General features: G+C 42.1%; 3 protein-coding genes and 1 pseudogene across 8 annotated transcripts; 3 read left to right on the top strand and 1 right to left on the bottom strand.

Annotated features, from left to right (window-relative positions):
* Positions 1–18,721: 18,721 nt before the first annotated feature.
* C4H5orf63 (chromosome 4 C5orf63 homolog) lies at positions 18,722–44,397 on the top strand. Of its 5 annotated transcripts, none has more exons than XM_043465947.1 (6): positions 18,737–18,798; positions 20,303–20,348; positions 28,112–28,280; positions 35,793–35,913; positions 43,033–43,089; positions 43,770–44,397. In XM_043465947.1, the coding sequence occupies exons 2-6, from the start codon at positions 20,303–20,305 to the stop codon at positions 43,932–43,934; spliced, it is 558 nt and encodes a 185-aa protein (XP_043321882.1). In that variant the 5' UTR covers positions 18,737–18,798; the 3' UTR covers positions 43,935–44,397. The 5 variants fall into 5 exon arrangements, with proteins under 5 accessions (XP_043321883.1, XP_043321882.1, XP_043321880.1 ...); XM_043465945.1 differs by having other exon boundaries at positions 18,743–18,798; positions 43,758–44,397; XM_043465946.1 differs by lacking the exon at positions 18,737–18,798 and adding an exon at positions 18,851–18,999 and having other exon boundaries at positions 43,758–44,397.
* A 149-nt stretch (positions 44,398–44,546) lies between these two features.
* On the top strand, positions 44,547–46,793 carry LOC122440112 (annotated as a pseudogene).
* A 23,426-nt stretch (positions 46,794–70,219) lies between these two features.
* MARCHF3 (membrane associated ring-CH-type finger 3) lies at positions 70,220–215,660 on the top strand. Its single transcript, XM_043465944.1, has 5 exons — positions 70,220–70,341; positions 178,211–178,454; positions 181,372–181,576; positions 208,525–208,734; positions 214,719–215,660. Exons 2-5 carry the CDS (start codon positions 178,267–178,269, stop codon positions 214,875–214,877), a joined length of 762 nt encoding a protein of 253 aa, XP_043321879.1. The 5' UTR covers positions 70,220–70,341; positions 178,211–178,266; the 3' UTR covers positions 214,878–215,660.
* A 19,139-nt stretch (positions 215,661–234,799) lies between these two features.
* Positions 234,800–287,890, bottom strand: LMNB1 (lamin B1). Of its 2 annotated transcripts, XM_043465943.1 has the most exons (12): positions 271,635–271,639; positions 269,084–269,087; positions 264,169–264,325; positions 262,279–262,404; positions 258,003–258,173; positions 256,508–256,633; positions 250,841–251,061; positions 249,583–249,808; positions 247,945–248,049; positions 243,675–243,794; positions 238,493–238,600; positions 234,800–235,609 (listed from the first exon to the last, which is right to left on the bottom strand). In XM_043465943.1, the coding sequence occupies exons 4-12, from the start codon at positions 262,288–262,290 to the stop codon at positions 235,568–235,570; spliced, it is 1,131 nt and encodes a 376-aa protein (XP_043321878.1). In that variant the 5' UTR covers positions 262,291–262,404; positions 264,169–264,325; positions 269,084–269,087; positions 271,635–271,639; the 3' UTR covers positions 234,800–235,567. The 2 variants fall into 2 exon arrangements, with proteins under 2 accessions (XP_043321878.1, XP_043321877.1); XM_043465942.1 differs by lacking the exons at positions 269,084–269,087; positions 271,635–271,639 and adding an exon at positions 287,134–287,890.
* Between the last annotated feature and the right edge of the window lie 468 nt (positions 287,891–288,358).

Raw genomic sequence — 288,358 nt, 5'->3', positions numbered from 1 at the left:
AGGTCTGTCTAGTCAAGGCTATGGTTTTTCCAGTGGCCATGTATGGATGTGAGAGTTGGACTGTGAAGAAAGCTGAGTGCAGAAGAATCGATGCTTTTGAACTGTGGTATTGGGAAGACTCTTGAGAGTCCCTTGGACTGCAAGGAGATCCAACCAGTCCATCCTAAAGGAGATCAGTCCTGGGAGTTCATTGGAAGGACTGATGTTTGAAGCTGAAACTCCAGTACTTTGGCCACCTCATGGGAAGAGCTGACTCATTTGAAAAGACCCTGATGCTGGGAAAGATTGAGGGCAGGAGGAGAAGGGGACAACAGAGGATGAGATGGTTGGATGGCATCACCGACTCAATGGACATGGGTTTGGGTAGACTCTGGCAGTTGGTGATGGACAGGGAGGCCTGGCATGCTGCTGTTTATGGGGTCACAGAGTCAGACATGACTGAGCGACTGAACTGAACTGAAATGCTATTTCTAATTTTCTGTTTGTGATATGGTTTTTAAATTTACACACTTATATACAGCTTTGGCAACAAAAATAATTTTAATAATGAAAACATTTTCAGTCATTATTTTTAAATGCTTTCTCTCAAAAAACAACCAATTTCTCATTTTAGTAAATTAGTTGAGTGATTAAAGACCATGTAAATTCCACTCTTTCATTACCTGAGTGATCTTGGGGAAGACCCTTCACCTTTCTATGCCTCAGTTTCCTCATCTGTAAAATGGACTTAGTAGTCTCTACCTTTTAAGACTGTGTGAAGAGTCAGTGACTTAGTTCATTAAAATAACATCTGGCTCATACTAAACCCTATGTAAATGGAATGTGTTAAGTGATAGCTTAGTTTCACAAAAATTTCTGCCAAGAGTTCTATTACCAATAGCTACTTGTCATCACAGAAGATCAGCATAATTGTACATATGTCTTTTTATTTTTAAAAAAATGCATAACCTTATGTTTGACTATGCCTTAATTATTTTGACCCAAGATAACCTACAAACCTTTCTATGACACAGAAGATTGCCATGGTTATTCCCCATTTCATTCAAAATACTGTAAAGCCTCTAATCTGCAGTTCTATTATTTAATATAATATTGCCCCAAAATTCCTTTAACAGAATACAATAAACTACAACATATGGAAGCATCCTGATATGTGTGAGCAATGACGATAATGCTGCAGCTTTCAGTGCTGGGGTTCTCCTGTCTGCATGCAGTGTCCTATGTGACATCTCAGCCATGAGATGGGATCCGATTTACTAGATCTCAAGTTCCAGTAAGCTTGCTTTGTTTTTGTCGTTCAGTGAGCAAGTCATGTCTGATTCTTGGCAACCCCATAAACTGCAGCACTCCAGGCTTCCCTGTCCTTCACTATCACTTGGAGTTTGCACAAATTCATGTCCACTGAATCAGTGATGCTATTTAACCACCTCATCCTCTGCCACCATCTTTTTCTTTTGCCTGCAATCTTACCAGTAAACTTGCTCCCTTTTTTAAATGTTTAGATAAAAGTAATTATAAAGGAGATGTTCTTTTCATTCTTTCCTCCACTGTGGAGTCGACTCACTTGGTCCAGTGGTTTCCCAGCAGAGATTCCACGCAGAGCTGCTGAATCAGAACCTTGGGTGTAGTCTGCTTCTCAGCCGGCTCCTAGCCAGGGATGGTCTGACAGCTGATGGATATCTAACCTCCTCACGAGGGAGCCTTCCTTCCTGTAGCCTTGACAGGTGGTCATCTTCTTGCACATTTCCAATGACCAAGAGTTTATTACCTCCCAGTTTAGTTCAGTTTAGTCACTCAGTCGTGTCTGACTCGTTGTGGCCCCATGGACTGCAGCATGCCAGGCTTCCCTGTCCATCACCAACTCCCGGAGTTTACTCAAACTCATATCCATTGAGTCAGTTATGTCATCCAACCATCTCATCCTCTGTCGTCCCCTTCTCCTCCTGCCTTCAATCTTTCCCAGCATCAGAGTCTTTTCAAATGAGTCAGTTCTTCATGTCAGGGGGCCCAAATATTGGAGTTTCAGCTTCAGCATCAGTCCTTCCAATGAATATTCAGGACTTATTTCCTTTAGGATTGACTGGTTTGATCTCCTTGCATTCCAAGGGACTCTCAAGAGTCTTCTCCAACACCACAGTTCAAAAGCATCAATTCTGGGGCACTTAGCTTTCTTTATAGTCCAACTCTCACATCCACACATGACTACTGGAAAAACCATAACTTTGACTAGATGGACTTTGTTGGCAAAGTATTCTTTGCCTCCCAGTATCTAGAATGCCTCCCATTCTATTACCTCCCAGTGTCTCTGCTTTTTAATATGTTGTCTAGGTTGGTCATAGCTTTACTTCCAAAGAGCAAGCGTCTTTTAATTTCATGGCTGCAGTCACTATCTGCAGTGATTTTGGAGTCCCAAAAAAATAAATAAAAAAAGAAAGAAAGAAAGAAAAAAATTTTTAAAGTCTTTTACTGTTTCCATTGTTCATTCTATTACCTCCCAGTGTAGCTCATATCTCATATATGCAGCTCATATTTTGCATTCCTATAATTTTCAGAACATGTTTTCTTCCACCTCACTGTAATTTTCTCACTGGTGTATTTTACTCTCTGATGTCACGTAGAAAACACTTCACACCATCTCTCCCACCCTCATTTCTCCTCTCTCCTCCCAAGACTCTTTAATCCATCCCCATTTGACTTGGTTTCTGGGATTTCTTCCCTCCCGATTCCCCTACCCTTGCTCCTCTCCTACTTGGGAATGTTGCTCAATATTCCATGTGTCATCAGACCAGGTCAGGGTGCTGTGAGTGTGTGACCTCCTCACCCCTGCTGTGGTAGCATCATCAATGCCAAAGAAATTCATCATCACCAGTTAAGCTTCCCATGTTAACTTCATATGGGTCCTTCATGTTGCTGCACCATGTACATTCATTGATAGTAGAAACACCTTTTATAATTGAATTGAGGTACTCTCAATTCTAGACATTTTCATCTAGAATTTCAAACTCTCATCTCAATATTTCTTTTATGTTTTCTCTTATGTGATATACTGGTTTGCAGTGCAAAATCTTAAAGATTTGATATCATCTATTTAATCTATCATAGTCTTATTTTATACCATAAAAAGTATGGCATCAAGACAAATACTGAACCTACAAGTAAGGTCAGCTGCTACCAGGTAGACCCAGTTCTGCTGAATAACATGTTTTAATATTTATTTTTATTTACTTGTTTGGGCTGTGCTGGGTCTTAGTTGTGGCACATGGAATCTCTGATCTTCATTGCAGCATGTGGGATCTTTAGTTGTGGCAGGTGAACTCTAAGTTACAGCATGTGGGATCTAGTACCCAGACCAGGGATGGAACCTCGGCCCCTGCATTGGGAATGTGGAGTCTTAGCCACACTGGACCACCAGCGAAGTTCCTCCTGAACAACTTTTAGCAGGACACTTCCACTTTTTCCATCTCTCTGCATTCACCAATAAAATGAGACTAGAAATGCCTACCCTCCTGACCTCAGAAAGTTTTAGCAAGAATTAAATGAGTTACAAACTGAGAAAGCCTTTTAAAATGGCTTTTAAAATTATGCTATATTATTATTATTACAATGCAACTTGTAGGCATTTAATACATATTGGTGGGGAAATGAAACAGATAGATAAATGATGTAGAGCAGACTGAATAATTACAAGAAGGCAGGATTAGAGGGAAGATAAGATGTAACATCAGTTCAAGCTCCTGGCATTGTAAGCTAGTGTCGTCACCAATGGCAACACAGACAGAATCAATGCTTAAGTCCAGTGCAGTGTTTAAAGAATGCAGGGCTTAGTTTCTGGTGAGAGATTATCTCACCTATGATTTCCATACCTCTGTGCAGTTAATGAGGCATCTAGTAGCACCTGTTCAGAATTTACCCAGGAAGAGATGAAATGGTGGGAGGCAGGAGCCAAGAGGCAGGGCTCACATTCATCAATGCGCATTGCTAGTCTTCTGGGGACAGCAACATATTTAACTGCTGAGCGGCAAATCCCATTTGACTGTTTAAGTAAAAGGTAATGATTAATATCAAGCTAAAAGTGTGTGCCTTTCTATCTTTTATTAAATAAAATACACTCAAGGCATATGTATGAAACGAAATTGCATTTTTAACAAGTTTTTCATTCTCCCATGAATTTGGCGTCACGGGATATTTGGTCCCGTGCATTTAGTCATTCATCCATTTATTCAAACAAACATCTCTTAAGTGAATTTTATGTGCCAAGTTTTCTCACAGATAGAGCAGAATTAAAAGATGAATAACCTCACAGCCTGAGGTCCCGGGGGTGGTGGGAAGGAGCGGGAGAGATGGAGAGAGTGAATGACTTAAATGCAACATGATGTGACAGAATATGGACTGACTCGGCGTGCACTGGGCTCCCAGGTGATCTTTGAGCAGCGGATGAGTCAGGACTCCACTGCAGATCAGAGAAACCACTCTAGCGAGTGTAAGTAGGAAGAAATTTAATACAAGGAACAGGATGCTAACAAAATCAATGAACAGTCAGAAGGAGCCGTCTCTATGCTGGGCCTGGAGAGAAGAGCTCTAAAACAACACTACAGAACTCTCCCCACCCCTTTTAAGGGGAGTGCCCTCTCTGCCAAACTCAGGAAGCTTGGAAATCAAGAGGCTGCCAATGCAACGTTGTCTCCAAGAATAGGACGCACTAGCAGCTCTCCAGGGATGACAGTTGTTGGCTCCAACTGGGCCATTGTTGGGAGTCAGGGGTGGTGGAGGCTAATATGCCTCCATTGCTCTCACCATTTGACTCAAAGCATGTCCTAGAAACCTGCACTTGTGACACACACATAAAGAAATGAGCGAGCCAGAGCTTTGCAGTTTGCCGGGCCTTGTACTCAGCCAAGGGCTCCCTGGTGGCCCAGATGGTAAAGAATTCACCTGCGGTGCGAAAGACCTGGGTTCAGTCCCTCAGTTGGGAAGATCCCCTGGAGGAGGGCATGGCAATCCACTCCAGTATTTCTGCCTGGAGAATTCCATGGACAGAGGAGCCTAGCGGGCTACAACCTGTGGGGTCGCCAAGAGTCAGATATGACTGAGCGACTAAGCACAGCACATAATCAGTCACGGTGAGTGTCTGGCAAGTGGTGGATCTTCCATTCAGAAGTTTTCATGAATATGTAATTCATCTATTCACGCTAGATGTACTTCATGCAATTTGGATAGTCACATGTTATTTCCTTGCAATAATGGCCTCCTCTGCCCCTGCTCAAAGAGGAAGAGCTGCTGAAAGCCAGGCTACCACTGAGTTACTGAGTTATAGCATGCAGACAGTGGCATGCAACTCACCTGCAAAAGTATGGGTGATATGAGGTGGCAATAAACTTCAAATGCCTCTCTCTCTCTCTTCCTATCTTTCCAGTCCAAGAGGAAAGAAATTCAAGCAAGCTATGAGAGAATATACAATCAGGTAAGCTTTTCAAATGGGTGATGAGCAGAGAAAAATGCAGTGCAACATGAACTGACCATTCTACTTGCTTAGGTTCTACCTCATTGTCTACACTTATGTGACAGTCAATGATGATAATACAGGAGACCAGTGCTAAACCAAGAAGTCACAGATAACCCTAGAATTAGACGCTGGGGGGCAAAAATCCCTAAGTAGATGTCTTCACAAGCAACCATCTACTTCATTCATGGTAGTGGAAGCAAAGAGTAACTCTGAGTTATAGCTTTCCCCAGATGAATGGAGCTAGTAACTTAGGTCCCTGCTGTGTTTCTGTTTATTCACTTGCACACACACACACACGTGTGTGCACACATAGGAAGAAAGAAATATCATAAAGATCATCTATGCTTTAACCAATTAACAGTTACAAAATAAGACATGTAACTATACTATAATTGAATTGTCACCATCAGTACAAGAGGGCAATGCCAAAATTTCCTTGTACTTATAATGAATTTTTTTCTTCTATTAAATATCTTTTTTTCCACCAAGCTTATGCCAATTATACCTCTCTTGTCTCTTTGACTAATGGGAATAACTGATCCCCACTTTCTAACATTTGTATCTGCCCAAATAATGTATTCTTCAGTCTTCCTCCTTTTCCCCAGAAAGTAGCTAACACTCTTGATTTTAGAAAGAATCTTTTAAAAGGTATCACTATTTCAAGAAATTTCTGGATCCTGGCCAACTTGACTTGCTGTTATTAAAAAAAAAAAATGAAATGTTTAAAACTTAAGAATACTTTATACCTGCAAGGTAACTAGCACCAATGATCTTGTTCAAGGTAAGATTTTTTTTTTCTCTGCTTTAATCTTTTTAACATGAATTAGCCACTGAGAGTTTGTATAGAGTTACGAGAAGATGGTCTGGAGCTTACAATGTGGCCAAAACATGAATGTCTCAGAAGACTGGCATTTCTTATATCTGCTGAATAATTGTCATGAAAGGGTTGCTGTGAGAATTAAGAAGGGCAGAGTAGGAACTATGGAAACAGAACCTTACAGAGGAATTAAAGAAAAGAACACTATCCAGAACTAAGAGCCCAGCACACGGCCTTGGCCTTGGGTCCAGCCACAGAGGCCGTTCCTCTGGCATTCTCTGGGAGGTCTCAGAACTCCTGGCCCTAATGTGGAGGGCACATCCTCTGAGGGGGACATCTTTCCTCTGCAGACAGGAGTCATGCAGACACAGCTGGACTCAAGGGGGAGACAGGCTGGTTCTCAAAGGCTAAAGGGGATGACTATCAGGTTCACCAAGAGGGTTCGTCTTCCCTTACTGTCCAGAAGACAACTATTTCAAGGCATAATGTGAGGAAAAGGATGGGTGAGCCAATTCCTTCAAGGGTAAGTGAAAGTCACTCAGTCGTGTCCAACTCTTTGCAACCCCATGGACTATACAGTCCATGGGATTCTCCAGGCCAGAATACTGGAGTGGGTAGCCTTTCCCTTCTCCAGGGGATCTTCCCAATCCAGGGATCAAACCCAGGGTCTCCTGCATTGCAGGCAGATTCTTTACCAACTGAAATATCAGGGAAAGAAGAGTATTATCCAGCTACTCCAGCCAACAAACAACTCATGCAGGATTCACAAAGTAAGAGAAGACCCTAGAGATCTGTTGCCTAAATATCCAACCATAACTTTATATGGTGTTCACAATCTCTGGATAATTGCTCTGCTTTTTGCTTTGTTTTGCCTGAGCAGCCTCAGCACTCATGAAATACCTACAATAGTGCATGAAAGCCTGCACAGAGGCATGATGGATTAGCCACAAATAATGCCTTGGCCAACTGCAAAATTTCCCATTTTCTTCAAGCTTCTGACGGTGGGGCAGGGGTAGGGGGAGGGGGGGAGGGCGGTGGCGCGGTACAGGAACCCTGCTTTATTAATTATTCTTTTGCCAGCTACTTAGGTTTTAAAGGGGCTTTTATGTGTTCTAAAACCACATTTATGTTAAATACCAACATAAACAAAGCACAGAAATAAACAGCAATGCTGTCTTGTGGGATCATAGTTCATGGAGATGATGGTTCTTCCCCCATTTCCGCTGTTTCACTCAGAGGACATTAAACTATTATCAAGCTTGCCTTCCCTTCCAGGCCTCAAGGACGGATTTAATTTTGTGCTATGCTCAGACTTGATGGCTAATAGCAATAATGCTAGTACAAACATCTGGACTCACTACAGGAAATCCTTTCCCTCATTTTGAGAGTCGGCCGCCAACTTCAGTGAAAGGCGGGTAAGAGGCTTCTGCACCTCAGCCACCAACAGAAAACTGCAACAGAAAGGTATTCTAGGAAGGAAGAAGGGAATCAGACAAGAAACGAGAACTGAACTTCAGAGAACATTCTGGAATCAAAGTGACAACCCATGTGGAGTTTTTATATTTAGAAAATGCTAGGGCAAGAGATACAGAAGACAGGGTTTTTAATCTTTTTTTAAAAAGTAACTCACAAACATTCCTAATTTAGCTAAAGTCATGCATATACCTTGAAAAGGCTGACAGTACAAAGCGAAACATGAGTTTTCATAATTGTATTTGAAATCCTGGTCCTAGCTCACTAAAATAGAGATAAAGTTGACCGAAACCCTCATACTGGAGACTGTGGAAGTCTAATAGTTCTCTGAGTATCTGGGGATGGGAGTGGGGAGGAGTTATAGTCACAGAAGTACTTTTTTTCCAGCTTTTCAGACTCTATTGAATTGTTCTGAGGTTTCCTATGTGGTGGGTCAGACAGTAAAAAATCCGCCTGCGATGCAGGAGACCCAGGTTTGATACCTGGGTTGGAAAGATCCCCTGGAGAAAGGAATAGCAACCTACTCCAGTGTTCTTGCCAGCAGAAACCCATGAACAGGGGAGCCTGGTGGGCTACACTCCATGGGGTCGCAAAGAGTTGGATACCACTGAGCGACTAACACTTTCACTTTATTTCATTTCCTGTGTTTACACCCTTGACCCAAACCTGGGACCCAAATCCTTCTCCATGACTCCACTTGTCATGTGTTCCCTCCCCTCTACCACCAAAGCATCAGCAAACACAGGTACCAGAACTTCCCCCAGAAAGGTGGGAGCCTTTGGATACAATGGAGGAGATGCTTTGTAGACTGCTGCATCTTAAACTGTAAGAAAAGCACTTGAAAACCCTGAGTGAGTCCCTTCCACCATCCTTGCACCATCAATTTCTCAGTAGCTGTGGCCCCTTAGCCATATGACCTCCCACCATTTTACTAAGCCTTCGCACCTCTCTCCTGTCACATCTATTATGGGATGAATTATGTCCCCTCAAAGATACATTCAGGTCCTAACCCCTAGTATCTGGGTATGTGACCTTATTTAGAAATAGCATCTCTGCAGATGTAGTCAAGTTAAGAAGAAGTCATGAGGGTGGGCCCTAATCCAATATGACTAATGTCCTTATAAGAAGGGGAGAAGAGGCACAGAAAATGCCATGTGACCACAAAACCAGGGACTGGAGTGATACAGTTGCAGACCAAGAAATCCCCAGGATGGCCAGGCACCACTAGCCTCCTAAGAAGCTAGGAAGAGGCAAGGAAGGATTCAACCAAGAGCCTCTTAGCAAAAGCGTGACCCTTCTGACACCTTGATATCAGACTTCTAGTCTCCCAAACTGTGAGAGGATAAATGTGTGATACTTTAAGCCCCATTCTGTTATGATGGCCCTAAGAAACTAATACAATACCTAATTCTTCCTTCTTTTTCCCTTCCTCCCACTTTCTCAGTAGAGATATATAGCATCTCATATGATCTTGACACCTACCCTTATATCCTCAATTTTGACCCACTAGTAGTTGTGAAAAGTGAAAGTGTTAGTCACTCAGTCATGTCCAGCTCTTTGTAACCCCATGGACTGTAGCCCTGTAGGTTCCTCTGTCCACCAGATTCTCTAGGCAAGAGCACTGAAGTGGGTAGCCATTCCCTTCTCCAGGGGATCTTCCCTACCCAGAGACTGAACACAGATCTGCATTGCAGGCAGAGTCTTTACTATCTGAGCCACCAGCAGTTGATGAGTGTATTTTCCTATTCAGGGACAGTTTTATCCCTAAGAGATAGTCTGGTCCCAGAGATTAAGAAAATATTTTTTTTTCCCTCCACTATCTGTAGTGTATTTAGATTGTAAAAACAAATAATCCAAACCCCCTAATTAGATTTGGAGGTCAAAACTCCACAAACTGGCGGTTGCTCTTGATCACAGAAGCAGACTTTTGCTTCATAACCATTGACAGCTTTCCATTGTCAATAGGGAGGAAGGTCTTCCTGCTTTTCGGAGCTTGTAATGCTGGTGTGACCTGGCCTCTGCCTCCCTGCACCTCACCCCAGAGCAGCTCCCCAGCCTCCGCTCTTGGCTCTGACAATACTGGCTTCTTTCACTTCCTCCTTTTCAATATGTGCTCCCTCCGCCCCCTCAGCTTTGGCTCTGCTACTCCCGCTGCCCGGAACTCTCTTTCTCTGGACCCCTGCCCCAGCCCCTTTTGAGCAACCACCTAATCATTTTCTGACCTCACTCAACTGTCACGTTGTCTGCAAGGCCTTTCCTGACACCCGGAGACTGAGTCACATCCCCCAGTTACAGACTTCTATGGCACCCACTGCTTTTCCTTACTGATGTTTATTAGTTTTTAATCATAATAGAAACTCTTTTAATTGAGCTCCTCTGGGAAATTAACTGATGTTTTCAAATCCGTCTGGAAAACGTATTGACTGATTGCAAGAGTATGATAAATGCTTGTGACTTCTGCCGCGTAATACCCTCATCACTTCTCCCCTGCCTAGTGGTGCTCTAGCCTTAGGAAGAGAGGGTTGTATTTGTTCCCTAACTTGTTTATGGCAGTTGAACTTGATTACTATAATTACATAGTTTAATTAAATATCACATAAGCTGATCAAATGTGAGCATAAAAAAGAGAGTCACTGTTTCTATGAAAACTTAAGTTCAATGCTATTGCTATGAAAAGACTTGAAAAAACTGGGGGAAAATTGCTCTTAAATTGTAGGCAAGATAAGTATAAAAGATTGGGGGAAAATAATAAGTTCTAAATGAATTCAAATTACTTCACAAGTGCCTTTAAGTTCTCCCTCTACTTTAATGTGTTTGAAGCTGGAAATTATAGATGATATACATTTTGAGTGGGCTTTATGCAAGAAAGATGATGTTAACCTTCAGTTATCAGACTGATCCTCAAAGAAAGCACCTGGGTCCTACCAAATTCGGCAAATAAACGTTTGTTTACACATTTTAAGTAAAAAATAAAACTGTTATGTTCGTGTATACATATATACACACACGCTCCTTCTGCCTGCATTTCCCAATCATCTAACCAGCTACTAGTCTTGCTCTCTGGATAAAAGGACTTCTGCAGTCAAGATCAGTAAATATTTATTGATGAGATCATTTGATTAACACCCATGTCCCCCACTTTGTGAATTCCATTATACCAAGGGGCATGTCTACTGGGTTCAACCCCAGAGTTCTAGTGCCCAACACTGGCATGTCATACCTACTCAGTAAGCATTATTCTGAATAAATGAATGAAAGATAATTTCCCTTTACTTTGTGTTATGCAGGTATAGTAGATAACTTAGCAAAATATCTAAACTTATTTCTAAAAGATGCTGAAAGCAGTGGGAAAAAAGTATCCCTCGGAGTTCTTTTAAGCAATAAGTGTTAACTTCAAGTCTGTGGAAGACTGTTCAGTGTGTTGGGGCATGTTTCTTTCTGACCGATGGGCTGGCTACCCCATGCTGTCTGTACAGGGCTCCCTGGATAGGTGTAGATCGGAAGCAGGGAACGAAGGAAGCACTTTGTACTCTTCTCTGCTCTCTTTATGTTCTGAGAAATCTATTCTCTTCCATGATCGAGGTTTAGTGAACATAATAGATGGGTTTAATCCATAAAAGTGAAAAACTTTTCCCATTTCAAATCCATTTCCTGCTTCTCTAGGTAAAACAAAGCTTTCCCTGAGGAAATGATGTAAATGCACGCAAATGTTCTTAAAAGATGCCACATAGCACAAAATATTGCTATACACTGAACCATGTTTTTTTTCATTTACATTTAAAAAGAAATATGAATTGTGGTAGTGGAAAAGAAAAATACAAATAAGGGTTAGGACAGGTTTTTCAATCCCTGCTTCATTGTGTTCTCCCTCCCCAAGCAAGAATTTCCTAGAAAACGGGCTTGGTAAAAATACATGCCCTACCTATGTTACAGAAATCTTGCGAAGGATCAAAATAAATCACATACACGAAAACCTCCAAAATACTACAAAAGGTAAACACACGTATCCTGTCATTGTCACTATAAGCTCCCCACACCAGATTTCCTCAGCAGCGTCAGTCTCTGCCCTTCTTTGTGCCTGGCAGGCTGCATACCATCCACTGCCTTTTGCCCACTGCCTTTTGCCCAGACAGAGGCCGTCTTCTGTTACTACATTCAAGAGGTACTGGAGTGTACCAACTGGGGGTAGACAGTCAGGTCCTGCTCCAGCAAACCTTCTGGGGAAATCCATAGGACACTCAATCCACATCTCCTCCCATAGTCTTTTCAAGACAGATATAGAGAGGCAGGATGGGTCCAGGTTCCTGTGAAAACCATAGTTTCATTGCCGGTGTGGGTTTAAACTTTAACAGCTTTGGTATCCATCTGTAAAATGTCATTTCTCTTGGTTCCATCCTAGTAGCTCAAACAATAGAAAATCACAAATCCACATCCCTTGATAAAATGTAAAAGACTGCAGTCTCTGTATAATATATGTGCACTCAAGCTATACTAATTTATTCTATAATTACTTTTATTTTTTAGCATTTTTATTTGGCTCTTATACTACATAATTAATGGTGTTTACATGGAAAGGTTCTTTAACTAATGTAAATAGCATAAGTGGATTACTGAGCAAGACTTAAAACAAATAAACATTTTTCTCCTTTTGAAATTTTCTTCACTCTTCTCTGAATCTCTGGCATGAGAGCAGAGTTTTTTAAATGTCAAGGGGAATATAGAAATCAGGCACCTGACATCCATTCTCCCCTGGTAAGACAGACTTATAATTCTCTTTCCTGTAATGGTTGGCCTGGGGGCGTCAACACATCCAGACTCAGAAGCTCGTCTTTTCTTTGGGAGGTTGCCACTCTTTTTTTCAATGACCTTAAACATAACACAATATCTGGTCCCTACAGATGATTCCTGCAGAGTTTGCAGTACTGGGGATGAAACACTCAAGAGATAAACAAATCAGCTCACTATAAAAGCCAGAAAAAGACCAGGTTTCTAAATGCCTCTACCATCATGATCACATCGCCAGTTGGGGCAGTTATTAGGGCTGTCCCTCCTAGTCAAAGTTCAAACTACATCTTTCTTCAGTGACAGCACAGAGCCAGGTTACTGTAAAATAGAGTTGGCGTGATAGTCACTAACTGTCAGGACTTAGGTTATTTTTCTAAGGTGTTCTCAAGGGAAGGCACTGACATTAAAAGCCATTTCTTTGCTCCTTCTGTCCCAGAGGCAAAGCATGGCATATGGAGGGAAGATGCTTCACTCCTCACCACACATCCAGCCCTTAGGAGGCTTTAAAAGGAAGCCTGGCTCCAGGCCATCTCTGGAAGAACAGGCAATGTGTTTTCTAAAGCATCCTTGGAGTTGAGGAGCTGTGGACCAGGCTATACCAGCAGGCTTTCTCTAGAGCAGGATTCTGTCTCAGAACTGATCACAGAGCTGGCAGGGTCTTGAGATGTAACAGACAATTCAACCCAAGTGAGTTCTGACCAGACATTCCAGAACACAGAGATCCTTGCACCACTTCTATCCAGATTCCAAGAGCATAGCCTGGAACTGGAGTCCAGACCCAGATGACAAGATCAAATGTCTATGACAGGACTTCCCTGGTGGTCCAGTGGTTAAAAATCTGCCTTCCAATGCAGAGGACATAGGTTTGATCCCTGGTTGGGGAACTAAGATCCCACATGCCATGAGGCAACAAAGCTTGCCCACCACAATGAAGACCCAGCACAGCCAAAACTGGGGAAAAAAAAAATCCACATGACAAGCCAGTTTTGAGTGAACAAAGTCACTCAAGACCCATGGCTGCACTAAGACCTTCAGATTCTCTTAAGACTCTTCCTTTCACATCACATGAACCATGTTAAAATCTGTGCATCCTACACTTCATAATTTCGCTATAAGATTTTATAATTTTACTTTTGAAATTATTTAGCTAGAATAACTAAAATATGCTGTGATTTCTCAACACTCACTCAGGAAGAGCATCTCATCTAAAAACTGTTTTCAAATATAAAGAAATTGTTATGAGCACTGAATCCAGCAATCAATGAACATGACACAATACTGCAGTTTGTAACCATTAATAAATGTTTATTAATTTTGCTTTGGCAGATATTTTTTATTTTGGAGACAATTCTTCCTGGTGAGACTTCAGACATTTTCTCCAGTTTAACTCATATGCCCAGCACTGTGAGTCCTACTCCTAGAGGTAAACTGGTCCTCTGAGCTCGTGGCACTCAGCCAAGTTCTCCTGGAGTGACTGGGCATCAATTACAGCAAGTAAACAGGGATGCCCAACCATCCATGGGACTTCCACTCTCAACTAAAAACATCATGAGGAGTTCTCGTACCATCACCTGAATGACCCAAGAAAGTCTTAGTAATTAAATTCTGCTTCTAGAATATGTGAATTTTGGGCTCCATGGAGATATTTACCTTTAACCAATACTAAAAGCCTTCACTGTTGGCCTTTGGTGGAGTCATTCTTCTCATTCAGCAGATGAAATCAGGTTTCACGAATCCAATTATATTTCCATTCTCCAAGAAATGAGATTTGGAAGCTCATTTTGGAGTTGCATTTCTAGGAAGTTTTCCTACTACACCACAAAATGTGAGTTACACAGATTCCACCAAGGTGTTTATAACTAGACCCAGGATAACTTCTTTAAAGATAATATATCAGCAACTGTTAGGTGAAGTACACTTTGTCAACTGATTTCTTTTTCATTTTCTTCAGAAAGACTGGGTCTTATCAAAGTGTATCAACTCAAAAATAATCATAGGTAGTCTTAATGGATTGTTCTCAGGATCAATCAAGTTATAAGTGTAAAGCTGTGGTGAACAAATCAACAAGTGTTAGCTTTAAAAATTATTATTATCCACCATTTGATCACTATTTACGGTAACAGCTTCTAGAACTAACACCAAAAAAAGATGTCCTTTTCATCATAGGGGATTGGAATGCAAAAGTAGGAAGTCAAGAGATACCTGAAGTAACAGGCAAGTTTGGCCTTGGAAATACAAAATGAAGCAGGGCAAAGGCTAGCAGGGTTTTGCCAAGAGAATGCACTGGTCATAACAAACACCCTCTTCCAACAACACAAGAGACGGACTCTATTCATGGACATCACCAGATGGTCAATATCGAAATCAGACTGATATATTCTTAGCAGCCAAAGATGGAGAAGCTCGATACACTCAGCAAAAACAAGACGTGGAGCTGACTGTGGCTCAGATCATGAGCTCCTTATTGCAAAATTCAGATTTAAACTGAAGTGCAGAAAACCACTAGGCCATTCAGGTATGACCTACATCAAATCATTTATGATTATTCAGTGGAAGTAGTAAATAGATTCAAGGGATTAGATCTGAAAGAGTGCCTGAAGAACTATGGATGGAGGTTCATAACATTGTACAGGAGGCGGTGATCAAAACCATACCAAAGAAAAGAAATACAAGAAGACAAAATGGTTGTCTGAAGCAAAATGGCCTTACAAAAAGCTGAGAAAAGAAGAGAAGTGAAAGGCAAAGAAGAAAAGGAAAAATATACCCAACTGAATGCAGAGTTTCAGAGAATAACAACGAGATAAGAAAGCCTTCTTAGGTAAACAACGCAAAGAAATAGAAGAAAATAATAGAAGGGGAAAGAATACTACAGATCTCTTCAAGAAAATGAGAAATACCAAGGGAAAATTTCGTGCAAAGATAGGCACAATAAAGGACAGAAACCGTAGGGACCTAGCAGAAGATATTAAGAAGAGGTGGCAAGAATACACAGAAAAACTGTACAAAATAGGTCTTAATGACCCAGATAACCACCATGGTGTGATCACTCACCTAGAGCCAGACATCTTGGAGTGTGAAGTCAAGTGGGTCTTAGGAAGTATTACTATGAACAAAGTTAGTGGAGGTGATGGAATTCCAGCTAAGTTATTTCAAATCCTTAAAGATGATGCTGTTAAAATGCTGCACTCAAAATTAGAGGAACTTTGGAAAACTCAGCAGTGGCCACAGGACTGAAAAAAGTCAGTTTTCATTCCAATCCCAAAGAATAGCAATGCCAAAGAATGTTAAAACTACCACACAACTGTACTCATTTTACATGCTAGCAAAGTAATGCTCAAAATCCTTCAAGCAAGGCTTCAAAAATATGTGAACCAAAAACTTTCAGATGTACAAGCTGGATTTAGAGAAGGCAGTGGAACCAGAGATCAAACTGCCAACATCCATTGGATCATAGAAAAAACAAAGGAATTCCAGAAAAACACCTACTTCTTCATTGACTATGCTAAAGCCTGTGACTATGTGGATCACAACAAACTGTGGAAAACTCTTAAAGAGATGGGAATACCAGAACCACCTTACCTGTCTCCTGTGAAACCTGTATGCAGGTCAAAAAGCAACAGTTAGAACTGGACATGAAACAATGGTCTGTGAAACCTGTATGCAGGTCAAGAAGCAACAGTTAGAACCAGACATGAAACAATGGTCTGTCTGGTTCAAAATTGGGAAAGGAGTATGCCAAGACTGTATATTGTCAACCTGCTTATTTATTTGCAGACTTGGAGAAGGAAATGAAAATCCACTTAGTAATCTTGCCTGGAGAATTCCATGGACAGAAGAGTCTTGCTGGCTACAGTCCACAGGGACGCAAAGAGTCGGACACAAAATGCTGGGCTGGATGATGCACAAGCTGGAATCAAGACTGCCGGGGGAAATATCAACAACCTCAGATACGCATGCAGATACCAGCCTAATAACAGAAAGCGAAGAGAAACTAAAGAACCTCCTGATGAAGGTGAAAGAAGAGAGTGAAAAATCTGGCTTAAAACTCAACAATTCAAAAAATGAGAATCATAGCCTCCAGTCCTACCACTTCATAGCAAATATATGGGGAAAAAAATGGAAACGGTGACAGATTTTATTTTCTTGAGTTCCAAAATCACTGTGGATGGTGACTGCAGCCATGAAATTAAAAGACGCTTGCTCCTTGGAAGAAAATCTATGACAGATCTAGACAGCATATTAAAAAGCAGAGACATCACTTTGCCGACAAAAGTCCACATAGTCAAAGCTACGTTTTTTCCAGTAGTCATGTATGGATGTGAGAGTTGGATCATAAAGAAGGTTGGCACAGAAGAATTTGTTGCAGGAAGGGGCCTGAAACTGGGCTCTTGTCTAACACTCGGAAATGAATTGTCCGAGGAGACACATGCTGACAAAGCAAGAGATTTTATTGGAAAGGGCACCCAGGTGGAGAGCAGTAGGTAAGGGAACCCAGGAGAACTGCTCTGCCGCGTGGCTCGCAGTCTTGGGTTTTATGGTGATGGGATTAGTTTCCGGGTGGTCTTTGGCCAATCATTCTAATTCAGAGTCTTTCCTGGTGGTGCACGCATTGCTCAGCCAAGACGGATGCTAGCGAGAGGGATTCTGGGAAGTGGACGGACACGTGGTGTCTCCTTTTGACCTTTCCCGAACTCTTCCGGTTGGTGGTGGCTTATTAGTTCCATATTCCTTATCAGGACCTCCTGTCATAAAACAACTCATGCAGATGGTTACTATGGTGCCTGGCCAGGGCGGGCAGTTTCAATCAGTGTGCTTCCCCTAACAAATTGATGCTTTTGAATTTGGGTCCTGGAAAAGACTCTTGAGAGTCCCTTGAACAGTAAGGAGATCAAACCAGTCAATCCTAAAGGAAATCAATGCTGAATATTCATTGGAAGGACTATGCTGAAGCTCCAATTCTTTGGCCACCTGATGGGAAGAGCCAACTCATTGGAAAAGACCCTGATGATGGGAAAGATTAAAGCAGGAGGAGAAGAGGGTGGCAGAGGACTAGACGGGTTGATGATATCATCGACTCAACGGACATGAGTTTGAGTAAGCTCTGGGAGAGATGGTAAAGGACAGGATAGTCTGGCGTGCTGCAGTCCATGGGGTCACAAAGAGTCCAACATAACTTAGTGACTGAACAACAACTATAGTAACACATTCAGGCCACCACACCTCACTCCTAGACTATTTATCACATCCTGCCTTTCCTGTTCCAGCTCTGCTCTCCTCTACCCTATCCCCTTCCCATGCCCTCCCTAAAGGTGAGTAATCTTTTCATGATGGAAAAGCAGTCAATTCAACCTACAAAAACAGTAAAAAAACAGTAAAAACAAAAAGTCCTCCAGCTGCCCTTAGCACAAACCTGAAAAGCCCTACAGGGTCTACTCAGGCCTATCCTTTCCAGCTTGTTTCCAACCCGCCCCCAACTCCCGGACCCCTGCCCCCATCCCCCAAGGCTTCAGCCTTGCTGGTCCCTCTTCTGCGCACTGCCCACATTCCTGCTCCCTCAGTGTCAGCAGTCCCTAGGCCTGGAGAGCACAGTCCCTGCCCAACCTGACCCTGTATGTTCCAGTCTAAAAGTTACTTCTTTACCTAGAGTACATTTCTATTCTTCCAGAGGTCCCTTTCACAACAGTTAGCCACAGGACTTGTAAAGCTCAGTTTCCAAATGTTTGACTTGCCTACACAGCCCTAAAGTTTGGGTGGCACCCACCCAAACTTTAGGGCTGTGTAGGCAAGTCAAACATTTTGTTCATCATCCCTGTTCCCCATAACCTAGCTCAGCCGGGGCTCAGAGAAAGAGGGCAGTAAACAATAAATGAATGAACGCGGGGGAGGGGGAGTTAAACCGGCCTTCACTGCACGTTCTCTAAAAGCTGGCTTTCATATCTCGATATTAAATGGTTCCCAAACCTGCCAGGTCACTTTTCCGTGGTCTTAAAAACAAAAAAATAAACCAGTGTGGCCTTGATTTTCGCGTCTGTTTTCACGCGTTAACAGCCCAGGCGCGGCCACCTTTCAGAGGGGTGACTGGCTCGGGTTTGGCCTCCACTGACACGAGCCCTAAGGGCTGAGGGCCGGGGCGGAAGTGCGGGAGCGGGAGGGCGCCCGCGGCTGGGGCGGAAGTGCCGGGCGCAGGGCGGAAGCGGCGACAGGGGCGGCTGAGGCTCAGGTGGGTCCCAGCGGTCGGGCGCCGGCAGGTGGGCGCTCGCGGTCCCCAGCCCGGAGCCGGTACGCGGGCGGGAGAGGAGGTCACGGGCGCTCCACGCTGTGCCGCACGCTGCCGATTTCGATTGTCATTACAGGAAATTTAATTAAACCGGGAGCCATAAATCCGTGAACCTCCGCGGGAAAATTATAAGCGCGTGTGTATGTGAGTGCGCGCGATGGCGCTTTGGGAAGTGAACATGGGTGGGAAGAGGCAGCTTTTTAAGAGGAAGCAGAAAACATCACAACTTCATGCCTCTTCCCTGATTAACAGATGCTCTGTTTCGGATTTAATTGAGTTCTGTGAAGTGGCAATGTAATCTCAGTTGGCTGAGATGACTGCCTTTTGAAATAAACGTTTTTGAGCAGCCATGTTGACCTTTAATTGAGGGCCAAAACGTTTAATCGTGAGTGCTGTCGGGAACACTGTGAGTCCTGGGGTTTTCTGGACCTCCTCTCTGCCTTTACTGGACAAACCCAGCCTTCTAGGTGCTGAACCATGAGAGAATAAATCAGAGCCTATACAATTCTCAATAAATATTTAGCCTTGTCAGTCACCCCTGACAAATATGACTCATACTTTTTTTTTTAATAAGTCCAGAGTTATAGAAGTCCCTACTGGATTGTTACTAACATGAATAGGCAAGTGTCTTTCTAAGGTTGTCCTGTGAAAGAACAAGGAGTTATTTTTCTTTTTTTTAAACCTGGCTGATCTTTATTCTTCATAGAAAGTATTTTATGTAGTACTTTGTATTTTATGTAGTACTTTGTATTTTAGAACACTTAAAAAAAGAAGAAATCCACATTATGACCCAGCTCAACCCCAAGATTCTCAGCTCCTATAGCATGGAGATTGTTTCTAAGATCTGTTATGCCCCCCACACTCTCTGGCACATTTCCCAACATAAGTAGGTTTCCTTAACCACACACTGCCTTGGTTAAGCAGCAAAGAGCCATGGTTCAGTGTGTGACTGCAAAAAGATGAGGTGGCTAATTATCTCAGGAATGCTCTATGAAAGTGCTTAAAATGCTAGCAATATTTGGAGCTATATACATTGAAACTGAAAACACTTAGAAAAAGAGATGTGCCCTGAAAATACTGAGTGGTTATAGTAATGTTGGGGGTAAGGCAAAACTAAATCATGGTTCTGTGTGAAATGTCGTAACCTGATAACCTGCGTCTTGCTCTGCCAAGGAACTGCCTGGAACCAGAACAGGTCCTGGTGTGAAAATTAAAGTTGGTGGGCCTGGTGTTTTAGATAGGCAGACTCCCCAGAGTTTTTTCTTCATGCTTACTGTGGTCAGTAGTAACTGCCTGCCAAAGGAGGATCAATATTTTTTTGTCTCCTTTACCAGAGGAAAATGTGGCTATGTGGTTTTCTTTAGATGGATTGATGGCAGGTAAGGAAATAGAAATGAGGATTTTCCAACTTGGGAATTTATTGGACTGTATTTCTATTTTATTCCAGATGCCTGTTTCCAGCAGACTCTTAAATACTCAGAGGCAGTGTGGAGGTACGCCTTCAAAATAAGTTTTCTTTTTCTTATTATTAAGGTTTTTGTATTTCATAACGTGCAAACTCCAGGTGGCTGACGCATTTAGTTACTCTAATGCCAGGGCTCAGGGTTTCACACATAGCAGGACCTTGAGGTGAACTGGTACAAGTAGTAAGGTTTTTTATGTTCCTTATTTTAAATCTAATTTTGCCACTGCTTTATTCAAGGGGTGTACATCAGAGGAAGCCAAAAGCCAGCTGGAATAGTTCCTGCTTGCAGTTTTAATCTTGTTTGCAATTATTTTGAAGGGAGAAACCATCTGGATCCAGGGATGTGTAGTTACCCAGGTAGCAGGGACTAGGTGAGTTTCCATCATCCTTCCCCTAGCATCATGGCAAGTTCAAGAGACAAAAAAATTATTAGAGGAAGAACATGCAAAGTGAAAAGTTTTGGCTAAGTTTCACCTAGATATTATTCCACATCCCTACCTCCCCATCTCAGTTACAGAGGCAGGGAACTAGAGGCATGAAAACATTACTCTCTTTTTATTCCAATCCTTACCCAAGATAAGATTTCCAGAGATAGAAGTAAAACTCAAAATGCCTTCTATTTTAAGAAAGTATCCATCTCCAAGGATTTCAGAGCATTTTACCAATATCTAGTAACAACCATTTTACTGCTGTAGACTTCATCACTGTGGTATTGTATTATTTGTTTGTAAATCTTTGGCCTACCCAAGGTGTGAGTTCTGTAAGGGCAGGGAAAGTATCTGAATCACGTTTATATTTCTAGTACCTGGCACAGAGCCTGGCACATTACAAACACTCAGTACATGGTATAAAGGGGAGGCTGGATCTGTAAGGAATATGAAAGCATCGGTGGGAATCAGCAACGTAGAGAAAAGAATGTAAAACAGTAATCTTTCAAGGGGCTACCAGATGCAGTTTTAAATGCTACAGTTAATGCCTTAATAAATAGCTTGGAGTAAGGAAGGGTATATTTGAGAATCTACAGAGGGTCACCAAACTGCCATCCAAGGTGATCTAGCCTGGTGAGTTGCAGGGTCTTTCTTATACTGAACGGAATATGCAAAGTAAAGGACCCCACCAGCCCTATCTCCATTCTCTCTCAAGGCCTTCAGTGTCCAACTCCTCACTCAAACACCTGTTGAGTGAATATCTGAAAAGTATCCATTTGAAGGTATACTAAATTATTAGCTTATCTAAGCCACTAATATCTTGGTTTGGCCCTGCCTTAAGGATAAAGGATTTTGTTCACTATTTTAAGGCTAGGTTACCCAAATAATATTGAAGGAAAGCCACATCATCTTTTCTACTTGACTGACATTTCAAAAGACTTCAAACTTGTCAGCTTTTTGTATTGTAATAGGGCAAGCATGTGGTCTATCTATGCGGCTTCCTTCTGTTGCCAATGGGAGTCCAGCAGAAACCAGAATGTTACTGCTGGAAACAGATGACCTTCCTCTCATTGCTCCTGTGCTTTTTCATATCAATCATGAAATAATGGGGAAGTGGCTTCTAGTTTAGTCAGGGGTAAGGACATAAGACTGAATTATTTGATTTTTTTAAATTCTTTACTTCTTAAAACATGTAGTTCTTCCAGTCAGCCAAGAGAAAGGATACTGTTATTTAATAGAAATTCAGGAAAAAGAAAAATTAATAGAAATTCAGTCAGCTGAAGCAGCTTAGTTCATAGACTGAAAAAAAAAAGAGAGAGAGATCTAAATTCATCTCTGTTTCTCCAAGTTCAAAAATGAAGTTAATCTGTATCATCTTAGATTTAGAGATCAGAACCTTGTTCTTACCGTAAAGGAACTCTGCCATCTGAAGCTGAGACTTTTCCTCAGTCTCTCCATCCTTAAATCTTAAACAAAATGTGGTATCCATTACTTAGTATACTCTGAGGATTAAGGTATAAAGCTTTTGGAGACTTTTTGGGAAAAAAGAGTTGACCTTGGAGATCCCTTTCTGTTCTGAAAATTCTGTGCTGGTCTCATATGAAAAATAAGCATTGTTCAAAGAGAAAATATAGAGAAAAAATTATGAAAGTCTTTGGTAAAACAATTTCTTTATCAAGCACAGGCATCTCCAAAGTCCCTTGGAATCCATCTCCAAAATATTAAGATTTTCTATCAATGTCAGCTCCTAAGTAACCAGAATAGGACTGAGAAAATTGAGGAATCTCATGTATCTGAAGCTTACTAGAGCAGGACCTCAAGAGTGGATAGTCCCTAATGTTCTAGTATTAGTGTCACAAGTCCAAAGAAGTGATGGATTTAATATCTCAAATGTTCCAAAGGCATTTACTACAAAATGGCTAAAAATGAATGAAACATCTTTCAGGTCTTGTGTGGTCATGTGGATAACTTCACCTCTTGTGCAAAATGAATTGGAAATGGTGGAGTATTAGTGACAAATGGGAGACATTGCCTGGATGGATGGAATTTGAATTGCAAACAGTTGTTTTTGGAAATGAAATTGTGTGCTTTTTAAATAGCAAGGAAACTGGCATTACTAGCTGGGTACAATAAGACTTAAGATTTTTTTAATGAAATTTCCTTCTTTCTGGGTCAGTAGTAAGCATTAGAGATACCTTCAAAGGGAATGGGTCATTTTGGTTAAGAAGGATAATAAGGAAAGGAGTCTGCATAATTCCTTATGCACTTTATCCCCAACCCTTGAACTAGCATGATTTTGCCCTCATCTTAATGCTATCTTTATGGAATGAAGGAATTTTCAAATTGGTTTTTAAACTCTATTAAGCCCTCATGTATGATATAACCCAAGCACATTATTCAGGCTTTCTTGGCTTTCAGGAACAGCTTTGCAGCCATTATGTCCTAATTGTACTGAACATTGTTGCACGCTCTGAATTCAGAATATACCTCTGGCTCTAGGCCAGATGCTGAGTCAATAACTTTGGAGTTGAGGATGAGGGGATGGGTACAGTGTGTGCAAGCCCCATTGTGTTAACAAGAATTAGTCTGGAATCCCTTTTGGACCCCTGGGTGCTAGAGGGAGGGGTCCTTCCTCTACTACTATTCTTGATCAGCATCTTCATTTTATTTTTCTTAGCTAAATGTTTTTCTGGTAACTAACCCTATTACCAAGTAGGCTCTTCTGAAGCAACGATCTGGAAAATGTGACTGCTAAGGTCCAAAGATTCTAAAACAAACTCTTGCTTACTCAGAAGATTCCTCCTCCCTCCTATTTCACATTTGTCAGCTTGCTATCAGCCTCGGCAAACACAGCCGCACTTCTGGAAGTGGAGGAGAATGCCAAGATGATGAGGGTCTGTCATTAAAAATCGTTCTTTAAATGTGTCTGTCAATAGGAAACATTATTCTTATTTTTGGAGGCACATTCTTGGTATTCTTTTTGGAGGTACTTTTCCATCTCAGATGCTTAAACAATGCAAGATCAATGTCACCTCCCCCATTTTCCTGCAGAGTATTTTTGGATGCCAAGGCTTCCCAGTTATGATCAAGGAGCTAGAGAAACAAGCTTGGGATCAGCAAGCCCATGTACACTTCTGCCCAGATCTATTTGAATGAATTTTGCCCAGATGAATTTTGGTCCTCTTTAAATGGGCCTAGCATTTTAGACTCCTACAGTTAACTACTTCCAAGGCTTTCTTTGGAGCCTTTTGACATCATGAGCTATTGCCACAGCATCTCTTCTGTATGTGATTTCCCCTTCTGTGATCTGGAGGACATTTGAAACCTAGGACAGTTTCTCCTAGTCTCTGTAAAATGAGAGAACAGGACAGGAGGTCATAGTTCCATATTACAGTTGATGAAACTGAGGCTTAAAGAGACAAGGAATTGCCTAGCATCAGAGAACTAATTGGTGGAGTTGTCTGTCTTTGGGGTTTAGATTTATGAAATCCTCACACAGGAATGCACCCAGGAATTTAAACGCGCTGAATTCCAACTGAAACTCTATAAGATATAAAGAGTAACTTTAAAGATGAAGAATCGTGCCATTTGTGCTTAATTCCCCTGACTGATGAGTTAGTGAAAGCTATATTCCTTTACATTTACTTTGACCTCTCTACACATTTATTCAAAATACTTTGGAACAAGTTTTGTCTTTAAAGATTATTAATAAATCCAACTTTACCGCTGCCTAAGCAGCTTCTGTTTTGATATACAGGAGTTGGGTTGAGGATATCATTGATAAAATAACAGTGGTACTGAATTTTCCCTTCTTTGAAAATATAAAGGCAAGTATTAGGAAGGAATAACGGGAAAGGAAGTGACCTTTGTTCAGAGCCCATCAAGGGAAAATCTCTGCCTCTTGCAAAATGAATTTCATTGTACTGTGTAAGGCCTGAGTAAGCTAAGCCAGATCCTGGTGCCAGGGTATTTGCTGGTCAAGATATTAAGTCTTAGTGGAAAATAAATGGGCTTCTCTGGTGGCTCAGACAGTAAAGAATCCACCTGCAATACAGGAAACCCAGTTCAATCCCTGGGACTGGAAGATCCCCTGGAGAAGGGAATGGCTACCCACTCCAGTATTCTTGCGTGGAGAATTCCATGGACAGAGGAGCCTGGCAGACTACAGTCCATGGGGTCGAAAAGAGTTGGATACAACTGACCAACTAACACCAGAAGATAAATATGTTGGGTCTTGAATCAGTTATATCCTGTCTTAGGAATTCCCATTTAAGTAATGTTCACAATCTGAAACTTTTCAGCTATTTGTTTGAAATGTTTTTCAGTTTTCAATTCCCTGTTTCTGAGACTATCACTCCTAGAGTTTTAGATCCTCCTTCTGGGGCCAGTAAAAACACATTTAAGTCAGTAGACTCATCATCATCAGTATTATTAACAGTACCTTATCTTTGTGTTATTTCGTAACAAATAGCTAAGCTTTATTTCTCTATTCTGCTTTTTAACTTGTACAAAGATTTTTATATTTATTGTCTCTTCTTAAGTCATCCATCCAACTTCTGCTTTTATTCTTCTCCTTACCCCACTGCCTCCATCTTCACCAGAAATATCTCCTTTTGTTTAAGAGGTGAAATTAGGCAGGGATCAGACAAGGCCATTCATTTTAGGGGTTGGCATTGGTTGTAAGATTTCATTCCTTTGGAGTAACATCAGACACATCTTATCTGATTCGTGGTAGATTCTTTGACTGTCCCTTTTCCAGTCCAAGCCCTCATCACTCTTTTTGACAATCGGCCACTCCTATCTTTCTGGACATACTTTCTTCTGCTGGTTTCCATGACAGCCCACTTTTCTGATTTTCCTCCTACCCCATCAACCTTTCTCTCTGCCTCCTTCACTGGCTCCTCTCCACACTACTACTGAATGTTGGATTGCCTGAGAGGTCTCTCCTGGGCCCTCTTCTTTTCTTAGCTATTTAGATGATCTCACAATCTCATCTGTAATAGGAGCCTTCAAACTGAAGGAGTCTTGAATGTTATCTTCAGTCCTGGTTTCTGTCCTGGCTACCAAACCTGTACATGCCACTTTCTACTTCAGCTCCAGCCTGTCCCTCACTGAGCTCCCAGACCCATACCCCGCTCAATCTGTTCCTGCCTCAGCATCCCTCATTTTAGTAAACTGGCACCACGACCCACCCAGAGGCTCACGACCGAAACTAGGATAGTCCTACTGTCATTTTTAATTACTCAAATCCAGTTCATTGGCAGGTCCTTTCACGCCTGTCCATGCAACACACCTTTCTCCCCTGGACTACTACAGTAGCCCCTAACTGGCTCCCTGGTTCCACTCTTGCCATCCCAAACCCATTCTTCACACAGTGCTAAGTGAAAGTGAAAGTCGCTCAGTGGTCTCCGACTCTTTGCGACCACATGGACTGTAGCCTACCAGGCTCTTCTGCCTGCTCTTCTCCAGGCCAGAATACTAGAGTGGGTAGCCACTGCCTCTCTAGGGGATCTTCCCAACCCAGGGATTGAACCCAAGTCTCCTACATTGCAGTCGAATTTTTGACTGTCTGAGTCATCAAGGAAGTCCACACAGTGCTAAAGTCATCTCTTTTTTTTTGACCGTGACATATGGCTTGCCGGGCTTCCCAGGTGGCACAAGTGGTAAAGAACCCACCTGCCAATGGGGGTCTTCTGTCTCCTGACGTAAGAGATGTGGATTCATTCCCTGGGTTGGGAAGATCCCCTGGAGGAGGGCATGGCAACCCACTCCAGTATTCTTGCCTGGAGAATCCCATGGACAGAGGAGCTGGCGGGTTACAGTCAGACATGACTGAAGCAACTTAGCAGTCACATGTATGTGGCTTGCAGGGAGTCTTAGTTTCCCAACCAGAGATACAGCCTGGGTCCCCAGCAGTGGAAGCACTAACCACTGAACTGCCAGGGAAGTCCCTACAGTCCTGTTTTTAAAATGTACATGTGATCACGTAACTTCCTTCCTCTAAATCTAATTATGCTTAAAACCTCAATTCTTTAACATAACCCCCGAGGCCTTAGGTGTTCCAACCCCCACTGACCTGTCTCCTCCACACTTCCCCTTGCTTACTTGCTTTAGCCACACTGTCCTTTCTTGTTTCTTTCACTAAATCAAAGTTGTCCTCAGCCTAGAGCCTTTGCACTTTCTGTTCTCTCTCCCACAATGCTCTTCTTTCAGATCTTTGTACCTTCTTAACCTTTAGTCTCAGCAAAAATGACACCTGCTCAGAGCACCTTGTTTAAAGGCCTGCCTTGGTTACCATCACATCAGCTGTTTCACTCCCTCCCCTCTGCTTACTACTGTCTGATGTTGTCTGACCTAAGAGTCTCTTTAATGTGCCCCGTGACAGTACGGACCCCAGGAGGGCAGGGACTTAACTGTTCGGTGCACCACTGAACCCAGTACCTGTGAGTTTCTCATACGTGGAAAACGGCAGGTAATTGTTGAATGAGTGACTTTCATCCCACACCTAGATTTTCATAACTCAACTCTTTCCTGCCTCCATTCTTCTTTCCTTTGCAGTCTATCCTGCTCACTGCTGCCGGATCAGTCTCCTAAAATACTGATTTTATCGCATCACTCTTTTCTTTAAAACCTTTCTTTGGCTCCCATCCAAAAGGCCACAGCATTCCTACCTCATGCCTTTGTGTCTAACCCTGACTTCAGAATGCTTTCCCCTTTTCTATGTATCCAAATCCTACATGACTTCAGATCCTTCTCTCGTGAAACCAGTTCCAATGTCAGCCCACAGTACTCTTCTCTTCTTTTCTCTATGACATCTGAAGTTGCCCATTAGATGCCCCCCCATTGTGATCTCTCCTCTATTTATATTGTTTCAGTGAAGAATTTATCTCCCTCCTAAATCCACTACAGCGTGTCTCTCTCTAGTTGCTTGTATCCAGAATATAGAGTTGATTTCTCCATGTGAGAGTTTTATTTGGAGGGAAAGAAATGGGCTAAACACCAGACAGGATGAAGAAAAAACAACAGGGGCTTAATTTTACTGAGAATTTGAAGGGAGTGGGATAGAGGAGCAGAGTGAATGTACTAAGTGATGGACATGTGAATGCCATATACCTTCGGAGTTGTAATGTTATTGGATAGGCCAGGGCCCACACTTCAAACAGTTAAAAAACTTTGTGCAGAACAGTGTGTTGAATGTAAATGAACGCAGCACCCATTGCATTCAAACAGTGGAGTGGAGACATCCAGATACTTGGAAACCCCAGAGTCATAGTAGTCATTTAAAAGAAAGTTAGAAAGGGGGCTTTGTCTCTAGGAGCTCATGTGACCAGTCATATCTTTCTGGAACTGCTTCTCTCTGCAGGCTTCTCTCTCCCCGGTGTGATGAACCTATTGCCACTGAATCCTGGAAATAGAAGCTGCAGGGAGCAGGGTGGATGTGTGGGTGTGTCTGCCCAAGATCTCATGTGTTATGTGGGATCAAGTCAACAGTCCGGATCACAGACAGATGAGGCTGTGATAATCATCTCACAGTATGTGCAAATATCGAATCAGTATATTTTATACCTGAAACTAATACAGTGTCACATTATTTTAAAAAAGAATGGAGCTGAGCATGAAGCCATGTACAGGTGGCCCCAGGGGTGCATGGTGAGCCAGGGATCCTTGTTATAACATCATGTCTGAATTGGGGCTATCTCCTTGGCAGTTCCCCTGGCCAGTTCCCCTGACTGCTGCAGCTGAGGTGCTGAAAAGCACCTGAGGTCCCACCCAGAGAGTGAGGGGCCCCCTCCAGGCGGCCTGCCACCCCCTACCCTCTGTTTCTGTTCTGCAGCCTCATTCTAACGCTGCTTACTCTTGGAACTGACACCTCAAAGTATCAGCTCAATCTGCAGCTTTGACTGGGTCCCTATACACCGCCTCACCTTGTCAGTCTTGGCTCCACCCTTGGGCCCAAGATCCCAGGCTAGGCTCCCACTAGGGGAGAGAGGGAGGTTTGGACACCGCTGACTGACCACAGCACATAAGACCCCTGGGGAGGCATCATTCATCCCTGTTTCTCTGGATCAGGGAGAGCCCAGTGACCCAGATGAGTGGGTCACTTTCACCTCATTACATGAGCTCTCAGTAATCTAAAATAGTGGATTCTGTTCCCAATAGAGGGGTGTTTATGTGGGCCTGTGTGTGTGTGTGTGCGTGCACACACACATGTGTTTCTAGTCACTGGATAACAATAGGAATGTTATACTTAGATGGTAGTGAATGTGAAATGGAACACTTAACATCTCACGTGGCACGAATGACTGAACAGAAGCCCTGAGCCACTCTGGAACTCAGGTCCAGCAAGAGCGACAGTAATAGTCTTAGGTTAATTCCAGCTCAGTATTAAATTTACGTTATACTCTTGTGAAGAAGCTCCAGCGTTTGGCCTTGGAGAACAGAATGAAGCAGGGCAAAGACTAACAGTTTTGCTAAGAGAACACACTGGTCATAGCAAACAACCTCTTCCAACAACACAAGAGATAACTCTGCACCTGGACATCACCAGACAGTCAATACCAAAATCATACTGATTATATTTTTTGCAGCTGAAGATGGAGAAGCTGTATACAGTCAGCAAAAATAAGACCAGGAGCTGACTGTGGCTCAGATCATGAACTCCTTATTGCAAAATTCAGACTTAAAGAAAGTAGGGAAAATGACTAGATCATTCAGGTATGACCTAAATAAAATCTCTTATGATTATACAGTGTAAGTGACAAATAGATTGAAGGGATTAGATATGATAGATAGAATGCCTGAAGAACTATAAATGGAGGTTCGTAACATTATATAGGAGGCGGTGATCAAAACCATCCGGGAGAGAAATAAATGCAAAAAAGCAAAATGGTTGTCTGAGGAGGCCTTATACATAGCTGAGAAAAGAAGAGACGTGAAAGGCAAAGAGAAAATGAAAGATATATCCATCTGAATGCAAAGTTCCAAAGAATAGCAAGGAGAGATAAGAAAGCCCTCCTCAATGATCAATGCAAAGAAATAGAGGAAAACAATAGAATGGAGAGACTGGAAAACTCTTCAAGAACATTAGAGATACCAAGGGAACATTTCATGCAAAGGTGGGCACAATAAAGGACAGAAATGGTATGGACCTAACAGAAGCAGAAGATATTAAGAAGAGGTGGCAAGAATACACAGAAGAACTATAAGACCCAAAACAGACCTTTAAAGACCCAGATAACCATGATGATAGTATGATCACTCACCTAGAGCCAGACATCCTGGAGTGTGAAGTCATGTGGGCCTTAGGAAGCATCGCTACGAACAAAGCTAGTGGAGGTGATGGAATTCCAGCTGAGCAATTTCAAATCCTAAAAGATGATGCTGTGAAAGACCTGCACTGAATATGCCAACAATTTTGGAAAACTCAGCACTGGAAAAGGTCAGTTCTCATTCCAATCCCAAAGAAAGGCAATGCCAAAGAATGTTCAAACTACTGCACAACTGCACTCATCTCACTAGCAAAGTAATGTTCGAAGCTAGGGTTCAACAGTATGTGAACTGAGAACTTCCAGATGTATAGGCTGGATTTAGAAAAGGCAGAGGAACCAGAGATCAAATTGCCAACATCCGTTGGATCATAGAAAAAGCAAGAGAATTCCAGAAAAACATCTGCTTCATTGACTACGCTAAAGCATTTGACTGTGTGGATCACAACAAACTAGAAAATTCTGAAAGAGAAGGGAATACGAGACCACCTTACCTGCCTCCTGAGAAATCTGTAGGCAGTCAAAAAGCAACAGTTAGAACCTGACATGGAACAACAGACTGGTTCCAAATTGGGAAAGGAGTACATCAAGGCTGTGTATTGTCACTCTGCTTATTTAACTTATATGCAGAGTACATCATGCGAAATGCTGGGCTGGTGAAGCACAAGCTGGAATCAAGATTGCAGGGAGAAATATCAATATCCTCAGACATGCAGATGACACTACCATTATGGCAGAAAGCAAAGAGGCACTAAAGAGCCTCTTGATGAAAGTGAAAGAGGAGAGTGAAAAAACTGGCTTAAAACTCAACATTCAAAAAATGAAGATCATGGCCTCCAGTCCCATCACTTTGTGGCAAATAGATGGGGAAATGATGGAAACAGTGAGAGACTTTATTTTGGGGGGCTCCAAAATCACTGCAGATGGTGACTGCAGCCATGAAATTAAAAGATACTAGCTCCTGGGAAGAAAAGCTGTGACCAACTTAGACAGCACATTAAAAATCAGAGACATTACTTTGCCAACAAAAGTCCGTCTAGTCAAAGCTATGGTTTTTCCAGTAGTCATGTATGGATGTGAGAGTTGGACTATAAAGAAAGCTGAATGCCAAAGAATTGATGTTTTTGAACTGTGTTGTTGGAGAAGACTCTTGAGAGTCCCTTTGACTTCAGGGAGATCAAACCAGTCAATCCTAAAGGAAATCAGTCCTGAATATTCATTGGAAGGACTGATGCTGAAGCTGAAGTTCCAGTACTTTTGGCTATCTGATGTGAAGAACTGACTCATTTGAAAAGACCCTGATGCTGGGAAAGATTGAATGCAGGAGGAGAAGGGGACAACAGAGGATGAGATGGTCGGATGGCATCACCAATTTGATGGACATGAGTTTGAGCAAGCTTTTGGAGTTGGTGATGGACAGGGAAGCCTGGTGTGCTGCAGTTCATGGGGTTGCAAAGAGTTAGACACGACTGAGTGACTAAACTGAACTGAATGAAGGTGGTACCTGAGCTTAGATAGACTTTTTGATTTTGCACATGAACTAACAACACTGCAGCTTGCTGCTAAGAGATCATGTGAGCTTGGAGATTCGGTGTGCCAAAGGATTCTTTGAATGAATAAAAATTCTGATCTGTGAAGGTCAGTTTCTCTACTCAAGTGAGAACAAGTTGTTTGCCTTCTAATCAGACACACACAGCATTTGAAGAATCCAGGAGCCCCACAAAAGTGAGGTGCAGCCAGGGCATGGGCAGCTCCTCATGCAAGAAATGAGTAATCCTTAATAAAGGCGCAAATGACCCTGGCTTCTTTCTGTCCTATGATCAGTTGCTTTAATGATATGCCCTTCAGTGCTTCACAGGGAAAACACTATAAAGTTACCTTTCTTATACTGCTTCAAGGAGGACGGAATTGAGTCCAGTCAGCCCTCCCCCATGCTGTATTTGATTAGGCGGATAAGACCACTGAAGTTGGCCTCAGTTTTGTTGAAAAGCCAGCATTCCCTCTCTCTTTTGGGGTGATCCATGCCTTTGAGCAGCCGTGTACTTGAAACAGCAGGAGTCACCATCTTTATCGTTAGGCTGTGGAATTTGTTTTAGACACATTCTAAATCCAGTCTTATACTTTTTTTTTTTTGTCTGTGACAAAGGTGACCCAGCTGTGCTTTTTTGATATTATGCACACAGCTCTTTTTGCTTATATTACAGAGACATGTAACAGAATACAAAGGATAAAATTGTGTGTGTGTATGTGTTTGTGTGTGTAGTAAAGACACACATTTCATGACTAAATTCAATGACATAATCAAAAAGTTGTCCTAGTCATGAGCCAACAGGTACAGACCACCTTTCAGAACATTTCTTACAGTGCTGAGATACTGTTCAAAAATAATAGAACTATGACAATGTCACATTGACAGAGTAGTCCATATTAAGATTTTACTTCAAGAAGGCATGATTGGGTGAATATGACATTGACAGCAATGGCATTAGGGTTTACAGAGTTAATAAAATATTCTAAGAAGAATATTATAGGATTCCAATTGGAGTGTACCATTTTTCATTTTACTTTTTATTTCTAAAAGTAAGTGAACTCCAGTGGTCAGAACTTTAGCCTTAATACCTTATTTCTGCCTAGGAGAGGTATAGGGAATTTTTTTTTAGTATATATCAGACTCCAATATAATTTTATAATACAGTGCTCACGAAGAAATAAGTTAATTTAACAGTGTGGTAAAATGCATGTGCCTCAGGGCATTTGGAAAATATGCAGGTAGTAAAACTGCATAATACTCATGCATTTCTCAATAAACAAATGCCTCATGTTTAAGTGATTAAATTTACATGGGAGAAAAAAAGGAGAAATGGAGACTAACATGGAGAAGAGAACTAATTTAGGCAGAATGGTAGTGGCATCTCTGAAGACTTTATTTAGCTTTCTGGGTTAGTTGAACAAGTATTCTTGCAAATCTGAAATGAATAGCAACTCTGTTTACTATGACAGGTTTTATTTGTCTTGGGTGCAACCAAGACCGCATGCTGTGTTTTGTCATGTTGGAAATACTAAAGCAGATTTCCACTGTGATTGTGATTTTTTTTTTTTTTTTTTTACAAAAGCCTTAACACCTCAGTCTCAACTTAGCCAGCTAAAAGCAATAAGTTTTCTATTCCTTACCAGACAGACATCAATAAATCTTAAATCCTTCCACTCAAAGCACACAGCTGCCGTTCACTATCCTGGTTGTCATCTTAGGTCACTGCCTTACATGGCCTGCTCCTTCTCATTTCCAGGGCTGCCTTTCTGTTTTTACTCTCACAAAACTGATCTTCAGAATTTTCTTTCTCTTTCATTTAACACAGCTTCTTTACCTTCATACCCTAGGAGGGTGTGTCACTATTAGCATAATGCCTTCCCCAAACCAACGTGCAGAAATTTGTACCTAGTGTAAACATGGCTAGCATTCTACTTTCCCCCTTCATTTATATCCTCTGTAGACAGAGACATGTTTTGAAGCTACTGTCTCCAACCACATTCACCTATTGGAGTGCTGATTCTGCTGAATTTATGGAAAATATATACACCAGGGCTTATCACTTGGTTGAGAGTAGCACAGCATATTGTGAAACTATTTAGATCTCCTTTCCACCTTAGAATAATGCTGGGTCCTTGCAGAATTCTTATCACATTCTTTTTTATGCATTATCAGGATCATTTATAGCAGGGAGATCCAGGAAGAACTGGAAGACTAAGGGTTTAGGAAAGAAGGAAAGATTATTGTTTCCACAGGTCAGAATTCAGTCCTTTTGTCTGTCTTTACTCTAGTTTGATATGGGTTCAGTGCTTTTAAAGTCATATCATTCTGTTTGAAATGAGTTTGAAGCTAATGTTACACTGAGAAGCCTGGTCACCAGTAGAGACCAGAGCACGGTTAATACAGGCATGCCCTGTGGAGCAGAGCAGAATGAGACTGAGACGGTGGGGAAGGGCTGGGACCAGCTGCAGTGCCCTGCCTGCTCTTGTGGACGCGCGGAGGAGCGCTTACCTTTAGTTATGATATGAGATCTCCCCAAACAGTGACTGCTCTGCACCCTGAGTGTCTGATGAGGGGCAGAGGTGAAACTGGAAAGGGGGATAAAAAGTGTTAGTCGTTCAGTTGTTTCTGACTCTTTGCAACCCCATGAACTATAGCCCGCCAGGCTCCTCTGTCTATGGAATTCTCCAGGCAAGAGTACTGGAGTGGGTAGGTAACCATCCCCTTCTTCAGGGGATCTTCCTGACTCAGGGATCGAACCCAAGTCTCGCACATTGCGGGCAGAGTCTTTACCGTCTGATTCACCAGGGAAGCCCCAATAGTGACAACTGTGCGCACTGAGTGTCTGTTGAGGGTTAGAGGTGAAACTGGAGAGGAGGAGGGAGGCTCACTGTAATACTACTGACATTCAGACAGTTATTTAAACAGCTACTGTATACCAGGTTAATGGTAGACACTCAGGAGTTACTGGAGTGAATAAGTATCTGCTCCTATGGAACTCATGTTGTAGTAAAGGGAACATACAGGTAAAGAAACAATTTTAGTGAAGGATAATAGAAAACTATAGCGAGATATGAGGAAGGAGAGTGGTGGACCGGCCCATGTTGATAAGGTAGTCACTAAGGCATCTCTAAAGAGGTGACATGTGCCCAGGCCAAATGAGAAGCTACCTGAGAGTTTTTCACACAAGGAGACAGGAAGTGCAGAAATCCTGACAAACAAATAATCTTTGGTTATTCAAGGAACAGAAAGAAAATCTTTGCTCTGCAACTCACCAAGATAAGGGAGGGGAAAACTGATAGGTGAAGTTGGAGAGATGGAGTAAAGAGAAGTTAAGAAATGAAGATCCCAGGAATGAATTCATGCTAGGAATATTGATAAGCAATAAAGTCAACAGTGCATATGTTTTAAAAGTAAAATGATCATATATGTAGTTTAAAGGACAAAGCTGGAGGCTCAGAAGAATAACTATAAATAAGTAGGGTGTCTTATGTCATGCAAAGTAGCAGGATGAGAGAACTTCAAAGCCTAGTGTTTGACATGCTGCTGTTACCACGCTGTTCTTATTGGAATATCTCCAGCAGAAACACTAGTACATTTGTGGATGTTTTCACAAATGATGGCAACCTCCTTTTAAAATACTTCTTAAAAGAGTTGAGTTTATTTTTGTTTTTGACAAGTTAGCTCAGCCTAATTCTCCCTGTAAGTTCCTCTGAGTACCGCTCTGTTTCCCCACCTCTTGCAGCAGAGCACAGATCTCATAAGTAATAGCCTTAACCTTCAGCTGGAAGCTTGTGCTGCTTACATACTGTTCCTTTACCGTGAAGGTGGCTGGGCACTGTTGAATGCCCACCAATAAGATAAGCTACCTCTGCAAATAAAAATCATCTCAGGAAACTTCCACATTTTAGAAGATCATCAGGATGCTAGCAAAACCTACAGGTGCAATTTAATTTTTTATTCTAATTAACACACACATGCAATTTGCTTACAGAAACCAAGTGATTAGACACATAGTTAATTCATACATTTGGATTTTTCTCCTTCTAAGTTCTGTTTTCTTTGGAATACAGTGCATATTGAGGCATCATGGAGACGTGCCAAACATCTTGGCCTCTCTGCCACTCCTAGACTCCAAGAAGTACATCTGAAGTCTTCAAATTCCATTACAGACTTGCAGCTTACTGTTCCTATTATAAAGAGCAAAGTCTAGGGCACATAAGTTTACTGCTCTGTTTTTCTTTTGGCAGAATTAAGATGCTCTGGTTTCAAGGAAATAGCATGCAACTTGCCAAACACTCCTTTCAACTGCTCTTGAGAAATCTCTCTGCCTCAAAGACTGCTCTGCCTGTGCTGACCTTATTCACAAAGGTACAGAGGAAAAAGTAAAATTACTACTTTAAAAACATAAAGTATTCAAATGTTGGGGGAAGAAAGTTGTACATTTATGAAAGGGGGGAAATGTTGAAAGGAAAGCAAGCAATGGTGTAAATTTTCTTCAGACTCACTCATCAGTTTACAACAGTGCTAACTCTTACCCTACCCAGATACTTCATTGTCTCACTGTTTTCAGAGAGTAAATTAATATATTTGTCATCTAATCCTTACATTGAAAGAAAAGAACTGATGTTTACAAGTGTATCATTTAGCAATATAGTCAGTTCTTGTTATTTGTGATAGTCATAGTCTATAAAGTCGCTACAAATACTGAATTAGCAAGTATTGAACCACTGCTCCTAGGGTGACTATAGGGTTAGCGTCCTTTGAGCATCTGGTCACAACGTTTTTGTCAGCTGATCAATACGTAACCTTTGTTTTAAGGAAGATGGCCGGCTCTGCCAAATACTGCTGGTAGTTTGAAAGAGTGAAGTCTGAAAATTGACCAATGGATTCGGCAACATGAAGGTCATTGGAACTTACGAGCATTTTCAGAGAAATGATGAGGAGAAAGCTCTAGGGAGTTGGTCAAGAGAGGATAAGAGGCGGGGGAAAAATGCATAACTGTGTTTTAGGTGTGTCTCTGTTTAAAGGCACCTTATTTAATGAACACTGTTGATTCATTACCACCGAGCTCAGGGCCAGCAACATCATAACACGTGCCTGAGCGAAGCTCGTCGGACACAGCACCTTCTCCCTAAGGCACAGCACAGCCTTCTTACGCTTAGAAACAATGGACAGCACCTCAGCACTGCACTTGGGCTATTTTAAATGGCAGAAAAACACAAAAATGCAAGAATCATGGCACTCAGTAGATCATGATTTGGCCACCTAATGCGAAGAACTGACTCATTGGAAAAGATCCTGATGCTGGGAAAGATTAAAGGCAGGAGGAGAAGGGGACAACAGAGGATGAGGTGGTTGGATGGCATCATGGACTCAATGGACATGAATTTCAGCAAGCTCCGGGAGTTGGTGATGGACAGGGAAGCCTGACATGCTGCAGTCCATGGGGTCGCAAAGAGCTGGACATGACCGAGCGACTGAACTGAAGTAGATCATGAAAAGGACACTTGTTTCCAGTATGAGAGCTAGAAAGAGCTTCATCTTGTTGCAACTCAGCTGAAAATGTACACTTTGGGCACTCAGATTTTTTACTGCTCTATGCAACTGCACATCCATGAATGACTGCAAAAGTTTGGGTGTTAATTTTTAGGGTTACAAATAAGTTTTAGTGACTAGATGAATTCACAGATACAGAATCCACAAATAATGAGGACTGACTTGTACTTATTTTCTTATCCCTAACACTAGTTTTAAGTCTAAATTTGGCAATAAGGAGTTCATGATCTGAGCCACAGTCAGCTCCCGGTCTTGTTTTTGCTGACTGTATAGAGCTTCTCCATCTTCAGCTGCAAAGAATATAATCAATCTGATTTTGGTGTCAACCATCTGGTGATGTCCATGTGTAGAGTCTTCTCTTGTGTTGTTGGACGAGGGTGTTTGCTATGACCAGTGCATTCTCTTGGAAAAACTCTATTCGCCTTTGCCCTGCTTCATTCTGTACTCCAAGGCCAAATTTGCCCATTACTCCAGGTGTTTCATGACTTCCTACTTTTGCATTCCAGTCCCCTATAATGAAAAGGACATCTATTTTGGGTGTTAGTTCTAAAAGGTCTTGTAAGTCTTCATAGAACCATTCAACTTCAGCTTCTTCAGCGTTACTGGTCAGGGCATAAACTTGAATTACCGTGATATTGAATGGGTTGCCTTGGAAATGAATAGAGATCATTCTGTCGTTTTTGAGATTGCATCCAAGTACTGCATTTCGGACTCTTTTGTTGGCCGTGATGGCTACTCCATTTCTTCTAAGGGATTCCTGCCCACAGTAGTAGATATAATGGTCATCTGAGTTAAATTCACCCACTCCAGTCCATTTTAGTTTGCTGATTCCTAGAATGTCGACATTCACTCTTGCCATCTCCTGTTTGACCACTTCCAATTTGCCTTGATTCATGGACCTAACATTCCAGGTTCCTATGCAATATTGCTCCTTACAGCATCGGACCTTGCTTCTATCACCAGTCACATCCACAACTGGGTATTGTTTTTGCTTTGGCTCCATCCCTTCATTCTTTCTGGAGTTACTTCTCCACTGATCTCCAGTAGCATATTGGGCACCTACCAACCTGGGGAGTTCCTCTTTCAGTATCCTATCATTTTGCCTTTTCATATTGTTCATGGGGTTCTCAAGGCAAGAATACTGAAGTGGTGACATTGTATAGGAGACAGGGATCAAGACCATCCCCATGGAAAAGAAATGCAAAAAAGCAAAATGGCTGTCTGAGGAGGCCTTACAAATAGCTGAGAAAAGAAGAGAAGCGAAAAGCAAAGGAGAAAAGGAAAGATATTCCCATATGAATGCAGAGTTCCAAAGAATAGCCAGGAGAGATAAGAAAGCCTTCCTCAGTGATCAATGCACAGAAATAGAGGAAATCAACAGAATGGGAAAGACTAGAGATCTCTTCAAGAAAATCAGAGATACCAAGGGAACATTCCATGCAAAGATGGGCTCAAAAAAGGACAGAAATGTATGGACCTAACAGAAGCAGAAGATATTAAGAAGAGGTGGCAAGAATACACCGAAGAACTACAAAAAAGATCTTCACAACCCAGATAATCATGATGGTGGGATCACTCACCTAGAGCCAGACACCCTGGAATGTGAAGTCAAGTGGACCTTAGGAAGCATCACTACGAACAAAGCTAGTGGAGATGATGGAATTCCAGTTGAGCTATTTCAAATCCTTAAAGATGATACTATGAAAGTGCTGCATTCAATATGCCAACAAATTTGGAAAACTCAGCAGTAGCCACAGGACTGGAAAAGGTCAGTTTTCATTCCAATCCCAAGGAAAGGCAATGCCAAAGAATGCTCAAACTACTGCACAATTGCACTCATCTCACACACTAGTAAAGTAATGCTCCAAATTCTCCAAGTCAGGCTTCAGCAATACATGAATTGTGAACTTCCAGATGTTCAAGTTGGTTTTAGAAAAGGCAGAGGAACCAGAGATCAAATTGCCAACATCTGCTGGATCATCAAAAAAGAGAGAGTTCCAGAAAAACATCTATTTCTGTTTTATTGACTATGCCAAAGCCTTTGACTGTGTGGATCACAATAAACCGTGGAAAATTCTTCAAGAGATGGGATTACCAGACCACCTGACCTGCCTCTTGAGAAACCTATATGCAGGTCAGGAAGCAACAGTTAGAACTGCACATGGAACAACAGACTGGTTCCAAATAGGAAAAGGAGTACATCAAGGCTGTATATTGTCACCCTGCTTATTTAACTTATATGCAGAGTACCTCATGAGAAACACTGGGCTGGAAGAAGCACAAGCTGGAATCAAGATTGCCGGGAGAAATATCAGTAACCCTGGATATGCAGATAACATCACCCTTACGGCAGAAAGTGAAGAGGAACTAAAAAGCCTCTTGATGAAAGTGAAAGAGGAGAGTGAAAAAATTGGCTTAAAATTCAACATTCAGAAAACTAAGATCATGGCATCTGGTCCCATCACTTCATGGCAAATAGATGGGGAAACAGTGGAAACAGTGAGAAACTTTATTTTCTTGGGGCTCCAAAATCACTGCAGATGGTGATTGCAGCCATGAAATTAAAAGACGCTTACGCCTTGGAAGGAAAGTTATAACTGACCTACATAGCATATTAAAAAGCAGAGACATTACTTTGCCAACAAAGGTCCGTCTAGTCAAGGCTATGGTTTTTCCAGTGGTCATGTATGGATGTGAGAGTTGGACTGTGAAGAAAGCTGAGCACCGAAGAATTGATGCTTTTGAACTGTGGTGTTGGAGAAGACTCTTGAGAGTCCCTTGGACTATAAGGAAATCCAACCAGTCCATCCTAAAGAAGATCACTCCTGGGTCTTCATTGGAAAGACTGATGCTGAAGCTGAAACTCCAATACTTTGGCCACCTCATGTGAAGAGTTGACTCATTGGAAAACACCCTGATTGGGGGCAGGGAGGAGAAGGGGACGATAGAAGATGAGATGGCTGGATGGCATCACTGTCTCGATGGACATGAGTTTGAGTAAACTCCGGGAGTTGGTGATGGACAGGGAGGCCTGGCGTGCTGCGATTCATGGGGTCACAAAGAGTCGGACACAACTGAGCGACTGAACTGAACTGAACACTAGTTTTAAGTCATAAAGCAAGTGTAAATTTTTTAAGAGATTTTTCCTGTAAAACTTATAAGACAAGCATTATGGATTTCCTTTTGCTAATTAACATTACTTTGTGTGATTTATAATCAAAAAAGAAAGTGCTGGGTAACAGAATAACTTTAGTGAAAAATACTGCAATTCAAACAAAAAAGGTCTCTTGTTTAATAGACTTACTTAGATTTCAGGCATTTTAGCAATTTGAATATATCTGAAAATTACCTAATAAAATTTTAAAGTTAATTTCTTACTGAAAATAATCTTAACTACTTTTCATATTCATAATAATATATTGCACTATTATGGAACAAAAATATTTCATAATCTGTGTCTACATATGAGAAATGCATGTGAAAATTAACCACAAAAATAAAATAATCCATTAAGGTTAATGGTGCTCATTCAGCCTAACTATTCTGCACAATTTTTCAGTTTGAACAACAGCCAAGTAAGCCAAAAAAGAAAATGAAGTCACTCAGTCATGTCCTACTGTTTGTGACCCCATGGACTGTAGCCTACCAGGCTCCTCTGTCCATGGGATTTTCCAGGCAAGAATACTGGACTGGGTTGCCATTTGCTCTCTAGGGTGTCTTCCCGACTCAGGGATCGAACCCGAGTCTCCCACATTGCAGGCAGACTCTTTATCATCTGAGCCACCAGGGAAGCCTAAGTAAACCAACACATGTGCCAAAAAAAAAAAAAAAAAATTCCACCAATCTTCCGTTCAGCTTAAAACTTGTACTGAACCCTTCATTTATGTCAATAGACATACAAGATATTACTGTCACCTCCAGGAGTTCCCAGTTCTCTGAAAGAAAAAGTACATATCAGGTCTCTTCCATTTATAAATAATAGAAAGTACTTCCCAGAATGGCTTAAACGAAAAAGGGATTTTAGGGGTTAGTCTAGTTTCAGAAGTAGCTTGATTCTGCAACTTAAGCATATTACCAATCTCTTCAGCTCCACATTCTCTGAGTTAAATCAGTGCACACTCTGGCTCTTCAGATGGATAACTGCAGCAATCCCAATCCCAGATCTCACATTTCAGGTATCTACAGAAACCTCAGCAAAAGCCTCACATTATCCATTGTCTAAGACTGGCCAGTCCCTGAGTCATCTGTAGTCGAAGAGCTAAGGTGTGTGTGTGTTAGTTGCTCAGCTGTGTCCAACTCTTTGCAACCCTATGAATCCTGCCAGGCTTCTCTGTCCATGCAATTCTCCAGGTAAGAATACTGGAGTGCACAGCCATTGCCTTCTCCAGGGGATCTTCCTGACCCAGGGATCAGACCCAGGTCTCCTGCATTCTTTACCATCTTGTCATTTTTCAGTTCATAGATTTCTTTAAAATTTGATGAACATTTCCTCATAAAAATACACACACATGTGATAATTTGCCCAGACATCCATGGTCCCTGGGTTAAAAAAAAAAAAAAGTGATCTTAGATCTACTAAAGTTCTTTATTATAAAAGCAAGTACTTCTGCAATTTCACTGGGTTTTGTTTTGCTTTTGCTTTTAAGATCCTCTCTTGACTTTTTTGAACTTTTTCAGAAAATTTTAATGTGGTTATCTTAAAAATCACAGACTACCCATCATCTGTTTATTATAATGCTAATAATAACATAATGAGCCAAATTCTCTGAAGCAGGAAAATAGGGCCAGAAAGACCTTTCGGAAGGAAAATGTCTTTTGATGATCTGGGCTCTTATTTCAAAATATGGTGAGTTAAGCTGGAGGAAGGGCCTCCATAACAGCTCATCGTTTTCTATCCTGTTAAAAAGCAGGTTTTATATAAGCATCAGTATGGTATCAGCATGTTGATATATAAGCATCAGTATGTTGAATCTGTTTTTAGCTCATACAAGAGAACCTACAGTAGTCCTTGTTCACTGAGTCAGGGCCTCATAAGCCTTTAAAATCTGCCAGTGGTCCATAGCATTCTCAGGAGACGTCTCCTCTAGACAGAGTGCAAACAACAGCCAAGAAACTTGCTCGTACAGTGGAGTGACTCTGGGAAACCTACTGCTGACACTTATAATGAGAAAACTGACAAAACATTAAAGAGTTGGTAAAATCAGCACCCAAAGTAAAGAGATTTTTCCCTTCTAAAGACGGGGTAGTAACTATCTAACTCCATCCCACTGGGTTGTTAGGAAAAACAGGCTGGGGACTTCCCTGGCAGCCCAGGGGTTAGGACTCCATGCTTTTGCTGCTATGGGTCCAGGTTCAATCCCTGGTCAGGGAACTAAGATTCCTCAAGCTGCATGGCATGGCCAAAGAAAAAGAAAGATAAAATAAATGGAAAAACAGGCTGGCAAAGCTCAGTGCCCCCCGTCAAAACAGATTTTAAGAAATTCTGGCAATGTCAGCCAGGCCTAGAAGGTGCTCCTCATCTAGGAAGGACAAAGCCCTAAAACTATAGATGTTTTGAAAATGATCTTCTCAGGTATCAATTATACTAAGCCAGTAACAAGAACATATAAACATCTAAATGTATTGTGTGTACATATATATACACATATATGCACATGTATATATATGTGTAACATGTAAGCATCAACATTTATTAGATAAATATGCTTGTAGAGAAGAAAATCAAAACACAATTAAAAATTGCCAAAAGCCCATTTACCATGAAATACCAGCTATTTATAAGATTCTGTAGCAGTGTTTTGCTTTGGAAATAAAACAGTATAATTAACCTGGGAGAAAATAGTCCTTTAAATTAAGTATAATCTGCTTCTTGTGGCTTTTGTCAGGCTGAATGCCATTTCTCTGGGATTAATGGCTTTTTTCTTCCTATAGGATCCATGTCCCCTTTGTGATGAAGCCAAGGAAGTACTGGGGCCTTATAAAAACCGGGTAATATGAAACACTATAGCTTTATGTATATGGAATGGATAGTATATGTAGTATAAGACAAAGCATCTGTCTGGATCCTTTCTTTAGGAAAAGACATTGAATTATTTTTCATTTAAATTTTCTTTCTGTTCTTTAGAGAGACTTTAGTGCTGATTTCCATAAAAGTCATTACACCTAAGTGTTTTTCTCTGAGCAGCACTGGTTTTCTTACTCTGACTGTTAAAATGAGTCAAAGTTAACCAGCAGGTACAGTATTCATGCTTTAAGCTTTTGTCCCTATTCCTTTTATGTTATTTTGTCATTTCCATGGAAGTGTTTTCCAGTTGCAAACTGTGACACCTTTCCCAATCTTCCAGTCCAAACATGTCTTTCTTGAGTCTCAGGCAGCTTCCCAGTTGGGGACATAGTTTATTTCATTTCAACTGAGTAGTAATGCTGAACCTCACAGATAGAACAGAAAAGTAGCGAACTGGAGAATTAAGGAATATAAAGAAATAAATCAGGTTGGGGAAATCAAGGTCATTAGATGACTGTGGACCTCAAATAAACAACAACCGTAAAAAAAACTCTCTGAGTGTTAGAACTGGTCTGGGGATCAGTTTGTCACTATAACCATTGCATTGTTCCATGTTGCTGAAAAATAGAGCTTTAGTCTGTCTCTGTTTCAGTTTATTTTACAGGAAGTGGACATCACACTTCCAGAAAACTCTGCCTGGTATGACAGGTATAAATTTGACATCCCCGTCTTTCATTTGAATGGCCAGTTTCTGATGATGCATCGAGTAAACATCTCAAAACTTGAAAAACAGCTCCAGAAACTTGAGCAGCAAGGTGCAAGAGGCTGACAAACACCCTCATGATTTTCTACCTTCTCTGTCCAGAACGTGTTTTCCTGAGGAAATGACCGTGGCTTCAAACTCCTTTTGTCATTTTCACACAGCTCTACAGATGTTCTGAACTCAGTGGTACCAGATAGTGATATTCCTCTTGTGATTAATGGAAGTACCAGTGTGGGAACTGTTTACGTGCTGGCATTTTATAAAATAAGTGGAGTGTATTGGCAGGGAGGGGATGATGGAAGGCAGGAGAAATCCACTTGTTCTATTTATTTTACTCTTTTGTATTAATATGGAAGCATCTCACATTCACTGGACAGAGCCGTTTATAAGAAGAAGGCTCTGTGTCCCTGCTGCTGCCCTAAGGGCTTAACTTTTTAATGAAAGAATAAATGTTCTTCCACTTGGTAGATAAAGTGAAATGTGAATTGCTAATAAGTGTACACAGTCAATAAAAGGATGTTTTAACAAATACATCTGCATGAAGTCTATTTCAGAGGAATTTAATAATACCTGTTTAAAATTAGAGCTCATTTTTTTGGACAGAAGAGAATAAACTATCCTAGCCAAAGACATTTCATTTGAGAAAAACAAAAGGCTTGAAGCCCAAAATGTATGTAAGAATTTCAACATATTTTATACATAGTCAGTGAACTGATTTGTAATATTTGAGTACTGCCTTTCATAGTTTTTCAGTTATCATCAATTGAGTTAATTGAGCATATTTTAAGACAGTGGTTTTATCAGGTTTTAATATCTTGGGGAAAATTCACATCTGACCATAACTGAATAGATATGTCACCTAAAGACAAAATACTCTACCACCTTATGTAAAGTATTAAAAATGTAGTTTTGTTCTCTTAATTTGTAGTCAGGTTCAGCCAATAGAGGAATCAATTCATTTAAAAACATAACTGCCTTTTTCTCTTAAAATCACATCATTGCAATTTCATCTATAATGAAATTCTTTTGTGAACTATGTCAATGAATTTGGATATTGTGAGTCACTTAGCTGGATTTTAATTTTATCAGTATGAGTTAGTCTTAGAAATTAGAGAATTCTAAAGCTGGCCAATCTTAGACATTGTTTAGATCTACCCCCTTCATTTTATACATGAAAAGGACTCTGACATTCAGAGTTTCAGGAAGTTGACTAAGTCACACGGCCAGTCAGGTGTTAGACTAGGTCTTGCCACGCACCCCAAATCTCTAGTACCACCTGGGGCCTTGTGTTCTCTCAGAGAAAGCATTCTTAACCATTCTGGACCAACACAAATTAAGAAACAACTTTAGAAACCTTCCAAAGTAACAACAGGAAAAAGAAACCTTACAATTGAATGTCAGTATTCCTAATTTATAAATTTTGGAACATATGTCATTTGATTTTATAAATACTCATTGAGCCCTATGGTAGGCAAAATTCTAGGAGGACCCTAATGAACCATTTACCCTTGTATTCTCTCCCTTTTGAATATGGGTGAAACTTACAGATATGATGAAATATCCCTGCTGTGATTATGTTACATTACAGGGCAAAAGGAAGATGAACTAGGGTGGGCCTGGTCTAATCAGGTGAGCCCATTAAAAGCAGCCTGGTTCTCTCCGGCTGGTTACAGAAAATGATATCAAAGAGATTTGCTCCCTCTCTAGCTGCCATCTTGCATCCCCGCATGTGTGTGCCTAACCTCAACTGGTCTGCCTGAGACCACCTGAGCGCCAACCCTAGTCCTATGCATGCCCCCATTTCCACTCCAAGAAGATGAAAGAAACTATCATGAATCAAGAGAAACTCACCAAACTGCAGGCACAAGTGTGCATTGGTGGGAAAGGAACTGCTTGCAGAAAGAAGGTGGCTCACAGAACAGCCACAGCAGATGACAAAAAAACCAGTTCTCTTTTAAAGAAGTTGGGATAGACAATATCTCTGTTACTGAAGAGGTGAATGTGTTCACAAATCAAGGAACAGTGATCCACTTTAACAACCCTAAAGTTCAGGCACCTCTGGCAGCAAACACCTTCACCATTACAGGCCATGCTGAGTCAAAGCAACTGGCAGAAATGCTCCCTAGCATCTTAAACCAACTTGGCGCAGACAGTCTGATCAGTTTAAGGAGACTGGCGGAAGCTCTGCCCAAACAATCTGTGGATGGAAAAGCACCACTTGCCACTGGAGAGGATGATGATGATGAAGTTCCAGATCTTGTGGAGAATTTTGATGAGGCTTCCAAGAATGAAAAAAACTGAACTGAGTTAACTTCTGAAGAAAATAAATCTTGAAGAAGTTACTGGAAGCTGCGATTTTGTATTATGACTGCTTTTTAAAAATTTGTTTATGGATCTGATAAAATCTAGATCTCTTAATATTTTTAATCCTAAGTCCCTGGACACTGCAGCTCTTTTCAGTTTTTGCTTATATACAATTCATTCTCTGCAGCTAATTAAGCTGAAGAAGCCTAAGAATAAATTTGAAACAAAGATAAATAAAATTCCTTGCCTAGTGAAAAAAAAAGGAGAGAGAGAGAGAAAGAGAAAGATGTGCTCCTACCAGCCTGGCAAGAATCAGACATCAGTGTTGTGAACTGCCAGCAAAGCAAGGAACTGGGCAACCTCTAGGAGCTGAGTAGTACCTGGCCAACAGCCAGCAGGAAAATGACATCAGTCCTACAGCTTCAAGGAGATGAATCCTGTTAACAATCAGTGAATCTAGAAGAGACCCATGAAACCCAGGTGAGAATCACAGCCCTGGGTTATTTATATCTTGGGTTCAGCTCAGTGAGAATTTGATCAGAGAATTCAGCCACACCATGCCTAGGCATCTGATCTACAGACACTATGAGATAATAAATGTGTATTATTTCAAGCTGCTAAGTTTGTTGTAATTTTTTACACAGCAATAGAAAACTAATAGAAGTCCTTACAACACTGAAGCTCAATGGGAGGTGGTGGGAGTATAAAAGTGAATCAGGCACAGTCCTTGTCTCAGAGGCACTCACTGTCTCGGGCAGCAGCGAGAGGCAAGTTAACGAAGCACTACGATGCAGCACTGTGAGAGCTGGGGCTGAGACATGTGAAAAATGGAACAGCAGCCAGATGGGGAAAGGGGCAGGAAGACGTCACAGAAAATTAGACTTAAATTAGGTGAAGAGGAAAAGAGTGTGGAAGGGCATGGCATATTTAGAAAATGGCAGATGGCTTTGTGTGGCTGGCATGAAGGGGAGGGAAGTGAAGGGCATAAGACTGATGAAATAGATAGAGGTCCACATTGTGAAGGACCTCAGGTAAGGTGGTGTTTTCCCTGCAGCAGTGCCCTCCCTTCCTCCCTGCCCTCGCCCAGAATCAGCCCTTCTGGCTCCTGAGTCCTCAGAGGTATCTGGCCTCTCTACTCCAGCCCGTCTCAGTCCTCAAGCATGCTAAGCTCAGAAGTCCCCCGAGGAGCCCTACAGGACATTGACATCTTCCGTACAACCAGGGCTGAGGGGGCCATAGACAAGATTGCCCTCTCGTGTGTCTGGGCACCCTGTGTTCCTCCCTCCCTGCTCCGGGCAACTTGAAATCTACACGGCCCGTGTCCTAGGACTGTTGATCCAAGAGCTTCAGGCTCTGCTGAGCTAAGAGGGAGAGAATCCACTGGTTCCCTTCAGAAATCGGGGCTGGCCAGAGACCCTGGAGGTTGTTGTCTTGGACCACTTCTTGCTTGAGGATAGCCATGTGATCATAGGTGTGGAGGATCTGCAGGGACTTCATCCAAACAACACATTTCTGACATTAGGATTTCAAACAAGCAAACAAGAGAAAGGATATTTGGAGGATGTTTTAAAAGAAAAATATGCTCTCACTTCCCACCGAAGTAAAAAGTTGGGGTCACATAGTGTCAAGAACAAGCGACATAAGTGCAGTTCATCAGAAAGCCTAATATATGTCCCTGGGTAGGAAGAACACAGTGATCTAGTTCCCTTCTGGACAATCACGTGAAAGAAGAGCTTACAAGCATTTCTGGTGTGGAGTAAAGGAGGACAGCTGCTGCCCCGAGTTTGTCCAGGGAAGAAGGGGTAGGTGGGTGTATGTTCAGGGATCAGATGTGTGCCAAACGTGAGAGAAGGCTGGCTGGGGAAAGCCTTGGGCACAGGCAGGCCTCAGAGGAGGCCAAGCGGAGGGAGAAGACTTGTTCCTCGGGCTGAGGAAGCAGGTGGCTGCTCAAGTGGAGAGCGCATTTGCCTGAGTCAAGGAAATAGCAGGTGAATGATACCAGCTAGGAGTGCAGCCTCCCACAAACCTGCGGAAGTCTCTGTGAAATGTCTGCACCACAGCCCCAGAAGGGTCAGAACCTGGCAGAAGCAGGAAAAGACCTTCTCCTTCCTCAGCTGACTGACGACACATGCCTTCTCGCTAGGGTAATGGTAAGACGTAATTTTAAACCAAGTTCCATATTATGCAACATAGGAATTGATGCACTAAAGGTGATTTAGAGTGACCAAGGATTTTCTGTTGCCTGTTGTTGTTCAGTCACTAAGCCATGTCCGACTCTGTGACCCCATGGACTGCAGCACGCCAGGCTTCCCTGTCCTTCACTGTCTCCAGGAGTTTGCTCAGATTCACGTTCACTGAGTTGGTGATGCCATCCCACCACCTCATCCTCTGCCATCCCCTTCTCCTCCTGCCTTCAATCTTTCCTAGCATCAGGGTCTTTTCCAATGAGTTGGCTCTTTGCATCAGATGGCCAAAGTATTGGAACTTCAATTTCAGCATCAGTCCTTCCAATGAATATTCAGGGTTAATTTCCTTAGGATTGACTGCTTGCCTAAGATTTCTGTTGCCTAAGAATGCTCAAAATAGTCCTAACACTACCTAGTTTTTATTTTACCCTAAACAGAGGGAGAAACTCCCAATGAATACATTTTATAGGGATAGAGGGAAACATAAATAAACATGCTTTCTAATTGTATTCCATATTCAAAGCATTGATTGCATGTACCTAATGTTCTTTACCTGTAGATCTTCAATGAATTTAATTATGCTTATTTGAGAGAGGAATCCAGTCCTGTGTCTAAGATTCCTGGAGAGCTTCAGTAATCCCTCTGGTCTCAACAGCTGGAAAACCAAAAGGCAGCTCTCTGGAAACATGTCATCTAATTATCCCACCATTGCTAAGCATCAGACAATGTTATGTCACTTATTATAGTCATTTTTGTATCATATTTGTAGCAGCAATTACTTTTCCTTTCTAAAATTATGTTTAGGGATCAATTTCTTGACTAATTTTGACACAAGAAGCTCATAATATTCTCCCACTCCCAGAGGAAATAGTGAAAAACCTTCTCTTTTTTCCCTAAACTAATGCTTAAAAATGAAGTGGAATGAACACCAGGTTTGGGACTGCACATTGCTGCTTTTGGTTACAGCGCTGCTTTCTTCCAGATGTCTCATCAGAACACGGTAAAGGCTTACTGGAACACATAACTCTTTGGCCAATTTATTGAAGGAAGCAGAGGTTCACTCAGACTAGGGTTGTTGGTTTGTTTATAATAATGTCACGACTCCTGAAACTCTGACAATAGGAATGAGAGTAGGGCCAGGCCCCGGGAGTTACTCGTAAAGAACCACAGAAGAGATGTAATGTACAACATGATAAATATAATTAACGGTGCTGGATGTTACATACGAAAGGTGTTAAGAGAGTAAATCCTAAGAGTTCTCAGCACAAGAAGAACATTTGTATTTCTGTAGTTTTCATATCTATATGAGATGATGGATATTCACTAAACTTATTCTGGTAATCACTTCATGATGTATGTAAATCAACATGATTCTGTATGTCAACTGTATCTCAGTAAAAACTGGAAAAATAAAGCACTGGATTAACATGAACCTTTAAAATTGTATTAAACATAAATGATAAAAAAAAAAAAAAAGGATAGTAGAAACTGAGGCAGCACCCTGCTCACAGTGCCTCAGCTTCTTTCTTTCCCTGTTCTCATCTTGCTCACTGGCTCCCCTCCTTAGGTACAGTATCTGCTTTCTCATAACTATAGCTTGTTCACGCCCATCATTCCAACTGACCCTTCTATTCAGCAATGCAGTGATCCCAGTCTCTCAGCTTCTCTATTCTGGAAGTTCCTCCAAAGGAGGAACTTTACCAGCTTGTATTTTGCAACCAGCCACTCAAGTCATATGTTGGCTGATCAAGCCTATAGCAAGAACCACCCTTGGATCAGGTACCCATCCCTAGCCCAATCAGCTATGGGGACCAAGATCATGTGATGCAAATTATAGTCACTGCCCACTCAGCAGAGACTGAGAGCATGACTGGGGATCAGCAGCTCTGGTACACAAGCGAAGAGTATGTCATTCTACCATATTCAGGAGAAGCCAAGAGGAACAGTTTGGTAAGTTCATTTATCTCCTACTTGTGGGAGTGACGAGGACTTGAACCATGGCAATGCAAGTTAGACAGAAAGAGATATCAGGAGATATTTAGCAGTCAGGCTGACACAACTTCATGACTGACTGGAGCGGATAGGGGAAGAGTGAGCAGAGAGAAAGTATGAAGTCTGGTATGGCTCCCAGTCTTTGTGCTTTGGCTAGTAAGTCAATCCTGGTACTTCCCATTCCCTGAGAGAGAGTATAAGGGGAAGGGGAGGTTAGTTTTTGGTGGTACTTGGTGGATGGGAAGGATGGGACATGGGGAATTTGCCATGCTTGTGGGCAATCTAAATTAAAGATTAAAGTTGGAAGTTCAAAGATCGGAGGTCTGGGCTCGTACAGATTTGAGAGCCCCCAGGATATGGTTGAATGTGGTTGGGACTGCATCTACCTGGCATATGCAAGGAGAAAAGTAGACTAGCACCAAGTCCTGAAGGGAACACCAATCTTGACTGAATGGGTAGAGGAAGGACCACTGAAGAAAAATAAGAATGAGACGTGATAGAACTATGAGTGGGAAAGTTCATCCAATTTGTATTATTCAATCTCTTTCATGATTTGATAGTAGTAGAGACTATTCTAATCACTGGGGATAGAGCTTAGAAACAAGAGAGCCTAGATTTCTACTCAGGAGCTTGCATTCTAGAAGGAGAGGCAAAATAATATCAAACAAGAAGAACAAAATAACCCATATCTTGAGGTCAGAGGAGCAGTTTTTCCCAGAGTAACCGACAGTATCAAATGTCATTTGAGCAAGGATGGGAATAAAAAGAAGACACTGGGTTTGAACATTAGGAAATCAATGCTATAGTAGTTGAAATAGTGGCCTCCAAATACCTAGTAACTAATCCCTGGAACCTGTGAATGGTACCGAATATGGAAAAGGGACATTGAAGATGTAATTAAGGATCTTGAAATGAGGAAATGATTGCGGACTATCCCTGTGGGTTCTAAACATAACCCCAAGTGTCCTTATAAAAGGCACAAAGAGAGGGATTTGACTGCAGAGACGAAGTAGGAAATGTGCCAGTGGAAACAAGAGGTTGGAGTGATGCAAGAAAGGGGCCCTAAGCCAAAGAATGCAAGTGGCCTCCAGAAGCTAGGAAAGGCAAAGAAACAGATTCTCCCCTAGAGACTTCAGAAAGGGCGAGTCCTGCCAGCCTCTTGACTTTAGCCCAGTTAAACTGATTTCAGACTTCTGGCCTAGAGAACTGTCACAGAATAACCTTGTGTTGTTTTGAGCCAACAAGTTTCTGGTAATTTGTTACAGGAGCAATAAGAAACTAATACAAAAAGGTAACTTGACCTTATGGAGAACAATTTTGGTGGGAGGAAGATGCAGACAAAGAAAACTACATGTGGATGATGAGTGGGAGGTTCAGAAGAGATGGCAGACTAACTTCCAGGAAGTTTTCATACATACCTCAATTAATCCTCTAAGAAAAAGCATCAGAGAAGAGCTGAAGGCTGATTAACTGATGAGCTCAAATCCTCAAAATGGTAAGCAGTGTTGGGAAGCACTATAAGCTTCAACCTATCTTAGAAGAGTTAGGCAGCTGGAGAGAAGAATTCAGGGGCTCCCAGTTCAACTCTGCCACTGGCGAGTAGACCACAGCACCACATTCTCGTCTGCAGACATGCAACAGACCCAAGACTCCTGCTCATCACAGAGACCAGAATACTTTGAAACTGTGACCCGAAATCCTGCACCTGGCACAGATCTTATACTTCTCCATTAACACAGGAAGCCACACCAACCACTGAGCCAACAGAGAATGGCCTCATCTGGCCAGTCTTTAATTTCGGCACTGATGCTTTACACCTAGCCTCCCCTCTCAGGTTCGAAAAGGATGACTACCCAAGCCACAGGACTTCTAAATTCTAAAGCCTGAAAGAGCATATAATTTCAGGAAAGGGGGGAAATACTAACATCATACAGAAGATGGAGAGCAACTCATACAAGCAGTGGCTGCCAATAGATTTAGACACAACAAGAGAATCCAGTGAGGTATCCCTTCCTCACGCCAAAATATTGTATTTGAACTCTTGCTGGTGGAAAGCTTTCCACCCTCAGAAACAGGGTACACAGCATAATATCAATTTAGGATTTTAATGATTCAGAAACAAGAAGTAGAAAAGGCACAAGATAAAGGCAAATTCTGCCTAAGGTCTCATTGTGCTTCTCACCATGTACCAATGTGACCCGACTCCCCTGAGAAACACTGATAGCCTTACAGCAGCACTGCATTGTACAGACCCCAGCAATGATCCCATGTCCTCCTGACAAGGTCAACCCATGCTCTGCCCACCAAAGCAGGAGAAACAAATCATAAAAAACACTTCCCTCAAAACTGGGTTAAACATGAGACTAGGTTAAATATCAGTTGAGAAATTCCCTTTTTCAGGACAACCTATAGCCTGACCAGGTAAGGAAGATGGTCTTGTACGTTCTTTGTTATGAATTTAATGTCAAGAAGAGAAAATGGGCATCTATTTATAATCTGGGTAATAAAGAGGCATTAGAAATTGGGAAGATCCAGAAGAGCTAGGTCGCTGCCAGAAGAGCTAAAATTCAGGAATTATTAATAAGTCCACCTGTCCCTTACTTTTCTTCAAAGTAAAGCCAGCATCACTCTTTTAAGATTGGAGAAGATTAAGACATTTGGAAACCACAGTTTGTGGGATTTATTCCCATTGTGATTGCTGACTTCTAGTATTGGCCTTCTGTTCTGCATGATAGCTCTCGTCTTGAAAACTAGCAAGACTCCTGAATTTGGCAAGGATCCTGCTCTGTGAAGCATTTTCAAGTTAGAGTTTTTAACAATGTCACATTTCTCTAATCCAATAATAAAGAAAATGTTGAGAGGACAAAGGATGCCACTGAGTTCTCACCTAATAGCAGAAAACAATCTCCCAGCAGGCAGATGCAGGCTATGACCTTTGAATTACAAAAGTTTTTTTTTTTTTTTTAATTTCTTTACCTTAACAAATGACTTTGATAGATAAAACTGAATTTAGAGATCATCCCTCCCCCCTTTTGTTCTATTCATTGAAGGTGGTATTTTCTATTTGTATATATTGTGACTACATGAAAAATACAGTATTTCACTTCTTGATATGTGTTATAGCCTGTACACAAAGTGAGGTCAAAAGGATGCCTTCAAGAGAAATAAAGGATACTACAATCACTCTATGGAGGAGGAAATGGCAACCCTCTCCAGTATTCTTGCCTGGGAAATCCCATGGACAGAGGGACCTAGCAAGCTACAGTCCACAGGCTGCAAAGAATAGGACATGACTTAACGACTAAACAACAACAAGAGTCACCCTAAGTAAATTTTCCAGGAGGAGGAAGGAAGAGTGGAACAGATGATTACAAAGACTTAGAAAGACGCATCACCTTGCCAATGGTGCAGAGCCTACAATTATGTGCAATTCCCTGTTTAGACTTTTTAGTTTTGCTGAATATTGGAAAAAGCTAAATGATGGGGAGAAGAAAGAAAGGGGGAAATTTAAGCATTCTCTGTAAGGCATTCATTTAAATGGAGATAGCACTTCACCATAAGGGGGCAGATAATTCTGCTGGTATCCTGTTATCAGGGGCTTCCCTGGGAGCTCAGCTGGTAAAGAATCTGCCTGCAATGCAGGAGACCCCAGTTCGATTCCTGGATTGGGAAGAGTCAAACCTTTTTTTTTAAACCATGAATTTGGGATCCTTAAAAATACTCTGTATAATTTATAAGTCAAGATTGGTTCCTTCTGCTCACAAAACCTGATCACTTTTCATTGATATTTTTTAATGCTTTGACTAGTTTTGCACAGGCAGAAAAGATAAATCTTCAACTCTTGGAAATAAATCTTTTTCCTCCCTGCCAAATCCATAATATGATCCCAGTCTGTCAGTGACAGCACCATCAGATAAGTAGATGTGTCTTGCTTGGTTAGAGGTGTGCTGTGGTTTCCAGCAAGAACAAGACTGTAGTTAGAGATCCAGACTGAGACATGTTCAGAGCACATTACAAATTCTTTTCAGTTCTATCCTAAAAGTATCTCCTGGAGCCCCAGTTTGACTGTGTGACTCATTCAGGGCTGACATCCTCTGGAATCGAGTGTCTCAGGGAGGGGAAAGAGGAGGCCTTTGGGACTTGGGCTTCAGGAGGTGACATTGTGATTCATGACCAGGTAGCTGTAGACCCTTGGCTCTTTACATTCCTGGGGTCTTCTCTACCCTCAAACTGAAGATGAGTTTACACCAGAATTGGTGCTCTGGGGTGGGAGAGGCAAATCTGAAGACGAGCAAACCACAGAATCACTCAGAGGTATCTGAAAATGTAGTGTGAGATTCTACAACAGCCCAGACTTTTTTTTTTTTCTTGTTCCCTTTCATCATTTCTAAGTAAAATGTGGAACAAGCGACAGGAAATAAGCTACACTACCTAGAGTTATATCATATTTTCTATGTTCCCCCAACTTTTATTTTTAACATATGTTTTCTTTTTCTTTTCCTTCTCAGAAATCCTGAGATATAAATAGGGCCACTATTATTATCTTTCTCTTTGAGATGAAAACAGTGAGGCCCAGAAAGCGGAAGTGGCCTCCATCAGGTCATGCAGCCAGTCAAAGGAGGCCCAAGGAATGATACTCAGTTCTGCTTTCATTTAATCCAGAAAAGTCACCCTACCAGCTTTCAGCCTCCCTTTCCTCCTTTTCCCTTTGGTGGTTTTCTATTGAATGTGATCCCTCACCAACTGAGGAGTGAAGATAGATCTGTGTTCAGAGCTGCAGAGAACTGTTGTTTAAAGGTCCCCCAAGGGGCCTGTTTCCATTGCTTACCTGCAAAACCAAAGTTTGAATGTGTGACGAAAGACCCTTAGAGGCATCTGTTGGGCTTCCTCCCACCCGAGACTGCTGTAATTAGCTCTGCTAACAACTGTGATTGAACATAGCTCCTTGCAGTCATTGTTCACTGACAGGCACAGATAAGAGCCGCATGTCAGCAAGTGGTGTTCTAAGTGGTGCTCCCTGCTTGGTTAAACTCATGTAAGGCACTTATCAGAAACGCTGTTCCCAACTTCAGCTAACAGCAGGCAGTGTCATTGCAACACCTTCCAAAGCCTCCAAAGGAGACCTCCAGTGAGCATAACCAATACCAGGCAGTGGGAGAGACTTGGTCGATTTTGACCTTGCCCGGGAACTGGCTGTCCTCCTTCTAATGGAAAACATAGGTGTGGCCCTGCACAAATATGAGAAAAAGCAAACTTCATCATCCTTAAGACTCCCACAGTCTCAGATCTCCCCTGTAAGAACACTGGTAAGTGAAAGTTACAAATGTGTGGTACATTCAGCCTATGCTTTTCAGAGGCTGTGCTCTCATTAGAAGCAAAACAGAACGCTGCTTGCGAACACCCGCTGGTGAGGACAGAGCCAAGAGGCAGCGTGGGCGATGGAGGGGAGGTGTTGCCCTGGCAGTAAATCCAAGCTGCTCACCCCAAGGGAAGGGTTTCCAGGGAAGTTATCTGAGCAAGAGGTAAATAAATACTTAGTCATTCAACAGGCCATATATGACTGCTTCACCTCTAATGTGGCGAGGTCTGATTCCAATGAGCTCCCAAAATGAGGGGATAGAATTTCTTTTCCAGCCACCCTTTATTCACAATATACATTCCTTTGTTAAGAAATGGAAGAATCTCCGTAATCAAACCCTTGTTGACAAGGTGTTAAAGAGCTACAATTTGGCCGGTTGGTGTTATTTCAACAATATGAATTATGATTCTAAATTACATAAAAGGACCCAGCCTTTCTGTGGCCCAAGATACCCTGTTGTATATATCCTGTGTCTTCTCACCTACTCCCCAGTGTCACAAAATTCTGTGATTCTACTTCTTAAATGTTTTCTCAAATCTGTCCTTGTTTCAGTGCTCACTGCTGCTGTCAGAGTTGAGGGCTTCATCATTTCTTGTCTACACGCACTAAACTAGCCTCCTAAGTGGTCTGCCCTGCTCACTGCCTTCCCACCCCATCTCCCAGCCACCTCAGCACCACCTTCAATTATCCTTCCAGATCACAGCCATAATCAAACCACTCACAAACCAGTCACAGTTCTATAAAAACGAAACCAGTAGTAGAACTAGTATGGTAGTGAACGCTGTGCATCTAGCCCCCATCGACTGCACCCTTCATGCATCCTAAACTGCATCTTTTCCAGATAACTAGCCTTTGCATAAACGTATCATCACTCGACTATCTTTGAGCATGTCTTCCCTCCTTACAAAAATCACTGTTTTGACTGAGCTCAAATGCCATTTCCTCCAGGAAATTTTCTACTACTTTCTTCCAGTCCAAATTAATTAACCACTCCTCTCATTAAGTCTATATAGCACTGTATATATATATAAATACACACACACACACACACACAGACTTCCTACATGGTGCTAGTGGCAAAGAACCTGCCTGCCAACGTGGGAGATGCTCAGGAGATGCAGGTTCGATCCCTGGGTTGGAAAGATCCTCTGGAGGAGGGCAAGGCAACCCACTTCAGTATTCTTGCCTGGAGAACCCCATGGACAGAGGAACAGCAGGCTATAGTCCATGGAGTTACAAGGAGTCAGACACGACTGAAGTGACCAAGCAGTAGCCGTGTGTATATATATATATATATATATATATGTATATATATATACACGTACACGTATACACTTTACTGAGATATGATTCTCATACAATTCGCCCATGTAAAGTATATGATTTAATGGTCTTTTAGAATAGTCACAGAGTTGTGCAGCCATCACCACAATTTTAAAACATTTTAATCAACCCCAAAAGAAACCCCGTACCTACTAACAGTTCCTCCCCACTCCTCCCCAACAAGCCCCCAGCCTTAGGCAACCACTAATCTATTTTCTATTTCTATAGACTTGCTTATTTAGGATATTTTACGTAAATAGAATCATACAGTATGTGGTTATGACTGGATTCTTTCATTTAGCATAATTTTTTAAAAATTCATCCATGTTGTTGTATGTATCAGTACTTCATTCCATTTTATTGTTGAGTGATAGATAGCTTATTGTGTAGACATACCACATGTTATTTATCCATTTATCAACCGATGGACATTTGGACTGTTTCAACTTTTCAGCAACTACGAATAAGGCCTCATATACACTTTGACTATCATTTAACATGTGAAGCTGAGTATAATAGGATTTTGGTTTGTTTGGCCTGTGTCTATTTTATCACTTGATTATAAACTCCTTGCAGGCCAGGACCATTTTTACTCTGCAACTCCACATAGTAAGTATTCAATAAATGTTTGAAAAATGGATGAAAGGCTTTTGGATAGCAGCCATCCTGACTGGCGTGTAATGGTACCTCATTGTGGTTTTGATTTGCATTTCTCTAATAATGAGTGATGTTGAGCATCTTTTCATGTGTTTGTTAGCCATCTGTATGTCTTCTTTGGAGAAATGTCTGTTTAGTTCTTTGGCCCATTTTTTGATTGGGTCATTTATTTTTCTGGAATTGAGCTGCAGGAGTTGCTTGTATATTTGTTGAGATTAATCCTTTGTCTGTTTCTTCATTTGCTATTATTTTCTCCCAATCTGAGGGCTGTCTTTTCACCTTACTTATAGTTTCCTTTGTAGTGCAAAAGCTTTTAAGTTTCATTAGGTCCCATTTGTTTAGTTTTGCTTTTATTTCCAATATTCTGGGAGGTGGGTCATAGAGGATCTTGCTGTGATTTATGTCGGAGAGTGTTTTGCCTATGTTCTCCTCTAGGAGTTTTATAGTTTCTGGTCTACATTTAGATCTTTAATCCATTTTGAGTTTATTTTTGTGTATGGTGTTAGAAAGTGTTCAGTTTCATTCTTTTACAAGTGGTTGACCAGTTTTCCCAGCACCACTTGTTAAAGAGGTTGTCTTTTTTTCCATTGTATATTCCTTGCCTCCTTTGTCAAAGATAAGGTGTCCATAGGTTCGTGGATTTTATCTCTGGGCTTTCTATTCTGTTCCATTGATCTATATTTCTGTCTTTGGTGCAGTACCATCCAAAAGTCTACAAGCAATAAATGCTGCAGAGGGCTGTGGAGAAAGGGAACCCTCTTAACACTGTTGGTGGGAATGCAAACTAGTACAGCCCTATGGAAAACAGTGTGGAGATTTCTTAAAAAACTGGAAATAGAACTGCCATATGACCCAGCAATCCCACTTCTGGCATACACACTGAGGAAACCAGATCTGAAAGAGACACGTGCACCCCAATGTTCATCGCAGCACTGTTTATAATAGCCAGGACATGGAAGCAACCTAGATGCCCATCAGCAGATGAATGGATAAGGAAGCTGTGGTACATATACACCATGGAATATTACTCAGCCGTTAAAAAGAATTCATTTGAATCAGTTCTAATGAGATGGATGAAACTGGAGCCCATTATACAGAGTGAAGTAAGCCAGAAAGATAAAGAACATTACAGCATACTAACACATATATATGGAATTTAGAAAGATGGTAACGATAACCCTATATGCAAAACAGAAAAAGAGACACAGATACAGAACAGACTTTTGAACTCTGTGGGAGAAGGTGAGGGTGGGATGTTTTCAAAAGAACAACATATATCTATGTGAAACAGATCACCAGCCAGGTGGGATGCATGAGACAAGTGCTCGGGCCTGGTGCACTGGGAAGACCCAGAGGAATCGGGTGGAGAGGGAGGTGGGAGGGGGGATCGGGATGGAGAATATGTGTAACTCTATGGCTGATTCATATCAATGTATGACAAAACCCACTGAAATGTTGTGAAGTAATTAGCCTCCAACTAATAAAAAAAATAATAATAATAAAATGTGTTAGGACATCAAAAAAAAAAGAAAAATGGATGAAAGGATAGAGATTATAGGTTCTTAACGTGCTGATTATCATACAAGGTGATCAGAATAAAAACATTAGGGTGGACTAAATAATAATCCAAGAAAGGATCCAGTAAGGTTAGCCAACAAATTCTAGCATTCAAACCTTATCAGTTCTTATGTAAACTTTCATCTTTGTGTTATTTCCTGGAATTCCACGCATGGATACTACAGTCAGTTATTTCATGGAGGCAGTTCCTTTGCTAATAACAGTTGTGAACTGGTGGATAGAACCTGGGAGATTTCTCCTAAATTGACTCCACAGTGTTATTGTTATTGTTGCTTAATTGAGATTATTATTCTGATCCAGAATAGTGGCTTTCAACCTTAGCTGAGTATCAGAATCCCCCTGGAGCTTTTTCAAGACACAGATCACCTGGGTCCTCTGCCCAACTGGGATTCTGTTCTTCAGGTAGGAGGCCAGGTGCTCACATGCTCTCAGAACTATAAAGATGTTTCTGATACAAAGCTAGGTTTCAAGAATTCCTATTTTGAAAGTTGCTCTGTGGTTAAAAAGAATTAATGTCATAGAGCATGTATAGCACTTTACTCCTGGAGTGTATTTTACTCATCCTGGGATCATGCCCATTAATATTACCTAACAATCATAAGGCACTTTTTATTTGGAAAGAGCTTTGATGTTATCTTTTACTAGCGAGGCGAGCATGCTGGGTGACCTTGTACAAATCACATAATCCCTTAGTGTCATAAATTTTCTCAACTGTAAACTGTAGGCAGTAATACTGACCCACCCTCAGGGGGTATTGTGTAGACTAATGGAAGACTATAAGGCACTTAGCAAACATAAAAATGTAACATGCATGCTTATTAGACAGATATGAAGTCCCAGTCACAGCCTCTTAAGATGAGACAAATACCAAAATAAACTCTTAAACAAGACTTCCTGCAACCTTCATTGTCAACCAAAAACATCCTTTCCCAGCACTAAAGTACAGCAGTTCCCTCTTTCCACCAATATTAATAAGCAGACATAATTTGCAGTCACAAAGAAAGAGCTAATAGTGGCAGCAAATAAATATATAAAATAGTCCTGAAATATAGTTTGCTAGCCTTGTTGTTTACCATTCACAATGCAATTAGAGATTGTATCTACAAATACACTTTTCTGAAAAATATTCTTAGAAAATATTTGTACATGTTCACACAAGTCTTCAAGCTGATACTACATACTCACTGTTGACATTAAGCTTGAAGTTGTTTTTGCTGATAGTTATCACGTGGCTATATTCAGCTTCTCCTCATTTCCACCATGTAACTGGAAGAATAAATGGTCAAAATGAGACTTTGAGATCTATCTCAAGTTGGGGGTGGGCAAAAATAGGGAGGCAGAGGAAGAGCCTCCAATCTTGGAATCAGAGACAAGTCTCATAAGGATGATAACCCACAACTAAAGACTCAATGACACCATATTTTCAGCTTCTTGGTAAAGGGGGTCAGAAAACAGACATGGTTTTCCTTTTATTTTCCATTTTACTTCGAAAGGGCCATAAGATTTTAAAGGGCCAGGTCCAATTACATATTCCAGCTCATTTACAATTGAATGATTTCTGTGATTCTGAACTTGAATTTGTGTCCTCACGCCCACCACAGCTGATCTGAACCAGGAATCCTAAGCAAGCATGACCTGTCTGGGGCCACTTGACATTTGACCACGCTCTTTCCTCTTTGCGCCTTCTGAGGGTTTTGGTTTTATTCACAGGGGAAGTTGTCTATATTGATTAAGCTTACCACTTGCTAACAACTAAACTTACTGAGCACTTTTATCTGTGGATAATATTACAGTGCTTACTGTGGAGGCTACCAAGAGTTCCTTGAGAGGTTTACAGGGTTGCTACAACTCAATGACCTTGGATCCTTGAGTCAGGACAAGACCAACATCCTCCCCACAGAGACTCTTAAGGTTTGGTCAGCTGACATACTGGTTTCTTGGGGACTTCTGGACTGGCCTTCACCAGCAGACATCAGGTTGAAATGTCATTCAGCTTCTCACACATTTTCCTACCTGCGATACCCCATTAGACTTCACTAGAATTCAGAAGCTCTTGTGAAGAGCCTCTGTACAGGAAGCCTGTTGGTTGGGGAAATTATCTATTATGCATAGTTATTGTTTTTTAAATAAGGTTAATTCCAGCATGTGTCTACCCCAATAAGCCTGGAGAGTCTCAGCATTTTTGCTGAACATCTTAAGGGAAGAAAGAGCCATGTAGGCTTCATTTCAAAAGTTAGGAGAAATTAATGCTAATACATACCTTCAATGGGATTCACTTGGTACTCTGAACACTTTCTTCCATCAACATGGAAAAATCCCCAGATATACACGCTGTGGATTTTTCCTCTGTAAAGAGATGCAAATGGTTACAATAAGCTGTCTGATTTCATCTGAGTCTTTCAAAGTCCTGTTTCCTCCACATCTCAAGGTAAGCATCCCTGTTTTGTAGATCTAGAAGTCGAGATGCTGTGATTTAGTTTCATCGTGTTCCTCAGTGAAACACAGGCCACCACACCTCAGCCCACTGCTTTCCTTGACATCAGAGGGAAAAGTCATGCATTTTAAGATAGAAGAAACCAGCTACAATTTTCTGGTCTAGTGCTTGTTTTCCATATCTTTCACAGGGGATCCTTACAATCTTAAGATCTGAGATGTAATTTAATCATTCTTACCTGTTAGCTTTACTTTCTTTCAACTTCTTAAACACACACACCAAACATGAAGAAACACTCAACCATTTACTCATGAATCAATGAGTTGGGTCATATAATACAATCTGGGCAAAGCAAACAAGGCACCAGAGGGTTGAGAAATAGGAGAATGTTGTGTATTGCATCTAGAATTTTAAAATGTCCCATTTTAGTGGTTCCCATTTGTTTTCAGGCAGAAAGTTAAAACTGGCCTATCATTTGTGGTAGATATTTGACCTAAACGAAGACTTCCCTGACTGATCATGATTAGGCATTTTTGAAGAAAACTCTCCCACAAAACCAAATTGATTTAAAAAAAAAAAATCACCATGTTAAAAGTTTTCACTTTTAATTTTTATGTCACCTAAACATCCACCCAACTCCTTAGAACACTGCTTTATTCCTTTATAGAAAGACTTAAGTAAGCAATCTGTTTCCTTTCTAAATATTTTTGGGTTAACAGTCATTCTTCTCTCACCTGTGTTTTAGTCCTGATAATTAAACAGTAAAAATGCTAATTAGTAGCCTGTATCTGGAGAGAAAAAAGCTTATTTCTTGATGGGCAAAATTCAAGCTGAAATGGAGACCTTACAGGGCACTAAGATAAATGGGTTAGGTTACGGGCTAAGGGGAAGGAATTAGATCAAATTGACCAACTCCAGAAAGAGATTCTGGTTTAGTAGAAACAATAAGTCGAAGTCAAAATATATTAAAGACACTTACAAGACTAAAGTTATAAAAATTCAGGCATTCGTTGTTAATTGTAGGGCAGAGAAAATAAGAGGAAACACTGTTTGTCTTTTTTTAACCTGGAGCTAACTTTATAGATAGAATAACTTACATGTTAAGAAATTAACTTTATTTCTCTCCTATGTATTTTTGTTTCTAGAAAGACAATGAGCTAGACAGAGGGGCATACTATTAGCTGGCTATCTTGAGTACATTGTCCGGAACCTGCCCTTATTCTTCCCATAAGTACATACCCATGAGGAAGTGAAGAGTGCTCCTTTCAAATTCCTCATCTGTCATTACCTACATGAACATTTTTTCATCCACTTAAGGAAGAATAATAACTTGTATCTTCCTGGAATGCTATGAAGTTTAGAAAAGCTGATGTATGGGGAAAATATCTGGAGACTAAGCACAAAATAATAGCACCCAGTACATGTTAGAATAACGAGTGAATGGGAGAAGTCATAGATGAGTCCAGTCCCCATCACCCACAAACTAAAATCTTTATATTTAACTGGGAATTCAGCACCCTGGAAAATCTGTTCCTTTCCACTCTCCAGCCCTTTTTCCTCCACTGCCCTGCTGCAGTCAAACATTCTCTAATACATCTTGAATTTGCCCATCTTTGTGTCTCTCTGTCATTCCCATCACTCTCAGCCTCTATTTTCCAAAATTCTACCCATCTTTCAAGGGTCTCAAATCCCATTATCTCCTGGAATCTTGGGAGACTCACCTCGTCCTCCTCTAAACCCTGATCCTTGCCGTCTAGATCGTTCCGGAAGACATAATCCACCAACCACTTATTGCTCCAGCAGATCGCAAGCTCCTGCAATGCCGGGGCCTTGTATACAATACCCACCTCTGTACACCACAGACCGTGGTGCCTTGCCAAGAGTAGGTGCTGAATAGACCCGTGATTGAATGGATGTGTGATTTGTCACCCTGCCCCTGTTGTGTTCTTGGACAAAATGCTTTGCCTCTTTTGAGTCTCAGCTGCCTCAGCTGTGAACATCGGATAACAGCATGGAAGTACTCCCCAGGTGTGCTGTGAAGAATAAACCAATGACTGAAAAGCAATTTGAAAATGTGAAATGAAATGCTATATATAAATGTTGCATAATCAAAATCGTTTCCCTCTGTATTATGTTTTATTTGGCTTTATATCTTGGAATCCTTTGTGAGTTCCAGAATTTCACAGATGCAATACCATCCACATTATCACCTAAATTCTCTTGGGTAATAAATGATTGTGTGTATTATAGCTCACGGCTACTTTTCCCTGGCATACTTATCTGTGAATTTTTCATAATTTGGGGTATTCATAATAACTAATGAGAGAATTCATTTTTAAGGGATCATCCATTTTTTTCCTTCTTTGGCTAGCCAGTTATGATTCCAACATTGTTGCCTCAAGGGAGCTAACTTCCATTAAACCAAAACCCAGATGATGAGCACACAGTTGAGAAGCCCAAATCTTTTAGGAGCTTACAAACCAAGACCTGGAAATTGATTTGGAGTTTTGAAGCACTTGTTTTCTATGGCCCTTTCTGTGCTAAACTCTGAATCCCTCATTTGCTTTGCTATAACATATGTGCCGCAGAGTATTCATGGTAGCCTCATTTTCTAGATACCAGGAAAGGTGGTATTAGCCCACTCCACATGAAAGCAAGACAATGGTAGCTTTAAATGTTATTTTCTTTCTTAGTATGTTCAAGAAAGAGGTTGCCTATATAAAAATAAATTTTTTGGAATATCTCCAGTACCTATAAAAAGAAGATTTTGACTATTACTGCATAGCAGGATACTATTCCTAGAATAGTCCTTCTACATAGACAGAAACTGAGGAAGAGATGGCAGTGACATCATAAGGTAGTTGCAAGGATTAAGTGAAGTCATTAGATGAAAAGGCTCAGAACAGTGCACAGCACTGAGTGTTGCTCAATAAATATTAGTTATTATTATTGGTAGAGGACCCACTGGTTTGATCTCCTTGCAGTCCAAGGGACTCTCAAGAGTCTTCTCCAGCACCACAGTTTGAAAGCATCAATTCTTTGGCACTCAGCCTTCTTTATGGTCCAACTCTCACATCCATACCTGACTACTGGAAAAACCATAGTTCTGACTATAAGCACCTTTGTCAGCAAAGTGATGTCTCTGCTTTGTAATATGCTATCTAGATTTGTTATAGCTTAATATCAACCGGAACATCATCAACCCTGAATATTCATTGGAAGCACTGATGCTGAAGCTGAAACTCCAGTATTTTTGCTACCTGATGTAAAGAGCCAACTCATTGGGAAAGACTCTGATGCTGGAAAGAATGAAGGCAAAAGGAGAAGGGGGCTGGCAGAGGATGAGACGGTTAGATAGTATTATCGACTCAACTGACATGAATTTGAGCAGACTCTGGGAGATAGTGGAGGACAGAGGAGCCTGGCATCCTAGAGTCCATGAGGTCACAAAGAGTCAGACACAACTTAGTGACTGGACAACAAGAGGGCCCACTAATCAGCCTGGCCCTGCGCTCAGAGTTTGAGACTCATAACAAACCAGTAAGAAAAACCTTATCACCTTCCAACCCCACTCCATCTGGCTCCAAGAGACTATTACTTATCCAAGGTCTCAAAGTGAGGAAGCAGTGGAAAGAAAATCCAACCCTCAGTCTATGGTATTTCCAGAGCCCATATTCTTTGTCCTGTTTCTAGCCTCACTGCTCTTAAATTTTACGTATGTTGGGAGTCCATTTTTCCTTCCTGAACACATGGTCCTCCCTTCCCCAAAGTCTAATTCCTCGGTTTTACTCATTTTGTTATGAAATGTTTAAATTAGGACTATTTTTTCTAGACCAATTTGTCTAATTTTTATGTCAGGCCATGTTTCCATAATCATTCTTGTCTTTCATCAGACTTGTGCTCACTCAGTGGCATTCATTTTTTTAAAAGTTCAATGTAGTTTTTTTGTTTGTTTGGTTTTTTTTTTCATTGTTAAAACTTTTATTTGAATAGTTTCTTCAAAATTATTATTTTTTTATTTTATTTTTTTTCAGTGGGTTTTGTCATACATTGATATGAATCAGCCATAGATTTACATGTATTCCCCATCCCGATCCCCCCTCCCTCCTCCCTCTCCACCCAATTCCTCTGGGTCTTCCCAGTGCACTTCAATGTAGTTTTTCTTCTGGGGTATGTATGAGCAAATCCCACGTTTCTGTGGAATAGAGGCTTTTCCCTTCCCCACCCATTTCTGCTATCACATTTTTACTTAGTTGGGTCTGTGGCAATACACCCTCATATGGAACAGCAGCACTGTCATTTAAATGCAATGAGACATCATTGTTTTTTAGGTGGTATTACCCTGACCACAGATACTGTACCAGAATACTCTGCATTACAAAAATATCTCCTAGTTGTGGTGTACAAACTAACACCATACTTCAGTTTGCCAAAAATATCTACATGATATTTTGCAGTCTACACTACAATTAATATTTCAAAGTGCCTTATCATTTGTTATCTTTCCTACCTTTGTGATATTAATCAGAAGTATCACTGTAGTTTCATAGATGGGAAACCAAGGTATGGGGAACATTAATGGTTTGCCTAAGGTCTCAGAATGAACTCATAGCCTAGCTGGTATTAGAATCTGCTACTTCTGACTGCATTTCTTTGCTCAACCTGTTCAAATTCTAAGTTTCTAAGTTGAATATATGCTGAAAGAGGTGGTAGACATGGGAAAGGGGGAAAATACTATTCACTAAGTAAAACTTTCAAAACATTTAGTAATCAAAGAATAAGGACTGTGAGGGCCCTTTGCCCTCATTTCCATTTGCAGGATGGAAGAACAGTAATCCAACAAGATTAAAATGAATAGAAATTGCAAGTGTAAAAGGGAACTGTTCAGACCACACTATTTTCCCATTTCAACATTGTTCTGTTCTCCTTTTCAGCAGCTGGTACATTTACAGTGTCACCATGGGCATGGTGTCCGCCTCAAGGAGATAAATACAGTGGATTCAGCCACTGCTGTTTTACAATCAAGGAAGCAAGGGTAAACAGAGGTTAAGTGACTGCCAGGAGCACTCGCCACAGTAGTCACTCAGACTAGAACCCAGCGCTCCTATCAGTCACACCCTATTGAAATTTAGGAGGTCCCAAAATATTCTTTATGTCAGAGGTGGGTGAGAGTGCCTGAAGGCAAATTTGCTCACCATCCACAAAGGGACCAGACCTGCTTCCATGGTCCCACCTCAATCTTCTCATTCTTCCCTTCTCAGTCTTCCAAGCCATTCCATAAACTTCCTCATTCTTTTGAGAGAGAGAATATTTCTTTTTGGTGAAACAGGAAGAACTAAACAAGAGATTTCCAAGTTCAGATTTCCACGGTTTTGTTTTGTTTGTTTCATACAAATAGGACCATAATGAGTTCTTAGGCAAGTAATAGGTTTACTTTTCCTTTGTATTAATAGAATGGGGATGACCCCAACTCAAGAGATCATTAGGGGGACTGGCAACAAGTGAAGTAAGTCTGTGCCTGAGTGATAAGCTCCTGTCAAGTACCAATTATCACAGAACATGGCGTGGAAATATGAATGCAATCTAGACATGCTCTACCTCTTCCAATGTCATCCATCCTATAAGGGAAAACAAGACCAGTTGCTTGTCTACAAATTCATGGACGGGAAGGTCTCTGTGAAACAAACAAACAGAAAACCTTGGAAACTGGGACATGGAAGTTACTTGTTGTTAACTTATTTCATGAAAAAACATTTCCTATTTCCTTTTTTCATCATCTAACATAAATACTGTATCAAGTGTAGTCAACAGCCAATGTTTGGCTCCTATTACCAAGGTGATTTTTAAAAAAAATAATTATTAGCATCTGTGCAAAACCTTCACAGGGTATGATAAACACTGGTAGAAAACTTTTTCTCCAGTCATCCAGGAGTTGAAAAAAACATCCAAGGAAAGACATTTTTCCTGTATCTCCCATCCTGACCTCAGTATAGACAGACCTAGTATAGATTCCATTCACATGGTCTACATCTAATTCCTTGTGGGAAAAGGCCATTCTCCACAGCACACTAAACAACTGTTGGAACTGGATGGAATGGTCTTCCTTGCCTGTACCAGTCTTTTGGTTCATTAGATGAAAGTGGAAAAGTGAAAGTTGCTCAGTCGTGTCCCACTCTTTGTTACCACATGGACTGTAGCCTGCCAGGCTCCTCTGTCCATGAAATCCTCCAGGTCAGTACACTGGGATGGGTAGCCATTCCCTTCTCCAGGGGAATCTTCCCAACCCAAGGATCAAACCCAGGTCTCCTGCACTGCAGGCGAATTCTTTACTGTCTGAGCCACCAGTGAGGAAGGGCTTAAATATGCACAAGTTCTGCATGACTAGTCTATATTTCAGGGCTTCCCAGGAGGTGCCTAGTGGTAAAGAACCTGCCTGCCAATGCAGGAGACATAAGACACACGGGTTCGATCCCTGGGTTGGGAAGATCCCCTGGAGAAGGAAATGGCAACCCACTCCAGTATTCTTGCCTGGAGAATCCCATGGACAGAGAAGCCTGGCAGGTTACATTCCATGGGGTTACAAAGAGTCAGACATGACTGAAGTGACTTAGCACAATCGATCTTTCAGGGCCTCCTAAGGACTGTCCAGACCCTGATTTTCTTGCCCGCCCCCCCCCCCCCGACAGCCTGCTTTCCCCACTGAGATGGGGAGATGAGGTGACACAATTTAAAACTCAGTCCAAGCACATAGCTCCACTCAGAGTTGCAGCCTTCCCTGCTAGAGGGGCCGTTTCACTGCTTTTCAGCCACAGGCCTTTTCCTTCCTTCCTTGCCAATGACCCTCATTAGAACCTGCTCTTGAGAGGTGGGCTACTTATGATGCAAGTCCTTATGGGGGCCAGTGAAAGTTACTCATTCCTGTCGGACTCTTTGTGACCCCAAGAACTGTAAGTCCACAGAATTCTCCAGGCCAGAATATTGGAGTGGGTAGCTAGTCCCTTCTTCAGGGGATCTTCCCAACCCAGGGATCGAACCCAGATGTGTGGGAGACAACAGTCAGTGATGGAGGTGAGTGTCAGGGTGCCAGGGAGCTTGACCCCCGTCCTGCCATGCACATCTTCATTTCACTAACATGGGTTGGGTGTCTACCTGTGGAAGGCATACGGAGGCTGCTCCCCACGAACAGCTTACAGTCAAGGGCTTGCTAACATTGTAGGCCTCAGACTGGAAAGTAGCACCCAGCTCTGCTTTGTGACTCTTGACACCCCCAGCTCTGTATGTAGGTGTGCCGCAGTCAAGGCAAGGACTTAAAACCCGGCTGAGGAGCTGATCGGCCGAGAAAATGAGCGACAGTGATGTGGCTGTCCAGGGAGGGCAGAGCCCACAAAGCCTTCCTTCGAGGCCACTCAGCCACGGATTGACCCAGCGAGCTCAGAATGCCCCCGAGTCCAGGCACTACAACGGTGTCTAACTAGGACCTGGGACTTCCGAAGGAGAGGGGGCAAGAGCGCGCAGTCTGAGACAGGCGGGGCCTGTTCTGCGCCGTTCCTGCTCGCCAAGATGGGACGGTCCTGGTCCATCCAGCAGACCCCAGGGACAGCGGCAGGGGGAGCCACCTCTGCGGAGGTCATTCCGCCAGACAGCCCCACTATCGAGCGCCCCAAGCCTTCCTTTCGCCCCGGGGCCCTGTGCAGGTGCCAGGGCGCCTGCTGCCGGTAGTGTGGAGGGTCGGGGTGAAGAGGGACGGTGTCGTGAACTCTCCGCGGGGTTGGCGGAGTTGGAGATTTATTTCGGAGATAACATCAGACCTTAGTCAGAACCTTTTCAGAAAACCCGGAGCTCGCAGTTCCCGTCCCGGATGTCCACCGGCGGCTCCGTGATCTAGCCCGGCCTTCATCATCTTTGGGTTTGTTTCCTCCAGCTGACCCCCTTCGGGAACGCCAAGTTCCGCACCTCCTGCGGGCGCCAGGGGTGGACGGTGTCGACCCAGTCTCGGCCCACGGGACGCTCGGGCTTCCTGCTCCACAGCGCGCCGACTCAAGGTGGTTCCAGGCGGCCCCAGGCCCACAGGAGCCCTCCGGGGCCACCACTTCCCTTGCGACGCGTCGGGGTCCAGCCGCAGCCGCCCCCACAGCGCCAGCCCGCAGTCTAGGCTCCACACCTTTGCCAATTTCCCCGCCGCGGGCGCGTAGCCCAGCCAGCCCTCAGCTGCGGGCGATTGGACGGCGGCGGCGGGGCGGAGCCAGGCGCTCAGCAACGCCCGCGGCCGCCCCGGGCCCTGACGCAGTTGCGATTGGCTGCAGGCACCGCCAGTCACGGTTGGCAGGGCGCCCCGCCCTGCGGGGCTGGCCCCGGGTTGGCTCCGCCCCGCCCACCTCCTGGCCCCGCCTCCCTCCGGAGCCGGGTTGCCTCTACACTGCTGTCCGCCTCATTCCCAGAGCAGGTCCGTGAATTGTCGGCGCGCTCCGGGCAGCTGCTGAGCCGGGGCTACCATCGGGCTTGTCGTGCTCCCTCCAAGGTGCCTGCCGGAGCTAATGTGCCCCGGTCGGCCAGGGCGAGAGCTGTCGCCGGTTCGGGGCAACTTGGGATTCAGGACTCGCAGCAGGGGCGTCGGTTTGCGATCGGGACTCGGCTACGAGGGTGAGTGGCCGCGCGCTAGGAGAGCGGCTCCCCTTGCGTCGTTCGGCGACTGGGGGACGGCGGGGTACTGGACGCGTCCTGGCGCGCGTCGATCTGTCGGTGCGAGCGTATCGGCTTGTTGGGAGGTTAGGGCTTGGCGGTATTCTCTCCTTGCCAGCACCCCCCACTCCCGAACTTCTTGTTTCAAAGCGTCCTAGGACGCGGCTCTGCGTCAGCGAAAACTTGGTGTGTTGTAATTGCCATCATTAGATGGGGTCCGAGGACGCGTCCCCTGGCCCTCTACAGCGGTGACACGCGCGCTAGGGGCTGTCTTCGTGTCAAGTGGCATGCGGACAGTAGTTCCTAGATGCTTGAAGATGGGTTCCTGAAAAATTAACACGCGCCGGAGTCGGCGGGAAGAAGTAGCCCTGTGCCTGATGCCAGCGATCATCCGGCTCGCGGTGGGTCTTTAGGGCTCAGAGAACTTAAGTACCAGCCAGGTTCCGTAGCAGCGGCTTTAGTGCTTTGCCGTTATTGAAAGGAATTGACAGCGCGGATATAAAACTTTGTAATTACTTCCCATTAGCACTTGAATCCACATCCCTCATGAGGTGCTCGGACCTCTACATCCTTATGCAAGGTGTGCCCGAAGGACTTCGTTAGGACCGGGGGTAGCTGCTGTCTGTCCCAATGCTGGGAGGCCCCGGGGAATCCAAAAGACTGTGAAAACGACCACCAGGCTGGTCGGTTGGTGTTTGAGCTCCTGTATGTTTAAGTGATGAAGTTGTGACAGGAACTGACAACAGAGGATTCAAGGTTAAACCTGACACTTAATGTCTGTGACTCAGTCTGGGATAGATTTTTTTTTCCTTCTGGTTGATAAGGGGTAAAAGCAGCTGTTTTTGTTTTGTTTTTGAGGGTGGTTACATATATGTGATTTATATTATGTGTGGACTAAATAGAATTAATTATCTTCTTGTAATTCTTATTTAACATGAATGAGAGAGAGCTTATTGAGAGTACTAGGTAGAGACTTAGGGACAGGATTGGAGGATATTTTGATCCTTGAGAATATATAAAAACATTGAGATATATAGCTATCCATGCATATGTAGATGTGCCATATATGTGTGTATTTATATGTGTGTGTGTATAACTGATAAGCAAATGAAAGAGATATGGAAGGGGAAACTGCCTTGAACGTTTTCTGATCTGTGGGGTGTATGTTGAGTGTGTGTGTGTAAGCATGTCTGGATCTGCCTAGTCTGTCTGGGTCAGTGTATGTCCATGAACTTTATGAGCATTCAATTCAATACCACTCCAAGCAGATTCCCAGTTCCTGTTTTATAGCCCAGCAGCCGCCAGCCGGCCCATCTGTTAAAACATAGTATGTATACTTCCCTGGGAGCTCTAGGGTGGAACATGGGTAGGGGGCAACCCTTAGTAGAAACAACAGGCTACAAACAAAGCCTCCTCTCAGGCCCATTTTCATTCACAGTTCAGCCTGAACATGTGATTTTTGGTGAGGGGGAGAAGGAGTGCTTGATTCTTCAGAAATGGCAAACTGTATTTTGTGAAATAATTATAGGCATGGTTTGGAAAGGAGGAGTATATAAAGAAGAAAAAAAAATCCCTCTAGAAAAGAAATGTGGAGCTTGTCACATAACCATGCAACACTGGTTTACTGCTTTGCAGTAGCATGTATATCAGAAACTGTTTCCTTTTGCTCCTAAGAGAATGAATTAAAACTGAATTGTTTTGCACTCCCCCCCAAAAAATCTTAATAGAAGTAAACAGAACATTACTATAGAGGCTATTTAATCTACTAGCTCTGACTGCCTTAGTAATTCTAATGAAACATATTTTTAAGAATGTATCACTCGGATATAAATTCATATTCAGCCTAATCACTAGGTGCAGTGGTTCACAATTTATACTTTAAAATAATAATAATAAAAAAAGCCTTATCACTAAACTTTTGATGACTAAATAGCTATAGGAGGAGTGGAACAGCTTATTAAGTTCCTGCAGCCAAGTGACTGATACTTAAAAAAACTATAAATTCCTTTAATGGCATAATTACTTTTGGTGACAAAATAAAGGCAGTGTTTTTGAGAAGCAGGGTTGATATTTTACCCAATAATTTTTTGCTCGTAATCACATTTTAATAATGGTGCTTATTATACATGGGTAGAAAATACTGGCTTGGTTCTTAAGAACTTATCATAAACATTGTTTTCATTTTTATGGTACTTAAACATTAGGGGGAAAATATCCTAACCCCTAATCCATACACTTCTGATGGACTGTGTATACACAATAATTCTCCTGTCTTGATATGGGTCACCTGAGTCAATTGGGCTTCTCCTTAAAAATTCAGTTCATGGGCTGGACTTCAGTCTCCAGGGTTAGATTCAGGAATCTGGGGTGGGGCTTAGGAATCTACATCTTTAACAAGCACCCACAAGTTACTCTGATGTCAGGGATCCTCTCACAATATTTTGAGAAACACTGCAACGGCATTTATAATATAAAAGAACAATTACAGTCTGTGAGTTGATTCAATAAATAATTGTTCCAAAATTTCCAGGTGGCATTTACTAGCCGTGTGAAATTTATAGGTAAATTTATAGGTAAACTCTTGTGTCCTCAACAAGGGTACCTTTTGTTCTATGTTCAGAAGTGTCTGGGGACTCCTTAGTTCCGGTTAGCCCCAATTCTAAGGAAGTCTGTCTTGGGAAGCAAGATAGTTTGAGACCTCACCCCAGCTGGATCCCTTCCCTCCTCCAGGTCCACTGGATTCCTAGGGTGCTCTGGGGTAACCTTACGAGTCCTAACTCACATTGTTGGGCATTTCTCCCTGGAGGGTACAAGACTTCCAGTTCTTAAGAGCCACCTTTGACTCGCTCCAAGCTTGGAGCTGGAACCTCAGTGGGGCTACAGCAGACTTGTCTGAGGTCAGAGATCTCCTTAGGAAACTGTAGCTGGTCTGCCTGTTGGTCAGGAGAGTGTCCCAGGCCACAAGCCAGAGGCTCAGGGAGTCTCGGTTTCAGAAAGTCATCTTCAGCATTTTGAGGTATCCAATTAACCATGTACACAGACTTTCTCAGATCACAGGGAGAAGGATTGAGAACTGACTGCCACCTCTCCTTTCAAATCAGTGTGTGGACCTCCCTTGTGGCCCAGTGGTAAAGGATATGTCCTGCAACGCAAGTGTGTGTGCGTGCTAAGTCTGACTCTTTGTGACCCTATGGACTGTAGCCTGCCAGCCCCCTTTGTCCATGGAATTCTCCAGGCAAGAATACTGGAGTGGGTTGCCATTTCCTTCTCCAGGGGATCTTCCCAACCCAGGGATCGAACCTGCATCTCTTAAGTATTCTGCACGGACAGGTGGGTTCTTTGCCACTAGCGCCACCTGGGAAGCCCACGGGGCAAAGGATGCAAGTTCAGTCCCTGGTTGGGGAACTCAGATTCCAAATGCCATGGAGCACGAAGCCTGTGGGCCACAACTACTGAAGTCCGTGCACTCTGTACACTGCAGTGAAAGACACCGCATGATTCAACAGAGATCCTGCATGTTGCAGCTAAGGCCCGACAAAGCCATATAAATAAATAAGTTAACTTTTTAAAAAGCAGTTGTTAAAAAAAATCAGTGTGATTTTGATGTATTAATCAGTGTCAATTAGCTTTTTTATATGTAGTTTGATACCTTCAGATTCTGTTCTTCCCTTTCAAACTGGCATAGTTCTCAGTGTTTAACACTCCTAGGTAAAGTTTAAAAGAGAAAAGATCTGTTGGAAGTTGCTGCCCTTCCCTCTTCCTGCCCTCCAAGTACCTAAATAACCAGGTGACTTCTCTGAGGTCAGATGTGCCCAGAATATTTATTTCACTGCTGACAAAAGGACCTGTATAGGCTAGAACACTGAACTTGGATTCTTCCAGGCCACCGGATCGTTACTGGTACTTTTATGGAGCAATTTATGTTCTGAGGAACACTTGGCAGGCATGTTTATAGGTTGCTTACCTTAACAATCCTTTGTGTGCAAGGATTTTTTTCCCCACTTTGTTACAGATGAGCAAACAGCAGCCACAAAAGAATAATAATATAGTCATCCATCAGTATCCTCATGGGATTGGTTTCAGGACTCCCACCCCTGCAGATACCAAATCTGAGGATGCTCAAACCCCTTATATAAAGTAGCATAGTTCAGTCGGCATTCCATATCCACGGGTTCCTCATTCGAGGGTTCCTCATCCCCAGATACCAAGAGCCAACCTTATTTAGATTTTTTTCTTTCACATCCAAAGATGACACCAATAACTGAGAAGTTGGTCTTGTATTGGAATTGTTTTTATGTAACTTTGTGATGAGATGATAGTCATGCTTAGTCATTCATATCATCTAAGTTTTTTTTTTCACCTCTTCAAATTTTTTATATTGCATGTTACCTTGGAACAATTTTCTTTCTAAAGCTAACCAGCCACACACCATACATTAATATGATAATAATTCAATGATCCTGACCTTAACCATCTAGGTTTGACCCAGAATGGCAAATAATTTGCAAAAGGTCACAGAACCCAAATGCAGCAAAGCCTGTATGTAGAATTTGGGAGACTTAATATTTTAGAACTGTATGTTGCCTATTGAGTCATGTTGTATGGCTAATAATGTTAAGCTGGCAAAAAGAACTTGTCCAGCTTCTGTGTGATTGGATGGACCTAGAAAATGTCCAAAGCCTAAGGTATAATCACAGCCCCTGGTTCTACAATGGTATTGATTTATGCCTAGTTAAAAAACTACAGTAGAATGCTACTTTTCTTGAAACTGGCCATAGGTCATTGCAAGGTTCTAAGCAACAGTTCTCACAATTTTTTTTTGGCGGGGGGAGGGGGGGGGTTGCCCATGACACGCTTTTAGCAAAATTTTTTGGCAAAAAAAATTTGACAAATTCAACTTTTTGACTTTTCTTTCCATATCCTTATTCCCATGGTGAAATCTACATATAAAAAATTTACTTTTCAAATCAATCTGCCTTTTTAACATCTCCTAATACTTAAACCTTTGCCATTTTGACTTTTTCTCTTCCGTAATGCCCCTTTAAGTTCCTACCTTCACTTTGGTTTTTGGATTCAGTAATATCTTCTAATAATAGAATGGTCATTGAACTATGGAAGTTCTACTCTAGCTTTAACTTTGTGGATTAACTATAACAATATTAAGAAAAAAGAAAAACTAAAAAGGATAATATGAAAGTCATGTTTTACAAGTATCTTATTAAATATTCCCAGCATAGAGTTTCCATGGGAAATTTAAGATCCAGACAAATAAAGTGACAGATTCACTCATCTGTGTCCTTACATATACTCTTGTGATACAAGCTGAGAAATATAACTGAATACAGCATCCTGGGTTAGAGAAGAAAAACAAATGTTAAGCTCTGAGAAAAGAATTGGCAGAGAAGTGAAGGGTCACAGTTGGGATGGGATGAAAAGAAGGGTGGGAAAGAAATACCTCCAGTAAAATGCCAGATAGGATGGTAAGAAATTTATAGAGGTGCTGATGGTTTGGGGTTTCTTGGGGGCATTGATTCTGTTTTATATTGTCTTCACAACCCACTAGCCCTGCTTGCTTTAAATAATTTATTACAGCACAAGCCTTCCCATGGTTAGTTTCTTTTCTTTTTTATAATGTTTTCCTTCTCATCTCTGAGTCTAATCAGAGGCATTTATGGTAGTATGGCTGTTCTAAAATACTTTGGAAAATCCATGATCAATATCCCTACATTATAAACCCAAGGCTGTTCTGTTCTATTTTGCAGTGTTTTCTTCCCTGCTGTATTAACTCAGGATCTATGTTTTAAACAGTATTTTATTAATCTTTGCACAATGAGACTTCTGGGCTTGTTCTTCTTGGCTGGAACTATCTTTTGAGTAATCTATCGTCCAACCACCATTGAGCTAATGATGTATTTATTGCTCACTATTGCAGCACTGGCAGGAAACCCAGTATGATTCTAAAAATTTGATTAAAAAGAAATCAAGTTTTTGCAAGGCGTAGCCACCCAATTATGTTAGCAGCTGCCAAGTATATTTTATGCTAAAATATACACACATATTTCAAGTGAACAAAATGTGATCTTTTCAAAAGCTTTTAAAACTTTTTGCTATGAAATAAGTATAATGAGAAGACGTCTTGTAATTAGAAAAATTACAAGTGCACTCCTCACCTCAGCCAAAGATAAGGTGTAGTAATTTTCAGATTATACCCATAGACACTAAACCGGATAGGTTTATCTTTTTGATTCACAGTATTAAAAACAATGGCGATAAGAACTATCTCCTAGTCCTTGAACAATCTTCCAGGCAGTCCTCACAAACCAAAATGAACAGAAACAAATTAGCAAGTAGTAATTGAATGTCTATCACAGGTAGCGCCTGGTCTCAGCTTAGCCAACTCAAAATGCAGTTCAAGCATAAGCACCTTTGGGAACCTTTTCCATACGCCTCTTTGGCCTGGTTGTATACGACCAGCAGAGCCCTTACCTGCTGTAATCCCTCCCTCCAGACTGGGAGCCCATTAAGGGCAAGGACCACACCTGACATCTTCTAGCTTCTCAAGAGATGGTATTCAAAAAATAGTTGCTAGGTGCACTAGAGACTATAAAGAATTATAGGTGAACACCTGCAAGACCTTAAAAGGACTTGCACAGGCTATTTACCCAAAGTCTGCATGATAGTAATAACTAAATTGTAGTCCCAAACTTTCTGCTGTAGCCCAGTCTTAGAAATTCATAAAACTGTCATCCATGCCTGCCCATTGCATCCTCAGGGTCTCTCTGCTCCATCCCTGCCTTGCCTTCTTCTCTTACCACCTCCCTGTTGTGTCTTTAAGAATGTCTCCAACTACCCACTGCCCCAACCAGGCCATCTCCCCTGGTTCCTTTGATGTTCCCATACCTGTTGGCATATCTTGACAAAGCAGCTGACTCATGGGTCCCACTTTGAGACTAGGGACAGCCTCACGCTTGCATCGTTTGAAGTCTCAGATGGCTTGGTCTCTTTTGCCATCCAGTGTAGGTGACTACCTAGGTTTGGTCATAGGAGATTTAGGGGTCTTGCAGGAACTAGAGGTGCTGTGCCTAGAGGCTGCTAGTATAAGTAGTATGCTAGTATGCTAAGCCCAGCATAATGGGGGAACTTGGCCTTTGAGTTAAGCTTTTTTTTTTTTTTTTTAATTCCAGCAGATTTTTATTTCAGAAATTAACTTGCATATTTTTCATTGATAAAGCACCCTTTGTTCAGGAAGCATCGTCCTTACGGAGTCAGGTTTATGACACAGTCTGAGGACTTAGATAAATGCCAGCTCTCACCTCAGAGCTGGGTTATTGAGGCGGTATACATACTGTGTGTCCAGGCAGTTTATGGATCAGCTGAGTTAAGCATAACTGCCTGAGGTCAGGGCCATTAGGATAGCCCTTTTATGTTAGATCTTAACGGGCTTTAAATGACTGCAAGAGATCAAGGACCCCTATTTTCCATCTCATCTGGGAGATTAAGCCTCTCTTAATATAGGTGCTTTCTTCTCATACCTGCCAAGAAAATATCACTAGAAAATTGAGTGATTACATCTAAAAGTTATTTCAATGTTCAAGGCAAGAGAGAAGATGACCACCCTAGATTAAGTCATGGACTCAACCACTGGTTTCTTTTGGATCTTGTGTCAGGAGCACCCGTCCCTGCATACCCTGGGGCTGCGGGCTTCCCCCGGGAGTGGGGCCTGGGAGGACTTGAGGAAGGCTTGGGTGGAGGGGTGGGGGCTGAGGCAAACCTGAGTGCAACACGCAGGTCATCCCCTTCCCCACAGTCAGTGGAGGTTCTCCCTGTGTGCAGGGCTTTGGCATTTTCTCAGATCTGCTTCTGAGCATCCCTAAGAGCCAGTCTTCTTTCTCTTACACTTTGTGAGTGTGTTACCCAACAGAGGTTCTCACATTCCGCAAGTTTTTATCCTTAACCTTCTAAGTTTTCCTAATTTCCACTTCTCTCTCTCCTGTAGCCCCACCCTGCGATAATGTTTTTCTTTCTTTAATATTTTCTTTCTCTTCTGTTCAGGTAAGAACTCTACGTTATGAAAGTTCTTCTAATCAGTGTTACTATTCATCTTTTCCCTGCAGGAGTAACTGCATTTTTGACCATTTTCAAAGGAATTTCCTAGAGCATTCCGGTGTGTGTGTGTGTGTTTCTAGTGCTAAGAAAAAGATCACAATAGCACAGCTCCTCCTCGCTGGGATATTATAGCCTTCCACAGTGCAAAGGTAATTAACCTTACAAAACCTCACTTTTCAGCAGCTTAACCCATGCTTGCCAGTGACGCCCTCCCTCACCTGCCTGATCACTCTTACCACCTCCTGCTCACTTTTTCTATCATTAAGAAACAAGATCACATCTCTATTAACACTAGACATATTCATTACAACCAAAGAGATGAAGCTTTCCACAGAAGCCAAACCTGACATACTCAGAATAGGGAAAAGAGGGGTAGGGTCACCATGATTTCTTTAAAAGAAAGGATATGTGAACTGATGCATCTTTTATTAAGTCCTTAATTTGTTGTTGTGACAAACCTCGGCCTGTTTCTCTTTTGAGGCTGGGTAACTGCCTTATGGAGAAGGAAATGGCAACCCACTCCAGTGTTCTTGCCTGGAGAATCCCAGGGATAGGGGAGCCTGGTGAGCTGCCGTCTATGGGGTCGCACAGAGTCAGACACGACTGAAGTGACTTAGTAGCAGCAGCAGCAGCTGCCTTATAGCTAATGTCAATAACTGTCACTTTTTTCTTTCCCTTCAAAATTGTTGCCTGCAAGTTTCAGTTTTGTCGCCTTCATTTATTTAATTTTTATTTTTGGTGTTTCAGATTGTTTATCGTGACCTACTTAACACGTGTTGTTTCTAACTCCTCAAGATATCTTTCCCCCACTTTCCTGCCCCTGACAATGTCTCACAGCTAAACCTAGTCCTTATGTTGAATGAATTCCCATTTTCGCTGCAGATTAGTAATGAAGACATTAAGTGGGATTCTGATAGCAACCCTTTCGAGAGCTAAGGCACCATTTACTATTCTGTTTTAATTACAATCTTTTAGCAAATTTTCACCAGTTATAATGTTCACCCCATTTTCTAAGTAATGTTTCTCAAATACTATGCAACATTATGAAATCTGTGTGCATTACCCTTTCTGTTCTCCATTATGAGCTAAATTTATAATTCTATAATTTTCTCATAGGAAAAATGCTTATTAGACTGGAATGGTTACTTTGGTTTCAAGCCATACTGCTTTTTTGCTTATTGTGAATCATTGTAGACATTTATGTAATCTTTGTTTTACTTCATTCCCAACCCCCACCAGCACCTCCATAAGCCGTAATCCCACTGTATCCCTTCCCTACATAGTTAGTTATCATCTGGGCCTTTTTTCCAAGATGAATATTTTATTTTATGGGCCTTTAATATTTTCAATTTTAAAATAATCCTGCACAGCTAAAACAAAAACAGGCAGGATCCTATCATGACCATAGCATTTCCTCCTTCCTTTTCAGGACAACCCCCCTGCCTACAAATTGCCATAATGCACCTCCTCTAAGTGACTAAGTCATGTCCAACTCTTTGTGACCCCATGAACTGCAGCACACCAGACTTTCCTGTCCTCCACCGTCTCCTGGAGTTTGCTCAGATTCATGTCCATTGAGTTGGTGATGCTATCCAACCAACTCATCCTCTGCCACCCGCTTCTTCTTTTGCCTTCAATCTTTCCCAGCATCAGGGTCTTTTCTAGCGAGTCAGCTCTCTGTATCAGGTGGCCAAAGTATTGGAGCTTCACCTCCAGCATCAGTCCTCCCAACGAATATTCAGGGTTGATTTCCTTAAGGATTGACTAGTTTGATCTCCTTGTGGTCTGAGGGGTACTCAAGAGTCCTCTCTAGCACCACAATTTGAATTGGGATCTGTGTTCATCCTGCATGTTCTCTGCTCATATTCTTGTATTACAAAAGGGTCCACAATCTGCAGCCTTATGGTGGGGGTGGGGAAGCCAGTGAGAGCTGTGCTTTATTTGGGTCTTGGGGAAAAAACAGTTGTCCTAGGCAAGTGGGAGATGAAAGTCAAAGTTTTTGAAAGATTGGGAAAGCCAGAGGCAGGCCATTTGGTACCAGCTACACATGCCCAAGTACTGTCTTCCTGTGGTGCTTTCTAGGGTGTTTTCCCCTTGGGCTTTTCTAGGTGACTATCCCAGTGTTGCATCAAAATTAAAATGCTGTATCAGCTCATATCCACGACGGCTGGAGTTCACTGGGCTGGAGTCAGAAGTCCTAGTTCCATTTGCAGACCTTCCCAGAGCCAAAGGAAGGAGTGATGTTTCCAAATGGAAATGTCCATGTGGAGATAACGTGCTTGGAGACCTTCCACACAAAACAGAATTCCCTGACCCAAACAGACCTACGTGGTAAGGCAGTGTATTATATCATGTGAGAAGCAGGTCAGGCGGCAGGACTGGTTGACTCAGTGACACAAAGACAGTGATACAAGCTTTATTCATCTCTTTCACCTTTCTGCCACTGTTGGCCTCCAGGACCGTAAATTTTACCTAAGACTGGTCCTTTTCTTCTGTAGGATGGTAACAGTAGTCCTGACATGTCATTGCAGGCAGTACAATATCTACGGCATGGAAAACTGATCCCCCCTTCCAGGTTCTTTTGGAGAGCATGGAAACATGACCCAGAAGAATCCAAGAAGACCTGTCTTTTCTTCTCATTGATTACAATAGGATTCTATGCCCCATCTCTACATCAGTCACTTGCAAGAGGACAACATCAGGATTCTGTTAGTAAGAAAGAAGTATGTGTGTGGAAATGAGGGGGCAGTAGAGGCTATCAGGCCATTATCACCCACTCCAGTACTCTTGCCTGGAAAATCTCATGGAGGGAGGAGCCTGGTAGGCTACAGTCCGTGGGGTCGCTAAGAGTCGGAGACGACTAAGCGACTTCACTTTCACTTTCACGGCACTCAGTGGCTTGAAAAATAGCTGTGAAATTCGCCCTTATGACTGTTGTGTAGGTGACAGATACCACTGAACTGCTACACAGTTCTGGATACAAAATGACAAGGCTATAGGTTGACAAGGAGAGAAAAGCCACAATGCAGACTAATTAAGGACAGAACTGAGCCAAGATCAATAATTATTCTGATTAGAACCACAATAAGCCCTAATGAATTTGAATGTACTAATTTATGTCTATTTGTCCTCAATAAGAATATGATCTTTACAGAATAAAAAAGATTTTTTTTGCTTATTTCTCAATAATTCTGTATTTCTGATATATCATTTTACAGTATAGCCTTATTTGAATGGAAAAAAATTTTAACAACTTTATTTACATGTCAGAACATTAACAATAATGATGACTGGTCATTATGTGTTGAATGCCTTTTATAAATTAGAAATTTATTAATAGCATCTAAGACACGCCAGCAAGTTGCTTATCCCACATAGTGGGCAAGCTTGGATCAAGACTCAGGTTCATCTGCTCATGCTCCTTCAGCTCTGTGGCTTTCCTTTGCCTTGGAGGACAGTCTCAAGACTCTTGTAGCCTGCGGGGTCCCACCCATCTCTGTGGCATCACCACTGACCCTCTTGCCCTCACTCAGTTTTCCAACCACACCAGCTTCCTTGCTGTCTAATAAACCAGTCTCACTCCCACCTCGGACCCTTTGGATCTGCTGTTCCCTCTGCTTGGGTCACATGTCCTTCTTTCACACAGCTAACTCTTTTCCATTCAGGGCTTCTCATCGCAGGCACCTCCCAGGACTCTTCCATCTCATCTGTTTAGGCGCCCACTCAATTCCTTGTTTCTGTCCCATTTTTGTTTCCAATATGGTTCTTGAACAACATTAGGTAATTAACCAACTTGTCTGCTTGTTTTTGTCTGTTTCCCCCATTAATTAAGTTCCGTGACGGCAGAGGTGGTATATGTAAAAAGAATGATCAGGGGAGTAAGTTAATGAAGGAATTAATGTTTAGAAGTCTTAACCTCTAAGAATCCATGGTCAGTCTTTTATCTTCTACGCTAAGAATAAGGTAGGATAGTAATCATCAGTGAGCTAGGTATGTACACCTTAGGTTTTTTTCCTGCAAAATTTGAGAACTAAAAGAGTCTACTTTTTTCCCCTTCTGTCTTTGAGGGAAAATAAAATATAGATATCATAGTTTTTTGGAGAAAAGATAGATTTACTATTACAATAGTATTACATAAAAGTTCAAGAGCTTAATCTAAGACAGAAATCTGAGTAATACTCTTAACTCTAGTTTTTGTATTGATTTTAGTTTTATGGACTCCAACTCCTTTCATTTTAGGGCATGAAAACGCAAAGTGTTAGCCTCTTGATCATGTCCAGTTCTTTGTGACCCCCTGGACTGAAGTCCACCAGGCTCCTCTGTGCATGGGATTTCCCAGGCAAGAGTACTGGAATGAGTATGGTAGGAAATGGAAGGAAGGAAGTACTGGAAGGAAATGGCTATTTCCTTCTCCAAAGGATCTTCCTGATCCAGGGCTCAAACCCTGGTCTCTTGCATTGCAGGTAAACTGTTTACCATCTGAGCTACCAGGGAAGCTCTAGGGCATAAACCCTTAAAAATGAAAGTATACATATAAGGCTGAGTTGTAAACAGGGAGAATAATAATTGCATGATAATTTGGAGTGGCAAATTCACATAAAATTGTTTTCTCTGCTTACACATAATTTTTCATTTGAACTCATGTAACTACTAAAATGATTTATTCTTAGAACTGTGTTATTAATTATCCTGAGGTAATTATGAAGGTGCAAATTGAAAAACAGCTTTACCTCACATATTAACTTGGATGGGATTGACAGAAATGAAACAGAGTGCCTTCCTCCGAATCCCCTTTTCTTTGGCTTTTCAGCATTTACAGTTGAGAGTAACTTTTAATCTAGTTCTTTCAGTTTGTTTTGTTCTGTACCAGAGACAAGTCAAAAGGCAGGTGGAGCGAGGAGAAAAATGTTTTGATGCTGCTCACATTGCACTTCCTTGGCGTGTATCCTGGCAGGGACCCCTTTCTTCCTCACTTTGTAACCTGCGTAGATTTGGGGGTGAGATTGGGTAAGAAACCATCAGGATCCAGGTGACAATGGGATCAGTAATTAAGGAGCTGGGTCAGTGTATCATCATTACTAAAGTTAGACAGGTGCATGGTCTATAGACACCCTTGAGAGCCTGCCTTCGATCGGGTAGTTTTCATATACAGTAGATTGGCCCTTTCATGGCTCAACAAAGGCTTCTTTCTTTCTTTCTAAGCTGTGTGGGTGGGAAACAGCATGTGGTTATAGAAAATGTATAGCGAAAGCAGTAGCAATGAGAAAGAATCCATAATGGGTACACACACATTGCTGGAATATTTCCCAAGGATGTGTTGGGGGGGGAGGGCGGGGAGGGCAGGCAGTGAGGTTTCTTTGGCAGAGGCGAAGTAGAACATGGGCTTTTCCACGTGTGAACACTGGGCTTTGAAATGTCCTTTATGATTCACAGAAGCAGCTGCTTTTGAATTGATATAGCTATAGAGTTTGGGAAATTCACTTTAAAAAGGTGTACTGCAGACTCCTGACATGTGTTTTGGAGACTTGGTTGAGTGTTGGGAACTTGCTTATTCACAAGTGACATGGCACAAGTATTCCTCATTAGAGTGTTGGGTCCTCTGTTCATTTCTTTAGGGTGTGTGGATCAAAGCTGACAAGACAAGACGTAAAATTTTGAACAGTCATTTGCTATGTTACATACACACTTACATAAATTTGCAATGATGGCTTTTTTCTTAATTTATAAAACTATGCATGGCAGTTTTACTTTGCCTAGCAAATCAACTTTCCTGAGTTACTGTCAGACATTTTCTGTTGTATTATAAGGCTTTCTTGCTCAGTATTTGTAATCTTAATTTGCATTTTTTTGTGTGACTTTTAGTTTTACCTAGCAAATTCTGTGGCTCTTTTTGTATACTTCTGTTGCATTTCTAGTGTTTCATCATCATTATTAAGTTATTTCCACTCTTCTAAGAATTTCAAACCTAAATAATACCAGCAGTATTGTTTCTTGTTACTTCCAACAAGAGCCATTTGTGTCCAGTTCTTCAAACAAGATAAGTAACTAGGACATAGGATTCTTTTACTTTCTGCTCATTAGTTTTCAATTTATTAGATACTGACATAATGTGGTATTTTCACATTTAAGAATAAGGCAAAAACTTTATTTTTAATGTGTTATAACTGTTGTTATTTTCCTAAATGACAAAGCAAAAAAAGATTACCACCAAATAAGATTAGTGTGGATATCTTGAACTAGAAATCATTTGAAATGTTTCACAGCTATACTTTGTGCTAAATATAAAAATAATTGTGTTTCCCATGTGTGAGCATTAAAAGACCCAGTTGGAAAGTCACATAGTATAGCAAGTAGGTCACTATTGATGGTAGAACATGAGACAGGAAATGTCACAGCTAAGATTAGAGGCCAAGCAGTGTGTCTCGCCATGCTCACTGCATTGTTCATCCTAAGAAATGGAAAAACTCAACAGGGTATAACTAACTTTAGCCCAATTTAAAAGTATTAACAAGGATAGCCTTTTAATCTGTCATTCCCATTTGTTTCTATATAACTCACTTTCCCAGTTGGGCAAACTAATTGAACTGCTTTGGTTTGCACATGAGCAGACCTCTGAATACCAATTATAATGGTAGCCTTCACATTTTAGAAGTATAAATGGGAAGCAGTAATCAGCTATGTACAGTTATAGAAAAAGATATACCTGGTGTTTGAAATTCCTAACAAGGAGTAAGCAGTTAAAAATGAATTCTCAAAAAAAAAAGAATTCTCTTAAAATCTCATTTATCTTCATCTTTGCATGTAAAGTAGTATATGGATACAGGAGAAAAGTATACTCTTAGGGAATCCAGTTGCTTTTTACTTTTATTTTTGGGGTCATGTGAGGAAGACCTGGGCTTCCCTAGTGGCTCAGATGGTAAAGAATCTGCCTGCAATACAAGAGACCCTGGTTTGATCCCTGGGTTGGGAAGATCCCCTGGAAAAGGGAATGGCAACTCACTCCTGTATTCTTGCCTGGAGAATTCCATGGACAGAGGAGCCTGGCGGACTACAATCCATGGGATCTTAAAGAGTCGGACACGATTGAGTGACTAACGTTTTTATGAGGAAGATTTAATATTTATATGTAGAAATTTTCACCACAGAAAGTACCTAATTTTGCATATATTTGCATATTCTAATTTTAACAAGATTAGGGGGGAAAAAAGCAGTGCTCTCTGGCATCTGCCCCACACCTTGTTGGGAGGGGCCAGACCAAGATGGAGCCTTGGATTATGAGAGAAGCCATCCCCTCATGCTAGACTGAGAACTGAATGCAAGCCCAGAGTGCCGGCACTTATTTGGATGAATTGATGGAGGCATGCCGAGATGACTGAATTTGAATCTGTCTTTAGAGCACTGAGGATTCATTTACTTCCAGCACAGAGTCCTTCACAGAAGTACCCTGGCTCATGGGTTCCATATATTCTGTGTAGACCATTTCACTGCTTGAATCTCAAGGTCTTCCTAGACTCACCTTTTCAAAGGTCATTAATGCAGATTAATACGCTCTGAACTAGGATTATTTCAGGCAGGTTGTAACTTTCAAGAGGTGAGCTGAGTGGTGTGGAGGCTCAATGAAAAAAAGTACCTTAACAGTGTTTTTAGTCTTTATTCCTTCTCAGCTTAAGCACAGAGTCTACATTTTTATTCCTGATCCAGGGGAAGCATGTTGGAGAGGGATTGGAAGCACAGCTCTCACAGATTCCCCTCTGGAATGAAAATTCTGGGAGTGGTTTTCATTTGGCAGGAAGAGGTCTGTTGGCTTCTGATTGAAGCAAACACAAGTGATGTGGCCACGGGGTCTGGTTGCATCACTGTATGTGCCGGGTTCTTGCCCAAAATGATGCAAGCTGATTGTGAGTGGTAAAGTTAGCTCATCTTCTAGGCCTCTGTTGACAGAGATTGGTGGGAACATCCTAGAAAATATTTAGGCGTGCCTGAAATAGATTTTTGCTTTGAAAAATCTCTTTTCTAGCTTCAAAAATGTATGAATAACTAATAAATATTTAAATCCTTACGTGCATTGTAGAACTCCTTACCACCTTATGAAATTGGTTATCTAATTTTAGATAATGCTACATGAGATTCCTCTTTGATATCAGTGTAAATCACCAGAGGGTCAGGTATACCATTCTACTTTGACCTCAGTCAGAACCCTGAGCCTGCCTGTGACAAGAGGTAAATATAGAATAAGTTCCTAGGATCCTTTGTAAACCTTGTATCCATCTTCTAGGAAAGGAACAGAAAAAATGGATCATTTCTATGGACTTGTTCCAATCTAAATAATTTATGATATTATTCATCTTTCAAGCCTGTTTGCTTATTTTTCCTTTCTGTAGTGAGAAATACATAAAATTTTCTTGTTGGCAACTTTTAATTGTAACGGCAATACCCATCAGGCTACTGGTTGTCTATTTGAGTGCTTTATACGGCTGTTTCTTTTATCTGTGTTTGATTTTAGTGTTTATTTATTTATTTGACTGTGCCGGGTCTTAGTTGCGGCATGGGAACTCTTAATTGTCACTTGTGGGATCTAGATCCCCAAGCAGGGAATCAGACCTGGGCCGCTTACATTGGAAGCACAGAGTCTTGGCCACTGGACCACCAGAGAGGTCCCAGTGTTATATGCAAGAGCTCAAATACAATCTGTCTGATCACAAATTTCAAGCAAGGTTATCAGTAGGTTTTGCATTTTAACACAAGAAGGGCATAGATGGGGGGAAAGGTGGGGTGGTTGATAATAGTGGGGTGTGGAGGGCCTAGTTTCGTGGGGAAATACAGAGAGGGAATCCATTATGCAAACATGTAATAGGAACCCAGTCACGATTCACACATTTAATAACCTCTGTCCCCGCATATAGGAAATACAATACCAATGCTTATAAACCTGTGTGCAAGGAAGTAGCACAAATAAAGCCTCATTTATAAGAGCCATCTTGTTACTTTCTAAAAGGCCTACTGAAAAGAGTTTATATAATATTAACTGAGATACAAATAACCCTTTACATTATCTTAGGCTTTCTGATGATAGATAACGTTGGTGGAATCTCTAAAATACAGAAAACAACCTAGATTGGATTATTTTTCTTGTTGTCTTTTTGTCAACAAAACTTTCTTTGCAAAGAAAGAAAGACTGAACATCACCTGTAGTCTTTACACCATCCTGTCCTCAAATACAGACATAGCCAATCAAGGTTACTTTCATAAGTGTGACTTATCCTTAGTTTTGAAGGACTCTCTGGTTGTGAGAGTGGTTAATGTCTGAAAGGAATTAGAGGCTTTGGAATCTCCTCCTTGGGAGTTCTCAGACAACACAAGAGAAGCTAATTTTCAGGGAGGAGAGTTGACTGCACAAAGTTCCAAAGATCATCTTTTGGTCCTGTCTTTATTTGAAAACCTACCTATGTTCTTGTTAAGTTAGTGCCTTAAGAGATTTTACTTAAGGGTAGCCAGATCTTGGCACTGTACAAATAATTTCTTCTAGATGTTTATGTCTGTCCTTCCAGACTCTTGAAACAGGCTCTGGGCTCTGAACTGGGTTGTCTGGCCCTCTGCCCAGTGGATGACTGTTACTGCTGGCTGCAAAGAACACACTGGAGTTCCGGAACTCCTACCCCTCAGCGGGGCAAATGTAGAAAACAAAAATAATCCAGGTGCTAAAAGATTCTAAATTTAGAAGACTTTTCCCTTCCACATAATAGAGTACAGTTTGTTTCTTCTTCCCACACAACCTGGAGCTGTCCAGAACAACCATGAAAACACATGACCCCCCATCCCGTCCCTCCCACTTGCAGCTGTCCGGGCTTGCAAGTGAAATTTGTGTGTGCTGAATTATTTTGCTTGGAGACACATCACAATCACCTGTTTTAATGTTTGTGGAGGCTGAAAACTGCCAGTTCATTTGAGGGGTATGTGAGTGTAGTCTAATCGGGAGACAGAGACTGGCCAACCTTACCTGGTTCTTCTGGATGAATTCAAGAAGGCTCTTTTCCAAGTAACAGAAGACGACTCAGCCAGGTAACCCGTCTTCATTCCTCACTCAGTACACTTGTACATGGTTGGTTTTTCCAGAGCTACCAAGAAACATGAGTTTGGGGGTTATCTGGGAGTTGTTTGAGCAGTCAAACAATGAGAATATCTTTCTAGCAGAACATCCGTTAATTTTTAATTTTTGAGTTGGAAGTGGCACTGGAGATTGTCTAAATCAGGGTTTAGAAAGTGAAATTTCCATGATAAACCAATGGAGCATGGAGAAGAAAATACTAGAACTCCTATTCACCGTTTTATGTTCCAAAAATAAGAAAAATTAAATTTTACTACTATATATGGATTTATATGTTCACCCTTCCCTGTTGTTCAAGTCAGAGACAGTATATTCTGAGGGAGGAGTAAGTTTCCCTCAATATACAAGTGTTGTCTGGCCCCATTTGTCTATAGTATGTTGCATTGTATTGGTATATGTCCAGTTAATTTGCAGAATATTCTTAGTTTCAGTTAAACTACCTTTCAACAATAACAACCTGCTCCCCACCATAGCCAAAAAAAAAAAAGAGGCAGGTAGCTTGAAAAGATCCTGACAGAGACAAAGTGTGAATTAAAGATATCATGAATTTGAAAGCAAGCACAGGGGAACAATATGAAGATGGAGGAGCTGACACTTCATTCCTGGACACGCTCTTTGATAGCTGCATTGTAAGTTAAAAACAGTAATGGTATGATCCGTTCTGATCAGAAACCAGCCCTCAGATTTCAAAACAAATAACTGAAATACGGACTTATAGCTACTATCATTAAGAATGAACACTTTAAAAGGAGGTGTAGACTTTGCCTTGAGAAATTTCCTGATGATAAATGAAGGTACCATGATTAGAAAAACATGGAGGATAACCTTTGCAACTTTTTTAAACCAATGTTTATAAATTCACCTACTAAGCTTTATGAAATTTCATTAAACTAAATGGTGGTTTGAACTTCTCTTGACATCTTTTACTTGTACCCAAAAGTAGAAAAGCAACATATCTTTAGGAAACACTGGTTCTTCCTCCTAATACAAGACCAGATAAGATATGTTGAAAACAATCTAAGATGAGTTTCCTTGTCAGAAAATACTGCTGAAAGTATTAGTGGAAATATTGCTGAAGAAGCAAATACTGTACTAGAACAAGTGAGGGGTAGCAAAAGACTTGTTCTACGTTGGCAAGATGTTAGATCTAACCTGTTGTATTTGTTCATTTTCTCTTTAACTGATGACATATACTAAGTGCTTGGATTTGGTGAGCCACCACTAGGTGAGATTTATTCATAACCTTAATGAAAATGTTTTATGAAAAAAACTGAGTCGCGTTTCCTCTTAGGCAGCAGCTGTTGCTTAGAGAAGGATTGCAGGGTAAGGTTACCAGAGATAAATTCATTCACTGCATCATTCATAAGCAAGCAGCCAAGTGGTTGAAGCCAGAGGAACACAGAATGCTGCAGGATGCTACACTGTAGTTAACTTGATAAAAATAAAAAGCCTTTAATATACAGTCTAGCAGAAGCGGTGCAATATTTTGTACAAGGTTAAGAAGAGACCATGAAAGTTCTCTACCTCACAGAGGTTTGCTGGTTATCTTGTGGGAAAATACGTCGTTGTCAAACTTACAGATAAGTTATATCCATTTTTATTTATAAAAAGGAAATGGCTTTGTATTTTGTAACCACTTCTGTGATAATAGGCAACTTGGATAGTATGCTACCTAGAGGTCATTAAAAAACAGTTAGTTTGTTCTTTCAAAATAAAGGTATCTTACTAAGTAAGAAAATAACTGAATTTGAAAGAAACTCTTATAGAGAGAACATTGTGAAAACAGTGTTTGGAAGTGTTTATGTTGTTACGTGATTTTATTGCTTAAAATTATGACAGCCAAAACCCATCTTTGTAAAATAAATTGAAGTTAAAACTAGTCCTTCAAAGTAACGTATCACAGATAATAAAATCTAGATTTTTAAACACAAAGTATGTTCACTCATACTGCCCTTGACAAAATGATGATTGTTTAGTAAGATGAAAAAAGTTTTTACTATTAGATATAAAGAAAATATTCTTTATTTCATATTTACCTTGTACATCTGTCATTTTGATGTTTTATAATGTACCTAATATAATACATGTATGCCTACCTAATACATGAGTGTGGTGTGCATGTTCAAAGGCTTTTTAGTGTTGGAATTCATGATTCAGTAATTTTGGAAACTATTGCTGGGCTAAAGATTTTTAAACTTTTGGGGGCAATAACAGTCACAGAGTCTTTGAAACAATAAAAGATATGCACCCTCTTTTCAGAAATATTATACACATATTCTGCCAAATAAAATTTTGCCCAGAATTTTAGGGCAGTCACATGCCTACTGATGGTTATTGTCACGGACTCCATTCGATCCCCAGGATGAGGACATGAATGACCTAAGGAGTTATGCGGCTTACCCACAGTCACCCAGTGACATGATCTGATCTTTCAATCACGACTTCCTGAGCATATGTCAGTCTAGGCTTTGGTCTGGTTGCTGAGGATGCAGACATGGGGATGGAACTCTAGTTGGGCTCCCAAGAAATTCCCTAGCTCCCTGGCAACTCCAATGTGCAACAAATAATCATGATACAATTGATGTCTAGGAGAAACTTGTTTATTTGACTGGCCTTAAATAACACTAACTATGTAAGGGCTTTGTGTTGCACTCCATAGGAAATGCAGAAATGGGCAAGATAACCCTTGTAGAAAATCAGGTCCCAGTTACTTGCTCCAGCTTCCAGGGCTTTTTCTAACGCACCTTTTATATTGCTCAACCCAGTGATGCTACTCACTGGGGTTTTGCAGCTTCGTGCGCTAAATGACGATGTACAAGTAGAGAGGTGAGGCATCGGGGTCACGCTCCTCCCTATTTCTAAGCAACCAAAGGCTCTCTTTTTTAGCTTATGTGCACTAAACTGCATGCCTTTGTGCAATAGAGAAATGAACTCTTAAATAAATTGGCAAATGGAAGAAAACAGGGAGTAATAAATGAGGTATAGAATTTTATAAGCTTCATGATCTCCTTCCCCAAAGGCCTGAATCTATGTAATAAGGTAGTAGAACAAATTCCTGTTGAGTCTGAATTTATTCCTATAAAAAAGGGAATGATAGGAATAAAGTGTAAATTTTTTTTTTCTGCCTAGGTCATTAGTTAGTAATATTCTTGAAGGTGATATAGAGTTTTTTCCTACAAATATTGTGCTATGTGTAAGGACTAAAAATAAACAGAGCAGCACAGGGAAATCAGCAAGCATTATTGATCGCTGTCAGAGCCATTTCCACTTTAATGTTTACAAAAGGTACAACCTGGTGTTGCAAACCTATTTATAGGGAGCAGTTCGTTCTTTGGTCTATATGGGTGATAAAAAACAAGGTGAACTGTCAGGTAAATTTTGGTTTATATTAGGAAATAGAACTAGAAGGGATCTCTTGCAGAATTAGTGAAGAGGGCTCCTCCCCTGCATTCCTGTGGAACAAAGGAAAGACCTGTGGAGTCTGGCTTCTGGGGCTCCCAACCTGAGTGCGGCCTCTGGTTGGACTTTGCTCCATGGGCTGCACCCAGCCTCCCTCAGCTGCAACTTGCCACCTCCTGTCCTGGGAGCAGGGGCTAAAAACCAAGAGGGCGCCTCCCAGACCCCTCCTTCCCTTCAGTCCTTCTAGCAAGCTCTATTCCCCATTGGTGTGCATGCTTGTGTGCACATGTGTATGTATGTGTGTGTGTGCATACCTGTGTATGAATGGAATGTTTTGTAGGACCCTCTTTTGACATTTGGTTCTCCATTCATTTTTGGTGGATTTCTGTAATCTTTTTTCCTTCCACTCATTTCTTACCAGAGTCGTTTAGTCCTCACACACTCCTGAACCCCTTATTTTTCTAATTTCCTTCCCACCCTACTCACCAGGCTTCCACCCTTGGGCTTCTTCATTTTTTTAACAAGTGTCAGTTCAATTCAATAAGTGTTAAGTGAGTCCTGGTCACAGCTTCAAGATTTGAGGCTAAACAGACAAGGCAGAATCTTTGTCCTCAAGCTGCTCAGTCTGGGGGACTTGTGGTCTGTGCTCTGCCTTCTTCTGTCTACTCTAGTTATTGATCGCTCCCTCCAGGCAGAGTTTCTTGCCAGCGTACTCCACTGTAGGAATAGCTAAGCATTGGTTCAGTAGAAATGAATTCCATCTAAAACCCCCAGTGACATCTGATTTGTGAAAAGAACTGGCTTGTAGCAGGCTCACCCACCTTGAAATATCATTTAAGAAGGGCTTGGATTCTATGTGTTAAAAATGCCAAAGGGATGCTAATGAGCCTGACCACCTTCTACCCCTCTGCAATGATGTTATTTCACTTGAGGGCATGGCTGTCCAGGCTCTGGGAAATGGCCTGTGGACTGTTTTCACTCTGATGTGCTGGTTTTGGTGCTACTGCAGCACTGGAATGCTAAAATAACTAACCATTTTTAAAACAGTACCAAAAACAGACAAGCAAACCAACTCTGATGCTGGGAAAGATTGAGGGCAGGAGGAGATGACTACAGAGGATGAGATGGTTGGACGGCATCACTGACTCAATGGACATGAGTTTGAGCAAGCTCTGGGAGATTGTGAAGAGCAGGGAAGCCTGGTATGTTGCAGTCCATGGGGTGGCAAAGAGTCAGACATGACAGGGTGACTGAAAGACCAACTCTGACTGTGCGTGGGAACAGTTTACTTCAGTTTGGGGCTGGGAAAATTGCTTTCCATCATCTCTGTGTCCATCTCTTCCCTTTAGATCTTTTCTAAGCTCCTCTGTTCATCTAAATACAATGCCAGTTTATTTTCAGTGAAAGGGGCACCAAGATAGGCAGTTCATCTTCCACAGTCCCAAAACTATGCCAGTTGTATATAGGCCAGACTTCAAACAAGCAATAGGGATGGAACTTGAAAACTAATAAACATCTTAAATATAACCCTCATCTCTATTCCTCAGTCTTTCTGATAATCACTAGACAAACGGTTATCAGGGCTAAGATAATGTGAGCTCTTTACCCTTCAGGGCCTTGCTGTGTGGATGGAATTCTTAACTGGTTTCATCACTCATGACAGGGTTAATATCTTTCTTGTGGCTGGGTATTGTTGGTTTCCCAGATTCATTCTTGAAATCCTTTTGCACCATGTCACTCTTTACTAAGTCTACTCAATTCATCCTTTGTCTTCCTGTGTTTCTCACGCCATGCCCTCTGGAATATGTCACTATGTGTGGTGTCCATTCTCTCATGTCTCTGAGTGGCATGCCTCCAAATGATTACAGCTGTCTTCCTAGAACCTTATATAGAGTAAGTCATTCTTGCCTCTTTCAAAGAGCAGTGATGCTTTGAAGTCACTGGCATTGCCAACTCCAAATTATTCCTCATTTTCCTTCATGTTATATCACTGCCCAGCATTCCAGACTAATAAAAGTTGCTGGGGCCAAATTCACCATGATTTCCTTGCATGTTATAAGCACCCTGATCACTGGTTGTTGCATGGCAAATAGACTGTACCTGGACAAAAGTGGAAGCAAGGCAACCAGTTAGGAGATTACTGCAGTAATTCAGGTAGATCTATCAATGGCTTGAATTAGGTGACAGAAGTGTGTAATTTCAAGGTGGCAGAACAAACACGATTTGAAAGTGAACTGAATATGTGGCATGAGGAGTGGAATGCAGAAGCATGACACCTCCTAAGTTTTGGGGAGAAGGAGGTTAATAAAGGGACATGTGCTGAAGGGAAGGGGAATAGAGATAGCACAAGTTGGTTAAATGATGTTAAGGATCTCTTTAAATTCACTAGTGAGAATTTGACTTAAGATCATTAATATTGAAATATATATATTAGCCTCTTGAAATCTATAAAGTTGAGAATGACTCTGAGGCATTGTTACTATTTTGCTTTGGTTTCATAATATGGCTGCCATGGAGTGGGCTGATTTCTATGCAGTGTGGGGCATTAGTGATGGGTAAGTTCTTTGAGGCTGAGAGCAGGCCCTTATTTGTTGTGTCTTCAGTACCAGGAGTCTTAACAATCATAGGAACTTCCACTTCCATTGCAGGGGGCACGGGTTCAGTCCCTTGCCAGGGAAGTAAGATCCTGCATGCCACATGGTGTGGCCAAAAAAAAAAAAAGTACAGATCTTACTTAACAGTCTTACAATCATAGGTGTTGGAGGTCTGTCGAAATAAATAAATTAGGTTGTATATTTGATTTACAGAGAACTTGACCATCTAAACAAATAGCATGTCTTGAAAATACATCTCTTTGAGGGGAAGTAATGCCCCCTGAAACTGCCAGGGACCAGAGGACCAGGGGCTGAATCAGCAGAGAGTCATTACTGCAAAAGGACTGGCTGGATAGATGCCGTAATGGGGTAAATTTAGGCCTGGAATAGAATAGTGAGGGCCAAATCTGAAAGTCAGTGACAGAGTAGCCTGCAAGAACAAGGATTAGAGTTTGGAGCTGGGAGGCCCAGCATGTAGGTCAAGTCATCCAGGACCTTGCCCTGTAAATAGCCTCCCTGTCCCCAAGGTGTAGGCTGTCCACGAGGTTGTGCTGGGCTGGCTGCTTCTAATGGGCTCACTAAAAACTGGCCTGGGCATAATTGTCATTAAGATGGGCATTGTATAAGGGGAAAAAAAAGTCTGCTGTCTGGAAAAAAGGAAGAAAATGAACCCATTTTCTGCATCATATATGTTAGATAAAAACTTCTTATCCCCATTGGCAATATTTTGTCCGTTTGCCCCAGCTGAGGCCTACAGCTCATAGACCTGCCAGTATTATAGGATCAATATAAAAATCCCTGCTGGTTTGCTGACTTCGGGATTATTTGAGAGACAGACCTGGAAAGCAGTGATATGGCAAATTCAATATGCTAGTTCTCCTTGAAGAGGGTCTCTGAGAGGGGACTTTCTGGGGGACCCTCCAGTTTTCAGTTCCTCCCCATGTCTGGTGGCATGTGGTAATATTTCTTCCAGTTCTTAGTTTTTTCACTTCAGTCCATCACTTTGGGGATTCTTTAGGTAACATCCACAAATATTTTGGAGCTCATTCTTTTAACCACGAATCTTTATAATATTTCAGCTTGTTTTGGCATGGTCTGGGGATTGACACAGAGGGAATGGTGCAGGGGAACAAGTGAGCCTGTTGTTTTAAAAAAAAAATGGCTTTTCTCAGCTCGATAGCCAGGGGAATACCCATTTGTTGTCCTCCTGGCATAGATTTTAAAGTTGTCATGAGGTTGCCTTTTCTCCATCCCGTTCTTCACTTTTTTGCACCTCATCTTCCCACCTGTTCTCCCCACCGTGAGAAAATATGTTTTCGGTGGAGCCATTTCCACCTGATGGCGTCCAGGAGTGGCCTCGGCCATGGGATGCTGAATGTTTGCACTGGGTTCGCAGAGAGCCAAGTCGAGGGACAAGCGTGTTTGTGTGAGGCCAAGTGCCCTTCTGGGGTGGCTGCTCTGGTTTTGTCCATGACCCAAGCTGAAGTACGTTCTCCAGGTTGAGGAAGGCTAAGGAGTGGCTTGAAAAAAGAGCAGGAGCTTTGTGCTTTATTCTCAGCTATGAGAGCCGAATTCTGCCTCACTGTCAGTACTTTCTGCTTTCTGATCCGCAGGTGTAGCCAGACCTGGCTGATCCCTGGTTACCCAGCTCCCTGGCTGCCACATGGGCCGCTTGGAAGCTACGAGTAATACTTCTGCACTTCCATGCACCCTCCTTCGCTTGCACATGACGTTTTCTAACTTCTTTTGGGACCTACACAAAATAAAAGAATAACCCACCAACACCTAAGATTTCCCATGTTGTGAGATATATTATTATTTCCTGCCATTCAAGAGATTGTTTTATAATGCCAGCCAGGAGAATTTTTAGGAATAGGCTAACAATCTTTTTTTTTTTCCTCTCAGCATTTCCTCATTAGTCTTAGATTGCCAGCAGCCTCCAATGGGTTTCTGTAATAAAAGTTCTTCAGTATTTTCTTTGCAGTGATAAATAAACAATCAGCCAACTAATTTATTTTCTAAAGTCACTGGCAGTGTTCCTTTGCTATATTGATACCAGGGTACAAATGGTTAATTCCCCAACAATGGTAGCAGTAAAGCCTAGGCTGATCAGATGTAAGTGGACACAGAGAATGATTGCTCATCTCACAAACATTCTTTAGAGAGAGCGAGCTCTGAAAAAAATGATCATCTTACCAAAAAATAAGGTATCCAGTCATCCTGGCTAAGCTGGCATTTAGAAGAATAAACTGAATCGGTTATTCTATAATTTCTATTAGAAAGAGAATCTGAACTCACAGGAAAGGCTGCCCTGAATCCCCTGACCCTTCTGCTTTGGGGTACCAGTGATGGTGAGAAAGAGTAAGCCTGTCCATCAGGGCAAAGGGCTTCCTCTTCCTACTCCTGTCCCCACACTTGCAAAAAGAAGAGTGTTTCTCGAGAAGATTCTTGAGATAGAGCACCAGGCACATACACTGGTAAAGAACAATCCTGTGAGAGGCTGGCTGCTCTGGTTGAATATTATTCATATATGTACCAATGCTTTTTTACCACTGACAAAGAAAAGGAGATGAGAATGTGTTTTAAAGCACCCATGTACACACTCCAGCATGTTTGTGAGGAGGGGGAGGGAATTCTTTAGTAGTATTTTCTCATTACTAATTCCAGTTCTTGGGTCTTGGTCCACATAGCTTCAGTTTTTAAAGCCTTTGATGGAAAAATATTAGCCCTTGTGACTGAGAGGGGCTGAGATTTTCAGATCTTGGAATTTCTTCTTGCTTCTAATACTGATCAGATCCAAAACAGAAATAAGAAGGGCAGATGCCTCGATGTCAAGTGAAGGGCTTGCCATAGTATTGTTTTCTCATTCCTGCTCTTTTCTTGCTCCTTCTGCTTCACCAGTTCAGACCCTAAGCCATGCCTCCACCAGGAAGTCTCCTCTGCCTGGCTTTCCCACTCATTCACATTATGTCTGTTGTGTTTCTCCCTGTCTTAACTCACTGCTGCACCCTACTACTGGCTGCTCAAGAACTAAAACAATGACATATCCAGTAACCACTTCTTAAGCTGTTTAATAATTATTGAAATGAACCTCTAGTCTCTGAATTGGCCCTCTAACAACAGTAGTCAGTGGTCTTCACTTTATATTGCAAGTCAGTCCAGGAACCATTATAAGTATGAATACTTTATGTGATCAAAATCATCATCATCTGAACAAGTAATTAAAAACAAACTCAATAAACTCAGTTACAGCAGGGTAACAGACTAGTTCAAAATTTGGAAAGGAGTATGACAAGGCTGTATATTGTCATTCTGCTTATTTAACTCATATGCAGAGTACATCATGAAAAATGTTGGGCTGGATGAAGCACAAGCTGGAATCAAAAATGCCGGGAGAAAGAAAAAAATAAACAAAACAAAACCAAAAAAAAGAATGCCGGGAGAAATATCAATAACCTCAGATATGCAGATGACACCACTTTAATGACAGAAAACAAAGAGCCTCTTGATGAAGGTGAAAGAAGAGAATGAAAAAGCTGGCCTAAAACTCAATATTCAAAAAACTAAGATCATGGCCTCTGGTCCCATCACTTCATGGCAAATAATAGATGGGGGGAAAATGGAAACAGTGACAGACTTTATTTTCTTGGGCTCCATAATCACTGTGGATGGTGACTGCAGCCACAAAATTAAAAGAAGCTCGCTCCTTGGAAGAAAAGCTATGACAAACTTAGACAGTGCATTAAAAAGCAGAAAAATCACTTTTCTGACAAAGGTCCATATAGTCAAAGCTATGATTTTTCCAGTAGTCATGCACAGATGTGAGAGTTGGACCATAAAGAAGGCTGAGCGCCAAAGAAGTGATGCTTTTGAATTGTGGTGCTGGAGAAGACTCTTGAGAACCCCTTGGATAGCATGGAGATCAAACCAGTCAATCCCAAAGGAAATCAACCCTGAATGTTCATTGGAAGGACTGATGCTGAGGTTCCAATACTTTGGCCACCTGATGTGAAGTGCTGACTCATCGGGAAAGACCCTGATGCTGGGAAAGATTGAGTGCAGGAGGAGACGGGGGAGACAGAGGATGAGATGGTTGGATGGCATTATCAACTCAATGGACATGAGTTTGAGCAGATTCTGGGAGATAATGAAGGACAGGGAAGCCTGGAGTACTGCATGCAGTCCGTGGGGGTGCAGAGTCGGATACAACTGAGCAACTGGCAACAACAACAGAAGGGTATAAATTGAAAAGTAAACATTTCTCTTTCTCCTACCCTCATTTTCCACTCTCCAAATATAACCAATGCTAACAGTTTTTATGCATCCTTCTAGAGGTTTGTGTGCAAATGCAGATATAGCAGGGAGCCTATTATACATACTCTTCTGCACCCTGACTTTTAAATAACATGAGTAATTTATCCTAGAGGTCTTCCTGTCTCCTCACACTATTTTTTCTTACTGACTATAATATCCTATTGTGTAAATGATCAGTTATTGATTTAAGCACTTCCCTGTTGATGAGCATTTAGATGATTTTCATCTTATCAGTAATGACAGTGTTGCAATGAAGTTTTCCCTGCATTCATTACTGGTGTTTCTTGCCAACACCACTCCCCAAGGAGCTTGAAGATCCTGGATCCATACCCCACTGGAGAGGGACAAGGCTCCACTCCCTCTTGAAGTCTGCCACCAGGGTGCCTTCTTCTCCCTTTCCCGTTCATTTTATTTTAACTTTTCACTCACCTCTTCATAACTAGCTACTCAGCCACAATCAATCCACTTAAATGCCTTATAGAGAAGGCAGTAACTTAAGTACATGAAGTTGTCGTGTGTGAGAGAATAGGGTGCATTGGGATTCGTGGAGAAATGGAGAACCCCAAGGCCTCAAGACATGGCAATTCCAGAAGAATTTTGAATAGTCGTGGTTTTCAGGCTCTAGGACGCTAGCTGATGATAACCGATTTGAACAAAGGTGCACTTACAGGACCCTTTATGCTAAGTAGTTCCTCAGCCTGGACTCTCTGCAGTCTCAATCTTCCCCATCCTTCAGGGGCCTAGCTTAAATTCCACTTTCCCAGAGGGTTTCACCTCACCCTTGCTGGCTTAGCATGGTATTTTAGCCTCTGCTTGTAACACATCACACTCTGCCTTCCATGGGAGGTTTTGAATAGCTGATGTTGGCTATCCAAGAGCCTGGGTCTTTGAGTTTCTTATTCTGTCTGCCGGCAGCATTTATTTCCATCGAGTGGACTCCTAGCAGATGTCAGGAGAAGGAGAGAGAAGAAATAAAGCCTAGTTTTGGAGACAGTATATTATGGTCAGGGCATCCAGGAGAAAACCAAACAAAATCCTTTGACTATCATGGACATAAATATTTTTTGGCCAAAAAAAATCTGTACAAGGAATCACTAAATTAGGGAAGTCTGTCTTCTTTGTGTTATGTCTCGTTGGTATAATAAGGTTAATTTCTTTATCATAAAAAACACAGACAGAGGGCAGGCTTGAATTCTCAGTCTGAATTAACTTTTAACTCGAGTGGTTATAAAAGCAGTGACATCCAGGCAGTTAGAACATTAGGCAAAGCAAGGTAGGAACACAGGCAGTCCCCTGCAGAGTCAGCAGCACCTTCATGTCCGAATGTCAGAAGCTTTCTCATGAAGTACAGGCTTGGAAACATCCTAAATGAGTAACCCTAGACATGGGGACATGCTGACACATTGACTTTATTGATTTACGTATTAGTGCTTTATTTATGTGTCCAAGAGTGACTGAGTGCCTGGTTTCTGAGCACCCCTAGATCCATTTTGGGAGAAGGCCCCCAGATCCTGATGTAGATAGGAAGTTCATCAGCAGTTTTGAAGGCTGCCTTTCTTAATCATTGAACATTTTCTACTGAGATTGTATATTCAAGTTGCATTTTTTGAGGCATAATTTCCATATAGTAAAAGTCACTTTTTAGTGTAGAGAACTATGCATGTTTAACAAATACATATAGTCATATAACTAACACCATAAGCAAGATATGGAATGGTACTATCATTTCCCCAAATTCTTTTTTGTGACTATTTTCAGTAGTTGAGATTTTATTTCTCAAGCCCTTTTACAGTCAACTCGCTTTTACTCCCAGCCCCTGGCCACTGGTGACCTGTTTCCTGACCCTATAGTTTGACTTTTTCCAGGATGTTACATACATGGAATCAGGTGATATGGAGCCTCTTGAGTCTGATTTCTCTCATGCAGCAAAATATATCAAGATCCATTCATTCTGTTGTGTGGATCAGCAGTTATTCCTTTTCTGTTGCTGAGTAGTGCTCTGTTGTATGGATATACCGCACTTCATCTCTTCACCAGTCGAGGGACATTGGGGTTGCTTCCAGAGTTGAGTCACTGTGAGTTAAGTCACTATAAACATTCACATACCATTTTCTTTTGGTGTGAACACATGTCTTCAGTTCTCCTACCTAGGTGTGGGATTGCTGGGTTGAATGACAAGTGTGTGTTTAACTTTTATAAGAAACTGCTGAATCATTTTCAAAGTGGCTGTTCTATTTTGCCTTCTGAGAAAGGTCTAGAATTAAGGTTACATCTATACCATCTTAGATCACTTCAGTAGGATTGTATATTTCATGTGGATTAAAAGTCGCTTAAAGGTGTCCATGAGGTGGTTCTGCTTCAGCTGTGGTTGAGTCGAGAGGAAGGGAGAGAAGTGGAAGAGGGGTGTAGACCCTATCTCAGTGGGTTAAGCTTTTTATTTATACACAGAACTTCTTTTTTCCCCCTGCCTGAAAATGATTAAAGTGAGTGAGTGCTTGCTTGGCAAGCCACAGACCTGATATTCAGGGAAGATTAGAACAGCTTTGCAGATAAGCTCAGAAAATCTGCTGGGCCACACAGTCATTTCCCACGCCCCTCTGGGCAGTCCCCAGTGTCCTGGTGTGATGATATTGGATAACGTCGAGTACTGTGAACCTGAAGATGGCGCGTCTTTTAAGGATGATTTTCCAAGTTTTATTCAAATTCTCAATTGCCTGGTAACTGACGTAGAACTTCACCTAAATGCTTTCAGATTCTGACCACTGGGCATACTCTCTGCAAAAGGCTACTTATCATCTAGATTTTATGTGGTTCGTATAGGGGAATTGTGGATCTGGCCTCTCCCACTGGCCTTGGAGCCTCAGCCCTGACTCCTGAGAGCTATATCTGTGGGCTCTCTGGCTTTTGATGCCATTGGCACTGCTGGGCTCAACAGGAAGATCAGTTCAAAGGCTCTTGAGGTTGGAGGCCTCATCCTCCTACGGCTTGTCATGGGTCATGCTGGTTTGCTTTAGAGTCAGCTGGGCATCAAAAACAGGAAGGAAGAAAAAAAATCAGTGATGTGGGGACCTCTAATGCCCTTTTGTAACCTTCAAAATTCTGTAGTAATTGTATCCAGCACCTTGACCTGGAAATCCAGCCCGTGTCCTCTGGGGACCAGTTACTTGCAGTGTTTGAGTAGGAATTAATGCAATGATCCTGACTAAAGGCAAACTTCCATCCAAGGGCACAATGGGGGTTTTGTATTTTAGCTCAAGCTTCTACTGGAACAAAACAGAGAGGAGATGGAAAAGCAAATGGAAGGATGATTTTTTCTGTCTGATTTTGCTTCAGGGGGACTGTCCATTCAGTGCTTGCCTCTTGGGGGTCACAGCTTCCGGCTCTCCTTCCCTCCCTGAGTCTGTGTGTTCAGAGGTGCTGTGGAAGGTTTTTCAGCATCAGTTGGCAGGTCTGTTTTTGGAGCTGATGTGACAGTCTTCTTAGTGATGCCAGTTTGAACAGAATGTTAAGGACCAATGGACATGATACCTGAGGTGTTGAGAGGAAGCAGCTTGTTTTCTTTCCAGCTATAGATGTGACTGCAGGTGAGCTCTTTGGAGTTGAGTTATCAGAATTCAAGAGAGAAGCTGGGGCAGTGCAGGAAGACAATCACAGGTTCTGATTGTGTTACATACCCTGGAGCACCCAGCAGTTTTGTAACTTTTCAGTTGGCATTAACTAAACCCACAGGATGGCTTTCCCTATTATTGTCCGGGAAATTGTTCCCCCAGGGCTGCCGGTGTTGGCAGCCCCAGTGAATGGTCCAACTTTGTGTGCTGCACGTGGCCCAAGAAAGACCCAGTTGGCAGGCCCTACGCATCAGTTCCAAAAGGCAGAGAGTAAATGGAAACATCTTTGGGGACTCTTGCTTGCTAGGCATATGGCGAGTTCACAAAGCTAGGCATCTTATCAGGCCAATAAATACATTTGCCAAGGAAAAGAATACAGTGCTAATGGATGTAAGGGAGAAAAAACTCAGAGAAGCAGCCTGATGCTGCTAAATTTCATTCTTAATAAGGGAAGTTGCTATCAGTACAGGAGACACTGAGGATGAGAGCATAATATCATAGGAAGCTGTTCATAATTATCATTGATGTACTTTAAGTATTATAATTAATATATTCATACTGGTTCTATCAGTAAAACATTTCTCTCCACGATGTGTATTATAATTTATGGTTTGCTAGGTCACAGTAGTGCTGAATACTCCACAAATCTCATTCCTCAGCCAAGAGATGGTGTCAGTAGACCAGCTTATAGAAGCATTTGGTCCATTTTTCTGCTTAGATTTATGGTGGACCAGTGCTCATACACTGACAAAATCCACAGCATCTGGGGGAGAGAGAGGGGCTACTAAACTGCCTTTTAAAAACTTCCTTTGCTTTTTGACAAAGAGGATGGTTCAGAAATTCCCTAATCATCTTCCTGTTTGAACTTCTCAATCTGCATTTGAAATTGTTTCCCTTTGGTCCTATTATTATAGGCTTTTTTTCTTCTACGATGCAGTGTGTTAGCAATGTCAGTGAGTGTCACCTACATAAAAAAACATCTCATTCAAGCCTGAAAGAATATTTTTTAAGAAACTCCTTTTAAGTTTTTACATGTGTAAGTTAAAAAATAGAATATCACAGAAATGCTTATATGAAAAGCCATGTGCCACCTCCCAACCCCCAACACCAAGAAGGGGCTAGATTTTAGACAGGAGTTTGGAGGTGGTATTCCAAATGTCCGAGGGAGGACTTTATTCTAGAATGTTGGAACACATGCTAGCCCTCCTACACCTTTCCAGACCATATTTTTAGGGTTTTCTTTTGAACTAATTTTAGACCTAGAGAAAAGTTACAAAAATAATAGAGTTTCTGTACATTCCTCACTCAGCTTCCCCTAATGTTAATGTCTTACATGTAGTACAGTTTCCAGGCAATTCTAAGTTTTCTCTATAGATCAAGAGTTCTCTGATAGTTTGGGCACAAGTCAGTTTTTGAGTTTCTAGCACAGTGTGTGGACCTAAGGCCCAGGATGGGGAGGAGAGTAAGGGGTACCTGCAGGCCACAGGTACATCATTGTTGTTTAGTCGCTAAGTTGTGTAGGACCTGTGACCCCACGGACTGTAGCACATCAGGCTTCCCTGTCCTTCACCATCTCCCGGAGCTTGCTGAAACTCACATCCATTTAAGTCAGTGATGCCATCCAACCATCTTATCCTCTGTCGCTCCCTTCTCCTCCTGCTCTCAGTCTTTCCCAGCATCAGGGTCTTTTCTGATGAGTTGGCTGTTTGTGTCAGGTGGCTAAAGTATTGGAGCTTCAGCTTTAGCATCAGTCCTTCCAATGAATATTCAGGGTTGATTTCCTTTAGAGTTGACTGGTTTGATCTCCTTGCTGTCCAAGGGACCCTCAAGAGGCTTCTCCAGTACCACAATTCAGAAGCATCAGTTCTTCAACATTCAGTCTTCTTTATAGTCCAACTCTCACATCCATACATGACTACTGGAAAAACCATAGCTTTGACTAGACATACCTTTGTCGGTAAAGTGTCATCTCTGCTTTTTAACACACTGTCTAGGTTTGTCATAGCTTTTCTTGCAAGGAGCAAATGTTTGTTGGGTAGATTCAATGAACTTTTCTGTTTTTCATCCCCTTCAAAATCCCAGTCTCTGTTGCAGCTGCCCAGTGAGCCTGGGGTTTTCACCGGTACATTGCCAAACTGCTCACTCCCACCCTCCCACTTATCCAAAGTTTTCTCCTACATGTTCTAGACTCTTATATTCTTTCTCCATATCAGTCAGGGTTCTCCAGAGAAAAAGAACCAGGTAAATACAGATATACATGGAGTGATAGACACAGAGGTTGATTTATGTTAAGGAATTGGCTCACATGATTTTGGAGGCTGGGAAGTCTAAAATCCACAGGTCAGGCAAACAGGCTAGAAATTCAGATGAGTTGCTGCTGTGGTCTTAGATCCCAAATCCATAGGGCTGGCTAGCAGCCTGGAAACTTGGGCAGGATTTCTATGTTAGTGTTGAGGCAGAGTTCCTTCTTCTCTGGGAAACCTCAGTTTTGGATCTTAAAGTCTGCAGTTGATTGGTCAGAGCCTGTCTCCCCTCAGCCCACCACATTATGGACAATGATCTCCGCCACAGAAAGTCACGTGATCATCAACACTCATCACATCTTTAATAGTAACATCTAGACCAGTCTTGTTCCCCAAACAACTGAGCACCACAGCCTACCCAAGTTGACACAAAAAGTTAACCATCATCTGCCCAGTTCTCTTTGCCATCCTCTCCTTGACCTCCAGAAATCTGTTGAAATCCTTCTTCTTTCCCTGATGTATCTTTCCTGGTTGCTCCACTGTTACATCCCTCTTCCCCCAGTATCATTTTACTAGCGTCCAGAGAGACAAATGCTTATATATATTCCGCTATTAGTGGACATCCAAGTTTCTCTGTCAGAGACTAACTGCTCATGCAAGTGCCTGTGTCATATGCTGGCTTGTTGGCAGAGATCAGCAGCCCGCTTAAGGTGAGAGGGAAAAAAAGGCATCACGATTCATCTCAAATTTATTTGCTTTACTCATTACTTGATTTACTAATACTGATTCTTAGTTATCTATTGTATTGTACTTATTTAGATTTTCTCAAGTAGTTATTTTATTTAATCTGACCCATCTAAGTGAAATTATTTATTTTCCTATTCATTTGGCTATAAGTCCACCCAACTTTGAAATATATGAAAAAAAAATCTTCATAATGTGAATTCTGACCCTTAATTTTATTTTAATTTTTAAATCATAAGCAAAGCTCTTTGAAGGACTTATATTCACCTCTGTAATTCACAACACCTAAAAGTGCTTTATTCAAAATAGGCACACAAAAAATTTTCACTATGCTTACATTTTCAAAAAGTCCTTTAGCTTTGTATAATAATGTCATAGTTTCATATGGTACTTTAGAGATGTCAAATGTTTTAATTTCTGATATTTCATTCACTGGTCACATTTGATACTGATGGGGGTAGGGAGGTTGCAGGTATTTTTAGTCTTATTTACTGGTAGGACACTTGTGAAATGGTTAATAATTTGCTGAGGTCATGTAACTTAGAATTTAATTTCTGAATCTGCTTGACACCAGGTCTTCTGACTCCCAGTTCTATGCTCTTTACTCAGGATACATTGCGGTTGTGCTGTATACATCCTAATGGGAACATTAAACAGTGGGCATATTTCTATAAATCCTAGTGCCATTAGATATGCTTGTGATGGACTCATACTCAGGGAATGTTCTGCTAATGATCTAAACTATTTCCTTCTTTTGTAAGAAGCTAAATTTCCTTGGACAGTCAGTCCCTCTCACTGTGCCCTTACATGTTCTGTACCCATGGACCAAATAGAGTCATGCATGAAAAATGCTTCTAAGGTCAGACTCTCTCAGAGCAAAGGCATGTTTAAGAGTCAAAAACCACTGTGTTTTCTGAACCAGACCCTCCTTGCCACCAGCAAAAATTAATCCATACAAGAAATGCTCTAGTATTAATACAAAAACATCCAATTAAACCCATCACAGAATTTACAAACAGAAAACAGAGCTGCAACTCTCTTCCCCCCAAACCTTCCAAGATGCAGCTTTTCAAAAATAAAGTTGTGGTTTAATTAAATGACTAGAGGAAAAGTAACAATGCCTTGTTCAGAAAAGAACATCATTGCAATATAAGTATAGGCTCACTGGTGCAAGCAAATATTCTCTCTCTTTCTTTTTTTTTTTTAAAGAAATACTATGTGTTACAATTTAGTATAAAGCAAATGTGACAAAAGCCAAGAATGGTTTCTAAAAGCAGAGCCCCATCATGCAGGGCCATTTACCATTGTTCTGAATTAACTTCTCCCACCACCACCTGGGGATGAATGAGGGGGTATTTCCTTGCCAAATACTCCCTACCTCTGCTTTCCCAATTTTTCTTTATTCCACTTTTTTTCAGGGCTGCCTCTGACACTTCTCTCCTGCCCTTCCAGTCCCCACCTCTCCACTGGACCCATGTACTCACCGTCAGGTGAAGTATCTTAACTAATCCTAGTTGTAAATTATGGATTATTCGGACCAGTTTCAGGCCAGGTCTCATATTATTCCACTGAGTCTGGCAGAGGCTTAAAGGCTTAAACAATCCTTCAAGTATTTCCTGTTCTCACTCCTCTTCTTTCAGTGTCTAGGATCATGCTTAGGGCCTGGGGCTCGTAACCATGGATGGGTATGTGACTTGGCCTGTGGGGACCTGTGAGTCTCCAGACGTGAAGGTGGAATAATATGAGCATAACTGCATTTTCCTGGGAACTGGATCTAGTGTTTTCCTCAGATCCTAAAAGGGACCCATGACCCAAGAATATTTAAGAAGCACAACTGGCTCTCAGAGGCCTGTGAGCTTCCTCCAGCTGCCCCTGTTTTCACCTGAGGCCTGGGCTGGGCCCTGGCATTGATCCCTCGGGCCCTGGAGCAGCTGCCTCTTTGCCGCCTCGTTTCCCCAGATGTTCTGGGCTTTGCTTCCTGCACTGTCTCTCCAGTGTGCTGCCCGTTGGCTAGACCTAACCTCTGCCTGACTTTCCTTACTCCTTTGCACATCCCCCCTGTCCTGGTGTGGAAGGTATTCCTGCCCAGTTTCTTTCCCAAGTAGTTCTACTCCAGCTTGGTTTATCCTAGAATATCTTTTCTGAATATAGAGCATCACCAGGAGTTTTCCTCAACCCTCTGCCCCCTGATATAGCTCAGTTGGTAAAGAATCCGCCTGCAATGCAGGAAACCCCGGTTCGCTTCCTGGGTCGGGAAGATCCTCTGGAGAAGGGATAGGCTACCCACTCCAATATTCTTGAGCTTCCCTTGTGGCTCAGCTGGTAAAGAATCCGCCTGCAACATGGGAGACCTGGGTTCAGTCCCTGGGTTGGGAAGATCCCCTGGAGAAGGGAAAGGCTACCCACTCCAGTATTCCGGCCTGGAAAATTCCATGGACTGGATAGTACATGGTGTTGCAAAGAGTCAGACATGACTGAGTGACTTTTACTTTTCACTTTCACTGCCCCTCATCAGTCCATCTGTTCCATCCCAGACCCACTGCCCTCCTTAAGGGTGACATATAGGGGCTTCCCTGGTGGCTCATATGGTGAAGAATCTGCCTGCACTGCAGGAGACCCAGGTCTGATCCCTGGGTTGGGAAGATCCCCTGGAGAAGGGAGTGGCCCATTCTTGCCTGGATAATCCCATGAACAGAGGAGCCTGGGGGGCTACGTCCATGAGGTTGGAAAGAGTCGGACATGGCTGAGTGACTAACACTTTTACCTTCTTAGGGAGTCTTACTCCAGGGATCAGCAGCATCCCCTTGCCCTGAGAAACCCTGGCACTGGCTTCCCTCCTATCCCCCAACAACTGCAAGGTCCCACACTAACATTATATAACATCCTGTCACTCCCCACCCCTCATCAGTCCCATCCAGGGTCAGCTGCAGGTCACAAACAGGTTTTACCTTGCTTCAGCCTCACTTTAACAACTTCTTTCTCTCCTGGTTTTATGATAGCAGTTTCTACATTTTCTGGTTAATTTTGTTTTTTTTAATGTTCAGGATTGGAAAAAATAGCCAACACTGATTAAATTTGAAAAACAGGAAGCTGGACAGAGATAAAAGATAAGAAAAAGATCAAAGAACCAGAGAGTTGCAGTGCTCTCCTTTGGTTAGGGTCTATGCTCTGGCTTGGGCCTCTTCTAAGAGCCCCCTTCACAGCCTGGGCACCTTCTGGTCCGCCCCCCGTGAAGGGCCTGGCATACAGAGGGGGCACAGTTGGAAAGGAAGCTGAGGGGTCTGGCTCCTCGGCCACAGGAGCCTCAGTGGACGGACCCCAGATCATAAGTCTCATTGGCAGTGAGGGAGGTTTGGGGCCCCAAGTAACCGCCGTTCCAGTTCAAAGTGGCTCCCCGCAAGGTCTGCATTCTGAGCCTGCTGCCATCTCCCATAGCCAGCCTGTGCTGATTCCCAGATGAGAGAATTCACCCTGCCATCTTTAGATGCCTGCTGTCAGTCAGAGTTCTGAGCTGTCCTTTTGCTGCTTGTGATACTCGATCCCCAGCCGAGGAAGCGAGCCGCCTGTGGCCTCAGACTCACAGGAAAGCTGAGTCATAGGCAGAGGGCAAGTTCCTGTCCTCAGACAGCAATGGGGGGCGGTGCCACGGCCCCACTAGATCTCTTGCCCAGGCCTTCCCTCTCACCCCAAGGCCGGCTTTTCAGAAGGGATCATCTGTCCCTTCACTGCTGAAAAATGAGCAGTTCTCTTGGGAAGCCACAGCCACCTCCTCCCTTGGGGCGTGTGGGAGCACTGGGCAGCGTCTGGGCCATCTACTTCTGCATTTCCTCCACAACTTTCTTCATCCAGTGCTTCTCCTGCCCAGGGAGAAGAATCAGGTGTGCACAGCCGGCTCCATGAGAAGGCTTTGTCACCATTAAGACTTGTTAATGAGACCTTGAAAAATATTTGAGAGCCCATGGCTACCAGGTATCTCAGTTTAATGTATACAGTGAGCCCATGGGAGGAGAAAAATGATGATTGCCTTTAGTTGGCTGTGGAATAGGTGTCAAGAACAGCCTGAACTGTGTGCGTAAGTTTCCTCGCATCGCGGATCACCCTGAGTTCTCCTGTCTCATAACCCAGTGGCCCTCCACACACCACACTGCCTGCATGACCGCACCGCCCTGCATTGTAAAGCAATGATGCAAAACATTGGGGCTAGGCCCTGCACCTGGGCTTGGATCACTTTAAGAGCCACGGTGCCCTCAGCCAGCTGTCATTTTGCCTTTCAGCAAAGGAGTCACCCTGAGGTGGGCCCTTATAGGAGACATACAGTGGTTCTTGGTTGGCACTAGCCGTCCGTGTATTCCCTACTCTGCTGTCCACTTTCTGAGCACCTTCTTTGTGCCAGGCACTCGGCTGTGTACTTCATCTGATTTCATCCATACTCAGAGCAGTTCCATGGAAAAAGTGTGTTTAGCCCATGTTACAGGTAAGAGCATTGAGAGCAGAGAGTTAACACGCCCCAGGGATCACAGCTAACCTCTGGTAGACCAAGGTCTTCTAACCCAAGAGCCCTTGCTTGTCCTACTAACACCGTGCTATTGTGACAGTCTGTAAGATCCCAGAACTGCACGTGAGAGTCACCTGGGGACTTTGAAAATAATGTCAGAGCCTCTTCAGATGGGGCCCAGGCAAAAGCTACCAAATACCCAGCTTCCTCTCCAGCACTGAGAGGCCAGCCTTGCCTCACTGTCGCCCCAGGCTCAGCATAGGTCTGTGCAAAACCACCTGCTCTCCTGCACTTCCTCCCCTCTCTCTTCCCCTAAGACAAAGCCATTCAGGCCGTCGTTAAAGAGTCCACAAGCAATAAATGCTGGAAAGGGTGTGAAGAAAAGGGAACCCTCTTAACGCTGTTGGTGGGAATGTAAATTGGTGCAGCCACCATGGCGAAGTATGGAAGTTCCTCAAAACACTAAAAGTAGAGTTGCCATATGATCCAGCAGTCCCACTCCTGAGCATATGCCCAGACAAAAGCTATAACTCAAAAAGACACTTAGCCAAGAGCAGCACTACTCACAATAGCCAAGACATAGAAACACCTAAAGGTCCATTGACAAATGGATGGATAAAGAAGCTGTGGTACATCTATACAATGGAATACTACTCAACCACAAAAAGGAATGATATAATGCCATTTGCAGCAACGTGGATGGACCTAGAGATTATCATACAAAGTAAGAAAGAGACAAATACCAAATAACATCACTTATGTATGGAATCTAAAATATGACACAAATGAAACTTATCTATGAAACAGAAATAGACTCACAGATACAGAGAACAGGCTTCTATTGCCAAGGAGGAGGCTGAAGGGAAAGGATGGGGATTAGCAGGTATAAACCATTATATGTGGAATGGATAAACAACAAGATCCTACTGTATACCATAGAGAACTATATTCAATATCCTGTGATAAGCCATAATGAAAAAGAATATGGAAAGCTGTGTGTGTGTATATGTGTGAGTTGACACATACATATGTATGCATTATGTATGTGTATGTGTATATATATGTATGTATATATGTATATGAATCACTTTGCTGTACATGGGGAACTAACTCAACATTTTAAATCAACTATACTTCAACTGAATACGTTTAAAAAATTAGATCCATTCACTGCAGTTCATTCAGGCTAGGGCTCAGCCATGGTGCAGACTGGAGCAGATGACTGCAGGCGGAGAGCCAAGGAGGGTGGCCGTGAGGGGGACTGGGACCGGGAGTGAACCTGAGCACGTAGAGGCAGGCAGGCAGGAGAGGCTGTGGAGGCATCTGGCACAGGGATGGATGCATTCAACTTGAATGAGGGGACAATGGCTAGGTGTTCAAGTTTGTGTGGGCAAAAGGCTTTTCATTAACAAAGATGAGTGGACACAGGAGAGTATTGTGTTTGGAGAGGGAAAGTGCTGAGGTTGTATGGTCCACCCTGAGTGTGAGAGGCTGTGAGGACCAGACCAGAAGATGGCTACTTGCAAGTGAACATCTGCAGTGAGAGACCACAGGACCTGCTTGATTTCCTAAATGCACTGAGATGTGATGCAAAGTCTCTGGAGAAGGTGAGGCAGTTAACAGCAGCACAGGGCTACCCAGGTGCTTCTGGAGCATTCAGACAATACTCTTGTGTATGTAACATCTGTATAGATCTCTTAGAAACCTTATGACACGTGGGAAAAACAAACCAGACACAGAAGGCTACATATTGTTGATACATTGTATGTAAAATGTTCACAATAGCAATCCATAGAGACAGAAAGTAGGTTAGTGATTTCCGGGGACTGGGGGCAGAGAGGAGTGGAGAGTGACTGCTGATGGATGTGGAATTTCTTTGGGGAGTGAGGAAAATGTTCTAAAATTGATTATGGCAATGGTTGCAGTACTCTGTGAATATACTGAAATCCACTTTAAATCAGGGACTTGTACAGTGTATGAATTATATCTCAATACTCATATAAGGGTAAATACATATATTCTGTTCAAATTGTCATTATTTGCTTGACTAAAAATAAAATCCAAACCAAAAACTAGTTCCAAATGGTATCCAATCTTTAACTCAAGTATATATGGGCATCTTGATTTCTTATGCAGAGAAAATACACATCCTTACTTCACTTCCCTTTCATACGTTACCTTAATTGTCAGAGCAAGAAGCAAAAACCTGTGAATTCGGAGATGGGAAAGCAATCTAAGGAATAATTGGATTCTTTATTTAAAGAACCAGAGTTGCTTGCTGGAGAGAAAAGCCCATGATCCTTTGCTGTCTTGTTTGTTCCCTGGGAGAACCATTCTTCTTGGCCTCTTTTTAACATATATGCTCTTACATATTTATGATTTGAAAAAGTGGGATAGAAAAGGAGAGATTGAACAGATTCTGTCTTTGAGATTTACACTAAAATATGTATTTGATCTTGGTCCCTCATTTTTAAACCTGCAAGGTACAGATACTTGAACAGTGGTATCAGATTTCATGATCATTGGTATTTCCTTATAACAGGTTGGGACTGGGTATGGGGAAATCTGAGTTAGCCTCAAACTTAGGCACAATTTATCAAGTTGACTTGAAAGTGTTAACCAAAATGGAAAGTACTGTTTGGAAACAGCCTCGGATATTTCACGAAAAACCTTGGGAATACTCCAGGACAGGGATTCTAAATACCACAGTAGTCAAGTCATGTGCTCTCCTTGTAAAATGAAAATGAGCCTGCCTGGCAGCCCATGAAGAACTAAGCTTCCCTCCAAACATAATACTTGATACTGTCCACACTTCAGTGCTTTGTTACTGTTGGCCCAGGTATCTGATGTGATATTTTCCTTTGTTGCTGTTCAAAGAAAAAACGTTGGAAAATTCTCCGATTGCTGGTGTGATGGGAGGGAAGTTCTGTGGGTGCACAAATAGAAGTCTGTCTCCAAACTAAACACGTACAGTATACAACATCTTCGGTATGAGGAGAATGCTGTGTTCAGTAATACTTCCAAAGCCTTGCAAAATGCATTAATATGCTGCTTCCATTTCACTAATGTATTTGAAGAGAAGGTGGCTCGAAGAAGTTTTCTCCACATACAAGTCTTAGATCTGGAGTGGGACCTGATGGAAACTAATGCTTAAAGTTCTCCAAAATCTCATCTTCTTTGTTATGTTTTGGCATGGCTTCTTCCATCAGACCTTCAGAGGCTTTGCTGTCCGGGAAGTAGGGTGAGGCCCCAGGTGCTCCAATGCTAGAATAGTTGATCCCTGAACGAGCCTAGATTTATTTGGCATTTTGCACAGCCTGGCTTGACAAGAGAACAAGGTGTAGTAGGGAGCCATATTTAAGGAGAAGGTCCGTTCTTCCGAAGGGCTGGTCGTCCTCACTGGACTGTGACTAACTGGAGAAGTCCTGGAAAGACTCATTTGTTCGCTGCTGGAGGCTGATCTGCTGCCCTGCAGAAGCACACACTATGCAAGAAGGCCTCCGGCGGGTCGTGGGTTTTTCTGCAGATTCAGCAGAGTGCTGCATGCTAACTACCAGCTGAAAGAGTGCTGAAGTCACGTGTCAGTGCATCCTAGGATGAGGCTTGCTGTGGAGAGCTCGACTGGGGCTTAAGGAAGTCACACACAGCTTGATTTTCCATTTGGAGCCATGGATGGCTTCTTTCAAACCCACAGATGGTCTGAAACTTGTAGCCTCTCTTTTAACCACTTCCCTTACAAACCTTTCAATAAAGAATTGAACAAGCAGCAGAACTGAACTCCCCTCCAAACCCTCAGTCTGCCTGACAGGATCAGACCAGGGTCCCAGACGTTTCCCAAATGAAAACCAGGTTTGCGTACTGGTGGCTCACAGGCCCACCCAGCCATAGATGATGTGTTTTATTTGGTCTATATAATGTTTTTTAAAAAATACTTGAATGAGTTGTCAACATCTAAAACTCAGGAAATTCCATATTTAATCTACGTTTCTGGTTTCTCTTAAAATTCGGAAGATGTGACCATCCCGGGCCAGCATTCTTACATGAGTGATGAGTCCAGGGGGGCAGCTGTGCCCTTCGGATTAGATGTGGCTCCCTTCTGGGTGCCCCAGTTCTCACCCAGCCCACCTGTGGCACTTCCGTTATCTACTGATCCCTTTAGATGTTCGGGTTTGGGACCAGCCAACAAGAGAAGTCACCTTGTTTCTTGATGTTTGGACAGTGGTACCAGATCTTTTGACAAAGTGCCTGTCAGTATGAAATCTGATCTAATGATAAACAAGATCATCATACACATGCCTGAGTCCTGAATTCAGAGACAGGTAAAATGAGTTCAATTTAGGATATAAGGTTCCACACTCATGTCTAATAAGGTATAAAAACCATTTCAGACAAAGAGATGTATGTGGAAAGGCCTATAATAGAAGACAGGTAACCTGAGTTTTTGACTCAACTTCCTATGCCCCATGCTGACGGAGCTCAGCTTTCTTACCTTCATGATGGAAGCATTTGTAACCACCACCATTATTCTCATTTAGCATTCATTCAGTGTTTATCGAGTGCACATGACATCGAGGCTTTAGAATCTTGCAAACACGGATCTGCACACACGACTTCATTTTCCTCATCTAGAAAATAAGGAACATAATATTAAACACCTCTGTGTGAGCTTCAGGACCAGCTGTATGCCAAGCTGAGTGTCAGGCCTTAGAAACATCAGATTTTTTTTTTAAGAGGAGTTCCATATCAGACTTCTATATCAGAGGTCCTTAGGGGATCAGCCCATTGATCCTTGAATCAGAACATGATCCCCTGCTAGAAAGTTGTCCACACACAATAGTTTGCATGACATTCCAGGGGTTGGGGAGCCCACCCATGCGGCCGGCTTCATCTCTAGAACCTTCTCACTGGGTTGGTCACACAGGATGTGGAAGCAGCGGTTCCAGAAGAGACAGAGCTACATACCAGCAACAGTCAGACAGGGCAGCTCTGTGTGAGGGCAGGGGGCTGAGGTCCACAGAGGTGAAGCGGGCAGTGAAGGGCATTTTCAACGAAGGTGTCACTCAGCCAACACAGAGTTAGCATTCTGTGTATCTGTCATGTAAATAACCGTGGCTACTCTGGCACAATCACAAAACTGTGATCCTTTCACAGTTTTTTCCTAAATTGCTATTTGTCATCCTGGGTATGAAAACTAACCTCGGTATTTAGTAAGTCAGAACACTGCTTTTGCAGAAGGCTGGCTGACATTACTGTATTCCCCGCCCACCCTATAGTTCCCAGTATGTGCAGGACTGATTGCACCGGAGACCCGGTTATCTGTTGATGACCCAGATGGTCACTCTTGGCAGTCTTTTGACCTTCTCTGACCTTTGGGTTGGATACAACACTTTATCACAGTCCTTCCAAAGCAAATCCAACTGCAAAAGCACTGGGAAACAGGTAGGTTTTACTGACAGTTTGGCAGACAGGGTGAAAAGAAAACTCATCGCACTTCACTCCCAGATTCCCGACAGACAGCTCTCAGCTGCCAAAGCTTGTCTCTGTCAGAGGCCAGCCCCCTCACCTTTCCTCTTCACCCCTCCTCCCCCTATCGCATGGGCTAATAAGTCAGAGAATGGAGCTCCCTGAGCTTCCAGCATTGCTTCCTCATTCCTGTTATCTAATACCGCCCTGAATATGAGAAAGCCTCTGCTGAGGATCACGGCTCTTTATACCAGGCAGCCAGCAACAAGTCCTCCTTAGAGTTCATTCTATTTGTGGTGGGGTTGGGAGAAAGTTTAAATAACAGATATAGCCTCCCCTTCCCTCTTGCCCCAAGGTAGTTTTTGTTTCCACTTAGCACATTAAAGACATCCTTTAATGGGTTGAGCATGTAAACTCGTCTCTCATTGTTTAATAGCAGCACAGTATGCCATCGTGTACAGCAGCATGATGTGTTAATATTTCACCATTACCGAGCATTTACTTTATTTCCTTTTTTTCTATTACAAACAGTGCTACAGTCAAATAAATATTGCATACTTGTGTGTGTCTGAAGGATGAATTTCTGGAATAGGTATTTCTGTTTCATGAATATGTACATTATAACATTTAATAGCTATTGCTGTCCAGAAATTTATCTTCCCACCAACTGTGTAAAGACTCTTTCAAGTTGCTGTAAAATTACCTCATTCTGCATGTTTGTTGATACATATCCCACCTTGATTCAGGAAGGGTTTAAAGTGGCTAGCAGGGGAGGTAAATGAGAGGTAGATGGGAGGAAACATGAAAAACAAAAATAAAGACATAAAATGGACTGATGAGTAAGGTTATTACAAAAATTCATTCAAATTCATGGTATGCCCTAGGCAACCCTTGTGTTTGGCACTAAGCTTTCCAGTAGCCAGTGCAAAGAGGAAACCCTGGTCAATTATAGAATCCACACCCGAAAACCAAGTCACAGCTTGGCAGCCTCATAAAAAGGACCTCGTATGGCAAGACAGTGTTCTTAGCAGTGCAACCTCATGTGACCCCAACAGCACCCCTGTGTCTGCCCATTTTTCTCAGACCCAAAACACGTTGCCCAGGGACAGAGCCCTCTCTTAAGGTGCCCGTGCTGATTATGTTGGGTGGGGAGCAGGCTGGCCAAGACTGATACGCCAAGCTTCTGCTCTGAACGTGGCCAGATAGCAAGGCATTCAGAGCAAGTGTCGTCACTCAAACACGCAGACCTTCCTCTCTCCCAAAAGCTTCTGGGAATTGCCTCGGAGCAAGAGACCGGAAGTGAATCTGGGCCAGTGTGCGTAAGGCTAGTCAGGAAAACACTCCAGAGACAGCCCCTGGGCAGGACGCGTGGGCTGCCTGCCAGGTAGGCGGGCAGGGTGCCAGCCGGCCGTGACTCTCTGTGCTGCCCAAGGCTGAGGGCGAGGGTCCCGGAGGGAGTGAGGAGCCAGGGGCCACCGGAGCAAGTTGTACCCTAAGAGTGGGCTCATGAAGGGGCCGGGGGACATTCAGACCTCAGACCTTGGAGAGTGGAGACAGGAGGAACCCGAGCGAGCTCAGCTGGGAGGGAAGACTGTGCTAATTAGCCCCCCAGGTGTGGAGCCGGCGGAGAGCAGATGGAGGATGTGAGGAGGCCCCGATGGAGAAAGGAGATGAGCTTCCCCGAAATCACCAAGGACCTGAGTGTCCCTGTGCAGATGGTCAGATGGCTCTTCAAGGAAGCTCTGACCCAGAGCAGAGGGAATGAAGCTAGATACCCAGCCGCAGGCTTGCTAAGAGACAGCTGACCTGGACCTGGCTTTGAAAGGAGGGCAAGCTAGCAAGAAAGAAGGGAGACTCCAAGGGTCAGGACTGGCAAAATATTTAGAAAGCAAAACTGATTGAGTCACGTAAGATGTTGTCCCCAAATCCCAGTGAGTTCTAGATAACTTTACCCTCAAGGTACCTGCAGTATAGTCCGGACACCCAACCACATCCCATGGAGGGCAGGAAAAGAGAATTCAGAACATGTAGTACAGCCCCATGAATGCAGAAAGGGAGATACCTTCTTTTGTCATTCCCTGGGTGACAAAGTAGAAAAAAAGGAGGGGAGAGTTATCCAAGGGGAAGAGAAAAAGACAGTGAGAACCTGACTGAGGGAGCTTTAAGTGTTACCCTGGGGAGTCACAGAAGAGATAAGGATGTAAGAACAGCGGGCACTTCCAAAGGCAGTAAACAAAAGCAAAAAAGAAGCTGGGGCAGGCCTGCTGGGGATGTGACGGCATGGGGAGAAGAGGAGGCACATTTCTTGTCTGAGAGGATTCATCTATTCGAGGGGCATTAAATTTCCTTGATTCCTTTCAGGCGCTTCCATGTGAAAATTTGCATTTCAAATCATCCTGAGTCTCGGCCAGTCAAGTTGTTGGGTTTGAGCCTCACCCACATAGACCCTGATCCATTATTTAAAAAACCTACCACCTTTCACATCAGTTTGCTAACAGACTGCTTTTGCTCTTCCTGGGAGAAAGGCTTCACCATTCCCATATTCTGCGTCCCTCCCTTGTTGTTTTGTCCAGTCACTAAGTTGTGTCTGACTCTTTGTGACCCCATGGACTGCAGCTCACCAGGCTCCTCTGTCCACGGGATTTCCCAGATAAGAATACTGGAGTGGGTTGCCATTTCCTTCTCCACGGGATCTTCTCTATCCAGGGATCAAACCCACATCTCCCGCTATGGGAGGCAGATTCTTTACCACTGAACCACCAGGGAAACCCCTGGTGATAAAGAGCTTCCTGGGATATCTGGCTTACTGTATTGGCAGAACGTGGTTGATGAGAAAATATGACCCTAGTTTAGGTTCTAGTATATTTCTGGTATCAGTTTACCAGAAATATCATACAAGTGAAAATATAATGTGAACCTATATACGGGAAAACAGGAAAATGTAATAATAAAGTTTTAGTGTTAGAATACCATATTCTACTTTAAAATAGATATAAGGATGTGGTTCAGTGGTAAAGAACCCACCTGCCAATGCAGGAGACATAAGAAACATGGGTTCAATCCCTGAGTCAGGAAGATTCCCTGGAGGAGGAAATGGCAACCCACTCCACTATTCTCGCCTGGAAAATTTCATGGACAAAGGAGCCTGGTGGGCTGCAGTTTCTAGGGTTGCAAAGAATTGGACACGACTGAGCACACAAACAGATGCAATGATAACCAAATGACTTCAACTGTCACATATAACTTAAATAGCTTTTTGTTAAGGCTTCTAAGTCATAGATAAAAATTAATTTTTTGTAATAAAGTAACACTCAGGATGTGACTGAATATGCAAAAACTTAGTAAATGGAGTGTGTCTTATGAAAAGATACCCATTTCCTTATTGTCTAAATAGCCAGTTTCCGTGAATTTCATGTGATCTGAGGTCTTGGTCAGGACTCCCTGGCCTCCGTTTTCAAATGGGCTCATCATATGAACACTGCTAGAAAGGTGCCACCTCTGATCGGAGTAATGCTTTTGATTTGAAAACCCCTAATTAAGGACCTTCATCATTTCCTTGGTAACAGAGAGTTTTGAGCAAAATACCAGAGCAGGAATATTATGAAAAGGTTATTTATTTTTCCCTCCGCCTCTCATTATCCAGAGAATAACACTGCCCAAATACGGAGGAAAGCAAGGCCTCTTTGGGCCAAAAGAATAGAATTCAGAAGCGGAACATACTGATGAGGCCTCTCCCTCCTAGGGTGATGGCTTCCAGGAATTTTTTTCTTCTTCTCGGTTGGGTGTAACTTTGACAGAGTAAGGTGGGAGCCAGAGGCCTGGACTGCCATCCCCAGCAATCAGACCATCTTGGTGGACGGAGCGTTCCCTACCCATCTTTTCTTCATTCTAAGCCCCCACCTTAAAAAATACCTTTTGCTCTCTTATGAATATGAAGCATATATTCCTCTAAGACATCCTTCAGCCCCAATTACAGTGTTTTCAATGAATAGTCTTTTCTGCCATCAACTTTAGCCACCTTTGTGTGGTGATTAACTGCAAAAACATATACATGTTCTACTAATAGAGATCACTTTATACTTTATAGCCATAATCCACACCCCAACATTTCTTTTCTAGCGCTGGAAACTGATAGTCATTACAGTGCCTTTTAGGCAAAAGGGATGTGAGAGTTGAGGACTGCTTACTCCAGCTCTCTCTGTCACCTTCTTTGCTCTGGGATTGCCTGCTTTAGCCTCTGACTGGGTGAAAGGCACAGAGTTCTGTGACCTCCAGGCTGCCAAGTGTGTAGGTGCATTCCCCTACAGGGAGAAGCCTTGCTTCCTCTGGCTCACCCCAACTGGCAGGAGCCCCCCAGAGGTGGAATGCACTGGGGTGCCCTCACTCAGGCCTCCACGCACTACAGGCTACACAGAATGTGTTTACCTAGTTACAGTGACCCCACCCGCAAACGTGTGGACACAGAGTCATCCCAACTCCCACGGCAGCCCGAAGTATGCAGGTCAGGTTGTGAAATAGCACCCCTGGTGATTTAGAAGGGCGTTTGGAATTCACAGGGAGGCTGGTTTTGTTTTAAGCTCTGCTTAACAATAAATGTTGAATACCCTTTCTTCCCCCTAACATTAGTGATTCTCTGGGAGATGCTTGCGGTGTTATTCTCCAGGGAGCCATGATGACATGGACTTAGGTCCTATAACCAGGGATTCAGCAAAAATAGCTAAATAAAGAGCCTGAAACATATTGAAATTATAAGGGAAAGTGTGAAAATACACAATTATGAACAAAGGTTTCATTTGTATTCAAGGCAAAAAGAAACTATTTTAAAAGTGACATGATGATCATGTGATGTAGAGAAATAGGTATATAATTTCTGCTGGGTATGGGGGAAATGCAGTATATAAATTATGCAGGAAACAAATTTTCTCCATTGCCTGAGGGTATTTGGGATTCATCTCTAAATCCTCTTGAATTTGCAAGTTTTACTTGCGGTGCTGTTTCTCACATTCTGTCTCAACAACTAGTTCCGAGTCATCGGACCTCCTTTCCCACGATCTGGATACATTTTCTTGCTCTTCTCATTTGTTCCAGGAGGCCAATGAGGGCTTCCCAGCTGGCTCATTGGTAAAGAATCTGCCTGCCACCACAGGAGACACCGGAGACACAGTTTCGATCACTGGGTCAGGAAGATCCCCTGGAGGAGGAAATGGCAACCCACTCCAGTATTCTTGTCTGGGAAATCTTATGGACAGAGAAAACTGGCAGGCGATAGTCTGTGGGCTAACAAAGAGTCAGACACAGCTGAGCACAGCTTAGCAGCAGCAACCGGTGAGAGTGAATTGGAGCATTCAATAGTAAAAGCCTCTCTTTCCCTCCCCTCACGTTTTGACAGCAGTCACAGAAGATGAAACCTGCTAGGGATGAGCGTGGTTGGTAGTAAGGTGGCACCAGGTGGGAGGAATATGCTGATAGAGGAATCCGGCCCTCAATTAATGAATGACATCAATGCCTTTCATGTTGAATGGCACACCCGAGGGCTATGTGAGACAAGCAGGCAAGAGGAGAAAGATCATATCTTGCTAATTGACCTAATCGCACCTCCTCCCCCAGAACTATGGATGATTTATAATACGGAACTTCCTTTAATTTCATCAAACCGCCTCACCCAGAAACGAAACACGGTAGTGATTATGAACAGTGATTACAGACAAGAAGATATTTTGCTCCTGTCTCTTGCCATTATTTCCTCTATGAGCTAACTTTTTTTAGGGAAAGCTGAAGTGAAGCTCATTTCTTGTTTTGTTTAGGGTGGGGTGTTTTTTGTTGCCTTTTTTTTTTTTTTCTTTTCATTTTAAGCAGCCACACCCTCTGTTCCAAATGGAGTGCAAATGCCATCCCTTATATTCTTGGTGTTATAAATGTTGGGCTCTGCAAAAGCAGCCACAGTAATGGTGGAACTGGTATGGATAATAAAAACTTTGGGTCTTGGAAAGGAAAAAATGAAAAGACCTGTTCAGAATCACAGGGCCAGGGAGTCTGGCAGTTTTTCCTCATATTTCTAGATGATAGACAAATTGTTAGTTACCAAATGTATAATTTATTAGTAATTGCTCTAATTTGCTTCAGGTTTCTAAATTGCCAGTTCAATGAGATCAACTATTTTGTACCCATAAAATAGGAATCGTGTGGTCATTAAATGAAGTAGCTAACCAGTTGGGGTGATTTCTGTGCAAATGCAGTTATTGCCATTGTAATTTAGAAAAGTGAGGGGGGAATAACACAGTCAAACTTCTTAGAAGCCTAGTGACTAATACCACTCCCTGGGATTAAAACACTGCACATATGTTTCCCTCTGGTGGATGTATGGATACTGGGATGACTGGTTTTCATTGGGTTGTGGTCTATTTAAAATAAAAAGCTTCCTTCCTCCTTGGGAGGGTTGCTATGGGGTGGAAGATGAATCCCTCCTTGTGGGTGGTTGGGTAACAGAAGGCTTGAGAGTGTGCAGATGAAACTTGGAGTGGAGCTGGGCCTGCAGATGTTGCAGACAGGGTTGGCACAGGACTTTTGTTTCTTCTTCTCAAAACCAATGTCCCATTTCTCTCAAAACATGATTAACAGACTTCAGGGATTGCTATAAGAATCTAAATGCAAAGTGTCTTCTTGTGTCCAGCCTGTCAGATTTCTCTGTGTTCCTAGATCACCTCGATTGACCAACAGAAACATTTTCTACTTACCTTTTCTGCCGAGAAGCCAAATAAGCTGAGGTCTCATTCTGCCACCGTGCAATCAGCAGAACTGTAAACTCCCTTCTGCTCGCTGAACTCTGCCCCTGCTGATTCGTGAGAGACAGGAACACAGCTTAACATTCAGTTCTCAGGTTTAAGCTTATGGTCCTGGAAATGGCAGAAAATAGGGAAAAATGGAGTTTTTAGCTGACCTTTCAGAAGGTAGGAAGTACAGGTGACAGGGTAAATGTGGATTGTGCAGGACATTTTAGAAAGTCACTCGTTTGCCCAGCTCAGCTGGCAAACATCCTGGGACTGATAAAATTCCTTTGCAGTTCATCAGAATTTAACTTTGGCTCAATCTGTCAAAGTCACAACCACATCTCTCAAGAGTACTGTTTGGCCGTAGGTCAAATCCATTATGGCAAACACAGTGAATGTTCTTGAATAGCATTCCTAACCACAGCTGACATATACATGCATCAAGCAAATCAAATACCAAAGGAAAAAAAAATCAGAAAAACAAAATAATTTAGATAATCCCTGCTAATTTTATTGAAATCAGTATGCATTCAAATCGGGATGCATTCCCAAGTGACCAAATGGCATTTGGAAAAATGATCATATTCTTGGAACCTGAAATGAGACTGTCAGTGACTAAGAATTTAAACCAAATTTTGAAAGTATACTCACAGCCTCGTGACTTCCTTAGTATACTATTAGCATGCGCCTGACCAAGGTGGAACACAGAGGAGTCTCCTGGCTTAAAGCTTGCTTGCTCAGGGTTCACTAAGCAACAGGGCGGGATGGGCAGTCCATTCATCCTCAAAGTGGGGTCTTAGGGCCAGAATCTCCTAGCCTATCAGAAAGGCATGTTTTTGGGCCCTTCCCCAGCCCATTGTCCACCATTTCTGGGTATGGGACCCAGGAATCTGGGTTGTTACAAGCTCTCCAGGTGATTCTGATGTTCATTTAAGTTTGAGAACTACTGGCCTCAGGGTCTAGAACAAACTGTCTACTAACAACTGTGAAGGTTTGTGGATATATCTGGGTGAACATGAACTTGGGCAAACTCGGGGCAATGGTGAGGGACAGGGAGGCCTGGCGTGCTACAGTCCTTGGGGTCGTGAAGAGTCGGACATGCCTGAGCGACTGAACAACAACAGCTGGGTGTCTTTCTACAGTTGAAAAGTGTGGCCATCATGCTGTCCTCTGTGATTAGAAGCTAGGTCTCAGCTGCTGTATTTTGCTTTCTTTTCTCCCCGACATTTTCCAATATGTGGATCAGAACAATGGGGCACCCTACACTGAAAATGACTTTAAGATGATAGTCTGTGTTTTTAAACTTGAAACTATAAGGAGCATTTCCTAAATATATTTGCACTGTTTTAGTATTCTGGTACTAAGAGGTCACCATACACTTAAATAGTAGTACACACTTTTCCTGATTCAGCTCTCCGCACATCTCAACATTCTGCAATACAGCAAAACACCAAAAAGGAGATTAAAAAGAACTCTCATTTAACTTTTTAAGAAAACTGTGCATGAAAGTTCATACTTAAAAAAAAAATTCCTGGAGGCTGCCAGAATTTACTTACTTTTACTTTCCAAAACTAGTTGTACCTCAGAATCACACAAGAAGCTTTTGAAAAATTCAGATGCATGAAACCTAAATGTAGGAGCTAAAACTATGAAACTCTTAGAAGCAACTTATGTGTAAATCTTTGTGATCTTAGATAGGTAGCAGTTTCTTAGACATGACACCTAACGCACAGGCAAACTAGGAAAAATTCAGTACAGTCACTCAGTCGTGTCTGACTGTTTGCAACCCCATGGACTGCAGCACACCTGGCCTCCCTGTCCATCACCAACTCCCGGAGTTTACTCAAACTCATGCCCATTGAGTCAGTGATGCCATCCAACCATCTCATCCTCTGTCATCCCCTTCTCCTCCTGTCTTCAATCTTTCCCAGCATCAGGGTTTTTTCAAATGAGTCAGCTCTTTGCATCAGGTGGCCAAAGTATTGGAGTTTCAGCTTCATCATCAGTCCTTCCAATGAATATTCAGGACTCATTTCCTTTAGGATGGACTGGTTGGATCTCCTTGCAGTCCAAGGGACCCTTAAGAGTCTTCTCCAACACCACAGTTCAAAAGCATCAATTCTTCAGTGCTCAGCTTTCTTTATAGTCCAACTCTCACATCCATACATGACCACTGGAAAAACCATAGCCTTGACTAGACAGACCTTTGTTGGCAAAGTAATATCTCTGCTTTTTAATATGCTGTCTAGGTTGGTCATAACTTTCCTTTCAGGGAGTAAGCATCTTTTAATTTCATGGCTGCAGTCACCATCTGCAGTGATTTTGGAGCCCCCCAAAATAAAGTCTGACACTATTTTCACTATTTCTCCATCTATTAGCCATGAAGTGATGGGACTGGATGCCATGATCTTAGTTTTCTGAATGTTGAGCTTTAAGCCAAGTTTTTCACTTTCATCAAGAGGCTCTGTAGTTCTTCACTTCCTGCCATAAGGGTGGTGTCATCTGCATATCTGAGATTATTGATATTTCTCCAGTAAACTTGATTCCGGCCTGTGCTTCATCCAGCCCAGCATTTCTCACGATGTACTCTGCATTTAAGTTAAATAAACACATTGACAATATACAGCCTTGACATACTCCTTTTCCTATTTGGAACCAGTCTGTTGTTCCATGTCCAGTTCTAACTGTTGCTTCCTGACCTGCATACAGATTTCTCAGGAGGCAGGTCAGGTGGTCTGGTATTCCCATCTCTTTCAGAATTTTCCACAGTTTATTGTGATCTACACAGTCAAAGGCTTTGGCATAGTCAATAAAGCAGAAATAGATGTTTTTCTGGAACTTAGACAATTAATTTAAAACTTTTACGCTTGAAAGGGCACTATCAAGATACTGAAAAGATAGTCCACAGAATAGAACATAGTTGCAAATTACATAACTGAAATGAGTCTAGTACCTTGGCTTAAAAACTCAACAGTGAAAAATAAAACTCAAATAAGCCAATTTAAAAAGGGGCAAAAAACCTGAATAGATATTTCTCCGAAGAAGATATGCAAACAACTGATAAGCACACAAAAAAGACACTCAGCACCATTTATCACTGCTGCTGCTAAGTCACTTCAATCGTGTCCGACTCTGTGCGGCCCTATAGATGGCAGCCTACCAGGCTTCTCTGTCCCTGGGATTCTCCAGGCAAGAACACTGGAGTGGGTTGCCATTTCCTTCTCCAATGCATGAAAGTGAAGTCGCTCAGTCGTGTCCAACTCCCAGCGACCCCATGGACTGCAGCCCACCAGGCTCCTCCGTCCATGGGATTTCCATTCATCACTAGAGAAATGCAAATCAAAACCACGATGAGCTACCACTTCACAATAGGAATGGCAGGAATCAAAATGACAGCAAGCACTGGGAAGAATCTGGAGAAATTGGCAGCCTCATACATTGCTGGTGGGAATAAAATGGTGCAACCACTTTGGGAACAGTCTCACAGTTCTTCAGAAAGTTGAACATAATCATCTGAACCAGCAATTCCACTTCTGGGTGTATACCCAAGAGAACTGGAGACATAAAAACTTGCACATGAATGTTCCCAGCAGCCTTGTTCATAACAACTGAAAAGCGGAAACAACCCACATGTGCATCAACTGGTGAATGGATTAATGAAATGTGGTGAATTCTAGAATGGGATATTTATTCATTCAGAAAAAGGAGTAAAGTATTGATACATGCTACTACATGGATGAGCGTTGTAAATACTAAGTGAAAAAGCCAGACACACAAAAAAAACTTGCATATTGTGTGATTTTCTTTATATGAAATGTCCAGAATAGGTTAAGGCCATTGATGTGGAAAGTTGATTCGTGGTGGTCAGGGCCTGAGTCATACTACTGGGGATGGGGCTGATGATGATGCTGTAGAAGGAGATAATGGTGAGGATTGTAGAGCTTTATAAACTAAACCACTGAATTATATACACTTAAAAGGGTGTATTTTATTTATTTTATTTTTTTTAAAAAGGGTGTATTTTATTGTGAATGAATTATATCTCAATTTTTAAAAAACTTGGAGCAAGTTGGATTTGGCCTGTGGGGCCAACTTTTTGTTTTTTGTTTTTAAAAAAAAAAATGGGGAAGGAGCAGGTACATGGAAAAGATCAACAGAATGTTAATAATTATTGAACTGGATGATGTAGAGGTTCATTGCACTGTTTTTTTCTACTTTTGTGATCAATATACACAAGCGTATTTCCATAATTTAAAGAAAGGTGATATGGGATGCATCCTGAATTAGATATTAGAATCACTGAGGAGGGAGCCTGGACATCTGCAGTTTTGACAAGTTTCCAGGGATATATTTGAAACCAGTCAATTGCTGGTTTGTAAGTCAATAGGTGGGAACCACTGCTCTATACATATATGTGCTGATAATTTGATTATCTTAGAAGTTAGAAGAGAGGAAAGCAACTCCTACAGAGAGACAAACAGGCAACATCAAAAAAAGAGAAAAAAAAAAAAAGCTTGCTGATAGCCCAACAAGAGAAAAATAGGAAAGAATAAGATGCAAGCACAAAAACTTAAAAAGCTCAGTATTCTGAGGCCATTTAGCATAGAAGCAAATAGTTCTATGTGCAATAACAAACTGAAATCATCACTGTATTACAGAATAGCACAACTTTTTATATTCATAATGATGACCTCGAGGCATTCAGAGAAGATTAAACTGTATTCAGTAAATGTTATTTAAGGCATATGGAGGTAAATATTCATTTTAGAAAATAGTATTTTAAGAATACCCCGAGTGGTAAAACCTCACATATAGAGGAAATCTGATTATCCAGGTAAGATGGTTTAAAAATTCTAAATAGCTTTATTTTTAAAGTCTAATCATTTTTTTCTACTTGGCTTTTATGAACAAAATCTAACTTGCAACTAAGGAAAAATAACAGGATATAAACTTCCTGAAACATTCCTGTAACATTCTGGTTACAGAAAACATTGTGGAAGAGAGAAACTGAGATGGAGGAATTTTTGTTTTTTAATGCATGCTCTCTTCTAAGCCAGTAATCTTTTTTTTAAAGTCAACTTTATTGAGTTATAATTTACAAACAGTTTAAGTCTATCATCTGAATACCTTGACTCATGTAACCACCACCCCTTCAACACTCAGAACATTTCTTTGCAAAATTCTGTGCCCCTTTGCAGTCAGTTCCACACCCCAATACCCACCTTGCCCTGGCAAACCACTGAGTATGAATCAACTGTCACTGTCTATTATTTCTGCCTCTAGAATTTCATACAGACTTGTACTGTATATATTGCAGTGTCCAATTTCTTTCAGCATGATAACTATGAAACACATGTATGTTGCTGCATGCTATGAGTTCATTTCAATTTATTGCTAAGTAGTATTCATTATGTGAAAATGAAGTGAAAGTGCTGGTCACTCAATCGTGTCCAACTATCTGCGAATCCAAGGACCATAGCCCGCCAGGCTCCTCTGTCCATGGGATTCTCCAGGCAAGAATTACTGGAGTGGGTTTCCATTTCCTTCTCCAGGGGATCTTCCCGACCCAGGGATCGAACCCACATCTCCTGAGTCTCCTGCATTGGCAGGCGGATTCTTTTTCACTGAGTCATCAGGAAGCCCTAAAATTTTAGTTTTATTAGTCGTATGTTAATTATATACAGTATTACTTATATGTATGTTTCCAGGTGGCTCAGTGGTAAAGAATCCATCTGCCAATGCAGGAGACACAGGTTCAATCCCTGATCCAGAAGGATCCCACATGCCAAGGAGCCTGTACACTACAACTATTGAGCCTGTGCTCTAGAGCCTGAGAACCACAACTACTGAAATTTTCATGCCCTAGAGCCCATGTTCCACACGAGAAGCCGCTGCAATGAGAAGCCCACACACCACAACTAGAAAATGAGCCTTTGCTCATTGCAACTAGAGAAAGGCCCACACAGCAATGAAGACCCAGCACAGCCAAAAATAAATAAATAAGATTATTTTTTAAAACAACTAAAATTTTAAACACAAAATATTTTTCCCAGCACTGATAGCCAAAAACTGTTTCTGAAACAGCATGTATGTTCCTCTCTAATAAGTAGGCAATGACAACCATTTAAAATCTTGGCAATTTATGTTATTTATGCATTTGAAAGTCGACTTTCTATGGAACCCAGGGTCTCTGATCATGAAAGAAGAGCAGTGCAGTTTAAAGATAAAGAGCTCTAACTTAAAGATTGTCAGGCCAGGGTGAGAATCTTGGCATCTTTCAGGAGCACATTCTTTAACATGCAAAGTCTCAGTTTCCTCATCTGCAATCTGGGGGTGGGGGTGGTCATAGTTATACACATCTCACATGGGTGTTCTGAGGACAGTGATCTTGTGTATATAAAGCCTTTGGCAGTATTCCTAGTCCATATTTATTGCTCAACAAATGGAAGCTTTAAAAAGATGTGTTCATTGAAGAAAAGCTCATTAAAAAGATGTGTTCACTGAAGAAAAGCTCATCACAGGAAAAGACAAGAGGTTCTCTAGAATGTGAATTCTCTCTCTTCCTGGCTTTGACCAGGATCATGTTCCTTCTCTCCCCTTAGAAGTCAGAGAGACTCTGATTCCATTAGCTTCCCACAAGCCTCACCCTCAAGGTCACTCCCTCCCAACCCTCTACTCCTCCTGGGGCCACCTCGTCTGAGGCGGGGTATGACCCTTCTCTCACCAGTTCCAGTCTGGCTTGCCTGCGCAGAAGCCTGGATTCAAGGCTAGCTTACCATGTTGCACTCTGCCTCAGCTGTTTCAACTAATCTCACACTGAAACGTCCTGCTTCCTCCCAGAATTCAGCCTTAAGTAACATCCCACATGTTCAGGAGAATTACACGGGATTTGTATGCAGCTGCTATATGGACCCCAGCCTCAAACAACCATAATAGGACAATAGGGGAAAAAAAAAAACAAAAAAAACTCACTGGACTCACATCTTAAAATTCCAGAAGATTTTTTTTCCCCCTCAGTTCAATTTTCCAAAGTCATGAGCCATAAGAAAGGAAAACTCCCCAGTCTCAGGCTTTCAATTTAAACTGTGTGCATGTGTGTGTTCACGCACACACGCTAAGTCATGTCTGACTCTTTTGCACCCTGATGGACTGTAGCCCGCCAGGCTCCTCTATCCATGGAATTCTCCAGGCAAGAATACTGGAGTGGCTTGCCATTTCCTGCTCCAGGGGATCTTCGCACCCAGGTATCAAACCCACGTCTCGTGTTTCCTGCATCAGCAGGCGGATTCTTTACCACTATGCCACCTCAGAAGCCCAATTTAAGACCACTTGGTAAATGTTTGTCTTTGCATCTGCACATAGGGCCTTTATGGAGTAGCCAGTATTGCATCTTCCCTAGCTCCTGAGTCTGGAGAAACTGAAATCTGTCAGGAGGTGAATGAATCATAATAAGGAGTAAGTTAATTAAGAAACTGTGTGTGTGTGTCTATGTCTGTGAGTCTGTCTGTATATAAACATATATATATATATATATCTCAAGCAAATAGAGTAACGAGAGAAATCAGGTTGAACCAGCATTATGACATCACAGTACTCATTTGGACCTCCTATTGAGGCAAATTTTGTTATCCTCACCTTTGTGTGTGCTGTACCCTGCACCCTAGGGTGTTAATTCCACCTTCAGGCCAATGACTGATGAGGTACAGCACAGAGAAAGTGAGGAGGAAGGCAGAGGTTATGGTCTGGTAGTACTGGGGTGAAGTCATGCTAACCTTAGGTCAATAGTCAGTTCAGTTCAGTTCAGTCGCTCAGCCGTGTCCGACTCTCTTTGCGACCCCATGAATCGCAGCGCACCAGGCCTCCCTGTCCATCACAAACTCCTGGGGTTTACTCAAATTCGTGCCCATCGAGTCGGTGATGCCATCCAGTCATCTCATCCTCTATCGTCTCCTTCTCCTCCTGCCTTCAATCTTTCCTAGTATCAGGGTCTTTTCCAGTGAGTCAGTTCTTGCATCAGGTAGCCAAAGTATAGTAGTTTCAGCTTCAACATCAGTCCTTCCAATGAATATTCAGGACCGATTTCATTTAAAATTGACTGGTTTGATCTTCTTGCAGTCCAAGGGACTCTCAAGAGTCTTCAACACCACATTTCAAAAGCATCAATTCTTCGGTGTTCAGCATCTTTATAGTCCAGCTCTCACATCCGTACATGACTACTAGAAAAATCACAGCTTTGACTAGATGGACCTTTGCTGGCAAGGTAATGTTCTGCTTTTTAGTATGCTGTCTAGACATTTTAAAGACAGCATATAGTCTTAGCCACTGGAAAACCAGTGAAGTCCCTAAAAATTTACTAATTTTAAAACTAATTTTTGTGAGCTTCTAGTTCTTAAAATGTTTATTGTCTTAAGATCGAATTTATCTTACATTAGTTCTACCTAATAAGTCAGTCTCTGTAGCAAACATCTTTTATGTCATTTGTTCATGCAGAAAATGTATGTGCTTGGTTTAACTTTCTTTTCATATGTAGCATTCCCCCTTCCACCTTTTTCTCCTCCAATTGTCAGCAATAACATTCTAAGGTTTGTTTGCTTTTTTCCCTGATAACTTTGGCAAGTTACCTAAGACTGGTCATATCTTCCATTTTGGTTTATATAGGTATTAAAATCAATACTGTCTGGGCTTATCCTACAAAGTAGCAAAGTCAATGTGTAATTACTCTAGTTTATCTTTTAAAGGAGGATTGCATTATTTTAGGATCTCTTCTTTCTGTTGAAAACATGTATTTCCGAAACGCAGATGCTGCTTCTCTGAGTAACTGTAGTTCATTAAAAAATATTTTTGTAACAGTTCATAGTTTCCCTTCCAATTGGATAATCATAAGACTACTTATTCTTTATCTACTTGTTTTATAAACAAAATAGAGAGGGCTACAAAATAATATTTAAAATGTATCAAGTACTTACTGTGTGCCCTGCACTAGGCAAAATATTACGTATATTATCTGGGTAATACTCACAACATACTATAAACAATGATATGTGCTATTATCAACTTAATTTATATAAAAGGAAACAAAAGCTTGGAGAACATTAACATGCCCAGAGTTACCTGGGCTGAAAGAAAATCCTGTTATTGAAAAATAATAAGCCCAATAACAAGTTACAGAATCTCAAACTCATATGAGATTTAGTATTATTGCTGTTGTTGAAAGCATATATATATATATATGCATAGGCACACACAGAGATAATCCTTGTTGTATAACCTTAAACTGGAAAGGAATTCACAGGCAACATCTTATACCCTTGTTTTCCAGTTGATGAAGTTAAGGTTCCTGGAAGAGAAATGACTGGCCCCCAGGGACACAGCCAGTCACGTGAATTTCACACGTAGTCAGCACATGTGCATCGCGTGCCTCCGGTGAACACGAGTTCCCCAGACAATGTCAGTTTGTCCAAAAGTTCCTTCCTTCCCCGAGTGCTCACGCTGCAGAATCACTGTGCCCACGGCATAGACCCATCCTTGTTTCTTCACATGGTGCCGCCTCCCTACCTCGATGGACAAAGGCACATACTGCATGCTGCTCTTCCTTGTTGCAGACGCTTGTTTTTTACATTGTCTAAGAGTAACCTGGGCAGCTTCAAGGTTCTCACTATCCAGACTATCGATGTAATTGTATAGTAGTATCACTGGAGTTGGGAAACAAACATTAATATCCACTCCTTGTGTTTATATTTAGCAGTGAGTGTTAACGGTGTGATTATCAAATGTAAACAAGCTCCACCCAGAATGAGACTGGATGACTAAATGATTGCCTGGGGGACTTAGGTTATCCAGTGCATATTGCACTCCGAAATGAAAATATTCAGCATAGACAACTTTATTATGTCTATAAATTTGGCTTCCTACTATCACCATTTCAAGCCAAATTATGTATGTTTGATGAGGCATAATTTCTTATTAGATCGAGAGAATACCAGGCCAGAATGCATCACGATGGAATTATAATTTGAATTTTAATCAAGCTTTGTTCATTTACCAATACTAGCTAATGAAATAAACTCAATACTGTAGTTATACAAATGAACAGGGGAAAATATATAACAAAAAGGGAGCAAATCATACTGCTTACCATAAATATTTTTTATAACAGTAAGCATAACTTTTGGCATTTTTTTCCCTGACCTTTCCATGAACCCTCTTTCATCAGCCTTATGGTGGTCGCTCCTGAAAGACAGATGTCTGACTCTGGGTTTTGGCATCTCTGATTAAGGATTTAACATGCTGTATTCAGCCCTTTAATGATTCTCTAAAATTTTATTTTGATAACCTCTATGTAAACCCAGCATGCAGATCAATGTTTCTCATTTCTGACAAAGAGAATATGTTGAAACCTTTCCAACAACACATCATTAGTGAAGTGGAGAGGAAACTGATGTGGTGGACTTTGGTTTGCTTCATTCTGCTTGCTGTTTCCTCTCTTCTCTTCATCCAGCACACCCAGAATTCAGATGTTTGAAGCAAGTGTTTATAACAAGAGATGCCATTGGATGAATGAAGTCATAGCTAGAATTGCCTCTAACACATCATTGTATTGTCTGTACTGACCACACCATCAGCTCCATAAGAATGATATAAATAATACAAAATTCAGTTATCTGAATAATGAGCCATTTTTCCTTATTCCTAGCCACTTCAATTTAGTCTGGAGAGTAACTTCTAACCAGAGTATTTATCACCTGGTCATTTTTCTTAATCAGTATAATAAATTTGAGTATATGAACAATTAGAGTTTTGTAAAGGTTAAAGATTCAAGTGGCCAACAGACACAAGTTGATATAATTTTGAATATTAAAACTGTGGTATTTGCCACCTGCCAGACACTTCTCGCTTTAATCACAAAAAGCAGGAAAATATCATTGCTGTAAATGGCTTGGGGGCCTGTTAAACGTTGTTTTTCTAAAATATTTAAGTCATCAAACAGGTAGCAGGAGGTCAGTGTCTAATAATGTTGCTTAATAGCTGGAGGCAGATCAGAATACTCTTAGATTTCTTTTTCAAAACATTTTCACAAGGGCAAATATTAATAAAAAATTTAAAAGCTTTAGAGTTTGCATAAAATAAGCAGAAATAAGATTTACACTCTGCCTCTGTAAGGGTGTTGAATATCATTTCAACTTGCAAATATTGGTACAAGTGTCATATTATTTTCACATTGTGACAGTTTTGCATTTTCTTCACTTGAAACATTGTCCCGGGGGCATTGTGATTGTTAAACTAATCTTTATTCATGATTTATGCAGCCTCAACTCAAATCTCTGGAACGAAATTAATAAATCATATGTTGATAGAATGGCAGAGACCATAGATAATTTGATGAACAATTTCTATGTGATCAGTACCACTTATGCCAACTTATAGTTTATGTAAATTTTTTCCATAAGATATAAAAACTCTTAGAATCTTCTGGAAAGTATAGATATTCAGTTTCTTGCCTGATTTACTTTCAGATGGGCTGAAGCCAGGCTGGACCAAACCAATGTATGGTCAACTCACCCTTAAAAGATTAACTAGCAAAGAATATCACATAACTTGAATTCACAGCATACCAGAACTCTTAACTCAAAACCCTCCTGCTGCAATTTATGTCCATTTGTTCTTGCTGTTGTCTCAAAGGAGCTCTTACAGTATAACTGAGTACCCTCTGTGGAACTATAACTAAGCAATAACCTAGGAGAAAAGGTACATTGGTAATTAGTCCAGGAAGTGATGCTGGCTGGAATACCAAGCAGGGCTAGCTGTCTGTTACTGAGTTTTCATGCCATTATAATAATTGCAGCTTTAAGGACACCCAGGTATTACTGGGTATAATTACTGAAGGTAAGATTATTTTTTTAAATAAACTTTTAGAATAGTTTTATATTTACAGAAAAATTGCAAAGATATTACAGTATTCCCATATACTTCACACCTGGTTTCCCCTATTATTAACATCTTACCCAGCTGGACAACCTGAAAGAAATGGATACATCCTTAGAAACATACAACCTTCCAAAAGTGCGTCATAAAGAAGTGGATAATCTGAATAGAGTGATTACTAGTAAGGAGATTGATCAATAATCAAAAACCTCCCCAAAAGCAAAAGTGCAGAACCAGATAGCTTCATCGGGGAATTCTACCAAACATTCAAAGAATTAGTAGCAATCCTTCACAATTCTTCAGAACAATTGAGGAGGAGAGAATACTTTCAAACTCATTTTTACAAGGCCAGCATTACCGTGATAACAAAACCAGCAACATACATCACACATGCACACACACATACACACAAAAATTGTAGACCAATATCCCAGATGATCATAAAAGCAAAGATCCTTAGAAAAAATCAGCCAACTGAATCCTGCAATATAGTAAAATGACCATACACAATGATCAAGTGGAATATATTCCAGGGATGCAAGGATGGGGTCAACATCTGCAAATCAACCTGTGTGATACACACATTAACAAAATGAGCAATAAAAATCTTATGATTACCTCAACAGGTCCAGAAAAAGCATTTGGCAAAATTCAACATCCACTTATGAAAAAAAAAATCTCAATAAAGTGGGTATAGAAGGGACATACATCAACATAATAAAAGCCATATATGACAAGCCCACAGCTAACATCATACTCAATGGTGAAAACCTGAAAGCATTTAAGATCAGGAGCAAAACAAAGATGCTCATTCTGGCCACTTTTATTTAATGTAGTATTGAAAGTCTTAGCCACTGCAGTTAGGCAACAAAAATAAAAGGCATCCAGACTGGAAAGGAAAAAGTAAAACTGAGATGATTTAAGGATGACATAATTTTATGTATAAAAACTTTAAAGATTCCACCAAAAAAAATGTTAAAACTAATAAAAATATAGTAAAGTTTCAGGATACAAAATCAATACGCAAAAATCTATTGTCTTCTAAAAACTAAAGTATAAAGATAAGAACCATAAGAACAATCCCATTTATAATTGTATCAAAAAGAGCAAAATACCTGGAAAGAAATTTAACCGAAGAAGTGAAATACCTATACACTGAAAACTGTAAGACATTGATGAAAGTAACTTAAGACAAATAAATGGAAAGATATTCTATGTTCATTGATTGGAAGAATTAATATTGTTAAAATGTCCATGCGGATGGATACGTACACACTGCTATATTTAAAATGGATAACCAGCAAGGACCTACTGTATAGCACATAGAACTCTGCTCAGTGTTAATGTTGGCAGCCTGGATGGGAGAGGAGCTTTGGGGAGGATGGATATGTGTATGTGAATGACTGAGTCCCTTTGCTAGTCACCTGAAACTTATCACAACATTGTTAATCAGTTATACTCCAATACAAAATAAGAAGTTTTTTTAATAAAAAATCCATACTCCCCAAAGCAATCTACAGATTCAGTGCCAATTTCCCATTTTTCATAAAAATAGAACAATCTTAAAATTTGTATGGAACTACAAAAGACCCCCAAATAGTCAAAGAAATCTTGAGAAAGAAGGACAAAGGTGGCGGCATCATGCTTTCTGGTTTCAAACTATATTATAAAGCTGTCATAATCAAAACATCATGGTATTGGCATAAAAACACAGAATAGAGTCCAAAAGTAAACCCATGCATATATGGTCAATTAATTTTTGACAAAGGAGCCAAGAATATATAATGGGGAAAGAGCAGTCTTTTTAATAAATGGTATTGAGAAAACTGGGCAGCCACATGCAAAAGAATAAAACTGGACTACTCCTACACCATACACAAAAATTAACTCAAAATAGATTAAAGACCTGGAACCATAGAGCTCTTAGAAGAACACCTAAGCAGTCAGCTCTTTGACATCAGTCTTGGCAATCAGCCTTGATTTTTTAATTTGACACCAAAAGTAAAGATAATAAAAGCAAAAATAAGCAAGTGAGACTTCCTCAAACTAAAGTTTCTTCACATCAAAGGAAACCATCAACAAAATAAAAAGGCAAAATATGGAATAGGAAAAAATATTTGCAAATCATATATCTTACAAGGGGCTAATGTCCCCAATATAAAGAACTCATATAACTCAATAGCAAAAAAAGAAAAAAGAAACAATCTGGTTATGAGCAGAAGATCTGAATAGACATTTTTCCAAGGAAGACATACAAATGGCCGACTGGCACATGAAAAGATGCTCAACATCCCTAATCAGAGAAATGCAAATCAAAACCACAATGAGATATCACCTCATACCTGTTAGAATGGCTGTTATCAAAAAGATAACAAATGATAGGTGTTGGTGAGGATGAAGTAAAGGAACCCTTGTGCACCATTGATAGGAATGAAAATTGGTGCAACCACTATGGAAAACAGTGTGGAGGTTCCTCAAAAAATTAAAAACAGAACCACCATGTCATCCAGCAATTCTACTTCTGGGTATCTATCCAAAGAAAATGAAAACACTACTTTGAAAAGATCTATGTACCCCCACCATGTTCATTGCAGTAGTATTTATAATACCAAGATACTGGCTAAGTGTCCATTGATGGATGAATGGATAAAGGAAATATGGTATCTATACTGGAATACTCTTCAGCCATAAAAAGGATGGAAGCTTTCCATTTATGACTACATGGACAGATCCTGAGGGCATTATGCTATGTGAAATAACCTAGAAACACAAATACCATATGATTTCACTTATTTGTGGAATCTAAAAAACAAAAAGAAAAAAAACCCCAAGTCCAGAAATATCATATGACATCCCTTAAATGTGGAGTCTAAAAAGACTTGATACAAATGAACTTATTTACAAAACAGACTTCACGGATATAGAGAACTTAAGGTTGCCAGGGGCAGGGGAAGGGATAGTTAGGGAATTTGGGATGGATGGGTACACACTGCCATATTTAAAACAGATAACAAACAAGGACCTACTGCATAGCCCAGGGAACTCTGTATAATGTTATGTGGAAGCCTGGATGGGAGGGTATTTGGGTGAGAATAGGTACATTTACATGTATTCCTGAGTCCCTTTGCTGTCCACCTGAAATTGTCACAACATGGTTAATCGGTTCATACTTGAATTCAAAATTCAAATTCATACTTGAATACAAAATTAAAAGTTTAATTAAAAAAATAATAAAAACAAAAAACCAAGCCCATGGCTACAGTGAACAGTGGTTGCCAGAGGGGAGAGGGGTGAGGCAGATGAAAGGAGTAAAAGGGTTCAAAAGATACAAACTGCCAATTATAAAATAAATAATGTGCAGCATGGTGACTATATTTAATAATACTGTATTTTGTACTTGAAAATAGCTAAGACAGTAAAAAAAAAATCTTACATTAGTTGTATATTTGTTACAACAATCAACCAGCATTGATAACATTATTAATAACTAAAGTCAAAAAAAAAAAAAAACTAAAGTCTATACTTCATTCAGATTCTTTAATTTTCACCTGATACCCATTTTTCTGTTCTGAGATCCCACATTACATTTAGCTGTCACATCTCCTTAGGTTCCTCTTGGTTGTGACAGTTTCTCAGACTTTTCCTTGTTTCTGACAACCTTGACAGTTTTAAAGAGAACTGGTCAGGTATTTTGTAGAATGTCTCTCAAGTGAGATTTGTCTAATATTTTTCTCATAAATGGACTGGGGTTATGAGTTTTGGAGAAGACCAAAATAAAAGTGTCAGTGTCATCAAATTTGAAGGGCACATACATTGATGCTTATCTTGATCGCCTGTCTGAGATGATTATTTGTCTGGTTTCTCCAAGTAACGTGACTGCTACATACTCTCTGGAAGAAAGTCGCTAGGCACTGCCCACACTTAAGGAGTGGAGAGCTATGTTCCATGTCCTTCAGGTGGGAGTGTCTACATAAATTATTTGAATTTTCTCTGCACAGGAGATTTGTCTCTTCTCTTGTCCCCCTCCCATTCATTTCTTCAATCAATTATTTATATCTGTATGAACTCTTAAACTTTGGGTTATAATGCAATACTGCTTCATTTTGTTTCTCAGATTATTCCACCTTTGGCCACTAGAGTTCTTAACACCTGGATCCTACATCTCTTTGACATAAACACTCACCACTGTGGGTTTTTGTTTTTTGTGGGGTTTTAGTGATTTGTTTTCAAATTAATTGTTTCTTGCACTGAAAATCAGTTGAATTGGTATTTACCAACTTTTCTTCTGTATTCCAATATTCAATCATTTTCTATTCAGGTGAACAAGTAGGATTTTTAAAAATCAGTCATATTTGACTAATAACCAGATTATTCAGTACCCTTGATCTTTCTCCTCCTTGTATATACTACCCAATCATGAGACCCTTTTTGGATTTAAAGATTCATTATTTTAAAAGCAGTGATAAACAGATTAGATCAGAAGTAAATAGGGACAAAAACTGGAATATAAAGACTCAGATAATGAAAACAAAAACAAAAAATAGAATACAAAAGCAATGGGCTTTTTGAAGTAAAAAAAGGAACTCTGTGAAAAATGAGCTTAAAATTCAAGATAAATACCCTAGACCATTTATTAAACTAACATACATCTTTATATAATCAAGAGTGTCTCAGCCAGAGAAACAACTTAGAGCATACTGAATGGTAAGCTGGAGACACTGCATTAAAATCAGGAGTGACATTATCAGAGAAATGAAAATCAAAACCACAATGAGGTACCATTACACGCCAGTCAGGATGGCTGCTATCCAAAAGTCTACAAGCAATAAATACTGGAGAGGGTGTGGAGAAAAGGGAACCCTCTTACACTGTTGGTGGGAATGCAAGCTAGTACAGCCGCTATGGAGAACAGTGTGGAGATTTCTTAAAAAACTGGAAATAGAACTGCCATATGACCCAGCAATCCCACTTCTGGGCATACACACTGAGGAAAGCAGATCTGAAAGAGACACGTGCACCCCAATGTTCATCGCAGCACTGTTTATAATAGCCAGGACATGGAAACAACCTAGATGCCCATCAGCAGACGAATGGATAAGGAAGCTGTGGTACATATACACCATGGAATATTACTCAGCCATTAAAAGAATTCATTTGAATCAGTTCTAATGAGATGGATGAAACTGGAGCCCATTATACAGAGTGAAGTAAGCCAGAAAGATAAAGACCATTACAGTATACTAACGCATATATATGGAATTTAGAAAGATGGTAACGATAACCCTATATGCAAAACAGAAAAAGAGACACAGATGTACAGAACAGACTTTTGGACTCTGTGGGAGAAGGCGAGAGTGGGATGTTTCGAGAGAACAGCATCGAAACATGTATATTATCTAGGGTGAAACAGATCACCAGCCCAGGCTGGATGCATGAGACAAGTGCTCGGGCCTGGTGCACTGGGAAGACCCAGAGGAATCGGGTGGAGAGGGAGGTGGGAGGGGGGATCGGGATGGGGAATACATGTAAATCCATGGCTGATTCATGTCAATGTATGACAAAAACCACTACAATATTGTAAAGTAATTAGCCTCCAACTAATAAAAATAAATGAAAAAAATAAAAAATTTTAAAAAAAAATCAGGAGTGAGACACTTTTCACCATGATCATTCTGTATTCTACTGGAAGCTACAACCCCCTATAAAAATAGAAATCAGAGGAAAGGAGGAAAAAGATAATCATTGTTTGTATGTTATATTCCTATTTATCTAGAAACTTAATAGAACAAAAATAATAAATAAAAATGTCTTAAAAAGTTAAAATCTATATACAAAATAAACCAAAATCAGTAACTTTTCTTATGGACAATAAGTAATTACAAAATATAATGGAAAAAAATCTCATTTACTAGAGTATAAAATAATAAATAGTAATAAATTATAACTTGGAAATTAAAATACTTTATGGGGAGAAATAAAAGGAAATTTTGCATAAATGCTGTGTTCCTAAATGGGAAGATTAAATCGCATCTTTAAAATGGGGACTAAAAAAATAAACGGTAAGAATAAACAGAAATGATCAGTAAAGTCTGGGGGACAAGAATGTTGGAGATCTTCCTCTACTAGTTATTAAAATGCATTATAAAGCTATAATAACTTTAAAACATGATATTTTACGAGAATGGAGATTACTGAGACAGAACATAGGAAGAGGTTTTAGTATGTGTAAGAACTTATTCTAGATAAAAGTGATACATAAATGAAGAAGTTATCAATAAATAGGATTGAACCAACTGACAAACAATTCATAGAAAATGAAAATTAGATTTTGACATCATACCATACACTAAAATAAATTATAAATGGTTTGAAGAGTTTATGAAGTCATAAAAGTCATAGAAAATCTAAGAATTATTATTTGCACTTGGAATGAGAAGACCCTTCTAAGTAGAGGAGTAATAGAGGAAACCACAGAGAAAATAACTGATAGGTTTAAATTCTAAAACCTCCAAGTCAAATAGACTATAAACAAGATTAAAAAATAAATGATAGGATCTCTTTTAACTTAAACATATATGGCAAAAAGTTACTTTCATATATATGTAAAAAAAAAAAAAAAATAGAAAACGGGGGAAAAGGCATGAGTAAACAAATTAGAAAGACAGAATACTATGGGCCAAGAAGTTTTTAAGGAGTATTTATTTACTTGATATTTGTGTATTTACTTATTTATGTCAAGAAATTAATAATGAAATACTATCCTTAATCTGCCAATTTAAAGAGATGTTTTAAAACAATGAAAACCCAGTCTTGGCAAAGATTCAGGGAAATGGGCAATTTCATTCACTACCAGCGGAAGTAAAACCTTGACAGAAAATGGAAATTCATAGGAGAGGTAGTATAAGTGGAAAGAGGATTGGAATGCAGGCTGAGATCCTGCTCTAAGCTTCTGTCTTGCAGTGTGAACCTAAACAGCAAGTGTAAGATCTCTGCTTCTTTTTTTTTTTTTTTTTTAAGATCTCTGCTTTGTTTTCTCATCTGCAAACAGAGAGGTGGGTTTAAAAATATTGTCAGTTTAAGTGAAGACAAGAGAAGCACTGATACTGGGGAAAAGATGGGAAATTTAGAGACCAGAAGAGAGAATCTGTTTGGAGAGGGAATCTGACTAAAATCTCAGATCTTTTCATTGTAATAACATAGAAACCCCAGACACAACTCCCCACATCTATGAGGGTAAATTAAAGCATTAAAAATAAGTGGGAAAAGGATCGTTTGGTAAATTATTTAGCTCTCATTATGAAGAAAGAAAAGTAGATGTCTCACCCCATACAGATAGATAATTTTAGATGGATTAAGGGCCTGAGTGTGTAAAATAAACCCTTAAGTGTTTTAGAAGGAAATACTAAAGGGTATTTTGATGACTCTGGGAGATAGATTATTTCTCTGTCAATACACAGAAAGGAGAGTTCATAAAGGAAAGATTACATTAAGAAGTAAAACTCTATTATGCAAGAGCCACTACAAATAAACTTAAGACACAAACCCTGGACTGGAAATATATAATGTTAACACATAAAGCATAAAGTATATTGGTTTCCAGACTCTATAGGTGGAGAATCCTTGATGAGTGAGTGAGTGAAAGTCACTCAGTCGTGTCCGACTCTTTGTGACCCCATGGACTATATAGCCTGCCAGGCTCCTCTGTCCATGGTATTCTCCAGGTAAGAATACTGGAGTGGGTAGCCATTCCCTTCTCCAGGAGATCTTCCCAACTCAGAGATTGAACCTGGGTCTCCTGCATTGCAGGTAGATGCTTTATCATTTGAGCCAACAGGGAAGCCCAGAGAATCCTTTCAAATCAGTATTAAAAAGACAGACAACTGACTACAAAAATGAGTAGCAAAGATACCTTCAGGAAGTAAACAAAGGAGAAGATTTAAAGGACAAATAAATATAAGAAGAGATGCTGAGCCTTACTAACAGTTAGGAGAAATGCTTACTAAAATAGGCACCATTCCTCATCCATCAGAATGACAAATTATGAAGTATGACTGTCCAAATGTTGGGCAGGATGAATGGAATACAGCATTTTCTCAGCTTGCTAGGCATGCAATCTGGTATACCTTTTGGGACAGCAAGTTGACAGTACCTGCTAAAGTTGAAAATGTGGTCTGTTAAGCAGCAGTTTTACCCCTAAAAATATTCCCTAGAGAAGCACTTGCAACAGAAGCCCTGCAATAAGGACATTCATTTGTCATAGCAAAACCTACTGTCTGTTAATGGAGTAAAGATAAAATAAATTATGCTACTTTCATATTTTGTTTCCTTCGTTGCTGTGTCCCTAGCCACCAGAACAATACCAGGAGCACTGTTGGTATGCATAAATATTTGTTGAATGAATGACTATGGAGGACACTTACAGCATTAAAAATGAATAAACTAGGTCCATATGTATCAATATCAGTAGAGTCCAGAAACAGTGTTGGGTGGACAAAATGATTTTTGAACTTGCATATTGTACAAATTTAATACACAGGAAACAATATTACATAGATACCTACATATAGTAAAACATAGTCTAGAAAAAAACACAAAATTTTAATGGTGGTTGCCACTGGAAGAGAAGGGAAAGATGATAGTAAATAGAAAAGGAGAAGAAGGAATTTGAGAGTAGGAGTTGGGAAACAAAGGAGACTTCAGTTTACCTCTGTGGTCTTATTTCTTCTAATAAAAATTCATCTGAAGCACAAATGACAAAGTGTAAACTTTTAAAAAAAATCTGACTTGAAAATACATGTTTATTTTCTCTGCTTATAAAACTTTTAAAATAGAAAATACTTTTAATTCATAAAACAAGAAGAGGTAACTATATAAATGGGAGTAAGGAAAAAGAAACAGTGGATATTCAAAATACAGTAGATGAAATCAATTCATTTACTGAGTTTAAAATAAAATCAAGTAAATCTCCTAGACTTTAGACCAAAAAGACAAGAAGATAGAATATACAAGAGAAAATATAATGGGCACAGACACTCAATCCTAGAAGTCTAACATCTGATTAAAAAGAGCTCCAGAAAGAAAACAAAGACAAAGGTGAGGAGGTAACAGGTATTTAAAGAGATAATAAAACATCTGCTAGAGCTGAGAAGAAGCAAGGGCCCTCAGATTTAAATCGTAAATCCTTGTGAAATTGAAAACGCAAAAGATAAAGAGAATATGCTAATAGCATTCAGAGGAGGAAGAGAAGTTACTTACAAAGAAATGAGAATCAGAGTGGCATTTTATTTCCAATCAGCAACACTCTAGAAGAATGAATTCACAATTCTGAGGAAAAATGATATTGAACCCAGGCTTTATATACCATTAAGCTATTAGTCAATGGAAAGGCAAAATAAAGATTTTTTTGGAAGATTCAGGAATAAAGCTCTCCAGGGGAATACTTGTTTGAGAACATTTTCTAGGAGAGGAAGCAGGGAACTTGAAGGAGAGAAAAAAGAACATCATTTGAAAAAATATTGACATCACTCTCAAAAAGTACAATGAAAAGAAACCCAAAGTTGTGGCATGCTTAGATAACACGATGTCTGAATTACAGCATAAAGTCAGAAAGCAACAGGAAATCTTCAAGAAGAATGTGAATTTTCTGTATTGATTTGATTAACCAGCCATGTGAAATTAGTATTCAGGCAAAAAATAAGCTGCTACTGTCAACAGAATAGAAACAAAACAAAAATAGAAGCAGTTCATACTGTCAGGAAAAACAAAAAGCTTCACAAGAAATATAGTCCAACTATGAAACAAATGAAAATGTGATTTGATTTTGAGCAACTGGTGGAATACAATATAATTTTTTTAAAGTTTTGACCTTGAGGCTCAGAGGATTCTCTTTCAAGCAATATGGATTAAGCAACCCAGTACCATCTTTTCTCAGGAGCTGAAGTGAGTAGTATCTATAGAACTGTAATACTGAAATGCTTTTTCTTGGTTTTCATTTTCTACAGTTTATTTGTAGAGAATTTGTGGAAGGCAATTAAGACTACCAACAATTTAATGATAAGCCCTAAAATGCAAAATGTATGCTATGGCCGAGAAAATTTAGGTGATGGAAGAAGAGAAGTGCAATGGAGGGAAGTGCAATTGTGCCAGTTCCCTCGAGGTACACAATTAAGAGATACTGCTTTAAATTGATGGATTAAGAAATAAATGTTTAGGCATGTTATTTAAAGTTCTAAAGCTAGCAAAGAACTTAGAAGTAAAAAATGTAGCAAAATTTGGGGAAAGGAGGAAGGAGGGAAGGAAAAGGTAGTGAGCTAAATTTCTAATTTCTTAAAAACAGAAAGCTAATTGAAACTGCTAAAATTTGATAAATCAAGAGAGTAGGATGTATAAGGACTGCAAGAACAACTAAAACCAGTAATCCTAGCATCTGGTCCCTGGGACTAGGGGTGGTATATAATCTGGAGATGTTATAAATATCCTCCTTTAGTGAGTGAATTTGTATAACCATGAAAGTTTGTTACTTTTATAATAAATTTTAAAAAGGCGATAAAAAATTGTAAGGCTCCCTCTGCCTTGCTGATTCCTCCAACAGCACTCCATGAGAAGAGTCCAGCCAGAGGAAAGAGCAAGAGCTTGCTGTCAAAGTTCTTTGTGTTATAACTTCTGTAGTCTTCTTAGAGAGTAAAAGAGCCTTGATTACAGTTTGGCCAAAACTCAGAAATCCTAAAGCAAACACTGAACAATGTACAAAAATGTCCAAAGAACTCTAATGGAAACATTTAAGGTCACTGCTTTACAGACGATGCTGTTAGTGGTACATCTAATCCACTACTCTTATCCAGATGCATCAAACGTTACCCAAAACCATCAGGGAAAAGAGTGAGTCCCAGGAACCCAGACGGCAGAGAAACGGACGGACGATAGTATACAATAATAACAAAGGTGAAACTCTACACTCAAGTTCATTGTTCACTCAGAGGAAGTCAAAGTATGACTCAAAATATTATCGTGAAGAAACTCCCACAAGTAGTTCAACATTTTGAATTCCATTAAACATAATAGCTGACGTTTTACTGAATGCCTATTATACGCCAAACACTGCCGAGCGCTTTATGTGTATTATTTAATCTTCAGAAGATTCTAACGAGGTTAGTACCGTTATTATTCCCAATTATAGGTAAGGAAGGGGCTTCCTCCATGGCCCCGCCGGTAAAGAATGCGCCTTACGGTGCAGGAGACATCAGCCCAGGGTTTGACCCCTGGAATGGGAAAATCCCTTAGAGAAGGAAACGGCAACTCACTCCCTGGCAGGCTACGGTCCCAAGGGTCACAGAGAGCCAGACTCGACTGAGTGACGAAGCACGCAAGCCTAGATAAGGAAACTGAGTCAGTGAGGGTTCAGTAACTTGCTCAGAATTACACAGACAGTAGGAAATGGAACATATGTCCCAAATCTGCCCAGTTCCTCTGAGTTTAGAAAATATGAATACATTGTTAAGAAGTGAATTAATAATTATAATCCAACACCCTGGGATTTTTATGTACTTTTATACATCTCATCTTCCCAAAGTATTTTCTGAGTGTGATGCATTTTCTATTTCTCACCGATTTGGGGGTCGTGAATCTCTTTCTGTCCTGTGCTTATTCGTAGCTGACTCTACTGTGACCCCATGGATTGTAGCCCACCAGGCTCCTCTGTCCATGGGATTCTTCAGGCTAGAATACTGGAGTGGGTTGCCATTTCCTCCTCCAGGGGATCTTCCCAACCCAGGAATCAGAACTTCATCTCCTGAGTCTCCTGCATTGCAGGTGGATTCTTTACTGCTGAGCCGCTGGGGAAGACCCTTCTATACTATAGATAGGTAGTATAGATAGTATATCTATACTATAGATACATATATAGATAGATGGATAGATTTCTATATCTATCTATATCTATATATAGTGTGTGTATGTATATGTATATATGTACGTACAGATATACACACACAAAATAGATATTGTTTAATAATCTTTTTTCACTTAAGAATAATTGGATATTATTCCATATGATTCCATGGTCTTCTGCAAATCTGCTTAGTATCAATTTATTCATTCACTCGATGTTTATTGATGAACGAGACACTATTCTAGACACTTGTATTACACAAGTGAACAAGCACACAAAAATCCCCAAATTTATGAATTTATGGAGTTTACATTTCACTGTGGGGAAATGACAGGAACAGAGTAAGTGACGTGTATATTATGTTGGAAGCTGAAACATACTATTGCTCTTAATCCAATATATGGATTAAAAGCTATAGCAGGATAAGAGGGATCAGGAGAGCTAGGAGGGTGGTAAGGTGACTGAAGTTTTCATTGAGAAAATGACATTGGAACAAATCCTTGAGGGAGGTAGAGGAGTAACCCAGGCAGCTATCTGGGGAGAAAGCTCTTATAAAATCGAGATATAATGCATGTATGATAAAATTCACTCTCTTAAAATATATAGTTCAGTTTAACAGAAAACTTTAATTCTTTAGGGAGGATTAATGTGAGACACTGTATCATTTACTAGCTGGCTAGTGCTTTGTTTTAACATACGTACATGAAGGAGTTGGAATATGGATTTGTGTGTATTTATACCTGTATTTGAGCTTCCTGAGTAGCACTAGTGGTAAAGAACCTGCCTGCCAATGCAGGAGACATAAGAGATGCGGTTTGATCCCTGGGTTGGGAAGATCCCGTGGAGGAGGGCATGGCAACCCACTCCAGGATTCTTACCTGGAAAGTTTCATGGGCCTTTCCAGGTGGGCTACAGTCCATGGGGTTGCAAAGAATCGGACACAGCTGAAGCGATTTAGCATGCACGCACAAATACCTGTGTTTGCCTCTTAAGCCTTGTCTTTTAAGGTATTTGCTCCACCAGGATTTGCCTTTAGAAAAGCTAAAATTGACTTCAAAAGAAAGAATTCCATTATGCTGCTATCAGCCTTGTTGATGACCAAGTAAGATTTTCCTTCATGGTGGGAAAAAGCCTTTCTGCCCTTTACATGGCTACATTCCCAGTTATGTCTGCCTCCCCACCTTCCCAGCTGCACACCAACAAAGGCACATGCGTGGAACATGCACAACAGATGGTGCCAAGTCAAGAAGCCCGCCCTCACTATGAGCGCTTCCTCAGCCTGCTTCCACCAGGCACAGATACTGAAGATCATGACTTAGGGAGGATCCATCCACCTTTATTAATTCTGTTTTCCCATTGTCTCCTCTGCTCACTAGAGTCTTTCATCCATAAGTTCCAGGCTGCTGGCCTGTGTCACAGACGTGATGAAATCCGTGAGCACTTAAGAAATAACCCCCACTGGACCTGGCTTCAAGATCATTATGCAAAACGGCACATAACAGAGAAACTCCAATACCACAATTAGGGACTATTTTCAGCTGTCTCGTGCATTCTTTTTTTTTTTTTTTTCATGCATTCTTTCATTCCATGTATTGTTTTTCCAAGGAGCATGGAGATGAGTAGGGGCAACATTTTCTCTGTGTCTTTGTGCATTTCTGCACAAGCCCTGGTCTGGTGCACAGAGTGGATGCTCAATTATTAACAGCCTGGGTGAGAAACTGGGCCGTCCCACGGAAGAGAGCCCGCAATGCCTTGCGGTGGCCGCGTAGAATCGGGCTACAAGGAGCTGTTGCTGGTGCTTGGGGAACGCAAGTGGGCAGTTCCTGGCCTGGCATTATTTTGTCGCTATAGGATGTATATATTGCTTTCTCCCTCCACCAAAAAAATGATTTTGGTGAGTGAAAAGCCTTGCAGGAAAATGCAGTTAAGCCAAGAAGTTGGTACCTGCAGACACTGCTGAAAATGTCTTCTGACCACATACACAGTTGTCATGTTTAGGGTGTCTGCTATCCTATTGCTGGTGCCCCCCCCCACACCCCCACCGGAGAGAGGTGGTTTCCTAATAGCTATGGTTTCAGTGACTGTCTGAACTGGGCACGTGAGAGCTTGCACGCAGGGAAAGATGTCCTTCTGTTCTTTTGCTCCCTTACCTTCCTCAGTGGAATCAGGGTTTAAGAGGTTATTTTTAGCCACTTTTGTCAGAAGGAAAAGAAGGAAAAGGCAAAGTGAAGAAGCCCTGATGTGCTGTGGCAACTTACTGTAAAGAATGGGCTTTAAAAAACATCATTGGTGAAGATGAATGCCTTTGTCAATAAATGCCGGCAGCTAATCTAATGCCGATTGCATATGCCTGGGGAATGAGCCCTGTGGACACTCAGGAAACTAAATCATCGTGTGATGCAGCACTTGTTTTTTCTCCCAAACCCTGACCAGGCATCTGCCATTACTTTCCATTTTTTAAATTGCAGAGCAAAAAGAAATGCCAAGCAGTTCTTGCAGCTCCAAAGGGCAAATTGGATATGTTTTGACATAGGGTGAAAATAAATTATTCTAAAGTCTATTCACATAGAGAATTATCTTTCCAAACTAAATGTCTGTTTCACCTCTTAGTTCCTTTCTGCACCAAGCCTTTGGGCAGCAACCTGATTGGATGGTGTTAGTGAGTTTGACTCCTTTAGGGCTGAGTTTAGTGACCACAGGGCAGCTGGCAGCCCTGAGTACCCTTTCCCCCCCATTCACACAGCCACTCCTGCTTACAAGAAACACTCCCTCCCCGGTCTTTGGCTTGTGGTCAGGGGCTACTAGACAGCAGATAACCTAGAGCTAGGGTCCCATCTGGGACCACAGTGCATCAATTTTTACTGGAAGCGAAAAAGCCTTGGAAACTCAAGGGAACAAACCCCTAACTCAGACAACCCCAGCTCCTGAACTAGGAGAAAGCTGGGCTGGCCCTGTTTTTTCTCATCCTGCCTACATTAACCCAGAAAGCTCACGGGAAGTTTCCTGTGGAAAACTTTCTCACTTTCTCACTGTAGTCCTCAGGAATAAATTTGAACATGGCAACCCAGTACACACAAACACAAAATAAAACTTACCTTGCAACGTACGGTGGGTTCCAGTGCTTATTTTTTTTTCCTAGCTCCATTTAATTCTTATTTCTTTTTCTTTCTTTTTTAAGTGCTGCCCAAGACTCACTAAATTCATTTCACAACTCACTAGTGGGTCACCACCCACAGTATGAGAAACACTGTCCTAGACGAGCAGTGTTTTGAGGTGGAAAGAACTGCAGACACAGTGCCCGTCCTAGAGAAGGTGCCATCTGCTCTTCCGTGCTGGGATGCCGCCCAGCAATTGCGAGGAGCCAGGCCTTGTGCTGAGCACCTGACCTGCGGAGCTCCAACTGCAGGAGGTCTGAGCGCTGTAATCACTCACAGATGAGGCTCAGCTGAGCTCAGATGCTTGCCCGAGGATCCCCAGCTGGTGGAGCCAGAATTCAAGTGCATGCCACTCTGACTGAACCCCACACTCCTAGCCTTGACCCTGCCCCCAAGCCCACTGGTTGCCCTCAGGATCAAGTTGAACCTCTTAGCCGCTCCAGCTTCACTCTTCTCCTCCCTCGCACTTTGCACTGTAGCCTTAAGGACCTTTCTTCTGCTGCTCTAACAGGCTGGGTCTTTACACAAGTTGTTACTTCTGGAATTCTCTTCTCTCCCCTTTGCCTGCCTAGCCTCCCTCATTATTTAGGTCTCGTTGTTTATGTAAACCTCATTTCCTCCAGGACACCTTCTCTGGACGCCCTGCTCACTGCCCTGTTCACAATAACCAGTGCCTCCTTTAGGCTCCCAGGTCACTCTGTACTTTCTCCACCCCAGCACTTGTGCTATTTTATTATTTTGCTTCTGTATCCAGTGGTGTGCTGGTAAAAGTTCAACAGCCAGCTTCTGGGGAGCGGGGAAGGAAGGAGAAATTTGTAGTGTTTGCCAGTTTCCATAGTGTAAATACTTCCACTGTTGCCAATTTCAAGCTACCAGCATGGCTTCACTGAATATGCAGTTGGAAAGAAATTGGTGAGAACTGTTGGAAAGAAGTCGGCTCCAGTCCAACACTGGACATCTGTCTTGTCTTCTCTGACCGGGGGGGAGGGTAGAGATCCTCTTTGTTTTGCTGACCCTTTGTAACTCCTCAGTGGATACAAAGAAGAGGAGGAAAAGACTGGCAGGAAAAGGGACCGATATCCTGAGAAATACTAAGATAGTCACAACAAGTAAAGAAAGAACGAGAGATGAAAGGATAAACGCTGTGTGTGCTGAAAATAACCAGCAACAATCACCCCTTCTTTGTAGTTTATAGAATGCTTCCACATGCTTCGTGTCATTTGATCATATCACAGAAATGTTAGGTTAGGTGTTACCCAGGAGATGAAGAAACTGTGTCTCTTGGAGGTAAAGTGATCTATGTAGGGGATCACACAGTTCACACCTGAACTAGAACCAAGGTCCCGAGTTCCAGCCCTACATCCCTTTATTATTTTGGGTGACTTCCCACACGAACATACCTGCTCACAGAACGAAAGCAGATAGCCAGACACATGCACGGAATGAGGCAGGTAATAGTGCAGGGAAAGGCAGAGACTGTCTGGGAATGATGAATGCTGCGTGTGTATGCGTGTGTGCATGTGTGTGTGCATGCATGCATGTGTGTGCGGGCGTATGTGTGTGTGCGCGCACTGGAGCCAGTGACACAGTGTCTTGGGAAAGGAATACCAAGGGAGTGACAGCTATTAGTGTCAGATACCCTGTATTTGACAGGTGGGATTGTGAGTGGCTAAGAGCAAAGGTTCAGGAATCGGATACCTGGATTCAAATCCTATTCCACCTCTTCACTGTGGGACCTTGAATCTGTAATATTTTTATGCCATCATTTCCTGCTACCAACAACTCTTTTAAGAAATAGTGCCTCCCTCCAAGAATTGATATGAGGATTAAAGGAGATAATTCATGCTAAATAAATAAAGCACCGCTTCTCCTGGAGTGAGCACTCAGTATTGTTTCTGTCTCTTGTTCCCTTCTCTTTATCAGTCTTTATTTTTTATGACCCTGAAGTGGTTATGCGTCTTTTATTGATGTAACTTATAGGAAAAGAAAGCCTTGCCAGCAATGCAGTGCTGTTAGTACGGCTACAATGCCACCCAGCCTTCCAGCTCAGGAATGTTTTACTGTGTTTCTGAGGAAGTTTCAAAACATGCCCAAAAAACTGATCTGAGACAGTCACAGAGTTAGAATGAAATCCAGTGACCACTTGGACTTGTCTTGTAGAAAGCTCCAATGATTTCCCTTCTCCATGTCAATTCACCAGTGGCTTTACAAGGCTTAAGACATGCTTTGCAAAGTACCATCTTGAGCAAAACATACAGAAACATTAAACTCCATTGAATACAAATGATTTACCCTCTCCTGTTTTCTTACTATGTCTGCTGTATACTTATTTCTCTGTGTCTTGTTTGTTTGTCTGTGCTCACTGTCATCACTGTAGATATTAAACTCCTAAGCAGTTAGACAGGGACTGCATTTGAGTTTTTGAACCAAGAGTATGTGTTTACATTCTTAAATATTTTTAACAAAACTAAAACAAAAACTACTATTTTATGATATGTGAATATCACATGAAATTCAAAACTCAGTGTCTATAAGTAACATTTTCTTTAAAGTTTTTTCATAGCCATGCTTATTCATTTAGTATTGTCTATGACTATTTTAATGTTACAATGGCAGAGTCAAGTAGTTGTGATGAGTTTGAACGGTCTGCAAAGCTTAAAATATTTACACTGTGTCCCTACAGAAAAGGTTTGCTGACTCTTAGCCTAGGATAACTAGTACATGCGTGCTAAATCACTTCAGTCATGTCTTATGAACTGTAGCCCACCAGGCTCCTCTGTCCATGGAATTTTCCAGGCAAGGATACTGGAGTGGGTTGCCATGCCCTTCTCCAGGGGATCTTCTCCACCCAGGGATTGAACCTGAGTCTGTCTCCTGCATTGGCCGGCAGGTTCTTTACCGCTAGCACCCCCTGGGAAGCCCAAGATAACTACTAGTAGATCCCTTAAAAAGGTAAGGTTTCATCAGCAAATACCATGATGGCCATATTGAGGCTTTCAAGATTTTCACTGCTTCTTAAACATGGGGCATGGTGGAGACTGTGCTGTGCTGCTGTCTCTTTTTAAGCCAAACGCGATTAAATAGCTCAAAATGCTCAAGAAGGCTTGCTTTCAGAAATACCTATGAAGTTCATTTTCATTAAGAAGCACAAGGCAGGAAGCCTGCAACACTGAATTTCAGACAGCCCCAGGATTCTACAAGTTAGCAATAACTGGTACCGCACAGGGCTGTTTAGAAGATTAACTGGGATGGTCTGTTTGTTGTTATTATGATACCCTCGTTGTGTGCTCACACCTTACAGCACTTAACTCTCCTTTCCATCCTGAACTTCTTCCACGAGTGGGGTGCCTGGGGATCTATCTGGGATAAAACAATAGCGGTAGAGTGGTCAGGGTGACGGCTGGCAGCACCACCAACAGAAGGACCCTGAGACACTTCCTCCATGTGGTTCCTCCAATGATCCAACTAATGAACGAACGGATGTGCTTTCCTGGGGTCAAGGCCCAAGTGCAAACAGTGACCCTGCCAGAATCTTATCATAACTCTGTCCTAGACGTAGACACAAGTCAGTCCTGCCTTATTCAGGTTCTACTCCGTGGGACACTTGGCACACACAAACGTGCTTTGGCTTAAGTTTTGAAAACCCAAGCACAATTCCGAAAACTGTTTCTAACAAATGTGAATTTCCCCACCTGGTTTTTTGGTTTTTTGGTTGGTTGGCTGGTTGGGGTGTTTTTTGTATTTGTTTTTCCTATTTATTACACCTGCTTATTGAGTAGATGATGTCAAAAATTTTCTCCACAGTTTAGAGAAGATAACAACTTTTAAAAAATAGGTTTGAATTTCATCTTGCCTGGAGTGTTAGAAAGTTCCTGAAATGCAGCTCAGGGCAAAAGGCTTAAGAAGACCAAGGCCTCGTTTTGGTATGTTCAGTTCAGAATCTCTCCCTTTCTAGAACATTAGGAGTTGGTCATGATTCTTCTACGAAATTCTGAGCATACCATTTCTGAACCAGAACAAGTTATAATGCAGTACTGATAGTTTTACTTGAATTACAAAAATTGACTGCTGTATCTTTTCCAATCAGAACTTAGATTCAACACTATCTTTTACTGTAACAGGGTACTGGAGGAAATTTTGTGAGCTTATAGTTTTATACTTTCTATCACTCACAGTAATGCTCATTAGTTTTTCAAACTCAAATCTAACATTCTTCTACTTCAAAAAATAAAACAAAAACAAGCAAGCATATAAATAATATACAGTTGCACTACAATTTTAACAGCCCCCTAGTATAAAGATTCTTTTTGGTGTTCAGCATGAGAAATCACTTTAATTGAGACTATCAGTGCTTAGGAGAAAAAGAGATAAACAAAGCACGATCTGCTATTGGATGAGAGGCAGAATTTCTACATTTGATCCTTATTATTCATGGATTCCATATTTGAGAATTTACACCTACTTGCTGAAATTTACTTGTAAGCCTAAAATCAATAATTGTAGCATTTTCACTGCAATATGCAGGCATGCACAGATAGGTAAAAAATTTGAATCACTCTCTGAGTATTAATATATTCCCAGTCAAGGTCCAACAGGCAACGCTCAGCTCTGCCTTCTTGTTTCAGCTCTCATATTGTATCTTCTTTACAATATACTCCTATGGTACTTGTTGCTCCTTTTGCTCTTTAAAATGGCCCAAGCACCAAAGATCTAAACAGACATTTCTCCAAAGAAGACATACAGATGGCTAACAAACACATGAAAAGATGTTCAACATCACTCATTATCAGAGAAATGCAAATCAAAACCACAACGAGGTACCATTACACGCCAGTCAGGATGGCTGCTATCCAAAAGTCTACAAGCAATAAATACTGGAGAGGGTGTGGAGAAAAGGGAACCCTCTTACACTGTTGGTGGGAATGCAAACTAGTACAGCCACTATGGAGAACAGTGTGGAGATTTCTTAAAAAACTGGAAACAGAACTGCCATATGACCCAGCAATCCCACTCCTGGGCATACACACCGAGGAAACTAGATCTGAAAGAGTCACATGTACCCCAATGTTCATCGCAGCACTGTTTATAATTGCCAGGACATGGAAGCAACCTAGATGCCCATCAGCAGATGAATGGATAAGGAAGCTGTGGTACATATACACCATGGAATATTACTCAGCCATTAAAAAGAATTCATTTGAATCAGTTCTAATGAGATGGATGAAACTGGAGCCCATCATACAGAGTGAAGTAAGCCAGAAAGATAAAGACAATACAGTATACTAATGCTTATATATGGAATTTAGAAAGATGGTAACGATAACCCTATATGCAAAACAGAAAAAGAGACACAGATGTACAGAACAGACTTTTGGACTCTGTGGGAGAAGGCAAGGGTGGGATGTTCTGAGAGAACAGCATTGAAACAAGTATACTATCAAGGGTGAAACAGATCACCAGCCCAGGTTGGATGCATGAGACAAGTGCTCAGGGCTGGTGCACTGGGAAGACCCAGAGGGATGGGATGGGGAGGGGGGTGGGAGAGGGGGGGTTCAGGATGGGGAAAATAAAATGGCCCAAGCAGAATGCTGAAATGTTGCCTATATGTCCCTGAGCACATGATGTGTGTGCTCAGGGCACGCTGTGATGTGCCTTATGGAGAAAATATGTTAGATAAATCTCATTCAGAAAAAAAAAAATCTCATTCGGGCATGAGTTATAGCATTGTTGGTACTGAGCTCAATGTTAATGAATCAACAATATATACTAAATAATATATCTTGAAACAAAAACACACAGAAAACAAGGTTATGTATTGATCCATTGATAAAAATGTGACCAGAGGCTCACAGGAAACTGACCCTGTATTTCCACTAGGAGCAAAGGTCTGCTCTTCCCTAATTCAGTGTTGTCAACAATTTATAGAACTAACTGCCTCAAATAACAAGCAGCAGCTGCTTTTGGATCTACTGTCAAGTCTTAGATTTGGAGCGTATGTACTGTTACTCCAGAAGACTCTCTGGTTCTTAAAATTATAACTATATTTTATAATTACAACAGTTATTCTCAAAGCACTAACAGGAATTTCTTCCAGTCCTTCCAAGATAATTACAGTTCTCTATTTTATTAATATTGTACCATGTTCAGAAAGGAATCATAGTGAAGGCTGAATGCCCAGCATGGATGATATTGGAAGAGGTAGGGGATAAGAGGGAAATGAAGAAATGGGTGGCAGCAAGGGAAGTATTAGTAAGTGATCTCCCATCCCAACCACTGCTGAGACCTTTTGCCCACCCTGGCCAAACAGTTTATACCACTAAGGAAAGCTTTCCTCTCAGGAAAGGGCATGAAGGGAAGGATTATATGGATGAGAATGTTGATCCAACCTATTACTACAAGGAAAGTATAGCCAAGAGGATAGAGTTGTCAATGAATAAGTAATAGTGTTTAAGTTATTAAAATCAACCCTAACATAAGGTTATGTTTGTAAAAGAGCTGGATGCTAACAGGAGTATGTACATGCACTGTTATTACACAGTATCCAAAAAGGGGGAAACCTCTGGCTATCTTTATAAGCTTTTCTAAGAAAAAGAGCCATTTGCAACTTTAGTGATTACCATATTCACGGAATTCACTTTCATTCAATGGAAGAACAATCTGTGATTTCCAGCCCCTACTCCCAAAATACCTGATTTTAATAGCAAAGGAGATCAGTGTGGACTTTTCTTGTTGTATGTAAGAAAGGAGAAAAATGTATTTTGGCTTCTGTGAAACCGAGGAAATATTACATTTTCCTCATTGTAATGCACATGTGACGTTATTTCCCTCAAACCAGATTCTAATTTTCTGTAATTCAGTAGGACAGCTCACAGAACTTTGTAGCCCACAGTTCTGAAGTGCTGTGGGGAAAATTAAATCATTGCACAAGATGGGAAGTAGATGAATTGTGATGCTTATAAAAATGTGTGATGATTCACAGATAAGAAGAGAAATTTCATCCGCAGTGTGAGCCTTTGGGAATACTAAGGAAAGTGATTCAACTTCAAGGTTTTTTAATTTATTTTCTACTTTTGTGCCCTACTCATTAAAAAAAAAGTTATATAGAATCAGATCAACAGAGCTGAGAATTATGTTCTATTCACCTCTAATTAAAATGTGTTTTGAAAAAACCTGAGGTGTACATCAATGTGATAGCCACTACAACTGTCTATCATAAGATTTAATCATGAAATCTTGCAACCATTACACACTGCCTTGCCCAACCATTTAAAATACCAAGAATTCTTCCAGTTTCCAAATTTGACCCTAATCAAAAGAGCATGTACTTTCCCTTGAAGCATCAACCCTACTCAGTGTTATTAGGATACTCAGGAATTCTTTTGTGGAATATGCTTATCGTAACTGGAGAAATCACCTACTTTGTTAACTTTAACTTTGGGGAAAAGAGTTTTCACTTTTTAATTTCCTTTTTCCTACTCTTCCTTCTCACCCACTCTCACCCCAGCTGGAATGACTAAGGGTGCAGAATATGCAGGCATGCTCAGTCATGTCCGATTCTTTGTGACCCCATGGACTATAGCCCCACCAGGCTCCTCTGTTCATGGAATTTTCCAGTCAAGAATACTGGAGTGGGTTGCCATTCCCTTCGCCAGGGTATCTTTCTGACCCAGGAATCAAACCTGCATCTCTTGTACCTCCTGTATTGCAGGTGGATTCTTTACTGCTGAGCCCCTGGGTACCTTGCATCATATATGCATTTGATCCGTGTTAAATAACAATAGTGGTAACAAGGCATAGAAATGGGAGTCAGAGATGGAGTTATCAGATTCTTCCACTAACTGGAGGGTACAGAGAAAATCATAAAATTCCCCTGCTTTGGTTTCCTCATGTAAGAAACAGAGGTGAAAACGCTCACCAATTCTCATAAGGCCATGTGGCTTAAATATACAATTGATGGCCAGGCAATTATATCAGTTCCAAACAGGAATGATAAATGATGTTTTAGAAAAGCTTGGCTGGTTATTACAGCTTCTGTTTATACATTTGTCTTCTCTAGCAAGGATATGACTCACAATAAGTATATGGGGTTTTAATCTAAATTGGCATGTTTTCTGGTTAAAAAAGAAAAAAGCCAACCAAATGTTCATTTAGGGCACGTTATATTTGTGCATGAGGGAAAGTAGAGAGAGAGAGAACATCCTGTCTGGGTGGTTTTGTGTCTCCACTGTTGACACCTGTGAGTGGCACCAGGGGAGGAGGGGCCATCAGAAGACTCAGTCGCGAGCCTCGTGGCGGGGACCAGCGATGCCTGTCACACCGCAGGCTTTGTACCTGGGAGTATTTGTGAATTTACTACTTCATTTTATTCTGACAAACCCCACTGTAGCTCATAGAAATGGATTTAGTTCTCATGTATTCCTGATGAAAGAACCGAAACGGAGGGAAAGTAAACGACACGCTAGTGACCCCAGCCAGTCAGCAGCAAAGAGCCTGGGGCCTCTGAGGTCCGACCCAGGGGCCCTCGCACTAAACTAGCTATTTCCTAGGGCAGGCTGCTCTGGACAGGGGTTATCTAACTTTCTTCCCTGGAGATCTGTAATGTCACGTCTGCACCTATGGAATAAAGGAAATCTTTCTGGCTGCTTTTTGGATTATTTATGAGGAAGGTATGTGGTTTGGGGTTTTTTTTGTTTTTTTGAGTTTGGGTTTGGCTGGTTTGGCTTTTATGTTTATTGTTTATTTTTCAGGAGGTGGTTTAATATGCTTCCCCACTTGAGGGTTCTAAAATGTTATTCACTTGTCCTTTTTTTCTAAATAAGATAAAAGTATGTTTTATTTTAGAAAATACAGAAAGCATAAGCATTAAAAATAAGAATGACGTATTACCCAGAAAGAATCACTGTTCACATTTTGATATACCTTCTTTCTGTCCTTGGTAGTTGAAATCATCGGTACCAATACTTGTATAGTCCCCTTTCCCCCGCCGTAGGCTTATATATAAGTATTTTCAGCGCCACTACACAATTACAACAGTAATACTGATGGCTCCACCAGCGGTTCATTTTTGGATGTACTCTATTAGTTTAACCTTTCCCCAGCTGTGGGACAGGCTTCCCTGGTAGCTCAGCTGGTAAAGAATCTGCCTGCGATGCAGGAGACCCCAGTTGGATTCCTGGGTCAGGAAACTCCCCCTGGAGACGGGATAAGCTACCCACTCTGGTATTCATGGACTTCCCTGGTGGCTTAGATGGTAAAGAATCTGCCTGCGATGTGGGAGACCTGGTTTCAATCCCTGGGTTGGGAAGATCCCCTGGAAGAGAGCATGGCAACCCACTCCAGTATTCTTGCCTACAGAATCCTATGGACAGAGGAGCCTGGTGGGCCCCAGTCCGTGGGGTCACAAAGAGTCGGACACAACTGAGCGACTAAATACAACAGCACAGCTGTGGGACTGTGGTCTCGCACGACTGAGAGGAGTCCTGCACTGTAAAGGAGCGTGCAGGTTGTGCCTAAGTCCTTGTGTGCATTTCTCATTATGTCACTAAAATAGATTCCCTAAGAAGAGGTTCAGACATTATGTCTTAAAAATAGATTCCTAAAAGGAAAGCCACAACCATTTTAAGACCATTGAAACACACTTCCAAATTGCTTTTCAGTGTGTGTGAGGGCTCATCACATGCTGAGAAGAACTTGTGTCTTCTCTGCCCATCACGCCCCTGTTATCCACTCTCTCAGTGTATGACTGGGATCACGGGTTACTTTTTTACAATAGCCTGAGCATCAACAAAATAGATGGAAATTTGCTTAGTTTTGCTTCATGGATTTTAAAGCCATAAAGGTCTATATAGTCAAAGCTATGGTTTCTCCAGAAGTCATGTATGGATGTGAGAGTTGGACCATAAAGAAGACTGAGTGCCAAAGAATTGATGCTTTTGAACTGTGGTGTTGGAGAAGACTCTTGAGAGTCCCTTGGACTGCACGGAGATCCAACCAGTCCATCCTAAAGGAGATCAGTCCTGGGTGTTCATTGGAAGGACTGATGTTGAAGCTGAAACTCCAATACTTTGGCTACCTGATGCAAAGAGCTGACTCACTGAAAAAGACTCTGATACTGGGAAAGATTGAAGGCAGGAGGAGAAGGGGATGACAGAGGATGAGATGGTTGGATGGCATCACTGACTCAATGGACATGAGTTTGAGTAAGCTCTGGGAGCTGGTGATGGACACGGAAGCCTGGTGTGCTGCAGTCCATCGGGTCACAAACAGTCAGACACAACTGAGCAACTGAACTGATTGATATATATATGTATACACACATACATACACACATATGTGTATTTTTAGGTTGTCAGTTCCTTGGTGCTTCCTGCTATATTAGTATTCTCCAGAAGAATAAAACCAATGGGATAGGAGGAAGATAGAGATTTATTTTAAGGAACTGGCTGACATAATTATGGATGCCGACAAATATCAAGATCTACAGGGTGAGTTGGCAAGCAGGACACCCAGAAGAGTATAAGTTTGCTTCCAAAGGCTGGCAGGTTTGAAACCTAAGGAGAGCCAGTGTTTTATTTCAAGGCTGAAGGCAGGAAAAAAAAAATGATATCCCAGCTCAAAAATAGGTAGGTAGGTAGAATTCCCTCTTATTTATGGGAGAGTCAACCCTTAGTTTTATCCAGATATTCCACTGATTGGATGAGGCCCACCCAGATTAGGAAAGACAATCTGCTTGTCTATCAATTTAAATGTTAAACTCATCCCAAAATACCTTCAATCTGTCAATTTAAATGTTAAACTCATCCCAAAATACCTTCAGAGAAATACCGAGAATAATATTTTGACCAAATGTCTGGACATCCTATGGCCCAGTGAAGCTGACACATAAAATTAACCATCACACCTCAGGTGACTTATAAAATAGGAACATTTTTTTTTCTTTAGGACAGTAGCTTTTTCTGGTGATTTTGCTGCTTCACATCATTCAGAAACAGAATGGGCAGGCCTCCCTTAACTTGTGAACATGGGGTATGGTGACAAAAAGAAACCTGATGATGTGATGGTTTCCAACACCAGCTCTTAAGAGCCCAATCACGTAACAGTGTTTCTGAATGTGGAAGTAAGGGTACCATTTCAACTCTAACTAGCCATTTTATCTCCACTGGGAAAATGTACCCTCGAGTTCCAAATCAGGATGCCAAAAACATGCTGCTTGCGCCATGCTTCTGCCTCACACAGCAAATCAAGCCTACATAGACAGGATAGGATCGTTGACCTGAGATCCCCCTTTTCTGCACTTTCAAAGTGTCCTGAATTGACGGGGAAATAGAGATTGCTTTACCTCTAAGTATTACGGACCTTTATTTACTCATTCAGTCCTTTCTTCACTACATTAATTCTTTAAGGATACTTATTTCTCAACAGTATCCTCCATGCCAACTTCATACTACATACCTGGGGCAAGTGGGGAAGGGGATTAGAAATTCTTCATTTTAGAGATGCTTGCAAGTCATTTCCAGGTTAAGAGTTCAAATTTGCGGTCTGCAGGTTACTTTTTCTAAACAGTCTGTAGATTTCAAGTTTGGTAATAAAGATAAGGGTTATCCGAAATTCAAGAAAAAAAGTTAAAATATAGGTAACTGTCAAGTAATAGAGGGGAATGCTAGACTGCTTGGAGGTTAAATGAGATAGAGGGTATTGTATTTCTAAATAAGAGGTATCAGCTTTGATTTAGAAATAAGAGGTATCTGGATCCAGAATTTGATATCAAGATGGTGAATTCACTTATTCATTGAATGAGTCAGCAAATATTATATGCCAGATACTTGTGAAAAAGAAGTGGGTTTTAATAATATTTTTTTTAAAAAGGAAAGTAGAGAGAGGCTAGAAGACAGCGGGAAGATCTATAAAACATACCTTTTAATTCAGTCTTCCCAATGACCGCATTGCCATTAAAGAAGATTGCTCATGTAAAGAAACTGCGTATGTTTTGTAGTTTAAAAAATAATGCAGTTTACTGAAGCAGATTGGAGCTTTATTCCTTGGAACTAATAAAAGAGGCTTATGGGAGTTGGAAAGAAATAAAGAGAATGACTTTACAATCATTTGTAGATACACAAGTATCTTTAAATGGCCTTTTTACTCTTTATAATGAAAATATCCAAAAGCCTCCACAGTAATGGGTAATTCACCTAGGAACTCATCTTCATTATTTGTGTAATTTTTAATTCCCCCAGCTTTTACCTTCATGTACATCAGAACCACTTAAGGGCTCTAAAAAGTTACTGAAGAGAATGCCATGTTTAGAGCAGAAAATTTTGTTATTGAATTTACCATAGTGATCATCGTTTGTAAATCTAAGGAATGAGTCCAGTTTATGAACAGACCAAGCTGGAGAAATCAACATGCCTCATTTTGCATCCGTACACACTGTCATCACGGATTAGGTTTCATTGCATTTTCTCCCCTAGCAGACACACATATTTTATGTCACCTTGAAAGTAGAACTTAATAAAAAACCATGAGGCAGTATATTCTAATCTCTTTCAAATGTGCAGATCCTTATGACCTAAAAATCCAAAAAGTTGTAAATTTCTCCATCCACATATCCCTGTTTTATTAAAAGAACATCCCTTTCTTCCTAATGTACCTAGTAAACATCTGAGCAGGCCTTGTGCTGAATACTGTGTAAACAAGATAAAGACCATGCCGGTTCTGGGAATGTTGACATCAACAGATGGAAGTGGAATTACAAACTCAATTTGATTCTCTCTTTATTGTTAGGAAAGTGCAAAGACACATCTTCCCCAGTAAAGAATGAGACCATTCATTTCTCTGTATCCATGCTGAATACTTCAGAGTGGCTATATCACTCTAGGGCCAAAATGGTCCCTGGCTCCTTAGTAAACCCAGGGAGAATAAAGGGAAAGTTCCAAGAGCTATAGTGGCCAACCTGGCTCCCCAAAGCCTCGTACATGCCCGCCATATGAAGGGAGACAGTCTTATATTCTGTGTTATATTGATGCAGTGTTTTAAGATAATAGGCTCTGCACACTTCACTTTCCAGTAACACTCAAGTTCTTTAGACTTCTGATGTGCCTGGCGATGTGTGTTCAGCCCCACCCTGAAGTTCCCCTGGCAAGTTCTGGCATGTCCATTACAATATCACAGCATCTAGTGCAGGATTCATCAGGCCCACCTCTGTCTCTCTCCAGAGCCTTATATATTATTCTAATAATTCTGGGAGATACTACTGAGTGGGCTGTCACTGGGTAAGGCATTGTACATACCCTGTGGGCTAACCGCACAATGACTCTGTAGGAAAGTCAGCCACCCTCTCCCTTTTCAAAGATGAGCGACTTGACCTGAAGAGAAGCATCGTATCTAAGGTTGAACCCTGGTAACTGGTGGCAGGAGCCAGTATTTAAAGCCAGGTGCTTGATTCCTAAGCTCATGTTTTTTTCTCCATTTTGCCTCTCAGTACTGCATTGCTTCCCATATTATGATCAGTATTGTGATAAATTGGAAAAGGAAATGGCAACCCACTCCAGAATTCTTGTCTGGGAAATCCCATGAACAGAGTGGCCTGGTGGGCTACAGTCCATAGCATCGCAGAGTCAGACATGACTGAGCGATCAAACACACACATGGTGATAAATGTCTGTTGGCTTGAGCAGAAATATCGAATAACATAGATTACCCTAGAGACATTTGAAGTTGCTGTGGCCCTAGCACAATATTGCGGGTAGCAGTGTTTGCTCTGTGCAAAGCTCTGTGTTAAGCACTTTACATGCATCATTGCACTGAATCCTCAAATATGAGATGGGCACAATTTTATTTCCACTATTTGGGAAGACAGAACTAATAGATGGAAACTCTGGGATTCAAACCAAAGGTGTCCATTTCTCTGGCTCACATGTTGAATCGTTGCAGAAAATAACCTTCCCCCACTTTGCTTTTAAGAAAGAAAACTGTAACACTACGTCACTGGTGAGGCTAGTGATTTCTGGTTTCTCTCCTAGTCAAGCTGACTGCCGCCCCTGGACACAATGGCACCTGTTTTCCTCCTATCCATGCCCATCTTAGAACTTTACGGTAGGAATTATGCTTGAGTAGGCTCTAGGTTCCATGGCCCAATCCTGGATGGTAAGATTTTACAGTGAATTGTTAGCATAAACGTGGCATTCTATTACAATCATTAATTGAATAAATTAAAGTTCCACTGGATTTAAAAAAAGACAGTATTATACAGGGCGTGTGTGTAGGATATGTGTGTGTGGGATATGCTTTTATTTGCATTAGCCAAGAAGTCAGGACCTGAACATACGGTTGGAGATTCAAATAACTGAGTAATGGTATTACTTTCTGACAGAGAACTATTTACTAGAAAGATTCTCAGTAGGAATTGAATTGCTTTTATTAGTTTATTTAAAGTGTGCAGTTCCCTTTTCACCTCCTTTTCAAAAGGCAGTATTTATGCTATTTCAGAATGTGTGAACATCCTCCATTTACAGAGCCACGGAAGATGTTTACTGCCCGTTCTCTGGTTCAGCAGCTCTCAGAGAGTTCCAGTGAGGCAAGGGGGAAAAAAAAAAAAAAAAAACCTGCTTTCATCCTGCTCATCCTCTTTGGCATGCATTTCCTGACCAGTTCCTCTCCTGGGCAGAGCAGTGGTCTCTGCTGGTGTCTGCAGGGCCATTTAGGAATTTCTTCTGATCCCTTTTCTCTGTTATTCCTCTTCTCACTGCTTTGGTATCCTCCACTCAATTTCCAACTTAATAGAAATGCAGATGGGCACATAAGTTTCTAGGTTTCCCAAAATACACATTTTTCATGAGTTCTTCCTTCTTGAAGTGTGTGGACAAAGTCGTTATATTCCCATTATCACTGTGTTTTAATGTCTAACTGACAGATGCCTGTCAGTAAAACAAGGCGATAATGGGCAGAAAATATCTCTGCTCCTAGAGAGCAAAAAAGAAAGCTCCTGGATTCCTGTCAGTCTCAGAGACACTTGTCAGCCATCATTATGGAAGACCTATGAAGGGCCTAAGTGTTTTCGCCCTTATTAGTGAGAAAACAAGAAGGAGCTGTTTCTAATACATGTGCAGAGTTCACCCACATGCAGTTTCTTCCCCAGGGGAAGCTTGCCCAGTGTCTTAAAGCACCACCTTTGCAGCCTAGAGCTGGGTGTGGTCATGCCAGATGGCACCTGAAGGCTTTATGGGACGGGAATGGCTTCCTGATGGATCATAGAGAAAGCCCAATAATGTGATTTTTTTTACTTGATAGCCTCAGCTATTCAGTCTGAAGTGGTTCTGCTGATTGCTTCCAGACTGGAGGCACCTTCTGATGTGTTTAGTAAATACTACGATGGTGGAAATCCACAGGGGCAAGTTGACACTAAGTCATCTGTGCCACAATTAGCAGAAGAGGGGAGATTTTATGATTGTTCTCGTTTCCCCAAGGGATCAGTAAAGGCAGACAATCACTGTCTGCAGGGAGTGTTCGGCCAGCTCGGGAAAGACTTTATCAGACCTAAAGAGGAGAGTCATATACCAAAGCAGGTGAGGGAAACAGTGCCTGGCCTTCCCGTCAGAAGACAGCTACAAGATGACAGGGATTTGTGCTCAGACTTAATTTGTGTCCTTGTAAATTACAAATCCAGATCTCTGTACTCAAGCAGAAGGGTTGGTTATAGGGTGGTGGTTTGATTTTATTTTTTTAACTTCAGTAAAAGCAGATGGACCTTTAAGAATAATATGAAAGTGAAAAGTGAAAGTTGCTAGTCATGTCCGACTCTTTGTGACCCCATGGGCTATGCAGTCCATGGAATTCTCTAGGCCAGAATACTGGAGTGGGTAGCCTTTCCCTTCTCCAGGGGATCTTCCCAACCCAGGGATCGAACCCAGGTCTCCCGCATTGCAGGTGGATTCTTTACCAGTATAAACAACAACAAAAACAACTTAATAATAGGATATACATAAAGCACCAATCCCTTACTCTGAAAATTGGCAAAGGAAGGAATGAAGAAATTATTATGCCTTTTCTGTGCAAATTGTTTTTCAGAATAACCAGATTGAAAGGATTGATGAAGGGAAGTTCTTCTTCACATGAAAATTCTAGCCACTAAATGTGGAAGGGAAGTTAGAATTGAAAAAGCATAATTTTGTAGACCCCAAATGAAATCATTGATTCAAGCACCTGTCATGCAATCTAACGCATCTAATGGATGCAATCATTAGACCACTAGAAACATCATGAATAACTCCACAAGGCAGGAATCAGCCTGCCATTACCTGAAGCCACTGAAAATAGATCATTATTATATTAGGAGCCTTCTGCAATGATGCAGTAAATAAGTACACGGTGCCACCAATGAGTTATTGTTGCAGAAGAGTTGACAGTAAGTTTCCAGAAAATACAGGGGATAGAAGAACAAGTTAAATGATACTACAAGAAAAATTAAGAATGTGGCTATTGAGATGGGCTCATATGGAGCCCTGCATGAGTTTCTTCAGCATAGAGATAAAAAGAGAGGTGACTGTGTGCAAGTGAGAGGGACTTAGATGTATCAGATGTTATACCTTGTCTGGATCATTTAAACAAAGCAACCATAACCTACTGTATAGCACATGGAACTCTGCTCAATGTTATATGCCAGCCTGGATGGGAGAGGGGTTTGGGAGGAAATGGATATATATGTGTGTGGCTGAGTTCCTTGAAACCACAACATTGTTAATCGGCTCTGCCCTGTGCTGTGCTTCGTCACTCAGTCGTGTCCAACTCTTTGAGACCCCATGGACTGTAGCCTGCCAGGCTCCTCTGTCATGGGGATTCTCCAGGCAAGAATACTAGAGTGGGTTGCCATACCCTCCTCCAGGGGATCTTCCCAACCCAGGGATTGACCCCAGATCTCCCGCATTGCAGGTGGATTCTTTACCATCTGAGCCACCTGGGAAGCCCAAGAATACTGGAGTGGGTAGCCTATCCCTTCTCCCTGACCCAGGAATCAAATTGGGGTTTCCTGCATTGCAGGCAGATTCTTTAGCAGCTCAACTACCAGGGAAGTCCCAGCTATACCCTAATACAAAACAAAAAGTTTAAAGTTGGAAAAAAAGATTTTTCAAGATAGTTGGAGAAATTTGAGTACAGTTTGGATGACAGATGATACAAAGAAATTATTAAGTTTGCTAGGTATGATAATGGCTTTGCAGTCCTGTAAGATATGTCCATGTTTTTAGAAATTCATATTGAAGTGTATAGAGGTACAATGACAATTTCTGAGATTTGCTTAAAAATTTTAATAGGATAGAAGGAAGGAGGTAAGGGTGAAATGAGTGTGGCAAAATCTTGATTAATTATTAGACTGAGATGACGGAAAATATGTGGGTTCCTGAATTCTATTTGTTTGAAATTTTTCATGATAAAAATATTTTAAAAAGAGTAACAGCTCTCTCAGAAGGTGGTGGGGATCCATTGGAAATGTGATTAGAGAAGATCATTCTCTAATGATCAAAAAAAATTTTTTTTAATATCCTTTATTTAAAAAAAAAAGTTTTGTTAGATTTTGGAGGTAGTTACTAGAAACCAGTTTCATTGCTTTATGTCAAGCAATTGGAGGAGAATTTGGGAGACAGATAGTCCCCTGTGTGAAAGTGAATGCTGATCTTAGCTGGAATAACTTGCTTTCTTCAGCATCTGCAGTGTCTGGTCTCTAAGGACCTATCTGGCTACATGTGTTTTTCACATTTATTAGTGAAATTGGAGATTCAAGAGTAAAACACAGTCCTCGGGAACATTGTGTTAATTTGTGACACACTAGAGATTTTTTAGCCCATAAAGCAAATGAATGAGCTCCGTGGGGGTATAACTGTTATTTTCACCCTGGAAGGCAGTAAAGACTCACTGTATTTATTAAGTACTTAGAGAATGGAAAGTGAATAGTGCTATGAAAATAGAAAAATACACTCTTGCCATTTACAGTGTAATTTTTTCATCTGTTCTGAAGGAAAACTACCATCAGATGAAAATTTTAACATCAAGGTAAACCTCTGTATATTTGGTTGTTTGATCTTGGGTAATAATTCAGTGTCCATGTAAAAGTTGTTTTTGTTTCTGTCAAACAGGTGGGATGAGGTTAAGGAAGCTCACCCATTATTTTTGCAAGGATGAATATATAAAGAAATGAACAGATCAGATACTTGATTTAGGTCCTTCCCTCTGAGTGGTTGAGGGGCCTAAGGGAAGACATCCCTTCTGTGTAAGCTGATGCTCTGGGGCATTTCTCCCCGACTATGAAGGCTCGGCTTCCCTGGAGGCTTAGGGAGAGAGTGGGCTGGTTCTCATACTGAACAAGTCCAGGTGAAGCTGGTGCTCCAACAGGTGGGGGCTATGTAAGATGCGGGGACCAGTGTATCCACCAAGGTCAAGATGCATGGCAAGATGGGACAGACAGCCAGAGAAGCAAGTACAGGAGGGGGCACGTGCTGGTCTTAGAAAACATAAGGCCTCGGAGGTTCCTTTGAAGGGGTTCAGAAGTGCTTTGCATTGAGGTAAGTAGGAAGCAAGCACAAATGAGGCCCCATTCACCACCAATTTCATGGTCCACAAGAATCCAGGATATACAACTGTGAAGAAATGAAGTGATAAAGACAGCTCAGATAACTTGGTCCTGGGCTAAGTGTTAGTTTTTTCCCGTGCTTGTTTATATCTTGAAGGTTTAAAAGACTGGACACTTTTAGGGAACCAGTGAAAAGAAACTGGTTTTTGTGTGTACATTGTGAGTGTGTGTAGTGAAAGGGTAGCGGTGTCCAAGAGCAGAGTAATTCCAGGGGGCATTACTGTGGTTTTTTACCTCTGTTCATATAAGACTGTCAAAGCATTTCAGCCCCTACAAGACATTCGCTTGGGAAAATGGGAGGGAAGTGAGGAGGACTGCAGAGAGGTGGGCTAGGCAAGGGGACTAGAGGTAGGGTCTGGAAGGGACCTCCCTTCCTCACCCTGGTCCTCGGCTGTTGTGAGATGACCCTGCAGCCCTGCAGTCTTTTTTAGGGGGGGAGTGGTTGCTTTACAGTGTTGTGTTCATTTCTACTGCACAGCAAAGTGAATCAGCCATAAGCATACATATATGCCCTCTTTCTTGGATTATCTTTCCATTTAGGTTACCACAGAGCACTGAGTTCCCTGTGCAATAGGTCCTCGTTAGTTATCTAGTTTAGACATAGTGTCAATAGTGTATATATTGAGGTCAATTCCAACCTCCCAATTCATCCAGTCCCTCCCTTTCCCTCCTTGGTATCCATGCCTTTGTTATCTTCATCTGTGTCTCTGTTTCTGCTTTGTAAATAAGATAATTTATAACAATGTTTTCAGATTCCACATATATGCGTTAATATGCAGTATTTGTTCTTCTCTCTCTGACTTACTTCCCTCTGTATGACAATCTCTGGGTCCGGCCATTGCGGTCTTAAGCACTGCCCGTTACCAAGTGAGCACCACAGGCCAGGCACATACCTACCCCAGGGCCACAGTGTCGGGAAGGAAGCTGAGGCTCAGTGCCAAGTGGGTGCTGGGTGGCAGTTCAAACCCTAGACTCCTTGATCCACAGCCAAGGCCCTGTCCCCTCCCCTGCAGTGTCCCCCAGAGCTTCCTCTGAATCCAAAGCCAAGGATGCACAAAGGTAACACGAAACACCTAGAGACTCTGACCGTGTGAGAAAGAACCAGTGGGGTTTGGGGGCCTTCAGCAGTGTGAAGCATATGATGGGGAGCCTACCCGTAATGCCAAAGACACAGCTGAAAAGCAAAAGCCGAAGAGTGTTGGTCTTTGCCCCTTGCCTCGCTGTTCCTCGGCTAGCTGAGTAAGCTCGAACATCCTCATGTGTAAATGGGGGTCAGCCAGCCACGTCTCCTGGGGCTCCAACAAACACCGCATCCTGGCAGAATGCGGAGCTTGGACCCTGCCTCCTGAGAGGGCAGGATGGCAACCTCCCTGTGGCCTTGGTGAAATGCAGCCCAGGAAAGGCCTGGGGAACGCTGGGGTTTAAAATAAGTCCCAGCTGGTTTGATTCCAGGCTGCAGGAGGCTGGGGTCAAGATGGAGCACATCTGTGTAGCTAGTAGGGAGTTGTTTGTACAGAGGAGAGTGAGACACGACTTTGAATGAGTCTCAACTTCCTTTAATGATGGGCATTCAGTTGGACGCTGGTGGAAGATGTGTATGAACCTAATCACAAATCCAGAACTTGGAGTTCTCAGAGCATCTTCAGCCCTCACTTGTAGCTGAAATAGCTTCCTCCCGTATCCTCAGACATCCTGGTAAGGGTGCCAGCCCCTTCATACCTTCCTTATGCCAGACAGGTAGCCTTTTATTTGGCACAGGGCACACTGCATGTCATCTGAACCACACACTTTTATTGCTCACCTCTGAATAACGTCACATGAACATCTCATTCTACTTTGCCTGCTCCCATCTGTTTTTCAAACTTGACATTTAAACTTTTCTGGTGTGCCCTGATGGTTCACCAGCCCCCGGAACTCCACCGGGCAGCTCTGCTTCCCCTCGGTTCCCCCAACTCAGCGGGGCATCCGGACAGGACCAGTTGTTATTTACAAGTGTGATTCAGCTGTCCCTGTGTCTTTGAACACACAGGGTTGTTGCTGTGGGATTTTAATTGCCATTTTCCTCTGTATAATTAAAATAAAATGAAAAAAATGGGATAGTCTCCAAAATCTGAATTAATTTCATGAGGACTTCTTGAGGGGAAAAATATGTACAAATATGATAATTGTTACTTGCCTTTAGCAGAACCATAGAATTTTACCTGGCTGAAAATAAAATATAGTCATTTTAAATGGAAGAAAAATTAGTCTGATACTTTGTGTGGCTGAGAATCAGAATTAATAACATGGATGGGAAATGATAAATAACTCTGGATATAAGTTTCAAAAAGAACACAGGGAACAAACTGTAACTCTCTCTGGAGCCAGCTTGCCTTATGCTGGTCTGGGCTTTTTTCTCACCAGGGTTCATCGTTGGTATTTACACATTTCTCAATAAAATGCCATAACCCCCAAATCAAACATTCCTTCATGCTTGGAAACAGGCATTTCACCTGCTTACTCTGCTCTGTAAGTGTGACAATGAGCAAGTAGCAGAGAAAAATGAAACGACAAAAAGAGAAGGTTTTTTTTTTCTTTTCTTTTTTTTTAATTCACTGGGCCCCTAGTGTTTCACTCTGCAGACTTACCAAGCACCTGATGGGCATGTTTATAAAGACTTGGATGGTCACTTTATTTGGAATGACAAACTCTCCGCTCTACATAATGAGGTCAGTGAAGCATCCAGAAAAGAAATGTATAATTTGGTAGCTTGGGTCTGTAAGCACAGCCCTGCTGTGGCTATTTAAGTTTAATGAAGCAGCTACTTTGCCGCTAACACGCTCTTAGTGAATAGCCTCCTTGGCATGTTTTTGAAAACTTAAATGTTGCTGGTAATCATGTCCCAGCCATCTCCTTGGAGAGCCTTTGTGCCCTGTTCTCAGAAGAAATATGCTGCTTTTTACATGTTAATGGTTTTGAAATTAGTCATTTGCTCCATTTTCATTGGAAAGGAAGGTCAGTGTGTGATTTCCTGCCTGCCTTCATTTTCTCTGAACATTCAGGATTCTAAGTCACTTCATCAGCCATGCAGTGCACTGGTTACAACATGCCTGAAAACCCAGGGAAATATTCTATCAAAGAGTGTTCCTGTTCTCAGAGACTGTTCTTAGAATTCAACTCAGAGGGGAAAGTTCCTAGACAGGTCATTATTGCTATTTTTTCCCCTTTCAATTACCGACCGACCTGTGTCATCCATTCCTTGGCCTCATTAGAGGAGGACTTGCTCCATGAGCATGCAACTCCTCGAAGAAGGCTAAGGGACACTTTAGAGACCCTTTCTGAAGCAGATTTGCTCATGTAAAACTAAAGTCAGTTTCTGAATCCTGGATCAGCGTTAAGGATGCACACAGCTCTGTGGGAGCAGAAAGCCATCTAGCCGTGCCATAGTTCTGCAATTTCATTCCCTCAAATTTAGGGCATGGAGTGGTGTCCTCTGAATTAGCAAGTACATGATTGCTAGTGTTGTTATTGTCACTCAGTCATGTCCGACTCTTTGCAACTCCATGGACTGCAGCACACCAGGCTTCCTTGTCCTTTGTTATCTCCCGGAGTTTGCTCAAATTTATGTCCGTTGAGTCAGTGATGCCATCCAACCATCTCATCCTCTGCTGCCCCCTTCTCCTTTTGCCTTCAATCTTTCCCAGCATCAGGGGCTTTTCCAATCAAAAAGTGAGTCAGCTTTTCACAATAGGTGGCCAAAGTATTGGAGCTTCAGCTCAGCATCAGACCTTCCAATGAATATTCAGGATTGATTCCCATTAGGATTGACTGGTTTGATCTCCTTGCAGTCCAAGGGACTCGCAAGAGTCTTCTCTAGCACCACAATTTGAAATCATCAATTCTTTGGCGCTCAGCCTTCTTTGTGTTCCAATTCTCACATCCATACATGACTACTGGAAAAACCATGGCTTTAACTACACCGATCTTTGTCAGCAAAGTGATGTCTCTGCTTTTTAATATGCTGTCTATGTTTGTCATAGCTTTCCTTCCAAGGAGCAACAGTCTTTTAATTTCATGGCTGCAGTCACCGTCTGCAATGGTTTTGGAGCCTAAGAAAATAAAATCTGTCACTACTTCCACTTTTGCCCCTTCTATTTGCCATGAAGTGATGAGACCAGATGCCATGATCTTAGTTTTTTGAATGTTGAGTTTTAAGCCAGCTTTTTCACTCCCTCTTTCACCCTCATTAAGAGACTCTTTAGTTCCTCTTCACTTTTTGCCATTAGAGTGGTATCATTTGCATATCTGAAGTTGTTGATATTTCTCTCAGCAATCTTGATTCCAGCTTGTGCTTCATCCAGCCCAGCATTTCGCATGATGTACTCTGCATATAAGTTACATAAGCAGGGTGACAATATACAGCCTTGACATACAGTGGACTCATGTACAAAGCCCACTCTGTCATACAGAGCCTCATGGCTCTGCAGCCTTGGAGAGAGTCTGGGAAACACTCCAGACTGTTTGGTGACCTGTGCTTTTCTTTGGGAAGTGAAAAGCAGGACTTGAAATGGTTAGACTCTGCACCACCAGAAACTTCATAGGAATACATAGTAAACTCTCAAAAAATGCTTGTTTGAATGGATGAAAGAATGAGTGAGTCCTTTTGTTGAAAACTCTGGTTGGGAGATGATACAGGACCCTTCCAGCTGTATTGTGACCTGAGGAGCCTATTTTTTTTAAATCTCTGGAATTATCATTAGGGTTGAATTTGGAGGTCCAGGCTAGTTCTGGAATGCCCCTCTGAGCTTAGGCCTGTTCAGCCCACTACCCAGGCAGCCTACATGACCAGGTTAGTGCCAGCGTACACACAGCATTATGCTCATTTACACCTTTAAATCCTGTGGATAATTTTTATACCCAAATAGAGTTACCAACATACCAGCTACCTCCCCCAAATAACTTTCTCATCTGTTATCTTTATTTTTTTTAGTTTCCACATACGAAACTGAAAGTGAAAGTCACTCTGCCTTGTCCGACTCTTTTCAGGCCAGAATACTGGAGTGGGCAGCCTTTCCCTTCTCCAGGGGATCTTCCCAACCCAGGGATCGAACCCAGGTCTCCTGAATTGCAGGCAGATTCTTTACCAGCTGAGCCACAAGGGAAGCCCCAACTTTCTCATCTTACATCCGAGAAATTAAAGTTGACTTGGCACTGAAAACACAGTTCTGATAGAAGCAGGCTTGAAAAAGTATCTGGAGTGGCTTGTGTTTTATTTTTCACTGTATTTATCATGCAATAGATTAGCTAAGATAAAGGTACGCATGCATTCTAAGTTGCTTCAGTCATGTCCAACTCTCTGTGGCCCTATAGACCATAGCCCACCAGGCTCCTCTATCCATGAGATTCTCCAGGCAAAAATACTGGGGTGGGTTTCCATGCCCTCCTCCAGGGGATCTTCCCTACCCAGGGATAGAACCCGCATCTCTTATGTCTCCTGCATTGACAGGCAGGTTCTTTACCACTAGGGCAACCTGGGAAGCCCAAGATAAGGGTAGCTACTGTAACAAATATTAATGACTACCAAACATAATAGCAGTTTTTCATCATGGATCTTTACTAAACATTTTCACAGAAAAGTGCAACCTGTGTAGGGGCCTATGGAGATGACAGGTCTCAGGAGAATGAGAAGTTGGGTGCAAGGAAGATTCCCTTTGTACTTCCCACTGGGAGAAGACAGAGTGGTACGAAGTCAGGGCTCAAGTGTGATCTAAACGATGCAGTGGGTACAAACTGACCAGCAATGGAGGAAGAAAGTTATAGAGGACAGAAACAAGACGCAGCTCAGGCCAGACAAAGAACAAGAAAGAAGGTTAATGCAGTAATAAAATGTGCATATGCATAGCTCCCTGTGCAAGGCTCATCCAACTTGCAGAGCACGTTCACATGTCTCATCTTATTTTAGGCCTCACAAATAACCAGAAGGGGTGGCTCAGGATATCAATACTCTGATTTCAAATGCAAGAAATCTCAGCAAAGTCTGAGAGAGTGTGTGGTTTACCCCGGTGAGTGATGAGCCAGGGCGCAGGCTTGGGTGTCCTGCTTCTAAGAACAGAGCCTTTCCTATAACTCCACGATCTTTGTGGAGGTTCAGGGGCTGTGGGGCACGAAGGCTGCAGAGGTGAGCACGGTTCGCTTCCCTGCCCTTCCCCCACATCCTCTGAATGCATCCTCATGACGCCGGCCGTGTTCCCATGGAAATCACTTACCTTCAGCAGCCTGTTCAGCCATGATTAGCTGCAGCCTGGTTGGGTCCATGCTTTTATGAAACTGTACTCTAGCCTTTAAAGGGGTCACAGTTTCACAGACAGTCCTTTTTATCTTCACAATTGTCTAATCAGGCTTTCATTTCTGTAGCCACTCCTTCCTTTTTCATTTGTCTCCCTCTCACACACCTATTCCCAGTCCGCCCACTGAGTGCAGCAGAATTTGGCCAGTGCCAAATCATGTTTTATTCTCAGCCTGAGGAATTATATAAGGTGTCAAACCTAACCAACAAAGAACTCCCATCAGTGTAATTTGAGGTTTCGCATTTATAGGGACACTGCTCCCTCCCAGCATCAGTGTTTTTGTCCTGCGAAATCCAGAGAGCAGAATTCTTGGGGGAATTTCCTAGGAGCAGTACTGATTTTAACAACAACAAAAAAAGACGATCAAATGGCACTTGAAATTTTTCAGGAAAATCAGTGGAAGACCAGTGCTAGGCTACAGACCCATAGCTTGACTATTTTTAGCATCCTCAGCAATAGCCTGCTGTTTTCCTAGGTGGCTCTGGAAGAGACAGGGCAAGGCAGTGGGCCATTTGTCACTGCCCCAGGTGCAAACATGTGCATGCCAATTGGTGCCCGCAGCCTGAGAGAACCACTCCTGCCCCATGCCTTGATCTCAGCCTCAGGGCTTCTTTTTAACTGAGGTTGGGGAGACATGCTCCCCTCTCTCTTCTTCCACCTGATTAGACTCCCTCTTCTGGGGCTGGCGCCCACTCAGCACTTCCCAACCAAGGTCAAGGTGCCCATCCTCCATGTAATCGCTCCCGCTGCAGTTGCAATTCAAGACACAGTCTTTAAGGAGCGTGGGGACTCACCTCTGGCACGCCGGACTTAGTACATCAGGATTATTCTGGTATGTGGTGATCAGTGGACGTGCCAGTGTGTTCTTCAGCCAGTGTTGGACGCGAGTATCATTTCAATCAGGTGCTAGGTTGGTTGCAGAGCATGAGGGAAAGAGCCAGGGCTTGCTTGCAGGAGAAGGCAAAGTAGAGGAGGAATCTTTTTCCTTTATGCCCAGTTCAATGCCTGGTGCTCTCTGTGAATGGAATAAACTGATCAGATGGTGGGTAATGGCTCCGCTGCCTTTGAGAAGGCAAGTGAAATGAAGAATATCATCTCAAAGTAAAATAATACTTCTAAGGAAACTCTACTTCCAGAACTGTTTTAAGGGCAATTTTATTGCAGATTTAGGTCATACATTTAGAACTACTACCTGTGTGTGTGTGTGTGTGTGTGTGTGTGTGTGTGTTCAGTCGCTCAGTTGTGTCTGACTCTTTGTGACACCATGGACTGTAGCCCGCCAGGCTCCTCTGTCCATGGGATTCTCCAGACAAGAATACCGGAGTGGGTAGCCATTTCCGTCTCCAGGGGGTCTTCCAGACCCAGGGATCAAACTGCGTCTCTTGCGTCTCCTGCATTGGCCACCTGGGAAGCCCTCAGTGAGGGCTTAATCTAAGTTTATAAGTGAATGAACTTGGGGACCTCTTGTGTCTGAGTGGCAGTCCCCTCAATAAGGGCAGCCTCAGTGCTGACCGGCCTGGCCTCCTTTCCTCACTCTGCATCCCTTCTCCTCCTCCTTGCAGCTCCATGGAGTGGAGGGAGGGAGTGCTTGGTCCTCTGAGTTGGAGTTAGGCAAAACCCGAAAATAGACTCTCAGCACGCACCCAGACATAATGATTTCGTGCGGCAAGAAGGTCACTGTGTCTGCTTTTCCTGCCAACACACCCCTGGCTCTTAATCTATGGCTGCCTTGTGAAGCAAGAGAGCTGTGCCAGGAAGTTACACTTTGTGACTGTCAGGCATTATGAGAATTTAAAATCATGTCAATGGGGTTTTATCAGGGCAGGCCAAGGGGAAAGGGGTTAGACATAGTTTTCGAAGCTGACCTTTGAACATCCTTTTTGTTCTGCGGTCTGAAAACTTTGGGAAAAAAAAAAAAGAGAAAGCTATCTGACCCCAGTTACAAATCAACTCCACCCTGCCAATCCTGCCAAAACTTAAAAAGCTATCCACACACAAAGTTTACTGTGGTTATTCAAGTGGTGGCATTTTGAGTGAGTTTTATTTTCTTTGTGCTTTTCTGTACTTTCTATAACATATATTTCTTGATCTTGTAATGTGAGAAAAAAATAAAAAAGACAAATCCTATTTAACAAGCAACACTATACTAGCTAATCAGCTCATTGGGTTTCTTGAATGCTCGGTACCTGGGGGTTGAGAAGGCCAGAGGGTCATGATAGCAGGAGTTCCTGCCACTACTTCACATCAGGCCTCAGACCATGGCTGGTGTCCACAGCCCCCGCCCCATTGCCAGTTTTCAAAGGGCTCCTGGGAGAGGCCAGACCGCAGACCCCGAGAGGACTAGAGGCAGCCAAGGAGGACAGGAAAGGGAGGCCAGCCAGACTCCTCGGCAGGAAGGAGGGGATTCCATTCCCACCCGCTGGTCAGGGCTGCGGATATGTGCTTGTCAGCAGTGACCGCATCAGCTCAAGTTCTTCTGAAAACCCGGCATTCTCCTCCTGAGAATGTCCAATGGATGGACATTGTTGGCAGACCCTATTTTCCAGACCTGTAGGAGTCAAGTAAAATGTAATAAATAGAGACAAATATCTAGTAGAAAATAACCCTTAGAGGAATTCCAAAAATCTCTTAGGGTTGGGAGGCAGATTTTTTTACACTTGGGGCCTTGACCACCCAGACTACTAACTCACAGGAACTTAGTCTGTCTGCCAGCCCTGCCGCTGCCCACTGGGTCCAGGCTGTGCCGGGCTCAGAAGCTCGAGGTGAGCAGGCTGGGCAGAGACGGTGTGTGTGGACCGTGAAACTGTGTCCTCTCAGCTTTAGACATAAAAAAATGCCTCCTGCGCGTTTCTCTTAAGGCCTCTATTTCTTACACATCACATGCAAATCTATTATTGCATGCAGTGGGGATCCTTACTCCACTGGGTCTGAATGCTTTGAACTTGAGGTCAAGTTGAAGCTTACACCGCACAAATTGGGAACAGAATTTCTTGCAGTCTATGTGACAGGCTATGTGTCAGCGAGGTTAGGTCCTTATTAAGAATGGATTATTCTTAATAGGTGGTAGAGACCTCAATCGCCTATGTGATCTCCTCTGAAAAGGCAGTGTCCCTAGATTTTAGGTGGTACACAAAAAGAACCAGAAGCTTAGTACTAATGTATTTATTGTAATGTCCATTAAAAATATATATAGGGACTTGCCTAGAGGTCTAGTGATTAAGACTTTGCCTTCCAATGCAGGGGGTACTGGTTCAATCCCTGGTTGGGGAGCTATGATCCCACATGTCTCACCACCAAAATACCAAAACATATTGTAGCAATATTGTAGCAAATTCAACAAAGACTTTCAAAATGGCCCACATCCAAAAAAAAAAAAAATCTTTAAAAGAAAATTGGTATAACAAGCTCATCAAACTCATCATTTCATGAATAACTTGAAGACAAGGCTAAAATAGGTTAACTTTTTAAAGGAAGCTAATTTTCAAGACACATCAAGTAGATAATTTTGTTACGGAACACAGATATGGGAAAAGTCAGAAAGGTGGCTCATTAATTGAGTGATTCACGTTTGGCAAATATTGCCCAGGAAGGTGCTACCTCGCCAAATTCACATGGGTTTTGTTTTTTTTTTTTTCTCCTTTCTTTTGCCTTTCTTCACTCTCTCTCTTTTTAATCTTAGCATCTCAGAATGAAGCTGCATAGAGAATAAATTGCTTCGAAGAAAAAAATAGTTGCAAACGGTTTTAATAAAGGTTCTAGTAAGTCTGAGAGAGTGTCAACAAAGACTTATTGCCTCTTTGGCCCAGAGCGGGAGAGGTGCTTATCTTCTCTTCAGATCTGGCTGCAGGGCCCACCAGGCCCTCCCTCCTCCGGTGTTTACAGACGCTGACACGCTCACTGTCCTGTTCATAATAACCATATCCGCTGTTTCTCGTGGGCCGAGTGTATGCATGTGCTCGGTAAACGGCTGCAAGATACAGGACCACCTGTTATTTCTAGTAAATCATGACACGATGATGGTGGCCATAATTCTCCGTTTTCTATTAAGTACCCAGCCCAAGTAAACTGTTTTCTGATCTCTCTTAGATGGAAATCCTGTATGAATGTGGAAGCCATTAGCAGAGTAATTGCTGTCTGTTACCATGACAACCAGCCGCTGCAGTCACCTGCCCGAAGTGCTGCCAGACTGCACCGGCCCCGCCGCGCCCGTGGTGAAGACCGTGGAGGCCTGCGGCAGCCTGGCGAATGGGCAGCCGCAGTATGTCATGCAGGTTTCCGCTAAGGACGGGCAGCTGCTGTCAACCGTGGTGCGGACCCTCGCCACCCAGAGGTAGTGCCACCATTAAAATCAATGAATCTGCAATTGATCCCCAGCGCCTTCTGTCAGACGGGAAATGCTGAAGGGAGTGTAATGAGTGGCTCAGGTCTTTGTGTCAGGTGAGAGGAGGTACTGGGGAGAAAAAACAAAAAAACTACACAAGTTCTGTTATTGCCGTTTCTATAGCAATGGCATAAAAAGCTAAAAACTCACACTGTGGAGTTTTCTGCTTAAAGTCACACTCGCAGAGGGCCAGGCAGAGAAGGATCCCACAAGGCACCAGGGTCACTTGCTTAACATTTGTTATTTTGACCTTGCAACGGTAATGAATTTCTTGTCGACTTCAGGTACTAACAAAGGTAGCCCCCTTTGTTAGGATAGAACCAAGGAGGCCTCCGGGTCTCAGGTGACTGAGCCAAAGTGATTGGATACGTGGGTAAAACTCTTGAAGTGACGTTCTGGTGTGCAGCCTAGTCAGCACCCCGTGACGGGGGCCTATTCAGCGCAGCTTCCTGGGGGACTCCTCTGGCACATCCCCATTTAGGAGCCTCTTCTGCTGCCTCCTTTGCCCTCCACATGCCCCCTCCACGATCCTTCACACACACTCTGCCCTGTGAAGTACTATCATTAACCCCCCGCAGCGCGTCTCCCCTGAGTGATGAACCAGGGCCAGACTGAAGGCTTGGAGCAGCCCAGACACGGTTTATCCAGGCCGGCCCTTTGTCCCTGGAGGTCTGCTCCGGCGCTCTTGCCGCCCAGTGGAAGGCAGAGAGCCACAGGCTGCCTGGCCACTAAGTGCTCCTCGGCTTCTCCATTTATTGCAGAATGAGTAAGTGGGACCTGACTTATGACTGTAAAACGTGTTTCAACACTAGACATGCCCTATGATTTCACTGCTGACACGTCTGACCCTGAAACTTCGGGTCAGTCACTCAGACCTCGACTGCTTACCTTGGTCTGAGCAATTCAGCCAACTCCTCCAGTGCAGATACAGGCTCCTCAACCCCTACGTGCAACAGGACCCCTGGGGACACCACAGCACTCTCTGTACCGCCCCCAACCCCCTGGCCCCACATGTGGTGGCCGCCAGACATGGACTCACCCACCCACACCTGTTATAAACATTATCCATGTGCCTTCTGCTGTCCATCTGTGTGGCTTTCACAAAGGGAAGGGGGAAGAAAAAAGGTCAATATATATTTTTCTACCTCTGGGAAAACTTGTAACAATTGGTTAGGACTCAGAATACAAGGAGGCAGTGAGTGTAAGTGCTCAGCGGTGAACTGAGACAGACAGTTATCTGTCTGCATGTGCCCCCGTCACCCTCGAGCCATCAAACACCTCATTTGATCAAGAAGCACGGGCTGCAAAGCTGAAATGACTGAGACCTGGGAGCCAGCGTGTGTGTGTGCACACGCGTGTGTCAGGCATTCTTACATGTTCTCCTACCATATAGTAGTGTAAACCAGAACTTTTACAGTTTTATAAGCATTTGGCTCAATGTGAATGATGGAGGCCAGGAATGATGAGAGAAAAAAGTCAACTCTTTAAACTTTCTTTTCCCGCCCCTGAGCATGTGGGGCTCCTCTTGGCAAGTGGGAAGGAGCTCCTTTCCTCTTTTAATCCCCTTTTAGCCTTCACTCAGTCCCAGGATCATCCCCAGAAAGGCCTTTGGGAAAGAGCAGTGTTTCCGTGGCTGTTTCCACAAAGATGGAGCCAGAGAGATGGGGGTGAGCATAAGCTTGGGTCACTGTCCACTTTGGGGGATAGGAAGAAGTGGGGAAAGGTGGGTAAAGAGGCTGGTCCTTGGGTTGGCACATACAGTGATGACATTTAAAAATCTAATACCCTATAAGGACCTCTAGCAATATAAGAAGACATTGATCAGAGGCAGATAGCCCTCCAGTATCCATTGAGAACAGAGGCCGTCTTGGAGCTTTCCCTTGGCCTTTGACATATGTGATGAGGGCCACGTCATTTGATTTTCCCTGACCTGAGTTTTTCTACAAGTGAAAATAGTGAGCATTAACTAGGCACTTTACTACATGCTGGTCCCTCATCTAAGCTTGTAACCTGGATTACACTTGCTCATCCTCACAGTCACCATATGAGGAAGGTACCCTGCTTTATGCCCATTTTAAGCTAAAGTCCAGAGAGATGACATTACTTGCCCGAAGTGAGCCAGCTCATGTGCAGCAGAGCTGGGTTTGAGCCCAAGTGGCACGACTCCAGAGCCTGCCTCACGAGCCACAACACCATGTGTCCTCACAGGGGTGACGTTTCCAAGTTAAAGGCCAAGCCCTGGACGGAGGCCGCCTTGGTAGGACATACCTTCACCGGCTTTCAGCTGAGTGTCCTCAGCAGCCCAAAGCGCAACATCGGGAAGCTCCAGCTCTGTGCTCCGGCTCAGGCTGCAGTTCTGCGTGGCGGCTTCAGGCTTGGCTGCCCATCTGTTTTCCTCCTCTCACTCTCCCATCCCACTAAAAAGAGAAAGGCAAAGAACCTCTGGGTATTCAAAAGTGTCCCGGCCTGGTTCGAAAGACTCAGCTTGTCTAGAAACTATAATCGGTGCTGTTTGCAAACAATTTCTTACTAGCAAAGGATGATTTTTATTTTTCCATTGGTAGTTTGCCTGAATTCGATCAACATCTGAGGCAAAATTAAAACATTGCTCCTTTGCCCTCACTGTGTCCCTGGGTCCGCCTACTCTGGTATTAGCCACCCCCTAGTTCGCTGTTTTGACAAAAGTAGGTGCCCAAGGATCCCGGCCCCCACTGCCAAATGCCAGTGTCGATCTCAGGTTTTAAAGCAGATGTATGTTCTGAGCAGCTGCCGCGGGGGAGGGTCCGAAGGCCCCAGAGCCGGAGGACCGCGGCGTGGCGGTGGTTACCAGCCCGTGACCAGCAGGTCGCCCCTCCTTCTCTTGCAGTCCCTTCAATGACCGACCGATGTGCAGGATCTGCCACGAGGGCAGCAGTCAAGAGGACTTGCTCTCTCCGTGTGAATGTACAGGGACCTTGGGGACAATTCATCGGAGCTGCCTGGAACACTGGCTGTCGTCCTCAAACACCAGCTACTGTGAACTCTGCCACTTCAGGTTTGCAGTCGAGCGCAAACCCAGGCCGTTAGTGGAGGTCAGTAATTGGGGCACGTCTTGAAAACTTAGCTCTAATGAGCAAATGATGTCTGCTTTTATGCCCAGCTCACAGACCCTGTGCCGCTTCATTGAAGCATAGTAATAGCTGTGTGTGTATGTGTGTGTGTGTGCACACGCATGCGTGTGTGTGTGTGTGTGAGACGTGAGACACAGATTCAGCACTCGGGAGCCAATGGCAGAAAGGTGACCTCTATGAAGTGGAGATGAGAGAGTAGAAGAAATCAGTGTGAGGGGATAGGGGACGTTTTAGAGACTTGATCTCCATGTTTCCATTCCTGTGACACGGAGCAAGCAGATCAAACACTGTTCTCTTTGCACACCGTTGCTCACCTTGAAGCAACAGATAAATGGGCATTTGGGTTGCCTAGTCTGAGAAATCTTTGTAGAAAAGTATAATGGCATGTGTGCTCAGTCACTTCAGTCATATCCAACTCTTTGTGACCCTATGGACTGTAACCCGCCAGGCTCCTTGTACATAGGATTCTCCAGGCAAGAATACTGGAGTGGGGTGTAGTATAATGCACATAGACCTACACTTCTGCGTTTGACTAGTTCTACACCTTAGGTAAGTGACTTCACCTCTTGGAGTTACTATGAGGGGTAAATGAATTAATATTTATAAAACACTTGTAATCTTAGGTATACATGCAAGACTTTGAATAAAAAAAAATCTCTCCTAGGAAATGACACACGAGCTTTTTTCAGCCAATAACCTAGTATTTATATCTCTTTTCTTAAAAGTGATGCTGTCAACCCAGCCATTAAAATGGCAGGACATTATCTTTCCTATTTTAGGAGCCACGTGATTCTTCTTTAGACCCAGGGTCTGGTCTTGTATTATTGTTGTTCAGTTGCTAAATTGTGTCTGGTTCTTTGCCACTCCCATGGACTGCAGCATGCCAGGCTTCCGTGTCCTCCCCTGTCTCCCAGAGTTTGCTCAAATTCATGGCTGTTGAGTCAGTGATGCTATCTATCTCATCCTCTGCTGCCTCCTCCTTTTACCTTCGATCTTTCTCCACATCAGTGTCTTTTCCACTGAGTTTACCTCTTCACATCAGGTGGCCAAGGTTTTGGAGCTTCAGCTTTAGCATCAGTCCTTCCAGTAAATATTCAAGGTTAATTTCTTTTAGGATTGACTGGTTTGATCTTGTAGTCCAAGGAACTCTCAAGAGTCTTCTTCAGCACCACAATTCAAAAGCATCAATTCTTTGGTGCTCAGCCTTCTTTGTGGTCCAGCTCTCACATCCATACATGACTACTGGACAAACTATAGCTTTGATTATACAGACCTTTGTCAGCAAAGTGATATCTCTGCTTTTTAATATGCTGTCTAGGTTTATCACAGTTTTCCTTCCAAGGAGCAAGTGTCTTTGTATTAACTGGAGAAATCGGAAAAGTTATTAGATTATTTTTGCCTTCTCTCCTACTCCCCAGCTGCCAGTCAATCAAAAATTGCATGTTGGCAACAATAAATATTCTAGTACACTTGAACCAGAGCTAGCTGGATGGGGCCAAGACATTGTGCCTATAATCCAGTTGGGCTGATAACCTCATTTCAGCTGACTCAGTGGAACTTTGACACTAAACTAAATCTAGAAATCAAGAAGCCCTTCTTGGAGGCTATTTAAAACAGCATGTTAGCGTGTTGGCACTAAGGTTCTAGAGAGCTCTGTTTATACATTTTCTTGGTTCTGACCTTGAAAATCTAATCAGGACCTATAACTGGGGGCTGTTTTAGCTGTGACCTCCTTGTCAAACGGCACAAAATTTATTTGACTTGCCCCAATAAACTCAATACTCCTTTTAAAGATTCTAAATCAAGTGACCTCTTAATTTAGGTGTCTTGCTGCTTGACATCTACTTCCAGAAATTCATTTTTGTAGAGTGCCATGAATATTTAGCTCACCACCACATTCCTTGGGATTTTCATTTCAGAACTTCTCTGCAGAGGAGGAAATATAATTAAATAATAAACAAAGGAGGCGAAGATTTTCAAGCCCAATAGCAAAAGTTAAAAAGAAGCCTATTTCTCCTTTCCAGAAACTTTGTGGAACCTCCCCAGCTTGATATTGCAGCTCTTTCCAGGGCAGCTGGCTTCCCAAAGTAAGAAAATCTTGCTTCGAAATGGGCTGTATCCAGCCCATTTTTTTTTTTTAAACTGGTCTCTCCCCAGTAGAGAAGACTTTTTCCTTGGCAAAAACCCCAGTGTGTGTATGCATAATAGCTAACAAAGGCTGGGGTTGGGGGTGCATGCATGTCAGATAACACACATGTGTCAGGTCATGCAGTGAACCATTGCAGGCTCAGAGAGGCACATGTATCCCCACACAGAGGTTTCTTCAGAGCCACGGGTGTCAGGCTGTAGATGGACTCTTGGATCTCAGACCACTGTCATTAAACAAGGAAACAAGGCAAAAGACCTTGAGAATGTGTGAGGTGCTCTGCAAGATTTAGGGCCTTGCCTACAAAAACTTCACCCAAACGGTCACTGGTGGTGAAATTTTCATTGCACAAATGGAATGTGACATTTTTCAGAGTTAATGATGATTGAACAAGTTGAAAGTGAAAGGCGGGCCTTCTCAAGCTGGGGGAGGCTGGCCGTTTGATCATCCGATGGCGAGATGAACTTGCTGTTTGACCACAGGCAATAAAAAGAAGTTGTCTTTGGTTTCTCAGCTGGAGGACAAATGAGAACCAGGTGCAGGCAGATTTTTAAACAAATGACATTACTAATTGACTTTTCTCTTCTTACCAAAGGGCAAGTTTATTCACAGTGAGCATTGCTTCTCAATATGTTTACTTCAAGATGAAAATGAATCTTTTCAGCAAATCAGCAAAACCTGCCTATTTGGGTTTAAGCATTAGGAGTATTGTTACTTTATTTATCATTTTCCCTCTTTAATTGCTTTAATCATTACTTTATTTACCAGTTGATTCTGCCTTCTCATTAAAGCAAGAAAATTCCATAACATTTCATTTCAAAATCAATGTGATAGTAACAACTCCCATTGCTAGAGGAAGCGGTTTAAAAAACCATTTATAAATTTTATTTGTCAGCATCCAGACATTACATCAGTCGGAATTGCTTAACTCCTCAGACTCCCATTCTTTAGTAAACTCTCAGTCCTTCATCCACCGCAAGCCTTCATCTTCCTCAATCCCATTCTGAAGATACTTCTTCTCCTATTGTTTCTTACACTCTCTGCAGCCAGCAGCTGGATGTTCATTTTTTAACAGATCAGGAACCCAAAGCTATCTTCTACACAGGCTGCTATTTAAAGTCTTTCTTCCCTCTCCTTGCAAAGAATGAGTTTCTACTCAAAATGGCCAAGTCAATAGACTGATTATTAATAGTATCTCCAAACTGGGCATGACTTCTCCACTTTCCACTGACCATCTGGGTGACATACCTGTTTCTCTGAGCTGCAGTGTGGAGGGTGAACTGCAGATTCTCCCTGATCTCTTTGGTCTCTAAAAGGATCAAATTCTTGTGCAAAAAAAAAAAAAATTCTACACTTAAAATCAGCCCACTGTAAGGTGAGTAAATTATATTATGTTGGCCAAAAAGCCCATTCCGATTTTTCTATATGCTATCACAGGAAAACCCAAATAAACTTTTGGACCAACCCAGTGCCTCAGTAAGTTGCTGTGTGTATCTACTTACCTACCTACCTAGATGGCGAGACTAATTCTTTTAGTCTTTTTAATTCATCGCCAGTTTTATACCCTAAATATTTTCTTGGTGCTAAGTAAGCTAGTATAACAAGTTAGTTTCAACCCAAGAGAGTTGGTTGGGTTTAATCAATTATGGGTGGATTTCCTCTATGGTCCAGCTAGTGTAAATCTCCTAAGAGATCTGTGTCTACTTGGGCAAAGTTTGAAAGGAAGGCATTCGAACTGTCCATGGCAAAAAGGAAAACAGACATAACCCATTTACATTTCATACCTACCCAGCCAGCACTTCTCTCAGGAAGGCTACGTATTTTTGTTGATGATGGAAAATGTGTCCAGTGGCAATCTGTCACATGAATTAGCCCCAAGAATATTGACCTGGTAGAATGCAGTAAATAGACATCCACTAACCATAAAAGGATTCACGGAATAACCAGCCTGGGTGGTTTTATGGTCTCCTCTCTACTCATTTTCAGTTTTCCTCATTTCCGTCTGTAAGATGAACTCTAATACCATTCTTTTATAAGGGTGAAATACAGCAAAGCAATAAAAATAGCACAATTTGTTCCCAAAAATGTGTGCCTTGACTTCCGCCTTTTGCCGTGATTGCATATCTGATTGAGCAGTTTGCCAAGGAAGTCCAGCTCATTATGTGCAGATAGCGTGCTTACAACATCAGCTTCTAGGATGGGAACATGTGCCACTGGGCTTTCCTAAGACGTATATCAGTAACACCTGCCCTTGCCCAGGAAATTCATGAGGTAATAGATCAGCTCAACAATGTCAAGATTAAAATGAAACAGCCAGGAAATGGTGGAAATCTGCTGGAAAGGTTTCCTAGGATCTGATCTGTCTCCAAACAGGAAAACATGGTGATTTTTCACAGAAGGAGTGATTAGGTTTCTGTATTCCTATTTCCTTTACACAAGCCCAACTGATTGATAGGAATTGTATGAACAATTTAAAAGCTGTTCCCGGTTGAGTCTGAGGTTGAGCTAAATTGAAACTGAGAGTGTTTTCACACATATCAGTTACTCAGAATAATGGAATGTAAAGCTTGGGAGATGAGGATTAAAGACTTTTTTTCCCAAACTTTTCATTTATAATTTTTTAAGTCACTGGAGGAAAATGGTTTTAAAGTGTGCCTAGGATTCAAAGTCATCTTCAGCTATACAAAAGAGAGCAGGGTTGAACTGCTGTGAAGAAATGACTTTGTACCTTGGCACTTGGCTATTTAATAGATTTGAGACTTCACTGAAACCCTCCTACTATGTTTCTGTCAGGCTTGGGAAAGGATGTTACTCACTTCATCGTAGTGGGTTTGGTTTTGTTTTGTTTTTTTTACTCTATTTTATATTGGAGTATAGTTGATTAACAATGTTGTTAGTTTCAGGGACACAGCAAAGTGATTCAATTATACATATACATGTACCTATTCTTTTTCAAATTCTTTTCCCATGTAGGTTATTACAGAGTATTGAGTAGAGTTCCCCGCGCTATACAATAGGTCCTCATTGGTTATCTGTTTTAAAATACAGCAGTGTGTACATGTGTATTCTTCTAGGTGAAAATGTGCTGGCATGCTGCAGTCCATGGGGTCGCAGAGTCAGACATGACCAAGTGACTGAACAACAAGTTTAAAATGTGAAGTTTTGGTTTCAGAGTGTTCGTTTTCATCAGCAAACCCCTGTAGCCTTGGGATAATTAAGGAATGACACCAGAGAGGATAGGAACTGATCGAGGAAGCTTCCCAGGCATGAGGACCCCCTGCGTCCTCAAAGGAAGGTGGGCAACCTCCCCTCTGCATTCTAGCCAGTGAGCAAAGCACAGCCCAAGAGTAAGGTGGCCGGACTGTAATCACAGCATGTGATAGGCCGTCACAAAGCCTCTGTTCATTAAACAGACGGATAAATGGAGAATCTTCCTCCCAACTGCAAACCATATATCATATTTGGAGCCTGTGGTGGTACATCAAAGAGAATGACCCTTTGCCCTTCAGTTCAAGACAGACACAGTTGGAGAAGGGCTTGTATAATACAAACCAGCACCACTGCTTTGAGCCACACAACAAATGTGGTGATTCTGACAAATTCTGCCTGCCTTCTAGTCATCAGTCCTCCATCAGGTTTTCAGGAAGGCAGGTGGCAGGAGCCCTGTTCCACCGGCAACCAGTGAGGAGAAAACGTGTGCTTCAGAGCTTGGCCAGGAGACGCTGACCAGAGTTAGAGGAGGGAGACTGGGAGTGGGGAGGGTCAGGCCGGCTGGGAAGATCCATGCCCAGCTGGCCTTTGTCAAGCTTTTTGGAGTGCAAGCTCTGGGCAAGCAAAGCCTTCAGCATGGTCTGCCGGGGAAGAGATGGTCTTGCCCATGTGGTAGATGAAGACCCAGGTTTGATCCCCTGGAGAAGGCCATGGAAGTCCATCCAGTATTGTTGCCTGGAGAACTCCATGGCCAGAGGAGCCTGGTGGGCTACAGCCCACGGCGTCACAAAGAGTTGGACACAGAGTGACTAACACTCACTCACGTGAGGTCAAAATCCCTGCAAGGAGCAAGGAAGGTCTCAGGTACTGCTCTCAGGGCTTGCTCTCCTCCTGTGTTCTGGAGGGATGAGGAAAAGCCACATGCTGTGTCTGAGCGGTGGGGTGGGGAATGGATTTACCTGAATCCACGTGGAGCTCCCACTTCCCTCCCTCCTGTCCACCAAGCATGGGGCCTCAGCTTCCCCAGGGCTGATCAGGCCCTTCCTCTCCAGCCCTGTCTCCCGGAGGCAGCTCTTCTAGCCACTTCAGGCCAGGTTGAGGCTCCCAAAGCCAAGAGCAAAGGAAAGGTTACATAACAGAAAGGGGGCGTGGTGAGGGACTTTTTGTGTCTGTTTTTCAGAGAACACAACAAAAGCCCCTCACACTGAGTGACATCTGTGCTGGTGACTTTTCCTAGCAGGGCTTAACACCCCGGCTGCGGCTGCAGTTATAGAACCATGAGACAGCCAGCTGGCCGCCCACCGCCTCAGTGAGAACCTGAACAAACCATTCCTCCTCTGAATGCATCAGTCTTCTCCCCAGTAAAACAGAGCAGAACTAGCCAACGGGTGACCTCATTCTTGCACACAGGTGTGCTTTATTGAATTAACACTCTTTTTTTAAAAATTGAATGCCTTCAGGTTGGACATGCATGCACTGTCTAGTTCCCGAGGGTCTTGCCTTTTGCTTAGTCCCCCCCAGTCCTCTTCACCCTCTGCAGCATGTGCCTGCTTCTTACATTTGAGATTCCAAAATTGGGTGGCATCCCCTACCTTTAAAACCTAACATTAGACAGTGTATTAAAAAGCAGAGACATCACTTTGCTGACAAGTCAGGTCCATACAGTCAAAGCTATGGTCTTTCCAGTGGTCATGTATGGATGTGAGAGTTGGACCATGAAGAAGGCTGAGCACCAAAGAATGACGCTTTCAAACTGTGACGCTGGAGAAGACTCTTGAGAGTCCCTCACACTGCAAGGAGATCAAACCAGTCAATCCTAAAGGAAATCAACCCTGAGTACTCATTGGAAGGACTGATGCTGAAGCTTAAGCTCCAATACTTTGGCCACCTGATACGAAGAGCTGACTCATTGGAAAAGATCCTGATGCCGGGAAAGATTGAGAGCAAGAGAAGAGAGTGGCGGAGGATGAGACGGTTGGATAGCATCCCCAATTCAGTGGCCATGAACTTGGGCAGGCTCCAGGAGATGGTGACGGACAGGGAGCCATGGCATCCATTGAGTTGCAGAGTCAGACGTGACTTAGCAACTGAACAACAACCCCACCTTTAAAAGAATTTGCCAATGGTATGTGATTTCTTGCTACCAACATCTTTCTCCCAAAGTAGTACAGACTGAACTTAATGATCTCCTCCCATTGTCCCCACATTATGAGTGAGCTGAAATGGCTGGTTCAAAATCACACAATTAATGAACCAGTAAGAGAGTACTAGCACAGGCACTGGTGAGAACTACCGTGCACCGCAGCATGCCTTGGTGTTGGCCAAGCACTTCCTTGCCTTCCTTGTCACCAGCCTCCCTATCCTTTGTCCAGTAGTTGAGATGACCTGCCTGATGACTGAAGTCTAGAGATGCTTAATCCTACAGTTGTTCGGCTTTGGATTTTTCCTCTTGATTCTGGTGGCTAATTTGGCAGTTGCTTCGTTACTTAAAGCTTAGTTACAAAGAAGCTGTTTTAAGGTATCTATTAAATTCACAGCTTGCTTCATTAAAAATCACTTCATTAAAAAGGCAAGCCAACTGAAGTGTTCACATGGCCATGCCAGATGGAAGGGAGCTAACTGCCTGGTGCCGGGGTGTTCAGCCCATCCAGTGCTGGGAAAGGACTAATTTGGAGGGGAAATCCTGTTCCCTGCACAAAAAGAATTACAGGACCGACTCTAGCCTTTTCAGTTGTATTGATACTTGCAGTGACTTGGGTTGAAATACAAATCAGAAATCATGCTTTCAAAAGGACCTTTCTCAGACCTCCCTCATGGCTCATGTGAATAAGAATCCACCTGCCAATGCAGGAGACACAGGTTTGATCCCTGACCTGGGAAGATCCCACATGCCTCGGAGCAATTAAGCCCGAGTGCCACTACTATTGAGCCAGCAAACTGCAACGACTGTGCCCACGTGCTGCAGCTGCTGAAGCCCATGCTCCTCGACGAGGAGCCACCACAAGAAGCAGCCCAAGCACCGCAACAAAGAGTAGCCCCTGCTCACCACAAGAGAAAGCCCGTGCGAAGCAACGAAGATCCAGTGCAGCCAAAAACAAATTAATTCCATTTTTAAATATAAATTTTAAAAAAGGACCTCTCTCAGTCCTAGCAGCTGCCTTCAACGTCTCCCCATCTGAGGGTCCCTGGAACAGAGGCACAAAGATGCAAAACACTAGGTATTGGTTCACACAACTTTTTGATTTTAATTATTCTATGTTATAACACATAGAGAGGACGGGAAAAAATATATATATATAAACAGTTGTGTATCCACCACCTAGAACTAACGAATGTCACCATTTTGTGAGTGGCACTTCTTTTAAATATCAGCCTCTTGAGGGGGCAGGGAGAAAATGTCTGTAGTCGTCACTAACTTGGGTTTCTTTGATGGCTTAAATGGTAAAGAATTTGCCTGCAATGTGGGAGACCCAGATTCGATCCCTGGGTCAGAAAGATCTCCTGGAGGAGGCATGGCAATCCACTACAGTATTCTTGCCTGAGGAATTCCATGGACAGAGGAGCCTGGTGGGCTATAGTCATGGGTTGCAAAGAGTCAGACACAACCAAGCAACTAACACACTTGTCACTAACTCATCCTCGGGTAGTATCAAAAACAGGAGAAGACTGAGCCTGTATCCCTGAAGCACATCTGGGCCAAGAACAAGCAAACAGAAGGAGACAGATGATCTTGAAAAATCCCAGCCCCTTTGAGCTCCCTCCACATGTAAGAACAAATAGTACAGTAGTGCTGGCCACCAAAGGGTCCACTTCTTTGAAAGGCAGACAGTTGGAAGCTATCATATGGGAGTCTGGGGGGTTGTCGGGGGTAAAGGAGAAAGTGTCCCTGGGCAGCTGGCCAGAGAGCTTTGTAAAGGCGAGTGTGATCAAGAAGCAGTGAAATGTCACTGCGTAACTACACCAAGTAATCATCTCTCCCCTAAGTCCTGCTGAAATAACAAGGCACAGTTAGCCCAGAGGAGCGGCCCTGTGCTGGTGAAAGCACCAGGTTGAACTGAAGGGAAACATAAATTGCATGAGCCCTGGTGCAAATTTCAGACACAGAGTTATCAGATATGCATAAAACTCCACACTGAGGGCATCTGCCTGCCCTCCTCTTGCCTTTTCAGTTTTAAGTGTCAACACCTGACACTTTTAGCTCCAAAGAAAGAATACACATTTTGAAATACATAATGGTCTGAAATATTGTGAGCAGTAAATGATTATGGTTAAATGGTGCCTAATGGACAATTACATTCGAATGAGCCAAGTAGAGAAGTATCTTCAGTTAGGCAGTAGGAGCCCAGTGGTCATTTATTCACTGAATAACACCCTTCTTTGCCCATTTATGCTAAGATCTCCATTTTCTAGCATAGACACAGATCTTGACATGATATTCCAATCCAGTGGCATTCATTAATTTCACTTTGAATCCATCTGTTTTTATCCTTAAGATATTCACACCCCAGAGTTATCTCTTCTTAAATTATTTAACCATTTCCTAGTTCAAGGAGAGATGTGTATGCTGTACATTTTATATAGCCATCTTATTTCAGTGTATCTGGTATCCTATAATAGATATTATCCCATTTTATAGATAAAGAAGCTGAGATTCTGAGATGTAGTCACTCTTCAGAGATCTTAAAGACTTTTGGCCACAGGGCAGTAAGCAGAGAAGGTAGAAGAAGAATTTAGGTTCCTCTGGCTCCAGAGTCCATGCACTTGCCACCATACCTGGCTTCTTCCTTCCTGGCTCAAGAGGTCTTTCTTCCACTTGTTCACTGACATGTTAACACACAAGCACACACAGAACTGAGGGCTTCTTTACCAACAGCCAGAGTTTCTAAGGGACTATATGTACTTTAGAAAGGGAAGCATGAAAAAAGTGATGACTAAAGCCCTGATGTGCCTTTGACATTGACCCCATCTATTAAATACAGAGCTGTTGGTGAGGAGGGAGAGAGAAACAGGCAGAGCAGAGAGGATTTTTAGGGCAGTGAACCTATTCTGCATGATACCACAATTGTGGCTATGTGTCATTATACATTTGTCCAAACCCACTGAATATACACCAAGAGTGATGTACATTTATGCTGCTGTAAACTATGAACTTTAGGTAACAATGTAGGTGCATCAATTGTAACAAATGTAGCACTCTTGATGTGAGGCTGTTGATAGTGCTGGAGGCAGGGGATATATGGGGACTCTGTACTGTGCCCTCAATTTTTCTGTGAATATAAAACCACCTCTAAAAAATGAAGTGTATTAAAAACACAACAACAATGAGCTGTGCCAGACTAGGTGCTGGGCAGGTGGAATGGCATTTCTTCTCTGTGCTTCTGATGCTCTGGGCTTGTTGGGAAGCAAAGCTTGGCGGTACACCACCCTATTAGAAGCCAGAGAAGTCATTCTTCATTTCCAAGGGACTTTATATGCCCTGCCTTTCTCTCTTTTCATCTAGTTACTCTTTCTCTGCATTTGTCTTCATTTCCATGAATCATAATATCACTCACTTCTTCCAAGGTCTCTACTAGGAGAGATGTTATTAGAAAGCTTGGTGAACCCCAAATGATTAAGAGCCTTTTCCCTCCTTTCAGGAGCAGGTTGTGAAGGTTAATTGCTTATAATATGGTTGTACACACGTGTGAGGTGAATTTCTTTAAACACTGTCATCTACATAACTCAGATTGGTGAAACTGATTTTGCAACTCATGAAGGAAAACACTGGTCTTTCTCTTGAATTATTTATATAATTGCCTCTGTTCTTTGCTTCCATTTCTTGACAGGTGCAGCAAATTTGGGGAAAGATAAGAAAAACCCTGTCAGGTCTTGTGGCTTTGTGTTCCTCCTCCATTGTTCACTAAACGTATATTCCCGTGCAGTGCCTCGTGGCTGCCTGCCTTCATTCATAAAGAAATAGGGACCCTGTGAGATTGCCTGGGATAAAATTGTTTCTTTGCAGCCCATTATTACAAAGCTAGAGGGATAGGTTTATGCTGTGATGGATATATAAGAGCAAAGTTATATTTGTGTGTGTCTAACATGAAAGAGAAAGAAAAACACTTTTAAAGCTTTTAGTTTAGAATACTGAAACACGGGCTTAATTCTTAGGTGTGCTACTTATTAAAATGTGTAAAATAAAATAAAATGTGTAAAAGATCTTGTTTGTAAAGACTGAGGTCAGATTAAAAGAAGAAAATGAAATATTTTCTAATCATTATTTTATCATCACTTCATCTCCAGCAATGCTATTAGAGACAGAAAGTTGGCATAAATGGTGAAGTTCAAACTCTTTTAGGGCTCTGAGGAAAAATGGCTAATGTAGTATATATGAAATGCTGCTGGCAGGTAGGAACTGCAGGAAAGTTGTAAAATAGAATATATAGGCATTAAGGACTTATATCTGTGTAGAACCAATAAAAGCAGAAATCAGGAGATGAAGAGAAAATATTCGCCATCCTAGAAATTTATGCAACCTCTCCTAACACTGTGCTTACTTTGAAAGGCTAGCTCTTTGCATTAACGCTGGTAGATGATGGGAGAAAAGGGATGAGAGATGAAAGTACTAAAACGGCTCTAATATTTTTCTAAACACTGGCTCATCTGCTTAAAAGCTATGACTTTAATGTTGAAACCCAGAAGTCATTCGTTCATCAAAATATACACATTTTCAGCTGTTTGTAAGACATACCTGACAGATACATATATCTGAAGAAATAACCCTATTAGATGAAGTTGTGACAAGGTGGAAAGAAATACCTGCAAATCAGAATTGATGCAGGAGAAGGGATTCTTTAGGGAAATCTACAGGCTACTTCAGAATATTTTTACCAAGGGTGTTTCTCAGTCTCAGATTTTTAGAACACTTATTCAGATACAATTCATATACCATATAGTTCACAGAAATTTTAGAACATTTTCATCACCTGAAAAAGAAACATCACACACTTCAGCCCTGACTCCCCAGTCCTCATCTCTCTCCCTTCACACCCTCCCCCAGCCGTAGGCAACCAGGAATCTATTTTATATCTCTGTGGATCGATCTGCCTGTTCTGGATATTTCCTATAAATGGAACCCTGCAGTTGAGACTGGCTTCCTTCATGCAGCATAGGGTTTGCGAGGTCCAATGTCAGAATTTATAGAAAACATATCTTAAGCTTCCTTGCTATCATTTTTTACTCCTTCTGCACTTTCTATTTACCTTAACATACTGCTTCCTCTCCTACTTGCTGTCATTTACTGAGTCTTTAGCCTATGCCACTGTTCTAACCTGTACTGCTTTCCTGTTCAACTATTTGTATATACAAACTTCTCCTTTTTTTTTTTGGCTGCACTGGGTCTTCATTGTGGCAGAGGTTCAGTAGTTGCATTGTGCAGGCTTAATTGACCTGCAGCACGTGGGGTCAAACCTGCATCCCCTGCTTTGGAAGGCGGATTCTTAATCACTGGACCACCAGAAAAGTCCCCAACCTTCTCCGTTTTAGAAAGGAAGAAAGTGGCACAGAGATGTGGATGGTTTATTCCCCTCTTAAAGTTTTGCCTTTTCCATATCAATATTTATGTGATGAAACCCTGTTCACTTTTATTGGGCAGAAATAATTATGCATTGATTTTATGTTGTCTGAAATTTTGCCATCTTTGCCCAGTAAAAGTCTTTTTTTTTTTTCCCTTAAGCCTTTTAATTTAGATGTTTTCATGATTCTGCTGCCCTACAACCACACAATTTATTTTTTAAATATCACAGTTTGTGCCCTAGGTTGATTTTTGTCTTAAATCTGGGTCTAAGGAGAGATTATGGATTCTCAGAAGGTAATCAACATCCTACTGCCCATATTCTGAAATTCATCAAAGCTCAGAAAGCTGGACCAGACCAAAGAGTGTCTTGAGACAGTTTAGGAAAACGCGCTGGAACAGTACTGCTTCCCCTCAGTCATGTTTGAAAATAGGATCAAGGCTTGAATTCTCTCCCCTGAAATGCACAGACACCCCGTGTTCACATAAAGTCACAAAGGGGTCACAGATGTTCTGAAGCCCTGCGCCCAGGGTCAAACATCCTTGACCTACACAAACAGTAATATAGGCTGCAAGGGAACATGTAGACTGTCCAAAAGTGTCTCTTGCCCCCTTAAAAGGGAAACTTCTCATTGCTTCACTGCAAATTCCTTCTTCTGTGAGGAGGCCACATTATAATTCTGCAGATATCCACAACAGTGGGTATGATTTGCTAGTGGTAAGGGGACAGCTGTTGATTCAGTTCTGCCCACACACAGCACTGGGCTGGTTATTAACTTGGGTCCTCCCATGGCTGGCTTGGTTCTGCCACAGGGACACATGTCTCAGGGTCACTCAAGCTAGAAACGTCCCCTGGTTGAGGTCGAGCTTTCCCACAGACAGCAGCTGTGTCCTTCCAGCCGGTCTCCTGCTTGGCCTTCTGTAAACGCCAGTCCCTGACATCATGACCCCTGACATCCAGCCGTTGCCACTACTCCTTAAGAATGTCTTCCCTGAAGGCAGCCATGGGAGATTTGTAGCAAAATGGCCTACAAACACTGAACATAATCAAAACAACTCATGCCAAAAAAGGAAACTGGCACCCTCCCCTCATGTAACGCCGTGGTGTATTTTTCCATGGCAGTCTGATGTAGTGGGACCCACTCCTGATGAAGGATATCTGAAGAGCCCAACATGTGTGTGCTCAGTCATGTGTGACTCTCTGCGACCCCATGGACTGTAGCCCACCAGGTTCCTCTTGTCCATGGTATTTTTCAGGCAAGAATACTGGAGTGGGTTGCCGTGCCCTCCTTCAGGGGATCTTCCCCACCCAGGGATGAAACCCAAGTCTCCCACATGTCTCCTGCATTGGCAGCTGGGTTCTTTACCACCGTGCCACCTGGGAAGCCCCCTGAAGAATCCAAGGGAACCAGAAAAACAGGTGACTGGGGTGGCCTGGACAGAAAGAGGGAGACTCTTTTATTTGGATGTGAGGAGGCTAAGGAAGGGCATGTCTGAAATCGTACAGATCATGAAAAACTTTGATAACATGAGCATGGAATTCGTAGCATAATCCAAATTACTTAGATTGTGGGCTGGTGGGCTCCCTTTGAAATTTGAGGGCAGGAGTGCCGAACAAAAGTAAAGAGGTTCCGCCAAATACTGCAACTTGTAAACTTAAGCCATTGTCTCAAGTGGCTTGAAGGATTCCAGATCCATTGGTTGCTAGGATGTGTCCAATGTCAGCAAGATCAGACAAGCCCTAAATATTTGGGGAATTTTTTGGCAGCAAAACACTGGACTGTAAGCACTGTGAATCTGAAAGTTCCTCTATTCTCATAGTTGTCCGTCTAGCAGAGAGTTCCTCTTCTCAAAGTATTCCCATCCTTGCTGACTTTGGGAATATATGGTCTTGGTGAGAATGTCTCTTCCATCCTTTATTTTGCACATGGATCATATTTCACTGAAATTCCTCCACCACACTCTGCTTGGAGAGTTTTCATACTCATATTCTTAATACGTGAGGGTTTTTCAATGTGGTCCCATTTTGAGGATCTGCTTGTAAATTTGATTTCTCCTTCTATATTCCTTTAAACATCCCCGATTCTCAAAATAGGTATTTATTATTCTTATACATGTTATTTGTCATATTCTCATACTTTGTCCAGTGTTCCATTGAGGGTCTTTACTTGGTACCCTGTCATGGCACCATTTACTCTGTGATCCTGTCTTTCCTTTGAAAGTAATTATTTAAAGCTCCAGAATCATGGGCTCCAACCACAGGCCAGCAGAAGGGGTGTTAGATGCCAGCAATTTCACCAACTGGAGGGCCAGGGGTCCCATAAGAGCTCCAGGAACTTGGAGCTGCTATATGTGTCCTATTTGTAATAGATTACACAGTATAAAACCACTATCTTCCGGAGTAACCATTTTTATTGTTGGCCGTATGCTTTTTATTAATTTCATCTGCAAATTTCTGTTTTCTTGCTCTTCCTGCTCTCTTGGTTGTTTATCTCATCTTATGTTTCTGGCTTTATATGGACCACATATACCACATAATTCTGCAGTATCTTCTTGTATTTTGGATAAACAATCTGCATTTGGCTGTGATCACTTCTACACAGTGATATAAAATAGAGAAAAATGACTCCCCGTTTTACTTATATCTGAAATTGCAAGTGAATATACAAAATTATTTTGCCATCTAATCCTGCTGTGCTGCTAATCTTGTCTTTGGAAAATTTCAAACCATTGGTGTAAGTGTGTGTAGCAGTTGTTCAAATAATGCTAAAGCCAAATTATAATGTTCCAGACACAAATATAGTAATTTATGGAGCATTATAGCCCTTTAATTGACTTATTGGCCTGAGTCCTCCAGGGAGCATCACAGATCTCTAGGGTGTCCTTGAATATGATGTATACTTCAGCCAATTCATAGCTGTGAAGGCCAGAACAACTGCTAAGCATGCGTCTAGGACAAAAATTACTTTACTGGATTTGATCAGAAGAGTCATGGGGAGTGATTTTATATATGTGTGTATATATTTCAGTTAAACTCATCTGATTTAAAAGCGATCTGATAAAAGCGATCACCAAGTTAAGAAGGATTTATGTATTTCTTCAACTAACATTTATCAAACACAAATATTTTAGAAAATGGGATAGAAATGTGAACAGGCTAGAACACTCTGTACTAACAGAGTTTACCTGCTAGGAAGGATGACGGAATAAAAACATAAATAAAAAGATTATTTCTGATAGTGATGCAAGTTATGAAGGAAGACACAAGCTGCTATGTTACAGGATGACTGAGGAGAAGGAATTTGGGGGTTTGTGAAGGCCTCTCTGAAGAGGTGATGTATGAACAGAGGCATGTCCCATGAGAAGGAGCTAGATGTGGGAAGAGTGGCAGGCAGAAGGAGCCGCCACTGCAAAGGCGCTGAGCCAGGCCAGCTGAGTGTTTCTGAAACAGGAAAAAAAGAAACAACGCTGCAGAGGAGCACTGTCTGAGGGGCCAGAGGAGCCAGGTTTCAAGGCGCTTCAGCTTTTCCGTCATGGATCCTATAGGCAGATCCAGTCTGCCTGTGGATCTCCTCTCAGAATCATGTTTTTCATCATGTAAAATACAGGCCTCCCCAAATGGCGCTAGTGGTAAAGAAACTGCCTGCCAATGCAGGACATGTAAGAGACAGGGGTTCAATCCCTGGGTCTGGACGATCCCCTGAAGGAGGGCCAGTATTCTTGCCTGGAGAATCCCCTGGACAGAGGAGCCTGGTGGGCTATAGTCCATAGGATCGCAAAGAGTCGGACCCGACTGAAGTGACTTAACACACACAAGATAAAATACATAGGAATGCAAAGAAAACCAATTACATTATAATACAGCTATAAAAATATTTAAAAGACAAAGCTGTGACATAAAATATAGATGCTGCTTCAACATGTCTTGTAGCAGATCTAATGACTATGAAGTATAATTTGTCAAAATACCTGCAACAGTTTTAGTGTGAGATATCTGTGGTTTCTCTAGGTGACGGTCACAGGTACTGCTCACATCACTAAGATTTTCTGCATAACTCAATGAGATACTAAACTTCAGTTAGAGGCCGTGAAAATAAAGATGTGATTTTTTTTCCTCCCGTCAAAAAATCACAGATCCCATGAATCATATCCTTGGACCCCTTTGGGTCTGTAGAGCCCAGGGTACACACAGTGGGGCTACAACATGCAGGCTTGGTGGGCCACAGCGAGGCATGAGACTCACTGCAATGGGAACCCACTGGGGAGTTTTAAGCAAAAGAAGTGATGTGATCTTGCTGCTTTTTATATAGAACCTGGATTCTAGGGTAACAGGATTAGAAGGGTGAAGTGACTATTACATCATTCAAGTGAAAGATGAGGGTGGCTTGGAAAAGAGCAGTGGCCCTAGAGAGAGAGCTGTGAATATGTTCGGACGTGTTCCAAAACATCGGGATCTGCTGACGGGTTGGGTAGAGGGAGCAGGGAATGAGGAAAGGGAGAGTAAGAATGAGGTGGAGGTTGTTTGCAGGAACCTGTGGGTGTTGGTGTTGCCATGGGCTGGCGTGGAACGACCTGGGAGAGGAACTGGAGTCAGTTTGTGGGAGAGTTGGGGAGGCGGTGGTGAATCCAGTGTTACACGTGGAGCTGGTGAAGGGTGAGATGTTTGTTACACAAACGGAGAGAGATTCAGCGCGCAGTGGGATCCACGAGCCTGGAGCTCAGAAGAGAGAAGGGCTGAAAGATGACATATCCACTCTACAGTTGGACCTGATGTTTTGAACAAAAGCGGGATGTTAAGACAACTAGCGAGGGGTGTTCACCATCCCCTCAAAGCAGGACCATCCTTACTCCTTGGAAGAGGACCCCCATTTTCACTCCCCCAGAGAGGTAATGGAACTTAATCAAGTTCACACAGCATAAGGGGGAACCAAGAAGGTACACGGGGAAGCAGGGTTCTGTCTCCTGCTTCCAATCCCATGTTTTATTGCTGCTCAGTGCTGCTTCTCCCGGAGAAGGCAACAGCACCCCACTCCAGTCCTCTCGCCTGGAAAATCCCATGGACGGAGGAGCCTGGTGGGCTGCAGTCCATGGGGTCGCTAAGAGTTGGACATGACTGAGCAATTTCACTTTCACTTTTCACTTTCATGCATTGGAGAAGGAAATGGCAACCCACTCCAGTGCTCTTGCCTGGAGAATCCCAGGGACGGGGGAGCCTGGTGGGCTGCCGTCTATGGGGTCGCACAGAGTCGGACACGACTGAAGTGACTTAGCAGCAGCAGCAGCAGCTGCTTCTCCAACTTTACTCATTGTGAGAGCAAACAAAAATTAGGATCAAGGTTTTCTGCAGCACAGAAACAAGCTGAAGGGAAGATATGAAAGAACAGTAGGCTGGAGATTTCAAATACTGGCTCCTCCACCGTGTAACCTTGAACAAGTCATTTAACCTCACTGAGTCTTAATAACCCAACTCAAAATGGGAATAACACCACCATCTGGTGTCATTAAATTCAGTAAAAATACCTGGCACATAATAGGCACTAGGTACCTATTTTTAGTTGAACTCAAGTTGTATAATTTTTAAATGGACACTTGGTATTGTTTTTTCTCATATATTTCAAAGTAGTTTTTTTTTTCTAGAAAAAAAAAAAAAGACAGTAACTGTGACTAAAACAGTACAAAGGACCTTGAATAATTTACTGGATTTCTCATGCTATTTCATGACCTATAGAAAAGTAGATGGTATTTCATGATTATTTACATCTTAGGGTTAAAAGATGACTTGAACAAAATCTACAGGATTTTTCACGTTGGAGCAACAAAACACTAGATATTTTCTTGCCAACCGAAAAATAGTGCTATATAAGGAATTCTATCTCCAAACTAGAAGGCTAAAAGCAGTGAACTTCAGGACTTGATGTTTACCAGCCAACACAGTTTCTTCGCACTGACTGATTTAATTAGTTTAACATATTGTAGGGTCATTTCTGGTCAAGGCCACTGGCATCTCAGATGTTTATTTATTCATTTTCATGAAGCGTCTACTATGTTCCAATACTGTTCTTGGATCAAGGCATACAAGAATGGACAAAAATGAAGTCCTACCATCATGGAGCTCTCATTGAAGTGGGGAGCGAAAAAATAAGCAATCAGATAAGTAGATAAACAGCATCATTTCATAGTGTCATGCACTCTATAGAAAATATAGCCAGGTAATGCTCAAATGTGCAAGGAGTATTTTTTACCTAAATTATGAGAAGGAGCCAACTATGCAAGAATATGGACAGAGCCTGTTCCCCTTATGGGAACAGTCACGTATAAATTTGGAAATGAAGGGGGAGAGGTTGTAGGAGGCACACAGAAGAAGGGCAGAGTTTGGACTTTATTCTAAGCATTGGAGAATTTTAAGCAAAGGAGCAACATGGTCTGGTTTATGTATTTACAAGGTCACTCTGACTGCTGTTTTGGATCTGGGCTAGAAGGTGACCAGAGTGAAAGCAGGAGTGCAATTGCCTCCCAAATAAAAGGTGACAGAGGCCTGGGGATGGCAGCAATGGAGATGAAGAGAGGAGCACAGATTCCAGATATGTGTTGAAGGAGTTCTGACAGGGCTTACAGAAGGACTAGATTTGCAGGGTACGACATAAAAAGGAAACAGGATTAATGAAGCAACTGGTTGGTTGGTCATGTCATTTACTGATAGGGAGTCTTGCAGAAAAGAAAGGTGGTGAGGTCCATGCTAAATCAAGTATTCAGCTTTGGGGACTTCCCCTGTGGTCTAGGGAGTTTGAGTTGTCTATTAGTCATGTAAGTGGAGCTGTGGAGTGGCCTGCTGAATACGCACATCTGGAGCTTTGGAGAAAGGCCAAGGCTGGAGATTGGCATTTAGGGTCATGAGCAAATCATCTGTGACATTTTCCTTTGAGGTGCGTTGCTTGCAGCTGGGGTTGATGGACATTTGCAGCGAGCATCTCCTTGGCTTCTCCAGAGTCAGAATCTCCTTCTGAGCAGCTTCAACTGTCCTGGAAATTCACTGACAGAACTGCAAAGTTCAGGGATTTAAAACACTGGTGGGAGTTTGTTCGGTTTTCTTCTCTGTTGTGTTTCAAGTTAACTGAGATGTGTGATTTTCAAGTTTCATCTTCAGTTCTAAATCATGCAGAGAACCTGTCACATGTCTGCTGATCTTTGCACTGCCCCTTTCCCATCGCAGCTCTCTGGGCAAGCCAGACAGCTCAGTGCAGGCTGTGTTGTGTTGGGCTTCAAGAAGAAGCCTCATTCCAAGAAAGGCAAGCGCTTGGTGAATAACTCTGCCAAGTGTCAGATTAACAGGAGACACTCAGGCAGATAAACCCAAGTGAGTAAACATTCTGAGATCAGGCCTTCTTTTTTCTTTTTTTTTCTACCCTATAAAATTGTTATGGTTCTATCGGTTGTTATCCCTCTCTATCAGTTTCTTTCGTTCTCATGATGGTTCCTCATTAAGGAGATTCATGGAGAAGGTTGTAATCGATCGGAGCTATTAGCCACCAGAGTGTAATCTGGTTCCAGTACAAACTGACCTGCATGATGTCCCGTCCACCTTGGGGATTAAAGCCGATTAACTCAGAGTCTGGGAGGCAGAAGCTAGTGTCCTGTAGCACTGCACCCCCTCACTCCTCCCCAGCAGTAAGGGATTTAACAAATTCACACTGTAATTAGAACTGAACCCACAGTTAACCCGCCTTGCAAATAACCACTAGTGCCTGGCTCAGCTTGGATATCCATTTACAGCCAGTGTGTCCCTGGTAGCGGAATTCTGCTTTGATTCCCTCTGCTGTCTCTGCTGTCTCGGGCCCTACACTGCTGATTACCGTGGAGGTTTCTGTTTTGTTTCATTTGGTTGGTTGTTTGGTTGACTTTTGTACCCATTTCCAAGAGTAGATCTATCTCATCATTTGGGAACAAGCCAATGATTGGAATGAGGGCCCTACAAAAAAAAAGCCAGCTCACTGCTAGGGCTTTCAACAGCACAATCTCTCTGCTTTATGATTTTGATGGAATCAGAGAACAAAAGCCAGGAAGGTGCCCCAGGCTGCCCACAGATGCCCTGGCAGCCATGTAGGTGGGCCTGCCAAGGCGCAAGAGGCCATACAAATGAGCGTTCTCCATCACTGACCTCTGCTCTTAAAAATACAACTAACCACCAAGTAGAAGTTGAGGACTAGGGTCAAACTAAAGACTCGTTAAGAATGATATTTTAGGGAATTTCCTGGCAGTCCAGTGGTTTCACTCCAAGCTTTCACTGCAAGAGCCCCAGGTTCAATCTCTGGTTGGGGAACGAAGATCCCACAAGCTGCACAGATACCCCTCAAAAAAAAAAAAAAAAAAAAGACTAATTTAGCTCCAAAAACTGTCCACAAGCAACAGGATAAATTAATTGGTATTTCATTCCAGGGGAACCATGGAGAAGGAAATGGCAACCCACTCCAGTATTCTTGCCTAGAAAATCCCATGGACAGAGGAGCCTGGTGGGCCACAGTCCACAAGGTCACAAAAAGTCAGTCAGGGGAACCATGATAAGTAAATATTCCTTCTTGCAGTAATAAAACCAGTTAAAGTGCAGACCTCCTCCTCCTCTCCCCTTTATCCACCCACCCTTTCTACCCCAACCTTTTTTTTTTTTTTTTTGAGAATGAAGATATAATAGGAGCACAATCTTAGGAGCTAGACTATATAGATCAAGACAAGGTCACACTTCTATAACTTATTTAACTTCTGCATGCCTCAGTTTCCCTATTGATATAAAATATTAATGTTAATAATGGTACCTCTTTCAAAGGTTATTAAAGAGTGGATAAATTACTACATGTAGCAGATGAGATAGTGCTTGGCATATTGTAAGGTCTGAGTTAACATGTAAACATAAGTTACTGTCATTCATTCAGCCTCTGAATGCTGAATGTGCTATAAAATGCCAGTGATATAAAGGTAAGGGCCACCTCAGGTCACTGGGAAGACAACATACAAACAAACCTGCCGTTCTGCCTCTGTCTGCTCTTTACTGAATGTTTGGGACACAAAGATGCTACTACAGAATAGGAATAATACTTTATGTTAAATAAGTATAACTGGTAAGAGAGAGGCAGAAGACATATAAAAGGCAAGAAATGCAATTGAACAATAATTGAGATCAGTCTTTTGCCTATTATGAATTAAGCTAAAATGCATGATAATGTAGCTGAGATTAAACACCCAGAATATTGTGGCATGGTAAAAGAATTAACATAGAACAGAACAGCAGTCTAAGCAAATTTTATAAAGTTACCATGATAACATCCTGGCCTTCCAACCATTCAGTTACGTGATGTACCAAGAAAACAGCAGGACTTACCATATCCCACCTAGCCAAAATTCTGCAAAACATCTAGTGTGTACATGTGCAGGTGTATACACACACAAACACACACACTCATGCACACATGCAAATATCATTTGGAGCAGAAAGAAAACATAAATACGGGAAGCAAGGGTCAGAACAGTAAGGCTGGTTTCACTCTCAACACTTGCTATCTATCCTTAGGTACATTGCTAAATTCTGTTCCCCAGTGTTTGTATCTGTAAAATGGGGATAATATTAGGATCTGCCTCACAGGGTTATTGTGAAGACTCAGTGAGCTATTGCACAAAACCCTCCAAATATCTAGCACTGGCTTGCCCCAGCCTTGACTCAGTTTATTTTATTGCTATAGTTTGCTGTGTTCTAAACACCTGCCTTGCCTGACTTCCTCCTCTCTCTTCATCTCTCTCCCTCCTCCCCCCTTCCCTCTCTCTCTCTCTGGATGTTTTGTACATAACTGCACAGGTAATCCATGTTCATTCTAGAAAAACATGAATATACATACAAAAAGGAAAAGTTAAAGACCATTCTGATTCCACTACCAAGAATAGCAACTGTTTTGCTAGGATCCTTCTGGTCTTTGTCTATGTAAATTCACTACATCTATGTAAGTATAAATGTTCATGTGCATGTAGATATATCACTACATATATAGGATCATACTGTAATTCTGTCTAGTAGAATTATTTTCTTGTTCAGCAATGTATCGTGTCAGTAAATACAAAATATACGTTATCACTTGAGATTACTCCATAGAAGTCTGTTTTAAGAAAATGCCATATTGTATTTAGACAATCCCCTATTGCTTGAACTTGAGACAAAATCACATTCTGTTACAAACTCTGTTTAAATATGTTGTATCAACTTATTTGGACACATTAGCAGAGGGTCTTACCATGGCACAGGGCTAATTTTTCCTCAACAACAGATATTGCTAGTGGTCTTATTCACGGGGCCTGCATTTGTGGGAGATAAATTATACTTAGGATTCTGAAGAAGTCACAGATTCTAACATAACAGTACCTGTTTGAAGAACTTCATACTAGGCTTCCTTGGCGGGCTAGTGGTTAAGAACCTGCCTGCCAGGTCATGGGTTCAATCCCTGGCTTGGGAAGATCCCATATGCCTCAGAGCAACTAAGCCCAGGCATCACAACTAGTGAGCCCGCGTGCTGCAACTGCTGAAGCCTGCGTGCCTACAGCCTGTGCTTCCCAACAAGAGAAGCCACCACAATGAAAAGGTTGCACACCACAACTAGAGATCAGCCCCTGCTTGCCGAAACTAGAGAAAGCCCGGGTGCAGCAACAATGACCCAGCAGAGCCAAAAATCAGTTAAGTAGTTAATTTTTTAAAAAGAACTTCATACAAACAACACAAAGAGTAAAGTGAGCAAAAAAAAAACAAACATAGTGTTAATAATATGCAGAATCCAGGTACTGGTGATCATAGACATAGAAAATGACCCGGAAATTTTTTAGGAATATAGAAGGTCAAAGAACAATTAGAAAATAGGAAACTGGGAACAAACAATAGTAATTTCTAGTTTGCCTCTGCAATTTATTGTGCATCAGACAGAGCTCTGCAGTGATCCATAATCACCTCCTTGCATACCTGAGTCATTTCAATGAGCCGTGTCAAGGGTCACATAAAGTGTTAAGTTAGACCTGATAAAACATGTTCAGAATTCCCAAGGAACAGAAGCTGGGGAGGTGCAGGGGGGTCTTAGCCAAGGAGGGAAGCTTGTCTGCGCACTTGTCACAAATTTATTGAGAACTTACTATGTTCCATGGAGAAGGAAATGGCAACCCACTCCAGTACTCTTGCCTGGAAAATCCCATGGACGGAGGAGCCTGGTAGGCTACAGTCCATGGGGCTGCAAAGAGTCGGACACGACTGAGCGACTTCACTTTCACTGTGTTCCAGCAAGTGGGGGCACAGAGAAAAACAGCCCAGCTTCCCAGATCTGCTTCCTGGGAAAATCTAAGCTACCAGGGGAGTCAGGTTACTGCTAGGTCAGCACTAGTGTTTAAGAATCTGGATTTCCGAATGCCTTGTCACTTAAGTTTTTAAATATTTCACTGGCAGGACATCTGAACAAGAGTGGAGAGACCCTGATCCCCTCTCAGTATCACCCGGAGCAGTCATTCTCCCTTGCTGAGCCTCTGTAAAGTGGGGATAACCGTATCTCGTTTCTGCTCTCCACTTCACAGAAATATTGCCAGTATTTAGATAAGAAAACATTAATTACTAAGAGCTCTTTGAATTTCTTTGAAGCTGCTGAGATGTCTGAGGTAGCATGACAACACATAGTGAGGTTAATACTGTTTGCACTAGATCGTTTTGGTATTTTTATTAAATTTTTATAACACTGTGTTTATGTTCACAGACAAGCCAACTCCCCATTATCTATGTTTTAATATTTATTCAGGTCCACTTTTGAACTGAGGTGACTTCTTTCAGCATCTCAGCCATTTTTAAAGTGGAATGTCAGGGACTTCCTTGGTGGTCTAGTGCCTAAGACTCTGCACTCCCAATGCAAGGGGCCAGGGTTTGATCCCTGGTCAGGGAACTTGATCCCCCATGCCACAACCGAAGGTTGTGCGTGCCACAACTAAGACCTGGCACAGCCAAATACGTTTAATTAATTAATTTAAAAAATGAGTTGTCACTGGAAAGGGGTAATTTAGGCATTTTGGGTCCTTCACTATTTGCCTCAGGCAAACATTCAAGGAAAGTTTGCTGCTTCCTTGAACAGAAAATTGCCTTCTGTCCTTCTGACCTTCCACCTCTTGAGGCTTCTGCTGGCCTATACACAGCTCTTTCCTCTGTTCCCTAACCCTCTTTGCAGCTTCCCTGTCTTCTGGGTCTGCCCTGGAGTATAGCCTTCCCTCTCTCCAGTCTCCCCTGTCATGGTCCCTTCCCTCCCACCAATGGTTTTGTAGGAATCACTGTGCTGGCCCCTTGGGGTAACTTTTCTGCAGCCCACAGCACTGCTGGCCCCTGAGAAGAGGCGGAAGACAGCCAGCCAGCGTCTCTCCCACCTCACCTGACTCCTTCTTTGGACTCCTTGGCCTCTGTCATTGCTTGATGGGGTAGTGAGATGAGAAAGTACTTGAGCATGTTTCCATGACAATCTGAAGGAAAGCAACCTGACCTTGTTACCAATATGCACTGACACCAACACGTAAGCATGACTTTTCCTAGATGGATTGCGGAAGACATCTCAGCAGACATTCAGCAAACCCCCAAGCGGGAGGACAGCCTTGTTCCTGTCCTGCGGGAACGCTCATCTCTAGTCTTTCAACAAGCTGATGTTTTCCCCACCCTTTGGGGGTTGGTTCAGTCAAAATGGTAGCACAATTAAGATGTCAGAAAGTAAAAGCGAAGTCGCTCAGTCGTGTCTGACTCTTTGGGACCCTGTGGACTGTAGCCTACCAGGCTCCTCCGTCCATGGGATTTTCCAGGCAAGAATACGGGAGCAGGTTGCCATTTCCTCCTCCAGGGGATATTCCTGACCCAGGGATCGAACCCGGGTCTCCCACATTGTAGGCAGACGCTTTACCGTCTGAGCCACCAGGAAAGTCTAAGATGTCAGAGACAGTCCTAAATAGGAGATCCAGGCTCCTAAAATATAAGGGAAGGGGCATTATGGAGTTCATGGAGTAAAGGTAAATCTCCTTCCCCAAGAGCACCCTCAGTGACTGACTAGGACTCACAAGACCCAGAAAAGCTCTTATACTCATGGCTACAATGAATGACAACACAGGGATACCAGTTAAAATCAACAGAGGCAGAAGGTGCTGGGGCAAAGTCCAGGAGGAACTAGCCACGAGCTCCCAGATGTCCCTTCCCAGCAGTATCACACAGGTGTCCCTAATTTTTATAGCAATGATTTATAACAACATGTGCAAGGCATTATCAGCCACGGATGCTCACGCGAACCTTGGTGTTCAGGGTGTTTATTAGGGTCAGTCACGTAAGATATGCAGTGCCCACGTGAAAGACCTCAGCTACTCAGACTCCCGCCCCTGGAGCAAAAATAGGTGTTCAGCATAAATGACACCGTTGGCATAAACCATCTGCTTACCCTGGCACCACGTGGCCCAAGGCCTCGGGCATGCAAAAACACTCTTCTCAGGCACAGTATCACAAGGACTCAGAGCTCGTTTCTTAGGGGCCAGTCTTAAAAAAACAGGTCTTGGAAATGTGCAGGATTTGAGCAATACGGGCGCAACGTGGGCATGGTAAGTCAACCCTTTCCTGCACACATTCCCAGGGCCAAGACAGGAAACTACAGCACTTCCTGCACCTCAACTACCTTTCAAAGGTAACATTCTCTCTGCCTTCCCCACAGGGTCGCTGTGATTCATAATAGTAATCATTGAACTCTTTTCAAAACCAGCAGGACATCTACAGCAAGGATGCTTTTATTATTGTTACTATTATCATCACTACTATCGACGGGACAGGGCTGGGAATGAGCCCTTACTCCTTCCATGTGATCTCAGAACAGGTCGTGCCTTTTCCAGATGCTGAAGACAAACACAACCTCAGAGCAGCATGTCTGCACCCCTCCCTGGTGTTTAACCTTGTCCCTGCTTTTCTCTGTCTCCCTTCCCCGGCAGTGGCTCAGAAACCCAGGGCCCCAGCACGAGAAGCGGACTCTGTTTGGAGACATGGTGTGCTTCTTGTTCATCACCCCGCTGGCCACCATCTCGGGCTGGCTCTGCCTGCGGGGCGCCGTGGACCACCTGCACTTTAGCAGTCGGCTCGAGGCCGTCGGACTGATTGCACTCACTGTTGCACTCTTCACTATTTACCTCTTTTGGACACTAGTAAGTATGGCCCGGGGCCCGGGGATTGCGGCCGGCGGGAGCTGGCAGCACCCGGCTGGCATGGCTTTCCCGCTTGTCTGGAGCTCATCTCACCTTCCTGGGAGCACACAGACCTTTAAGTGCTGAGAATAGTGATTCGGGGGGTGTGTGTGCTTGTCTATGTGTACATGTATGCGCACTGCTGGGAAGAGCAGATGAAGCAAAGAAAAAGCCCCAGCTTCTGAGAGTTCATCGGTCAAAGACATACACCCTGGGCATTCCTCCCCTCTCACAGCCAAGCACTCCTCTATGAGCAGAGGCCTGGCATCTTCTTTCTCTTGTTCATGCTCCTCACTTTTGCCAGGATTGTAGTATATGATGTACGTGATGAATGACGTGCTTGGCCATTGTTGCTGTTGCTGCCCGCACAGATCATGAATCCTCCTGCTGGTTATTTTCTCCTTTCGTCCTGACAAGGCCTAAAGTCTTTGTTGGACAAGGAGATGCACTTCGCCTGCTGATTATTCTGGGTTGGGACATTGATTCTGCTGCCCATAAAACCACTAATTCATCTAGCTGAGAAGCTGCCACTAAAGAAAAACCATTTCCCAATAAGTGTTCCTGCTGGATAGATAGAAGGAAAAAGACTTTAACCCTCTCTGGGTTTTTTTTATTGTTTTAATTAACCTCATGATTGCTTGGGTGCCAGCTGGCAGCGCCCACAAAGAGGGGGCAGCATTTGCTCTCTCTTGACGCTTCCCTGTGAGACCTGCAGGGAAGAATGTCATCGTCCTCTAGAAGGTTTTCAGACACCGGGCCCCCTGCTTCCCGGCATGTGCCTGCTCATCTCTAATCTGAGCACGCTCCGCTGTTATTCAATATGTCTCTCCTGTCTAGGCTGTCCCATTCCCATCTCTGCAGCACAGTGTCAGCGTGTGACGCTTACGCTGTTCACACCTGCTCCCTTCCCTCCATCCCAAGCCCTGGCCACCAGCTGCCATCCCTACCACGCTGACCACAACCCCCCGCTCCCTGCACTTCCCTCTTGTCCCTCCTCTCAGGTGACAGGTCCAGATGCTAAGTGGGGGAATGCGTTTCAGTCTCAGTAAAAGGGGCGTGACTTGAGCCTGGGTAAGTAGGGAGTGTTTCGGTGCTTGGAACTTTATGGGAGTCTTCTGGTTAAGGGAGGCGTTCATTTTCCCAGCTTAATAAAGCCCTCAACCAAAACTTTTATTGTCTCCTCTAAACATCTACGCTTCTAAACTGTGTCTCGATTCACTGTGAATCAAACAATCAGGCTGACTCAGAAGCTGCAAGGACAGTGTTGTGGGAAGAGGATTAGAAATAAGAAACTAAATTGTCTGTCCACTACTGTCTAAGACGAGGGAGTGAGCAAAAAGAAGGAAAGGAAAAAAAGAGATTACCTAGAGAAAAATGGATGTTATCCTGTTTCATCTCTCATCTCAGGTGAAAGGAAGGTTTGGGTGGGAAAGGTACCTGGAGTGGCTCTTTCAGGAGACTGATGACATACTTCACTCCAGAAATGCTGCCAAGAGGCAGCGCTACGTGGTTAAGGGGGGGGAAAAAAGCACATGCCTTCAGAATCCAAAGGCTCTGTGTTTAAACCCAAGATTTAGCATCCGAATAGCTGTGTAACTTCAAACAGGGTCCCTAACCTCTCTGATCATCCCTCTCCTTATGCACAGACTTGAGGAAAGGACTGCTGACCCCTGGGTCAACTGTTGTGAGGATGAGGTGGGATAACTTCGGGGACATCCATCGAGGCACTCAGCAGAGGCATGGGCTCTCTTCCCCCAGCTGCTGGGCTCCCCCATCTCACACTGTCCCTCCCCCCTCCATAAAGCGAAGAGCAACTGGAGGGAAAGACAGGCGTTTCTCACCCTTGATGTGAAAAACCCGCAGTGGCCACAGCTCAGCGATAGGTTACTGAATCTAGACTAACTCCTTCCCAGATAAATGCTGTACTGAGCCGGCCTGGCAAGAGCCGTAATTCAGAAGCTGACAGCACTTGGAAACTGCCCTCCAGCAGAAACCCATTGTAAACAAGCAGTCAGACTTAAGGAGAATATGCTGTGAAAATGTCTTAGATAAACAAACACAGTGTCAGTCCCAGACCGGCTCTCCCCGGAGGAACCTTCCCGGAAGGGCCTCGCCAGCGCTGTCAGACGGACCCTCGCCCGAAGGTGCATTCGGAGCTCGGCGCCTCCATGGGGGCCAGGCTTGACAGACTCAGGGAGTTCTGCCTTCTGGAATCCACTGCTCGGACACACAGGTGTCTGGCACCCAGGTGGTCAAGACCTCGGTCACCTCCACCCGGACAGCTGGAGGGAAGAGGTGCCCCAGAAACATCACTGTGCATGCCACAAACCATCCGAAGTCCGCGGACAGACACGAGTAGGTGAGAACTGAGTCCACGTGAAGAGTTCAGAAAGTGTCCACATAGATCTGCATTAGCCACGTGGGTATAGCAGTACCCACGTGCAGTGACCACCCCCTCCCCCAGGAGGTTCCGCCATCTACTGAGTCTCAGTGGCAACTGATTAAAACACCAGACAAAAGGAATGAATGAGCCAGCCCTTCTGGCTGACTCCCAGTGCCGTGGGTCAACCATTTAAATTCTCCTTACAGAGGGGAAAGCTTGAATAGAATGCTGTCCTGGCAAGGCTCAAGGTTGGTTCAGACACACCCTGAGGGTGTCCGGCAAGACCTGGTGTGGCTGACTCAGCCCCTCACCGCCCTCTTGTCTTCCACAGGACCATCACAGATCAGAGGTCAGGCCCCATTCTGGGAAGACAACTTCCACAGCCCTGGCATCATCCATATGCTTCAGTCACACCATGAACCCCAAAGAGAAAGGGCAGAATCAAAATGCCTAATGAGATTTCCCAAATCATGCCATGACTTTACAGCAAACGTTTGGCCTCAGCCAGTCACCTCCCTTGGGGAGCTATTGTTGTTTAGTTTCTAAGTCCAGTCTGACTCTTTTGTGACCTCATGGACTGTAGCCCACCAGGCTCTTCTGTCCATAGGCTTTCCTAGGCAAGAATACTGCAGCAGGTTGCCATTTCCTTCTCCAGGGGATCTTCTCGACCCAGGGATCAAACCCATGTCTCCTGCATTGGCAGGCTAATTCTTTACCGCTGAGTCACCAGGGGAGCCTCTCAGGGAGAAGTGATGCTAATACGTGCCAGCCCTCTGTGTGCCATGCACGTGACTGCAACTCTCTACAGACCTTGCCTGTGGCTGGAGGTTAATAAATAGCCTTTGGATGAAAAAAGTGAAGACACTTCAAGAAACCCATCCCATAAAGAGTAGTTTTTAGAACAGTGGCCCTGTGCTCTTCCTTCCTCCTCTTTCTTTAAAACCTCAGAAATTTAATAAATATCTAAATGAAGTTCCCAGTGTTACTACTGCAATAGCTTCTTTTTACCTTTATGTTGTTTATTTTTTTTCCCTCACCGCCTCTTTGTTTCCCTAAATCAAACCTGTCTTATTCTTCTTCTGTTCCACTTGAGGGGAGGGAGTGTCTTGGTGCTCTTAGAGCCCAGAGCCAGAACTACGCAGGGCAACTGCAGACCCATCATCCCTGTGCTCCGCGCCTACCTTCATGATCTCCGACGCAGCGTCATCGTCACATGATGCTTTCTTATTGATTGAATTCGCCTGCAGACCGTGGTGGTGAACAGCAATTAAGATAGATGAACGCGTAGTAAGGGCTCATTTGTTTGTCTGAACAAGTGGGTCTTATTTTTGTACTTCCCAGCCAAGGAACTGGGAGACCTGCTAAGTCATGGACTCCCTGCGTTCCTTGAAGCAGTGCATCTCAGGCTTGAATGTATATGTGAATCACCTGGGGATCTTGTTAAAATGCACGCTCTGATTCCCTATGTCTGGGTGGAGCCCACAACTGTTACAGTCTAACAAGCTCCCAGGTGGTGCATCCTTCATGGCCACACTGAGAGCAAGGATTTAGAGGAAATAGCCCAACCTCTCTTTTTCTTTTTTCCCCCCACCTTCCTGTATCTGAGAAGGAGTGTTGCAAAATTATCTTCTTTTCAGATTTAACCCGCCAGAAATAACAGGCCAAGAACACTAACATGTGGCAATGGCACTGTGCAGCGGGCTTTTTATGCATTATCTCTGATATCATTATTCACATTTTACAAACGAGGCATCCCACGGGCTGCTGCCTTACTGCGCGCAGCTACCGCTGCGCCTGCGCTTACTGAGCATGCGCAGTTCATGACCATCCCGACGGAGGGTCTCGATTTCAAATCCAGCTTTCCTGTAATATTTCCAGATTCCAGATTTCTTGTACTGCCCCAGCTGTTCACTAGTACTCGTCTGTTTCCTACCCCTTCCCTGCCCTTGGCCCTGATCAGCACGTTTTCCAGCCTGCCTGTTACATTTATGAGTAGCACCAGGCAGCGGCAGGACAGGACAGATACAAGAGAATCGAGCTTTAAAAAAAGAGAAACAAAACAGAACAAAACCTCTGATCCACTCTGGCATGTTCAGAGCCTTTTGGAGAAAAGCACATCTGTGTGAGTTTAAAAGCTTATATTTTCACACTGAAATCTCTCTGGCATTCTGTCTGTGGTATCTGCTTTCTACCCTAAGAAATTTGAGTGAGTGGCCTTGGATTTCGTGATCCTTTCTGATCAAGAGCCTGCATTCTCTTCCAGAAACACTGAGCTCAAACCATCGGGTCAGTCCACTTTGGCCAACAGGGACCCTGTCCTAGGGTCAGCATGACTCAGCTACCCCAGGTGGTTAATACAGTCTGTACCTTGAATAATTTGTCATCCTGAGGTCACGGGCACCTTCTTCCCCAGTGCTCACCTAGACATCTGGATATACTCAACCTAGAACCTATACTTCCACTTTTTAAGGCAGTTTATACATCTTCAGAAGAATTGATTCTTTGAATTTCCTGGGCAAATTGATAAACGCTTTTCTCCAGTCTTCTTCAAAGCAAGCCATAGAAGCAAGCAAGCACCTCATTCGAGTATATTTACTCAAGACGCAAGCACTTTGGGGGCACAGCTATGTTACAGTTGATGATGCGTTTACTGAGCGTGCTGTGGTGTATTGTGGAAGAGAGACCCAAGTCTAAAAGCAGTGTTGCAGTTAGGAGGTACAGGATATTTATTCACTCATCCATTCACTCGGTGAACTTAACTGAGCAGCTTCCTAAGCGCCAGGCACTGTGACAGGTGCAGAGCATGCAAAGATGAATACAACAGAAGGCCCTGCCCTCAGCAAGATGCTTCTAGGGCAGGGAGAGGGAGAAACAAGGGCAGTGGTGTGCAGGGCACTGATGCCATGCTGAGGTGGGTGCAGGTGCTGGCTCGGGAAAAACTCATCGGGGGAGCTGGTGCCCATGCTGAAGCTTCTCCACTGGGGGCAATGGGGGTCACTCACAGGGGTTGCCAAGTACAGTGGTGCAGGTTGTCCATGTCACAGTACGAAGGGTGCCCTTCTTGTCATACCGTGAATGGGGTCCTTTGAGTTGTGCAGTATCCAACCTACAGAAGGGTGTGTGAAGCCCTCGCATCCCTCTCGTTTAACAGAGAGAAACTCAATGACCAAAAGGGCACGCCGCCTAGCCCCACAGCTGCGTGAAGACTGGCGCTGTACCCACTCTGCCCACAGCCCCCAACCAGCTTTCTTCTCCTTTGGGGTCCAAACCACTACTCTGAAAATAAATCCAGACTCAGGAGGAACGTCATTTCCTATTAATACTATGATTTGACCCAGTGTGAAGAGGCATGAGGGGAGCCCTGCCCCTGTGTTCAGGGCACGAGTGCCCTTGGGTTGAACCTCAGACTCCGCCCGCATCTACCTGTGAGAGCAGTTTTGCCCAGGCTCTTGCCTGGCTGTACTGATGTTTGGAACTGTTTTAAATGGCACATGGGTTGTTTGACTTGATAACCAGCTTCCGTGACCTGAAACCTTCTCTTGTCTTCCTCTCCCCACCCCAGGTGTCGTTTAGGTACCACTGCCGATTGTACAATGAATGGCGTCGGACCAATCAGAGGGTGATTCTCCTCATTCCAAAGTCTGTCAACATCCCTTCCAACCAGCAGTCCTTGCTGGGCCTCCACTCTGTCAAGAGGAACTCAAAGGAGACAATTGTTTGATGTTTGTGTGTTTGGTTGGTTGGTTGATTTGTTGTCTGGGGTTTGGAAGTTTCTGCACTGGGGCCATGCACTGAGCCACTCCCAAACCCTTCCTCAAGCCTGTGGGTCGAAGAACATCCAGAGCCATGTAATCACGTGGCCCTGACCAACGGACTCCGCCCGAAGAAAGCAAATGCTCTTTGACTTCAAATCATGGATGCTGCAATCATATGATATTTGCTAAGCTGCCAAACATGTTTATTTAGCAGATACTATATGGAATTTTCTGAACACCTCTTTCACATGTGAGGAAGGTTGTCCTGCTAAGGATGCAATTCAATTCTTCCTTTTTTTATTACTATTTCAAATATAAATATATATATATATATTAAACTTAGATGATAATCAAAATTGAAAAGCCAATGTTAAAACTGGTTTCCTGGTTTGAATGGGTTTTGTTTGGGTTCATTGGTTTGTTTCCCAGTTTTTACTGTAGATTATTTGGGGTAATTTGATAGCTTGAGTGGTCTTTTCCATCTCTTCCAAGTCCCTTACTCAAGGGGACAGCATAACTGCAGGACAAATCATATTTGAAGGATGTTTTGTACTAAAATCCATTTAATTATTCAGTTTTTAAAGAAAAAAAAAGGCGTGACAACTCTCCCCACAGTGAACTGTTTATTTAAACTTCATTAAGGAGAAAAACAATTTATGGTGAGAAGCACGCTCCTTTCAACTTGTTTGGTACTGACAGCTGATAGAAGCTATTTTCTAATAATAAATACCCAGTGTGTGAAAGACAAACCCCACTGATGGCTATACTATTTTTTTTTTTTAATCATAAAACCTGTGAGGTTTCCCAAAGTCGATTTGAAAAAGGAAAGATAAAAAGAAGGGAAAGCAAAAAGATTGGTGTTCTTACTCCCGTTTCACTTAGCGCAGGTCTTAATTCTGCATTCACAATGAATTGGAGGATCATTAGACATTTCTAGGAACTCTGGACCTGTTTTGCATATCAATTAGCACTCCCATTGCTCTGCTGAATTTCTAGCTTGACAGGTAGATATAGCAAAAAAAAAAAAAAAAGCCTGTCCGAGCAGTCTAAGACCCCTTTGTCTGATTTTCGAAAAAGAGCCCCATGCAGTGCCTTCCCCCAACCATGAGCCAATTCTGTCACAGGCTGAAATAGGCTTCCTCTAAGGACTCCCTCTTTTATCCATCACAGTGTAGAAGGTCTAGACTTCCCCTGCATTTGGGTGTCCACTGAAGCCAGGGAGCAGATGTGCGTCCGGGGAAGGCACTTGCTCACAGCGGCACTCAGGCTCCCATCCACCCACTCACCCACATGCCCTGAAGAGAAGGTGGAGCCCAGCCTTGGGGGAATGCTTAAAACATGGATTTCTAGAACTTGACCCACGTTGTGACTATCAACTTCAGCGTCTGCCTTGTGCTCCAGGAAATGCAAAGGAGCAGGCAGTGAGGAGGGTAACAATTTTGTCTGCAGACTGATCAAGCCATGCAGGTGTCGCCTTTGTCTGCCAAGCCCTCTGTTCGCAGGCCGCTCCCTGTGCTGCCTGGGGAGGGAAACAGCTGTGCTGCTTTCCGCTGCAAAACTCAGATGTGCTTTATGGCTTGTGACAATAGATTTCCTCCCCACCACGCTGCACTTCGACACTTCAATTCCAGTAATATACGTCTCAGTCCTTCTGTTTACTCGGCCCTGCTCACCCCCTTGGGCTGTCACGAGCTGCACCGCCATCAGCCGTTTCTTAATTGACCTTTTTAAAATGCTGGACACCACTGGCTGCACGCAGCTGTCACACATTAGATTTCCAGAGCCAAGAGTCCAACTTGGTAGCTTGCAAACTGCATCCCTGTACTATCGTTGATAAATGACGTCCACCCAGCCTGGGTCCCCAAGCTGACAGGTGAACCAGTGACACCTCCCAACGGAGTGGCACAGACGCTCCTGAGAGGGACTTGTCCTTCCTGTGTTTTCCATGATTTAAGGAAGAAGCAGCAGATTCCCGGGATCGTTTCCTGTTGAGGTTGACTGCAGAAAATTCCTGCTGTCTTGGTTCATGAGACATAATGAAGCCAAATAGCAAAGGCAGGCAGGTTCCGGTATTTCGCCGGGGTTTCCAGACCGGGGAAGGGTGGCAAGGTGGTACTGTGGCTGGGCCACACCCCTTCCCTATATGGGCATCTCCACCCTGGGAAATTAGAGTTCACGTGTGAGGAGCGGGCTGCACGTGGGGTGGTAGCCAGGACACCTTACCAGCTGAGAGAGGCATCTGTGCCTCCCTGCCCAGTCTCCGCCTGTGAGACTGATCTCCCTCAGCACCAGGGCCCGTCTGGGATCCTGAAAGTTATTGGAAGACACTTCATCCACTCTTGGCCCTTTAACCCTGAGGTCCTTCGAGGCAGGAGAGTCCAGGGAACTGCAGCATAAGCACACGACATCGGCCAAGAGGACAGAGGCAGTGGGAGCTTTGGTCCAGGCTCTGCATCTGTCACCAAGCCACACTGCATCTTCTAAAGCTGAGGGTACTCCTAACTGGCACAAAGGTGCTGCCTGGGTTACCAGTGGCCCTGCCAGCCTTGTATTGCTCTCTCACTCTCTCTCTCTCGCTCTCTCTCTCTCTGCTTCTTTCTTTTTGAAACAGGAAAAGGCAGAGGCAGGCAGGTAAAGGATCCTGCTGCTTCACTGCTTCCCTCCTCCGACCCCTTACACAGTCATCTCTCGGCACCCCTTGCTGTATCCTCTCCTTGAGAATCTTAGAGAAAAATGTGTGTCACAGCGATGCCAGAGGGGAAAGGAACAGCCAAACAAGTCCAGGGCGCTCTCGCCATCCCCGTGTGTCATCACCAGCTTGCTGCTGCTGCTTCTCCTCTGGGGAATGACAGGAACCCAGAGCGTGCACCCGAATCCTCCAGCTCCTCGGAGCACTGAGCAGGAGCTCAGATGAGCTGTAAAACCCAATTGAGGAGACATAAGTAGCTTGACTTAGAAATTGCCTGTAATTGTCTTCCGTGTACAGGTCTTCCTCCCTGGACCCCCAGTACCGCGGTGGCCACTTGCACGCTGCTGGGCTAGTAATTCATCTGAGGATGCCGAAAAGCCAAAGAAGAATATGGAAGTGAATGGGCAGCCCAGCTATCTGCACTGGGGCCCCAGGCAGCTGGGGACTCCCTCCCCTCAGACTTCTCTTGGCCCTGCCTGGGTCTGCCTAGCGCCAAAGCTCCATGCAGCTTACAGAAAGGCCTGGCGTGCGTGAAACCTCTGTCTTCATCCTGTCCTCCCAGGAAGAGTCCCCAGGCTGGAAGACCCTAAGGAGGAAGGGGAGGGAATAGGCACGTGTTCCCTCTCCACTTTCGTCCAGTGTCTTCCCAGAAGCTCCCGGCAGACCAGCCATAGGGTGGGCAGAGCTCAGGCTGGAACAGATTTACAGGTTATGATTCTGAAGTGGGATGGGAAGTGGGCCAGCGGGTGGGGACAGGGTCCAGGATTATTTTAGGTTGAGATGTTGGGACCAGGACAGACCTGGCTGGACACCATCCCTCCCAGCCAAGCACCTGCAGGATCTTGCAGGCTGCTGGCCAGAGGCTTCATGCCACGAAGGCTGCTGTCATGAGAAATCAGCTCTAGGTAATGATAACCCGGGAAACTTCAGACCCTCTCCAAAATGTGTCATTTCTATTATGTCCCACGATCTACCTTTTCTGACTTTATGAAAGTCTTTGTGTCGAGGAGCTGGCCTTGGGCCACTCTGCCTTCCCCTCACTGTTGAGTTGCCCTGGGGTGAGCCTGACTCTTGGCTTCTTGGTGGGACAGAGCGGGAGAGGACCAGCTATGAGTCTGTCTCCCTGGGTTGGCAGCGTACCAGCGGTGGGCTGTGGGCAAGGCTCCCCGCTATGGAGGCCTCAGTTTCTGCATATAAAATGGGGATAACACCTACCTCAGACAGTCCTTACAGGATTTTTAAGGCGCCCAGTAGGCAGCTCATGAATGGACATCAGCACCCTTCCTTCTATTCACCATTGCTAACGTCTGGCTGATTGCCTGGGTTTTAACAACTTTGATCAATAAAGAGAACCATAAAGAAGTCTGAAGAGCCATAAGGAATTTTAAATCCTTTTCAAAAAGACGAGGGATTAAAAAAAAAAAAAGACGAGGGATTAATTTTAAATAATCAACACATATTTATCCAGCACACTGTGCTTGGGAGTACAAAGAACTGTGAGAGATCCTTCTGGAGGTTGAAATGACTGACTGGATTGAGATCTCTGAATCACACATGGATTTCAATTATCTTGGCATTTCCTGATACTGGAGCCTTTGGCTAATTAAGAATTCATCACAGATGAAAAATGTGCCAGTTCTGGAGCTCGCGCTACAGAGGAAAACAAATATAGTCCATCAGTTGTCTGTGTTCCCAGAAACGAGGGACGCGTGAGTCACTGAGCTCATACATCTAGTGCCTTCTTAGAGGTTCTGAATTCCACGCACAAAGACAGCAAAAGGAGATGGCTCAAGGAAGTTTTACTTCCTTTTGAAAAAATGCTTTTTTTTCTTTTTTGGATACACTTTGCACCTACTGGGCCATAGTTACCCATTAAGGAAATGAATAGATGGACCTATGAGAGGTTTTATCTTATCTCATTTGTGGGCGCCAGGTACAAAGAATTGAGTTATCCATATATTTTAGTCCATGACACAGTTTCTGTCACCATGAGCCAACATAGGTCCCTGTTCTATTTTATTCCACAAATGTGTACATAGTGTCAAGCACTTCCCACAAGCCATGCACTGTTCAGCGCTTTGAAGATTACCTCCTTTAATCCTTACAACGACCTCATCCATTGTTACCTAAAAAGCCACCCTCTAATTTAGTGATCTCAACCTCATGAGTTCTGTAGTGTGGGTCATCTTATATTACATTTTAGAAGTCCTTTCTCTTTCTAAAATCACAAAGATACTCTCCCACATTTTCTTCCTTTATCTTTATGGTTTTATGGATCACCTTCAGGTGTTCCATTGACCTAGAGTTCCTCTGTATTTGACATAAGGATCCAACTTTATCTCCCTGAGGTAGGTTTGCCATCACCATCTTCTAAACAGTCTCCCTTTCCTCATTCACTTGAGTCACCTGGATGGTGTATCCTCTTCCATATAAACATTATCTGGTTTCACATACTCAGTTTACGACTTTAACCCGTCTGTCTGTTCCCTTGTTACCTCATTGTTTTTCTTACTAATGGCTTCATAATGTGCCTCATTATCTAGTGGAATGAGCAGTTCCTCCCCAGTCTCCCACCAACCTCACTCTATTTTTCAAAACTGACTTAGTTACTTGGGAACAGGCTTTTTATTCTTGTGTATACATTTTAGAATAATTTTGGTAAGTCATTTTAAAAGTCTTGATGGACTTGTGATCAGAACTGTAGTGAATTTACACAACGATTTCATGAAAATTACAATCTTTACAAATCTTTACAGTTTTTAGCCAATCTCATATGATAATCATAACGTGACACCATTTATTCAGCCATTCTTTCCATCCTGAAAATAGAGTTCTAAATATTGTCAGTAAATTCTTGTGTGTCCTTTGTTAAATTTCTAAATAGTTTACAGTTGTGTTGCCATGGTACAATAAGTGATGTCTGATTTTCTATTCTAATTTTTCACTGGTTATCCTCTCACTTGCACCTTTTATGACTTCTGCATTCGTTCTCACAGTTTCTGGATCCCCTTCCAAGCCAGCTCTCTCCTGTCCTAGTGGGCCGCCAGGCCCTTCCTGGAGCCCAGGATCGCTGCAGGGGACAGGGCATGGGAAGAGTGCCCACAACCTTGGCCCTGGTACCCCAGCCCCACCCAGCCACTTTACCTCCGCTTCATGTACTGGGGATCTAGGCTAGATCTCACCTCACTGCTGAAGTCTTGGGTCCTTTTTTACTCTAAAATCCTGAGTAACCTCATGTGGTTTCCTGGCTCTTGGGCACCCTGGGTTTACAAAAGGTGATGAAGTGCTTGGCAGGAAAGGATCTGTGCTGTGTGAGTCACTCCTGTGTGAAAACTCCTGGTTCACGGCAAGAAGGTATCTATGACTTTTAACCCAGCTGCAAATAAGTAATACTTAGGAGACATATGAACTGCATTTTATTCTCAGATAAAGCTCAAAGCCTGTTGATGTTAAGATTTTTTTAAAGTCAATCTGGAGATTTGTAGGAGAAAATGCCTAGGAGTGACTGGGAGGCTGACTGTGCAGAATACCCATCACAGACCTATTAATACATGGAGGCCCTTCGAGGCCAGGAGGCAATGAGCAAGCCTGTGATGGTGGGTGGCCCCGCAATGGGCGAGAGGCATCACTTCAATCACACAGCAACTAGAACTGTTTTCCTGCCCCTTAAACAGGAAGCTTAGACTGGCTTTGGAGAAATTTGCAAATAACTTTTATAACATATAAATATACTCCTACAGAGCTTGAAAATGTCACTGGCTTTTCTCTATCACTTACCTTTCTTCTCACTGTCCCTGCCGAGTAAATGTAGGACCAACCACATCTGAAGCCTCCAGCTTAGCAGCTGAGGGTACCAGGCAATTTGGCGACATCCACAGAACCCTGGCTCAGAGCTTACCCTGTGCAAGACCTCTCAGCAGTAAGGGGCCAGCAGCACCCTGGCCCCAGACCACAGAGAAAGATGGAGAGTCTATGGGCAGTGTGATCTAAGCCTCTGTCGTCTGGGTACCACTGGATCTCTTCTGCAGTCTGTGAGGGCACAGGACCCAGGCTTCATGGACATCTTAGCACAAAATTAGCAATCCTGAGTTAGGAGGTCTGTGTGTGCCACAACCTGTCCGAGGGCACGTACGCACCACTCTGGAAGGGGTGGGGCAGCCTGGCTGGTCTTACAGAACAATAGCTGCTCTGCCCCCAGCAGCCTTTAAAGCACAGAGGACTGGAGAATCCTCAGCCTGACCATCTCCTCTCAGAAGCCTGTGCTCATGGAAGGGCAAGAAAAGATCGAATGCTTGTGGGTATATCTAATTCATCCCAGGAGGAGGGCTGGGAGTCATACTCAGGCAGGGTCTGCAAAATCATACTCCATTTGAGGGAGCTCGGGTGGGGTTTATTTTGTTTAATGAACCCGGTGGAAAATGCAGTGGCTGTCGGTCATGCTCCTGCACACCACTTGGGTCCCCTCTGTGTATAGAGATCTCTTACAAGTGCATTGTTATTTATGCAAAGCCTTCAAAAACTGGGCATAGGTGGTTGTGGTTTCTACATACTGTTTTCCTACTAAGATGAATCAGGTCTTCTCAGAGAAATGTCTGAGTCTAGGTCAGAGACTGGGAATGTGTAAGATGAAAATGGAGCACCTTGTCATACCAGAAAGCAAGGGGGACTCCTGTGGTCATGTCCAAGGGACAGAGGATAAAACCCAAACAGGCTCCCCCCAGCCTAAGGTGAAACAGTATGAGCAGCACAGAGCATAAGACTGCACTGAATTGTTACACATAATCTATGTTAAAAGTCACGAGTTTATAATGATGCTAAAAAAAACACAAGCACTTCACTGGCCACCTTTGGAGCATGCTAAAGAACTGAGCCATTATTCCAATAATGGCTTTTTAAAAAGCGTCTTGTGTGCTCTGTACCTTGGGGTATAATTGATGAAGGAAAGTTCTTTAGAGAAGACTTACACCTTAAAAACGTAGAAATAACGACAGAATCTAAATGAAATCATCAATGTGCCTAATGATCATTAGCAGGTGCTAAAACCATTAGCTGATGGAGCACTTTATGCGAGAAGTCAGACCCTCATCACCCAAACTCACAGATGGATCTTAACATCATGAGGAGAAAATCTGACACTGGGTACCTCCTGATGTGATGAGGTAGGAACCAGGAAATATTCCTGCAAAAAACTGAACCTGCGTATGATCAAGCACTGCTGTCTATCAGTTTACAGGAGTGAGAGGGATCAATAGTTCATTAAATGACACTGACATTTAACAGCAAAGAGCACCATCACTATTGACACTTTCAGGTGGATAATTCATTTAGACTTTAAAAACTGATACCAACAAATACAAGATGTGGACCTTGTTTGGATCCTGATTCAGAAAACCCCCAAATTTTTTAAATTATGAGACTATCGGGGAACTTTGACCAGTGGATATTTGGTCATATTAAGGAATTGTTTTAGGTATGGTTACAGAATGATGATTATGTTTATAAATATAAACATAAGCCCTTGTCTCTGGGTTGGTCAAAAAGTTCTTTGGAGTTTTTCCACACTACATTCTGAAGGAATTATGAAGTTGTGCAATATCTGAGATTCCACTGGATAGCAGAGCAGAGTGCACCCCTATGAAACACACAAGACTGACCGGAAGTGGCTCATTATTGAAACTGAGTTCATGGGGTTCATTATACTATTCTCTCCACTTCTATACAGGTTTAGACTTTTCCATTGTAGAAAATTATTTTTAAAAAGAAACAAAAAGTAGGGCACAGCTGCCTGACACGAACTCTCTAACAGGCCTCCCCGCTCTGCCAGGAACAGGGAGCTGAGGGAGGGCGGGCTGAAGTCAGTGCCGTAGGAGTGAGAGGCTTTGCAAGAACCCAGAGACCAAGGAGGGGCCTGAATCAGAGGCTGCGGGGCCAAGGCTGGTCATTTTTCTTAGCGACGTTACACAAGGCAAGATCAACTGCTTCGTGGTTTGACCTATCCCCACCCGGGACAAGGAGGATGTGCCTAGTGGGTCCCAGGGTATAACAGAGACTTGCCACCCAAAGGGCAAAATGAGGAGAAAGCTTTGTCAATCAAACCCTCTTTGGGTCCAAAATGAGTTAACAACACCTAGACCAAGAACCAAAAATGGAGTTCTTCTCCTACAGAAAAACTAACTTAACAATTTAAAAGGTAATTGTGAACCAGAAAGTACACACTCCCATAGACCTACACATGCATGCACAGGTGCACATTAAAAACCCCCATCATAAAGAGAAAGACAAATATCCTATGATATCGCTTCTTTGTGGGATCTAACCAAAAAAAAAAAAAAAATGTTCAAATGAACTTATTTACAAAACAGAAATAGTCATAGATGTAGAAAATAAGCTTACGGTTACCAAGGGGGAAGGCAGGGGATAAACTGGGAGATTGGGATTGACATATAGACACGACTATATACAAAATAGGTAACTAATAAGGACCTGCTTTTTGTGTAGCTGCTATTGAGTAGCACAAGGAATTCTACTCAATAATCTGTAATGACCTATATGGGGAAAGAACCTAAAAAAGAGTGGATATATTTGTCAACTGAATCACTTTGCTGTACGCTTGAAACTAACACAACATTGCAAATTATCTATGCTCCAAATAAATGAACAAACACCCTGGAGAATCCCTTCACGGTCCAGCCGTTAAAACTCCGTGCTGCCATCGCGGAGGGCACGGGTTCGATCTTTGGTCAGGGAAGTGAGATCCCACACCCCTCGAGGCACAGCAAAAAATAAATTAACAAATAAAAACAGAATGCCCTAAAAAAAAAAAACAAAAAACACTCTGTCACACACACAGCATTAAGAGAATCCTGGGACAGGCCAACTCTTTTTGCTGTCAGTATCAGAGTGTCTCAGGGTGACATCCTCTGAAACCCCTCCTCCTTCTTCCCCACCCACACTCCTGAGTTCAGCACCACTCAGGAAAGAAGTACCTGGAACAGGGTGATCAAAGGAGGGAAAAGAATGAGCCAGCAGGTGTGAGAAGCAAAAGTGGACCCTGCAAAGAAAACACGGGAAAGAAGTGGCCGTAAGCCCTGCCCAGGTCAGGGGGTGAGAGGAGGGGAGGACACTTCCCTACCCACAACTTCCAGGCAGCTCTTCCATAACAGCCTTCAGATGGGGACAGTTGCTGTGTAAGTCAACTAATGGGGAGTAGACAAACTCAAGTTTCTTGCTCCTCCCCTCTCTTCCTGGAATTGAACAAGCCTCCTCAAACAACAGCCTTCCAGAATCCTGTCGGTTTCCTCACTTCCCCGAGACAGAATGCATGAGCCATTCACTTGTTCCCCACGTATAACAACCCAGAGTCACTCACAGGTCAGCTCATACTTCCTGAGTCTGTTGATAACAAAACACTGAAAAAAAAAAAGGTGCTAAAGAATAGCACGGCACCCTGTGACACACCATCACAGGGACGAGCTCGTTACCGTAACTTAGCATTCAAGAGCCAAGGATGACAAAAGCACCCCAACTGCCTTCCCCTATTTCATAATTCAGTGTTTCCCAACCTTCATCATGCAGTTTGGCAAAGAGCAGCCAAACACCCGTAGTTACTCCTCCAGCAAACTAGGCAGGGAGTCGGGGCTCGGCCCCCCTGGTTTGCCCCGTGCAGCTTTAGCATCCCAGGGAGGCTATGCCTGGCGACGCAGCCGTCCCCTCTCCCAGCTGAAGGCTGGAATTATTTAAATGAAAATTTGAAATCAACCTTGACAATCAATCCTGTCATCTCAGTTCCCTGAATCAAACACAGACGAGTCGGCACACCACCATTCATGTGCAGACAGCTCAGCTTCGGCCACGTGCAGGCCCCACGCTCGTAGGGCACTCGGAGAAGGGCGGCCAACCGGCAGCAGCCGAAGACTTCCTCAGCGATGGGGTCTCAGTGGAGAACTGGGAAGTGATTGCCAAACACGTTCCAGAGATCCTCTCCCTTTCCCATTTGAGCCCTGAGCACAGAGGCACCTTGACAGTTTTGACAATCTGTGACAGGCTGGCCACGTTGGCACCTTTGCCCCTGTGGTTTCAAACCAGAGTTCACGAGTGCCTCCTTCCTGCCTCCTCTTATGGGAGACCAGCTGCCCCTGGGCTCTTACGGGAGACCTACTGTGTGGGGTGCCTTCCTTTTAGAAGCATGCTTACTACAGCTGTGGTTTTCCGTCTTTGTGTGATTATTTGATTAAGGCCCACACTGAGCTATAAAGCTCCTTCAGGGTCAGGACAAGATTTCCTTTTACTCAGCACTGTACTGAGCATTTGCCAGCGCTAGAACACAGGAGGACACTTGGTAAATGCTGAATCAATCTTTGCTGAAATTGGTATTTATTCACAAAACGAATAAAATGTAGCACTTACAGTAATCTCAATGGTTTTCCTTGCTTAACCATTCAGTCGACAAGTGTTAGCTCTGACCAACAGCGTCTGTACTTGTAGACTCATGTGTACTAAGAACATTGAACAACCTACCATTTCAAAACCAAAGTCTCACCTTACTTCCCAATTCTCCTCATCAAAAACTTTGAAGTAGTCATTAGTTTCAAATTCCTATGTATTTATTTAGACCTACCATATTTGAATGATTGTTCTACGTGTTCTAATATAATTCTACCATCAGCTGTCTAATAGAATTTTCTTTTTTTTTAGCCTCAGTTTACAGATAAGGAAGCTGAGCATCGGAAATGTCAGGATCTTACCGTTAAGTGACAGCAACAGTGTCAGGAACACTGCTGCTATCCAGGGCTTTCCACTCACAGAGCTAGTCCAGAGACGGAAACAATGCTGCTTTTTCTTCTATACACAGCCTGTCTTGTGGAGAAGGACTATCCATGTGGGAAAGTACAAATTTGGGACATAACCCATGACTACACTTGGAATGTTTTAAAGAATAGTTAGTTCTCTATAATAATAATAAAAAAAAAACCTCCTTTGTAATCAGAGCTGAATCACAGTTCCAGTAATTCCTGTCATTCACAGTCCCTTACTGCCCGCTAGGATGTGGGAAATATGTGAACACTCTCTAGGCTACTTTCAACCATTCCCAGGTTGGACACTAACATTTTGGTTTACTGAGGCCCAACCTGCTCTTTTAAGCCGTCCATCACCTCTGCTTAGCTTACCTGATGCTGACCCCACAGGAGACTTTAAACCAGAACAATTAATCAGCTCCCTGATATCAGGGAAGACGCATCCTAAAACATAGCCAACTCAGGAAAGGGCAGTCCACCCAGGCTGTGGCCGGCCATCTCATCTGACAGAGTAGAATGCAGTGCAGAGTGAGGCAGACAGGATGAGCACAAGCTCTGCAAAGAAAGCAGAATTCCTCACTGGCTCCTGACTAAGACACATCAGCTAATCTACATGAAAGCATTTCCTAACCTGCAGCATGCAAATATTCATTACATTTGCCATTAATGTCAAGAACATCAGAAACACCAGAGACTTAAAATAGGGCTTAGGGGGTCACCTGACAGTTGCGGTTATTCGCATTCATTGATGCCAGTGAGTAGCACCATTGTCACTGGTATACTAGCTATGTACGTTATTTTCCAACAGCTTCCTGGGACAACGGAATAGGCAGAGCTGTCAAAGATGGTGGCCTGGGGATTGCCCTGGCAGTCCAGTGGTTAGGCCTCCATGCTTCCACTGCAGGAGCCCAGGTTCAATCCCTGGTCGGAGAACTAGGATCCCACAAACCACAGGTTCAAAAGGAAAAAGAAAAAACAAACAAAAAAAAATAGTGGCCTGGGTGATCAGACTGAGTTCCCAAGAAAACCACTGGATCTCTCATCTTGGTGTTCCAGGTGCTTGCTAGGCAATGCCTAGCAAAACTAAATAGCCAGTGAACGGTTGTTGAAGGAATGAATGAATACATGACTTAACCTCTGGGCAAGTTGGGGCTTCCCAGGTGGCACCAGTGGTAAAGAACCCACCTGTCAGTGCAGGGTTCCATCCGTGGGTCAGGAAGATCTCCTGGAGGAGGGCATGGCAACCTACTCCAGTATTCTTGCCTAAGAAATCCCATGAACAGAAGAGCCTGGAGGGTTAGAGCCCAGGGGATCACAAAGAGTTGGACCAGCTGAGCATGCACGCACACTGGGCAAGTTGCCCCATCTGCAAACAAGGGTACCATCACTTGCCCAGAGTGGCACTGTGAGCTTCAAGTGAGTTAACATTTGCTGTGACGCCCCTGAGCAGACTGCCTGGTGGTGTGAATGTTCAACAAACATCTGATCCTTTCGCTTTCTCCCTTCTTCCTCCTTATGGCTCTTTCCTTCTCCTTTATGAAACTGAAACTATTCCATGAGTAAACACGAGACCAGTGTGGTATTCTGTGCTCCCCACAGCGTCAGAGCAGCACTGCATGTCCAGGACACTGCCCTTGCCCGTTCTCGGTTGGGTTCCCAAAGTTCCCCAGGTACCTGACACAACTAAGGCCCTGCTTTAGGTTCCAATAGGAATTTCTGCTAAGAGGCACCCTGAGTCACCCAAAGTCTGATGCCCGCTCTGATGCCCAAACCCTTCATTCTCCATAAAAGTTCCTCTCCCACATGGCTGAACATAAGCACCAGTCCTAGTCACCCCACAGCTGCACCTCCCAGAGTTCAGCCCAGGCCCACTATTTCTTTCACAACACAGAATAAGAAGTAGGCACCAGGCACTCAGGGAATGTTTCAGCTCGTTTTTCCAATGTTCAAACTTCTTAACATTTTTTTTCCACTAGCAGGACAAATACTTAAGAGTAACGGGCACCTGGGAAAATGATTCAGAGGAAAATTCTGGCCCTCGAAAGAGCCTGGGTTTAGCCCTCTTAACACTGGAAGGCAGCATACCAAAGGAGTGGGGAGCTGGTCGCGAAGAGGAAGGCTGGGTCACCACCCCAGTTTCAGAAGAGATAGACCAGCTGCCAGGGCCTAGGTCAAAAAGCAGTGCTTGTTAAAGCAGGGGCTGAGCTGGGAGACTGCCTGGCTCACATATAGAGAAAGGAGGGAGAAAGAGAAGGATGAAGGGAATAGGTACCTGTTTGGAAAACAAGACAATGATCCAAGATTGGCCACTAAGATCACTCTTGGCCACTAAGCGAGAAAGCCCATTTCTGCCACAGTGAGACCTGCTATCTTGAGACGTGTCCCTCCAGCATGGTCACACAATGGACACTTAGCTTACACTCATGGCTCATTTGTCATAGGACATAGGATTATATGGAGGGGGCTATGGAAACACCCACGCTTATTTAATAGACCAAATCAGACTGTCTGAAATAGTTACCCAGATGGAGTCACAAAGCCTGGAAGAAAAACAGACTAGGGGAGGTATCAGACACTGTTACAGGTGGATGGGGAACTGCCCCAAGCCGGATGTGTGGAGAAAGTCTGAAGGCTGGCAGATGCTAGTGGCAAAGAGGATTAGGGCACACGAGTTGCGGGTCAAGTGGGTCATGAAAGAAGGCTTAAAAGGCAGGTGAGGATTCTATTTTAAACCAAAGAAGTCAACAGCATACAAAATGCATACAAAATGCAGAGAATTATTAAGGTACATGGGCTGGGGTACTCATGTAATTAATCCACAGGAATATGTGTTTTATTGCTGTAAGTAATCAAGCTACTGAACAGGCTGTCTCCTTAAACTGAGAGGTGCATTTTGTCTCTTGAGAAACATCAGCAGAAGACAGGATTTACTGCGCTGTTAAAGAGAAGGAAAAATTCGTATGGTGGAAGTGAGGGTAGGAGGTAGGGAGCGAGGTGACTCCCCGCTGTCGATGCATGTTTCCAGGGTAGACTGGCTCCCAGGGGACCTCAGTGATTGTCCTCTGCCTGCACTCTGACCCTTCAAAATAGCAAAGCAGCGTTGGGTCCCAGTCCTGCTCCATCAGTTTACTATTCTTCCCATTCAACACGTTCAAGTCAAGCTCCCTCTTGACACTGGAGGGAGCTCCCTCCCTGCAACTTCAAATATGACCTCTGTGATCTTTACACGTACTCTGCCTATTTTCCTCATTCCCATCAACTTGGTTCTGAATGCCCTTTTAGTAAGGAAGACAAACAGCAAAAACATCGAATGCTAAACACTACCTCTTTTGGTGCCTTTTTTTGGTAGAGAGGAATGGAGTCAGTCTCAATTTCAGAATTCTGGGTTTTGCCAGTAAATATCATGGAAATTCCAGAACTCTGCCTCAGGGGTTCGAAAGTTTGATCTCCATCATTCTCCTCTGGTAGTACCCCATAAAATCATATCCATGCTGCTACTTCATGCAATGGAACTAAGAAGATCTGTGCTTTGTTGAGAAGCCAATGACCCAGAAGCAAGGATTAAAGAATCTTTTCAATTTCTCACTTTGTTTTAAACATGTGATTTGGCCAGGAAAAGAAGAGGCATTCAAATAAATTTCTCAGCAATTTAAGATTTGGTAAAAGGGATGATGGGTAAGAAACTGAAACTCAAAGGAACATGATTTAGCATAACTGTATCTCTTCAAAATATACATGCATACCAATAAAGTGTATTTATTTGTATGTATGTATGATGGTGGAATGAACCGATCAAGATGACCCCTTCCTTCCTCTATAAAACGGATAACATAGAACTAATTTTTGTTTTAAAACAGGGCCAAACCTAAAAAAATAAGAAATGTCCAGGTATAAGGGAACAAAGAACTTGGCCTGAAGAAGCCTCAGGGACTACAGACACAGACAGGAAACATGTCTTTAAGTCCATTTAAGGAAGAGGGTCTGCTGCAAAAAACACATAACCGTGCCATGCAGCCCTCAACACAGGTGACCAGGGCTGCCCGCCAGCCCAGAGCAAGAACCAGCTCCTGCTGAGGCTGGGGGACCGCGTGTGGAAGCCACCTGTGAGAACCAGACAACACTCCGCAGCAGGGTCCTAGTGGATCTTCACCACCCCAAGCTGAGAAAGCAGCAATGATGGTCCAAACCACTATACCATCTCATCACCAAAGAGACACACGGGGAACTTACAAATGATTCTGTAGCAAAATGCTGGGACAGGGACCCACTCACCAAATAAAGAGCCCTTGCTGAAGATAAGTTCATAATCCTAAAAACCCCACGAGGAAACAAGTCACCATTCATTTTTCGGTAGCTGAGAAAAAAAATGAGCACTGCCAAGAACTCAAGAATATAGAGACTATAAAATAAGTGTGATTAAAATGAACTTTTCAAAGGAACAGAACTATAGTTTTTTTAAAAATTGAATAAGGAACAGACAAATATGAAAAAATATCAAACACAATTTCAGAAATGAAAAGTATAGTTAAGGAAACTAGAAACTACAAGTGGGATAAACAGATTAGACAAGGCTGTGAACATAATTAGTGAGGTAAATACTAAGTTACTGAGAATACAGCGTCAGTTCAGTTCAGTTCAGTCGCTCAGTTGTGTCCAACTGTTTGCAACCCCATGAATCGCAGCACACCAGGCCTCCCTGTCCATCACCAACTCCCAGAGTTTACTCAAACTCATGCCCATCGAGTCAGTGATGCCATCCAGCCGTCTCATCTTCTGTCGTCCCCTTCTCCTCCTGCCCCCAATCCCCCCCAGCATCAGGGTCTTTTCCAATGAGTCAACTCTTTGCATGAGGTGGCCAAAGTACTGGAGTTTCAGCTTCAGCATCAGTCCTTCCAATGAACACCCAGGGCTGATCTCCTTGCAGTCCAAGGGACTCTCAAGAGTCTTCTCCAACACCACAGTTCAAAAGCATCAATTTTTCGGCACTCAGCTTTCTTCACAGTCCAACTCTCACATCCATACATGACCACTGGAAAAACCATAGTCTTGACCAGATGGACCTTTGTTGGCAAGGTAATGTCTCTGTTTTTTAATATGCTATCTAGGTTGGTCATAACTTTCCTTCCAAGGAGTAAGCGTCTTTTAATTTCATGGCTGCAGTCACCATCTGCAGTGATTTTGGAGCCCAAAAAAATAAAGTCTGACACTGTTTCCACTGTCTCCCCATCTATTTCCCATGAGGTGATGGGACCAGATGCCATGATCTTCGTTTTCTGAATGTTGAGCTTTAAGCCAACTTTTTCACCCTCCTCTTTCACTTTCATCAAGAGGCTTTTTTAGTTCCTCTTCACTTTCTGCCATAAGGGTGGTGTCATCTGCATATCTGAGATTATTGGTATTTCTCTCGGCAATCTTGATTCCGGCCTGTGCTTCTTCCAGCCCAGAGTTTCTCATGATGTACTCTGCATATAAGTTAAATAAGCAGGGTGACAATATACAGCCTTGACATACTCCCTTTCCTATTTAAAGAAACCTAAAACATGAAAAAGGATAGGTTCAGTGTAAGTCTGAAAGAAATCCCAAAAGGGAAAAACAGCAAAAGGGGATGAGCTAATACTCAACGAAATACGAGCATCCAGAATTTTCTTGGTCAAAAACACTGAGGTAAGAGGAAAATAAATCTGTATCTAAACTTAGTAGTGAAATCAGATCACTGAAGACAAGATAAAAGGGAGAAATTTCACACTCGTTATAAAACAGTTCAATAATGCAGCCCCAACCTCCACTGATGCCAAAACGCATCTATACACATACAGGCAGCCTCTGAGTCTGTCTCCATGACACTCCATGGGGACAGCCCTAGGTGCAGCTCACGTTCAGAAAACCTCTCTTTGGTATGAATCTGCCAGCTTAAATAGACTCCAAAGTCTCCTGCCACATATTCAGTGGCACCCAACTATGTATTAACTGAGTCCTGGATTTTCAGTCTAAATTTCACGAGCATATATAATATTCCTCTGTATTAAAACTGCCCAAGTTTCTTAATGCCTAACTATTAAAGTGATTTCTATAACCTAATTTATCCAGCAGTAAAGTACCTAGATTGGATCCTGATGACAAGAACCCCATCTTGTGGCAACACTTTTCACAACCAAGTCGGGCCACACACAGCACTGCCATTCTCATTCCAAAGATAAATCTGTGCAGAGTAGTTACCATTTTATCTGCTTCACCAGACAGGATTTCTAACCCAGCATTTATCTTGTGTCTGCGACGGCACCGGAGTATGCAGTAAATCTGCAGCGCACAGAAATTCTGAGACTTCATGAGTTATTTTCAAGTGTAAGCTGCTCATCTTTGCACAGCTTACTGCAGGAATATTTTAAGAGAAAGGCAAACACTGGCTCTGGATTAGCTTCTGAATTGTCATCAGCTCAGTCTAGGGAGAATTTGGATATTCCTCTTTCTACAAGATGAACTCACTGAGCGAAAGCAATCACAAGATAAAAATCCCCCAAATGCATAACAAATGACACCCTAGTTATCACCATATAGAGCTACCTCACAGAGCACACACCTCCCTGTATTTTCTATCATTCATACCATATTCAATCAGTGTTGTTCAGTCACTCAGGCGTGCCCAACTCCTTTCGACCTCTTTGCAGCACTCCAGGCTTCCCTGTCCTTCACCATCTCCTGGAGCTTGCTCAACTCACGTCCATTCAGTTGGTGATGCCATCCAACTGTCTCGTCCTCTGTCAACCACTTCTCCTCCTGCCTTAAATCTTTCTCAGCATCAGGGTCTTTCCCAATGAGTCAGCTCTTCACATCAGGTGGCCAAAGTATTGGAGCTTCAGCTTCAGCATCAATCCTTCCAACAAATATTCAGGGTTGATTTCCTTAAGGATTGACTGATTTGATCTCTGTGCAGTCCAAGGGACTCTCAAGAGTCTTCTCCAACACCACAGTTCAAAAGCATCAATTCTTCAGCGCTCAGCCTCCTTTATGGTCCAACTCTCATAAACATAAATGATTACTGGAAAAATCATAGCTTTGACTAGACGGACCTTTGTTGGCAAAGTAATGTCTCTGCTTTTTAATATGCTGTCTAGGTTTGTCATAGCTCTTCTTCCAAGGAGCAAGCATCTTTTAATTTCATGGCTGAGTCACCATCCACAGTGATTTTGGAGCCCAAGAAAATAAAGTCTTTCACTGTTTCCATTGTTTCCCCATCTATTTGTCATGAAGTGATGGGACCGGATGCCATGATCTTCATTTTTGGAATGTTGAGTTTTAAGCCACCCTTTTCCCTCTCCTCTTTCGCCTTCATCAAGAGGCTCTCTAGTTCCTATTTGTTTTCTGCAACAAGGGTGGTGTGTCACCTGTGTATCTGAGGTTATTAATATTTCTCCCGCCAATCTTGATTTCAGCTTGTGATTCCTCCAGCCTGGCATTTTGCATGATGTACTCTGCATATAAGTTTAATAAATAGGGTGATGATATACAATCTTGATGCACTCCCTTCCCAAGTTTGAACCAGTCTGTTGTTCCACGTTCAGTTCTAACTGTTGCTTCTTGACCTGCATACGGGTTTCTCAGGAGGCAGGTAAGGTAGTCTGGTATTTCCATCTCTTGCAGAATTTTCCAGTTTGTTGTGATCCACACAGTCAAAGGCTTTAGCATAGTCAATGAAGCCAGTCAATATTTTTCTGGGATTCTCTAGCTTTTTCTATGATCCAGTGGATGTTGGCCATTTGATCTCTGGTTCCCCTGTCTTTGCTAAATCCAGCTTGTACATCTGGAAGTTCTTGGTTCACGTTGAAGCCTAGGTTGGAGGATTTTGAGTATTACCTTACTAGCATGTGAAATGAGTGCAACTGTGTGATAATTTGAACATTCTTTGGCATTGCCCTTCTTTGGGATTGGAATAAAAACTGACCTTTTCCAGTCCTGTGGAGTATCCAGGAGTATTCCAATCCACTGCTGAGTATCTCTTCCATATTTTAAGACAGTAAAACTAGATTCTAGAAATATTATCTCCATCTTTTTCCTTTAAAAGGAATATCTTCCCCAGTTTCTCCCATAGTCCCTACATTCCCATACAGCTTTCTTAAAGAGATTTTAAAAGGTCTTACTGTTAATAAGCTAAAAAATATAAATGATATCTGGGCTCCAAAAAAATTAGCTATTATTATTGCTTTTATTATAAGTGCTATTATTAATGACAGCAGGGTACTGAAAATAGGGGAGACCCCAAAAGAGTCTGTGTGTTTATCTTCCCATTGTCAGAGCCTTAAAGAAAAACCTAGTTCAAACAAGGAGCCAAATTATTTTTATCAAAAGTACAACTGAGACAATAATTTTCTCCCCTCAAAATGTTTTTAAAGTTAAAACAGACAACAGATTAATATTAAAACAGCCTTTTATTGTTAATGTCACGTAAGAAATTTAAGCAAGTTACACTATCTTAAAAAACACAACTAATGCGTTTTAGGAGAAACCCTTCCCTTCCCTCTCCTCCCCCGCCCCCCATTCCCCTTGCGAATTAAGAATCTAAGAGAAGAAGTAACCATAAAACAAAGTTTTGTGGAATCCTTCATCCAGAGTGCTTACATGATGATTAGGTTATATTGCCTTCTTACAAAATTTCTCTTTTCTAGTTAAAAAAAATTTTTGTAGCCTTGATTGTTTATTACAAAAAAATTCAGTACAAAAGTTCGATATATTGAAAAATGCCTTTCCCCTCCCTCACAGCACCGTTATATATAGCAGAGGATAATCAAGAGCAGATTGCCAATCTAGATGGAGCAATCTTCAAATTAAACCCAGACACACAGTGGTTTATTTACCCTCCCCCTCCGCCTCCTAAGAACTTGAAAAAAAAAAAAAAATACACATACAAAAAAATGTCAAAAAATTTGAGGGACCCTTTCCAAACAGTACAGTTAGTTCAGTGTCAATAATTCACATCTTGCAACAAAGTGTACGGATATGATTTCTTTTACAAAACTTTCAGTGTCAAAAAAGGAAATTAAGGCCATCAGATTCGCAGCTTAAAAATTCACATAAAGGAATATAAAAATATTCTGTGCTTCTGAGAAGGCTCTGCACTGCATGTAGGTAAGGATTACCATACTTCTTTATTCTGAGGAAGACGGCTGACTTGAGAAGCTTACATAATTGCACAGCTTCTGTTGGAACCTCTTGGGGCTCCCTGATGAGGAAAACAGAAAGAAACCTTAGTGCGAAGACAATGGATCACAGTATTTTAAAATAAGGCAGAGATATTACAAACTCATTATCACTTACCTTCAAATGGACCTTTATTACTTCCCACCCTTTCTAACCTTCTCTCACGGACTGCCCCCAGGACACTGCAACAAACTCCAGAACACTGACTCTCAACTCTAGCTGCATGGACAGTGCCTGAGGAACTTTTTAAAAAAAAGCTGATCTAGGCCTCTAGATCAAATGAGAATTTCTCACCTACCTGGGGAAAAGGATCTATTTATAAGTCATTTTAAAGTTCTCTAAGTAATTTTAATATGCAGCTGAAGCTGAAAACCACTGTTCAGTAACATCCTTTTGTCATTTAGTAAACGAGATCAGTGGCCAGGATTTCTGAACATGAGAGAATATGGCTGGCTGGATCCTCAGCTTTCATATCTGGAAGCATCTGCACTGGATTCTCTTCAAATGAGAAGTCAAAATGGCTCCATCTACCCATTTCTTTCTCACTCACTAATTCCTTAAAATCTCACAACGTGACTACGACTCACCACTTGACTAAACTGAAACTGGTTTCTTGAAGGTCAAACAAAAAGACTTCAAACCAACTCAAGAGGCCACTGGACTCTTTCTCTAATGTGAAGTCAAAACAGCTGGTCTGTCCTTCCATCTTCCTTTTTTTGAACCTCGATATCATTATTTCTTCTGATGAAAGAATCTAAGAAACCTTGCACATCTTTCATTTCTTTTTCCTTCTTGCCCTCAAGTTCAGTCACTATGCTCTAATGAATCTCTATTTGTACAGTCCCTCAGTGTATCTGCAGTCTCCCTTCTAGAGTCATCCCTCTGATACTGTCTCAAATTCTCCTTTGCTCCAAAGTATGCATAAGCTACTTCCTTAGGCATTCCTAACTATGTCAATTTAACACCAACCTTCCCACTTCATTTCTCTCTCACGCACACACAACCTACAATAAATCTGGCTGGATGGACAGCTATACCTGGTGCTCAAGTCCTGACATATCCCCTGTGATGAATTAAAAGTCCTCATAAATTCACTGCCGTTCTTCCTATTATGAGATACCCGGGATTTACCGCCCCCACCCCCTCCAGAATTGGAGCTGGCCTATGATTTACTTTGACTAAGAGAACATGGGCTTTTAAGAAATCTAGTGCTCTCTGTTTTCACTCTCTTGGGAACCAGCTGCCATGTTGTAAAGAAGGCTGGGTTAAATCACCAAATGATGAGAAACCGCATGGAAAGAGACATGGAGAGCATTCCAGCCCCAGCCAAGCTTCCAGCTGAATGCAACTGCATGACTGACTTAACTCTCCACTGTGTGAATCAAAAAAACGCGCAGTTAAGCCCAGTCATAGGAAATAAGAAATCACTGTTTTCACCCACTGAGTTTTAAGGTGGTTTCTTAATGTAGCAACAACAGACAATCTAAACACCGATAGAACACCACTGTGTATGTGTGTTAGTTACTCGGTCATGTCTGACTCTTTCTGACCCCATCGACTGTAGCTCATCAGGCTCCTCTGTCCATGGAATTCTCCAGGCAAGAATACTGGGATAGGTTGCCATTCCCTTCTCCAGAAGAGTTTTCCGAACCAGGGATCGAACCCAGATCTCCTACATTTTGGGGTAGATTCTTTACCTTCTGAGCCACCAGGGAAGCCCAGAACACCACTGTCTGACTTTTAATACTCAAATAACTGCCTATCCTTCAAAATACTGGACAGAACCTATTTTCCAGAGATCTTCTCAACTGTTCTGGTGGCTTAAACAGCCTTCTTCAGCATTTGACCTGCTGTAACTCAAGCTCTGAACCCCTAGTCTCTTATATTATTCTACTACCAGTCATTATAATGTTTCCCATAAGAGCAGGAAATGGATCTTGTGTCTGTTTCTTGTTTAAGCCAAGTATAAAATACCTGTTCTTAACGCATTACTCACCAGAGATGTATTAATACTACATGCCTTAGTTTCTACAACCTCCAGACCCCCAGGGCAATAATGTGTTAAATATTCCTCCAAAATGTATGAGGAAGTATCCAGGCCAAAAATCCATCCTACCGTAGCCTACCTCAAGTGGTTCTCACTCTAGAGAGTGAGCTCCTAACTCCTGACTCTGGAGGCTGAATACATAAGCGGATGTTTATCTGGAGCAGGACTGGGGCTAATTAAGGCAAATGAACAGATTTATAAATCTAGAGACATGGTGATGAAGTCTTATAAGGATAAGGGTAGGAATTCTGATTAGTGATCAGACTTGAACAGCTTGAGAATATAAACTGAAGGCTTATTACTTATTAGTAATTCCAATTTAATTAATTAAAATCAAATTTGGAGTTCCTTTATTTCAAGGGCTTTCAAAAGTCTAAGCATCAGCTAAAATCTAGCTTGCAATTAAATGATTAAAAACTTAAGACAGCAAGAATGTTTGCTTTACATTGAAATTGAATATTACTCTTTTTTAAAGTTTCTATGTAAATACCTACTCTAACTTAGTCATCTAAACTCAAAGAACCCTTCAATAAATAATTCTGAGCATGCATTCCAATCCATATATACTTACGTGGCATACATGTCCCACTATATTACGTACATTATAAAACAAAAGACAAAACTGAAATTCAATATGAAGAATAATTTTTTAAAAAGAAGTGCTAACATTTTCTTCCAGTACTCAAACGTACTGTTATCTTGAATATCCCCTCAGGAAAAACAAACCCCACTTGGTAGATCACTGATTTGGTTCATCAAGTAATAGGGGGGAAAAAAAAAATCAAGCCCCATTATTGGTTTTTGGTCTTCATGTAACTATGTTAATAAAATTTAAAAAGAATGATATTGAAGTAATACCTGCTGGTGGAAAAGTTCCTCCTCAACAGCCACTTCGGCTGCTTCTTCCTCCTCCTCTTCCTCTTCAGGTATGGTTGTTTTGAAGACTGTACTTCTCTGAGCAACCTCCTAAACAAGAGTTTGATTTTAAGTTAAAACACTATACTTAAAACCACAAAGTCTGTGGGAGGACATCCCTTCCTTGCATAAATTTAAGAAACTGCATTCCTACATCAGGGACTTTTTTTTTAAGTGGTTCATCAGTAGCTTCAACTACTAAACAGGAATTTTTGCATAATTAGTAGCAGTTCTTAGATCTTCAATATTCCTTGCAGGGAAGCTACTGGGATCCAATTTGAAATACCCACTGAGAAGTTTCCACTGCTTTTCATCCCATTCTGTTACTAAGAATTCTATAAATGATTTGGCACACTAAATTCTTCATAATACTCAACAGGAATTCTGCTTAAAGATCATGGCTCCTAGCAAAGAGAGGGTACTAAATAAATGCTGAATAAAAGGGAAGTAAGAGGCCAACTGCTGTGCTCTCAGGGATCCTGGTAGCAAGAAGACATCCCGAGACTGAAAAGGACAAGCTTTCATCCCTTCAGCAACTAGTTCCTCTTAAAAGAAATGGAACCAAGACACAGGAACAGTATTTATTCATAACATGCTAGTGAAGTCCCAATGTACTCTGCACAAAACAACTGATTTGTCATTCACGGGTGTAACAGAAAGTAGGAGCAAACACAGATGACTTTCCTGTAGAGAATGCTGACTTGCACAAATGCAGCAGTGTTTTTGTTCAAGCACAAGGCTAACCTGATGAAGTTATGTGTCCTAGAGTGCTACAGAGCTTCTAATTTTACTCTGTACTGTGTCTTAAGCTCACTCAAGAAAGGTAACTTCAGATGAAGATGTTAAAATCACGTGAGTAAAAGCTTATCTGAAACTTAAACATGGACCAGCTAGTTTAAACTGGCAAAGGAAGAAAATCAGAGAACAGTGTCAGAGACATGAAACTTCAATTTAAAGTATATCCATGGATATATCTTATAAATGAAGTTGAGGTAGCACAGTTAATGTTTTGTTTAGACTTGATTTTTGCTGCATGGCCAAAGAAGATGGACCATTTTGAGTCTCAATTAGCCAGAAACTTCAATTCTGTGAGATCAGTCTGAGTCAGATTGCTTAAACCAAATTAGTACTAACAAAAAAGCATGTGAATCCTTAGATAAATTACAGCTCTTGAACTAAGATATCCACTGAAGTATGGTGGCACACAAAACAGAAAAAAGACTTTCAAAAAGTTTTCAGAGTATCTAGCGTCCCTCAAGCCATCTTAAAGTAAGAAAAGAAAAGTCAAACAAAACCGGTTACAGAATTCTCAGACTTCCTGGTTGTCCGTCAGTTGAGAATCTGCCTGCCAGTGCAAGGGACACAAGTTCAGTCCCTGGTCTGGGAAGATCCCACAGGCCTTGGGGCAACTAAGCCCGTGCACCACCCCCATGGAATCCTTGCTCTGCAGCAGAGGAGCCCCTGCAAAGAGAAGCCCATGTGCCACAACTAGAGGAGCCCCTGCTAGCCGCAACCGGAGAAAACCCACGCACAGCAGTGAAGACCGAGCACAGTTGGAAGGAAAGAAGGAAGGCTTTTTTTAAAAAAGATGGTTAAAAAAAAAGTGTTACAGAATTCTCACATTTCAGCTTCTAGCAGCTCATGACAATGTACACATCCCATATGGGAACACTGGCTCTTAGAGCTTGTGATAAAACACCAGACTATGAGCCTCAAATGAGAAGCTTAGAAAAGAGCAATTTGCCCAACTTCATTAATTATGAATTACTTCAGCATAACTGCCTTTAATTTAAGCCTGCTGTTAAGCACTTTTCATTTGACAACATTTAAAAACCAATTAATCTAATGCAGAAAGCCTGTATGGAATATAAGTGAGCTAAATGTCTACAGATTTAAATCAAAAAATAGTAAAACAAATTCAGAATCAAAACTTGTTGGGAGGTTTAGGCCCAAAAAGGTACTAAAGATAAATGTCTTTACCAAAAATATTCCTCTTAGAAGGACAGCTAACCGTATCAGTGATCTGAAAGGCACACACAGATGGTCTCTCTATCAACATGCCATGGGTCTGTGCAGGTAAAGCCCTGGGTACATAAATGTTCACCATCTACCCAGCAGTGCAAGCTCACACGCTGTCTCTCCAACTCTGTACTCAGTCATGACATGTGGTAGCCTGAAATTACCAGTGAGTATTTACACCACAGAAATCAGCAATTACCACAAATCAAGATGGTTTTTATTCATGAAGGAGCTGACTGTTAAACTATGGTGTCTCAGGACACACAAGTAGTATCTACATGGAAAAGTTTCAGGGACGCCTATATTTTAAAGGTACAAAGAGATTACTTTATTTTCCTCATTAAAAAAAAAAAAATCCATGTTTTCTGTAGTGACACTTACTGCTTTTAACCCACCAGCATTCCACCCCACTCATTTCTCATTAAGAACGCACAGTTTACCTCGGTACCCTCTCTCACATGGAGATGTGACGTGTGCATCACAAGGAGTGTGATCTAGCCGTGGAGGTGGAGGAGGGCTCAACCTCAAATTCTGTCCTCCCAACTCCAGAAACTAGCTGAGAGATGGGCACGTGACCCAGGCTGGTGAAACAAGAGTGAAGCCCAGACGAGGACCCGCCTGGGCACCAGCTCCTGCCCACAAGAAGTCAATCTGGAATGATGGCACCTCCAGCCAGCAGCTATCTTGCATCCATGAGGAAGACACTCAGGAAACAGACTGCAGAAAGATCCCAGGCAAGAGACGGCAGAAAGATCCCTGGGGACACTGGGTGAGCCAATGGATCAAGGCCACTCTCCCTGGATTGTTGGTATTGTGAGCTCACATATCCCCATTACTTGAAAGCCAGTTTAACTGGGTTTCCTGATGTCTCCAATGCCTCAGCAAGAAAACATGCCTTGAAAAATTAAGTTGACTCAATAAGTCAGTTACCTACAATCTTATAGAAAAATGGTCTTTACAGGTGGTCATTATGAATTATGATAAATACAGTCTGGAACCTACTAATGAACATGGCCTTACAGAATGAAATAGATAAGTGCCAAAAGTACTTGTCTGACAATCACAGAAATAAGAACCGTATTCATAATACTTTCCTCATTTCTGACAGAAGTCACTTTACACAGTCTAGCAAGCAGAAGACAAGTTTGTCAAAAGAAAAGGCAAACAAATCAACTCAACAATCTAAGATTCAGTGGTTTGAATTATGAAGGGAAACCTAAGCTTCAGTCAGCTATATTGATACATCATCAGTAACACTAGCTCGAGACATATCCCATGTCATGGTATCTACTTTGTTCACTTTTCTTTGAACCTATTTTGTGGGCTTTTAAACCTCCTGCATTCCAAATTATCTTCCTATAAGATCGTTTCTAAGTTGGAACATGTTTTCACACACAAAAAAGATGGGACTAGCTTCCATGGCTCATAAAAACCTATTTCATCTACCATGGCCCCTTATAACAGCACTTTTCAATCTGTGTGAATCGCCACTCATAACATTTTGAAAAACACACGTATTCCGCCAGTTTCAGACGTTGGAGAAACTACCAATTTAGGAGCTGCAGTAATTTCAGCACTCGGGCAGCAGAACCAGTGACAGCCAGGAAGAGCTCCAAAGTGCTGAAGGCAAGAAGTCTGCAGGGCTCCACGCTGAGAGGAGGAAGATTCGGTTCCTTGCAGTTTGTCAATTACTGAAGGCACTTTTAAACACCCTCCAACCCTGAGAACCTCAGAGGTATTTGGAGGTGAACTGTATTGAGGTCTACAGTGAAAAAAACCAGATGCCCTTTCATTTTCAGCCTCAGTCTGAGATCAAGGGCATTCTTCCTTCAGCAGACAGTGAGTTCCATATGAAAAGCAGTCTAAGCACCAGCAGATGTTTACAGTGAGGGATGGGTGGGAAGATGGCTGGGCACAAGGCGCCTCATATGCAAACACCTCAGAACCCATCATGAATGCAGTTAACAATTTTATTTCTCTGTACTTAAGTGAAGGTCTATGTTTGAGTTTCCTAAAATTTTATCTAGTAAATTCTTACTGAATATGTGCCAGGAAAACTCAGGTCCCTGTCCCTGGTGTCTTATTACTCTAGTGAGACGAGACAACCTAATGAGAAGGCAAGGTGTGTAGCCTGGCACTCTGGGGGCAGGGGAGGACTCCTGACCTGTAGCCACGCCTTCCTCGGCAGACACTTTCATCTCCTAGCGTGTGTGTGGCTGGGGGGACCTGGTGGTGTCTTTATGTGACAGTAGGGGTAGGTTAGATTCTTTGACAAGAATTCTACAACTGATACGTTAAAACATACACATCAAGCAAAGGTACATTCCTCAATCTTTAAACTCCGTTTCACAAGCATGCTGAAAGCTAGTAACAAGGTTAATAATATAAGCATTTACCAGAGGCCAGATACTGTTCTGAGCACTTCCCAAGGACTGTCTCATTTACATTATTCTTCAACTATCATCTCATTTATAGTAATTACTTTGTTATTACCATCTTCACTCTAAAATGATAAAACTAAGAGAACTGAAGGAACTCACCTAAAGTCAAAAGACCACTGAGCGGTGGAGACAGAAACTGAACATAGACTGAATTCTGGAATCTGCGCCAACAATCAAAACTACGACAAACTCCTATTTCATTCCTAAAATCTAAAACCTACGGTTAGCTTTACTTTCACCGACTCAGCAGCCTTGGTCTGATTTAAGCAATCAGTTACTTCACATTTGATTTCATTCTTGAAAAGAAATCACACTTGCACGATAAACTCTCAAACGAAACTAACGCCGCAGTGGGGACACAGAGAACAGGCTTGCGGTTGCCAAGGCGGAGGGGGTTGGGGAGGGATGGGCAGGGAGGTGGGGTTAGCAGAAGTATGCTCTTACATACTGAATGGATAAGCAAGGCCCTACTTTACAATAGCACAGAGAAATAATACATTCAATAGCCTATGATAAACTATAATGGAAAAGAATATTTTTACAAAATATACGTATTTGTGTAACTGAATAACTTTGCTGTAGAGCAGTAATTAACACAACACTATAAACCAACTACACTTCAATTTAAAAAAAAAAAAAGGCACTTTGGTGGAACTGATACGTACTTCTCCCTGAGAATTTTTCAATATAACCTTCACATCTTCGCCAGTGCCCCAGGAGTTCTGGTTCTTCCAGATGAGGTCGGTGGGAGGGCTGGCTGTGACACCGGCATTTGCAGCCCAGATCTGGAAAAGAGACAGGAAATCAAATCAGTCTCCACACAGCCCTGCTCGCCAACGTGCCAATAACATAATGATGAGACTTTGTAACATCTCGTAAGAGGAGTGATTCTAGAATTTCCAGGACTCTGGTTTAGCTTCATCCTTGCTATATTAACCAGTTATGTTTCCAAGAGCTACAGAGCTTATCCAGACCTCAGCTTCCCCATCTAATAAGTAAAAATGCAGCTACAAGGACTAGATTCATATCCTAGCTCTCCTAACATGTCAGTTCACCTTGAGCAAACTACCTGACTTTTACCCTCTAGTGGGACAGAAACGGTACTGTTAACACATGGGACTACTGTGAAGGAAAACGATGGCCCACGAAGAGGAGTTGAAGCTGAAACTCCAATACTTTGGCCACCTGATGCGAAGAGCTGACTCATTTGAAAAGACCCCGATGCTGGGAAAGATTGAGGGCAGGAGGAAAAGGGGACGACAGAGGATGAGATGGTTGGATGGCATCACCGACTCAATGGACATGGGTTTGGGTGGACTCTGGGAGCTGGTGATGGACAGGGAGGCCTGGCGTGTTGCAGTTCATGGGCTTGCAAAGAGTCAGACACGACTGAGCAACTGAACTGAACTGAACTGACAAAGAGGAGATGGCTGACTCAATGAATATAGGCTCTCACTGCCAGCACTCTATTATTCTATGGGTTTTATGAGCCATCCTTCCATATAGAGCCTTCTGCCCTCCTCCAGTGGGATCCTCTAGCTGCCTACAGCAGGAACTGAGGAAATGACTAACTTCTCTCAAAACCTCTGCAGCAGACAGCCTATCTACAATACTGTAATGGAAAGTGGTATGTACCCAACTAGAGACAGTGTCATAATACTCCAGAGCGTCTGAGATTGAATTCCAAAAAGAAGTCAGGAAACAGAAAATCATTCATTAGGGTGGAAAATATGACTGCTATTGAAACAGACAAAACAAAAAGAAATATTTCCCTTTTCCTAAGCAGGGAAATTCTGCAACATTTTAATGTATTTACTGGCAGAAGAGTATTGGTAGAATAGAGAAAACTTGAAAGTTAGAAAACCTGGGTTTGAATCATGGGCATATGTGTGTGATATGTGATGTGATAGTCCCTCAATCATGTCTGACTCCTTGCGACCCCATGGACTGTAGCCTGCCAGGCTCCTCTGTCCATGGGGTTCTCCAGGCAAGAATACTGGAGTGGGTAGCCATTTCCTTCTCCAGGGGATCTTTCCGACCCAGGGATCAAACCCGGGTCTTCTATGTCTCCTGCACTGCAGGCGAATTCTTTACCGTGAGCATAACACTACACCTCTGCAAACCTCTATGTCCTCTACGAAGGGACACTACGACCAGTCCTGATCTTTTCAGAAGACCACATGAAGACAGAGAGCAAAGTTTAGTACTCTATAAATCGTTTAGGAACATAAAGGGCCATACAATGGCAAAATGAAGACTGGAGATGGTATAAGCTGGTATCTTTCTAAATGGGGAGAAAACTTTATCAATTACTAATTAGGAGAAACCCCTTTCCTCTTAAGGTGCTCCCTTGAAGCTTCCAAATCTTCCATCAGCTATATAAATGGAAAAGGGCAGAGAGCATTTACTAGGATAAAACTGAAAAAAAGAACTGGATCCAGGCTGACCTTTGGGTTTTGTGGAATATTAATCTAACCTCAAGCTATACTTTTCACTATTCCATATGGAATCATACACTTGATTTAGTGTTAATAATAACTGTAACACGTGAGTAACCTTACTGGGTAATTTAACCTAAAACTAATATGTCCTAGAGCTGTACTGTTCAACATGGTAGTCATATGAAGCTTGTGAGCACTTGAAACGTGGCCAGTAAGTATATCTCTAAGTATAAAGATTTAGTGAAAAAAAAAAAAGTAAAATATCTAGTAATTTTTTCTATTGATCATGATATAATAATAAATTGTTGAAATGATAATATTTTAGATATACTGAGTTAAATAAAAGATAGTTCTAAAATTAATATCACCTTTCTTTTTCCCTTGTTTTAAATGTGGCTACATGAAAATTTAAAATTACATATGTAGTTCCCTTATTTCTGGTCTAGTTTTAAACTGATCTTTGCTATTGGAAGATCACTTATCACTACCATGTTCCACAGAGCTTCTTAACACATTTAATGCCAGTTAACAAATGAAAAAAACAAGTATTACTTTTTTATGTGAAAACTGATTTCTCCCCTAGATCCATAGTATATATATATATATCAATTGAGTCATTGAGGAACTACATTCAGTGGAAAAAGCAGATGACTGGCCTAAGGGTTTTATACTACTTTAAAGAGATAAAGAGCACACTCAAATCTGAAAATTCTGAATTAAAATGTCAGATTCTTTCCACTACATTATGCAGCTTCCACATGACACACAATAGGACTGAGCAATTTTCTCTCACTATAATAATCACAAAAGAGATGAAAAGACAGTGTGGTTAGGGTATGTTCCCATTTTCACTAATTATTACAAAATTAGCATCTGATATTTTCATAATGTGGTGGCAAGTTCTATGAATACATTTTTAAAAAGAGAAGTTCTAACCTAGTTGAGGCTTTGATATTCAACACTAAGTAAGGTTTGTATCAATCATAAAATATTAAACATTTGTTTAATATTTTTAAAAAAGAATTGATAAAAGGACAGCCACTTCAACATTCTTTACAGATGAAAACAGTGACTTCTTTAAAATCTGTATCAAACTTAACATATTTTGTTTGCTAAATCTACTTGCTGAGTAAAAACAAAGGAATTGTGTGTTTGCTCAATGGAGAATATTTCTCTAAAAAGTGAGTCAGTAATACTTAGTAATGATTACATATGTGAAACTTCAGAACACAACCACAAAGCACCAACAGTCAGAACGGCATGAAGCCCATCTCCCTCTAAATCTTGACAGCTCAGATATCTGAAAACCCACGCTAATCTTGCTAAAATATTATGTTTAGAGAATGATACTTTACAACAGTACCTATCACCTAGCTGTGTTCAGTTGCTAAGTGGTGTCCAACTCTTTGTGACCCCATGAACTGCAGCACGCCAAGCTTCCTGTCCTTCACTATCTCCTGGAGTTTGCTCAAACTCATGTCCACTGAGTCAGTGATGCCATCCAACCATCTCATCCTCTGTTGCCCCATTCTCCTCTTGCCCTCAATCTTTCCCAGCATCAGTCTTTTCCAATGAGTCCACTCTTCACATCAGGTGGCCAAAGTATTGGAGCTTCAGCTTCAGCACCAGATCTTTCAATGAATATTCAGGGTTGATTTCTTTGGGATTGACTGGTTTGATCTCCTTGGGAGTCTCCAAGGGACTCTCAAGAATCTTCTCCAGCACCACAGTTTGAAAGCATCAATTCCTCAGCGTTCAGCCTTCTTTGTGATCCAACTCTCACATCCATACATGACAATGGAAAAACCATAGCTTTGACTATACAGACCTTTGTGGGCAAAGTGATGTCTCTGCTTTTTAATACACTGTCTAGGTTTGACATAGCTATTCTTCCAAGGAGCAAGCATCTTTTAATTTCATGGCTGCAGTCACCATCTGCACTAATAATCTTGGAGCCTTTTTGTTAAAACAAGTCCCTAGCCCAACCTCAGAGATGGTAACGAAGAGCGAGGTAGAGTCTAGACACCAAAACACTATCCAGATGATACTGATCCTCACCTGAGGCTAAAGACTGCTGTTTTAAGCCATACCTCAGCATTAACAGATCACCTCCTAACGGTTCTTTATGCCAAGCAGTATCTCCTGCGTTACACTGGGCTACCATACCAGCTAACACTCAAGAGGCAGCTGCTTTTGTTTGTTTTGTTTTCCTTTTGTGGGGAGACAAGCAGGGAGGGGTGGGGGGAATCAGCTGTTAATATCTACTGGAGTAGATAAAAATATTTCAGAGGCCAATTCTTTCACTTTTAACAGTCAATTACCATCTCAAAAACACAGAAGTTTTTAAATCTTTGGTAGCACTTCTAATTCCCTAATAATGTCAAAAACGTTTTAATGCCCATTTCTAAAATGTGTCTCTTTAAGCCAAAATGGTTTCAATTACTTTAGTTATTGGTTAAGACGATGAAATTAAACGATAACTAAATTAACTTACTGTAACAGTCTGGCCTGCCTTCAGCACGTATCTTGAGGTATATTTGTAACTGACTGATGTGTCTCCAATTTTTCTGATCATCTCCCAGCCTCCCATTGGTTGGTCCTATTGAAAAAAAAAAAAACCCAAAAGAAATCAAGGTCACTTCAAATATACGAAAAGTTACGGAATAATCAAATAAATCAATCCATAGGCAGTTAAACTAAGACAACTTTATGACTGTCTTCCCATGGTTCCTATTTTCCCTACTATAAAAAGAAAACATGGTTTTGTCATTCAGCAAAACAGAAACTTTGACAATGCTGCAATCTTATTAAGGTGCATGATCTTAAAGAGGGCAAAACTGGAAGAAAAGAGATGTAAACCAAACTAAATGGTCATATTCAATGCTAGATTAGGTGCATAATTTAAATTTACAACATCATCTAGCTTAATAACTACCAGTTCACACATCGAATTTTTGACCATTGTAAGCTTTTAAAATACAGACACAAAAAGCCTGGAAAGAGATGGAAGAAAATACACCCTTTTTCTTCCACATCTGTACCAGTTGTGCCCATATTTAACACTTACCTTAAAGCATAAGAGGCTCAAAAAGGGTTTTTGACATAATAAGCCAGCCCCAAGCGCTGGCTGTCAATGCTAACCCACAGCCTGCCCAGAGCTGCCTGACTCCTAAGGAGCAGTTCAGGGTATTAAAGCAATTAGCTGCACTAATTTATTTATATCCATCTCCTACTCAAAGACAGGAATAAACAAGGCTGACAGCCAGCTCCAGAACAGCTCCAAAAAGGGCGGCAATGACTCCTGTAACAGCCAAACTGCTACAGTGGAGCGCCTCCGTCCTTCAGTTTCCAAAGTCGTGACTAAGACGGCTTAGGGCCTGTGCTGTTTTGTATCAGAACCACTAAAGCACCTTTGCCCATCCAAAGTATTTATTCATCCACACGCAAGACAGTTTTAATAGCTTTGAGGAGAAGTGATTTTACAGACATTTTACAAATCCTGAACGTGCTTCTGAAAGTGAGATCCATTCCACTGTACACCCCAGACCTGCCTCTGGCATCATCTGACAACCCTTCACAGCCCTAGCTCGAAAGTTCAGGATTCCCTGCTATGAATATTTTATGTTTACTTTTAAATAATTTCAAGATTGGGCTTCATATTATTCCTAGTGTATATTAAATCAACAGTGTTCATTCCTTTATTTAGAGAGAAAAACACTCCTAACATATGTCAGAGTCTGGGCTCATATTTCCTTCCTTTCATAAAGCTAACAGCTGTGAAAGAATATCTACATAATCTATCTTCTTCACAATTCTGGCTAGGACAGGGAATATTAATAATTCATCCTTAGGACGGCCACAGTGACAAAATGACCGGGTGTGAAAAAAATCCCTAGCTCTCTAAAGAAGAGCTAACGAATAAAATTTTTAAAACACTAAGTGCACCATCCCTCTTCCTTTTCCTATTCAAGTTTATGCTACACTTCATGAATTTGGGTTAAAAAGGAGAGGGAAACTCTTTTATTTCATGAAGACGACTAAATCCAAATAAAGGCTGAGGAGTTATTACAATTGCAAGACACACCCCCAATCAGCAAAGTCTCCCTGGGCAGAAAGGGGTCTGTGTTCTCACCTGTTCCGAAGTGTTCTTCAAGCGGATAAATTTTCCATCAACATCTATCTCTTCAATGCAGACATTCCCAGTGGCTGAGGCAGAGTGAGAGATGCTGACGCTGCTGCTGGCCTCGGATTCCTCCACGTCCACCCGCTTCCGCTTCCCCCTGGTGGTGCGCACGCTGCGACTCGAGGAGGCGCGCGACACTGTCACGCGGGAAGAAGGGCTTGGCGAGAGCTTCAATCTACACAGGAGAAATGAAACACTCCAGTTATGAGACACGTGTGCTCTTCCTACTTAATGCACATGCATCACTAAAGCACAACACTAATGACGATCTGTTAGACAAAGCCAACGTACATCTTAACAAGAAGAAACTGACGTGCTACAATGCCCACTATCAACACTCTTTGTAAAAATTATTATCTGAATGTTTTAGCTAAGAAAAGACCACAACCGTAATGCAGGAAGTTTGGAAAACGGGGAGAGGGGGTGGTGAGAGGTTGGGGTGAACCACTCATCTACCATCACCCTACCACAACCACTGTTACCTTTAGTATACTTTCCTTAATTTTTTCAAACCTGTATTTTCTGTTTACAAAATTACAATCACAATGTATGCAATATTGAAATTAAATGTCTTTTTATTCTAAGTGAGATACTTTCCCTTTGGAACTTTCTTCTCAGAAAAGGTCTAAAAGGATTTATACACTAACCAGATTTGAAAAGTATACAGTCTCTTTCAGCAAATCTGGTATTTTGCAGCATGCCTGTGTGTGTGCTCAGTCGTGTCCGACTCTCTGCGACCCCACGGACTGTAGCCCACCAAGATCCTTTGTCCATGAGACTTCCCAGGCAAGAATACTGGAGTGGGTTGCCATTTCCTACTCCAGGGGATCCTCCCAACCCAGGAGTCGAACCCACATCTTCTACAGCTCCTACAATGGCAGTGGGATTCTTCACCACGGAGCCACCTGGAAGTCATTTTGCAGCATATTAAATTATCAAAACATTTAAAATCCCAAAGGAGAAATGGTATCCTTTCACAGTTCAGCATTTAAAAGTAATAATACTAAGACTGCTTATACATCTTCTGTTGTTGATGTAGAAGTATGATCTATTATTACCTACCTCTACACCTAGGTATTAAAAAAAAATGAGAAAACATTTAGTCATCCTAATTGTTTAAAAAAAAAAATCCTATTTACTTTTCTTTAAATAGAAAGGGTGGGGGCAAAAGTAGACTACGAGCCAGGGTGACAAGCAAGTTACATACCTCTCTTCTTCACCTTCTAGGAGTTTCCTATAAGCACTGATTTCCATGTCCAGGGCTAACTTGACATCAAGAAGTTGTTCATAATCGTTCAACTGTTGCTGCATCTGATCACGTATTTCCGCCATCTCTCTCTCTTTGTCAGACAGCATGCGGCGAGAGTTGTCTCTTTCTTTAGCAAGCAAGTCCTCCAACTCTTGAATCCTCTCCAAACATGCTCTAGACTGAAGATTCAAAGGAACACATTTACTTTCTAGGAACATTCCAACATTAGCACAACACTAGCACAGCTATTTTAAAACATTTCCTGACCTGGAACAAATCCAATCTCTTAACACCAGAATTCAAGAACATTTTTACTTTAAGAAATTAAAAAACAAAATTCCTCCAATACAAAATACAACTCTTAGGAAAGTTTTGTCTTATAAAAAGGCTAGGAAAAGACATTCATCAAATGTGTCATAAATATACATATAATTTTTCTTTGACCAAATGAAACAAAATTTTAAGCTGTGGTTTTAGTAAAAAAAAGTCTGGCTCCCCTACAAACCATTTAGCTCAAAAGTATAAAGTAACGAAAACAAAGAATTAAAAGAAAACTCATTGACAAAAGAAACCAAGTATCTTATGGGGAACTGCTGGAACAATTCAGAAACTTAACAAAAGGGATTCTAGTTACCACTTCAGAAATGGTGTGCTATCCCACGCTCCACCAGCATGCAAACACCATATGATATAGTGTAGTCTGTCAATATTATTGTAAACATGGAAACCTCATATTTGGTATTTAAAAAAAAAATGAAAAATCACACCTCCTACACAAGAAGGTTCATCTTAGAAACCTTGTCATTCACCAGGTAATCACTCATCTGTATGTCTCCAAAACAGAATTCATCCCCCTAACCTCAGAAAATGACCAAGGTAATCAACTCCAAAACACTGATGTAGAGCTTAGGCCCTTAAATTCCAAGTACCTATGCATCAAAGCAGGAGGGAAAGGGCACAAACTGTGCGAAAGTGAAATCTGGAAGGCTGAAGATAAAAAGGATCTCTATTCTGAGCAGAAACATTACACTCTAGCTAGTGAATTTATTTCACACAGGGGTATAGGCTAAATAATTTGAAACTGTTTTACATGTATACTGAGGCTGGACAAATAAGGAAACGAGATGGTAGAAACCAGGCTTTTTACTCTGAGAGAGAGAAGTTATAGGTAAGCAAGGAAGAAAGTCTAAAGTGAACCCAGGGGTACAGGGCCAGAGTCCCAGACATCTGTGTAAACGCTTGGTTACCTTAATATAAATACAAGTGGACAGAGACACAATTACAGATAAGCATGTAAACATGGGTTAGCATATACACATTTACCTAGTTCTGCCCACAAGCAGACTTAGAAACAATGACACCCCAACACCAAGGAGCATACCCATGGCCCACAGAACTTACTTTCTAGATACCACTCTCCAGTAAAAAGAACCAGAGCTCCCTGAAGAAATAACTGGTACCAGTGCTGAGATAGGGAAAATACATGATGAGCCTGGAGTGTATCACAGAACCATAAAAAAAAGAAGTGCTCCAAAAACGGGGGAACATGTTAGCCAATCTGACAAAACTCCTCAAAGCCAACGCTGGAACAATCTGAGCCAATAAAGTAATCTAGTGTCCAAACATAGTCCAAATTATAAAAAGATTTCCGTGAGTCCATACTGACAGAAACCAATGAATGAATAAATAAGTACACAAATAGGGGAAGAAGAGGTGAATCTTTACAAAAGCATTCCATTTAATAAAGGTAAAGACTCTCTTCAGAATGTGACGCATAATTCCTGCTCTTTATCCTTGACAGCAGGCTGGATTCAGTGACTTGCTTCCTAAAAACATAGTAGGGAAACACAAAAATAGTAACTTACAGTTGGGAAACCTGGCAAACAGTGTCTTAGCCAATGATGAAGGTTATCACCATCAATGATATTGTGTGCATGTCACATAATCCCTGATATGATGTAACAAGAAGGGCACTTAAAATCCATATCTCCAGGCTAATCATAAGAAAAGCACCAGATAAACTTAAGATTGGGAGACAGCCTACAGGATACCTGGCCAGCTCTTCTTAAGACTGTCAAGGTCATGAAAAACAAAGAAAGTCTGAAAAACTGTCACGACCAGAGGAGACTACGGAGATCTGTGGTATCCTAAAACAGAAAAAGAACAGTAACAGAAAATCTGGTAAAATCCAAATAGTGTAGAGTCTAGTTGACAATAATGTACCAATGGCAGTGTCTCAGTTTTGACAAATGAACCACAGCCATCTAAGATGCTAACGAAAAAGGAAAGCTGGGGGAGGAGCTAAGGGAGTTGTGTGTACCAGCTTTCCAACTTTCCTACAAATTTACAGTTATGCCAAAATAAAAATGTTACTTAAAAAATAATCAACCAGCGAATTAATTAAAATCCAGAGACATTCTATGTCAGAAGCAAGCATTCATCTCAAGGGGGATGCTAAACAAAATCCTGCCTCAGAGAACATGCATTTAACTGTATTTGAAAAAAAAAAAAAAAAACAGGCTATAAACTGAGAAATCCATTTTTTCCCTTTCTCAGGGTTCTTATATTTTCTTTCCTCCAAAATAAAAAACAGTTAAGTGTAAAATGTATGTTTTTTGGGAACTTCCTGGCACTTCAATGGTTAGGACTCTGTGCTTCCACTGCAGTGGGCACAGGTTCGATCCTGGGTCAGGGAACAAAGATCTCTCATGCAGCGCAGCCTAAAAATAAGTAAGTAAAATGTCTCCTCTTCAATCAATCTCTTTATTTTTATTTATCAGGTGGGAGAGACAGACGGGCAACAATGTCTAATCTGAAGAGACATAAATCACCCAAGACTCAGAGAAAACTTTTAGCCTCGATCTGTAAAGGCCAAAATGTAGCCTATTTGTACACCTTAGATGTTACAGGGTTCTGTAAGAGGGAAAAATCAAAATCTAGGTATAAATAAGCTTTAAAATTACTCTGAATCACTTTGTATTTTTAAATAGAAATATTTAAATGTAGTTTAAATAGCTGCACTACACCTGCTTCATAGTGAAATACAAAGACTGCAACACGAGAGATAGATCTAGATCTTTCTTCCTGATTCTGCCATTAAATAACACACCTCACTAAACTGGTACCATTAGGAAAACAGAGAGGTCCAACTAGACTATCTGTAAGATTCTGCCTCAAAACTATAAAACTGTATTACTTATTTCTAATGGCGTAGGGTTCTCTTTGTTTTAAAGTACATAATTGTACCAGTTTATTATAATCTAGCTCTCCCAGAAGTTTCCAGAATTTGGGTGTTAGAAAAACAAAAAATAGAGGTGCTTTCAATGCGCCACTAAACTCTTCTGCAACTCAAACAGACCCTGACCAATTCGTTAATTTAGCCAAAGTCAAAAATATAGATAGAAACGAAAGAAAAGCTGTAAGCAATATATGAAATGCCTAATTACAAAACATAATACTCCTGCTACATTACATAAAAATATTTTCTAAGTCAGCATTTTAAAGGCTATATCAATTGTAAGTAAAACTAAAGAACTACTGCATTGGTTATGGGTCACATAACCAGAGAGGAAATTCTATGGCCTAACATGCAGCATGATGAAATCAGTGACTCCACAACAAATACTCTGAAACAAAAATTTAGAGATGTCTTTTTAATGATCTAAGGCTAAAATTCATCAAAAGAAGATATCCCTCAAGATATATTATTCATCATAAAATTTGATACTGGAAAGGATCACTCTCCACCCCCAACAGAGAAATTTAAAACTATCTGGCTGAAGCAGGTACTTCTCTCCTATTTCCTAAGGAAGGAGCTCTTCAAAACACCGAGGGCCCTGCCTAACACTGTGTAAGAGCTGCTAACCTGATGCAAAGTTAGCCACCTGATGCGAAGAACTGACTCATTGGAGAAGACCCTGATGCTGGGGAAGATTGAAGGCGGGAGGAGAAGGGGACGACAGAAGATAAGATGGTTGGATGGCATCACTGACTCAATGGACATGAGTTTGAGCAAGATCCAGGAGTTGGTGATGGACAGGGAAGCCTGGTGTGCTACAGTCCATGGAGTTACAAAGAGTCAGACATGACTAAACTAAACTGAACTGAACCTGAAGTTAACCAAAAAACTTGCTGACATCACTAACAGGCAAACAGGGAAAGAGCCCTGAAGCTGAGTCAGAGGACACAGCCACAAGTGTCAGAGCCTACTGCCATTTAACCACAGGCAAGTGCTATTCACCTCACCTGTAGAACATCCACGCCCAGCATAATCAAGTGCATTAAGCACCAGCCCCTGCCCCCACCTCCTAAAAGATACGGAAATGTAAAACTGAGGGAGACGGAATAACCAGAATATCATTTATTAAATGGAGAAAAGTAGTAAATGTCAACTCAGAGTAAAATCAGACAGGACTATATTTGGAAAGGTACCTATTAAATAAGGCAATGGAAAAAATATTGTTAAATTCTTAAAATCTTTGAAGAGAGTAAGGTATAAAGAGAAAAACTGGGAACAGTGAAAGAAACCCATTTGTCAGCTTACAGTTTCTGGGCTGGTCATTAAACTCACCCAGGTCTGTGGTCAGACTGAATGAACTCAAAGGCCCTTGTCCTTCCAGCTCTTTAACTTTATGCTGTGAGTAATGAAGTACATGTGATAACGGCAAAGTAAAAACTTCTGTTTTAATCAAGTTCTTTTTACATCACCTCGTTTTACACAATAAGGTGTCTTCTAAATTCCTACAATAAATGTCTTCAGTTTTATAATCAGAAAAGGATACTACTAAAAACAAAATATTAAAAAAGAAGAAAGCTTATTTAATCAAGAATAAAAAAGTTTACTCTTATATGAAAAATTTAAAACAACAAAACTTCCTCCCTTAAGGAAAACAGAGCTGAAGTTATTGCCTAAGTCACTAAGGTGAGCAGTAGATTATCAACATATCCCACACACTTACATGGTTATACATGTACTTTGCATGCATACTGGCATCACCCTTGAACCAAAAACCAGATTCCAGGCGGTGTCCACACCTGCTTATGCAGCACCTAGAGTGCCCCATCACGTACTGACAGGCACCCATCAACACAACCAGCAACAGTCATAAGACAGTTAGGTATGCCGATGAATGAATCAATCGCTAAATTCTTAGCCAAGATGCAAACTAATGCTACTTCCCAAGATACTAACTACTGAGTATTCTAAGTACCAAGGGAGTTTGTCTAGAAACACAAAGCATTTACCACCCACAAAGAACTTCCGCAGGTTTTTCTTCATAAGTTTCTAAACGTGATGAAAACAGGTACGTTGGGAAGAGCACTGTGTGGAGATTGGACTGCTGGCTGGGTCAGAACACCAGGGTCCTGGGGTACGTCCAGAGAATAAGCCGGCAGGTCGTTCCCTCAAAGGCAATCCCCTTAGCTCCAGGTAATCAGGTTAGGAACAACAGTCTCTGCCCGGAGGATGCTTATGCAGTGAGAAATAGAAAAAAAACTCTGGGGGGCACTGTGAAGCCAGAATTCAAGAAAGTACTATCCTCTCTGAAGAGTGATTTCAGGAAGAGCCAAGCCGGCAGACTACCGTGGTGGAGGTGACCTTCCAGCACAACTCTGAAGCTTATTTACCTCTTTCTGTAGATTAGAAAGCTGAGACGAGAGGCTCTCAATTCTCATACGACTTTCCATCAGTTCTTCTCTGGCACTATTGACAGTAGAAGTATTCATCTCTGATGACAGTCTGGCATTTTCAAGCTAAGAAAAGAAGCAAACCACGGTCAGTCTTAGCTAGTGAATTAGAACAAACAAATGAGGAAGCATGAATCATCTCAAGATATTTCATTTCAACCCTAAGCCCTGTCAGTAACTAGCTGATGAAACAGGAAAAGCATCATGAAGTTCGCTGAGGTGGTATGAATTACCTTAAAAGTTTTTCTGCTTTTTCAGCTCAGTTTCCAATATGGGAGCTTAACAATGCTGATATACGTGGGTTTACCCAAAATTTAGTGCTTCATTATTTCATCCATTATATGTCTAATGTCTCAGACAATGCTGCTAATAAGGAGACTGAACAGAGGCAATTTAGCCATGGTGGTGTTTATAGGAAACAAGCATCACATATCCCTAACCCACCAAATCTGATACAGAATATAAAACAATAAACAGAAAGTACTAATTAAGAGATTATTGCAAACCAAACAGAAATACTTCCTTTCAGAAGCAAAAAAAAAGCTCCTCTGGTAGAAACAATGGCCCATTCCCCCAAATACCCACAGCATTTTGTCCTGCCTGTCTTCAGGTATGTCTTCCATATGTCTCTTCCCTGACTCCCTCTGAGGCCAGAGTCTATGTGACCGACCCATCCTTAGTTTAGCTTCTTCAGTGCCCAGCACAGCGCCAGCACTAAGGAAGGGCTGAACAACTAAATGTAGCAATTACAAGATCACCCTCTCATCAGCCAATTACTATTTCATAAAGTGGATTAAAAGCAATGTGACCAATTTGAGGCCATGCAATGGAAATTATTTTCAACACCTCTATGACTTATTTTCTAAGTCTTCCACTAACAACTTTTTAATCAAATCATGTAACATTTAACACATCAGGGTAAAATCATTTACTATGAAAGCCTGTAATGACTTAATAAAGTTTTGCATGGTCTCCTAATACAGGAGAAAAGTTTCTATAGTCTTTTTTAAATGAATAGTTAGTGACTGAGGAAGAAATATCAGAGACTGTCCATTTGGCCTTTGTTCAAAACAGCCCAAAGTGTGGTGGTCACAATCTATGTACAATGATGACAGGTAGTCAGAATTAGATGCAGTTCAACAAGGTTAATACTTGCCACTGAATGAAAATTTATTTTTAGATCGCTGGAGTTTAACTAATATAACTTGACATGAATGATCAGTTGGACAAAGAGGTTAAAGACCATACCTTTGATAAAAGTGGAATAATCCTACTTTCTCTGAATAATTTCTAGTTAACATTTACTTTATAAAAAATTGCTTTCAATTTTCTATATTCATGGAGACCACAGGAATTCACTTAATAAAACTAGAACAAACCAAACATCAAGTCATGTTCTCGGGGAGTTTACAGCCACCCCGGGCAGCCAGCTCACTTTGGCGTGGTAAGTCTGCTCTAGCTCCTCTTTGTACAGCTTGACTTGGGCGTCGTGTTGCTCTCTCATCTCATGCAGGGCTTGAGCCAGCTTGTACTCGTACTCAATCTGACGCCCAGAGTCCACCTCTACCAAGCGAGTTTCATGCTTTCTTCTGGTTTCATTAATCTCCTAGGAAGAAAAAATGACATAAAACCAAGTTACTTAACCAAGTTACCATGGCTGATATCAAGACCATCTGAAGTTTTACACACCAACCTCCTCATGTCTGTTCTAGGAGAAGCATGTGAATAGACACTTTTTCGCCTTCATTTTCAAATGAGAAGATTTTTGAGACAGAACTAATGACAGAAATGGTGGCATCTCAAACCCTAGGAATTTTATGTTCATTTTCAGTAGCACAGCTATTTATTTCTCTAAAGGCAAGGAATGGCTGGAAGACTTTACCATGCAGTCATGGATAACTAGGTATACTGAATAGCATGTAATTATTTTTATAAATTGTACTGACAGTATTAAGAATAACTCTGAAAAAAAATTCCACACGAAAAGTTAGAAACTTATCAGTAAAACTTCAACTAGAAGGTTTATGCATAAAATAGAACTTGTCTTAGACATACTAAGATGCAATGGACACAGCAAGCTAATTTACGTGACTCCTCCTAATAGCTGGTGATGAGAAGGCATCAACTCGTCAATTGATACAGAATCTCATTGACCGTATCACTTCTCTATCTCAAGTACATATGACAATTCACTATCAAAGAACAGAAATAATAAGCATAACCCTTCACATTAGGTTTTAAGGAATTATCCAAACTAGAATGGCTAGGAACACAAGTCCAAGAATAATATTTCCATTCTAGCATCTAGCTCTGAAAATAAAATAGATCTGTCTTTAATGGCAATAATTAAAGAGGCCACAAGGGGGAGATATAAGAAGAACTTGTTTCTGTATCTTGCTTCTGTATCCTCTCATGCGGTTTTTCTGTGCATGCCCTCATCTTTCTCTTAGCCAGAGGAAGATGAGCTGGACAGAATCAGAAAACCAGGGATCAAATTCCAGTTCTGCTACTCGTCTCCCAAGGCTCATATCTAGATGAAGTGAATGCTACTTAAATCATGAAAATATGCAAATAAAAGGTTTAGTTCAACCAGTATCAGGTACCTACTAGCTATTTCGCCCTTCATCTGCCTTCCTTCCTCTTCTTGCTGCTTTTCTCCTTCCTCTTACCCCTTAACCATTCATAATAAGGAATCTAGTTATATTTACTGAATAGAATTTGACCCTCCATGTGAAAAAACAAGAAATGAGGAATATTTTTTTAATTCACTCTCAAAAAGGCAAAACCCCAAAATTCAAAGTTGCTACCCAAACATTCTAAAAATACTAAATTACTTTTTACTGATGTAATTTTCACTTAGTATTTTACATAAAGTAAATGACTTGCAAAGAAAAAAATTCTCAACCTCTGGTTTAAAGATGCAGGAATCCACACAGCTTCAAAACTAAGAAATAATAGATCATGAGCAATTTTAACGAAATGAAACAAAAATGTAAGTCAATGTAAAGATACTTCAATTTATGAACTGTAGTGAATAATTATATGATAGCAGTCACGGTAATTTATAAGGAGCTTTCACATATGGTATTTCACTTTGATCCTCACCACTTCTTGGGAAAAAAACAGCAAGCAATGGTATTTCATTTTTAAACAAGAAACCGACTCAAGAACTGTCCAAAGTCTGGCTGCTTATCCAATGAGTGCGCTTTGTCCCCACAATACCCAGTAAAAACGGTCAATTTCTATTAAATTATTTTTCTCAAACTAAAATTATTTAATTTCTATAATAAATTCCTATGTTGGAGAAGGAAATGGCAACCCACTCCAGTACTCTTGCCTGGAATGTCCCATGGACAGAGGAGCCTGGTGGGCTATAGTCCATGGGGTCACAAAGAGGCGGACACAACTGAGACACTTCACTTTAGAGACAAATATGAAACTTACAAGCCACAATTATCGTTGTTTATTTAAATATAATATGCTGCCCCCTTTAAGTTAGCCTTATCAAAAGTTAAACAAATAACTTTTGTTTAATTTTGTATCAGGCTCTAAGATTTCTCAATATCTTTATCTAAAATACATGGTTTAAGTAATTAGGATGAAATCCATTTCCTTGGAATTTTAGTCAATCAACAACCAATGGGGGAGGAAATATATTTTGTAAATACTATCTGAGAATGAGAACACATCAAGGTAACCTAATGGTAATAATAAAAGAAAAACTCTGAAAAAAATAAATATTTTGGTGCTAAAACCAAATTTAAAAAGTCACTTTGACTCCTTTACTTTGAATTTGAGATGCAATTATCTGCTGTGCGCAAAGTATATTTTGAGGTGTTTCTTTGAAATTACAAATAATTTATAAGCAAAGTCATACAAAAATATAATTAGATGAAAACATCAATCATTCCATTGTGTCAACAAGGTATTTTCATTTGGCAAACAAAGTGGCAGTGTAGATGCAAACATTCTGAGATCAAAGCTTCTTTTTTTTTTTTTTTAACTCATATGTGTATCTACTCCTTTGTTCATAAGATCGTGAGCAGCAACTGTATTCAGGTCTCCAACCTTGGAAACGTGAACTCAACTTGCAGTCCTCTTTTTTTAATCATCCCTCATATGATGTCTGCATGACATCTTGAAATATAGTTCCTCAAACTTCTTTCCTTTCTATGGCAAAACCTATATATGGGACAGTGTTTGAGTTGGGACTTCTTGAAACTTGTGCCAAGATCACAATACTTTATCTGAATTTCAAATATTTTCTTTTAAACATTTTTTTTCTGTCAGTAATTTTTAAATTTGTGGCAATATGAAATAAAATTATTTTAATTATTTAAAAAAAAAAATTCCTATGTTAAAATTGTTAGTCATCATTTTTAACATTACATTACTTTAAAAAACATTAAAACATTTAAAAAACATATGTATTTAATTGCACGTTCTTTAACCTGCATGTTCTCAAATCCTCAATTTCGAGAAAATACACATGCCTCTTTCTTCAACTGTATTACACTACACGTCTTTTTCAGTAACAGCTGTTACTTTTACCCCTCAAGGCTGAGCCACAGAAGTTATGGCTGATAAATGACATTTTTTAATATATACACATAACTATAAACGCTGTGGGTAGCCAGCCCCCAATGACTGCCGCCTCCAGATGTTCATCTCCTGTGTGAGCCCCCTTCCACACTGTATCGTGGTTGGTCTGTGAGATGGGGAGTGACGGTGTATCATTTAGGGATTAGTCTCTTCAAGAGAATGTGGTTTGCCTTGCTCGCTCTCTCCCATCACCCACTCTTGAGGAATCCCATCATGTGCAGCCCTGACAGAAGAGCCTGTTGGGCTACAGTCCACAGGGTTGCAAAGAGGCGGGCACGACTGAGCGACTAACATATACACATAAAGGAAGCCGATGCTGAACTGGTATCTCGAGACAACAGTTGTGAATGAACTGTGAAGTGTTCCTCCAGACCAGGCTGAAAGCCTGACTGCAACCTCATGAGACCCTGAAGACACCCATCCAAGTTAAACAGCTCTTAGATCCCTGACCTTGAGAAACTCTAAGATAGTAAAAGTCTGTGATTTTAAGATACTAAATTTTGAAGTAATATATCACTAATACAAATGCTTAAAGAGGTTGATAGTTAATTAACAGCTGTGGCCAGACCTTTTTAAGTTAGATGAAGTAAATTAAGTTATATTATTGCACAAGTGAAAGTCGCTCAGTTGTGTCCAACTCTTTGTGACCCCACACAGTTTCCATACAGTCCATGGAATTCTCCAGGCCAAAATACTGGAGTGGGTAGCTGTTCCCTCCTCCAGGGGATCTTCCCAATCCAGGGATCGAACCCAGGTCTCCCCCCTTGCAGGCGGATTCTTCACCAGCTAAGCCATCAGGGAAGCCCAAGAATACTGGAGTGGGTAGCCTATCCCTTCTCCAGAGGATCTTCCTGACCCAGGAATCAAACCAGGGTGTCCTGCATTGCAGGCGGATTCTTTACCAACTGAGCTATAAGGAAAGCCCTAGATAAAGTAAAAGCTTATAAATTCACCATAACACCTTGAATTCTTACATGCAGCCTTTTTAGCAACAGTGCCTTAAATCCTTTGCCTACAAAATTCTTCCCATTTTTTTCACATGTATGGTTTATAACAAAGCCTTTTGGGATCCCTCCATCCCTTAAAGAAGAAAAATTATATATAATTACCTCCTCATACATGTTTTTACGAAACTCCAAGTCCTCAGTAAGGCTCTGACAGCGATTCTCCAAATCCACTTTAAGTAAAGTCTCATCTGCTAACTGTTTCTTCGCAGCAGCTAAAGAGGCTTCCAACTAATAGAAGGAAAAAGAACTAATGAAAATTATACAGCAATCATTTAGTAATGAATCTAATAGATACCTATGGACTGAATCAAGTCAAGTATTACAATTTCTATACATTTGTCAATGTATGAGAGTCCCTCATGATAATCTTTATCACAGAACTGTGGGTTCAACCGCTGGTCCCACCCACAGAGTGTCACATCAAAACACCCCTCAAATCTGGTAAGTGGCAACAGGGGATGAACAGATACCTATGGCTTACGTTTCAAAACTCAAACGAACGATTTTAGCTACCAATTCCATTTTTTCCTGTGTGGAGGGCACCATTAAGACATCTTCTCTCAACTATAAGCAAGGTGAAAAGACAGCCCTCAGATTGGGAGAAAATAATAGCAAATGAAGCAACAGAAAAGGATTAATCTCAAAAATATACAAGCAACTCCTGCAGCTCAATTCCAGAAAAATAAATGACCCAATCAAAAAATGGGCCAAAGAACTAAACAGACATTTCTCCAAAGAAGACATACAGATGGCTAACAAACACATGAAAAGATGCTCAACATCACTAATCATCACAGAAATGCAAATCAAAACCACAATGAGGTACCATTACACGCCAGTCAGGATGGCTGCTATCCAAAAGTCTACAAGCAATAAATGCTGGAGAGGGTGTGGAGAAAAGGGAACCCTCTTACACTGTTGGTGGGAATGCAAACTAGTACAGCCACTATGGAAAACAGTGTGGAGATTCCTTAAAAAACTGGAAATAGAACTGCCATATGACCCAGCAATCCCACTTCTGGGCATACACACGGAGGAAACCAGATCTGAAAGAGACACGTGCACCCCAATGTTCATCGCAGCACTGTTTATAATAGCCAGGACATGGAAGCAACCTAGATGCCCATCAGCAGATGAATGGATAAGGAAGCTGTGGTACATATACACCATGGAATATTACTCAGCCATTAAAAAGAATTCATTTGAATCAGTTCTAATGAGATGGATGAAACTGGAGCCCATTATACAGAGTGAAGTAAGCCAGAAAGATAAAGAACATTACAGCTTACTAACACATATATATGGAATTTAGAAAGATGGTAATGATAACCCTATATGCAAAACAGAAAAAGAGACACAGATGTACAGAACAGAGTTTTGGACTCTGTGGGAGAAGGCGAGGGTGGGATGTTCTGAGAGAACAGCATCAAAACATGTATATTATCTATAGTGAAACAGATCACCAGCCCAGGTTGGATGCATGAGACAAGTGCTCGGGGCTGGTGCAATGGGAAGACCCAGAGGGATCGGGTGGAGAGGGAGGTGGGAGGGGGGATCGGGATGGGGAATACATGTAAATCCATGGCTGATTCATGTCAATGTATGACAAAACCCACTACAATATTGTAAAATAATTAGCCTCCAACTAATAAAAATAAATGGAAAAAAAAAGACATCTCTCTTTTTACCTTACATTTGGGTACAATAATGAAATAAGCTGTGAGATCGTGAAACGAATGAGCACAAGCACAGCAGAGAGGACGAGCGGCAGCAACAAGATCTGCACGATCCAGACACAATGATGGAGCGGGGAGGGTGCTTTACACGTCGGCTAGCTCAGGTCTACCCCGCAGGTGTAACCACACACCCCCGCCCCCGGCCAAAATAACTCAGTGCATTTTTTAAGATAAAAAGCATAAAACAAGTTTTACAATCAAGACAGATGGGGCAATTAACCTTTGAAATACAGCTCAAGAGCAGAGTCTAACTTACCTGGGCGATCTGATCCTTCAGATCTTCCAAATCACTCTCTAAACTTTTCTTATCACCAAGCGCAGTCGCCAAAGCTGCATCTTTCGAATTCAGCGCTGCTTCGTATTCTCGAAGCTTGATCTGGGCTCCATTAAGATCAGATTCTTTCTTAGCATAACTGCAAAACATTTGAAAAAGTGCAAGACATCATATTATACCCCTGAACTGAACCATTCTCCCACCCTGTTTAAGCGGGACACAAAAGAGAATGCAATTTAAATAAAGGTTGCCATAACCTACTAAAATTACGGAGTGATTCGGGAGCACTCTATCTAGAGTGCTATCTTTGGTGGATAATAACTTCTTCCTTCAACGACCACCCTTCCCCGATTAGGAATGACTCTAGATGTAAGATGTCCAGAGCCCCAACGTATCAGAATCTGGTTGTCTCTGAGAGAGAACACAAGCCTTCTTGTTTTATAAAGAGGTGTCTGTATGGCTCACTAAAACATTTCTGAAGAAATGAAAACTTGTTATTTTTTTTAAATACAATGAATATTAAAAATCAAGATAAACAGGAGACATAAATCAAGATAAATGATGAGATTAAATAAATGAAAATGAAGTTGCTTCAAAAAGTAATGCTATGACTTGTTGATATATAGACACTTCTTTGACATTACCTAAGAACTGACCCCAAGCTTGCAAGTAGTTTCCATTTCTGACACTAAAACTTCCTTAACTACAAATAAAGGCCTTCCTAGTATTTTGAAGAAAACAATTTTTTCAGTTTATACTAATAACTATACAAAAACGAAACTAGAATTAAGGTGTATTTTACTTCTAAATATTACTTTTTACTAAATGGAATTCTACATTATAAAATTAAGGTTCCTTAGGATATAGTTTGTCAAATAATTATATTTTAAAGATCAGTATTTTTTAATCCAAATAATTCTATTATCACTAATAGGTCATACTGGAAAAGCCTTAATATTATAAAAAATCTCAACATAAGTTCTTAATTAAAACTGCTATTAAAAAAAAAACCGCTATTACAGAGAAGTATTTCTACTACTGATGTTTGAGAGTGGGTTCAACAGAGCCCACTTTAATTAACAGAAATCCTTAAAATATTATTGTATCAATATCATAATAAAATGAAGAAAAAAACTATCCAAAGAATAAGGAAAGGTAGTGTAAAAAGAAGATTAGATAGTACTCATTTTTTACTCATTTTGGTATTATAAAACTACATACACATATAAAATCTCAGCAGTCACATAACAAGAATTATTTTTTCTTAAATTCTGTATTTTTAAAAACCACAAGATGGCAGTCTTTCCCTGAAGAGTTTGCTTAGAAACGTGGGGGAAAAAATCAACTGTAGGAGAAAATAAAATTCCCATACAGTTATTATTTGTAACAAAAATGCCTAATTCATACAAGTGCTGGGTCCCAAAGCGAGGAACACCATAGAAAAGAACCAATGCTTGTGTAAGAGCCATTACTTTACCCCATAGTATAAATGACCAGAGCTGGAAGGGAGAAATAGCGCAATACACTGGAGTTTAGAACACAATCATATTTTATAGAGAATTGCACAACATTTACAAAAGCTACTGACTCAAAATTACTTAACAGAAAATTCTTCTGCATCATTGACTAACATTTAGTCAGTAAATATTAGGAGGGGCTTCCCTGGTGGCTCAGTGGTAAAGAATTTACCGCCAATGCGGGAGACAGAGATCCTTGGTCCGAGGATCCCACGTGCCACGGAGCAACTGAGCCCCTATGCCACAGCTACTGAGCCAGAGCTCCAGAGGCCAGGGATCTCAACTGAAGCCTGCGCCCGATCGCCCCTGCTCCACAACAGTGAGAAGTCACTGCAGTGACAAGCTTGCACACAGCAGCTACAGAGAACCCCTCCTCGCCACTAGAGAAAAGTCCACACAGCAATGAAGACCCAGCACAGCCAAAAATAAATAAATAAAATTGTGTTTAAAGATCATGCAGGAAGTCTTGGTCTAATTACCAGCACATGGTCCAAGTCCAGAAACCTGCAAAACTGACATCATATCATACACATGTGAGCATGCATCACCTAAGCACACAGTAACAACTGACAATGCTCTGAACAAGTAACTTAGACAGGAATCCAGAGTTACGAGGAAGTATCACTTAAGGCATCGGTGGGCATTTTTCTGAGACTGTACTTCCTAACTGAATTTCTTCAGTTACTGACCTGCCTATTCAAAGGAGATGTTATCACACATGCACATGCTGAGTATAAGTCAGAAAACATATCCATTTACTGGACGTGTTTACCTAAGAACCAAAACTAAATTGCAACAACAACAAAAAAGGTTTATAAAACATAGCTAACACTCTAATTATCTCCTCCCTTAAGAAACAAAATTACTTTCATTTCAAGTAAGCTTGAATTTCAGTCATAGAGAAGGAAATAGCAACCCACTCCAATATCCTTGCCTGAGAAATCCCTTGGACAGAGGAGCCTGACGGGATACGGTCCATGGAGTTGTGAAGAGTCAGATACAACTTAGGGACTAAACAAGCTTGAATTTCATTCATAGCAAGTAACCAGGTCTAATCAAATAGCTGACCATTAAAAAAATAATCAGCTGGAAAGGCTACATTTACATTACTATGCCAAAGCCTTTTACTGTGTGGATCATAATAAACTGGAAAATTCTGAAAGAGATGGGAATACCAGACCACCTGACCTGCCTCTTGAGAAACCTGTATGCAGGTCAGGAAGCAACAGTTAGAACTGGACTTGGAACAACAGACTGGTTCCAAGTAGGAAAAGGAGTACGTCAAGGCTGTATATTGTCACCCTGCTTATTTAACTTATATGAAGAGTACATCATGAGAAACACTGGGCTGGAGGAAGCACAAGCTGGAATCAAGATTGCCGGGAGAAATATCAATAACCTCAGATATGCAGATGACACCACCCTTATGGCAGAAAGTGAAGAAGAACTAAAGGGTCTCTTGATGAAAGTGAAAGAGGAGAGTGAAAAAGTTGGCTTAAACCTCAACATTCAGAAAACTAAGATCATGGCATCCAGTCCCATCATTTCATGGCAAATAGATGGGGAAACAGTGGAAACAGTGGCTGACTTCATTTTTCTGGGCTCCAAAATCACTGTAGATGGTGATTGCAGCCATGAAATTAAAAGACGCTTACTCCTTGGAAGGGAAGTTATCACCAACCTAGACAGCATATTAAAAAGCAGAGACATCATTTTGTCAACAAAGGTCCATCTAGTCAAGGCTATGGTTTTTCCAGTGGTCATGTATGGATGTGAGAGTGGACTGTGAAGAAAGCTGAGCACTGAAGAATTGATGCTTTTGAACTGTGGTGTTGGAGAAGACTCTTGAGAGTCCCTTGGACTGCAAAGAGATCCAACCAGTCCATCCTAAAGGAGATCAGTCCTGGGTGTTCATTGGAAGGACTGATGCTAAAGCTGAAACTCCAAAACTTTGGCCACCTGATGCGAAGAGCTGACTCATTGGAAAAAACCCTGATGCTGGGAAAGACTGAAGGCAGGAGGAGAAGGGGACGACAGAGGATGAGATGGTTGGATAGCATCACCAACTCGATGGACATGGGTTTGGATGGACTCTGGGAGTTGGTGATGGACAGGGAGGCCTGCCGTGTTGAGGTTCATGAGGTCACAAAGAGTCGGACACGACTAAGCGACTGAACTGACTGACCGACATTACTATTATTCTATCTCACTGGATGAAGAGAAACAGACATAACTTCAATAATGTACTTCCCAATAGAACCTGGTACCTAAATCTGGGACCTGTCCTTATAATCTCCTGAGGCTTGTAGGACTAAATAACCTAAATACAATTCATTACATACTACTTTCTGAATTACTCCTGACCACCTCTGACTACCAAGAAAACCACTGTGCTTCACTGCTTTAATGATCTTGGTTTTTCAACCTATCAACTCTTTGAACCTGACTAGTTTTAGGATCAGCATTTCAACCCTGGCGTCGGCACTGAACTACCTGGCTCTTCAACTCTGTGTCTGTTTGCTGAGGACTCTGCACTACCTTTTCTCCTTGGATGACAAGTATCCCACTCCCTTGGTATCCTTCATTTGTGTAAGTGTACCCCATTCCAGACTACTCCCACCAATAAATACCTGGAAATTAGAAAATGCAACCAATTACATAATTGCTGGAAAACGAAGGTTTAACTGAGCTCCTAGGGGATATCCATCGTTGGCAGGTAGTAACTAGAGCACATTTTAACTAAAGGCACATCACAAATGCACAACATACAGAAAAATCACTAGTAGGTAAAATCACAGAGAAGACCTAGTAAGTATATAATAATGACTTAAAAGTTCATTATGAATCATACTGTAGGTGTAAAACCTGAAAAATTAAGTTGACCACTTAAATAGGGAAAGAAGAATTAGTGTGAATCAGAAATTAAGCAAAACTTCTTGCCTGGAGAATCCCAGGGACGGGGGAGCCTGGTGGGCTGCCGTCTATGGGGTCGCACAGAGTCGGGCACGCAGCAGCAGAGGGACAAATACACGCTAGAACATGAAACTTGTTACAGAACAGTTTTAATTAATTAGTCAGTCATTGGCAACTTCCCTGGTGGTCAGACGGTAAAGCATCTGCCTATAACGCAGGAGACCCAGGTTCAGTCTCTGGGTCAGGAAGATCTCCTGGAGAAGGAAATGGCAACCCACTCCAGTATTCTTGCCTGGAAAATCCCATGGACAGAGGAGCCTGGTAGGCTACAGTCCATGGGGTCGCAAAGAGTCAGACACAACTGAGCGACTTCACTTGTCAACTTACTGCCCTTCCGTTAACATTTCACCAGTCAGTTTACACAAGTCAGTATGTAGCACAATGCTCAGCTGAATGAATTCTCTAGCTTGACTAGTAACACAACCCCAAAAGTCCCTGAATTCATGTTCTCTAAACCACCTACTACATAGCCATGAATGAAGAATCCATGTTCATTTTTAGGACAGGATTTATATATTTGGGTTTGGTTTTCTTCTTTCACAAGTACCATTAATTTTCAACTTTTCCTCAAGTACTTTTGTCCTTGTTCATTGATTCTCATATACAGAAATATAAGTAACAAAGTGTCACATTAAGCAATTCAAAATAAGAGACCTAAATGGTAAGATGGCCTCTAAGTTGATAGAATAGTTACATAACTAGAAGAAGGTATACAAAATTACTTTCTGGATATTAAATGGCATTTCCATGAAATTTACCAAAGGTTATTATACTGTAAATACACAAGAATAGATAAGGGCAAGAAAACTAGGGCTCTAGTGGCTCAGAAGGTAAAGAGTCTGCTTGCAATGACGGAGAACTGGGTTTGATCCCTGGGTTGGGAAGAGCCCTGGAGAAGGGAATAGCTACCCACTCCAGTATTCTTACCTGGAAAATCCCATGGACAGAGGAGCCTGGTGGGCTATACTCCAGGAGGTCGCAAAGAGTCGGACACGACTGAGCAACTAACGCACACGCACACACAAATGCTTGCTAAATTAATAAAATCTGTTGAAGATGTGTATTCTTACGAAAAAATACATCCAAACTGTAATAATGATAGACTTTAGAATACTGACTTTAAAAAGTCACATATCTCCGGGGGGGAAAAAAAAAACAGGCAAGAAACACTCATGTTTCTAAAGATAAAAACAGAAATACAAGCATTGGGTCTTTTTAATTACTGCCTTCACATGTCAGACAACAGCTTATGGAAACCAAAAAGGAACCACTCTCAGGTATGTTTTAAACCCCACTCACAATATTCCACAGCAAAATACTAGACAACTCTGGTTGCTCAGATCACTTATTTGCAATTTTGAAAAGCTATTACAGATTGTCAGGTTCATCTTATACGAGAGTAGCTACTCAACAAATTCAGACTGAATAAGGTTCCTAATTTATAATCTCCTCGATGGAAATGAGACTACAAAGGAAGATGAAAGACCAACAAGAACAACTCACACCAATGATTTCTCGGCAGGTGTCCGGCTACCTTTCTTAACTCAGCACTCGTCACTAACATTTACTTCAGGACCATTCTTATTTAGAAATACAAATTACAGGGAATGAACGGGAAAAGTCATTCAGTTTTTTACCTCCAATCAGGTAACAGGAACCATTCTTTATATATATATAATATATATATATACAGGCCGATCAGGCCCAGCTCTTTGAGCTCTGGTGTTAATATACAGTAAGGTTCACCTCAACAGCTGTCTGCTGGCAGCTGACCACCACTCAACGCTAGTGCAATTATTCAATGGCGATCAAATAATCCAGATTCTAAGGCGCTTTTCATACCCAGGGTTTAGAATCAATATGCCCTATATTATGTAGCCATGATTCAGACTTTCAGTGCAAAAACAAACTTTATTTTGGGCTTCAGTTCAGTTCAGTTGCTCAGTTGTGTCCGACTCTTTGCGACCCCACAGACAGCAGCACGCCAGGCCTCCCTGTCCATCACCAACTTCTGAAGTTGACTCAAACTCATGTCTATTGAGTTGGTGATGCCACCCAACCATCTCATCCTCTGTCTCCCCTTCTCCTCCTGCCTTCAATCTCTCCCAGCATCAGGGTCTTTTCAAGTGAGTTGGTGTGGGAGCAGAGGCTGTGTGGCGTGGGAGCACCTGTGAGGAGATACCCCGTGTCCAAGGGCAGAGAAGCCCCAGCAAGACGGTAGGCGCTGGAGTGGAGGCTGCGTGGCGGCGGTGCGGCTAGAGAGCGGCTCTGCAGGGATACCCCACATCCAAGAACAAAGGAGGCGCCCCAGCAAGACGGTAGGAGAGGCAAAACCACACTTAGAATCAAACCCCATACCAGCCAGAAACGCTCAGAGGGTTCAAACAAACCTGTGCACACCAGGACCCAGAGACCCCACAGAGACAGACAGAACTGTGCTTGGGCTTAAAATAAAGGTTACTAATATGCCCAACCAAAAACCTTCTGTCCTGAAACTGAGTAATCTATCTAAAGTAACGGACTCAAACTGCATATTAAATGCATCTGCCCCAACATTCATTCATCAGCCTCACTCCTGTCCTCAAAGTATCTTCCCTTCCAAAGGGAGAAGGGATGTGGTCCACAGTATTTCTACCAAGGAAAATTAATTACAACTAAGATAAGTATAGAGGAAATGGCAACCCACTCCAGTACTCTTGCCTAGAAAACCCCACAGATGGAGGAGCTTGGTGCAGGCTACTGTCCATGGGGTCGCAAAGAGTCAGGCACGACTGAGCGACTTCACTTTCACTTTCAAGATAAGTATAATTTAATATACAAAGTCACCAAGTCATGTGATCACAATTTCCATTAATAAGGGTCTCCTCTGACACAAGCAAAAAGACTAAGATGCTTCTGCACAAGCCCAAAATGGATAATTTCTGGTGGTAATAAAAGTCTGCTTCTCATTCAATAAACTGAGCAGCTGGGAATTCGCTGGTGGTCCAGTGGTTAGGACTCTGTGCTTCCACCATAGGGGGCATGGGTTCCATCCCCGGTCAGGGACCTAAGATCCCACAAGCCAAGTGGCCTGGCCAAAAAATAAACATAAATAAACTGAGCAGTCAACACATTAGCCACAACCCAATCAAAGTCAGGTAAACTCTAATTGCAATCAGATTAAAATTATGAAAAACATTAAGCAAGATCAACATTGGACCACAGTACCATTTCTCTGAACAAAAGAAATCCACTGACACAAACGGACACAAGAGTGAGGAATGGACAAACACAGTTTAAGTTCTAACAAAAAAATGACTTACTGGGGGAAAAAACAACCAAAATCACAACTTCGTTATTCCAGGTCACTGATCTGGGTGTGTGGAAACTAGCAATGAACAATCTTACAGAAGATACATTATACTGGGGAGAGACACAAATACATACACAGCAGGGATAATCTATATTTCAAAGAAAAATAATTCAGAATAGGAGTTAGAGAAAGGGGAGGATGAAAAAAAAAAAAAAGAAAGGGGAGGATGATCATTTTATATAGTTCGCTCAGAAAGAGACTGATTTTATGTCAACAGCCATTTTCACATCAGAAAACCACTTTTCAAACCCAGATTTTATCCAGCAATACAATTACCATCATTAGTTATTTCATTGCTCCTCTATGGGTTATCTGCAACCCAATCTAAAGGGAAAATAGTCTCCTACAAAAATGGCTATTACTAAGTCAATAATTATTTTGGGGAAGCCTAGAGAGTGCTAAGAAATGTGCTGATACAAGATGCAGCAAAATCAGACTCCAGCCCTGTGCACAAAGAGATTCCAGTCCAGTAGGGGAACCAATGAATCACACAAAATTGTCTTAACAAATCAAACCTATCAGCAACATCCGCAAGAAACAGAAAATAGTGCACAGTGCCCTAAGAGTACATGATGTAACTCCCAAGTAAAAACGGCACGTTAAACATGGCTCCACTAGTACCCCATCCAGAAACACAACAACTGAGTAACAAACTGACAAGGAAAGAGCAAAATTTTAGAAGCTAAAATTTGATGAGTGAAAATGAGCTTAGCCAACCCTACAGGGCCGACTCTCCAGCCAGACACAGGGCTATGTGAGAAATAGCCTAATTTATACTGCAGATACTGTTGAGAGCCAGAGATACCCCAGTAGCCTGAAGTAGGACTAGATGGAAATCTATTTGCGAGGCAAAGCAGTTCATACTCTGTTCCTTGGCCAACGGCTCCTCACTCACCAGGATAAAAAAGGAAAAGTTTACTCTCTCAGGAGTAAAACAGAGTCTCAGACCTGGCGCCACCTGGAACAGTCAAAGGCAGCGCTATCATACTGAAAAGGCAGGAGAATTCCAGTGGACTTTCACAGATGCTGATGCTGCCTCTCAATCTCCCTCAGCTTAAAGGACACTGTACAGACAAAACCCAAGAGAGGCGACTTGGAGACACTGATACGGGGTGTTCCCAACTAAATGATTCCACTGTTACCTAGTAATGCTTAGTCAAGAAGCTCCATTCATGCACACAGCTTCCCATTTTTAGAGCCCTGCTTCTGAATAGAGAGGACATATAACAGTCATCAGACCTTTGAGGAAAACTCTCACTGTAAACTGACTCACCCAATGTCCATTCCACCCTCCTAGTTGTGGTTTCTTAAACTAGAAGACATAAAACTACATTTGCTGGAATCTCTTGCAGCTAGGATTCTGGATGCAAAGTATATACTCTCGCTAGTACATCCATAGTACAAAAGAAGGAAGTATCAAGGGGCTACCTTCCTAGTATTTGTGGCAATTTCCCTGCTGACAAGCAGGGTCAACACCACATACATTATTATAGCAATTTTGAAATCAGGAACTCGTTCCTCCAGTTTTGAGACTGTTTTGGCTATTCTAGATAGCATGGATTTCCATTTAAATTTTAGGCTTAGCTTGACAATTTCCTCAAAAAAGACAACTGTGATTCTGAGAGAGGCTGCACTGAATCTGTGGGTCAATTTGGGGAGAATTGCCAGCTTAACAATATTAAAGTGTTCAGAGACAGCTGTGGGCTTAGGAAGCCTTTGGTCAACCTGTCTGCTGACGGGTGGGGCTGTGTGCCCCACTGGTTGTTTGCTAGGCCTGAGGAGTCATAGCTTACAGGCTGTTGAGTGGGGCCAAGCCTTGGTGATGGTGACCCATGCAAGACGTCCACCTCAAGGAGAGTTTGTGCAGATGGATACTCCTGATATGTTCACCACCAGATTTTATGACTCCAGAGTGAACCACAGCCAGCCCCCACCTCCACAGGAGACCCTTCAAGACCAGCAGCCTCAGATTCAAGATGTCCAGCTCCCCAAGGCAGAGAGTGGCTGTGATGGTCATCACCTTCCACAAGTACTCCAAAACAAAAGGATATGTCCTACAAGCTCTTTAACTTTTCAGTCATTAGTACTTCTTAGTAACAACAAAAGCTAGAAAACTGTAGAGCATGCCTTCGAAATCCTGAGAAATATTCTTTACAACTTAGAATTCTACACCCAAATTATCAATGCTTATGCAATGCAACTAGACAAGAAAAGAGCACAGATGCCAAATTATATTTCTCTAATAAGATAGAACTAATAGAAAGCCTCCTGATTCCTACTGACTTGATGTCTTAACAACTGATATCATCTTTCTTTATAATTAAACAAAACTAAATAAGTGGGGCGGGGGGGGGGGGGAAGCAAGGGCATTCCAAAAAAAAAATCTACTTCTGCTCCGTTGACTATGCTAAAGTCTTTGACTGTGTGGATCACAACAAACTGTGGAATATTCTTAAAGATATGAGAATACCAAACCACCTCACCTGCCTCCTGAGAAAGCAGTATGCCGGACAAGAAGCAACAGTTAGAACCAGACGTGGAACAACGGACTGGTTCCAAATTGGGAAAGGAGTACGTCAAGGATGTATAGTGTCACCCTGCTTATTTACCTTATATACAAAGTACATCATGAGAAATGCCAGGCTAGAGGAATCACAAGCTGGAATCAAGACTGCTGGGAGAAATATCAACAACCTCAGATATGCAGATGACACCACCTATACAGCAGAAAGAGAAGAGAAACTAAAGAGCCTCTTGATGAAGGTGAAAGAGGACAGCGAAAAAGCTGGCTTAAAACTCAACATTCAAAAAACTAAGATCACCGCATCCGGTCCTATCACTTCAAAGCAAACAGATTGGGAAAATGTGGAAACAGCATCAAATTTCATTTTCTTGAGCTCCAAAATCACTGCAGATGGTGACTGCAGCCACGAAATTAAAAGGCATTTGCTCCTTGGAAGAATAGCTATGTCAAACCTAGACAGTGTTTTAAAAAGCAAAGACATCACTTTGCCCACAACATAGTTGAAGCTGTGTTTTCCCAGTAGTCACGTTTCGATGTGAGAGCTGAACCATAAAGAAGGCTGAGTGCCAAAGAACAGACGCTTTTGAACTGTGGTGCTGGAGAAGACTCCTGAGAGACCCTTGGACAGCAAGGATATCAAACCAGCCAATCCTAAAGGAAATCAACCCTGAATATTCATTGGAAAGGCTGGTGCTGAAGCTGAAGCTCCAGTACATTGGTCACCTGATGGGAAGAGGCTGACTCACTGGAAAAGACCCTGATGCTGTGAAAAACTGAGGGCAAAAGGAGAAGGGGACAACAGAGGATGAGATGGTTGAATGGTTTCACTGACTCAAGGGACATAAGTTCGAGCAAACTCAGGGAGATAGTGATGGACAGAGAAGCCTGGCATGCTGCAGTTCATGGGTTCATAAAGAGTCTGACATGACTTAGTGACTGAACAAGAAGAAGTAAGTGGGGAAAATACTATTTTCATAGGTAATCAAAAGGAAGAGCAGTACAGGAAAGGAAAACTATACAACACTACTGAGTTCTGTTGAGGATTATATTCGTAGAGCATAGGCCCCTCTGCTGTAACACAAAATGTGTTTCTGAAAACTCTTACACATTAAAAATAAGAGAATGCGAAGAATAAGGTTGGAACTAATCATTCAAAAGTTACACAGCTGTGTAACCAAAGCACCAGCAGTAACATAACCTGTACCCCAGGAGATGGCCTGGGCAATGCAAACAGTCAGTTCAGTGTGGCTAGAGCTGCCTCAAGAGATGCTCAGAGATGCACAACATCAGAGAGGCCTCTCTGACCTGCAGGAACTGAGACATTAGAGACAGAAATAGACTGAATACAACCAAGGCTCTAAGAACAAAGGTAGAGTACCTCTCTGGGGAAGGGAATCCTGGGCGCAGGATCCTTAACTTTGTTAAAATGGAACTGAGGTCAGAGCTTTCTTTTCCTCTGAACTCTACTCTTGAAATTCTGACTCTCCTTTACTAGGAAAAGTCACATATAAATCAATACAACCTCCAATTATAATTACACCATTTCTCTATTTACCCGTCACATATGAGCAACTTGGTGCTCCAGGAGCATTTGCAGCAGAACACCATTCATTAGTACTTTATATACCAAAAACTGACCTAAAGCTAATCTCAACTAAAATATAATGTATGACTATTAGGAGGAAAAGAGGAAGAAAAATTTGTATTATGAATAGAATGAAAAACTCAATTCTTCATCTTCCATAGATGGGAATGAATAAAAAACTTCGTGTTTGGAGAGGAGGGAGCAAAGCCAAGTATGGTATAAGCTGAAGCCAGACAGTCACTCAGGAGCCAGTTCATGAAGGGAAGAACATTTAGGTAGAATGACCATTATGTCCAAGTCTGTCTAGGGCAATTTCAATGGGCACCAGCTGTCCCAGTATAATTATCAATAGCTCTCTCTTTCACACACAGAAAGAAGTATCCCTGTTTGGATGCTAAATTATATGGTCAATCTATCAGGTGATACTGAGGAGTTTACTCTTTACTCTAGAAGCCACAGTCCTAGGAGCTACTTAAAAGTGTCTTAGGCAAAGGCAGTGAAACAATCACATTTTTTAGGGCAGAATCTTAGAGGGATAAGTGTTCTGGTACCCTATCCAATGTTTCGCTACATAAACATCAACTAAAAATCTACTTTAAATCAACCTTTAAGAACTTCTTCCTTTCACATCAAGCATCCTTTGTGACCTACATGCTTATTCCCATTTCTTCCTTAATAATGGTCACTGGCCTTTGACTAGCATTAGATGCTCCTCACAGTCAACAATATGTTCCCATGAATGAAAGTCAATGGATACTTTTTAGGCCTTATCAAACCAGAACTACATTAACATTCCTTTGTAAATCTCCTTGTTCCATGACTCAATTCTGGGCCTACTTCTCTTGCTATTACTTATTATCTTCACTGTAGGTTTTCCATCCTCTGCCTCATCCTCACATGTAGATGTTTTCCATGTCTGACTTTGTCCTTCTCTTTTCTCTCTTTACCCCTCAATATCAGGCTCGAAAAACTGTACCTCCAGTCAAGTCTCTCCTCAGAGCTCCAGAGAAGTCCTCCAAATTGCTGGCATCTCCACCTAGCAATCTAGCAACAACTAACTGACAAACACCATTAACTTCTCATTAACTCTGAGTAGGATGCTCCACATCTGGTCCTTTCCTGCCAGTCTCTGTTAAGAGCAACTCCATCTCCCCAAGTGCCCATGCATGGAAGCCATCTCCCAAGACTCCGATTTCCCTAACCTCCCGCACTCAGTACCTCTTCAGACCACCTCTGCCCCTCCCCACTTCCTGCCTCAGTTCAGGAGCCCTGGCCCCACCTGTTCATACTAGTGTTTCCACCTCTACTTTTTTTTTCCTCCACACAAATGCCAGACTGATCATGTCAGTCTTCTGCCTGAAATTCTCGAGGCTCTTCACTACCTAAAATCAAACCCTCCCTCACCTCGTTTTTATATACATCTACACAGCTCTAGTTTGCCCTTCTAAAGTTTTCCGTTTAGAAGTCAGCTGTACTTACCTCTCCACGTTCAGCTCAGATCTCACTGCCTCCCCCGTTCTCAGTAGCAGCTTTACCAGCTCCTGCTCTGCCCTGGGTGGTTGGCAGCCCCATCCCCCACAGCATGAAGAGGATCCTGCTATCACAGCGCTGATTACATTGCATTAGCATGCGCTTATGTGCTCAGTGGCTAAGTCCTGTCCGACTCTTTTGTGACCCCATGGACTGTGACCCACCAGGCTCCTCCGTCCATGGGATTTCCCAGGCAAGAATACTGGGTTGCGTTGCCATTTCCTCCTCCAGGGGATCGTCCCAACCCAGGGATCCAACCTGCATTGGCAGGCACATTCTTTACCACTGAGCCACCGGGGAAGCCTGGGTATGCATTAGCACATCGCCTCAGTATTTCAAACGGCTGCCTCAGTTACTGCACCAGTTTCCTCACCCACTGAACAAGGTTATCACAAGGCTTAAGAGACAGTATCTGTAAAGCATCTAGCACAGTACCTGGCAAACACAATAAGCACAAAATAAACATCAGCTCTTTTTGTCCTGCACCTTGCACATGTATTCTAATCTCTCTAGGTCTCAATTTCTGAACCCACAAAGTGAGCTGGATAGATCAGATGACCCAAGTCTCCTCCTAGCAGTAAAAGTGCTGTAATTCTATAAATGTAATAAGAGCAAATGCAGTAAAGGCAAAAATTTTATTTTAAAAGGACCAAGTAAACATACTAGCTAGGATAGTCTCACTTTCATTCAGGTCTACAGCAAAGACATCAGCAAAAACCCAAGACTGTGACCCAAATGTGAATCTTTACTCCTTTATGCTTGCAACATGACCATAACAATAAAAATGACCAAGAACTAAAAGAAATCCCCAGAAACTAAATTCTCTGAAACAAGAAAAAGTACACCCATATACTGTCAGCGGCATCAAAAATTGGCAAAGTTGTAATTACTTTATGCAGTGGTTAACATTTAATGAATAAATTAGTTAACATTTAACCATTTCTAGGTTAACCAGGAGGAAAAAAAATCTTACATTGTCAGCAAGAGAGAAGATAATCATGGCCCTCTATGATCTCTCAGAAATTAGGTAGATATAGCCACTGCAAAACCTACATCTTTGGTCACAGTAAACTAATCCTACCCTAAAGGCTGTTGATGTATCTTTAAAATGATGATACAGCACACGTACTGACATGTAAAGAAGTTCACAAAGCAGTGTAGCATGAAATAAGGCTACACATCAACATTTATCATGAACCCATTTTTGTTAATTATATGGATATAAAGAGGAAAACTTCAGAACTCTTATTTATGGAACTAAGGGTGATTTTTATTTTCTTCTTCGTACTTATCTCTATTTTCCATAAAGTACGTACAATTTTTGTGTAGCAATATATATATATGTATTTTTTTTTTAATAATTCCCCAACAATAACAGCCAAAGCACAAACCATTTTATCAGAAAGATATACTGGGGGAGGGGAGGTAGAGTTAAAAACTCCGATTAGGAAACCCCGGACCCCAGAAATAACTGGCAACTTCAGTTAGACAGGGTCCCGTCATACAATTGATACTTAGGGCTCATTCTCACTGTGTGTGCAAGAAATACATCTACAGTGATGATACAGAAGTCTAAAGATACCTAATTCAAAAATACCTGAGGTGACGTCATCTGGACAAATGAAAAGAACAAGCATATGGAGTGTATGGAGGGAAAAAACACCAGGCGCATTTTTATAGTGCTTCATCTTTCATTCTGTGTGTTTACTTCCTTGAATCTGGGTACACCAAAAGAATACCTAGTCTATCCTCCTACTTTAAATAAACAACTCCAAAAGTTATCTTGCTTTACCAAACATCCTTTGAAAGCATGGGAAGGAAGCATCATGATGGTTTCATTACTTAGAACCTGTCGCCTAGACTTTAGTACCAATTCTAGGCAGCAATCCTTCCCATTCTTCCCTTGAAAATTAAAGTTAATTAATTAATATTTACCATGAAGTTTTACACCTCTCATATTAAGGCTAGGGAGTTACTGGCAACTTGTTTCTACCAGGGCAAAATCAGGACATAAACAGAAGACCAAGCAATACATGAGATTAAGGTTTTTGGAGTTTTTTTTTAACTAACTACATACAAAGAAAAGTCCCTGGAGCAGATTAGCATTTATTATTTTAGATTTGAAAACTGGAAAATATGAATATTAAAACAACCCACAGGTATTGTTTAGTCTATACACCTAAATTGTATTCTCTGTGACCAAAATATGTATAAAGTCAACAGAATAAATGTATACAGTAAGTCCTCACCACTCCCTTTTCCCGAGTAAAGTAAGAGAAAAATAAACAGCTTATGTGATTTACATTGCATTTCAGTATGCTTCCTAATTTCTTCAAATTGCCAATCCTGCTAAAAACCCACCCATTAATATAAAACAAGTAAATGAAAGACTAGAAAAAGGTCTGAATTTCTTCATTCTTCCTGAGATTCAGAAAATGACTACTTACACCTTATCCCAATTATTCAGATGAGGAAATGAAGGTTCAAAGAACTGAAGTACCTGTCCCAAATCACAAATAGTAGGAAGTGCTACTATATCTCAGGCTGTCATGAGACACATGATTGACAAGTGTCCCGATTATACTTGTTAGCAGCACATCAGCACCTGTACACAACTTTTAATGAAAACACACAAATCCAAACTTTCCAACAGAAGTTTCCTTACGAAGGTACCGACAAAGCAAAAGTCAGAGGAATGTCCTTTTCCCGAAGGAATATACTATGTACGTTTGATCCCCTCAACCTGAAACCTATCCCACTCAAAATCTGCTTGGGGATGGAAGTAGGAAGCCTACATATCTTCATATGCATATGCAGCATGAAAAAATACAACCAACATTAAACTTTATTCTATTTGGAGAAAAGACATTCTTTTCACAAAATTATATTTAAAAAGCACCAACTTTTGAAAAGATAAGACACTCCACTTTAACAAAGCATTTGTCTAGTACCTCAAAGATTAATATGAAAAAAAAACTGGCTTTGAAAGCTACTGTCTATAATATACTAAACTAAGTTTCTTGGGATATCCTTTTAAAATTTTTTTTTTAAATGAAAATGTAAGTTGACTTGCTCAGCATCTCAAACAACCCTACAGCATCCATTGTATTAGTTACATTCCAGTGAGAAAGCTGAGTGCAGAAGAATTGATGCTTTTGAACTGTGGTATTGGAGAAGACTTGAGAGTCCCTTGGACTGCAAGGAGATCCAACCAGTCCATCCTAAAGGAGATCAGTCCTGGGTGTTCATTGGAAGGACTGATGCTGAAGCTGAAACTCCAATATTTTGGCCTCCTGATGCGAAGAGCTGACTCATTGGAAAAGATCCTGATGTTGGGGAAGACTGAAGGCAGGAGGAGAAGGGGACGACAGAGGATGAGATGGTTGGACGGCATCACCAACTCAATGGACATGAGTTTGGGTAAACTCCGGGAGTTGGTGATGGATAAGGAGGCCTGGCGTGCTGTGGTTCATGGGGTCACAAAGAGTCGGACATGACTGAGAGACTGCACTGAACTGAACTGAGCTCCCATTTCCACTTTCCTAATTATTCATAATTCTCAAAAAAGAGAAAATCACTATAGAGTTAATTTTGCATCCTTTCAAGTTTGAATATCTACTATGAATCAATCAAATTTATTTGTATTTGATGAATACAGTACAGCTTCTAGAACCTGATAAGCCAAGTGAAGTTATTAAGCAGTCAGTTAAAAAACATAATCATTCCTTTCCTATACATAAGTCCAGAGCTCTAAAGCTTACATTTTCATTAATTCATTTGGTGACAAAATTTGACCTGAATGGATATGAGGCTATTTTTAGACATTTTTCTCCACTTACTGTGACTATTAATATCTTTCCTTGCAGAAATGTTTATTTCACAGAGTGCTACCCCAGACCTCACTGGGGGTGTCATGTACAGTACATGCATATTATCTTCTTACATTTGGAACTGCTTTTAATTCCACAGGTAGCCATGTGGGTTTTACATGAAAGACTGTGGACTTATACCACTGAAGGAAAAAAAAGTGTTTCCATGTAATTAGTTACTAAATAATCATTCAACATTATTTTCTCTAATATTTAGTTTTTCTGCATAATTAGCTAATATGGAAATTCTCAATTAAATCCATTTTTTATTTTTTGTTTAAAGTGTTGACTGATGGTATGCATCATCATTTTTTGCAACTGTTCCCCAAAAACCTTCCAATGAAACATACTAATAATTAGGCTTTCAGTTCAGTTCAGTAGCTCAGTCATGTCCGACTCTTTGCAACCCCATGGACTGCAGCACGCCAGGCTTCCCTGTCCATCAACAAATCCCGGAGCCTACTCAAACTCATGTCCATCGCATCAGTGATGTCATCCAACCATCTCATCCTCTTGTCGTTCCCTTCTCCTCCCGTCTTCACTCTTTCCCAGCATCAGGGTCTTTTCCGATGAGTAGGTTCTTCGCATTAGGTGGCTGAAGTACTGGAGTTTCAGCTTCAGCATCAGTCCTTCCAATGAATATTCAGGACTGATTTCCTTTAAGATTGACTGGCTGGGTCTCCTTGCAGTCCAAGGGACTCTTAGAGTGAATCAAAGTAGCTATATCTTAGATCTGAAATCAGTTTCCATGCAAGAGACCACCTGAACAGAAACTGTTGTCAAATTCTTTCTAACAGGACAAGTGTCTCCAAGAATTCTTCTGTCTTTGGACTTCCTTGGCAGTCCAGTGGTCAAGACTCCATACTTCCACTGCAGGGCACATGGGTTCATCCCTGGCTGAGGACCCACACATGGAGAGGTGAGGCTAAAACAAAGAATGCTAAAAACCAAAAAAGGAACTAAGTAATTTTTGAATCTATAATTCTCTTAAGACTTGTTTTCCTAACCTAAATACACCCAAATGATAAGACTAATTACAAAGACTTTGACTCCAAGTAAGTTAGAGAAAATTATTCATAAACAAAAGAGCTCAATCATAATGAAACAGATAATAAAACATTACTTTGTCATCCTACAAATCATACTTCAATTATTACATTGCTCAAAATTAAATGATTTCCAAAATTTCCAAGGATTACCATGCATTGATCTCCCCACTAGACTCTTAACAAAAAAAGCAGTTAACAACAAATAAACCCACAGGATCAAAGTGAACAGAAAAGGGCTCACTAGCAAACATTTCAACAAATTTCTAGTAGATGAAATGTAGATAAATGTACCTATCACAGATCATGCACACAAAGGCTAAAAGAGAAAGTGAAGCAGAATTAAAATGATGGATTAACCCATGAAACAGCTTTGCACCTCACCCTCTTGGGCACCCCTTAACATAAATGCAGGCTTTCCAACAAGTGGGCCAAGAGTACATTCCATTCATATATAAAGAAGTCTTAATTTGCTCTTCCACTCATAAAAGTAGAAAGGAACTACCTAAACAATCCAGCATTAATTTTCAAGCTTCACCTAGTCCTTCACTTGAAAATGTAGACTACCAAGGATCAGCAATTGACAAAAATTAGTAGGGGAAAAAAAAACCCAAGCCAAACAAAAGAACAAGCAACCAGGGAAGAAAAAGAGATAATCCAATGAGCAGAAGAGAATTTTAAAAAGAAAATTCTAATTACCCTCAGAAAGATTAAAGAAAATAACGCATCCTTAGACACAAGTTGAATAAAGAGAAATATCTGTATAAAGATTTCTTGGAATTAAAAGTATGACTCTGCCTTTAAAATGTCACTACTGAGCTGCAGAAAAGCAAAGTAATCTCCCAGAACAAAAACGATTATGAGAAAACAAGATACCCAAGAGTTCAACATTCTAACAAAAGAGAACTAAGAAAATAGAACTCAAAAAACATATGGAATAAAGGTCCCAGGGCTGAATAAAGATCAAGCCTTGAAATAGAAAAGATGCATAACAACTAGAATGCATAAGAAGATATCCATATCTAAGACCTATCACCACGTAATCCCAGAAAACCAGGATAAAAGAAAATCCCAAAGCTTTCAGAGAGGAAAAGAAAATCAAAGCAAATACCAAAATAAATAAATAAATAAATAAATAAATAACTGTGACTGGCATTGGGTAGACAGTAACAACATCTGGGTGCTAGAAGACAATGGGTCACTATGATAGTTTCCAAGCTTCGAGGAAAAATTCTGAAGTGGAATTTTATACCTAGCCCAACTATCAATCAAGCATGAGACAAAAATTAGTTATTTTCAGACATACAAGACTGGGAAAGTTTAACTCCTGCCATCTTTTCTGAATAAGTAACTTAAAGCTTCTCCCAACAAAATGAATGAAGGAACCAAGGAACCAAAAATATGTAACACAGGAGGAAACTGGATCTAAATTAGGTATATTAGTCTGTTAGTTGTACACCATGTCTTAGGAGCAGGGAACTTAAGGGAAGAAAATGGCCTCACATAATAGATATTATAACTAGATATCTTCAAAACATTTCAAGATATGCTAAAGGAAAATTTTTCTTTAATCAGCCAGAAAGATGGAAGGCTATTTAAGAACAAAAGAAAGTTAGGATTGAAATATCAAAGTAAAATGTGGCATGTTTTGAGGAGTTGATACATACTAAAAAATAAAATATATCTGACTCTGACAACAGAAATATATGTATAGGCTCTACATATATAAATATACATCTATCGAGCTAAATATATATCTATCGAGCTATTTTTCTATCAAATCCCAGTAGACATCTGAAATATTGTTTTCAGTTGTCAAGCCCTCAGACAGGCCTTCCTTAATGACACCATCCCTCACCCTGCTTCATTTGTATTCCCTTAGTATCTGTTCGGAGGAGGCAATGGCACCCCACTCCAGGACTCCTGCCTGGAAAATCCCATGGACGCAGGAGCCTGGTAGGCTGCAGTCCAAGGGGTCGCGAAGAGTCGGACACGACTGAGTGACTTCGCTTTCACGCATTGAAGAAGCAAATGGCAACCCACTCCAGTGTTCTTGCCTGGAGAATCCCAGGGAGCAGGGAGCCTGGTGGGCTGCCTTCTATGGGGTCGCACAGAGTCGGACACGACTGAAGTGACTTAGCAGCAGTATCTGTCACCCTAGCATTATATCACATACACTGATTTCACTGATTCTACTAATAATACACATATTCTTCACTTTCTCATCTTGCTGAAACCAGCATGCATTTTACAATCCATGCAGAGCCTTCTACAACTACAGTCAGCCAGGTGGCAGTCTTGTTACTATGTAAAAAAAACCTTTCCTGGATGCCTTCTGGAAAGATAACAAAAGCACCAGCACCAAAAATGTTTCAGATTATATGAAACACAATTCTTACTTAGTTGCTGAGTATCTCCCCTACATTAACATAAGAGCAGTAACTTAAAAAAAAAAAAAATCTCTGCATCCTCCACATAAAACAGTGACTGGCACTTAACAGATACTTGATCTGTGTCACAGTTAACATGCCAGAAACCAGGATGGGTCCAACAGGATATATCCTACACATTTGGCCCTGAAATTTCTTTTTTCTTAGTGGTACATATGATACTGGTGAATCACATAAGCAATAGCATCCAAGATAAGAAATTCAGTAACAACAAATTTGGAGGAAGAGGGGGCCAGCAGTGAGAGTACTGACCCATTTCAAAAGCTGACTCCAAAGGTTGAAAAATCCAGGAAACAGAAATACAAGCTTTTTTTTTTTTTTTGGCTGAGAGGCCAGCAGGGATATTAGTTACCAGACCATCTCCCACCAGGGATGGAAACCATGTGTGCCCCCGCATTCTGCCATATTCGGCAGGATGTTAATCACTGGACTGCCCAGGAAGTCCCAGCTTATTATCTTTATTTTGTGGGACTAAATACTCAAAGAAATAAAAACAAAAAGAGCTAAATGTGATTTGTCTCCTGGAAAGAGTCAGGAGACATCATTTATCACTATAAGCCAGTCTATATAGCATTTTAGTTTTACCAAGTGTACACACTCTTTCTGAACCGTTTTTCAAATATCTAACATCAGAGAAGTTGAAATTCACATATACAAAACCACAGGGACCCAGACAGGGACATTTACACGGATGGAGACAGAAAGACACTCAGGGGAACACAAAGTAAATCAGATTCAGGCATCTCCAGAAATTTCAAATGGCAAGAGGGGATGGAGACCTCCGGAATTCTGATGGCCTAACTGAGCAATACTTTAAAGCGTGACATCAACACTAACTGCCTACTGGTGGTAATCATGCCATTATTTTTTGCCTCACAAAGGCAAGGTAGGATCGGCAAAGTTTATCTCTGTGCCCTGGACTGATAATTCACACTCTCTTACGAGAATTAATTACAAGCTTTCCTTCGTTCGATCCCTGGATTGAGAACATCCCCTGGAGAAGGAAATAGCAACCCACTCCAGTATTCTTGCCCCTGGGAAGTCCCATGGACAGAGGAGCCTGGCGGGCTACAGTCCACCGGCTCGCAATAGAGTCCGACACGAGTTAGCGACGAGACAGCAACAACTACAAACTCCCTCACCACAACTCTCCACATTTATACAACACCCTTTCACCTGCTCTGGCCTGTCAACACGACAGTTGAGGGTACTGTGCTAGGTCTATCTTACATTCGAAAAATCAAGTGACTATTTCTTGGCGATGCAAAAGTTATGTGAGAGGACTGTTGCCGGGGGGTAGGTGGTCCGGCGATAGGAGAGCCGTGGCCATACAGGAAAACCCAGCTTGCGAAGTCCCGTACAAAGCAGCCAAGGACCCGCTTCTGTCTCCACAGAAAGGACACCTTTCCCCAAAGCTAACCAGCTTGAAAAACCCAACTTGCACGGAGCAGGCAGTGGCGCGCAGTTCAGACTCCTCCCCTCCCTCCGTGAGCAAGGCAGGCGCAGAACCAGCGCAAAATGTCACAGGGCCAAGACTAAGCGCGCCAAAGCGGGTCCCACCCCCGGGAGACCGGGACGCCGGAGGCAGGTCCCTCCCCTTCCTCTCTCTCTCGGCCCGCGCACAGCTCATTCATTCTCCAGGCGGGCAGCGGGATCTCCCCGGACAGCCATTCCAGCACCGCAAACCCACCAGACGCTTTGTCTCCGGCCTGGCCGGAAACCGGGGCGCGCATTCAAGCGCGCGCCCTGATGCCACCTCCCCGCACCTGGCGCCCGCCGAGTCCCGGGGCGGAAAAGCCTTCTGGATCTTACGGTCCGAAGCCCCAAGCCCGGAGCTGGTCTTTGGCGGGCACACGCACACACTTCGCCGGGTCCTACTGGGTATACAAGATCGGGAAATGTGCATCCCCGTCCCACTATCACTACTGCTTGAGGGCTCTGAGCGACCCCTGCCCCCAATAAAAAACACTAGATTCTTTCTTCTTGGAGACCGAGACCCTGCCCCTTCCGAAGGGCGTGGGCACTCCGGCCCTCGCCTCCCGCCCGAGCGGCACCCCCCGGTCCGTGTGTGAGCTACAGCGGCCGCCAGGCGAGCACTCACTTGAGGAGCAGCTGGTCATGCTCGGCCTTGAACTTGCCCAGCTCGATCTGCAGCTTCGCGCGCTCGCGGGCCGTGTCGTCGAGCGCGCGTCGCGCGTCGGCCAGCTCGGTCTCGTAGAGCGCCTTGAGGCCGGTGAGCTCGCGGCCGCGCACCTCCTCGCGCTCCGTCACCTGCAGCTGCAGCGCGCTGTTCTCCGTCTCCAGGCTGCGCACCTTGTCGATGTACACGGCCAGCCGATCGTTGAGCTCGCGCAGCTCCTCCTTCTCTTGGAGCCGCGACAGCCGCGTGGGGCTCAGCGGCGTGGTGGGGCCGCCGGCGCGACTGCCGCTCCGCGGCGGCACGGGGGTCGCTGTCGCCATGGCGATCGGCGGGGAGAACGGAGCGCGGAGGCCGCGGGCAGCGCCGGGGCACGGAGGGGGCAGCAGAAGGCGAAGCGGGAAGGCACGAACCGGCGACCCGCGCTCGCGGAGAGGCCGCCGTGGGGAGGAAAGACGGAGGACCCGGGGGTGGCGGGAGACGGGTTACAGCACAAAGGGTAAAGGGGGAGGACCGCGAGTCAATCAAACATAAAACGCCCTTTGTAAAAATAACATGCACACAGTCACACGCAAGCGCGCACACACACACACTCACACGCTCGGGAAATACGGGGCGAGGGTGCCCGAGAGGGCCGAGCAGAGTCCGCGCGCCGCCGCCGCCGCCGAGTCTCCCGCCCGCAGCACTTTGTTTCCTCTCAGGCGGCGCAGCGCCGCGGGCGGGGGGAGGCGGGCGGAGGGGCGGGCTGGCTGCGAGCCGCGGGGGGCGGAGGTGGCGCGGGCGGCGGCGCCGCGCTCCCTCCCCAAGATGGCCGGCGCGCTCCGGCATCGCCACGTGACCGTCGCGGGCCAACGCGGAGCCGGCGGCTCAGGGGCCGAGCCTGTAAATTCAAAATCGGGCCCTTAGGCCACCATCGGCTCCGCGCGCCTGGCTGGGCGTGGCTGGGGAAGGACCGAGGGCGGCGGGGAGGGGCAACGGGAACTGCTCGCGCCGCGGCCCTGGGCCCGGCGCTGGCCGGGCCTTCCCAGCGCCCCGCGAGGACCCCCAGGCGGGGCAGGGCCAGCGGATGGCGGGAAGGGGCCCAGAGGTTTCCGGGGCGGTTCCGTGCCACCACCCACACCCGGCAGTTCAGGGAAATTCAAAAGTAAACGTTTCTAGTAGCCACACACAGAACTCGCAGAGGCTGCGA

Source organism: Cervus canadensis, chromosome 4 (genome assembly GCF_019320065.1).
Source record: "Cervus canadensis isolate Bull #8, Minnesota chromosome 4, ASM1932006v1, whole genome shotgun sequence".
In the NCBI taxonomy this organism is placed as follows: Eukaryota; Metazoa; Chordata; class Mammalia; order Artiodactyla; family Cervidae; genus Cervus; species Cervus canadensis.
The sequence above is the reverse complement of the archived record's forward strand: the minus strand, read 5'-3'. Positions and strand labels throughout refer to the sequence as shown.

Excerpts from the sequence above, each read along its gene's own strand:
- C4H5orf63 (XM_043465945.1), top strand. The coding sequence starts at position 20,303 with ATGCCTGTTTCCAGCAGACTCTTAAATACTCAGAGGCAGTGTGGAG. Across the intron at positions 35,914-43,032 it reads TGCTGACCTTATTCACAAAG|GATCCATGTCCCCTTTGTGA; the intron begins GTACAGAGGAAA and ends TTCTTCCTATAG. Across the intron at positions 43,090-43,757 it reads TGGGGCCTTATAAAAACCGG|TTTATTTTACAGGAAGTGGA; the intron begins GTAATATGAAAC and ends TCTCTGTTTCAG.
- MARCHF3 (XM_043465944.1), top strand. The coding sequence starts at position 178,267 with ATGACAACCAGCCGCTGCAGTCACCTGCCCGAAGTGCTGCCAGACTGC. Across the intron at positions 178,455-181,371 it reads CGGACCCTCGCCACCCAGAG|TCCCTTCAATGACCGACCGA; the intron begins GTAGTGCCACCA and ends CTTCTCTTGCAG. Across the intron at positions 181,577-208,524 it reads AACCCAGGCCGTTAGTGGAG|TGGCTCAGAAACCCAGGGCC; the intron begins GTCAGTAATTGG and ends CTTCCCCGGCAG.
- LMNB1 (XM_043465942.1), bottom strand. The coding sequence starts at position 287,492 with ATGGCGACAGCGACCCCCGTGCCGCCGCGGAGCGGCAGTCGCGCCGGC. Across the intron at positions 249,809-250,840 it reads CTAGAAGGTGAAGAAGAGAG|ATTGAAGCTCTCGCCAAGCC; the intron begins GTATGTAACTTG and ends TCTCCTGTGTAG. Across the intron at positions 238,601-243,674 it reads TGAAAAATTCTCAGGGAGAA|GAGGTTGCTCAGAGAAGTAC; the intron begins GTACGTATCAGT and ends ACTCTTGTTTAG.